The sequence below is a fragment of the Zosterops lateralis genome (assembly GCF_965231275.1).
Source record: "Zosterops lateralis genome assembly, chromosome: 30".
In the NCBI taxonomy this organism is placed as follows: domain Eukaryota; kingdom Metazoa; phylum Chordata; class Aves; order Passeriformes; family Zosteropidae; genus Zosterops; species Zosterops lateralis.
The window spans coordinates 1,335,076-1,593,079 of record NC_139790.1 but is presented as its reverse complement, the minus strand read 5'-3'; the positions used below and the strand labels follow the sequence as shown (position 1 = coordinate 1,593,079).

Below are 258,004 nucleotides of genomic sequence, written 5' to 3'. Positions count from 1 at the left end.
AGTTCCCCCCTTTCCCAGGGTCCAGTCCCCTCCTTCCCTGGGACTCTAGTCCCCCTTTTCCTGGGCTTCCAGTCCCCCATTTCCAGTCTCCAGTTTTCCCTCCTTTACTGGGGCTCCAGTCTTCTTTTTTCTGGGCTCCAGTTCCCCCTCTTCTTGGGGTTTCAGTCCCCCTTTCACAGGCTCCAGTCCCCCTTCCCAGTCTCCAGTTTCCATTTTGGGGTTCAGTCCCCCTTTTCCTAGTCTCCAGTTCCCCCTTTTCCCAGTCTCCAATCCCCATTTTGGGGTTCAGTCCCCCTTTTCCCAGTCTCCAGTCCCCCTTCCCAGTCTCCAGTCCCCATTTTGGGGTTCAGCCCCCCTTTTCCCAGTCTCCACCCCCCTCTGATGGCCTCCCCGTGTCTCCCCCAGGTGCGCTGGATGATGTACTGGATTGTCTTCGCTCTCTTCATGGCCACAGAGACCTTCACCGACCTCCTCATCTCCTGGTGAGCCCGGGGAGGGGCTCTGGCCGTCCCCATGTCCCCAGAGCTGATGTGTGGGGGGAACAGGAGGTGCCATTGGAGCCTCCCCATCTCCTGCCCCTCTCCTGGCCCAGGTTTCCCTTCTACTACGAGGTGAAGATGGCCTTTGTCGTCTGGCTGCTGTCCCCGTACACGAGGGGGGCCAGCCTGCTCTACCGCCGCTTCGTGCACCCCACGCTGGCCCGCAAGGAGAAGGTACAAATGCCACAAATTCCCCGAATTTCCAGGATTTTGGGAGTCCTCCCTGCCCCAGCCCACACTGCCCCGCAAGGAGAAGGTACAAATTCCACAAATTCCCCGAATTTCCAGGATTTTGGGGGTCCTCCCTACCCCAGCTTGGCTTGGCTCAGCTCCTTGAGTTGGGTTGGTGAAGGCCTGGGGATGTGACAATGGTCAGGGACATGGTGATGCACTGGGAGGTGACAATGCCCAGGGACATGGCATTTCCCTGGGAGGTGACAATGCCCTGGGAGGTGACAATGCTCAGGGACATTGCAATGCCCCAGGATGGTGATGATACCCAGGGTTGTTGTGATGTGGTGACAGTGCTCAGGAACATGGCATTGCCCCAGGAGGTGACAGTGCCCTGGGAAATGACAATGCCCCAGGACCTGACAATGCTCATGGACATGGCCATGCCCTGGGAGGTGACAATGGCCAGGGAGGTGACAATGCCCAGGGACACGGTGATGCCTCACGACATGATGATTCCCTGGGAGGTGATGATATCCCAGGACACAGTGATACCCCAGAACAATGCCCAGGGACCTGGCCATGCCCTGGGAGGTGACAATACCCCAGGCCACCATCTCTTATCCCTCAGGACATCGATGCATTCCTGGTCCAGGCCCGCGAGCGCAGCTACCAGACCATGCTGCGCTTCGGCAAGAGGGGCCTCAACCTGGCGGCCACCGCCGCCGTCCACGCGGCCACCAAGGTACCTGGGGAACAAATCCCACCCCGGCAGGGTGACAGGAGAATGATGACCCCTGGGTAGAGCTCTGACCACCCTCTGTGTGTCCCCAACGCAGAGCCAGGGCGCGCTGGCCGGGCGGCTCCGCAGTTTCAGCATGCAGGACCTGCGCTCCCTGCGCGAGCAGGACCCCGTGCACTTCCAGGACCCGCTCTACCTGGAGGGGCAGGAGGGCCTCCAGCAGCCCCTGGGTGAGGAGATGAGGTTGGGGAGGGTCTCAGCACCTCCAGCAAAGCCCACTGTGGCCGTGCTGGGAGGTGACACGTTGCTGTTGTCCCCAGGGTACGTTGGTGGCCGTCGATACGAGAGCGAGACGGACGATGAGGAGCTGTGGTCGGACTCGCAGGTGTCCCCCCCGCCGTCCCCACGCCGCGATCCCAAACCCCTGCCCCGCAGCCAGAGCCTGCGCTGCCTGAGGAGGAACCCAGCAAAAGAGGTGCCCTGGGAGGGGGATGCACACTGAGAGTGTGGGGCTGTGTGAGGGGGTCCTGACCTGTCCCTGTCCTTGTCCTTTGTCCCTGCCCAGGGCTCGTCCCGGCCCCTGCGCAGCCGGACCAGGAGGAAAGCGGCTGTGTCGGAGCAGCAGGACAGCTAAAAATCCTGGGAAACCTCTGCTGGGAGGCTGGAGAGGAGTTTGCTGTTGCGTCAGGAGCGAGATGTGGCTGCTGCATCCCTGGGGAGGCTCTTGTGTCTCCTGGGGAGTTTCCTGTGTCCCCTGGGGAGGCTTTTGTTGTCCCTGGGGAGGCTCTTTGTGTCCCTGGGGAGTTTCCAGTGTCCCTTGGGTGCCTCCTGCACCCCTGGGGATCCTCACACTGTCAATCCCTTCCGTGACCTCTGTGGTGCCTCGAAGAGGAGGGAGCAGCTCATTCCTCCTCCTCCTCCTCCCAGACCCCCCAGCTCGGTGCTGGCACCTCTGCTGTGGGGTCTGGCCCCTCTTTTTTCCCCATCCCATGAACACTACACGCTCCCCTCCTCTCCTGCTGCCTTATTCCCGACATTCCTGTTGCCCTGGGAGCCAGGAGTGGATGTGCCTTGTCCCTCTGAAGCCAAAGCCATGGCCCTGCCTGGGGTCCCCCCCAGACACAGACTGACACCCCCATACTTGAACCCGGAGCGCCGGGCAGCACAAACGGCTTTTAACATTCCCCTCTCTCAAAAAAGAGGGTTTTGTACATGGAAAAATAAACGTTGGTTCAGACTTTGGGAAGAGGAATTGTCCCCTGTGCTGTCCCGTTTCCATGGAAAGTTTCCTGGGATTGTTTTTTTTCTCTTGGAGGGAGCTCTGGAATCCAGCTGAGACTCCTCCAGGATCCCAGGTAGCAGCCCCAGACTCCCCCAGGAAAACTTCCTGAGTCCTTTTTTCCTTTGGAAGAAGCTGTACCCTCAGGGATCCATCCATCCATCCATCCATCCATCCATCCATCCATCCATCCATCCATCCATCCATCCATCCATCCATCCAAGACTTCCTCCAGGCATCTCCCAGAGACTTTGAATATTTGAGGTTCCAGGATCCCAGATAGCATCCCCCAGACTCCTCCAGAGAAGCTTCCTGAGACGATTTGGAAGGAACTCCACCTTTGGGAATCCTCACGAGCATCTCCCAAGGTCTTTTACCACCCACTTTATATCCTTGAGGACAAAACTTGCCGGGAATTCGGGATCCCTGCAGTAGCCGTGTCCCCCACAACGTGGCAGCAACAGCTGGGACACCCAGGATACAGCTGGACATCCTTCCCCATCCCACCCCAGGGCAACCCTGACTCCTTCCCGGGGGGAATCATCCTCAACTTGGGTGGGCAACACTCAAAAGTGACACTCAGAGTGGCACAAAGTGACACTTTGTCACCTTGGCCTGTCCTGCATTGCTCCCTCTCACTGGCATCAATCCCCTCGCTCCCAATCCTCCGTGCCCTCTCCCCTGGGGTCGGCTGTATTTTTATATTTTTAGCCCTTGGCTGCTGCCTGCTCTTGGGGGGTCTTCCCAGGGCACCAGGGAGGGTCCGGGCCCGGCCCGGGGCAGGCAGGGGTGTTGGAGCAGATTAGGTGGAGGTGGCTGGATTAGCCCCATAAAACTGCCTGGGAGACGATTACTTAAAGCAGCAGGAGAAGGAAGGCTGGGTGGGGACAGCGAGGGCCAGGGGGCTGCCTGTAATCCCCCTAAAGCCGCTTAAAGGAGCGAGGTTCCTCCAAGGATACGGCCTGGGGAGGCTGCTGGAGTGACCTGGGGGTCAAAGAGGGGGTTTTTTTCACTTTGGGTACCCCCAGGTGTGCTGAGAGAGGGGGGCAGCAGCGTTGGAACCTCAGTGTTGCATCCCCACAGTGTAAGGACAGCGATTCCCAGCTTGGGGAAACTGAGGCACGACACCAGCACCTTCCATGGGAGGGAAAAGTGATGCCCTGGGAAGGAACAAGGAGTTTTGGTAAATCCATGTGTGTCCCCCAGTGGCTGGAACCCAAGGAGGGGACAGGAGGCGGGTGGGGTGGCACAGCCCGTGTCCCCCCCAGGGGGCTGAGGCAGCTCCGGTGGTGCCAGCGCTGATCCCAGCTGTGTCAGCGCACGGGCCAGTGCCAGGCTGCATCAGCAAAGCCCTAAATCCCCCTCCCGGCTGGCCTGGCACCGCCCCAGCACAGCAGTTTAAGCGGCTGACCTGAGCTCGCCCTCCAGGGAGGGGCTGAGCCCCGGCTGGCACCGCTCTGGGGACCCTCCTGTCCCACCTCAGGGGTCACTGGGGTGGGGGGACAGCGGGGCTGGGGGGCTGGAGGAGGTGACATCACCAAGGGGGATCAGGGGATGCATCCCCAGTGGATTTAGGGAGAGGATTCAGGGAGCAGAGCCCCCCCTGCTCAGGTGAGACCCCAGCTCGGGGGTCCCCAATATCAGAGGGACGTGGAGCTGCTGGGGCAAGTCCAGAAGAGACCACAGAGATGCTCCAAACCTGGAGCCAGGTGGATGCTCACCTGGAGAAGGGAAAGCTCCAGGGAGAGCTCAGAGCCTAAAGGGGCTCTGGGACAGCTGGAGAGGGGCTGGGGACAAGGGATGGAGGGACAGGACACAGGGAATGGCTCCCTGGCTCATCCCCGGGAGCTGGCAGGGCCCGGCTGACTCAGGGCTGCTCCTCTCTCAGCTGATGCTGTGATGCCAAACCCGGGCCGTGGTGTCCCCAGGGGTGCCATGGCCGGGCCCTTGTGGGGGTGTCACCCACCCCTGTCCCCCCCCGGGCAGTGCAGGGTCGGGGAAAATTTGGCTTGTTACTCCTGAATGGGATTTTACCTCCCCAAGGACCTGCTGGGTGTTTGGGGTGCCACCTCTGCACCCCACAACATCCTCCTCATCCCCAAAACTGCTGTCGGGACCCTCTAAACCCACTCTGGTGACACCGAGTGACATCTGAGCTCCTTCACCCTCCTCCTCCTCTTTCCTCCCTGCCCCATCCCCATCTCATTTCACCCCACTGCACCAACCCCGCTGCCTTTGCGCTGGGGATGCTCTTGCTGAGCTCCCTCCAGGGGCTGTTTGGGGGTTCCCGGTGGGGATGTGACCCCTCGGGGCTGTCCCCAAGGCTGTCCCCTGTCGCTGGCCATCCCCTGAGTCAGCCTTTCGGGGAAAATTTGGGTCATTACTCCTAAATGTGATTTTTACCTCCCCAAGGAGCTGCTGAGTGCTTGGGGTGCCACCTCTGCACCCCACAGCATCCTCCTCATCCCCAAAACTGCTGTGGGGGCTGGCAGCACACAGAGCCCCCTAAACCCACTCTGGTGACACCGAGTGACATCCAGGCTCCTTCACCCCCCTCCTCCTTTTTCCTCCCTGCCCCATCCCCATCTCATTTCACCCCGCTGCCTTTGCGCTGGGGATGCTCTTGCTGAGCCCCCTCCAGGGGCTGTTTGGGGGTTCCCGGTGGGGATGTGACCCCTCGGGGTTGTCCCCAAGGCTGTCCCCTGTCGCTGGCCGTCCCCTGAGTCAGCCCTTTCGGGGCTGGAGCCATGTGAGGCCGCTCACACATGGCTCCCCGCGCCGGCACCGCCGCTGTATTTTTAGCAGACGGTATCAAAAGCATAATTATGTCTGTTGTTTAAACGCAGCCTCTTTTTTTTTTTTTTTTTTCTTTTTTTCTTTTTTTCTGGCAGCTCCCCGGGAGCTTCTCAAGCTGCCTCCCGCCGCAGAGGGCAGGGAGGGCGGGGTGAGGGAGGGATGAGGGTCCCTTTCCCATCCCATTCCCTCCCCAGTGCAGGTGAGACCCCACCCTGTTCCCTCCTCATCCTGCTGTGCCCCTACAATTTCCCTAAACACGCAAATTCCCCCTCCCCAGGCTGCTGGATGAGGATGATGATGGTGATGATGATGATGATGAGGAGGAGGATGATGATGGAGGAGGAGAAGGAGGAGGATGGCGCGGCAGTGGCGGCGGGAGGGGTCGGCAGAAGGGCGTCCGAGGTGACGGGAGTGTGGGAGGACACGGCTGAAGGAAAGGAACGCTGCTGCATCTCCCCCTCCCTCCCTCCTTTCCCTCCTCCTCCTCCTCCTCCTCCTCCTCCTCCTCCTCCTCCTCCCCCTCCCCGCAGCCGCCTGTCCCCCCGGGGACCCGCCTGTCCCCAGCCCGAGCTGCCACCGAGCAAAACTCCGGCTCCCTGTCCCTGCCCTGTCCCCAGCACTGAGCTGGGCTGAGGATTTGGGGGAGACCAGAATCCCCACGAGGCTGGTGGGGGGCGAGGGGAGAGCTGTGAACCCTCCAGACCACCAGGGGAAACTGAGGCAGGACATTTCCACCCTCCCAGGGGAAACTGAGGCAGGACATTTCCACCCTGCCCCACCAGGGGAAACTGAGGCAGGACATTTCCACCCTCCCAGGGGAAACTGAGGCAGGACATTTCCACCCTCCAAGGGGAAACTGAGGCAGGACATTTCCACCCTCCAAGGGGAAACTGAGGCAGGACATTTCCATCCTCCCAGGGGAAACTGAGGCAGGACATTCCCACCCTGCCCCACCAGGGGAAACTGAGGCAGGACATTTCCACCCTCCAAGGGGAAACTGAGGCAGGACATTCCCACCCACCAGGGGAAACTGAGGCAGGACATTCCCACCCTCCAGGGGAAACTGAGGCAGGACATTTCCACCCTGCCCCACCAGGGGAAACTGAGGCAGGACATTTCCAGTCACCAGGGGAAACTGAGGCAGGACATTTCCACCCTCCAGGGGGAAACTGAGGCAGGACATTTCCACCCTCCAGGGGGAAACTGAGGCAGGACATTCCCACCCTCCAAGGGGAAACTGAGGCAGGACATTTCTGTCCTCCAGGGGAAACTGAGGCAGGACATTTCCACCCTCCAAGGGGAAACTGAGGCAGGACATTTCCAGTCACCAGGGGAAACTGAGGCAGGACATTTCCACCCTCCCAGGGGAAACTGAGGCAGGACATTCCCACCCTCCAAAGGGAAACTGAGGCAGGACATTCCCACCCTCCAAGGGGAAACTGAGGCAGGACATTTCTGTCCTCCAGGGGAAACTGAGGCAAGACATTTCCACTCTCCAAGGGGAACTGAGGCAGGACATTTCCACATGCCAAGGGGAAACTGAGGCAGCAACACTGCCCATTGTCACCGCATCACCTCCATTGCCACCGCGGGTCCCCAGGAGCGCAGAGGGGACACCAGAGAGGCCAGGTAGGTGCTGCCAGCCCTGCAGGTGGCATCGGGCTGCCCCCGTGTCCCTGGCTGCCATCCTAAGCCCTTGGCCCCCGGGGTGAGCTTTTAATGACATCAAGGTATTTGCAGGCGGTTCCTGGCGCGGGGTAAACAGGAGTCCCGGGCACGTGGAGGGAGGGGGGACAGGGGGTGGCACTGTGTCCTCACACACCGGGGGATTGCGGGACGGCTCGTCCTCCCCCACCACCATCCCAGGGAGGGGAGGAGGGATGCGGGGACAGCAGCATCCATCACCTCCCGGTCCCCCGAGCATCCCCCAGGGCTGGCACAGCGACATTGGGGACAAAGGTGGGTCTGCTGCGACATCCTCTGTGACTGTGACCAGCCTGAGCGTCACCTCCAGGGTTTGGGGCACCCGGGGAAGGGGCGACCTGCCCTGGGGGTGTCCGGGAGCTGCCCCAGCCCTGGGCGGAGAAAGGAGCGGGATTAGCGGTGCTTACTCACCTCCCCTGGGGAATTAGGGCCGGGACAAGTGTCCGGGCCCCGCTGAGGTGTCCGGGCTCGGCACCGGGGGCCGGGGGAGGCTCGGTTTGGGTTGGTTTGGGTTGGTTTGCTTTGCCCAGGCCCCGGCAGGGCTCGGAGGGGAGCGCGGGCTGCCAGAGCAGTTGGGCTGTGGCCCTAATTCCCAGAAAGCTGCTCGTGTGGGAGTGAATGTCCTCCCGTGCCCTCCGCTCCGCCGCAGCCTCCAGACTCCTGAAGGTTTGACGTGGGGTGGTTTTTTTTCTTTTTCCTTTTTTTTTTTTTTTTTTTTTTTTTTTTTTTTTTTTTTTTCTTCTCTTTTTTGTTGTTTTTGTTTTTTATTTAAGCGCCGGGCGCAGATTAACAAAAGCTCTGGCGGCCGGTGCTGGGCACAGGGGGGAGGGATTAGGGCTGTTTCCTCTCCCTGCACCCTCATCTTCCTCACCTGAGGCAGGTAAGTGCGCGCCGGGCTCTGCGCCGGGGCTGGGAGGAGGAGGAGGAGGAGGAGGAGGAGGAGGAAGGGCTGAGGTTCTGTGTATGCACAGTGGATCCATTTTGCATGAGGAAAAAATTGGATTTTGGGTTCTTTCCCCAGGTGGTTTGTGCATCTCCTGGAGGGGCTGGAGGTGCTGTGGGCACTGGGATAGGGCCGGCAGGATTTTGGGCTCCCAGGAAATCAGCACAGAGAATTTTGGGATGTCAGGACCCTCATTCATCCCCCCAATAAATGCTGGATCATTCTGGGAATCCCCTGTCCCGCAGGATCCCAGGGGGACACCGTGAGGACAGGGACACTGTCCCCAAGTCCCCACAGTCCTGTGCTGAGGGGTGGAGCAGGGAGGGGACACCAAAAGTCCCAATTTGGGTGTTTCCTGCCCCCCTTGGCCACCACTCGGCTCCTGGCTGTTGCCATCCTCCCATCTGGGGGAAAAAACAAGGATTTGGGGGCTCTGTGCCAAACCCCCGAGGCAGAACCGCCCTGGGGGTTTATCCCCCCGAGCTGAGAGAATCCAAACCCAGCCTGGACCCCCCCTGGTCCCCCTGGGGACCCTCCGTGGGTCGTGCTGGGACAGGCAGGGAGTGGAGGGAGGTGGGGGCTGTGGGGACAGGAAAGGATCCTGTTCCTGGGATGAGGGGACAGTGACAGAGCCCCAGAAGTGTCCCACAGCGTGGCCACCCCCTGGGGACTGTGGCCACCCCCTGGGGACTGTGCTGGCCCTGGGAAGGCTCCACCAGAGCCTCAGGCTCCCCCAGGACAGCGTGGAGTGGGGAGGGTACAGTGGCCAGGGATGCTGCCCCAGTGCATGGTGGGAAATTCCCTCTTGTCCCTCCATCATCCCCTCTGCTCCTTTACCCCAGCAATGGCTGCCACGGATCCTCCTTTGGGGCAGCCTCGGTGCGTCCATCCTTCTGTCCATCCCTCTGTCCATCCCTCTGTCCCCTCCCTGGCGACATTCCCGACACCCCCGGCCACCCCCCAGCACCAACCCGGCCCCTCCAGGACAGGGGGGGTCCCTCCCTCCCTCCAGCCTCATCCCAGCCCTTCCGGCTCCATCAGTGCTGAGGAACGGAGGGAGGGAACGGGAAGAGTTCATCTTTCAGCACCTTCTCATCGCAGGCAGGCGCGGGCTCTCCCTCGCCCCGAGCTCTGTCTGGGTCCCCTCCCTGTTCCCTGGCACCCACTGGGTGCAGCCAGCAGCGCCCCAGCGCCGGGGCCCCCCAAACCCTCCTGGGCCAGCAGGGCTGGGTGGGGAGTGATCCTGATAATTCTTGCCCCACTTTTGGCCCATTTTTGACCCCCGAGCCGTGCCCGGTAAGGGTTAACCCCCAGACCGCAGGGAAGCTGCTGAGCCGGAGGCAGCCCAGGTTCGGCTTTTCGTGGCGCTGCTGGACTCCCGAGAGCCCTGGCCTTGTCCTGTACCCCCAGCCCGCCTGCCGAGCCGTGCCGGGCCGTGCCGAGCCGTGCTGAGCCGTGCCGGGCCGTGCCGGGCCGTGCCGGGCCGTGCCGGGCCGTGCCGAGCCGTGCCGGGCCGTGCCGAGCCGTGCCGGGCCGTGCCGGGCCGTGCCGAGCCGTGCCGGGCCGTGCCGAGCCGTGCCGAGCCGTGCCGGGCCGTGCCGAGCCGTGCCGGGCCGTGCCGGGCCGTGCCGGGCCGTGCCGAGCCGTGCCGGGCCGTGCCGAGCCGTGCCGAGCCGTGCCGGGCCGTGCCGGGCCGTGCCGGGCCGTGCCGAGCCGTGCCGGGCCGTGCCGGGCCGTGCCGGGCCGTGCCGAGCCGTGCCGGGCCGTGCCGAGCCGTGCCGAGCCGTGCCGGGCCGTGCCGGGCCCAGGGATGCGGTTTATGTAAGGCAGGCACATCCCGGGGACACACACAGGTTACATAAAGCCACACGGAGCTGCTGGAATCAGCTCCACCTCCCCGGCTTTCCCCCCTGGAATGGGGGGACCACCTGGGAGACCCCCCTGGAGCTGCTCCAGAGGGGTCCGCTGGTGGGGTTGGGGTCGGGCTGTGCTGGTGATGGGAGTCCTGGGGTTTGGGGATAGGGTGGGGGGAGTCCATAAGGGGCCAGGGTTTGAGTGGTGGGCTGTAGGGCATGGCTGGGGTTTGTGTGACCCTGGTGGGCACAGCTGGAATCTGTGTGACCCTGGTGGTCACAGTCTGGATCTATGCGATCCTGATGGGCTGCAGGGCACAGCCTGGATTCATGGACACAGCTGGGATCTGTGTGATCCTGTTGGGCACAGCTGGGATCTGTGTGATCCTGGTGGGCTGCAGGGCATGGCTGGGATGGAGGAGATCCTGGTGGTCACAGTTGGGGTCTGTGTGATCCTGGTGGGCACATCTGGCACAGTTGTGATCCTGGTGGGCTGCAGGGCATGGCTGGGATGCAGGAGATCCTTGTGGGCATGGCTTGGATCTGTGTGACCCTGGTGGTCACAGCTGGGATCTGTGTGATCCTGGTGGCCTGCAGGACAACAACCTGGATTTGTGTGACACTGGTGGTCACAGCTGGGATTTGTGTGATCCTGGGGGGCACATCTGGGGTCCGTGTGATCCTGGGGGGCACATCTGGGGTCTGTGTGACCCTGGTGATCTGCAGGGCAGGAACAAGCAGCCCCAGGTTCTCCCTCCTCACCCCTGGCCAGGCTGGCACCATCAGGATGTTATCGCCGCACCCCTGTGCTCCACAAGGCCCCTTTGCACCCCCTGGAGCACATCCTGCTCTTCCCCCCTGCCTGCTGCGGGGTCTGCAGGGAGGCAGAGGAGCTGTGCCTTCCTCCCATGAGGCAGAGGAGCTCGGCCTTCCTCCCATGAGGCAGAGGAGCTGTGCCTTCCTCCCATGAGGCAGAGGAGCTCGGCCTTCCTCCCATGAGACAGAGGAGCTGTGCCTTCCTCCCATGAGGCAGAGGAGCTGTGCCTTCCTCCCATGAGACAGAGGAGCTCGGCCTTCCTCCCATGAGACAGGAGCTGTGCCTTCCTCCCATGAGACAGAGGAGCTCTGCCTTCCTCCCATGAGACAGAGGAGCTGTGCCTTCCTCCCATGAGGCAGAGGAGCTCGGCCTTCCTCCCATGAGACAGAGGAGCTGTGCCTTCCTCCCATGAGGCAGAGGAGCTGTGCCTTCCTCCCATGAGACAGAGGAGCTCGGCCTTCCTCCCATGAGGCAGAGGAGCTGTGCCTTCCTCCCATGAGACAGAGGAGCTGTGCCTTCCTCCCATGAGGCAGAGGAGCTGTGCCTTCCTCCCATGAGACAGAGGAGCTCGGCCTTCCTCCCATGAGACAGAGGAGCTCGGCCTTCCTCCCATGAGGCAGAGGAGCTGTGCCTTCCTCCCATGAGGCAGGAGCTGTGCCTTCCTCCCATGAGGCAGAGGAGCTCGGCCTTCCTCCCATGAGGCAGAGGAGCTGTGCCTTCCTCCCATGAGGCAGGAGCTGTGCCTTCCTCCCATGAGGCAGAGGAGCTCGGCCTTCCTCCCATGAGGCAGAGGAGCTCGGCCTTCCTCCCATGAGGCAGAGGAGCTCGGCCTTCCTCCCATGAGACAGAGGAGCTGTGCCTTCCTCCCATGAGGCAGAGGAGCTGTGCCTTCCTCCCATGAGACAGAGGAGCTCGGCCTTCCTCCCATGAGACAGGAGCTGTGCCTTCCTCCCATGAGACAGAGGAGCTCTGCCTTCCTCCCATGAGACAGAGGAGCTGTGCCTTCCTCCCATGAGGCAGAGGAGCTCGGCCTTCCTCCCATGAGGCAGAGGAGCTGTGCCTTCCTCCCATGAGACAGAGGAGCTGTGCCTTCCTCCCATGAGGCAGAGGAGCTGTGCCTTCCTCCCATGAGGCAGAGGAGCTCGGCCTTCCTCCCATGAGGCAGAGGAGCTGTGCCTTCCTCCCATGAGGCAGGAGCTGTGCCTTCCTCCCATGAGGCAGAGGAGCTCGGCCTTCCTCCCATGAGGCAGAGGAGCTCTGCCTTCCTCCCATGAGGCAGAGGAGCCTTGCCTTCCTCCCATGAGGCAGAGGAGCCTTGCCTTCCTCCCATGAGGCAGAGGAGCTGTGCCTTCCTCCCAGGCAGCTGGAGGAGGGATGGACACACCTCTGGATTGATTTTAGGCCACATCTGTAACCTTTGGCCAAAACCGAAGGAGTTTGGGGTCCTGGGGACCCACACCCCACCCTGGACATGCCCCCATCAGCTCCCCCACCACCAGTACAAGAACTTTTGGCCCATCCCGATGTTTCTCCCCACTCCAGTCTGGCCCGGAGCGGGCGGCTGGAGCCTTTCATTGGTGACGGGGCGGCCTTGGCGAACAAAAGGCGCTTTCTTCACCCGCACGGGGCAGAGCACACCTGCCCGCCTTGGCACCGCCGCCGGTACCCCCGGGGCTGGGCGGCACCGCCGGCACCGCGCCGATTCCCGGTTCCCGGGCGTCAGCAGCCTCAGCATCCCTCCCCACCCGCCCCAGTCGCTGCCGGAGCCGGCGGAGGCTGCAGCTCGCCGGTTTTGTCCCACCATCAGAGCCCCAGGATGCTCAAAGCTGCCTAGAAAGGTCCTGCTGGTGTTGCCGCTGCTCTCTGGGCACCCCAAATCCCCAAATCCCACCTCGCCGGGACCCCCAGCTCGTAGGACAATAGGCAGGAGGAACACGGAGCCTCCCAAGCCAATGGATCAAAAACTGCAGCTCCAGCACGAGGAGAAGAACATCCCCAGGGCCGCCCGGGCGGCTTTTTGCCTCCTCCAGATCCCGGAGCCGGATCCCTTCAGCCTGTGGGTTTAGGTGGTCCTGCCCGGCCGGTTCTGCCTCTCCGGGACCCCCCCGGTGTCACCAGAGCTCGTCCTCGGCATTGGGGTCCCTGATGGACCCTCCAGGTAGTTGTGGGGGCAGTGGGGACGCTGCAGGACCAGCTGGGTGTGCTCCAGGTGGGGTGGAGGACAGGGGACAATGTCACCTTGGACCAGCTGTGTCCTGGTGGGGTGAAGGACAGGGGACAATGTCACCTTGGAGCAGCCAGGTGTGCTCTGGGTGGGGTGGAGGACAGGGGACAATGTCACCTTGGAGCAGCTGGATGTGCTCTGGGTGGGGAGAAGGACAGGGGACAATGTCACCCTGGGGGGACACTGGGGATGGCAGGTGATGGGGGAGCTGTGCTGGGAGAATTCCCTCAAATGGGGCTGGATGGGAGAGCCCGGCTGGGTCCTGTCCCTGGAGGGACAGGCTGGGTGTCCCCAGGGTGTCCCTGTGTCCCCACAGGGTGTCCCTGTCCCCACAGGGTGTCCCTGTCCCCCAGGGTGTCCCTGTCCTCCAGGGTGCCTCGGTTGTCACAGGGTGCCCCAGGTTGTCACAGGGTGTCCCTGTGTCCCCCCAGGGTGTCCCTGTCCTCCAGGGTGCCCCGGTTGTCACAGGGTGCCCCAGGTTGTCACAGGGTGTCCCTGTGTCCCCCCAGGGTGTCCCTGTCCTCCAGGGTGCCCCGGTTGTCACAGGATGCCCCAGGTTGTCACAGGGTGCCCCGGTTGTCACAGGGAGCCCCGGTTGTCACAGGGAGCCCCGGTTGTCACAGGGTGCCCCAGGTTGTCACAGGGTGCCCCGGTTGTCACAGGGAGCCCCGGTTGTCACAGGGTGCCCTGGTTGTCACAGGGTGCCCCAGGTTGTCACAGGGAGCCCCGGTTGTCACAGGGTGTCCCTGTCCCCCAGGGAGCCCCGGTTGTCACAGGGAGCCCCGATTGTCACAGGGTGCCCCGGGATGCTTCCCCAGCAGTGCGGGAATGGGGACTTTGCCCTCTCTGGGAGGAGGATGTGACAAGAACCGGCGGCTCTGGGGACACAAAATCCTGTCCCCACCCTGCTCCTGTCCCCACCCTGCTCCTGTCCCCACTCTGCTCCTGTCCCCACTCTGCTCCTGTCCCCATCCCGGCCCTGGGGTGGCTCTGTCCCACCCCTCAGCAGGGCCAGGGGCTCGGTGAGGTGACATTGGCTCTGTCCCCTGGGCTGCTCCAGCCGCCAGCCAGGCAGAGCTGTGGATGGGGGGACACAGGGAAGGGATGTGACCTCCAGCGGTGCCACCTCTGTCTCCTCACCCCATCTGCGTGTGGCCCGGCTCCTGGAGGAGGTTTAATCCTACAAATCCCCCCCCTCAGGCATTTCTCCCAGGATTTGGGAGGGGGGCCCTGAGAACGGGGAGCTCCCCCTCTCTGGAAACCCTCCTGGGAAGCGCAGCCCAGCCCAGCCCTGGCCGGAGGGCAAATACCTGTGCGGGGCACGGCCTCCCCACGCTGGGAGCCAGAGCCGGGCGCGGGGCCAGCCTGGGCGCGGAGGAACCGCCGAGGTGCGCCCCAGCCCCGCCGGGATGGGCCCAGAGAGAGGACGGGGTGGGACAAGGGGATGGGACAGGACAGGGGACACACGCCCCAATATCCGTGTCTGCCCGGGTGGTGTGTCCCCATGCCGGGGATCCCCCTCGCTGTGCCAGGGAACCTCCCAGAAAACACTTAGAGCATCTCCGTGCCTCAGTTTCCCCGCAGGAGGAAACTCAGTGCCTCAGTTTCCCCGCAGCACCTCCCAGAAAACACTTGGGGCATCTCCGTGCCTCAGTTTCCCCTCAGAACCTCCCAGAAAACACTTGGGGCATCTCCGTGCCTCAGTTTCCCCGCAGCACTTCCCAGAAAACACTTGGAGCATCTCCGTGCCTCAGTTTCCCCGCAGGAGGAAACTCCGTGCCTCAGTTTCCCCGCAGGAGGAAACTTAGTGCCTCAGTTTCCCCTCAGAACTTCCCAGCAAACACTTGGAGCATCTCCGTGCCTCAGTTTCCCCGCAGGAGGGCTGTTCCCCCACTGACATCCCTCTCCCCTCCCGCAGGATCCGGCCGGCCCGGCCCAGCCCTGAGCACCACATGAGAGCGAGAACAGCATGGCCAGCGACGCGGGGATGGGAGAGAGCCCTGGGCGGTGGAGAAGAGCGGCGGAGGCGGCGCAGGACCCCCGGGGGACGGAGAACAGCGCGCTGGTTTTACCCCGGAGCGCCGCCGCCCAGCTGGGACTCCCGGCTTACCCAGAGCTGAGCTACGCCCTGGAGAAAGGCTGTCCCTGGAGGGGCACCCAGGGGTGTTTGGGACCCATCCGGGAGCTCTCGGGGGGTCGTTTGGGCTGTCCCTGCCCCCTGGCCCCGCCGTGTCACCCCAAGGATGGAGCCGAGCTCCCCTCGCTGCTGCACCCCCGCAACGGGCAGCCCAAGGCGGGCTGGGGGGAGCCCTGCAAGGACCACCCGGGGCAGCGCTGGGCCGAGGCCGTGCTGGCCCCTCTGGCGCTGTACAGCCACTCGTACCAGCGCTATCCCCCGCCGATAGCGGGGCTGGACACCGCTCACCCCGCCAAACCCCGCTCGGCGGCCGGAGACCCCCCGGCTTTCCGGCACTGCCCTTTCCTCCTGGAGGCCAAGCACAGCCCCTTCCTCCTGCCCCCGGCAGAGCCCCCGTTCTATGGGGGGGCTGTGGGGCAGGAGGGGTCCGGCCCGGGGGGCGATGGGCGGTTTGGAGCCCTGGACTGGAGATTGGGCTCCTTCCCCCCGCCCTGGGCACAGCCCCTCTACATGGGGGTCCCGGCCCGGTGTAAGGCGGCGCTGCCCCCCTTTGAGGATTGCTGCAGCTCGGGGAACAAGGTAGGCAAAACTCGGGGAGGCTCCGAGGGGGATGTTCGGGGGTCTCCTGGAGGTGACAGCGGCTCCTCCATCCCTTGAGGAAGGTGATGGTGACCCCAAACCCGGATGGGGCACAGCTCCCCGCGACACGGCGCCACCGGGGTGACTCTGAGCCCTTCCCCGGTGTCCCCTGCGGGTGATGGCAGCACCGCCACCCCCGGGGCTGAGTCACGGCGGCGGGAGGCGCCCCCCGGGGGCGGCGGGAGGCGGCGCTGCCAGCCCTGGGCGCGCCCGGCCCGCTGCCCTCCCCATTCCTTTCCCACGCTGCCGGCGGGGACACGGGCACCCCAAAAACCCAAAACAGGGTGCCCAGCCCGGCAATGGGGCGAGGAAACTGAGGCACAGGATAAGGGAATGCCTCAAAACCCCAAAACAGGGTGCCCAGCCTGGCGATGGGGCGGGGAAACTGAGGCACGGGATAAGGGAATGCTCTCCCATCGCCTCAAAACCCCAAAGCCGGGTGCCCAGCCTCCGATGGGGCGGGGAAACTGAGGCACGGGGGATCGGAATGCCTCAAAAACCCAAAACAGGGTGCCCAGCCTCCGATGGGGCGGGGAAACTGAGGCACGGGGGAACGGAATGCTCTCCCATCGCCTCAAAACCCCAAACCAGGTGCCCAGCCCGGCAATGGGGCGGGGAAACTGAGGCACAGGATAAGGGAATGCCTCAAAACCCCAAAACAGGGTGTCCAGCCTGGCAATGGGGCGGGGAAACTGAGGCACGGGGGAACGGAATGCTCTCCCATCGCCTCAAAACCCCCAAACCGGGTGCCCAGCCCGGCGATGCGGCGGGGAAACTGAGGCACGGGATAAGGGAATGCTCTCCCATCGCCTCAAAACCCCAAAGCCGGGTGCCCAGCCTCCGATGGGGCGGGGAAACTGAGGCACGGGGGAACGCAATGCTCTCCCATCGCCCCCTGGCTGGGATGTGGGTGAGAGGAGAGGGACGGGCACTCACCCCTGGGGTGACACCGCTCCCCTCTGCTCCTTTCCAGGAGTTTTACGCCAAGAAAGAAGCCGCGTTCCGCCCCTCGAGCAAGAACCAGGCGGTGCCGCAGCTGCTGGGGAAGGGCCCGGGGGGGCAGGACGGGGACGGGGAGGGGGAGCCGGAGCTGCCGGGAGCCCCGTGGGGGCCGGGCCGGGCGGGGGGCGGCTCGGCGGGGCCCCCTCCCCATCCCCGCACTCCTCCCTCCAGCACCGCCCGCTCTCTGTTCCTCCTGCAGCCCAACTCGGGGGACTCTGGGGGGTCCTGGGTGGGCTCACAGCCCCATGGAGCGGATTTTTCTATAAACACGGGGCCTGGCCGGCCCTCAGAGCCTAAAGATGAGAATCTGGGCTACCAAAACACCCAGCCCGGCTCGCCCAACCCCTCAGCCCTGCATTACCCACCGCCTCTCCCCAAACCAGAGCCCCCCCCGGCCTGTCTGTGCCCCACCCCGGGGTGCGATGGGTGCACCCCCTTCGAGCCCACCCTGGCCACGGCCGGGGGGTCTTTCCAGTGCCCCCCCAGCAACCACACCAAGCTGAAGAAAACGTGGCTGACTCGGCATTCGGAGCAATCGCTGCCTCGCTCTAAAGTTTCCCGGCGGGATGGGGGTCCTGAGACCCCCGGGGAGGGAAAACGCTCGGCCAAACGCCCCCACGGCCCCGCCGAGAGTCCCAGAGCGGCTGGAGAAGGAGCTGGGGCGGCCAAAAGGGGCATCAAAGCCACGGAGTGCCCGGGGAATGGCGAGGAGGAGCCCGAGGAGAGGAGGATGGAGATGGGAGAAGGAGGTGAGGATGCTCAGGATGCTCAGCGGGGACAGGGCGGGGATGTTCCCAATCCCGAGGGAATTTCACATCCCGGTTCCCCAGCTGGGAACAGGCGTGGGCAGCGGGACCTGCTGCTCTGGGGTGGTTTTTTCCTGGTTTTTCCTTTTGGGGTCTCTGGCAATGACCCCCAGGATGGAAATGTCCCTTTTGGGGGTTTTTGGCAGCGACCCCCATGATGGAAATGTCCCTTTTTGGGGGGTTCTGGCACCAATCCCCAGGATGGAAATGTCCCTTTTGGGGTCTCTGACAGCGACCCCCAGGATGGAAATGTCCCTTTTGGGGTCTCTGGCAATGACCCCCAGGATGGAAATGTCCCTTTTGGGGGCTCTGGCAATGACCCCCAGGATGGAAATGTCCCTTTTAGGGGCTCTGGCAATGACCCCCAGGATGGAAATGTCCCTTTTAGGGGCTCTGACAGCGACCCCCAGGATGGAAATGTCCCTTTTGGGGTCTCTGGCAATGACCCCCAGGATGGAAATGTCCCTTTTGGGGTCTCTGACAGCGACCCCCAGGATGGAAATGTCCCTTTTTGGGGGGACCACCCCTCGGGTGGGATTCCTGGGGGTTGAGCTCAGTGACTCCTCATCTCAGGGAGGTGTTTCCACCCCCAGCCGTGACCTCTGAGCACTCCCAGCCCTAATTTCCAGCCCTACCTTGTGGCCCAGTTTCCAGCCCCCGCCACAACGTGCCAGTCATGGGATGCCACAATCCCGGCACGGTTTGGGGTTGGAAAAAAAACATTAAAACCCATCAATCCCAACCCCTCACCACTGCCAGGGACACCTGCCACCACCCCAGGTTACTCCAGCTTGGGCTGTAGACACTTCCAGTTCCCAGGTTGCTCCCACCTGGGGATGGTGACACTTCCAGCCCCTCCCCAGCTGCTGTAGATGGGGCTCCACAGTGTCCCCAAGTGTCCCCAAGCATTTCCCGTGTCCCCAGAGCCTCGGTGCCTGCAGAGCCTGCCCTGCACGGCGCTGCCCCCCGGAATCCCCCGCTGCTGGGCCTGTGCCCCCCGCGCCACGGGGGACCCCCAGGGACAGGAGGAGGATGAGGAGGAGGAGCCCCCCGAGAGCAGCTGCAGGATGATGAATTTCCGCAGGTGAGCTTGGCAGGAGGTGTCAGGGGTGGGCAGTGGAGCATCCTCTTCTTTGGAATATTTTTATTTTTATTTTTATTTTTATTTTTATTTTTATCTTTATCACCTCGCTTTGGAATGTCCCCTCCTGCCAACCCATTGCAGAGTATTTCCTGCCTGTATTTCCCCACTCCTGAGTATTTCCCCACTCCTGAGTGTCTCCTCTTCAGAGCATCCCCTCCCTTCACCCCAATTTGGAGCTTCCCTTCTTGTCACCCCTCTTTGGGACATCCTGTCACCCCACTTCACACTCCTCTCCTTTCACCCTGTTTTGGACCATCCTCTCCTCTCACTCCACTTTAAAGAACCCCCTCACCCCACTTTTGATCATCCTGCCCCTTTCCAGCAACCTCTCCCACCACCCCAAATTTCCACCTCTTGTCTCATCACCCCATTTTGAGCACCCTCATTGTTTTGTCCCCTCTCTCCCTGCAGGTTCACCCTGGGTGACAACGGGGAGCTGAGAGTCGATGGCCTCTGCAGCCTGGGGGAGGCCCAGGGGGAAGTGGCCAGCCCTGATCCGGGGGGCAGGAATTTGGGGGCCAGGAATGTGGGGAGCAGCCTCTGCCTGGCCAAATACCTGCTGGGGGTCCTGGGGGATCCTTTCTGCGCCGCCGTCCTCAGGGACAGGGACACATGGACAGGAGCCCCTGGTGGGCCTGAGGGTAAGCAGGGACCATGGTGGGGGTGACACTGGGGACACTGGGGACACGCAGAGGTGGCTGAGGTTGTGTTTCCCGCAGGGGTGACGGGCTGGAGGCGAGGGGAAGGAGCTCCCCGGCTCTGCGATTCCTGCCAGCGTGGCTTCTTCAACTCCCACTGGAGCTGCGCCAGATGTGGCTTCCAGCTGTGCCCCGACTGCCACCGCAGCAGGAGGGGGGACGGCAGGCCCGGTATGGGGACAGGAGGGGTGGCACAGGGGTGACAGCCATGGGGGGCTCGGTGGGGACAAACTCACCCTCTCTCTGACACAGAGATGCCACCCGAGTGTCCCCCCGGGCGGGACCACCCCGTGTCACCCCTGGTCCCCACTCAGTTCGTCCCCACCTGTGGTGAGTGTGTCCCCCAGCCCCAGAACCCCCCTTTGGCTGCTGCTGAGGGGGTGACACCCCTGTCCCCATCTGTCCCCGTCTGTCCCCAGTCCTGACCCGGCTCTGGAAGCTCCTGCACGAGCTCAGGGACAAATTTGGCATCGAGTCTCACTGTCCCTGCAGGGAGGGGAGCCCGGCCGAGCCCCCGGGCAGGCAGGTACGGGCTGGGGCCGGGCTGTGGATGGAAAAGGGGGTGTCTGGGGGTGTCTGGGGGGTGTCTGGGGGGCGGGATGTGGCTCCCGCCTGGATCCCGACCTGATCCGGGCTGTTGCAGGAGCCGCCGGGGCCCCCCCGCAGCCACGGCCCAGCCGAGCCCACCCGGCCCATCAAGGAAGGTAGGGCCGGCTGCGACCCCCCCGCTCCGGGGGGGTCAGGGATGCTGCACCCCCTCCCCTCGTTTTGGGGCGCTGGTTAAGGGGTGACACCCAGAGGGCGGCGTGGGGAACCCTGACCGTGTTCTCTCCCCCCTCCCCGAGCAGAGAGCCCCGAGGAGGGGCCGCCGTCCCCTGGGCAGCCCCCGGCGCGGGGAGGGGCAGTGCAGACCACCAGCACCCTGTGTGACCTGCTGGCCTCCACCGCCGTGAAACTGTGCCTGGGGCAGGACGGGGTGCGCATGGCCTTCGCCCCCGTGGCGCCTGCATTGCCCAGTGTGAGTCCTGAGGTCACCGGGTCACCCTGGCCACTGCTGTCCACAGTGTCCCCTGTTGTCCGTCCTGTGTGCCCTGCTGTCCACCTTGTGTTCCCTGCTATCCACCCTGTACCCTCCTGTCCACCCCATCCCCTGCAGCCCATCCTGTGTCCTCTGCTGCTCACCCTGTCCCTGCTGCCCACCCCTGTGTCCCCTGCTGTCCACACTGTGTCCTTTGCTGTCCATTCTGTGTCCCCTGTTGTCCACCCTGTGTCTCCTGTGCCCTCCTCGTCCCCTGCTGTCCACCCTGTGTCCCCTGCTGCCCACTCTGTCCCCTGCTGCCCACTTTGTCCCCTGCTGCCCATCCCTTCCCCTGCTGCCCACCCTGTTCCCTGCTGTCCACCCTGTGTCCCCTGCTGCCCACAGTGTCCCCTGTGACCACGCTGTCCCTTGCCAAACCCCTTTGTCCCCTCCTGCCCACCCCATCCCCTGCCCACCCCTGTGTCCCCTGCTGCCCACCTTGGCCCCCACCCACCCCTGTGTCCCCTGTTGTCCACCCTGTCCCCTGTTGTCCACCTGTCCTCTGCTGTTCACCCCATCCCCTCCTGCCCACCCTGTCCCCTCCTGCCCATCCTGTCCCCTGCAGCCTACTCTGCCCTTGCTGCCCACCCTGTCCCCTGCTCCCCACCCTGTCCCCTCTTGCCCACCCCATCCCCTGGTGCCCACCCCTGTGTCCCCTGCTGCCCACCTTGTCCCCTGCTGTCCACCACTCTGTCCCCTCCTGCCCACCCCGCTCAGGTGGGGCTGAGGAAGGGTCACCATGGGCTGAGGGCCTCCCTCAATTCCGTGTCCCCCCCGTCCCCAGGACAACCGCCTGACCAGCATCCTGGACAGCATCATCGCCCGGGTGGTGGAGAGGAAGATCCAGGAGCGGCAGGCGGGGCCCGAGCTGAGCCCCCCCGGCTCCCCAGACCCCCCTGGGTCCCACTGCACCCTGACCCCCAGCGGGCTGCTCTGGCTGCACGACCCGGGCCACGCCAGCAACTACAGACTCTTCCAGGAGCACTGGAGGCTGGGCCAGGTGAGACCCCCGGCCCCGGCCCTGGGTGTGGGGTGACACCCGGGAACCCCTCGGCTTTTCCCCGACCCCAGCCCTGGGTGTGGGGTGACACCCGGGAACCCCCCAGCTCCCCCGGCCCTGGGTGTGGGGTGACACCGGGAACCCCCTGGCTTCTCCCTGACCCCAGCCCTGGGTATGGGGTGACCCCCTGGGTTCTCCCCGACCCCCGCCCTGGGTATGGGGTCACACTGGGGAATCCCCCCCAGCTCCCCCAACCCCAACCCTGGGTATGGGGTGACACCGGGGAACCCCCCGGCTTTTCCCCGGCCCTGGGTATGGGGTGACACCCGGGAACCCCCTCCCAGCTCCCCCGACCCCGGCCCTGGGTATGGGGTGACCCCCGGCTTTTCCCCGACCCCACTGAGCCCCGGCTTTTCCCCGCAGCCCGTGCTGGTTTCGGGGCTGCACAAGAGGCTGGAGGGGCGGCTCTGGGCGCCCGAATCCTTCCAGCCCTCGGGGGAGGAAGAGGAGGAGGAGGAGGAGGTGGAGGTGGTGAATTTGCGGGCACAGCGGAGCCGAGTCCGGATGAGCAGCCGGCAATTTTGGGGTGGCTTTGCCGCCAGCACAGGTGAGGGGATGGGGAATCTGTGGGGTCTCCGGTGTGGTTTTGGGGTGAGCCCTGCTGTGACACCCTGGGCTCCCTCCCGCAGCATCCCCGCAGCGGGAACAGAGCAGCGGGGACCTGCTGGTGCTGGAGAGCGGCTTTGGGGACACGGAGCTGAGCCGGTAGGTGACACCATCACCCCCCTGTCCCCTCCCCACGCCGGCTGAGTGCCACCACCAGGGGCTCAGAGGGGTCTGGGGAGATCCTGAGTGTCACCACACACCCCCCTGTGCCACAGGGCCACCAACCTGCAGGCCAGCCTCCCCCTGCCCGAGTACTGCGGGGCCAGCGGCCGCCTCAATTTGGCCACCCACCTGCGGGGCCAGCGGGGCCGGGGCTGGCTGAGCCCCCCGCGCCTACGGGTGGCTTATGGTGAGTGCGGTACTGGGGTTTGTGTTTGGGATTGGGGATTTTGTGATTTTGGGATTCGGGGATTCAGGGATCCAGGGATTCAGGTATTCAGGTATTCAGGGATCTAGGGGTTCAGGGATCTAGGGAATCTGGAGATCCAGGGATTCAGGGATTCATGAATCCAGGGGTTCAGGGATCAAGGGATTCAGGGATGTGGGGATCCAGGGATTAATAGATTCAAGGATCCAGGGATTCATGGATCCAGGGATCTGGGGGATCTGGGGAATCTGGGGATTCAGGGATTCATGGATCCAGGGATTCAGAGATTTGGGGATCCAGAGATTCAAGGTTTTGGGGATTCATGGATTTGGGGATTCATAGATCCAAGGATCCAGGGATTTGGGGATTCAGGTATTCATGGATTCAGGGATTTGGGGATCTGGTCTTTGGGGGTCACCCAAACTCCCCCCTCACTCTGATCCCCGACTCTCACCCCCTCCCCAATCCCTCCCCCAGGTGTCCGTCCCCAGGAGCGGAACTTGGGGACCAAACCCCTGACGGTGGAATTGGCCGACTCCATCACCGTCCTGGCCCACGCGGCGCCGGCCCCGCGGGGTACGGGGGGCAGAGTGGGGGGTCCCCCATCCCTGACCCTTCCCCAGCGTCCCCCTGACCCCTCTGTACCCCCAGAGCTGCTCCTGCCGGGGGAAATGGATGAGCTGGACGCGGCTCTGCGGGAGCGGCTCAGGGTTGGCGGCCAGGCCGGGGCTCTGTGGCACATTTTCCGTGCTGAGGATTCGGGGAAAATCCAGAATTTTCTACAGAAGGTTTGTGCCATCACCACCATCACCCCCAGCCCTGGTTCAGCCCCCGGTTCTGCTCACCCCTGACACCCCACAGGTATCCGAGGAGCCGGGGCAGGACCCCCCTGGGCGCTACCTGGACCCCGGCCTGCGGCGGCGGCTGCGGGAGGAGTGCGGGGTGAGCGCCTGGAGCCTCCTGCAGCTCCCGGGGGACGCCGTGCTGGTCCCCGCCGGGGCTCCCCACCAGGTAAAGTGGCCTTGAATCGCTCCCCGAGAGAGGCTGTGACAATTCCCTCCTATCCCGGGGAAACTGAGGCACGGCTGACCTCCCCCCCTGCCTTGGGGAAACTGAGGCACGGCCAACCTCCCCCCCCCCACCTTGGGGAAACTGAGGCACGGCCAACCTCCCCCCCCCCACCTTGGGGAAACTGAGGCACGGCCAACCTCCCCCCCCCCACCTTGGGGAAACTGAGGCACGGCCAACCTCCCCCTTGCTTTGGGGAAACTGAGGCACGGCCAACCTCCCCCCCGTCTTGGGGAAACTGAGGCACGGCCAACTTCCCCCCCCCCACCCCGGGGAAACTGAGGCACGGCCAACCTCCCCCCCCGCCCCTGCTTTGGGGAAACTGAGGCACGGCCAACCTCCCCCCCCGCCCCTGCTTTGGGGAAACTGAGGCACGGCCAACCTCCCCCCTCGCTTTGGGGAAACTGAGGCATGGCCAATCTCCCCCCCCACCTTGGGGAAACTGAGGCACGGCCAATCTCCCCCCCCACTTTGGGGAAACTGAGGCACCGCCAACCTCCCCCCTCGCTTTGGGGAAACTGAGGCACGATGCGCCTCCACAGGTGCAGAGCCTGAGCGGCACCATCAGCGTGGAGCAGCAATTCCTGTCCCCAGAGAGCGCCCTCCACCTCAGGGACCTCAGCTCTGACCCTGCCAGGACCCCACGGCAGCTCCGAGCCCAGGTGGGTGTTCTGGGGGGGGATTTGGGGGGTGTCGGGGGGGTCTGAGCGGTTCTGAGCCCCCTCTTTGTGCCCTGACAGCTGGATGGGATGATTTTCGCTGCTGTGCGGGATGCCCTGGAGGTCCTGCAGGGCTGCAAGTGAGGCCACGGCGGGATGGAGGACAGAGGGAGCCTCGGCCATGGTCACAGTCACACCGCGGGGAGCCGGGACCCCGCGCCTTCTGCTCGGGGCTTTGCTCCCAGAGCTCCCGGGGGTGCTCGGGGCAGGAGGAATAAAGTGTCCAGAGCGTGCCGGGGCCGCCGGCAGCACCAGCACCAGCTTGGTGTCTCCTTTTGTATCTGCTCTCCATCCCATTGGGGTCAGGGATGGTCTCCCTTTATCCTTCTCCATCTATTTGGAGTCAGGGATGGTCTCCCTTTATCCCCTCTTCATCCCTTTTGGGTCAGGGATGGTCTCCCTTCATCCTTCTCCATCCCATTGGGGTCAGGGATGGTTTCCCTTCGTCCTTCTCCATCTATTTGGGGTCAGGGACACTCCAGTGGCACCACCAGCATCGTGCTCAGGGTCTCCCTTCCTTTCGTTCCATTCTTCGTTCCATCCCATCGGGGTCAGGGATGGTGTCCCTTCATCTCCTAAGGGTCAGGAGTCATTTCCCTTCATCCCCCCTCCAACCCTTTGGGGTCAGGGATGGTGTCCCTTTATCCCTTTCCATCCCTTTGGGGTCAGGGATGGTCCAGTGGCACCACCAGCATCGTGCTCAGGGTCTCCCTTTATCCCTCTTCCATTCCATCATGGTCAAGGATGCTCTGGAGGCATCACCAGCATCCCCCCTCCATCCCACTGGGGCCAGGGGTGGTCTCCCTTTATCCCCCCTCCACCTCCTAAGGGTCAGGGGTCATTTCTCTTCATCCTTTTCCATCTCATAAGGGTCAGAGATGGTTTCCCTTCATCCTTCTCCATCCACTTGTGGTCAAGGATGCTCTGGAGTCATCACCAGCATCTCCCCTCCATCCCATTGGGGTCAGGGGTCATTTCCCTTCATCCCATCATGGTCAGGGATGGTCTCCCATCCACCCCACGGGGTCAGGGGTGCTCCGGTGTCCCGGGCTGGGCTGGGGTGGGATGGGGTGGCCCAGCCGGGCCCGGCAGTGTGGCACAGTCCCACCCACCCGTGTCACTGCTGTGATGAGTTTTGCCCGGGCTCAGCCCCACGCACAGCTGGGAACAGCTGGATGGCGCTGCCCAGAGGTTGGGGGACCCAGGGTGCTGTTCCATCCTGTCCGATGTAGGAAAACAGGACAATTAGCACAGGATAATTAATTAACACCGGGCAATGGGCATTGGGCGATTATTAACACTGGGCAATGAGCACCGCGCAAAGGGCGCTGTGCAATGCGCACCGCGCCGTGAACAGGAGCCGATGGGGCACCACGCGACGACCCCCGCGGAATCAACACCGTCTAATTAACCCCGCCTAATTAACTCTGCGCCACACTCCCCCTGCGGCTCCTTTAAGGCCAAGTCCCGCCCGATATGAGTGCCACCCTCACTAACCAATCAGCGGCGAGCTGCGCTGGCCGGATGACCAATAGGCGGCGGGCAAGGGGGCGGGGCCGGCGCGGCGGAGCCCCCGGCGCGGTGAGTGCACGGCGCATGCGCGGGGCGGGGGGAGCCGGGGGGGTCCCGGAGCGCTCCCGGAGACCCCCCAAAACCCGCCCCGCTCCTGCTGCCCCCCCCCGAGCTTCACCGCAGCCCCCCGAGCTTCTCTGCAGCCCCCTGACCCTTTCTGCAGCCCCTCGACCCTTATTGCATCCGTCTGATCCTTTCTGCAGCCCCCCGAGCTTCTCTGCAGCCCCCCGACCCTTTCTGCAGCCCCCTGATCCTTTCTGCAGTCCCCCGACCCTTTCTGCAGCCCCCTGATCCTTTCTGCAGCCCCCTGACCCTTTCTGCAGCCCCGTGATCCTTCCTGCAGCCCCCTGACCCTTTCTGCAGCCCCCCGACCCTTATTGCATCCATCTGACGCTTCTTGCAGCCCCCTCCCCACCCTTCCATCCTTCCTGCATCTTCCTGATGCTTCTTGCAGCCCCCCCAGGCTTTTCTGCATCCCACCCGTCCTTAGTGCAGCCCCCCCCCCGATTTTTATTGCTGCAGCCCCCCCCAAGCCGTGCCCCCATTGCTGACCCCCCAAAAATCTTTATTGCAGCCTCCCTTGAGCCCCCCCAAACCCTTATTACAACTCCCCAAATCCTCACTGCAGCCCCCCCAAGCCCTCCCTTAATTTCACCCTGTAGCCCCCCCAAACCCTCCCCCTGTAGCCCCCAAATCATTCCTTTACTGCGGCCCCCCAAACCTTTATTACAGCCCCCCAACTCATTTTCTTCCTGCACCTTTTAGCCCCCCCCAAACCCTCCCTGTATCCCTCCAAGCCCTCCCTGTACTGCACCCCCAAACCCACATTACAGCCCCCCAAACCCTCCCTTAATTTCACCCTGTAGCCCCCAAACCCTTCCTTTACTGCAGCCCCCAGACCTTTATTGCAGCCCCCCAACCCATTTTCTTCCCGCACCTTTTAGCCCCCCCCCAACCCCTCCCTGTACTGCACTCCCCCAAACCCTCATTACAGCCCCCTAAAGCTCTCCCATAATTTCACCCTGTAGCCCCCCTAAACTCTTCCCCTGTAGCCCCCAAACCCTTCCCTTACTGTGGCCCCCCAAAACTTTATTACAGCCCCCCAAACCCTCCCATAATTTCACCCTGTAGCCCCCGCAAACTCTCATCACAGCCCCCCAAACCCTCCCTTAATTGCACCCTGTAGCCCCCCAAACCGTCCCCAAAGCCCCTGTAGCCCCCCAAGCCCCCGGCCCTGCAGCCCAGCTCTCCCCCTGCCTTGCCCAGTGCCCCCCAAAGCGGGGGCAGCCCCTCCCCCGGGGCGCCCTGCAGCCCTTCCCGTGCTGGGACCCCCAATCCCCCCCCAGCTCCAGCCCCCCCGGGACCCCCCAGCCCGGCGAGCTCTTCTACCCCAGCCCGGGCATCCCCCAGTCCAGCCGGCCCTACCCTCCCAGTGCCCCCCAGTCTGGCCAGCCTTTTCCTCCCAGTATCTTCCAGTCCGGCCAGATTTTTCCTCCCAGTAACCACCAGTCCAGCTACCCATTTCCCCCCAGTATCTTCCAGTCCAGCCAACCTTTTCCTCCCAGTATCTTCCAGTCTGGCCAGCCTTTTCCTCCCAGTAACCACCAGTCCAGCTACCCATTTCCCCCCAGTACCTTCCAGTCCAGCCAACCTTTTCCTCCCAGTAACCACCAGTCCAGCTACCCATTTCCTCCCAGTTTCCTCCAGTCTGGCCAACCTTTTCCCCCCAGTTTCCTCCAGTCCAGCCAACCCTTCACATCCTTCCCCTTCCCGTGTGTCCTGCAGTCCAGCCAGCCCTTCTCGTACCGCAGCCCCCCTGGGCTCCCCAAATCCTGCCAGCTGTTCCCTCTGTGCCCCCCTCAGTCCAGCCAGCCCTTCCCTTCCTGCGCCCCCCCGTGCGTGCCGCAGTCCGGCCAGCCCCTGTCCTACCGCAGCCCCCCGCGGCTGCCCAGGCCTAGAGACCCCTTCCCCTTCCCCTACTCCCCCCCTCAGTCCAGCAGACCCTTCCCCTTTTGCCCCCCTCCGTGCATTGCTAAAGCCACTGAGCTTTTCCCTGGCTCGGTGCCCCCCCAGCCCAGCAGACCCCTCCCCATTTACACCCCTCTACACATCCCCCAGTCCAGCAGACCCTTCCCCTCCTCTGGCACCCCTGGGAGCCCCTCCCCGTGCGCCCCACAATCTCCAGACCCCCCCCATCACCATCCCCTGGAGCCCCCCCGGCGTGGCGGCTCTTTGTCCCCCCGTTTGCACATTTGGGGGGTCCCGTCGGCGCCCCAAAACCCCGCCACGCCCTGAGCTGGCCCCGTTCCCGTCCGTCTGTCCGTCCGCAGCTGCGGGGGGACCCGCCGGGCCCATGGGGGACGCGCCGGTGGCGGAGCTGGAGGCGGTGCTGGATGGAGGAGCTTGGGATGTGGGGATGGCTCTGGAGGGGTCCCCCGAGCCCCCCGGGCCCGTCCGCCTGGGCAGGAATGTTTGCTACGTGGTGCTGGCCGTGCTCTTCAACCAGGAGGTGAGGCTGCCCCCCATCCCAGTGTCCCCCCTGTCCATTCCCCCCTAATGCCTCCCAGTCCAGCCAGGTCATTCTCCCAGTGCCCCCCAGTCCATTCCCCCAGTGCTCCCCAGTCCAGCCACCCCTTTCCCTTCAGTGCCCCCCAGTCCAGACAGCCCTTTCTCCCCAGTATCTTCCAGTCCAGTCACCCTAGAACCCTCAAGTCCAGCCACCCCTTCCACCCAATACTCCCAGTCCAACCACCCTTTCCCCCCAGTACCCCCATTCCAGCCAGCCCTTTCTCTCCAGTATCTTCTAGTCCAGCAACCCCAATACTCCCCAGTCCAGGCACCTTTTTCCCCCAGTACCTCCCAGTCCAGCCAGCCCTTTTCCCCAATACTCCCAGTCCAGGTACCCTTTTCCCCCCAGTCCAGGCACCCTTTCCCCCCAGTACCCCCAGTCCAGCCACTCCTTTCCCCCAGTACCTCCAGTCCAGCCACCCCTTATCCCCCAATACTCCCAGTCCAGCCATCCCTTTCCCCCAGTCCCCCCAGTTCAGCCACCCCTTATCCCCCAGTATCTTCCAGTCCAGCCATCTTTTCCCCCAGTACCCCCAGTCCAGCCACCCATTTCCCCCCATTCCAGGCACCCTTTTCCCCCCTTCCCCCCAGTCCAGCCCTTTCTCCCCAGTCCCCCCAGCCCATCCACCCGTTATCCCCCATTCCCCCCATCGCAGCCCGCTCCCCGCCCTCCCCGCAGGGCTCGGTGCTGCTGGTGCAGGAGGCCAAGCCCGAGTGCCGGGGCCGCTGGTACCTGCCCGCGGGCCGGATGGAGCCCGGCGAGGGCATCGCGGCCGCGCTGCGGAGGGAGGTCCGGGAGGAGTCGGGGCTGGACTGCGAGCCCCTGACGCTGCTGGCGCTGGAGGAGCGCGGCCCGGCCTGGATCCGCTTCGCCTTCCTGGCGCGGGCCACGGGTTTGTGTCCTGGGGGGCACGGGGGGCACGGGGGGGCACGGGGGGAGCGGCCCCAGCTGGGCCTGGGATGGGTGTCCCTGTCCCCTGTCACCCCTGTGATGGGTGTCCCTGTCCCCTGTCAGCTCTGGGGTGGGGATCTGTGTCCCCTGCCAGTTCCATGATGGGTGTCCCTGGTCCCCTGTCAGCTCTGGGGTGGGGATCTGTGTCCCCTGCCAGTTCCATGATGGGAGTCCCTGTCCCCTGTCACCCCTGGGAGGGGGATCCTTGTCCCCTGTCAGCTCTGGGGATGGGTGTCCTTGTTCCCTGACAGTTCCATGATGGGTGTCCCTGTCCCCTGACAGTTCCATGATGGGTGTCCCTGTCCCCTGTCAGCCCTGGGGTGGGGATCTGTGTCCCCTGTCACTCCTGTGATGGGTGTCCCTGTCCCTTGACAGTTCCATGATGGGTGTCCCTGTCCCCTGCCAGCTCTGGGATGGGGATCTGTGTCCCCTGCCAGTCCTGGGGTGGGTGTCCCTGTCCCCAGCTGGTCCCGTGATGAGGATCCCTGTCCCCTGCCAGCCCTGGGCTGGGAAGTGGCACCTCCATGATGTGTGCCCTTGTCCCCTGCCAGCCCCATGATGGGTGTCCCTGTCCCCTGCTACCCCCATGGTGGGTATCAGTGTCCCCACCCACCCCTGTGCCCAGGCTCCAGTGTCCCCTGCCACCTTTTGTACCAGGTCACTGCTGTCCCCTGCAAACTCCCATGATGGATTTCAGCATCTTTGTGCCAGGACATCCCTGTCCCCTGATGCCACCACCACCCCAAAACCCCATACAGGGCCACCAGTGTCCCCTCTCAGCCCCACCTCGTGGGTCTCAATGCCCTCCCCAGCCCCTTCCCGGTGTCCCACTGTCCCCCCCAAAAGGGGAGTGGAGTTTTGGGGGATTTGGGGGGAAATGGGGAGTGGAGTTTGGGGGAAATGGGGGGTGGGGTTTGGGGAAAATATAGAATGGGGTTTTTGGGGAAAATGGGGAGGGGGGTTTTGGGGGTGTTTGGAGGAAAATAAATGGGGTTTTGTGTGTGCTCACAGGTGGGACCCTGAAGACCCTGGAGCAGGCTGACACCGAGTCCCTCCAAGCCACCTGGTGGCCCGGGGACCCCCGTTCTCTGCCCCTTCGCTCTCTGGACATCCTCCCCTTGCTGGACCTCGCCTCCCACTACCGCCAGAGCCCCCCTCACCCCCCAACTCTGCCACGGGAGTTACCCTGCTCCCCGCTCTGCCTGCGCCTCCTTCTCCCCTTTTCCAACTCCTCGGGCCACCTGTGGCTGCTGCTGGCCACCTCTGGCACCCTTCACCTGCCCGTGGTGGCCTGTGGCACATCCCCATCCCAGCTGCGCTCCGGGCTGCGCTCGCCCCTTCTGCGCCTTCTGCGGGACCGCCTGGCCTGGGAACCCCATCCCACAACCCTGGGGCTGCTGGGGCTGCAGCACCGAGCTGGGGACTCTGGGGACACTGATGGGGTGTGTTTTAACGTGGTGTTGAGCATCCCTCAGGGGAGCCAGCGGGATGAACCCCCAGAGCCCCGGGACCCCACGTTGTGCTGGTGGCTGGTGAGGGATGAGGAGCTGCGGGGGCGAGTCCTGCAGAGGGTCCGGGCAGTGGTGCCCGTGAGGAGTTAGTAGGGCAAAGGAAAGGTGGATTTTGGGGGCATGGAGAACCCCAGGGTGGTGCTGGTTGTGGTAAAAAGGGGTGTGGTGGTGGTGGGTGGGGGGTGTTGAGGGGTTGGGTTGGGGTTTGGGAGGGATGAGAGGTGAAATTAAATAAATCTGGCTGCTGCTGCTGCTGCTGCTGATGATGATGATTCTGTGTCCATGGCTGGGGTTAGAAGGGGGAGATGGAGGGGGAATGGGGAGTGGGGTTTGGGGGAAAATGGGGAGTGAGGTTTTGGGGATGTTTGGGGCAAATGAGGAGTGTGGTTTTGGGGGTGTTTGGGGTAAATGGAGAGTGGAGTTTTGGGGGTGTTTGGAGGAAAATAAATGGGGTTTTGGGGGAAAATGGAGAATGGGGTTTGGGGGAAATGGGGAGTGGGGTTTGGGTAAAAATGGGGAGTGGAGTTTTGGGGAGTTTGGGGGAAAATGGGGAGTGGGGTTTGGGGGAAATGAGGAGTGGGGTTTTGGTTTTTTGGGGGGGAAAATAAGTGGGGTTTGGGGCTTTTTTTGAGGAAATAGGGAGTGGGGGTTTTGGGGGAAATGGGGAGTGTGGTTTGGGGGAAAATGGGGAGTGGGGTTTGGGGATGTTTGGGGGAAAATAAATGGGGTTTGGGGCATGTTTGGGGGAAATAGAGGGGGGAGGTTGGGGGAAATGGGGAGTGGTATTTGGGGTGTTTGGGCACAGGAGGTGCTGCTGAGTCACAGCTTTATTAGAGCAGAGTCCCATCACCTTGGGGAGGGGCTGTGCGGGGTCTGGGGGGGACAGTCCCCCACCAGAGCACACACACACACGTGTCACACACGTGTCACACACACACAGAGTCACACACGTCACACTCCCCCTGCCACAGCGCCAGGCCAGGGGACAATCCAGTCCTTACAGCTGAGGATGGGGAGAGGGGGCACTGCCCCACAACACCCCATTATTGCCTAAAAATTCCCTGCTGGAGCTTTGGGGGAGCTCAAATCAGCTCTGACAGCACAGGGAGAGCAGGAACCACCACCCAGGAGGAGCCACAGCACCCACGGGAGGGATGTGGTGTCACCTTGGGGCTGGCCCAGGGTGACAAGGAAGGACTTGGCACCTCCTCATCCTCTCAGCTCCTTCCCAATAGCCACGGCCACTCCTGGCTATTGCAGAAATGTGGGCTGGGCCACCCCCAGTGGTCACCACGGCCTGGCTGAAGAGGAGGGAGCTCAGGGTGGCCCCTCGGGTGGCCCCTTGACCAGGGCGATGGCAGCCAGCTCCTTGCAGAACTCCTCCAGCACCACCACGCCCTGGAACAGCACCGTGTGATCCATCCTGCGGGGACAACAGCCATGAGGAGGTGGAGGGGGGTCTGTGGGGTGAGACCCCTCCCCAAAAAGGTGTTTTATCCCTTCCCAGCACTCACTGTTCTCCCGGCTCCAGCCCCAGGAGCTGCCGGCGCACCAGGAACAGCTTGGCCCTTGCTTGGGGAACGCGCTGGAGCCGCTGCATCAGCTCCCCCATCACCTGGGGAGGGAGGGAAAGTGTCACCCACCGCCTGTCAGAGTCTGCCCAGGGGTGTGATTTGCCTCACAGCTGTCTCCCATGGTTGGGGACAGGGACCCCAGACTCTGCAAGGAGCCCCTGGCCTGGCTGACGTGGGACGTTTGCCAGGTCTTGGAGGACTGGAATTGCATCTCCATGAGAACGGAGTACAAGGACAATGGGACTGGTCACAGTGGGCTGAGCCGAGGCTGCCTGTCCAAACTGGTCTGTCCATACCAGAGGTACAATTTGCAGCTTGTTCCTGAGCATCCAACCTCAACACAGGTGGTTCCCACCTTGGCTCTGTCCCCTCACTTTGGTTCCCTTTGGTTCCCTTTGTCTCTGTCCCCTCGCTTTGGTCCCTTTGGCTCTGTGCCCTCGCTTTGGTCCCCACCTTGACCACCCTATAAAACCTCTGCAGACCCCACTCACTTTTTTGTGATCACCCCACTGGAGAAGATCCCATCTATGGGCATCTCTGAGCCTCGAGGACTCGTCCCTCCATGTTGGTAGTTAGTTCCCCTTCCCCTCTTTCTCTCTCTTTCTCTCTCTTTCTCTCTCTTTCTCTCTCTTTCTCACTATTCTCTATTTTCTCTCCCCACTATCGCATTTGTTGGCACTAAATAAAGGCACATTTTTATTTAAGTAAACTGAGTTCTCTCCTTGCTGTGTCTTTTGCCCTCTGAGATCCCTAAAACAAACCATCAGGTTTCCACATATATTTGCAGACCCTGACACCACCCCCATGTCCAGGGTGTGTCCCCGTGTCCCCACGCCCCAGAGGGTGGTGACATTACCCTGACCAGGACGGAGAAGAGCGAGCGGCAGCCGGGGGCCAGGTTGAGGTAGGGGTCCAGCAGGTATTCATGGAGGTGGGGGTGAGGGAAGGCAGCCAGGTGGGACAGCACCGAGGTCACCTGGAGGTTCAGGCTGTAGGGCTGGAATGGGGACAATGTTGGTGTGGAGGTCCTGAACCCCCCAACATCCCCCTCATTCTGAGCCCACTGAGCATTGCTGATGCTTTTGGCCACTTTGTCCCAATTTGGGGGGTCCTGGAGCCCCCCATAGAGGGCCTGGAAAGGGATACCCCCAGTACCTGATCCAAGATCCGGCTCATCCTGTCAAACAGCACCTTGAGGAAATGTCCCTCGTAAAAAGCCACTGCAGGGTGACAGGAGTCCAGGGGCCGGGGGACGAGGGCCACCCCCACGGGGCAGCGCTGGCACGGCACGCCTGGACCTGGCCAGGAGGGGACAGCAGGTCAGAGCCAGAGTGGGGACAGCCACCACAGGGTGGGGACAGCCACCACAGGGTGGGGACAGCCACCACCAGGGTGGGGACAGACACCCACCATTCCCAGGGCATCATGCACGTAGGTGTCGTATCCTCCCTCCTCCATGCACGAGGAGGTCTTGGCCTCCTCGGGGACCAGGCAGAGGAAGCTGGAAGAGAAGGAGGAGAGGATGAGGAGGGGGATGCAGCCCCCAATTCCAGCCCAGCCCCTCCCAAGCCTTACCTGCTGACCACCTCGCTCACTTGCCCCTTCCCCTTTGGGCTCGACGCCGCCAGGGACGGATTTTTTGTCACCCCAAAGTTGTCTGGGAATCCATCAGTGAAATAGGGATCCTCCTCCAGCTCCCTGTTGTGGGGTCAGCATTATCAGGGTGATCACTATGAGGCTGCCCCCCTTTTCCCCACCTTTCCCCAGCCCCATTTCCTCACAGCCCATCCTCCTCGGGGTCGGTCTCGGGGGGCCCGCGCTCCTCGTGGTGACCCCGCTGCAGGTACCCCCTGGCCTCCAGGTTCCTCAGCACCAGGTTGTGAGCCACGTGCTCGTGGGGCTTCCTCAGGAGCTCCTCGAAGAGCCTCAGGCTGGCCAGGCTGATCTGGGCATGGCCAACATGGTGAGACCCCTCTCCAAGGCACTGCCACCCCAAACCCACCCACCCACCCCTCCATAGACAGCCCAGGTGAGCTCACCTCGTCACACAGGTGGTCACAGCGGTCGATGAGCTGAGCCCTCAGGGGGTGGGGGGTGTCCCCAGGGGTCTCGGGGTGCCGGTGGGGTCCCAGCAGGAAGAGGACCAGGTGGTGGAGCAGGGCAGGGGAGCGGAGCTGCCTCACTGTCGCTGTCAGCACGGCCGTGGCGCCCAGCACGGCCAGCTCTGACCTGCCAGGGGGTTATCCAGGGAAAAAGGGAAAAAAAGGGGAAAAAAGGGGAATCCTCCACTTCTCCTGGCTCCAAAAGGAGGGTCCTGAGGAGCAGAACAGCCCAGCTGGGGACACTCACATCTCCAGGAGTTGTGGCTGAAGGATCCCCTGGAAAAACTTCTCCTCCACGGCCTCGGTGATGGCATCGGCCACGAGCTGAGGGAGGGGTTCAGAGTCAGGACCCCCCCACCAGGAGAACAGGACACAGTCTTAAATTACACCCAGAGAGGATTTAGGTTGGATTAAGGAGAATTTCTTCCCAGAAAGGGAGGTTGGATGTTGGAATGGGGCTGCCCAGGGAAGTGGTGGGGTGACCACTGGAGGTGGTGATGTGACACTCAGCACTCTGGGGCTGGTGACAAGCTGGGAATCAGGCACAAATTAATTCCCAGATTAATTAACCCCATGATTCTCACCGGGTGGGCTCCCATCACCAGCTCATCCAGGAAATCCAGCCAGCCCAGGAACTCAGCCAGGCTCTCCTTCCCTGGAAAACCCCCATCCCCAGCACTGTCCCCTTGCAACCTGCACAGGACAGAGAACACGGAGCTGTGACACCTCCTGGGTGCCACCTGAGACCCCCATCCCGGTGTCCCCTCACCTCCAGCTGGCCCTGTCCATGCTGAGGACATCAGCAGGGTCAATAGCATTGGGCACAGCGCTGTAGAGGTCACAGAGGTGTCCTGTGAGCAGCTGGCACAGGGCACTGCTCTGCACCAGGCAGGTGGCAGCCGCCTCCTGGGACAGCCCCGCCAGCAGCAGCAGGTTCTCCCGAGCCTTCAGAGCCACCCGGCTCTTCTGTGAGGAAGAGGAGGAGGGAAAAGGGGTCATCACACTCCTGGCAGTGTTAAATATCCCTAAAAGTGCCACCTCTGTGTCTGTACCTTGCTCCTGCACAGCCCCACCAGGCAGGTGATGAGGTTGCTGTCCCTGCGTGGAGGGGAGGGCTGGGCTGGAGGGGAGCTGGCAGTGGTGCCCTGGAGATGCTCCAAGCCCTGGGGATGCTCCAAACCCTTTTCCCTGGGGTTATCTGGTGTTTCTGGGGCTCTCCTCCCATTCAGGATGTTCTTTCCCTGGAGAGGAAGAGGAGCAGCAAAGCATCATAGCGACCACCTTCCTCCTCCTCCTCCTTCTCCTCACCTCAAGGAGATTTGTGGCAGCGAGGAGGCTACAAAGCGGCTTAAAAATTAAAAAAATCCCAAAATTAAAAATTCCAAACCCCACTGAGGACTCCAAACCGTCCCACCTCCAGGATATAGGGCAGCAGGCTAGGATCCTGCTGGATTTTGGAGCAGAGCACGGTGAGGAACTGCACCTCCTCCTTCTCGGTGCCGGAGCCCAGGCGGTCCCCGCTGAGCTGGAGCAGCTTCTGGGGAGGGCAGGGATGGGGATTTGGGGGTGCCAGGGGTTGGCTCACCCCGTTCCCCCAAGTGTTGGTGCCTGAAGTTTAGATTTTTGTGTGTTTTGGATTTTGTGCTGCCCTGGGGGTGCAGCTCTGAGAATTATATAAAGTGTTAGTGAGCTCAACTCACAGGGCAAGGAGACAAAATAAATCCTTTTCCTGCCAGTGGCAATTCTTAGAAGTTTTCAGCCCAAAAACACAAATAAGGGTGGCTGAAGGGAGAAAACAAGGGATGGGATTTCATATTCTGCAGCAGGAATTGGACAATTAAACCCCAATGTGCAAATGGACCGAAACTCATAAAAATGTGAGACCTCATGATTTGGGGTCTATTTTGTGACCATTTTGGGTCCATTTTTTGACAATTTTGGGTTCATTTTGTGTCCACTTTGTGTCCATTTTTTGACCATTTTGGGTCCATTTTGTGTCCCTTTTTTTACCATTTTGGGTCTATTTTGGGTCCATTTTGTGTCCATTTTTAAACAATTTTAGGACTATTTTGATTCCACCTCGGGTGTAGCCCTGGCCACACTCTTGTCCTGCCCAAGGTCTTTTAATAAGTATCCAATATTGATCTTTAAATAATTATCTAATATTTAATACTTAATATTTAACAAACATCAAATATTTAATACTTAACATTTAATAAACACCTAACATCTAATAAATCCTTAAAAACCTTTTAATAAACATCTCCTTTATTCTCCCAGCTCCTTCCAGTCCGTTCCACCTCTGCCTTCCCAAGGCACCAATTTCTGGTGACATTTGGGCAATAAAAAAATCTGAAAACACCCCAGGAAATGTTTGGGACAGGTGAGAACTCACCTGAACGGGCCTGTGGACGTTGAGGTAGTGCAGGAGAGGGTGCTGGAGCCGCCCCAGAGCTCGGCTGAAGAAGAGCAGGACCTGCTGCCTCATCCCTGGGGGATACTGGGACAGGGGACAGCGATTAAATCCTCTGATTTCCCCCTAAATTGATTTCCCCAATTCCCTGGGATTGACCCAAAATTATCCCTCATCTCCCACCACTTTAACAACGTGGGGTGTAACTCAATCCTCTCAAAAAAAAAAAAAAAAATTTGGGGATTGTTTCCCATTTTGCATCATTTAGGGAGTTAAAGCCCAGCACCCCAAAACCTCAAATTCTCATGGGTGTGAAAGGACCGGTGTGTTTCCATTTATGTTTGAATAAAAATCTATTTTTAGGGATGTTGTTGCTGTTATTGGCAGCAAAGGGGCAGCAGAGCTGGTATATTTGTTATATATCACAAATATATATTTGTTATATATATAATATATATTATGTTATACATAAAATACTCATGGATTCATTATATAATATATGATATATAATATATAATATATAATATATAATATATAATATATAATATATAATATATAATATATTGTATATTAGATATTATATTATATATGATATATGATATAATATATAATATGATATGCTATAATATAAATATTACATTATAGATTTAAAGTAGGTTATATATAATATTAATATAAAAATATATAAATAAAAATATATATATTTATATATTTGTGTGTATATATATATATATATTTGTTATTTATATATTTATGGATGTGCTGGGTGCAAGATCTCAGAAAGAATCCCAGTGGGGAACTTGAATAACCAAAGACCCTCCTAAAAAAGCCAAGTTTTCCCCCAAAAAAACCCCAGTTTTCCCCCTCCAAAAAACCCATTTTTCCCCTAAAAAACCCAATTTTCCCCCCAACCTCCCCAATTTTCCCCCTTGAAAAGCCCCAAATTTTCCCCTCAAGAAACCAAATTTTCCAAAAAAAAAAATCTAATTTCCCCCCTAAAAACCCCCTATTTTCCCCCTCAAAAAACCCCCCCAAAAAATCCCAATTATCCCCCCAAAAACCCCCAATTTTCCCCTAAAAAACCCAATTTCTGCCTTCCAAACCCTCACTTTCCCCCCAAAAAACCCAATTATCCTCCCCAAAACCCCAATACCCCCCTCCAAAAAAAAAAAAAAATCCCAAATCCCTCCATCCCCAAAAAAAAAAAAAAAAAAAAAAAAAAAAAAAAAAAAAAAAAGAAAACATCCCTGAATATTTCCCCATCTCACCTCGGCCTTCCCCAGGGTGCCCAGGGTCTCCAGGAGTTTATTCTGCAGCAGGAACTCGAGGCACGGGCCCGTCTCCCCCGGCGGGCGCTGCCTCTCCTCGTGCTCCAGGATGTCCAAGAGCTGCCGCAGCCGCCACGGGATGTCCGTCTGTCCGGCCGGGACGCTCTCGTCTGTGGGGTGATGGGGTGTTTGGGATTCCAGGATTCCAGGATTCCAGGATTAAGGGATTTGGGGATATTGGAATATGGGGATGCAGGGATTTGGGGATATTGGGATACTGGGATTTGGGGATATTGGGATTTGGGGATTCAGGGATCCAGAGATTCAGGGGTTCAGGGGTTTGGGGATCCGTGGATTTGGGGATCTGGGGGTTTGGGGATTCAGGAATTCAGGGATATTGGGATTTGGGGATTCAGGGATCCAGAGATTCAGGGGTTCAGGGGTTTGGAGATCCATGGATTCAGGGATCTGGGGGTTTGGGGATCCAGAGATTCAGGGATATTGGGATTTGGGGATTCAGGGATCCAGAGATTCAGGGGTTCAGGGGTTTGGGGATCCGTGGATTGGGGGATCTGGGGGTTTGGGGATCCAGAGATTCAGGGATATTGGGATTATGGGGATTCATGGATTCAGGGATCTGGGGATTCAGGGATTTGGGGATGTTGGGATTCGGGGATATGGGGATGCTGGGATTCCAGGATTCAGGGATTTGGGGATTCAGGGACGTGGGGATGTTGGGATTTGGGGATATGGGGATGCTGGGATTCCAGGATTCAGGGATTTGGGGATTCAGGAAAATTGGGATTCCAGGATTCAGGGATATTGGGATTTAAGGATATTGGGATACTGGGATTTGGGGATATTGGGATTTGGGGATTCATGGATTCAGGGATATTGGGATTCGGGGATATTGGGATTTGGGGATGTTGGGATTTGGTGGTGCTGGGATTTGGTGGTATTGGGATTTGGGGATTTGGGGATTCGGGGATCCAGGGATCCATGGATTCAGGGATCCAGAGATTTATGGATTCAGGGATATTGGGATGTGGCAATTCAGGGATTCAGGGATCCAGGGGTTCCAGGATTCAGGGATCCATGGATTAAGAGATATGGGGATTCAGGGATATTGGTATTTTGGGATTCAGGGATCTGGGGTTTCATGGATTCATGGATTCAGAGATTTGGGGATCCAGAGATTCAGGGATCCAGGGATTCAGGGATTCATGGATTTGGGGATCTGAGGATTCAGAGATTCAGGGATCTGGAGATTTAGGGACCCAGGGATTCAAGGATATTGGGATTTGGGGATCCAGGGATCTGGTGATTCATGGATTCATGGATCTGGGGATCCAGGGACCCAGGGATTCAGGGATCTGGGGATTCATGGATCTGGGGATACAGGGATTCAGAGATCCACGGGTTCTGGGATTTGGGAATTCAGGGGTTTGGATATCCAGGGATTCAGGGATATTGGGATTTTGGGATTCAGGGATCCACAGATTTGGAAATTCAGGGATCTGGGGACCCAGGGATCCATAGATTCGGGATTCAGGGATACTGGGATTCAGAGATTGAGGGATCCATGGATTCAGGGATCTGGGAATCCAGGGGTCTGGGGATTTATGGACTCAGGGATATTGGGATTCAGGGATCCGGGGATTCACGGGTTCAGGGATCCAGGGATTCAGGGATTCAGGGATTCAAGGCCCGGGGGCTGCGGCAGATCCCCCCGGGCAGGGCAGGGCAGGGGGGCGATGCCCGGGTGCGGTGCCGGCCGCGCCTGTCGGGCTCTGCCAGGAGTTTTCCCTTCTCCGGAGAGAAAACCAACTCCTCCAGAGCGGGAATAACGCTAGATGGCAATGTGAGGATGGAACAGCCGCTTCCGCCCCGGCCTAGGACACTGCCGGACATCCCTGTCCCCATCCCCCCGGTGGGCACCGGAGACCCTTCCCCGGGCACAGCCAGGACTGAAATCCGGCTGGGAATTGTGCCCGGGGCTGTTCCCTGGTCCCCACCCAGCCCAAAACCCGCCCCGACCCCACAGCGGTGCCCTGGGCTGGGCTGGGCACAGAATTCCCCGGGTGGGACAGTCCTGGGGGGCGTTTGGGAAAAGGGGGTGTCCCCTGGGCTGTCCCCAAAGTGCCAGAGCAGCCACAGAGCCATGGGGGGTTGTACCAGGGTTTGGGGGGTTGTCCCAGGGTTTGGGGTGTTGTCTCTGGGTTTGGGGGGTTTTCCCAGGGTTTGGGGGGTTGTACCAGGGTTTGGGGTGTTGTCTCAGGGTTTGGGGTGTTGTACCAGGGTTTGGGGTGTTGTCCCTGGGTTTGGGGGGTTTTCCCAGGGTTTGGGGTGTTGTATCAGGGTTTGGGGTGTTGTCCCTGGGTTTGGGGGGTTTTCCCAGGGTTTGGGGTGTTGTACCAGGGTTTGGGGTGTTGTCCCTGGGTTTGGGGGGTTTTCCCGGGGTTTGGGGTGTTGTCTCTGGGGTTGGGGTGTTGTATCAGGGTTTGGGGTGTTGTCCCTGGGTTTGGGGGGTTTTCCCAGGGTTTGGGGTGTTTTCCCAGGGTTTGGGGTGTTGTCACAGGGTTTGGGGTGTTTCCCAGGGTTTGGGACACAGGGGACAGGGATTTGTCCCGGGATATGGGGTCCTGTCCCGGGATATGGGGTCCTGTCCCGGGGTATGGGGTCCTGTCCCGGGATGTGTCCCCTGTCCCTGCCCCAGGGCGCTGCTCTGTCGTTCTTAGGTCGGGGACCTGATTTAGGACACAGGGATCCTCTCCCAGCACACAAAATCCCCTCCTGGGATATGGGGTCGTGTCCCGGGGAATGGGGTCCCCTCCTAGAGCACTGCAACCCCCCTTTCCCTGGGCACAGCGACCTTATTGCCATTTTTAGGACACCCTATTTTAGGGCACAAGGACCTCTCTTAGGACACGAGTTCCCACACCACAAGGACTTTATTCCCACGCTGCAGAGGAAAAAAAAAAAAAAAAAAAAAAAAAAAACAACAAAACAAAACAAAAAAAAACCCCACAACCAACCCATCCTGGGGGAAAAACACCCCCAAAACCATTTCAGGAATAGGGAACTCCATCCCAAGAAAAAAAAAAAAAAAAACAACAACAAAACAAACTCGGGGCACAGGGACCCCCCACTCACCTGTGGCCTCCAGGTAGTAGCCGGTGATGCCCCTCCAGTGCTCAATAAAAGCTTCCAGCAGGTCCACGCTGGGCTCCCGCTGCTCACACCGGGATGGGGATCAGGATCAGGGCAGGGAATCCCCCAAAATCCCAATCCCAATCCCGGTTTCGGTTCTCCCGTGTCCTCCCAGCCCTCTGTGCCCGCTCACCGTGTCCACCGCCTGCTGCAGCAGCGCTCCCAGCCGGCTGAGCATGGCTGGGACCCCCCCCCGGGACCGGCCCCGGTGCTGACCCCGCTGTCCGGTCCCCGGTCCCTCCCCCGGTCCCTCCCTGCCCGCTGAGCTCCGGCTCCCGGCGGGACAGGGCGGGATCAGGGCGGTGCGGCCGGGAGAGGGCGGCTCTAGGGAGGCTCTGGGGAAGGGGGTTTAGATCTGAAATTGGTCCAGGGGGATGTTCTGGGTGGGGAGGGAGTCAGAGCAGAGGGGGGGATGGAGGCCACGGGTATGGGTGGGAAAAAACCCCCACAAATATCGGGTGGGGCAGCAAAACATCCCGGAGTTCCTGAACTGGGTTGGGGATGGACCCCACAAACTCATTTTACGGGCATAGGGATGGACCCCACAAACTCCTTTCCTGGGATGGGGATGGACCCCACAAACTCCTTTCTTGGGAGGAGGATGGACCCCACAAACTCCTTTCCTGGGATGGGGATGGACCCCACAAACTCCTTTCTTGGGAGGGGGATGGACCCCACAAACTCCTTTCTTGGGAGGAGGATGGACCCCACAAACTCCTTCCCTGGGATGGGGATGGACCCCACAAACTCCTTCCCTGGGATCAAGATTGACCCCACAAATTCCTTTCCTGGGATGGGGATTAACCCCATAAACTCCTTCCCTGAGATGGGGATGGACCCCACAAACTCCTTTCACAGGGATGGGGAGGACCCCACAAATTGCTTTCCTGGGATGGGGATGGACCCCACAAACTCCTTCCCTGGGATCGATTTGACCCCACAAACTCCTTTTACAGAGATGGGTGGACCCCATGCACCTGGGTGGGAAAAAACTCCACAAATATCGAGTGGAGCACAAACCATTGCAGATGGATCCCACAAATTTCTTCACAGGGATGGGATTGACCCCACAAATTCCTTTTACAGGATTGGGAATGACCCCACAAACTCCTTCCCTGGGATCAGGACTGGCCCCACAAACTCCTTTTACAGGGATGGGATGGAACCCACGCACCTGGGTGAGAGCAAACCCCACAAATATTGGGTGGGGCAGAAAACCACCCCGGATAGACCCCAGGAATTCCTTCACTGGGATGGGGATTGACCCCACAAACTCCTTTCATCAGGATTGGGATTGACCCCACAAACTCTTTTGACCCCACAAACTCCTTTCACTAGGATCAGGATTTACCCCACAAACTCCTTGAAGTGGGATGGGGATGGACCCCACAAACTCCTTCCCTGGGATCAAGGTTGACCCCACAAACTCCTTTTTTGGGATTGGGACTGGCCCCACAACCTCCTTACACTGTGATCAGGACTGACCCCACAAACCCCTTTCATGGGGATGGGGATGGGCCCCACAAACTCCTTTCACAGGGCTGGACCCCACAACCTCCTTGCCCTGTGACGGATCCCACACTCACCAGGACAAGAACAGGGACACTCCCCTTCCCAGCTCACCCTTTCCCACAGCACAACCCAAGTTTTTCCACATTTTTTTTAATCCTTAAAAAAAATAATATATATAACATTTCTCCAACTAAAACCAAGCCCTGACAAGCCCAGCTGTTGGAAAACCGCCCAGGGCCCAGCCCTGGTCCTGCTGACTCCAGGGAATGGATAATTGGCCTCCCAAATCTGTGTCCCCCCACAACTCCTGGGTCTGGGATTTATCCCTGTAAATTCTGGGATGAAGATTGGGGTACAGATGGACTGAGGACAGATGTACCCAGGAATTCTGTGCCCCAAAAATGAGGAGCTGGGATGGGGATGCAGCGAGGAGAGGCTGGAAACCCACTGGGTGGAGAGCTGATAACGTGTGTGTGTGTTGATAATATCTGCAGATAAAAAATAGATGTGCGTAGTTGTAGCGTTTGATATTGATGGATAAAAGTCAAATTCCAGGCTGAATCCAGGCTGGGCCTGCACGATCCACGTGCAGCCCGACGTTCTCTGGGAGAATTTGGGGTGATGTTCTCAACTTGGGATGATGTTCTCAACTTGGGATGTTCTCCGGGACGTTCTCCAGGATGTTCTCCGGGACGTTCTCCAGGATGTTCTCTGGGATGTTCTCTGGGATGTTTTCTGGGATGTTCTATGGGATGTTCTCTGGAATGTTCTCTGGGAAGTTCTCTGGAATGTTCTCCAGGGTGTTCTCAACTTGGGATGTTCTCCGGGATGTTCTCAACTTGGGATGTTCTCAACTTGGGATGTTCTCTGGGATGTTCTCCGGGATGTTCTCTGGGATGTTCTCCGGGATGTTCTATGGGATGTTCTCTGGGATGTTTTCCAGGATATTCTCCGGGATGTTCTCCGGGACGTTCTCTGGGATGTTCTCCGGGATGTTCTCTGGGATGTTCTCCGGGATGTTCTCCGGGATGGAGACTCCCCCTCCGTGCTCACATCGCAGATTTCATCTCCCACTCCTGGATAAATTGGGGGATGAAAGGGGGTCAATCCCTTATTTCCCTGTGCCGTGGGATCTGCGGGATCCTCTAAACCCTTCCCACTCCCCCGGATCCCGGAGTTTTACCTTTGTCTTCCTCATCACGTTCCCCTTCCCGGCGCTGAGCGGGGACGGGGGTGGCCTCAGGGCGCTCCTGGCTGAGGTGGTTCTCTTCAGCAGCGGCCTGAGGAACGATCCCTGTGGGAAAACCAGCGGGGAGAGGCTGAGGGCTGCCCTCCTGCCCTGGGTTTGGTGTAGGATGTGCACACAGTATTTATTCCATCCCCATCCCCATGAGCTGCTGGAACCAGGTGGGGCAGTGTTTTCCCAGGCCCCTCCTTTGGGCTCTTCTGCTCATGGCCCATCAATGCCTTGCCCAGGACTCACAGGGAACTCCCTCCAGGAGCTCTCTCTGTTTAATGGGCCATCAAGGAGCCACTGCACGACTCCTCATCCCATTGGGAGATGCTCCCAATGCCCAGGGGGAGGAGCCAAGCATTCCCACCTGGAGAGAATCTGGGATTTGGGACAGGACAAGCAGCCCTGAGCCACTGGATTCCCAGAGGAGCAGAGCTCCCAGACCTTTCTGTGGGATCACTGCTTCAGGAAGAGCCCCTCACCTGGACTGCTCCCCCCACCCTGCTCAGGGTGTGTTCTGACTCTGTCAGTGCTCCTTTGTGTTATTGCATTTATTTTATTTTATTTTATTTTATTTTATTTTATTTTATTTTACCTTTTTACCTTTCTTCTTATTAAATCGTATTTCTGACTAGGAGCCTCTCACTCGTTTTGCTTTCAAACCACGACACCTCCACTCCTCACCATCCCTGTATCCCACTCCTCACCCTCCCTGTATCCCACTCCTCCTCCCGTGTCCCCCTCACCTCAGAGCCCCCCGAGCTGGCTGTGGTGGTGATGTGACCCTTCAGTGACTTCCCCAGGGCCAGCAGGTTCATCTCAGATCCGGCTTTCAGCCTGCCCTTCACGCGGCTCTCCAGCTGCCCCACCTTCTCCTCCAGCTTGGGAAAAGCTCTTTTCCCTGAAAAAGGACAAATCAGGAGCACTGCCGAGCCCATGACACACCTCAACCCCACCACTGGGAAACCCTCGGTGTGAAGCATTGATTTAGAAGAATTAAGGACTTTAGTTAAAATAGATATTGCTGAGGTAAGGCACCTAAGGATTGAAAGAATTGATAAATCATGGGACCTGTCAAACTATCAATAGACTCCGTGAAAACAACACAATCATAAATCAAACAGTCCTGGAAAAACAGGATTCAGTTGTCATGTAACACTAAAGGTTAAAAAGTCAGAGCTGAGGAAAACAATCTTTCTTCATCATTTTTGGGACCCCACCCCATAAAAAAGACCACCGACCCATTTCAAAGAACAAACTAACCATGCTTAATGGCTTTTTGGCTAATTACTATACGAAGTGGGGAATGGGATGCACCAGAGTTATGAATATAACTATATTATATATAATATATAACTATATTATATATAATATATAACCATATTATATAATATATAATATAGTTATATATATAACTATATTACATATAATATAATATGTTTTGGGTATTCAATACTCCTGGACATAAAAAGCCCCTGTGATCATCTGTAAATTGTGTGTGTATTTGGGAATGATCCCACATGCTGCCCAATATCATAATAAACATAAATAAACCTACACTTTCTGTTAGAGAGTCTTTGTCCGTCATAGTTGGATATTGGTATTAAATTAATATATGTATTTTTTTAATAATTGAGGTGCTCCTACCAATGAGGGTGTCCAGCCCATCCCGCGTCCCTTTCCTCTCGGGCAGGGTCAGGGTGTGCTGGGAGAGGGAGAAATCCCGGCTCGGGAGGTTGGGGTTGTCCCTTGGCAGCTGCGCTGTGCTGGCGGGTCTGGCCCGGAGAGACGCTGGAGGGGCTGGGGGGAAACGGGAGAGGAGGGAAGGATCAGGAGGAAGGGAAGAGAAAGGATGACCAGGGGAAAGGGAAGAGGACGGGAGGGTCAGGAGGAAGGGCAGGGGGAGGGTGGTGGGGAGGAAGGGGAGAGGAGAGAGGATCAGGAGGAAGGATCAGGAGGAAGGGAAGAGAAAAGATGATCAAGAGGAAGGGAAGGGTGAGGAAGAAGGGCAGGGGAAGGATGGTGGGGAGGAAATTCAGGGAAAAGATGGTCAGGAGAAAGAGCAGAGGAGGAAGGGAAGAGGAGAAAGGGAAGAGGAGGAAGGGAAGAGGGGAAGGGTCAGGAGGAAGGGAAGAGAGGAAGGGTCAGAAGAAGGGCAGAGGAAGGATGGTGGGGAGGAAATTCAGGGAAAAGATGCTCAGGAGAAAGAGCAGAGGAAAGATGCTGGGGAGGAAGGGAAGAGGAGGGAGAATCAGGAGGAAGGGAAGAGGGGAAAGGTCAGGAGAAAGGGAAGAGAAAGGATGATCAGGAGGAAGGGAAGAGGAGGGAAGGGTGAGGAAGAAGGGCGGGGGAAGGATGGTGAGGAGGAAACTCAGGGAAAAGATGCTCAGGAGAAAAAGCAGAGGAAGGGAAGAGAAGGGAGGATCAGGAGGAAGGGAAGAGGAGGGAAGGGTGAGGAGGAAGGGAAGAGAGGAAGGGCCAGAAGAAAGGGAAGAGAAAAGATGATCAGGAGGAAAGGAAGAGAGGGAACACTGGAGATGAAGGACAGCGGAAACACACACAAATCCAGCTCTCACGAGCACCACAACCACTTAGAGCTGGGGGATTTGGGGAGCCCCCAGCCCCTCTCACCTGCCTGCGGGGGCTGTGCCATGCCCAGGCCGTGGTTCCCAGCACAGGAGGACAGGGAGGACACGGGTCTCCTGCGCTGCCCCGGCGCTGCCCGGTCCAGGCTCTGCTGCTGCTGAGGGGAGAAGAAGAAGAAAGGGGACAGTGGGAGCAGATCCTCCCACCCCGAGGGTCCCGAGTGGGGGGCAAAGAGCCCCAGCAGGGGGTTACCAGCTGCTGCAGCCGCTCCGCGTTGGAGTAGAGATGTTTGGGGGTCTCAGCTGGAGGGGGCTGCCCGGAGGGATCGTCCATGTAGGTGTTTGGGGTCGGGACACGGCGCAGCAGGAGCCCCCTGTGAGCAGGAGGGATCCCATTACACCCCACACCCCACAGCACAGGGCTGGGGAGGGGTCCAAAGCCCTTACCCGGCAGCAGGGCGGGTGCTGGGCCTGGGGGGTCTCGGGGGGGGTCCATTGCCCTTCTTTGGCTCCGCTCCTCCCCCGGCCTGCAGGGTCTTCAGCCAGGCTTCCCTCTCCTCGTCCGAACGGGCCTGGGGTGGGCCAGGGGGTGGGTTCAGGGGGCACTTCCAGAGCAGGGTCTGGGCTCAGGGGTGTCCCCAGTCTGGGCTCAGGGGGTACCCCTGGGGCAGGGTCTGGGCTCAGGGGTGTCCCCAGTCTGGGCTCAGGGGGTACCCCTGGGGTAGGGTCCAGACTCAGTGAGTGCTCCCCGGTGCAGGGCCTATGTTCAGGGGGTACCCCCAGTCCGGGATCAGGGGGGACCCTCAGAGCAGGGTCTGGGCTCAGGGGGTGACCCCCAGGCAGGGTCTGGGTTCAGAGGGTACCCCTGGAACAGAGTCTGGGTTCAGGAGGTGACCTCCAGGTTCAAGGGGTACCCTGGGGCAGGGCTCAGTGGGTACCCCCAGTCTGGGCTCAGGGGGTAACCCTGGGGCAGGTCCAGGTTCAGGAGGTATCCCCGGGGCAGGGCCTGGGCTCAGGGGATGTTCCCTGGGTCAGAGTCCAGATTCAGGGGGTGCCCCCTGGTGCAAGGTCTGGGCACAGGAGGTGCCCCTGAGACAGAGTCTGGGCTGACCCCCTGGGACAGAGTCCACATTCAGGGGGTACCCCCAGGGCAGGGTCCAGGTTCAAGGGGTACCCTGGGACAGGGTCAGGGCTCAGAGGGTGTCCCCCAGAGCAGAGTCTGGGCTCAGTGGGTACCCCTGCGGCAGAGTCCAGGCTCAGGGGGTACTCCCAGGCAGGGCCCAGGCTCAGTGCATACCCCTGAAGCAGGGTCTGGGCTCAGGGGGTGCCCCCAGGGCAGGGCCCAGGCTCAGTGGAAGCCCCCTGGGAGATCCACAGGTGCATCCCCGTGTCCCAGCCATGACTGACCTGCAGCAGGGCGAGCTCCCGGCCGCGCTGGGCGATGCGGATCCGGAGGTTCTGCGGTGACCCCGCGGCCGCCCCGGGGGACACCTGGCAGCCGTCCAGGCGCAGGGAGCAGACGGGGCGGCGCTGGGCAGGGCCGGGCTCCGGGAACATGCTCAGGGCTCCGTGCCGGACCGCGCACCACAGGCGCTGCCAGCGGCCCCGCAGCCGCACGGCCAGGAACCCTGCGGGTCAGGGGGCATTGGGGGGTCAGGGGGACACTGAGGGGTCAGGGGAGCAATGAGGGGTCAGGGGGCATTGGGGGGTCAGGGGGACACTGAGGGGTCAGGGGAGCAATGAGGGGTCAGGGGGCATTGGGGGGTCAGGGGGACACTGAGGGGTCAGGGGAGCAATGAGGGGTCAGGGGGCATTGGGGGGTCAGGGGGACACTGAGGGGTCAGGGGGCATTGGGGGGTCAGGGGGGCATTGGGGGGTCAGGGGGAAACAGTGAGGTGAGAGGGGCATTGAGGGGTCAGGGGGCATTGAGGTGTCAGAAGGACACAGTGAGGTCAGGGGGACACAGTGGGGTCAGGGGGACACGGTGAGGTCAGGGGGCATTGAGGGGTCAGGGGACATTGAGGGGTCAGGGGAGCATTGAGGGGTCAGGGGGGACACAGCAGCCCCCTCACCCCATCCCCTCTCACCCCTCACCTCCTTTGGCCTCCTCTCCTGCCCGCGGGCTGCGGGACCGATTCTCCTCCTCTCCCTCCTTGCCGAGCTGCGATGAGATTTGGGATGAGGACCACCCCATCTTTATGAGTTTTCATCCCTTCCTGCACCCTGACCCCCTCCCCAAGACAATTCTCAGCAGGATTTGGGGTTGGGGTGCATTCCTGCCCCGTTTGAGCACAAACTCACCCTGCTGAGCCTGGAGGAAGGTGACCCCGGGACCCCGAGAGCCGCCAGCCCACTCGGGGCATCACTGCTCACCTCCTCGATCACCTGCCAGGGAAAGGCCCAGCTCCACATCCCGACCTCCAGCTCCCCGTTTATAAAAGAGAATAAACTGGGGACAGACAGAACCATCCCCAGCCCCTCCAGGAGCTCCAAAATGGGGCTGTGCCCCCCACATTTCCCCCTGCCCGGCTGCAACACCTCCAAACCTTCCTCCAGTCCTCAGCCTGCTGCCGGCTCTGGAAGCCGATGACCAGCACCTCTCCCGTGGTCGCTGTCACCTTCAGGGCGTGGGGCATCTTCTTGCCTCGTTTGTCCTTGTAGGTGACGCGGCAGCCGCGGAGGTCCAGCTCCAGCACCGGCTGCAGGTCAGCGGCGCACCTGAAACACTGGGGGGGCATGGAGGGGTCAGGGGGGCATTGAGGGGTCAGGGGGACATTGAGGGGTCAGGGGGGAATTGAGGGGTCAGGGAGGCATGGTGGAGTCAGGGGGCAGTGAGGGGTCAGGGGGACATTGAGGGGTCAGGGGGAATTGAGGGCTCAGGGGGGAATTGTGGGGTCAGGGGACACAGCAGGGTCAGGGAGGCATTGAGAGGTCAGAGGAGCATTGAGGGGTCAGGGGGACATTGAGGGGTCAGGGGGGCATTGAGGGGTCAAGGGGGAATTGAGGGGTCAGGGGGGCACGGTGGGGTCAGGGGGGCATTGAGAGGTCAGAGGAGCATTGAGGGGTCAGGGGGACAATGAGGGGTCAGGGTGACACAGTGGGGTCAGGAGGGCATTGAGGGGTCAGGGGGACAATGAGGGGTCAGGGTGACACAGTGGGGTCAGGAGGGCATTGAGGGGTCAGGGGGACAATGAGGGGTCAGGGTGACACAGTGGGGTCAGGAGGGCATTGAGGGGTCAGGGGGGACATTGAGAGGTCAGGGAGGAATTGAGCGGTCAGGGGGCAAGGTGGGGTCAGGGGGTCAGGGCAGGGTCAGTGGCCCATTGGGGGGTCAGGGGGCACACAGAGCCCCTCTCCCACCCCCCACCCCTCCACCCCCCCATCCCAGCCCTGACCAGCAGCACATGCTCCCGCACGATGAAGAGCTGCTTGGCCCACTGCCCCAGCCAGCGCCTCCTCCACAGGAACCCGCAGAGCTGCGCCTCGGGGGGCGCGGGGGGCTCGGCCTCGGCCCCGCTGCCCGACGGCCACCGCAGGTAATGGGCTCTGTCCGTCACTGCTTCCTCCTCCTCCTCCTCCTCCTCCTCTCCATAGGACTCATAGTGGCTGCTGTCGCTGTCGCCGCCGCCTGGGAGGTGGGATGGGGTCAGGGTGGGCCGGGGGGTGATGGGGAGGGGGTGCGGGGGGTCCTCACCGCTCCTGCCCTGACCCGGTGGTTCGGTGTCCTCGTAGGAGTCCTCGGCTGGAGGGGATGGGGGGAGGCCTGGAGCTTTGATCTGGGAGGGTACAAGGGGTGTTCCAAAGAGGGGAAAATCCTGGAGGGTTCCCAAATTACCACCAGGGGGTTCTGCCAGGGGACTGAAAAACTTTCCGGGCTGGTTGGACCCCTCAGTGCCCCCCCTGACCTCTCAATGCCCCCCTGACCCCTCAATGCCCTCCTGACCCCTCAATGCCCCTCAATGCCCCCCTGATCCCACTGTGCCCTCCTGACCCCACTGTGCCCTCCTGACCCCTCAATGCCCCTCTAACCCCGCTGTGACCTCCCTGACCCCTCAATGCCCCCTGACCCCTCAATGCCCCCCCTGACCCTGCTGTGCCCTCCTGACCCCTCAATGCCCCCCTGACCCCTCTGTGACCCCCTGACCCCTCAATGCCCCCTTGACCCCTCAATGCCCCCCTGACCCCTCAATGCCCCCCTGACCCCTCAATGCTCCCCTGACCCCTCAATGCCCCCCTACCCCTCAATGCTCCCCTGACCCCTCAATGCCCTCCTGACCCCTCAATGCCCCCCTGACCCCTCAATGCCCTCCTGACCCCTCAATGCCCCCCTGACCCCTCAATGCCCCCCTGACCCCTCAATGCCCTCCTGACCCCTCAATGCTCCCCTGACCCCTCAATGCCCCCCTGACCCCTCAATGCCCTCCTGACCCCTCAATGCCCCCCTGACCCCTCAATGCCCTCCTGACCCCTCAATGCTCCCCTGACCCCTCAATGCCCCCCTGACCCCTCAATGCCCCCCTGACCCCTCAATGCCCCCCTACCCCTCAATGCCCTCCTGACCCCTCAATGCTCCCCTGACCCCTCAATGCCCCCCTGACCCCTCAATGCCCCCCTGACCCCTCAATGCCCTCCTGACCCCTCAATGCTCCCCTGACCCCTCAATGCTCCCCTGACCCCTCAATGCCCCCCTGACCCCTCAATGCCCCCCTACCCCTCAATGCTCCCCTGACCCCTCAATGCCCCCCTGACCCCTCAATGCCCCCCTACCCCTCAATGCTCCCCTGACCCCTCAATGCTCCCCTGACCCCTCAATGCCCCCCTGACCCCTCAATGCCCCCCTGACCCCTCAATGCCCTCCTGACCCCACCGTGCCCCCCTATGAGCAAGATTGGCCAGTGGTGCCATCCCAGGCATGCCTGGGGGCCTTTCCCACCCTTTGGGACCCTCTCCGCCCCCCGGGCTGCTGTTTGAGCCCCTTGAGCCCCTCTCCCACCCCTGGGGCCCCTCTCCCACCCCTGGGGCCCCTCTCCCACCCCCCTGGCCCCCACCACCCCCTCTGACCCCTCTGTGCAGGCTCAGGGCGCTGTCCGGGCGGCACTCGCAGGTTCTGCCTCCTGCTCCATCCTCCGTCCTGGATCCTGAGGGGGGAAAATTCAGGACTGGGGTGCTGAGGGGTCAGAGACCCCCCCCAAAACATCCCGATTGGGGGGAGGGTTGGACTCACCCGGGCTGGTGCGGCCGTGCGGGGTCCCAGGGGAAGGGGAGAGGCAGCTCATGATCATGTACTCTGCATCCTCTGCTGCACAGGGGGGGAGCTCCAGGTCACAGCCCCGCTCCCCGAGCAGCCCCCCGAGCCCCCCGGGGGCTGCCCCCCGCCCCCAGAGCCGCACTCACAGGGCGGGCCCTGCAGCCGGGCCAGCAGCTCGGACACGGATCTTTTCTTGGCCCGGGCCGCGGTGCTGAGGCTCTCCCGGTCCAGGAGGAGCAGGAAGGAGCGCAGGTCCGACAGCAGCTTGTCCAGGTCTGCGGGGGACAGGGACGTGTCACCGCAGCCTCTGGAGGTGGGTGGGCAGGGGTCTCATCCCTGAGCCTGGACAGGGCTGGGGGGCCCTGATAACATGGGGGGTCCTCGATGCCATGGGGGTGTCCCTGATACCATGGGAGGGTCCTCGATGACATGGGGGGGGCCCAATGACATGGGGATGTTCCTGATACCAGAGGGGGTCCCCAATGCTATGGGGAGGTCCCCAATGCCATGGGGGCGTCCCCAGTGCTGTGGGGGTGTCCAAATGCCATGAAGTGTCCCCAATGCCATAGAGTGTCCCCAGTGCCATGGAGGGTCCCTAATGCCATGGGATGTCCCCAATATCATGGGGAGGTCCCCAATACCATTGGGTTCCCCAATACCATGAGGGTGTCCCCAATGCCATGGAGGATCCAGATGCCATTTGGGGTCCCCGGTGTCATGGGGGTGTCCCCAGTGCCATGAGGTGTCCCCGATGACATGGAGGGGGGTTCCCATTGCCATGGAGTGACCCTGATTCCATGGAGTGTCCCGAATGCCATGGGGATGTCCCCAATGCCATAGATTGTCCCCAATGCCATAGATTGTCCCCAATGCCATGGGGGGTACGTGCCCAGTCCCACCAGCCCTGCTCTGACACCTGCCCCATCCTGGCACAATCCGGCCATTGACAGCCTGGGGGGCACCGGAAGAGGATGAGGAGGGGGCCCTGGGGGATGAAGGCCCCTCTGTGTGCCCTCACAGAGCCGGTCTGTTCCCCTGCCCGGGGGGCTGGTGCTGCTCCCCCAGGGGCAGGAGGAGGAGGAGGAAGAGGAGCCTGGAGCAGCTGCTGAAGGCTGAAACCGAGGGCAGGGACAGGGGTCGGGGCACAGCTGCCACCCGGGAGGGACAGAGAGGGGGGACAAGGACAGAGAGGGGCGACAAGGACAGAGAGGAGGGACAAGGAGCCTCTTTGTGACAAGGGGACAGCCAGGACAGCCTCAATACCAAGAGACTCCCCCGAGAGACACTCCGGGCACGGGCAGAGGGTCCCTCTGTCACTTTGGGCTCCATCCAGGTGTTGCAGAGCAGGACCAGGAACACCCTCAGTCTGTCCCTTGTCCCCTCTCCTGCAGGTTCCCCTCTCCCTGGTCACCTCCAGCTGCCACCACAGGAATGGGCAGATGTCCAGATGTCCCTCTGTCCCCCGGAGGTCACTGCCCCGTTTCCCCCACCCCGGGGGCTCCTTCCTGCGGCACATCTGGAATTATTTTGTGTGCTGGCTGCTCCCAGCTGGGATAGAACATTCTAGACCCACCGAGGGGGATCCTGGCACTGCTCTGGCTGTGCCAGCTGCCCCCCTGAGACCACCCTGACCCCCCCTGGAGTCCCCCAGCTGGGAGGGGACAGTCCCCAGTGAAGCCACCAGCTCCTCCTGCAATGCCCCAGGTGACCCCGACCCTCCCCAGCCCCAAATCCCTAATCTTTCATGATTAACAAGGATGAAATGCACCCCCAAAAAATAAGGTGACACCCCCTGGGTGAGGGGAAGAGAAGGACCCTCCTCCAGTGCCAGGGGTGACGCCCCTTCCCCTGGGGGTCCTGGCACAGGGAGACCCCCATCCCCTCGGCCGGAGAACACACACACACCCAGCCCGGGGGGAGAGGAAACATCTGGCTGAGCAACGCCGGAGCTGGGCCCAAACATCTGGATTTCCCTGGAAACCGGGGAAGGGAAAGGGGGGGAACAGCTCCCTGCAGGGGAGGAGAGGGGGCTGGGACAGGGGCTGTGGGGCACACGGGGGACTTGTCCCCTCCTGGCCAGCGGGCCTGGCTCTTCCCCTCCCTCCCTTTCTGCTTCTCCTCCCCCGCCCAGGCCGAATTCCTGGGCAATGACATCTCCGGCCACTCACCCTTTTGCCCTGGCTGCGGCCCCTCTCCCCCCCTGCTCTCTGTGGGGCGGCAATCCGCGCCCAGATGTGCCCAGATGTGCCCAAAAAACCTCTGCAGGTCCATCAGGGGCTGCCCTCACCCCCCTGGCCCTGTTCCCCCTTCCTCCCACCGCGCCAAGGGAAAAGCGGCCGGGGATGGAAAACATCTGCCTGGGTCTCCAAGGGAGAGAGGAAAACGCCCCCCAAAAAAACCCACAAACACACACACAAAACGTCTCCTGGCAAAGCTCCTCCATCCCGGGGGACGTGTGGCATCATCATCATCATCCTCGGGGGGCGAAAAAGAGGAGGAGGAGGAGGATGAAGAAGAGGAGGAGGATGAAGAAGAGGAGGAGGATGAAGAAGAGGAGGAGGATGAAGAGGAGGAGGAGGATGAGGAAGGGCGGCCCCAGGAGGTGCCATGGGAACGCGCCCATGGGTGATGCCAACATGGGCTGAGATTCGGGTTTTTCTCGGTCCCCGGGGGGCTCAGGGGGTGCAGAGGTGACCAGGGGACCCCCGGGGTGGCCCTGGCCCCGCACACACAGGGAGGTGACTCCCAGGGGACACCCCGGGGTGGCCCTGGCCCCGCACACACAGGGAGGTGACTCACAGGGGACACCCCAGGGTGGCCCTGGCCCCGCACACACAGGGAGGTGACACACAGGGGACACCCCAGGGTGGCCCTGGCCCCGCACACAGCGCGGTGACTCCCAGGGGACACCCCGGGGTGGCCCTGGCCCCGCACACACAGCGCGGTGACTCACAGGGGACACCCCGGGGTGGCCCTGGCCCCGCACACACAGGGAGGTGACTCACAGGGGACACCCCGGGGTGGCCCTGGCCCCGCACACACAGCACGGTGACTCCCAGGGGACCCCCGGGGTGGCCCTGGCCCCGCACACAGCGCGGTGACTCCCAGGGGACACCCCGGGGTGGCCCTGGCCCCGCACACACAGCGCAGTGACTCACAGGGGACACCCCGGGGTGGCCCTGGCCCCGCACACACAGCGCGGTGACTCCCAGGGGACACCCCGGGGTGGCCCTGGCCCCGCACACACAGGGAGGTGACTCACAGGGGACACCCCGGGGTGGCCCTGGCCCCGCACACACAGCGCGGTGACTCACAGGAGGTGCGGGGGGGCTGCTCACAGCGTGACTCGTCATGTGCCGCAGGGTGGGGACGCTCCCCCGAGGGTGTTGTACCCCCAAATTCCCCCTGGAAGAGGCGCTGAGCCCCCTCTGCCCTATAGCCCCCCAATGTGTGTATAGGGGACACTCTGTCCCCTCCTTGTCCCCTCATGTTGATCCCTTCCCCTCCTTGTCCCCCCCTGCAGCCCCCCCAGCACCTCCCACCGCCCCTTTTCCACCCTCTCCTCTTTTCCCGAACCCCCTTTTCCCTTCCAGGCCCCTCAAGGGGACCCCCCACACCCCACACCCAGCCCCACGGAGCCTCCCCCAGACGCTCTTTTCCCCTTTTTAAAAAGTTTGTGTCCCCCGTACCTCGCTGCCGGGACATGGTGCGGGAGCGCTCACATCGCGCCGGGGATGGGATTGGGGTGGGATTGGGGGCGGGATGGGATTGGGGTGGGGATGGGATCGGGATCGGGGTCAGGATCGGGGTGGGGAATCGATTGGCATCGCGGTGGGATCGGGATCGGAATCGGAATCGGGTTCAGGATGGGATTGGGATCAGGATTGGGGCGGGGTTGGGACCGGGATAGGGGTGGGGATGGGAGCGGGACTGGGATGGGATTGGGATCGAGATTGGGGCGGGGTTGGGGTCGGGATGGGACTGGATTGGGATTGGGACTGGGATGGGATTGGGACTGGGATGTGACCAGGACCAGGACCAGGACCAGGATCAGGATCAGGACCAGGGTCAGGACCAGGACCAGGACCAGGACCAGGACCAGGACGGGACCAGGACCAGGACCAGGACCAGGATTGGGGTGGGACCAGGACCAGGACCAGAACCAGGACCAGGACCAGGATGGGACCAGGACCAGGACCAGGACCAGGACCAGGACCAGGACCAGGACCAGGATCAGGACCAGGACCAGGACCAGGACCAGGACCAGAACCAGGACCAGGACCAGGACCAGGATCAGGACCAGGACCAGGACCAGGACCAGGATGTGATCAGGATGGGGATAAAATCCGTTCCGGGGTCGGGGCAGCGCTGTCCCAGCCCAGCCCGGCCCCCTGGCCCCCAGCACAGGGCGGGGGAAGGCGGGGGAGGCTCCGCATCCTCCCCGGAGCAGCACCGCCACCTGCAGGAACCCGGCCCGGGGATGTTTTTGGAGGAAGCAAAGCTGCAGAGCCGCTGGATAAAGCCATTTCACCTTTAATTGTAAGCAAAAAATCACTCTCACGCGGATTTTCCGACATCAGCAAATAAAATTATCAACAACAAAAAAAAAAAAAATAAAATTAAATTAAGATAAAACAGATAAAGTGAATCACTGCAGTCCAGTCCGAAAAAAAAAAAAAAAAAAACAAACCCAACCCATATTTATAGATATATTTATAGATATGTCGTTTTGTAGCAGTGAAAGGCAAATTATGGGCCTGTGAATTTCCCCGATAAATTACATTCTTTACATCCCGACAAAAAAAGGTCTTTAGCGGCTGGAAAGTGGCTGGAAACAACAACAAAAAAATAAAAAATAAAAGATAAAAAAACAAAAACCGGGGGGAGCGTGAAGGTGCGGGGAGAGAGGGGTCCTGCCCAAAAATGTGCCCGGAGAGGGGAAGGGAGGGAAAGTGTCCTGGGGAGGGGACAGGGGACAAGTGACAGAGCCCCAGGGAGGGGACAGGGGACAAAGGACAGCCCTGAGCCCCAGAGAGGGGACAGGGGACAGTGCCCAAGCCCCAGGGAGGGGACAGGGGACAGAGCCCCAGGGAGGGGACAAGGGACAGGGGACAGTGCCCGAGCCCCAGGGAGGGGACAGGGGACAAGTGACAGTGCCCAAGCCCCAGTGAGTGCCCATCGCGCCGTGTCCCTTCTCCAATTTATCACCCCCAGTTCAATATCCCAGCTCGGTGCCCCAAAACCATCACCCCTGAGCCCCTCCCCTACCTGGGACCCCCCACCCCAATTCTGCCCATCCCTGGGGGTCTCCCCCTGTCCCCTGCCCAGCCCTGGGGGTCTCCCCTGTCCCCCTGCCCATCCCTGGGGATCTCCCTGTCCCCCTGCACAGCCCTGGGGGTCTCCCCTGTCCCCCTGCCCATCCCTGGGGGTCTCCCCCTGTCCCCTGCCCAGCCCTGGGGGTCTCCCTGTCCCCCAGCCCAGCCCTGGGGGTCTCCCCTGTCCCCCTGCCCAGCCCTGGGGGTCTCCCCCTGTCCCTGCCCAGCCCCAGGGGGGGTTGGCAGTGTCCTTTTGTGTCCTTTTGTGTCCTTTTGTGTCCTTTTGTGTCCTTTTTGGGGTCCCGGCTGCAGCACCTGCCCCAGGAGGGGCCTGGGCTGATTTGGGGAGGAGAAAGGACAAATTTTTGGGGGTTGATGGGGGGATAAAATAGGATTTAGGCCTGGCTTTGCCGTGAGAACATCAGTCTGGCAGTGTCACCCCCAGGCTGGGGGACAGGGGGGGACCCCAGGGTGGGTGGGCTGGGGAAAGGAGCCCCCCAAAAAGGAGGGGAGACCCCCAGAAGAGCCAACCCCCTCCTGGCCACCCACAAACAGAGCCAGGGGGCCAAAAGGGGGGTACAAACCCCAAAAACCCCTCCCCAAACCTCTCCCCTCCTGCCTAAACCGCTCCTGCAGTGGGGCGGGGACACCCCAAGCCCATCGCCCCAGGCAGGTCCCAGCCCCACATGGGAAAAATGAGACCGAGGGGGGGAAAAAACAGATTTTTCTCAGGAAAAGACGGGGGGGGGACCCCAATAAAAACCGGCTGAGAGCCCCAAAGCGGTTCCAGGGCGCGGCACGGGCTGGGCCGGGCTCAGAAGAGAAAAGCTTTTTTCTTCAGCTCGTTGCGTTTCCACAGGGCGAGTTTGCTGAATTCCTCCGGGGACATCTCGAAGACTTTCAGGAAATCCTCTGGGGACAGGTGGCGCTGAGGGGACAACCAGAATTTTGGGGTTTTTTTATTTTTAACAGCAAAAAATTTTAGTTTTTTTTTTTTTTTTAATTTTTTTTTTTAATTTATTATTTATTTTATTATTATTTTATTTTATTTTATTGGGTTTTTTGTTTTTGTTTTTTGGTTGGTTGGGTTTTTAAATTTTTTTAAAATTTATTATTTTATTTTTATTTTATTTTATTTTTTGGGGTTTTTTTTGGTTTTGTTTTTTGGTTGGTTGTTTTTTTTAATTTTTTTTCTAATTTATTGTTTATTTTATTATTATTTTATTTTATTTTATTGGTGTTTTTTTGGTTTTGTTTTTTGATTGGTTGGGTTTTTAAAATTTTTTTCTAATTTATTGTTTATTTTATTATTATTTTATTTTATTTTATTTTATTGGTGTTTTTTTTGTTTTGTTTTTTGGTTGGTTTTTTTTTTTTTTTCTAATTTATTGTTTATTTTATTATTATTTTATTTTATTTTATTTTATTTTTTTGGGGTTTTTTTTTGTTTTGTTTTTTGGTTGGTTGGGGTTTTTTTTAATTTTTTCTAATTTATTGTTTATTTTATTATTATTTTATTTTATTTTATTGTTTTTTTTGTTTTTGTTTTTTGGTTGGTTGGGTTTTTAAAATTTTTTTTAATTTATTATTTTATTTTTATTTTATTTTATTTTTTGGTTTTTTTTTGGTTTTGTTTTTTGGTTGGTTGGGTTTATTTAAATTTTTTCTAATTTATTGTTTATTTTATTATTATTTTATTTTATTTTATTTTTTGGGGTTTTTTTTGTTTTGTTTTTTGGTTGGTTGGGGGTTTTTTTAATTTTTTCTAATTTATTGTTTATTTTATTATTATTTTATTTTATTTTATTTTTTGGGGTTTTTTTTTGATTTTGTTTTTTGGTTGGTTGGTTTTTTGTTTGTGTTTTTTTTTTTGTTTGTTTGTTTTGTGGGTTTTTTGTGGTTTTTTTTGGGGGGGGGATTTGGTTTTTTGAGGTTTTTTGGGGGGTTTTGGTGGTTTTTTTGTTTTTAAGGGGTTTTGTGCGAGTTTTTAAGTCACTGGGACTTGAAAAATTTCACATTGTAACAGCTGAACCCACTTTTAAAGTGACCTAAAAAAAACTCCCTTCTAACTTACAAAGTAATGTTAATTTTTAAAACATTTAACATTGTAACAGCTGAACAAACTTTTAAAGTGAACCCAAAAAAACCCCCTTCTAACTTACAAAGTAATATTAACTTTTTTAAAATTTAACATTATAACAGCTGAACCAATTTTTGAAGTGAACCTAAAAAAAACTCCCTTCTAACTTCCAAAGTAATGTTAACTTTTTGAAAATTTCACACTATAGCAGCTGAATGAATAACCCAAAAAAATCCCTTCTAACTTACAAAGTAATATTAACTTTAAAAAAATTAGCATTATAACAGCTGAACCGATTTTTAAAGTGAACCCCAAAAAAACCCATTCAAACTTACAAAGTAATGTTAAATTTTTTTAAATTTAACATTGTAACTGCTGAATGAAGGCGAACCTAAAAAGCAAACTTCTGACTTACAAAATAATATTAACTTTAAAAAAAATAACATTGTAACAGTTGAACCGACTTTTAAAGTGAACCTAAAAAACCCCCTTCTAACTTACAAAATAATATTAACTTTAAAAAATTAACATTATAACAGTTGAACCTATTTTTAAAGTGAACCTAAAAAGCAAACTTCTAAGTTCCAAAGTAATGTTAATTTTTGAAAATTTCACATTGTAGCAGCTGAACCGACTTTTAAAGTGAACCTAAAAAAAACCCAACTTACAAAATAATATTAACTTTTAAAAAACTTCCCATTGTAACAGTTGAACCGACTTTTAAAGTGAACCCAAAAAATATAAAATCCCTTCTAACTTACAAAGTAATGTTAATTTTTGAAAATTTAACATATAACAGCTGAATGAAAGTGAACCTAAAAAAACCCCTTCTAACTTCCAAAGTAATGTTAATTTTTTTAAAATTTAACATTTTAACAGTTGAAATCGATTTTTAAAATGAACCTAAAAAAAAAAAATCCCTTCTAACTTCCAAACTAATGTTAATTTTTGGAAAACCCCAAGCGAATTCCAGCACCAAATACAAAACCACATCGAGCACAAAAAACCCAAAAAACCAGAAGGTGATGACAGAACCCACAGACCCCCCCAGAGCCCCCCAAACCTGGCCAAGACCCCTCCTCACCTCCAGCCTGGTCCTGTCCACGCCCGGGGGGAGCTTCACGCGGCCTCGGTTCGTCACCATCAGCATCTCGTAGGGGTAAATCTGCAAAAAAAAGGGGCTGTGAGATGTCCAGGAGATGGAAAAAACACACCAAGGTGGGGTTGAGGGGTGGGCAGAGCAAGGGGAGGTATTATTGGGATTTGTTTAGTTATTATTTGGTATGGTTTGGGGGTTAAATTGGGTTTGGTTAAGGGGATTTGGGGTTTAAATAGGGTTTGGTTAAGGGAATTTGGGGTTTAAATAGGGTTTAAATAATTTATTATGATTTGGGGTTTAAATAGGGTTTGGTTAAGGGAATTTGAGGTTTAAATAGGGTTTAAATAGGGTTTAAATAATTTATTATGATTTGGGGTTTAAATAGGGTTTGGGATTTGGGGGGGATGAGGGGAGCATCTCTCTGACCACCAGTGGTCAACTCAGAAGTCCATCATGGACAGGGATGGAAAAATAATCTACTTTGGGGTTTGATTAAAGATTTTGGGGGATGAGAGGAACCTCTGACCACCAGTGGCTGGAATTCCATCACAAAGAGGGATGAAAAACAATCTAATTTGGGATTTGATTAAGGGTTGGGAAGGATGAAAGGAACCTCTGACCACCAGTGGTCAACTTGGAATTCCATCATGGAGAGGAATGAAAACAATCTATTTTGGGATTTGATTAAGGATTTTAGAGGAGATGAGGGACCACCTCTCTGACCACCAGTGGTCGGAATTCCATCATGGAGAGGGATGGAAAAATAATCTATTTTGGGATTTGATTAAGGATTTTGGGGGGATTAGAGGAACCTCTCTGACCACCAGTGGCTGGAATTCCATCACGGAGAGGAATGAAAACAATCTACTTTTGTTTATGTTAAATGCATGAAAAACTCTATTAAAAAAATATGTAGACAATGATCAGAAGGGTGAAAATCAGGGCGACATCGAGACCCTCAGGGAGACCCCCACGACCCCATCAGAGCCCCCCCAAGCCCCCCTCACCTTCTGCTCCAACATGCTGGGCAGGGAGTTCCCTCTGTCCATGCGCCCGCGCTGGCCGTTCTGGGGGGGCAAAGCCTCAGCTCAGCCCGGCCCCCCAAAAAACCCCAAAAAGGTGGGTTTATCCCACCTGGAGCCGAGCTGAGGGGCTCCATCCTGGGGGTGTCACACCATCCCTCCCCCCTCTGGGGACTGTCCCAGGGTGGCCCCAGTGCCCGTGTCCCCCTCCCTCCCCTGTGTGTGTCACCGTCTTGGTGGTCCTGCTGTCCTCGGCCAGGTGAGCTCTTACCTGCAGGGCTGGACAGGGAGAGGGGGGACTCAGACTGGGGGGACAGAGGGCTGTGGTCTCCACACACAGGCCTGTTTGTCCCCCCAGTCCCAGTCCTTGGGGACATCCCCACACCTCCCAGGATACCCCCACATATCCCAGGACACCCCCAAACCTCCCAGGACACTCTGGAGACATCCTCTGAGACACCTCCACACCTCCAGGGCATCCCCACATCTCTCCAGGACACCCCCACATCCCTTGGGACATCCCCACATCTCCAGGACACTCCCACACCTCTGGAACACCTCCACATTCCTTGGGAAGCCCCTACATCCCCTGGGACACCTCCAGATTTTCCAGGACACCCCCACATCCCCTGGGACACCCCCAAATCCCATAGACACCACCACATCCCCAAAACACTCCCACATCCCTGCAGAACAATCCAGCATCCCCAGGGACATCCCCACATCCCCAAGGACACCTCCACATCTCCAGGACACCCCCACATTACCCAAGGCAGTCCCACATCTCAGGGACACCCCCACATTCTCCAGGACACCCGCACATCTCCCAGGACACTCCCACATCCCTCCAGGACATTCCAGCATCCCCAAGGACACCCCCACATCTCCAGGGACACCCCCACATCCCAGGAACCACCCCCACATCCCCAAAACACTCCCACATCCCTGCAGGACATTCCAGCACCCCCAGGACACCCCTACACTCCCAGGGACACCCTCAAATCCTCGGGATCACCCCTAAATCCCCAGAATCCCCCCCATCCCTGCCCTGCCCCTCACCAGGGCTGCCCTTCTCGCTCCCCGCCGAGCCGAACTCTGCCGACTGCAGCTGTGGGGGGACAGGGACGGGGTCAGAGGGGTCACCCCAAACCCTGGCCGGGGTGTGGGGGTGACCCCGGCGGTTTGGGGGGACAGATGACCATAACCTACCCGGGTGAGGGTGCTCCGGCCCGAGGCGGGGAGGGAGGAACTCTTGGATGAGCTCGTGTGGAGGGCTGCGAGAGACAGAGACCGTGGGGACATTTAGGGACATTTAGGGACATTTAGGGATGGACAGGGATGAGATTTGGGGGGTTCAGACGAGATTTGGGGGGTACACGAAGGATTTGGGATGTGCAGATGGGATTTGGGATGTTCAGGTGGGATTTGGGATGTTCAAATGGAATTTAGGAGGTTCAGGCAGGATTTGGGAGGTTCAGGTGGGATTTGGGAAGTCCAGGCAGGATTTGAGATGTTCAGATGGACCTTAGGAAAGGTTCAGGCAGGATTTGGGAAGTGAAGGCAGGATTTGGGATGTTCAGGTAGGATTTAGGAGGTTCAGATGGGATTTGGGAGGTACAGGCAGGATTTGGGGGTTCAGGGGGTACAGGCAGCCAGAGATGAGGCAGGAAAGGTCCAGGATTTGGGCACAACAACCCCACTCACACGTGTGGAAAGGCGTCCTGTCCGGCAGCGAGCGAGTTTTCCTCCGGATCGGGAGCGACTTCTCCATCTCCTCCTTGAGGATCATCTTCCCGAGGTTGGAGGTGACCTGGGGACGCCGGGACACGGATCAGGATCTCCGCCAACCCCTCCCCAACCCCTCCCCAGCCTCCAGCCCTGCCCTGACCTTGCTCAGCTCCTGCCTCTGGAGCTCCCGCAGGTTCTTCATCTCCTCCGTCAGATCCTCATCCTCCTCCTCGCCCCTCTTGGATGCCATCCGCCTCCTCCACTCCGTCTCTGCGGGGAAATTTGGGATTCTCCAGCCGTTCCCACCCCTCCCTGGGGTCTCCAGGGGGGAAAACTCCTCCGTTCCCACCTACCCACGACGGCCAGGGAGGGTGGGCAGGGCCAGTAGTCGGTCTCGATCTTGGCGGGCTGGTTGGGGTCCGGGGGCTGCGCCGCCGGGAATTTGGAGGATTCGATGATCAAGTCCTCGATGAGGTGCTTCCCATGGTGGGCGCTGGAATGGTGGTCTGGGGGGCACGGGGAGGGTGAGGGGGAGTCCTGGGATGGCCCAGTCCCGTGGGGTGGCACAGGACCCTGCCCCACACTCACCTTTCTGCCGGTAGATCGGGGGCTTCTTGTAAATGTTGAGCTCTGTGGTGTCGGTCTCTGGGGGGAACAAACGGGGTTTGGGGTTGGGGATGGGAGTGGGAGCTCATGGGAATGGGAGCTCATGGGAATGGGAACTCGTGGGATTGGGAATGGGAGCTCATAGGGTTGGGAATGGGAGCTCATGGGATTGGGAATGGGAACTCATGGGAATGGGACCTGATGAGCTTGGGAATGGGAGTGGGAGCTCATGGGAATGGGAGCTCATGGGATTGGGAATGGGAGCTCATAGGGTTGGGAATGGGAGCTCATGGGATTGGGAATGGGAACTCATAGGATTGGGAGGTTGGGAATGGGAGTGAGAGCCCATGGAGTTGGGGATGGGAGCTCAGGGGTTTGGGAATGGGAATTGGAGCTCATGGCATTGGGAATGGGAGCTCATGAGATTGGGAATGGGAACTCATGGGAATGGGAACTCATGGGAATGGGAACTCATGGGGATGGAAACTCATGGGAATGGGATCTCATGGCATTGGGAAGAGTCTCCAGGACCCCCAGGCTTGGTGGGGTGGCACTGGGGTCCTGGTTTGGGGTGCTGGGGGTCCCGGTCCGGGGTGGTGACGGGGGTGCTGGGGGTCCCAGTTTGGGGTGCTGAGGGTCCCGGGGCTTCTGGGTGTCCCAGGGGTCCCGGTTGGGGTTCTGGGTGTCCCAGGGGTCCCGGTTGGGGTTCTAGGGGTCCTGGTTCAGGGTTCTGGGGGTTTTGGGTGTCCCAGGGTTCCCAGTTGGGGTTCTGGGTGTCCCAGGGTTCCCAGTTGGGGTTTTGGGTGTCTCAGGGGTCCCGGTTGGGGCTCTGGGTGTCCCAGGGGTCTCGGTTGGGGTCCCAGGTGTCCCGGGTGTCCCGGTTGGGGTTCTGGGTGTCCTGGGTGTCCCAGTTTGGGGTCCCAGGTGTCCCGGGGGTCCTGGTTTGGGGTTCTGGGTGTCCCGGGGGTCCCAGTTTGGGGTCCCAGGTGTCCCAGGTGTCCCGGTTGGGGTCCCGGTTGGGGTTCCTGGTTGGGGTTCCCGGTTGGGGGTCCCGGGGCCGTTACCGGGGCGGTGGAAGTGCTGGACGCTGCTGCGGGTGGGGGCCGGGCCCTGGCGCGGGGCGGGGGCCGCGGGGCCGCTCGGGGGGCGACTCTCCAGCCACTCCCGGATCACCTGCGGGAACAGGGGGGTCAGCCCGACCCCTCCCCAATTCACCACCCCAAACCCCCCTCACACAGCCCCGCAGGGCCCCAACTCACCTCCGGAGACGGGGGAGGAGACATGGATTTGGGAGACAGGGAGCGCTGCGGGAGGAAAATTGGGATTCATTTAAATATCTTTTTAAAAGTGAATTAATTTAATTCATTTCAATATATTTAATTTTTTTTCATTTAATTCATTTCAATATTTTTTAAAAATAAATTAATTAATTTCAATATATATAAAAATGAATTAATTTAATTAATTTCGCTATCTTTAAAAATGAATTAATTAAATGAATTTCAATATATTTTAAAATTAATTAACTAAATTAATTTCAATGTATTTTTAAATTAATTAAATTAATTTTAATATATTTAAAAATAAATTAGTTAAATTAATTTAAATATATTTTAAAAATTAATTCATTGAATTTAATATCTTTCAAAAAGAAATTAATTCATTTTACTATCTTTTAAAATGAATTCATTGAATTCATTTCAATATATTTTTAAAATTAATTCATTTAACTCATTTTAATATCTTTTAAAAATGAATTCATTGAATTCAATATCTTTTAAAAAATAAATTTATTGAATTCATTTTAATATCTTTAAAAATAAATTAATTCATTTTAATATCCTTAAAAAACGAAGCAAATTCATTTCAGTATCTTCTAAAAAGGAATTCATTGAATTCATTTCAATACCTTTAAAAATGAATTAATTCATTTCAATATCTTTGAAAAATGAATTCATTGCATTCATTTCAATATCTTTAAAAAATCCATTACATTAATTTCAATATCTTTTAAAAATAAATTCATTAAATTCCTTTCAATACCTTTTAAAAACAAATTTTAAACAACTTTAATAACCCCCACCATCGCCAATCCATCACCAATCACAACGAACTTTAACAAATTTTAAGTATTTTTTTAAGCCGAAATTTCATCCCAACAACCCCATCTCCGCCACCCTTCCATCCACATGAGATTCTCCAAAAAAAAAACCCCAAAAACCCAAAAAAAACCCCAAAAAACCCCTAAAAAAACCCCAAAAAACCCCAAAAAAACCCCTAAAAAACCAAAAAACCCCAAAAAAACCCCAAAAAAACCCTAAAAAAACCCAAAAAACCCCCAAAAAACCCCTAAAAAACCCCAAAAAACCCCTAAAAAAACCTCAAAAAAACCCCAAAAAACCCCCAAAAAACCCCCAAAAAACCCCTAAAAAAGCCCCAAAAAAACCCAAAAACCCCCCAAAAAACCCAAAAAATCCCCGCTGACCTCCCGGCTCCGGGGCAGCTCCACGTGCTCCATCAGCGAGTAGGTGAAATGAGGTTCATAAATCATCAGGTCGGGGCGCTCGATGTCCAGGATGGCCTTGTCCTTGGGGATGGCAGCCAGGTCCTTGTAGCCCAGAACCTCGTTGTCCATCTTGGCCTGAAAAGAGGAGAAAACATCTCAATTTGGGGATCAGAAAGCGGTTTTTGGGGTTGGAGAGGGTTTAGGAGGGGGAATATCCCCATCCCGTGGATTTAGGGTGTGGGAATTCCCATTTGCCTCAATTTGAGGTTTAAAAAGGGATTTTTTTAGGGCTGGAGAGGGTTTAGGAGGGAGAATATCCTGATCCCTTGGATTTAGGGTGTGGGAATTCCCATTCACCTCAATTTGGGGCTCAGAAAGGGATTTTTTTGGGAATGAGGACAGTTTAGGAGTGGCATAACTCCTAAATATCCCAATCCCATGGATTTAGGGTGCAGGAATTCCCATTTGCCTCAATTTGGGGCTCAGAAAGGGATTTTTTTGGGAGTGGGAATATCCCAATCCCATGGATTTAGGGTGCAGGAATTCCCATTAGGGAATTAGGGTTAATTACCACGATGCTGGAGGGAGATCCAGGAACGCTGGACCCGCGGGAAGAGCAGACGCTCCCAGGGGAGGTCAGTGGCTGCTGGATGGGGAAAATAAAGGGGAGATTTTAATCCAGGAAAAGGGGGATGGACACCCCCCATGGACCCCGGATTCCTCGGGATGGGGGTTCCCGGTGGGAAGGGGACAGCAGGGAGGGGACAGAGGCTGGGACAGGACATGGGGCTGCTGGATGGGGCTGCCAGGCCGGGCTGGAGGAGGAGGAGGAGGAGGAGGAGGAGGAGGAGGAAGGCAAGGCCCTGCTAACAGCAGCCCATGACTGCTCGTGTCCTTGGCCACCAGCCCCTGCCCTTGGCCACCAGTCCCCTGTCCCACACCCTGCCAGGACCCCCAGCAGCTTCCTGGACCCCCAACACCCTGCCCAGACCCCCAGCACCCTGCCAGGACCCCCAGCACCTTCCAGGACCCCCAGCACTTTCCCTGGAGCCCCAAAACCCTACCCAGACCCCCAACACTGTTTCTGGACTCCCACCACTCTCCTTGGACCCCCAGGACCCTGTTCTGTATTCCCAGAACTTTTCCTGGACCCTCCAGCACCATTCTCTGGACCCCCAGCACCCTGTTCTGGACCCCCAACACCCTGCCCAGACCCCCAGCACCCTTCCTGAACTCCCACCACCCTTCTTGGACCCCCAGAACCCCATCTAGACCCCCAGGACCCTTTCCTGGACCCCCAGCATCCTGTTCTTTATTCCCAGAACTTTTCCTGGACCCCCAGCACCATTCCCTGGACCTCCATCACCTTCTCTGGATCCCTGTTCTCCATCCCAGCACCATTCCCTGCACCCCCAGTACCTTATTCAGTACCCCAACACCTTTCCTGGACTCCCAGTACACTCCCAGGACCCCCAGAACCCTTCCAGGACCCCAAACACCCTTCCAGGACCCCCAGAACCCTGTTCTGGACCCCCAACAACCTTCCAGGACCCCCAACATGCTCCCAGGACCCCCAACACCCTTCCCCAGCCCCCCTTTACCTTGTGCAGTCTTTCCATTCAGCTTTGGGCTGGCGGGTTGTGTCAGTCACAGGGTCCTGTGGGGACAGCGGGGTTTGGGGACCAGCAGGGTGGGCGCTGAGCACCCCGGGGTGGGGGTCCCACCTCCCATCACCCCCCTGGCACAGCACAGAGCACCCCGGGGTGGGGGTCCCACCTCCCATCACTCCCCTGGCACAGCACAGAGCACCCCAGGGTGGGGGTCCCACCTCCCATCACCCCCCTGGCACAGCACAGAGCACCCCGGGGTGGGGGTCCCACCTCCCATCACTCCCCTGGCACAGCACAGAGCACCCCAGGGTGGGGGTCCCACCTCCCATCACCCCCCTGGCACAGCACAGAGCACCCCGGGGTGGGGGTCCCACCTCCCATCACTCCCCTGGCACAGCACAGAGCACCCCAGGGTGGGGGTCCCACCTCCCACCGCCCCCCTGGCTGAGCCCTGGGCCCCCGGAAAAGTCCCAGAGGGGCGATGTCAGGTGACAGGAGATGTCCCTGTCCCCAGGGCAGGGGACAAGGGTGGGACATGGCGCTCACCGCTCCCTCTGTGGCTGCACATCCCTCTGGGCGCCGACACCGCGCTGGGCCTCGGGTGTTCCCTCTGCGGGGACAGGACGGGAGGGGACGGGTGAAGCCACCGCTTTGTCCCCAGGCTGTCCCCGAGGTCCCCTGTGGATGTTGGGTGTCCCCAGAGCCTCCTGGGTGTCCCCTGTCCCTCCTGACTGTCCCCTGCTCCACCCGGGTGTCCCCTGTGTCTGCTGAGTGTCCTCCTGTGCCTCCTGACTGTCCCCTGTCCCCGCTGAGTGTCCCCTGTCCCCGCTGAGTGTCCCCTGTCCCCGCTGAGTGTCCCCTGCGCCTGATGAGTGTCCCCTGTCCCCGCTGAGTGTCCCCTGTGGCTTCTGAGTGTCCCCTGTGCCAGATGAGTGTCTCCAGTGCTCTCCCGGGTGTCCCCTGCACCTGTTGAGTGTCCCCTGTACCTGTTGAGTGTCCCCTGTACCTGTTGAGTGTCCCCTGTGCCTCCTGAGTGTCCCCTGTCCCTGCTGAGTGTCCCCGGTCCCTGCTGGGTGTCCCTTGTACCTGTTGAGTGTCCCCTGTGCCTCCTGAGTGTCCCCTGTGCCTCCTGAGTGTCCCCTGTCCCTGCTGGGTGTCCCTTGTACCTGTTGAGTGTCCCCTGTGTCTCCTGGGTGTTCCCAGTCCCTGCTGAGTGTCCTCTGTCCCTCCTGGTTGTCCCCAGCCCCTCCCGGGTGTCCCCAGAGCCCTCCCGGTGTCACTGCCCGGTGTCGCTGCTGACAGGGCAGGGACAGTGACTCCCTTTTGTCCCCTGTGCCTCGGGAAGGCTCCAGAGCAGCGGGACGGGCCCGGCCCCGGCACCCCCCGGGCTGGAAACCCACAATATCCCCCCACACACACACACAAAGGGGAAAATTCCCCATTCTCCTCCAAAACTCTCCTTTGGGACACGGGGGTGGCACAGGGACAGCAGTGACAGGGGATGGGACACGGGGGTGGCACAGGGACAAGGGACAGCAGTGACAGGGGCTGGGACAGGGACAGCAGTGACAGGGGTTGGGACACGGGGGTGGCACAGGGACAGAAGTGACAGGGGCTGGGACAGGGACAGCAGTGACAGGGGTTGGGACAGGGACAGCAGTGACAGGGGTTGGGACACGGGGGTGGCACAGGGACAGCAGTGACAGGGGTTGGGACACGGGGGTGGCACAGGGACAGAAGTGACAGGGGCTGGGACAGGGACAGCAGTGACAGGGGATGGGACACGGGGGTGGCACAGGGACAAGGGACAGCAGTGACAGGGGGTGGCACACGGGGGTGGCACAGGGACAGCAGTGACAGGGGGTGGCACACGGGGGTGGCACAGGGACAGCAGTGACAGGGGGTGGCACAGGGACAGCAGTGACAGGGGATGGGACACGGCGGGTGGCACAGGGACAGCAGTGACAGGAGTGGGACACGGGAGGTGGCACAGGGACAGAAGTGACAGGGGTTGGGACACGGGGGTGGCACAGGGACAGAAGTGACAGGGGATGGGACACGGGGGTGGCACAGGGACAGAAGTGACAGGGGGTGGCACAGGGACAGCAGTGACAGGGGATGGGACACGGGGGGTGGCACAGGGACGCCAGAGAGGGGCTGGGACATCGCAGGTGACACCACCTTTGGGGACACGCCACCCTGCTGTCCCCAAGCCCCACTGAACGCACAATTTATTCCCGTGGGATGCAGAGATGGAGCAGGAGCAGAACTGAGAAACCCGGGAATACCCTCGGGGGGCTCTGCCTCCCCAAACACCCCCTGACCACAAAAAAAACCCCAAATTTGTCCCCGGGACGGGATTTAAGGCCACCGCAGCCCCTCCCCGCCCTCCCGGGGGCACAAGGGTGGCTTTGTCCGGGCACACCATGAGCTCACACTTTCCAGAACCGGGGCCAACCTTCGCCCCCGGTGTCGCTCGGGGGCCTTGGGGACACCGGCGGTGACAACGAGCAAACGGCGATGGCGCAGGGTGGGTGCGGCGCCGGGAAAAAAGGCAAAACAAACCCAAAAAACGGGGGGAAAACGCCACAAAAACCTGCTCGAGGAGTGTCAGGGCTGCGTAAGCACCTCGGTCCTCCCCCTCCCTTCCCCTCCCCGCTTTTTGGGGCCTTATCGGGCTGAGACAGGGGGACACCGCCCCACGGCAGCCGCGTTCCCCATGGCAACAGCCCCGTGTGATCGCCTGGCCCGCGATAAGGGACGGCCCGGGATGGGTTTGGGATTTTTTTCCTGGTCTGGAGGGGGCGAGGGGGGAGCGGGGATGGGATGGGATGGGGAGAGGGGGGGGGATACAGGTCACAGGGGGATGAGGAGGCTGGGGAAGGGAAAGAGGTGGGGAAAGGGAGGGATGGATGGATGGATGGATGGATGGATGGATGGATGGATGGATGGATGGATGGATGGATGGATGGACGGATGGACGGACGGACGGACGGACGGACGGACGGATGGATGGATGGACGGACGGACGGACGGACGGATGGATGGATGGATGGATGGATGGATGGATGGATGGACGGACAGACGGACGGACGGACGGATGGATGGATGGATGGAGGGATGGAGGGATGGATGGATGGAGGGATGGAGGGATGGATGGATGGATGGATGGAGGGAGGGATGGATGGATGGATGGATGGATGGATGGATGGATGGATGGATGGACGGACAGACAGACAGGACACACGCCCGCAGGGCTCACCGGGATGGAGATGTCCCTCTGTCCCCCCCTCGCTCCCCCCCAGCCCCGGGCAGTCCGGGAAGAGGCCGGTTCCCTCCTCCCCGCCCCGAGGAAATCCGGATTTGACTTTTCACAGCCGCCAAAGCCATCAGTGGCCGGCTCGGGGCCAGGGGCCGGGCCCTGAGAACATCCCTGTACCTTCCTGCCCACCTGGGACCCCCGGCCTTCCTCCCGCCTCCCTCCTCCCCCTCCCTGCCCTGTCCTGTCCTGTCCTGTCCCTGTCACCCCCATTTGTGACCCTGGGGACACCCTGGGGACACTCGGGGTCACAAGTTCCCTGAACAGACGGTTCCCTCCAGCTCTGGGAAGGGTGAGCGCTGTTTCCAGCTCAGCCCAGCCCCATCCTCCTCCCCATCCTCCTCCTGTCCCCAAACAACGGGGCCTGGAGCATCCTCCCCTGGAGCATCCTCCCCTGGAGCATCCTCCCCTCTCACCGGGGAAACTGAGGCACCGAGGGGCCTCACCGGCAACTTGATCGCGACAACAACGAGCCCCGGGCAGCTCTTGGGTCCCCGACCCGCCGCTCTCCGGTGTCCGGTTCCTCTTTTGTCCTGTTTTCTCCCTTTCCCGGCCCTCACTGAGGGAACCGACCCTTTGACTATTGACAGCTCATGGTTTCCGTGTCCTGCTCGGGGACCTCGGTGGCCTCAAAAGCCACCAGCTGCCAGCCCCGGGCGTTTTTCCATGGCTGGGGATGGTCGGTGCATCCTGCAGTGAGCTGGGACAGGGGGGGATGCTCCGTGCCTCAGTTTCCCCCGGATGGAAGGTGGATGGGGAGGGGTTTGGGGAGTAAAAACAACCCGCCCATCCCATCCCTGAGCGGATGGAGATGAAGGAGGAATTTCCACCTCTTGGGGTTCCTCCTATCCGGGGAATCTGGGCCAACGCAGCCGGGAGGGCTGCGAGGTTTAGAGAGGGGAGTGTTGGAATTCTCCAGGGAAATGGTTTCTCTGTTGGAATTCTCCAGGGAAATGGTTTCTCCCTCCTGACCCCCCCTGGACTCCCTGACCCCTCAGAGTGACCCTTATTTCCTTCTCTGACCCCCCTGGCTGTGGTCCAGCTGTCTCTCCTCTGAGCTGGGAGGATAGAAATTTATAAATTGTCTCCCCTCCCTCTTTTTCCCCCTGGAAAACTCGAAGAATAAACGCCTGGGACAAATGTCCTGGGGAAAGGGCCTTTTCTGAGATATCTCACCTCGTCCTTGGTATAATTCTCTCCAAACCCTCCTAATAAAGGCTCCCAGGAGGAGGAGAGCAGGAGAGGGAATAGATCAGGGGAGAAAATTCCAGGGGATGGGGTGGGATGGGGTGGGATGGGATGGGGTGGGGTGGGATGGGATGGGATGGGGTGGGGTGGGATGGGATGGGGTGCAATGGGGTGGGATGGGATGCAGGGGGGTATGATGGGGTGGGATGGGATGCAGGGGGGTGTTTTCCCAGCCCCCCCGGCCCCACAGCCACCCCACAGCCCGTCCCAACCCGCTCCTCACGCGGCCCTTAATCCGGGATTAGGGTGGGATTAGCCCGCTCATCCCGCACGCGGAGCCGCCGCCGGGGATGTGTGAGGAGGCCGCGCCCCCAGGGGCTCCCCGGGGAGCTTTGGGGGTGTCCCCGAGCTCCTCCTCCCCAAAAAAACTCCCAAAACCCTGCACTGGGTACCCCCAATGGGGATGGGGAGACTGGGCACCCCAATATCGGGTATGGGGTGAGCACACAGAGGGTCGCACCCCACAGGACATTTGGGGGGTCCCCAGGTGACCTTGGGGGGGGTCCCAAGTGTGACAGGGGGTGGCCCAGGTGTGACAAGGGGTCCCCAGATGTGACAGGGGGTCCCCAGGTGTGACAGGGGGTGGCTCAGGTGTGACAGGGGGGTCCCCAGGTGTGACAGGGGGTGGCCCAGGTGTGACAGGGGGGTCCCCAGGTGTGACAGGGTGTCCCCAGGTGTGACAGGGGGTGTCCCCAGGTGTGACAGGGGGTCCCCAGGTGTGACAGGGGTGGCCCAGGTGTGACAGGGGGTCCCCAGGTGTGACAGGGGGTCCCCAGGTGTGACAGGGGGTGTCCCCAGGTGTGACAGGGGGTGGCCCAGGTGTGACAGGGGGGTCCCCAGGTGTGACAGGGGGTCCCCAGGTGTGACAGGGGGTGGCCCAGGTGTGACAGGGGGTGTCCCCAGGTGTGACAGGGGGTCCCCAGGTGTGACAGGGGGTCCCCAGATGTGACAGGGGGTGTCCCCAGGTGTGACAGGGAGTCCCCAGGTGTGACAGGGGGTCCCCAGGTGTGACAGGGGGTGTCCCCAGGTGTGACAGGGTGTCCCAGGTATGACAGGGGGGTCCCCAGGTGTGACAGGGGGTCCCCAGATGTGACAGGGGGTGGCCCAGGTGTGACAGGGGGTCCCCAGGTTTACCTGGGACAGGTGGGAATTAACCCCTCACCCTGTGACCCCACAGCCCCTCTTGGCTCAAGAGATGGGGGAGACCTCAAATTCTCCTCCTAAATCCTCCCCATGGCGATGGAAAGATGGAAATTTGGCCCCTCCAGGCTTTGCCAGGGGGGTTGAGATGCTCCAAAATTCCCTGTCAAAAGCACAACCAGGGAGCACCAAACCCTCCAGGGAGGGGTGGGGTGGGATTTTGGGGTGCCCCCTCCCCTATAACAGCACTGAGACCCCACAAATTGACCCCTGAGTGGGGCAGGGAAGGGCTGGGCTGTCCCTGCAGTGACCACAGCGATGTCCCCAAGGGAAGGGGACAGGGGTGGCCCTGGGGACGCTCTGGTGTCACAGGGAGGGGTTTGGGGAGGGGTCAGCGCTGTCTCCCCCCACTCAGCTCCCCGCCTTTCCCATCTTGTCTTGGGGACACCACAAGTGACAAAACACGGGACAGCCCCAAACCCCCCCAAATTCCCCCCACGAGCAACAACACCAAAAAACCCCCACAAAAAAACAACAACAAAAACAACAACAACAACACGGGAAAACCGAGAGCGGCCACCACCAACCTGCCCCTCCTTGTCCCCAGCCCTGTCCCCAACCCTGCCCAGCCTCTCACTCACCTAAAACCGGCGACACCAAAATAAAACGACGGGAAAACCGAGAACTGCCCACCCCTTGTCCCCAACAGTGTCCCCAAGCCTGTCCCCAAGCCTGTCCCCAGCCCTGTCCAGCCTCTCATTCACCTAAAACCGGTGACACCGAAAAAAAACCAAAAAAACTACAGGAAAACAGAGAGTGGCCACCACCAACCTGCCCCTCCTTGTCCCCAACAGTGTCCCCAGCCCTGTCCCCAGCCCTGTCCCCGTCCCTGCCCAGCCCCTCACTCACCTAAACCCGCCGACACCGCATTTCTGGGGCTGGGGGGGCCCTCCCTGAGCTCTCACCGCTCCCTGGGGCTGGTGGCTCATCCGAGAGCGGGGAGAAGGAGCTGAGCGAGCCTATCTCCCCCCGGCAGCCCCGATAAAGCCCGGGCGGGACTGCGGGGGAGGCTGAGCCCGGCGCTGGGAGCGGTGTGGGTGTCCCCAGGGGGGTGGCGGTGGCACTGGTGACAGTGACAGTGGCGGCTCAGCCCGTCCCCGGCTCGTTCTGTGCTGGCTCAGTGGCTTTTCCCGACAAGAGGAGAATTAAGCGGCATCATGACGAAGCAGATATCGCCCCGCCGCTCCTCCCCGGCCGCAAAGAGGGAGGAAAAAATGGGAATAACGCGGCTCTGAGTCGGTGTCAGGGATAAATCGGGGCATCAGAACCGTCCTCAGCCCCCTCTGGGGGGATTTTTGGGTACCCCCGGTCCCTCTGGGGATGGGGATGTTGAGGGTCTCACGGGGAGAGCTGGAGCCACCCCAGGGTGGGTTTGGGGGGTGCTGCACCCACCCCCCCCCCCCCCCCCCACTGCCCTGGGAGGGGATTTCCATCCCCCGATTCCATTTGGGAACCGGCCAAAAACACAAAAACAAGCGCTGGGCTCTGGATGGAGGAGCCGCTGCCCCTCAAAGCCCCCATGGCTCTGGGGGTGGCGGGGCTGGGGCAGGGCTGGGGAGGCTGCGGTCACCTCCATCCCTTTGGAGCCACCAGGAAGGTGATTCCTCCATCCCAGCCCATCCCAGCCCGGCCCGGGAGCGGCGGGGGCCGCGCTGGTGCCGCAGCGCCGGATCCGGAGTCTATTCCCGGCTCTGTGTGTGGGAGCGCTGCCTGGAGACAGCGGCTCCTTCCTGGGGCTGCTCCTCCTCGCTGCTGCTGCCTCAGTTTCCCCCCCTGTCCACCCCCAGCCCGGCTCAGGAAAAGGTTCCCGGCTCCTTTCTGGGTGCACATCTGGGTGCGCACATCTGGATGATGGCAGAGCCCGGGGTGTGTCCGGGCTGCACATCTGGGCGGAAACACACGCCGGGCTGCACATCTGGATTTGAGGGGGGGGATTTATAGGCCCAGAGGGGAACACCTGGAGGGATGGGGGGAACTCACACTCCCGTCCTTCACCGCCGGAGCATCCCCCGCTCCCAGGGGGGCTCCGTGCCCGTCAATAACCCCAGGCCGCCCCTCGCCCTCCCCTCGCCCGCCGCTAACCCAGTTTCTCAGGCATGAAGAGGATCTGAGCGGCTGCTCGGCGGTGCCACCCGCCCCCCCCAGGGGCTGTTCCTGACCCGGCCTGGCTCGCCCGGCGCTCCCCGGTGCCCCCAGAGAGGAGTTTGGGGAGGGTCTGACAGCGGTTCATTCCCCCCTGGTTCATCCCCGATCCCTGACCCAAACGGGGGGTCCTGGGGAGGGGTCCGGCCCTACCTTCAGGGGAGCCCATGGCCCGCCGCGGGCAGCGCTGCGTGTCCGCCGGGAGCCATCCCCGCGCCGAGCATCCCCTCCCCTCCCTGCCCTCCCCTCCCTCCCCTTCCCCTCCCTCCCTGCGCCGCACGCGCGTTGCCACAGCGACCGCCCCCCTCCGCAGCCCGGCAGGGAGCGCGGGGGATGCGGGAGCGGCCCCGGGGAGGGGCGGAGGGTGGGCAGGAGAGGCCTGTGGGCTCAGAGAGGGATGGAGGGTGGGCAGGAGGGTCCTGTGGGCTCAGAGAGGGATGGAGGGTGGGCAGGAGGGTCCTGTGGGCTCAGAGAGGGATGGAGGGTGGGCAGGAGAGGCCTGTGGGCTCAGAGAGGGATGGAGGGTGGGCAGGAGGGTCCTGCGAGCTCAGTGAGGGATGGAGGGTGGGCAGGAGAGGCCTGTGGGCTCAGTGAGGGATGGAGGGTGGGCAGGAGAGGCCTGTGGGCTCAGAGAGGGATGGAGGGTGTGCAGGAGCATCCTGTGGATTCAAAGAGGGATGGAGGATGAGCAGGAGCAGCCTTCGGCCTCACTGAGAGGTGGAGGATTTGCAGAACAATCCTCTGGACACACACAGGGGGAGGGAGGATGCGCGGGAGCAGCCCCAGGGCCCGCCGGGAGGGGTGGAGGGTGGGCAGGAGGCTCTTTTGGGCTCAGTGAGGGATGGAGGGAGTGGAGGACAATCCTCCGGATTTAGTGAGAGATGGAGGATGAGCAGGAGCATCCTGTGGATTCAAAGAGGGATGGAGGATGAGCAGGAGCAGCCTTCGGCCTCACTGAGGGATGGAGGATGTGCAGGACAGCCCTGTGGACTCAGAGAGGGATGGAGGGTGAGGAAGAGCATCCTTTGGCCTCATTGAAGGATGAAGGATGTGCAGGACAACCCTGTGGACACACAGAGGGATGGAGGAAGTGCAGGAGCATCCCTCGCCCTCCTCACCCTGTGGGACGGGGCCAAGGATCATCCCCCCATTCCCAAGGGGACACAACCCCTGTGCCTGACCCCAAACTGCCCCCTCTGCCCCCCTGCAGGGTCTGGGGTGACACCCAGGGGAGCCCAGTGACCTCCAGGCTGTGAGGGCTGGCCTGGACACTCCCCAGGGGACAGTCCTGTCATCCCCTGCAGGGTCTGGGGTGACACCCAGGGGAGCCCGGTGACCTCCAGGCTGTGAGGGCTGGCAAGGACCACAGAATTTGGGGTGGCAGGGGGACCCTGGGGGGCTGCAGAGGGCACAACACCTGGGATCCCCTGGGTGCCACAGCAGGGGTGATGTTCTGTGGGGTAAAAATGGGGTACAGGGATGGGAACCCCTCTGGGGGTGATGCCCTATGGGGGGCACAGTGGGTCCCACCCTGGTGTTTCCATATGAGAGAACAGTGGGTCCAACCCTGGTGCCCTTTGGGGGCACAAATCCAGAATTTGGGGGCACTCCCACAGCCCCAAATCCCCAAATTTCGGGTTTGGGGGCAATCCCACAGCCCCGACCCCCCAATCCTGGATTTTCGGGCAATCCCACAGCAGGACATGGAGCCAGGAGTGCAAAATTTGCTTTATTTAAGAATAACCCCACGACCACCACCAGCAGCAGGAGTCACTTTTCACCTTCCCAACACCTGGAAGAGAAAAATAAAAAAACATTTTTATCTTTTTTTGGGGTTTTTTTGGGGGGGTGACCCCACTGCAGGGATGGAATTTGGGGATCATCCCTCACCCCAAAATCCTCACCCAGGACAGGACAATCCCCGTTAATTCTTTGGTGCCGCTTTCCTGCCCCGCCGGGCTCCTCGTCCCTGTGGAAAGAAAAAAACCCAAAATCTGCTTTTTTACCCCAAATTTTTTGGGGTCCAGCACATCCCTGACCCTTTTTCCCCCCTGGGGAGGAATTTTTGGAGGTTTTTTTACCCCCGAGCAGTTCCTACCTTGGCGGGACGGGGGTCGCGGCCGTTCCTGGTTGGGACAGGAGGGTTGGGGTGAGTGTGAAGAGGTTTTCACTCCAAAAAAATCCCAAAAATTTTTGGGGATGAGGGATATGACTATTCCCCCTCCCTGCCTGCCATAGGCTCTTCACACGTCTTGATTAATTAATTAAGTCTGGAATTAATCTCAGGTTGTTTTACCCAAGGTGGGGGAAGAGGAATCCTGTCCCCTCCTTGACCCCTTGGGGTTTTTGGGGTCGTTTTTGAGGTTTTTGGGGGATTTGGGTTTTTTTGTTTGTTTGTTTGGGTTTGTTTTTTTTTTTTTAATTTATTTTTTTGGGTTTTTTGGGGTTTTTTTGGGGGGGTTATTTGGTTTTTTTGGGGTCTATGGGAGTTTGGGTTTATTTTTTTTTGGTTTTTTTGGGGGAGTTTGGGTTTTTTGGGGTGTTTTTTTGGTTTTTTTGGGGGGAGGTTTTTTGGAGTTGTTTCTGAGGTTGTTTTGGGGTAAAAAAAAATTCAACAAATGGGAAACCAGCACAAAAACCATCTCCCAATTAATAAAAATAGTCCAACAAATACAAAACCAGCCCATAACCAATGCTGTGACTGGGATAACCCACCCCAAACCCCCCTGGGGGTCCCACACTCACCTCTCCTCCTCCTTCCCCGCCTTCCTCGGCTGCAGGACAGACACACACAGGGGGACACGGAGGGTGAGGAGTTTCCTCCACACCCAGAGATGAAATTTGTGGGTTATCCCATTAAAAATAGAGGGATTTGGGGTCTCTGTGACCCCAAAACTGCTCTGACCTTGGCGGGGCCGTTGTGCCGGGCTCGGGACCCTCGCCGGGGTCTCTCGGGGGTCTCGTCCTCCTCCGACTCCTCCGAGTCCTCCGAGTCCAGATCCCACTCTGACTCCGAGCTCAGCTCCATCACTGGGGAGAGGCCGGGTGAGCCCCCAGACCCCGCTCGGGGTGAGGGGACCCCAAAAATGGTTGGGTGTGTGAGAGGGGACACCTCGACATCCATGGGACATGGGGGGACACCTCGACACAGGGGGACACCCCAATACTGACTGGACACAAGGGAGGGGACCCCAATCCTCACTGGACACAGGGGGACACCTCAACATTGGTGGGGGGGGGGACACACCCTGGCACTCTTTGGACATTGGGGGACCCCAATCCTCACTGGACACATGAGGGGACACCCCGACACTCAATGGACACAAGGGAGGGGACACCCCAATATTCACTGGACACAGGGGGACACTCTGGACACAGGGGGACACTCTGGCCTTCATGGGACACTTGGAGGGGACCCCAATCCTCACTGGACATGAGGAGGGGACACCCCAACACTCACGGGACACAGGGCAGGGGACACCTCAACCCTCACTGGACACACAAGGGGACATCCCAATCCTCCCTGGACACATGAGAGGGGACACAGGGGAGGGGACACCCCGACACTCACCGGACACAGGGCTGGGGATGGGACACAGGGAGGGGACCCAGGGGAGGGGACACAGGGAGGGGACATCTCGACCCTCACTGGACACAGGGAGGGGACCCAGGGGAGGGGACACAGGGGAGGGGACACAGGAGGTGAGGGGACCCAGGGGAGCGGAGGGGACCCTCATTGGACACAGGGCGGGGGACACAGGAGGGGAGGGGACCCAGGGGACGGGATCCAGGGGAGGGGACCCAGGGGACACAGGGAGGGGACCCAGGGGAGGGGAGGGGACCCTGACCGGACACGTGCTGCCCGCTGACATGCACCGGGCCGCTCCCGGCCCGCAGGCGGAACGTCACCGGAGGAGTCACTTCCAGCCCGTTCAGCACCACCTGGGAAAGGGGGTGGGAACAACCCCGGGCAGCCCCCAGACCCACAGAGCCTTCAGACCCCTCCCCAGAGCCCTCCAGAACCTCCCAAACCCCTCCAGATCCCCCAGAGCCCCCAGACCCCCCAAAACCCCCGAGACCGCCCAAACCCCCCAGACCCCCCTAAACTCCCAGACCCCTTCAGACCCCCCAAGACCCTCCAGACCCCCCAATCCCCCAGACCCCCCCAGACCCCCCTAAACTCCCAGACCCCCCCAGACCCACCAGACCCCCCAATCCCCCAGACCCACCAGACCCCCAAACTCCCAGACCCCCCCAGACCCCCAAATCCCCCCAAGACCTCCCAGACCCCCCAGAACACCCTAAACCCTCCAGACCCCCCAAAACCCCCCTAAATCCCCAAAGCCCCCCAGACCCCTCAGACCCCCCCAGATACCCCCAGATCCCCGAATTCCACCAGACCCGCCCAGACCCCACAGAACCCCCTAAAACCTCCAGACCCCCAAAACCCCCCTAAACCCCCGAAGCCCCCCCGACCCCCCAGACTCCTAAAACCCCCCAGACTCCCTAGAGCCCCCCAGACCCCCCCAGAGCCCCCAGATCCCCCAGACCCCTCAGAGCCCCCCAGACCCCCTCAGAGCCCCCAGATCCCCCAGACCCCTCAGAGCCCCCCAGACCCCCCCAGAGCCCCCAGATCCCCCAGACCCCCTCAGAGCCCCCAGATCCCCCAGACCCCTCAAACACCCCCAGACTCTCCAGAGCCCCCAAACACACCAAAATCCCCCAAAGCCCCCCAGACCCCCTAAAGCCCCCAGACCCCCCAAAACCCCCAGACCCCCCAAAGCCCCTCAGACCCCCCAAACCCCCCTAAATCCCCAAAGTCCCCCAGAACCCCCAAAGCCCCCCAGACCCCCAGACCCCACCATGGGCAGCAGGGATGGTTTCAGGGTGGCGATGGGGAGCCACACTCGGTTGTCGCTGTCGCCGCTCGTCACCTCCACCGTGTGGAATTCATCCCGCGCCGCCGGCGCCAGGCAGATCTGGGGGAGAGGGAAAATAAGGGAAATTTTTGGGATTCTCCCCAAAAAAATCCTCACTCGGCACCAAAAATCATCAAATTAACTGCCCCTAAAGCCCACCAAATTACCCCCCTCAAAAAAAAATGAAAACCCACCAAATTAACCCTCCTAAAAAAAACCCCAAACCACTCAAATTAATCCCCCCAAAACCCCAATCCCCACCAAATTAACCACCCCCAAAAACCCCCAAAATAACCCCCCCCCAAAAACCCCAAACCCACCAAATTAACCACCCAAAAAAACCCCCAAACCACCAAATTAACCGGTCAAAACCCCCTCAAAACCCCACCAAATTAACCCTCAAAAACAATCCTCACACCCCACCAAATGAACCCCTCAAAAATCCCAATCCCACCAAGTTAACCCCTGCAAAAAACCCCAAACAATCCCCCAAAAACCGCCAAACCCCACCAAATAAACCCCTCTAAAAAAAACCCCAAAACCCCCAAACCCCACCAAATAAACCCCTCTAAAAACCCCCCTAAATTAACCCCAAACCCACCAAATCAACCACCCAAAACCCCCCAAACCCCACCAAATAAACCCCTCTAAAAAAAACCCCAAAACCCCCAAACCCCACCAAATAAATCCCTCTAAAAAAACCCCCAAATCCCCCAAACCCCACCAAATAAACCCCTCTAAAAAACCCTAAATTAACCCCAAATTAACCACCAAAAAAACCCCAAACCCTCCAAAACACCCCCCAAAAAACCCCTCAAAACAACCTAAAAAAGACCCCAAACCACCCCCAAAAAACCCCCAAACCACCCAAAAAAACCCCCAAACCACCCCCCAAAAAACCCCAGACCACCCCAAAAATCCCAAAACAACCCTAAATCCCTCTTGGGGTGTTTTTGGGGTCACAGACCGTGTAGAGCACCAGCTGCTGCTGCTCGTCCCGCCCGTCCCGGGACACCCTGAAGGTGTAGGAACGTTTGTCCCCGCTCAGCTCACACCCTAATGGGACACCGGGGGAATTTGGGGTTGTTTATGGGGTTTTTGGGGTGTTTATTGGGGTTTTTGGGGTGTTTGGGATTTTTGGAGTGATTGGGGGTTTTGGTTTTTTTGGGGGGTTTTGGGGTGTTTAAGGATATTTGGGTTGTTTGGGGTGTTTGGGGTTGTTTATCAGATTCTTGGGGGTTTGGGGCTTTTGGAGGTTTTTGGGGTTGTTTATGGGGGTTTTGGGGCTTTTGGGGTTGTTTGGGGTGTTTGGGGTTTAGGGTTGTTTGTGGTGTTTGGGGTTGTTTATGGGGTTTTGGGGGTATTTGGGCTTTTGGAGGTTTTTAGAGTGTTTGGGGTTGTTTATGGGGGTTTTGGGGCTTTTGGGTATTTGGGGTTGTTTGGGGTGTTTGGGGCTTTTGGGTATTTGGGGTTGTTTATGGGGGTTTTGGGGCTTTTGGGGTTGTTTGTGGTGTTTGGGGTTGTTTATGGGGTTTTGGGAGTGTTTGGAGTATTTGGACTGTTTAGGATTGTTTATGGGGTTTTTGGGGTATTTGGGGTTTTTCGCATTGTTTGAGGTGTTTGGGTTGTTTGGGGGTGTTTTTGAGGTGTTTGGGGGTTTTGGGGATTTTGTGGTTGTTTGGGTTTTTTTGGGTTGTTTAAGGTGTTTGGGCGTTTTGGGAGTTTTGGGGGTTTTTGGGATTTTTGGAGTGTTTGAGGGTGCTTGAGGTGTTTTGAGGTGTTTGGGGTGTTTAAGGTATTTGGGCGTTTTGGGTGTTTTGGGTGTTTTGAGGTGTTTGAGGTGTTTGGTATCTTTGGGATGTTTGGGGTGTTTGGTGTGTTTGGGCTGTTTGGCATATTTGGGTTTTTTGGGGTTGTTTGGGGTGTTTTTTGGGTGTTTTTGGGGTGCCCCACTCACCCCAAAGGATGGAGACGGGCCTGGCGCAGGGGCTGCCGGGGCTGTCCGACAGGGACATGGCTGGGGACGGTGACAACGGTGACAACAACCCTGGGGGGGGGACACAGGCAGTGGGGTCACCTCACGGACAGAGGGGTGACCCCATAGACAGCGGGGTCACCCCACAGAGTTAATTAGTGTTAATTAGTTAATGAACCCCTCAGGAGTGGCTGCTAATGAGGGTGAGAGACCCCCTGTCACCGATCTGTCACAGGTCGCGTCCTTGGTGTCTCCGCGTGTCCCCTCGCCCGGAGTGGCCCTCGGTGTCCCCCCCTGTCCCGTCCATGTCCCTCCCCTGTCCCCTCAGTCCCTCAGTCCCCTCATGTCCCCTCAGTCCCCTCTGTCCTGTGTCCCCTCAGTCCCCCCAGTCCCCTCATGTCCCCTCATGTCCCCTCAGTCTCCTCAGTCCCGTCATGTCCCCTCAGTCCCTCAGTCCCTCAGTCCCCTCAGTCCCGTCATGTCCCCTCATGTCCCCTCAGTCCCTCAGTCCCCTCAGTCTCTCTCCCCGATCCCCCTCAGTCCCGTCATGTCCCCTCAGTCCCTCAGTCCCCTCAGTCCTCCCAATCCCCTCAGTCCCCTCAGTCCCTTCATGTCCCCTCAGTCCCCTCAGTCCTCCCAATCCCCTCAGTCCCCTCAGTCCCCGCAGTCCCTTCATGTCTCCTCAGTCCCCTCATGTCCCCCCGTCCCTCAGTCCCTCAGTCCCGCCCTGTCGGTGGGCGGGGCGGCCCCTCCCCTTCCGGCAGCGATGGCGGCGGCGGGGCTGGCGGGCCTGGCGGGGCTGGTGAGACTGGGGGGGACTGGGGGGGACTGGGGACACTGAGGGGACACTGAGGGGACCCCCTGTGACCCCGGGACCATGGGGGGCCGTGTCCCCGCCGTGTCGCAGCCCCGTGTCCCCCCCGCAGGGCCCCGGAGAGGCCGCGGCGGCCGCTCAGGCGCTGGCGCTGCCCGCGGAGGCCTTCGGCAACGACGTGAGTGCGGGTGGGGGAGATTGGGGGGAGACTGGGGGACTGGGGGGACTGGGGGGGACTGGGGGGCTGGGGGGACCGGGAGCACTGGGGAGGACTGAGGGGACTGGGGGGGACTGGGGAGACTGAGGGGAGTGGGGGAGACTGGGGGGACTGGGGTCATGGAAGGGACTGGGAGGGACACTGGAAACACTGGGGGGACTGCGGGGACTGGAGGGGCTGGGGGAGATTGAGGGGACTGGGGGGACGGGGGACACTGGGGGGACTGGGAGCACTGGAAAGGACTGGGATACTGGGGGGACTGGGGACACTGAGGGGGACTGGGGAGGACTGAGAGGACTGGGGAGGGCTGGGAGCACTGGGAGGGACTGGGGACACTGGACAGTGCGGGGCACTGGGGACACTGGGGGATTGGGGACACTGGGGAGGACTGGGGGCATTGAGGTGACATGGGGGGGCTGGGGGACTGGGGACACCTCGGGGGCTGGGGGAGACTGGGGGGACTTAGGCGGACACTGAGGGGACTGGGGGGATGGGGACACTGGGGGGAACTGGGGACACTGGGAGGAACTGGAGGGCCTGGGGGACACTGGGGGGGACTGGGGGCATTGAGGGGACTGGGAGCACTGTGAGGGACTGGGGACACTGGGGGGTCTGGGGGGACTGATGGGACTGAGGGGACTGGGAGAGACTGGGGGGAACGGGGGGACTGGGGACACTGGGGGGGACTGGGAACACGGGGGGCTTTATTGGGAGGGAGTCCCAGTTTTGGGGGGGTCTCAGTCCCAGCAGGGGGGTCCCAACCTTATCTCCTGAGAGGAGGAGGAGAAAAACCCCAAAAACCCCAACCCCAAAAAGAAGAAACCCCCAGAACAGGAGGCCAGGAACCCCAAAAGGGAAGAAAAAACCCCTCAAGGCAGGGAAAAAAAACCCAAAAAAGAGGAGAGTGACCCCAAAACGGGACAAGGGACCCCTTGGAGGGGCCATTTGTCCCCAGGACATGTCCCAGCTGTCCCCTGTCCTTGTCCAGCCCCGCGTGGAGCTGGCCTGGGCCATGAAGGCTCATCAGCACGCCCAGGTCTACTTCAACGTGAGTTTACCACCTCCCCTGGGGTGGTTTTTTTTGGGGTGGGGGATCATTTTTGGGGCTTCCCAGCTGATCTCCCACCTCCCCCTCACAGCTGATCTCCTCGGTGGACCCCAAATTCCTCAACCTTACCAAGGTGGACGACCTGATCTACCAGGAATTCCGGGAAACCTTCCGGGAGCTGCGGGTGGATCTGCTGGACCCCGAGGAGCTCAAATCCGAGCCGGCCAAGGCGGTGGGTGAACGAGTTTTGTATTTTTTTTTAATGGTTTTGATCTCTCTGAGACTTCCTGGCTCGTCCCTGCTCCAAGGTCACGGAGATTAAAACTCAGGAGAGGTTTTTTTAACTCTCTCTCTGAGGTTTATCCTCCTTATCTGCTCCCAAACTCACGGGATGTGTGAGCTCTGCTGGGGAAGGTGGGAAAATGGCCTCTCCCCGCTCCTCCCAAGGACTTTTAAACAATTAGCAAAACCAATTAAAAGGCAACACCGGGGTTGTTTTTGTTTTTAACCCAATTGAAGGGGGGTCAGTGGCCGCAGTGCGACGGTCACTGACCAATGGGGAGGTCACTCTGACCCCGAGGAGGAGGAAGGAAAGTGGAGAGTGACACCCAAAATTCTCCATCTTGAGTCTTGTGGGTGTTGCTGGACACCAAAATCCTAAATCTGAAGTTTTTAGGATTCCCAACAGATCTCCAGGGGATTTTGTCATATTTTTTTCTGGGATTTTTGGGGTGCATTGAGGGATTAGGGGGCTGCACTGGGAGGGAGTCACAGATTTTGGGGTCTCTGCCCTGGGGGTCCCAGATTTGATGGGGTTTTGGCTTTTGGGGTCCCTGTCCTGGGGGTTCCTGTCATTGCAGGGGGGTCCCACATTTGATGGGGTTTCAGCTTTTGGAGTCCTTGTTCTGGGAGGGAGTCACAGATTTGGGGGTTCCAACTTTAGGGGTCCCTGTTGTGTGAGGGGGTCCCAGTCCTGGGAGGTTTCCCCAGCTCTGGGGGTCCCAATTTTCAGGGTGTCCCAGTCCTTGAGGGTTCCCCAGCTTTGGGGGTTCCAACTTTTGAGGTGTCCCAGTCCTGTGAGGGTTCCCCAGCTTTGGAGGTCCCAACATTTGGGGTCACAGTCCTGGGAGGGTTCCCCAGCTTTGGGAATTCCAACTTTTGGGTTCTCCAGCTTTTTGGGTTCCAACTTTTGGGGTCCCAATCCTGGGAGAGTTCCACATCTTTGGGGGTTCCAGTTGTTGGTGACCCAGTGCTGTGAGGGTTCCCTAGCTTTGGGGGTTCCAACTTTTGGGGTGTTCCTGTCCCTGGGAAGGTTCTCTGGCTTTTTGGGTCCCAACTTTTGGGTTCTCCAGCTTTTGGGGTCCCCAGCTTTGGGGGGGGTCCAGTTTTTGGTGTCCCAGTCCTTGTGAACGTTCCCCATCTTTAGGGGTCCCAACTTTCGTGTTCTCCAGCTTTTGAGGTTCCCACTTTTGGGGTGTCCCAATCCCTGTGAGGGTCCCCCATCTTTGTGGCTCCCAACTTTTGGCTTCCCCATCTTCGAGGGTCCCAATTTCCAGTCTCCCCCTGCCCAGAAGTGGCGCCCGTTCTGTCTCCGCTTCGAGGGGCTGGTGGAGGATTTCAACTACGGGACTCTGCTGCGCCTGGACTCCCGCAGGGAATACTCTGAGGAAAACACCATTTTCGGTGAGAAACGGGGCCTGAGGGGCCGGGGGAGGACTCCTACCCCACAAATCCACCCTGGGGTTGATCTTTTTCCCTTTTTTTCAGCCACCAGGATCCAGTTTTTCGCCATCGAGATCGCCCGGAACAGGGAGGGCTGCAACGACCACGTTTACAGCAGGGCCAGGGAGACACAGGAGGAGGAGAAATCAGGATGAGGATTTGGGAATTTGGGGAGGGATGAGGAGGGGCAGGAGCCCCCCGGAGTGCCCCAGTCCATTTCCCAACTTTGGGAAAGTTCTGGAAGGATGGAAGGGGCTGGAGCTGCTTCTGCTCCTCCTCCAGCTGTAAATAAATTATTTTCAAATCTCAGATCTTGGTGTTGGGATCCCCCTGTTGGAAAATCCCAAATCCCTGTTTGGGAGGGTTCACTGGGGTGTTTGTTCCCCCACTCCCCTCGTAGGTGTGGGGGAGGCTGTTCCCTAAAAATTGGGTGAAAAATTCAGGATTTGGGGCCAAATCCGGGTGGGTTTTGGTCAGAGCTTTGCTCACTCTGATTGAAGGATCATCCTTCAAAATAAATTTGGGGATTTTGGGATTTGATTGGGAAAAGGAAAGGCCTGGGGGTGTTGGGGAGACCTTGGGATGAAGAGGGAGAGTCCTGGAGGGTTTTGGGGTGCTCAGGGTGAGCAGCTCAGGAGGAGATATCTTGGAATTCTGAGAGGAATCTTGGGGTTCTGGGGAGAACTTGGTTTGCAGAGAGATCCTGGATTGAGGGGGGGAAACTTGGGGTGCTGGGGGAGATCTCAGGGTGCAGGAGGGGAGAGTTTTGGGTCCTGGGGATGACCCTTGGGGCTCTGGGGTGACTCTCAGGGTCTTGGGGTGACCCTCGGGGCATTCTCAGGGCTCTGGGGTCACCCTGGGGGAACTCTCAGTGCTTTGGGGACACTCTCAGGACTCTGGGGTGACCCTTGGGGCTCTCAGGACACTCTCAGGGCTCTTGGGTGACTGTGAGGGAACTTTCAGGGCTCTGGGGACACTCTCAGGGCTATGGGGACAATCTCTGTGTTCTGGGGTCACCACTGGGGTCCTGGGGTGCCTCTGGGGACACTCTCAGGGCTCTGGGGACACTCTCAGTGCCCTGGGGGCACTACTGGGGTCCTGGGGTGACCGTGGGGGTTCCGGGGTGACCCTCTGGGCACTCTTGGGGTCCCGGGGTGCCCCTGGGGGCTCTGGGGACACTCTCTGTGTTCTGGGGTGACCCTGGGGGTCCTGGGGTGCCCCTGGGGGCTCTGGGGACGCTCTGTTCCAGGGGTGACCCTGGGGACATTCTCAGGGCTTTGGGGACATTCTGGGAGTCCCGAGGTGCCTCGGGGGGATCTGGGGACACTCTCGGGGCTCTGGGGACACTCTGGGGGTCTCGAGGTGCCTCGGGGAACTCTGGGGACACTCTCGGGGCTCTGGGGACACTCTGGGGGTCTCGAGGTGCCTCGGGGGGCTCTGGGGACACTCTCGGGGCTCTGGGGACACTCTGGGGGTCTCGAGGTGCCTCGGGGGGCTCTGGGGACACTCTTGGGGCTCTGGGGACACTCTCAGTTCTCTGGGGACACTCTCTGTGCCCTGGGGTGACCCTGGGGGTCCCGGGGGGCGCAGGCAGAGCCGTGGCAGTAGAAACCATTGAGTTTTATTTGCAGTCACAAATGCTTACACTGTTTGCAGCAAACACCCCGACATCAACCAGCATCTGCTCACGGGGAAAGGACCCAACACACAATCGCCAGGGGAGGGGGGAACCAACAACAACAACGACAGGGGAACCAAAAACCCCGAGAGAAAATAAAATTAAAATAAGGGTGGGAAAAAAAAAATCAACAACGGAACGAAAAAATCCTGAAATAAAATTAAAATAAGGGAAAAAACCCCCAACAATGGAACCAAAAAATCCTGAAATAAAATTAAAATAAGGGAAAAAAACCCCCAACAATGGAACCAAAAAATCCTGAAATAAAATAAGGGGAAAAATAAAAAGACGGAACCAAAAAATCACAAAAGAAAATAAAATTAAAATAAGAGGGAGGGAAAATAAAAATCAACGTTGGGACCAAAAATCACGAAAGAAAATGAAAATTAAAATAAGAGCGAGGAAAAAAAAAAAAAACCCAAAAGACCAAAAAGACAGTGGAACAAAAAATCCCAAAATAAAATTAAAATAAGAGAGAAAAAAAACCAACCCAAAAAACAACAGAACCAAAAATCCTGAGAGAAAATAAAAATTAAAATAAGGATAAAAAAAAAAAAAAAACCAAAAAAAGGGAACCAAAACTCTCCAAATAAAATAAGGAGAAAAAAAAAAAAAAAAAAAGAAAAACCAACGATGGAACCAAAAAATCCCGAAAGAAAATAAAATAAGGGAAAAAAAACCCCCAACAACGGAACCAAAAATCCCAAAATAAAATAAAATAAAGGGAGAGAAAAATAAAATAAAATAAAATAAACCTCAAATCAAATTCCAAGAGCGTCTGGGAAGAGAAAACCGAAGGCCCAAAAGGCCCCGAGTGTGTTATTTTTTATTTTTTAGGGGGGGAAAGAGCTGAGCAGGAGGAAACACACGACGAGCAGCGACACCAGAGGGGGAAACGGGGCCAAGGGGGTCCCTCCCCTCAATCCCCTGGGATTGATCGTTTTTGGGATCAATCCACACCCCAAACACCCCAAAGATCCCAAATATCGATTACTGGGGTCACGACTCTGCAGGGGAAAATGGATTTGTCGCCAACGTCGGGATAAATCCTCCAGAGTGCGGCCACAGCCTGCAACAGCCCGGGAAATGGGAATGGGGAAAGGGGGAAGGAGGGGGAAAAGGAGAAAGAGGAGGAGGAAAAGGAGGAAAAATAAGAGGAAAAGGAGGAGGAAAAGAAGGAGAAAAAGGGGAGGGAAAGGAGGAGGAAAAGGAGGAAAAGAGGAAAAAGGAAAAGGAGAAGAAGGAGGAAAAGAAGGAGGAAAAGGAGGAGAAAAGAAGGAGAAAAGGAGGAGAAGAGGAGAAAAAGGAGGAAGAAAAAGAGGAGGAATAAGAGGAAAATGAGAAGAAAAAGGAGGAGAAAAGGAGGGAAAAGAGGAGGAAAATGAGGAGGAAAAGGATGAGGAAAAGGATGAGGAGAAAAGGAGGAAGAGGAGGAGAAGGAGGAAAAAAAGGAGGAGAAAAGGAGGAAAAGGAGGAGAAAAAGAAGGAGGAAAAGAAGGAGGAAAAAGAGGAGGAAAAGGAAGAGAAAAGAAGGAGGACAAGGAGAAAAAGGGGGAAGAATAGGAGGAGAAAAGGAGGAAAAGGAGGAGGAAAAAGAGGAAGGAAAAGGAGAAGGAAAAGGAGAAAAAGGAGGAGAAAAGGAGGAGAAAAAGGAGGAAGAAAAAGAGGAGGAATAAGAGGAAAAGGAGAAGAAAAAGGAGGAGAAAAGGAGGGAAAAGAGGAGGAAAAGGAGGAGAAAAGAAGGAAAAAGAAGAGGAAAAGGAGGAGGAAAGGAGGGGTTTCTGCCCCAGGGGGAAGGAGGGACACCCACGAGCGAGCACAAACGGAGGGGTCACGTCATGGCTTCGAGTTCCCGAGAACGAGGGCGAGACGGGACCGGGGAAATCGTCATTTTCTTTTTTTTTTTAATCCTTTTTTTTTTTTGGAAAGGGTTGGGAGGGGTGGGGTGTGTGGGGGCTTAATAAGAAAAAATATACATTTGGAATTTTACAATGCCTTTTTTTTTTTTTGTGGTTGTTTTTATTTTTTATTTTATTATTTATTATTATTATTATTATTTTTAAAATTTTTTTTTTGTCGGTTTTTTAAATTTTTTTTTTTGTCGGGTTTTTTTTTTTTTTAATTTTTTTTTTTGTGTCCTTTTTTTTTTTTTTTTTGAAGTTATTTTGCTTCTCTCTCTCTCTCTCTCTCTCTCTAAGGATCATCTCAAGTAAATAATCTTTGCACTTTCACACAGCCAAACCCCCCCTCGCCCAGTAAAGCTTCAGGCCACACTTTCCTCACTCTCATTCACCACCCTCACACCAGCACCGGGTGCACCAGGACTCTGTAAAAATTTCAATCACACTTTAGTTTTTTTTTTTGTCTTTTTTTTTCCCTCATTTTATCATCTTTTTTTTTTTTTTTTTTTTTTTGTGATTTTTTTTGCCTTTTTTTAGTGTTTTTTTTTCTGCGCTTTTTTTTTCTTTATTTTTTTTTTCTTTCTTTTTTTTGTTTTTTTTTTTTGTTTTTTTTTTTCTGTCTCGTTTTTCTGAAACTCAGAATATAAACCTTGCTCCAAAATGTTATGAAAAAATGTACATTATTTTTTTTTTTTTTGTTTTGTGTTTTGTTTTTATACAAGGCAGGCTTCTCTCAGCAGAGCTCTGGCGCTTCCACATTCCAGCCAGGGAAGGGAAAAAAATAAACAAACAAACAAAAAAAAAAACCAACAAAAAAAAAAACCCCAAAAAACAAGAGAGAGACAAACGGACAACCCTCGGAATTCCTGGATTCTGCCCTTCCCACGGGAGGGAGGAATAAACCACCTGGCCAGGTGAGCTCTGCTGCTCCCTCCTCCCCTGGGGGGGGTTTGGGGAGGCCCTGGGGTCGTTCCCTCGGCGGGGCCGGGGCTGTGTCAGCTCATCATGTCGTTGCTGTTGACGCCGTAGCTCGAGTTCTTCATGGAGTCGTTGACCTCCCTCCGGAACGCCGAGAGGTTCTGGGTGAACCTGGGGGACAGGGGGAGAGGCGCTGTCATTATTCCAGCATTCCGTCATTCATTCCGTCATCATTCCAACATTATTCCATCATTATTCCAGCATTCCGTCATTATTCCATCCTTATTCTGTCATTGTTCCATCATTCCGTCATTATTCCGTCATTCCAACATTATTCCAGCATTCATTCCATCATTATTCCAACATTCCATCATTCATTCCATCATCATTCCATCACTGTTCCATCATTATTCCAACATTCATTCCATCATTATTCCATCATCATTCCGTCATAATTCCATCACCAATAAACCATTCCATCATCATTCCATTATTCCACCATTATTCCATCATCATTCCACCATTATTCCATCATCATTCCGTCATAATTCCATCACCAATAAATCATTCCATCATCATTCCATTATTCCATCATTATTCCAACATTCATTCCATCATTATTCCATCATCATTCCATTATTCCACCATTATTCCATCATCATTCCATCATTATTCCGTCATTATTCCGTCATTCCAACATTATTTCAACATTCATTCCATCATTATTCCAACATTCCATCATTCATTCCACCATCATTCCATCATCATTCCGCCATTATTCCGTCATTATTCCATCATTCATTCCATCATTATTCCGTCATTATTCCATCATCATTCCATCATCATTCTGTCACTATTCCATCATTATTCTGTCATTATGCCGTCATTCCAGCATCATTCCATCATTATTCCAACATTCCATCATCATTCCATCATCCCATGGGATTGTTCAGCCTGCAGAGGTTCCCTCCCCAGCCCCGGTGGTGTCTCCATTTTCCCCATTTGTTTTCCCCGTTTTCCCGGTTTGTTTTCCCAGTGTTCCCAGTTAGTTTTCCCAGTTTGTTCTCCCAGTTTTCCCATTTGGTTCTCCTGGTTTCCTCTGTCGGTTTCCCAGTGTTCTCAGTTTGTTTCCCTGGTTTGTTTTCCCTGTTTTCCCATTTGATTCTCCCAGTTTTCCCTGTTTGTTCTCCCAGTTTGTTCTCCCACTTTTCCCAGTTTGGTTCTCCCAGTTTCCCCAGTCGGTTCTCCCAGTTTTCCCATTTGATTCTCCCAGTTCTCCCAGTTTGTTCTCCCAGTTTCCCTGTTGGTTCTCCCAGTTTTCCCTGTTGGTTCTCCCAGTTTTCCCAGTCGGTTCTCCCAGTTTTCCCTGTCAGTTCTTCCAGTTTTCCCGGTTGGTTCTCCCACTTTTCCCATTTGATTCTCCCAGTTTTCCCGGTTTGTTCTCCCAGTTTCCCCAGTCGGTTCTCCCAGTTTTCCCATCTGATTCTCCCAGTTTCCCTGTTGGTTCTCCCAGTTTTCCCATTTGATTCTCCCAGTTCTCTCAGTTTGTTCTCCCACTTTTCCCTGTTGGTTCTCCCAGTTCTCCCTGTTGGTTCTCCCAGTTTTCCTGGTCGGTTCTCCCAGTTTTCCCTGTTGGTTCTCCCAGTTCTCCCAGTTTGTTCTCCCAGTTTTCCCGGTTTGTTCTCCCAGTTTCCCCAGTCGGTTCTCCCAGTTTTCCCTGTTGGTTCTCCCAGTTTTCCCCGGTCGGTTCTCCCAGTTCTCCCAGTTTGTTCTCTCAGTTTCCCCTGTTGGTTCTCCCAGTTTCCCCGGTCGGTTCTCCCAGTTTCCCCAGTCTCCCCGGTCTGTTCCCAGCTGACCTGTCGCGGTTCTTGGTGAGCAGGTTGCGCTCGATGCCCTCCATGAGGTTCTCGAAGCAGAGGTGCATGGCCTGCTGCTTCTCCGGGGGCTGGCTGTTCACGATGCTGTTCCGCAGGTCCGAGAAGTACTGGGGGAAAAACGGGGTGAATTCCTGGGGGATCCGCGGTTTGGGAGGGAGAAAAACACCCCTGAGGGTGGTGGGGATGAGGAGGAGCAGCCTGGGGTGGTTTTTATGGATGGAGGGAGGGATGGGGTTGGGTTTTTTGGGTTCAGTTGTTGTTGTGGTTGTGGGGTTGTTTTGAGGGTTGTGTTTGATAAGGGGCTGTAACAAAGGGGGTTGTTTTTTTCTGAAGGGAAAATGGGGATTGGGGGAAAAATTGGGAGGGAAAATTGGGAAAATGGGGAAAGATGGGGGAAAGATGGGGGGAAAATGGGGGGAAAATGGGGGGAAAATGGGGGGAAAGAATGGGGGAAAAATGGGGAAAAAATGGGGGGAAAATGGGGGAAAAATGGGGGGAAAATGGGAGAAAAATGGGGAAAAAATGGGGGGAAAAATGGGGGGAAAAAGGGGGGGAAAAAGGGGGGGAAAAAGGGGGGGAAAATAGGGGGAAAATGAATGGGGGAAAGAATGGGGGAAAATAGGGGTTTGGGAGGGAAAATGGGGTTTGGAGGGAGGAAACTGGAAGTGTCCAGGCCTTTGGCAGGAGGGAGGGGCCTTCACCTTCTCGTTGAGCAGGATGAGGCCCAGCAGGGGCCGGGACATGGACCACTGGTTCCGGCAGTCCTCGAAGATGATGATGTTCAGCACCGTGGAGAGCATCTGCCACGGCCACGAGAGGGTTAACGGTGCCCTTCCACCCCAAATCCCAGCCCAGTCCCATGGATCCCATCCCAAATCCCATCCCTGTCCATGGATCCCATCCCAAATCCCATCCCTGTCCATGGATCCCATCCCAAATCCCATCCCTGTCCATGGATCCTGTCCTAAATCCATGGATCTCATCCCAAATCCCAGCCCAGTCCCATGGATCCCATCCCAAATCCTATCCCATGGATCTCATCCCAAATTCCATCCCAATCCCATGGATCCCATCTCAATCCCATGGATCCCATCCCAAATCCCAATCCCATGGATCCCATCCCAGTCCCACGGATCCCATCTCAATCTTACGGATCCCATCTCAATCCCATGGATCTCATCCCCAATCCCATCGACCTCATTCCAAATTCTATCCCAAATCCATAAATCCCATCCCAAATCCCATCCCATGGACCCCATCTCACGGACCCCACAAATTCCATCAATCCCATCCCATGGACCCCATCCCACAAATCCCATAAATCCCATCCCACAAATCCCATAAATCCCACCCCACAAATCCCATAAATCCCATCCCAAAAATCCCATAAATCCCATCCCAGTTCCCTCCTGGCCTCGGGAGTTTGGATACGCCTGGAGCTCCCAGGTGAGTTTTGGAGCTCACCAGGTGGGTTTTGGGGTTGCCCAGGTGAGTTTTTGGGGTCTTTTGGGGCTCCTCAGTTGCTTTTTTTTTTTTTTTTTTGATTCCTCAGGAATTTTTTGGATTCTCCAGGAGTTTTTTGACCTCCCCAGGTACTTTTTTGCCTCCCCAGGTATTTTTTTCTGCTCCCCAGGGAATTTTTTTTGGCTTTGCCAGGAGTATTTTTGACCTCCCCAAGTGAATTTTTGACCTCCCAGGTATTATTTAACCTCCCCAGGTGAATTTTTGGATTCCCCAGGAGTTTTTTCGATCTCCCAGATTTTTTTTTTTTAATTATTCCCCAGGGTTTTTTTGCATTCCCCAGAGATTTTTTGACCTACCGGGTAAATTTTTGACCTCCCTAGGTATTTTTTAAGCCTCCCCAGATATTTTTTTTTTGATACCCCAGGAGTTTTTTGGATTCCCCAGGAGTTTTTTGGATTCCCCAGGAGTTTTTTGGATTCCCCAGGTACATTTTGGGTTTCCCAGGTGGTTTTTTTTTTTGGTTCCCCTGTAGTTTTTTGCATTCTCCAGGCATTTTTTTTGGTTCTCCGGGAGTTTTTTGACCTCCCAGGTATTTTTTTGACCTCCCAGGTGAATTTTTCACCTCCCCAGGTACGTTTTGGTTTTCCCAGGAATTTTCTGGATTCCCCAGGTACGTTTTGGGTTCCGCAGGTGAATTTTTGACCTCCCCAGGTGAATTTTTGAGCTCCTCAGGTGAATTTTTGACCTCCCCAGGTATTTTTTTGACCTCCCAGGTATTTTTTAAGCCTCCCCAGGTGTGTTTTTTGGGGCCAGACCTGCTGTATCATCTCGGGGTGCTGCTGCATGATGTGCAGGAAGCGGTCGCTCTCCTGGGCCAGGGCCGTGGACCTTTTCTTGGTGCTGCGCGAGAGCTGCTTGAACAGGTACGTGACGATGTGGTCCAGGCACGAGCAGCACCCCGTGCACACCATCGTGTCTGGGGGGGAAATAGTGGGGTTTGGTGTTTGGGGGGGAGAAATTGAGGTTTGGGGAAAAAAAATGAGGGTTTGGGGAAAAAAATGGGGGTTATGTGGAGGAAGATGTGGGAAAAATGGGGGAAAAATGGAGATTGGGGGAAAAACAATGGGGGTTTGGGGAAGGAAATGGGGGTTTGGGGAGGAAAAGTGGGGGAAAATGGGGTTTGAGGGGGAAAAAGGGGAGTTTGGGGAAAAAAAATGGGGGAAAAATGGGGGTTTGGGGGGTGAAATGCGCCCCGTGCTCACCATTGTGTCTGTTTGGGAGAAATAATGGGGTTTGGGGGAGAAATAATGGGGTTTGGGGGGAGAAATAATGGGGTTTGGGATGGGGAAATGCATCCCGTGCACACCATCGTGTCTGGGGGGGAAATAGTGGGGTTTGGTGTTTGGGGGGGAGAAATTGAGGTTTGGGGAAAAAAAATGAGGGTTTGGGGAAAAAAATGGGGGTTATGTGGAGGAAAAATGGGGGAAAAATGGAGATTGGGGGAAAAACAATGGGGGTTTGGGGAAGGAAATGGGGGTTTGGGGAGGAAAAGTGGGGGAAAATGGGGTTTGAGGGGGAAAAAGGGGAGTTTGGGGAAAAAAAATGGGGGAAAAATGGGGGTTTGGGGAGGGGATTGCACCCTGTGCTCACCATTGTGTCTGTTTGGGAGAAATAATGGGGTTTGGGGGAGAAATAATGGGGTTTGGGATGGGGAAATAATGGGGTTTGGGGGAGAAATAATGGGGTTTGGGGGAGAAATAATGGGGTTTGGGATGGGGAAATGCATCCCGTGCACACCATCGTGTCTGCAAGGGGGACACAGAGTCAGGGTTTGGGGGGGAAAAACTGAGGTTTGGGGGAAAAAAATGAGGGTTTGGGGAAAAAAATGGGGGTTTTGTGGAGGAAAATGTGGGAAAAATGGAGATTGGGGGAAAAACAATGGGGGTTTGGGGAAGGAAATGGGGGTTTGGGGAGGGGAAATGGGGGAAAAAATGGGAGTTTGAGGGGAGGGAATGCACCCCGTGCACACCATCGTGTCTGGGGGGGAAATAGTGGGGTTTGGTGTTTGGGTGGGAAAAAATGGGGTTTGGGGAAAAAAAATGAGGGTTTGCGGAAAAAAATGGGGGTTATGTGGAGGAAGATGTGGGAAAAATGGGGGAAAAATGGAGATTGGGGGAAAAACAATGGGGGTTTGGGGAAGGAAATGGGGGTTTGGGGAGGAAAAGTGGGGGGAAATGGGGGTTTGGGAGGGAAATAGGGGGAGAAAATGGGGTTTGGGATGGGGAAATGTACCCTGTGCACACCATCGTGTCTGGGGGGGAAATAATGGGATTTGGGGGGAAATAATGGGGGTTGGGGGAAAAAATGGGGGTTGGGGGAAAAAATGGAGTTTGGCAGGGAAAAATGGAGACTGGGAAAAAAACTTGGGGTTTGGGGAGGGAAAATGTGGGGGAAATGGAGAAAAAATGGGGAAAGAATTGGGGACAAAAATGGGGGAAAAAATGGGGAAAAATGGGGAAAAAATGGGGAAAAATGGGGGAAAAATGGGGAAAAATGGGGAAAAAATGGGGAAGGTGTCCCTGGGATTGGGACTGGATGGGATTTAACCCCTCCCTATCCAAACCATCCCAAAACTCCACCCTCCCACAATTAATTCCGGGATGGCTCAACCACAAAATCACCGCTCTGACCTCTCTCTTCCCCCTTCAACCTCACCTTTCCAATTCTTCCAAAGTGAAAAATTTGGGGTTTTTTTAACCTCCAATCTCTCCCCAGCTGCATCCCCAAGGCCAGGAATTCGGGGAATTCAGGGATTTACCCAGGGCAGTGAGGCCCTCGGAGATGGAGGACAGGATGTACATGATGACGTGGGGCTCCAGGCTGGCAATGAAGTTCATGTGGTCCTGGGTCAGCACTTCCAGCAGGGAATAGTAGGATTGGCTGAGTTTGGGATAGTCCTGGGGTGGGGGGAAAAATAGGGAAAAATCTGCTGGGATGGTTTGGAAGGGCTGAATTTGTGAATTCAAGAGTTTGTGAATGGGCTGGAATGTGCTGGGGGAGCTCCTGGGGATCAGGAGTTTTCTCTGCTGTGATCCCGTGAATTCCAGACTGGGATGGGATTTCAAATCCATTCCCAACCAAAATCCAGGAGTTGGGATAGAATTTCAAATCCATCCCAGCTCAAATCTGGGAATTGGGATGGGATTTCAAATCTATTCCCACCCAAAATCTGGGAATTATTTACATGGTTCCTTTCCAGCCCAAACCATTCCATGATCCAATGAATTCCAAACTGGGATGGGATTTTAAATCTTTTCCCACCCAAAATCTGGGAATTGGGATGGGATTTTAAATCAATCCCAATCCAAAATCCAGGAGTTGGGACAGGATTTAAAATCCATTCCCACCCAAAATCCAGGACTTGGGACAGAATTTAAAATTCACCCCACCCCACAACCCATGAATCACCTCCACCCTCCCTCCCCATCCCTTCTCCCTTCCCATCCCTCCCCAAACCCCTCCAACCCCATCCCAATCCCCTCCATCCATCCCAAACCCCATCCCAAACCCCTCCACCCCATCCCAAACCCCTCCATCCCTCCCTGGGACCCTCCACCCCATCCCAAACCCCTCCAACCCCATCCCAAACCCCTCCAACCCCATCCCAAACCCCTTCAAACCCATCCCAAACCCCTTCAAACCCATCCCAAACCCCTCTAAACCCATCCCAAACCCCTCCACCCATCCCAAACCCCTTCAAACCCATCCCAAACCCCTCTAAACCCATCCCAAACCCCTCCCCAAACCCCTCCAGCCCATCCCAAACCCCTCCACCCCACCCCAAACCCCTCCACCCCACCCCAAACCCCTCCAAACCCATCCCAAACCCCTCCAACCCCATCCCAAACCCCTCCAACCCCATCCCAAACCCCTTCAAACCCACCCCAAACCCCTCCACCCCATCCCAAACCCCTCCAACCCCACCCCAAACCCCTTCAAACCCATCCCAAACCCCTCTAAACCCATCCCAAACCCCTCCAACCACATCCCAAACCCCTCCATCCCCACCCCAAACCCCTCCATCCCCATCCCAAACCCCTCCACCCCATCCCAAACCCCTCCATCCCCATCCCAGACCCCTCTAAACCCATCCCAAACCCCTCCACCCCTCCCTTTCCCTCTGTTCAGCATTCCCAGGCCTGTGTCCTGACCAGGAGGTCGCTGTGTGGGATGGAGAGCAGCAGTTTGATGAAGGTCTGCAGGGCGTTGTCCAGCGCGTCGTCCCCGTAGAGCCGGAAGACGCCGAAGTTGACGTAGCTGCCGCTCAGCGCCGCCTTCAGCATGGAGAAGCAGATGGAGATTCCCTTCAGCTTCAGCGCGTACACCTGATCCTTCGGCACCTCGCCCAGCGTCAGGATGCGATTCCCTGCCAGGAATTCCCGCTTGGAATCATCACCCTGCCCGGGGTCCCATCCCGGAGTTTTAAAGCCGTTCCCACCCGAAATCGGGGAATCGATGAGGTTTCAGATCCATTTGAATGCAAACCATTCCATGATCCCATGAATTCCAAAATGGATGGAATTTTAAATCCATTCCCACCCAAAATCTGGGAATTGATGGGGTTTCAAATCCATTAGAATGTAAACCATTCCATGATCCCATAAATTCCAAAATGGACGAGATTTATAATCCATTCCAACCCAAATTGAGCAGTTGGGATTTCAAATTCTTTCCAACCCAAACCATTCCATGATCCAATGAATTCCAAACTGGATGGGATTTCAAATCCAAACCAACCCAAAATCGGGGACTTGGGATGGGATTTCAAATCATTTCCACCCAAACCATTCCACAATCCAGTGAATTCCAAACTGGATGGATTTAAATGGATTAAATGGATTTCAGATCCATTCCCACCCAAAATCTGGGAATTATTTACGTGGTTCCTTTCCAACCCAAACCATTCCATGATCCAGTGAATTCCAAACTGGATGGATTTAAATGGATTAAATGGATTTCAGATCCATTCCCACCCGGAATCTGGGAATCGGGACAGGATTTGAAATCCATTTCTGACCCAAACCATTCCACGATCGTAGAAATTCAAAAACTGGGATGAGATTTCAAATCCATTCCAACCCAAACCATTCTATGATCCCACAAATCCCAATCTGGAATTTCCCCCTGGATCCCCCCGGGCAGCTCCAGGATCTCTCACCGTAGGTCGTGATCATCTTGCTGGTCTCCCGGAAGAGCAGGATCCCGTTGGGAGAGGAGACGTCAAACTGCAGCCGCTGGGATCTGGGGGGGAAAAACAGGGGTAAGAACCACACACAGAGGGATGAATGAACTCTGTTCTGAGGCGCAGAATTCCAGGAAATCCCGGATTTTTGGGAATTCTTACCTGTTGTGGACCAGCTCGGCCATGAGTTTGAGGACGGGCGTGGTGCAGGCGGGGTCGTGGTACCAGAGCTCGATGGCTCTCTGCAGGATGGGCATGTAGGACGGGTAACTGCAGCGGGAATTAAGGAATTCCCAGTTTTTCCAGGGCCAAAAAATCCCATGGGAATGGGAATATTCCGTGAGTAGGGCAGGGAAGGTTTTAGGGTTAAAATTAAAAATTATTATTATTTTTTTATCCTGGAAAAATTAATGGTTGTGGTAAAAATCAGGATGAAATGTAAAAAATTCAAGGGAAAAATTCTAATTTTTTAAGGGAAATTAAAACTTAAAAAGTTTTGTTTTTTTTTTTTTTTTTTGTGGGGAGGAGCCAATTAAGGAATTCTCAGTTTTTCCAGGGCCAAAAAAATCCCATGGGAATGGAATTTTCCATGAGTGTAGCAGGGCAGGGGAGGTTTTAGGGTTGTGCTTAAAAATTATTATTTTTTTTTATCCCGGAAAAATTAATGGTTGTGGTAAAAATCAGGATGAAACGCAAAATTCGAGGGAAAGATCCGGATTTTTAAAAGGGAAATTAGAACCTAAAAAGGTTTTTTTTTGTGAGGGAGGACCCAAGAGAAAAATCCCAATTTTTAAAGGAAATCCCAATTCTCTTAAGGGAAACCAGAAGCCAAAAATGTGGGGGTTTTTTATGGAAGGAAAGGGAGGGAAAAAAAATGCCAATTTTTTTGAGGCAAACCAGAATTTTTGGGAGTGAAGGACACTAAATCCTATAAATCCAAGGGATATTCCCAGGGAAATTCAGGAAATTTCCAGAAACTTGGGATTTAAGGCTTGGAATGAAGGACACAAAATCCTATAAATCCAGGCGGGATTATTGCCTGGAAATTGGGAATTCTGTAGCTGTTTTAAGGCTTGGAATGTGAAATCCTATAAATCCTGGGGGATTATTCCCAGGAATTCGGGATTTCTAGAGTTGTTTTACGGCTCGGAATGAAGGACGTGAAATCCTATAAATCCAGGGGGGAGTTGGGGTTTCTGGAGCTGTTTTAAGGCTCGGAATGAAGGATGTAAAATCCTATAAATCCAGGGGATTATTCCCAGGAAATTGGGATTTTTGGGGCTGTTTTAAGGCTTGGAATATGAAATCCTATAAATCCAGGGGGATCATTCCTGGAATTGGGGTTTCTGGAGGGGATTTCTGGGGTTTGGGATGCGGGGTCAGGATACATCCACTCGAAGAGCATCATGAAGCTGCTCTTGGCGTTGAAGGCGAAGGCGATGCCGCGCAGGTCCCGCACCAAACCCACCAGAGTGCGCTGCCGGATGGGAGAGAGAGACATCAGCCCAAACATTGATTAACACATCCAGCAATCCATCGATCAATTGATCCATCCATCCATCGATTAACCCATCCATATGTCAGTCCATCAATTAATCCATCAATCCATCCATCGATTAACCCATCCATATGTCAGTCCATCAATTAATCCATCAATCAATTGATCCATCGATTAACCCATCCATACGTCAGTCCATCAATTAATCCATCAATCCATCCATCGATTAACCCATCCATACGTCAGTCCATCAATTAATCCATCAGTCCATCCATTGATTAACCCATCCATATGTCAGTCCATCAATTAACCCATCCATCCATCGATTAACCCATCCATATGTCAGTCCATCAATTAACCCATCAGTCCATCCATTGATTAACCCATCCATATGTCAGTCCATCAATTAATCCATCAGTCCATCCATTGATTAACCCATCCATATGTCAGTCCATCAATTAACCCATCCATCCATCAATTAACCCATCCATTCGTCCGTCGATTCATTAATTAACCCATCCATATGTCAATCCATCAATTAACCCATCCATTCATCCGTCAATCCATCAATTAAACCATCCATCAATTCATCAATCAATCCATCTATCAACCCATTCATTAAATCAAATCAATCCATCAATTAATTCATCAATTAAACCATAAATCCATCAATTAATCCATCAATTGATCCATCAATACATCCATCTGGCAATCCATCAATTAATCCATCCATCCATCAACCCATTCATCAAATCAAATCAATCAATCCATCCATCAATTAATTCATCAATTAAACCATCCATCCGTCAATCCATCAATTAATCCATCAATCAAATAAATCAATCCATCAATCAATCAACCCATCCACTGATCCATCTTTCGATCCATCAATCCATCAATCAATCCATCCATCAAATAAATCAATCCATCATAAATCCATCAATCTATCCATCAATCAATCCATCCATCAATCCAATCAATCAAAATGATCCATCCATCAGTCCATGGATTGATCCATCAATCCATCCATCCATCAACCAGTCCATCAATCCATCAATTAATCCATCAATCCATCCATCAATCAGTCCATCAATCCATCCACCAATCCATCAATCAATCCTTCAATTGATCCATCCATCATCAATCCATCCATCAAATCAATCAATCCATCCACCCATCAATCCACAAACCCCCAAATTCCATGGAAAAGATCCCAGAAAACTGGGAATTTCCTCCCCCCCGACCTTGGCCTCCTGCTCGTTGAAGGAGTTGGTGCTGAACATCTGAGCCACGGCCTCGAAGGCAGCGGTGAGGGGCAGCATGAACTGCTCGTACTGATCCTCGTCCTCCCCTGGAAAAAACATGGAAAACCCATGGGAAACCCATGGAAAACCCACGGGAAACCCCCCAGGAACTGCTCAAGACTGATCCTCGTCCTCCCCTGGAAAACCCATGGGAAATCCATGGAAAACCCATGGGAAACCCATGGAAAACCCATGGTAAACCCCCCAGGAACTGCTCAAGACTGATCCTCATCCTCCCCTGGAAAAAACATGGAAAACCCATGGGAAACCCATGGAAAACCCATGGGAAACCCCCCAGGAACTGCTCGTACTGATCCTCGTCCTCCCCTGGAAAAAACATGGAAAATCCATGGGAAACCCATGGGAAATCCATGGAAAACCCATGGGAAACCCCCAGCAACTGCTCAGACTGATCCTTGTCCTCCCCTGGAAAAAAACATGGAAAATTCATCAGAAATCCATGGAAAAGCCATAGGAAATCCAGGGAAAACCTCCATGAACTGCTCAGACTGATCCTTGTCCTCCCTTGAAAGAAAACATGGAAAATCCATGGAAAATCCATGGAAAACCCCCCAGGAATTGCTCAGACTGATCCTCATCCTCCTCTGGAACAGGAAACAAACTGAGAAAACTGATCCCAAATCTTGGAATGGCAAAATTTCTTCTCAATTTTGGTAGGATGGAAAAATTTATCCCAAATTTTGGGACGGTAAAATCGATCCCAAATCTTGATGGGACAGAAAAATTTCTCCCCGTTTCTGTTCTCAGCACCGAACTCAATTTTTCTTTTTCCCATTTGGCTTTTCCCACCCCAACACTGTTTCCTGGTGATGCTCCAGCTCCCGAAATTCCATAATCCAGTTCCCAAATGCCGGAATTTTGCCGGAATTCCCAGGAAAAAACTACCTAAATCCACCATGAGGAGCCGTCCCAGGGCCGTGTAGAACGTGGTCCGACACCTCATGTCCGTCAGGTTGGATTGGTTGTTGATTCCCAGGAAGGAAAAGTGCTCACTCTGGAAAAGGAAAATCGGGATGGGTTAAATCCCAAAATCCTGAAATCTCAAAATCCTGAAAATCCCCAAAATCCTGAAAATCCCAAAATCCTGAAATCCCAAAATCCTGAAATCCCAAAATCCTGAAAATCCCAAAATCCTGAAATCCTAAAATCCTGAAATCCTAAAATCCTGAAATCCCAAAATCCTGAAAATCCCAAAATCCTGAAATCCCAAAATCCTGAAAAACCCAAAATCCTGAAAATCCCAAAATCCTGAAATCCCAAAATCCTGAAATCCTAACCCCCCCAAGGCTGGGAATTTCCAAGGAATGAGTGTGGATTTAATGGAGAGGATTTCAAGGATTTCATTTTCGGGAATGAGATTCCCAAATCCCAAACTGAAGAATCCCCAACCCAAAATTCCCCCAAAATTCCCATTTTCCAGAGGAAATCTGAGTCAGATCCCATTCCAAAGGGAATCCAGGAGTGGGAATTTTCCTGGGAATGAGGAGGGGATTGTTGACTCACCGTGTGATTGTTCAGCATGAACTGCACGGCGCTGAGCTTCACCAGCTTCCGCACGCTGCTGTACGTGCAGGGGGGTCAAGGAAACAGCGGAATTCCTGCAATTCCCTGGAAAAACACTCCCGGGAAAAATGGGATCGTGTACCTGGATTATTCAGGATGTTTGGGAATTTTAGGTGTGGTCCAAGGATAATCCAGATTATGGGAATCTCGGCTTGCGGAGACGCTCTGGGGGAAAATTCAGATTTTGGAATTTCCGGAAATTCTGGAATTTCTGGGAAATCACTTCCAGGGCCAGGCTGGAAAAATGGGATTGTGTCCCTGGATTATTCAGGAAGTTTGGGAATTTTAGGTGTGTTCCAAGGATAGTCCAAATTGTGGGAATCTCGGCTTGGGGAGATGCTCTGGGGGAAAATTCAGGGTCTGGAATTTCTGGAATTCCTGGAAATTCTGGAATTCTGGGAAATCACTTCCAGGGCCAGGCTGGAAAAATGGGATTGTGTCCCTGGATTATTCAGGAAGTTGGGAATTCTGTCTTTTCAAGGATAACCCAAATTGTGGAAATCTCGGCTTGAGGAGACACTCTGGGGAAAAACTCAAGGTCTGGAATTCCTGGAAATTCCTGGAAATTCCGGAATTCCTGGAAAACCAGAAGACAGACAAGAATCCACCTGCACACACTCAACTCCAAAGGAATTCTAATCCACAATAAATAAATAATAATAATAAAAAAATCAACATTCCACCAGCCTCATCCCACCCTCCGCTCTCCTCACTCCCAAAAAATTCCGGGAAAAAAAAAATCAGGAATTTTTGGCAATTCCCATTCCATAAGAACTTCTGGATCATTTTTCCCTTTTCCCAAGGATTTGGGAGCTTTTCCCAAAAAAGGATATCCAATGGAGAGGTCGTTGAGCAGCTGCAGAGTCTTGGAGGTGATGGGCTCACAGCGGCCCCAGTACTTCAGGTTGGTGATGCTGGGGAAGGAAAAAATGGGATTAGACGGATTTTTCCAGGATTTTTCCAGGATTTTTAGTGGATTTTTCCAGGTTTTTTTCTGGGAATTGTGGTGGATTTTTCCAGTGTTTTTTCTGGGAATTGTGGTGGAATTTTCCAGGATTTTTTTCTGGGAATTGTGGTGGATTTTTCCAGGATTTTTTGGGGGAATTGTAGTGGATTTTTCTGGGAATTGTGGTAGTTTTCTCTGGGAATTGTGGTGGATTTTATCAGGATTTTTTCTGGGAATTGTGGTGGATTTTTCCAGGGTTTTTTGTGGGAATTGTGGTGGATTTTTTCTGGGAATTGTGGTGGAATTTTCCAGGATTTATTTGGGGAATTGTGGTGGGTTTTTCCAGGATTTTTTTTGGGAATTGTGGTGGATTTTTCCAGGGTTTTTTTCTGGGAATTGTGGTGGGTTTTTCCAGGATTTTTTTTGGGAATTGTGGTGGAATTTTCCAGGGTTTTTTCTGGGAATTGTGGTGTTTTTTTCTGGGAATTGTGGTGGATTTTTCCAGGATTTTTTTTTTGGGGAATTATGGTGGGTTTTTCCAGGATTTTTTCGGGAATTGGTTCCGAAAGTTCCAAAGAAACTTTTCCAGACAAATGGATTAAAAAAATGGATAAAATAATGGACAGATTTGCAGCACTCCAAGGAAAACCTGGATTGAATTCCAAGGAAAAACTTGGGAGGAGCTTTGAGCCCCTTTCCCACCTGGAATCTTGTGCTGGGCATTCCCTCTCCCTCCCTTTGGAATTCCGGAAAAAAATTCCATTCTCCAGGAGCTTTTTTTTAATAAAATTTTTGCGGAATTTGGAAAAATTCCACCCCAAACCCTCTGAGCTAAATAAACCTTGACCATTTTCATGCAGGGAGAAATTCCAGGGTTTTTTAGGTGGAGGACAATCCCTGAGTGCAGTTTTTCCTGGAGAAAATTCCAGGAAATCCTTGGAACACTCACATTTTCCCGATGAAGACGCTCAGCACCATCGTCTCGTCGTTCAGCCCCAGAACCTCCGAGAGCCTCCGGTACAGCTGCCCAAAAATAAAATAAAATAAAATAAAATAAAATAAAATAAAATAAAATAATAATAAAATAAAACAAAACAAAATAAAACAACACAAAACAAAATAAATAAAACAAAATAAATAAAAATAAAAATAAAAACAAAAAAAAAAAAATAAAATAAAAACAGAATACAACATAATAAAATAAAAATAAAATTACAATAAAATAAAATAAAATCACAATGAAATACAATAAAATACGATAATAAAATAAAACAGAACAAAATAAAATAAAATAAAACAAAATAAACCAAAATAAAATCCAATAAAACAAAATAAAATAAAACAAACCCAAAGCAAAATAAAATAAAACAAAACAAAAAAACCCAAACCAAACCAAACCAAAATAAAATAAAATAAAACAAAATAAAATAAAATAAGTAAAATGAGGAAAAATCACAGAAAATGGGACTTATTTCCAGGTAAAACAGGGAGAAATGACAGATAATGGGATTTAATTCCAGTAAAATGAGGAAAAATCACAAAAAATGGGATTTATTTCCATAATTAATTAACGAATGAATGAATTAAGGCTTGTTTTCCTGGGGAAAAGGTGGAATTGCTGGAATTCCCTCACCTTGGAAGACTTCTGCACCTGATCCCCGATGTAGATCTTGCGGAATTGCTCGAAGAAGCTCAACATGGCCAATTCCAGCTTCTCATTCCCCGCCTGGGCCAGCCGCGAATCCGTCAGGTTCATCAGCTGCAGCACCCTGCGGGAAAAAGGGGGAAAAGTGGGAAAAAGGGGGGAAAAGGGGGGGAAAATGGGGGGAAAAAGAGGGGGAAAAAGGGGGGAATAAAGGGGGAAAAAACGGGAAAAAAGGGGGGGGAAAGGGGAAGAAAAGAGGAAAGGAGGAGAACAATTCCTTTTTCCCTGCTCTTTTCCCTTCATTCTTTATTATAATTTATTATTTATAATATTTATATCTGAATTCCCAATGGATTTTCAATCCCAAAAGTCTAGTTAACGACACCATAAAATCCGACCATCCCAAGCCCAAATTTTCCCAATAATTCCCAATATTTCCAAGCCCAACATTCCCTAATTAATAATTAATGACCAATTCCCTTTTCCCTGCTCTATCCCCTTCATTTTTTGTTAAAACCCGAATTCCAGCTGGATTTTCAATCCCAAAAATCCAGGTAATGACATAATAAAATCTGACCTTTCCAGGCCCAACATTCCCAATAATTCTCAGTATTTCCAAATCCAACATTCCCTAACTAATAATTAATGACCAATTCCCTTTTCCGTGCTCTTTCTTCCTCATTCCCTGCCACAACCTCGACTCCCTTTGGCAATTGCTGCTGCCTCCATCCATCCCTCATCCCTCCATCCCTCCATCCCTCATCCCTCCATCCCTCCCTCCCTCCCTCCCTCCATCCCTCCCTCATCCATCCATCCATCCCTTCATCCATCCCTCCATCCATCCCTCCATCCATCCATCCCTCCATCCATCCATCCATCCCTCCATCCCCAATCCATCCATCCATCCATCCATCCATCCCTCCATCCATCCATCCATCCCTCCATCCCCAATCCATCCCTCCATCCCTCCATCCATCCATCCATCCATCCATCCCTTTTCCCACCCACAATTCCCACCAAACCCAGAACTGGAAAACAATGAACAACCCTCTCCCGGATCTCCTGGGAGCAGATTTTACTGGAACATCCACGTGGATTTGGATTTTGATGGATTCCCCCTCACCTGCAGACCAGCTCCCCGTCCATGGCGTCCTGCTCGTCGGTGCTGGCGAAGGAGACGCGGCCGCCGATGACGGCGCCGATGATGTAAACCAGCCACGTCAGGCGCCCTGGGGACACGCGGGGACACCGGGGGACAGTGGCACCTTGAGGTGGCACCTCCCGGATAAAGGAGTCCCCCAAAGGAATTGGGTTTTTTTTTCCCGAAATAAATCGGTTTTGTGTATGGGAGGTGGATTGAGGTGTGGGAGGGCAGAGTCTCCAGGCAGGGAGGGGTGGGAAATGCACGGGTACGGCTTGGAGTGCGGAAAAGAGGGATGGGATTTGGGATGGGAACCATGGGATGGGATCTGGGATGGGATCCATGGAATGGGAACCATGGGATGGGATGCATGGGATGGGATAGGATTGATGGGATCCATGGGATGGGATTTGGGATGGGATTGATGAGATGGAATTGACGGGATGGAATTTGTGGGATAAGATGGGATGGGATTTGGGATGGGATCCACAGGCTGGGCTGGGATTTGGGACGTTCCCATGGACAAACCATGGACAAAAAAAATTTGGGAATTCCATGCTGACCTTCCTGCACGGCCAGGTCCATGGGGCTGGCGCTGGCGCTCTGCAGCAGCTCCTGGTAGGACTGGGCCGACTGGTCGAAGAGCTGCACCAGCAGCGCACACGTCTTCTCGTACTCGCAGCGCCCGATGGTGGAGAGCTGGTCCAGCTGCTGCTGCACCAGCCCCGTGTCCTCCAGAGGGTCCTCCAGCCCATCCCTGGCAAAAAAACACAGGGAAAAAATGGGTCAGGAGGTGGGTGGACGGTCCAGATGATGCTGCTGCACCAATCCTGTGCCCCTCCAAGCCATCCCTGGGAAAAGAACATGGAAAAATGGATCCAGGGGGTCTCAGCAGCTCCAAATCCCCATTTTTACCCCCTAAATCCTGTATAAAGGCAGAGTGACCTCCCATCATGGGGGGAGTCACCTCGTGAACGCCTTGGCCGGACACAAAAAATTTCTAAGATAAGAATTAATAAACAACATGAAAAACCAAAAAAAACAAGACCTTGAGACTCCACATCCTTCTCACCCCTGTCCTGGGTTGTGGTGTGGGATGTGCACACAGTATTTATTCCATCCCCATCCCCATGAGCTGTTGGAACCAGGTGGGGCAGTGTTTTCCCAGGCCCCTCCTTTGGGCTCTTCTGCTCATGGCCCATCAATGCCTTGCCCAGGACTCACAGGGAACTCCCTCCAGGAGCTCTCTCTGTTTAATGGGCCATCAAGGAGCCACTGCACGACTCCTCATCCCATTGGGAGATGCTCCCAATGCCCAGGGGGAGGAGCCAAGCATTCCCACCTGGAGAGAATCTGGGATTTGGGACAGGACAAGCAGCCCTGAGCCACTGGATTCCCAGAGGAGCAGAGCTCCCAGACCTTTCTGTGGGATCACTGCTTCAGGAAGAGCCCCTCACCTGGACTGCTCCCCCCACCCTGCTCAGGCTGTGTTCTGACTCTGCCAGTGCTCCTTTGTGTTATTGCATTGATCTTATTTTATTTTATTTTATTTTACCTTTCTCCTTATTAAATCGCATTTCTGACTTGGAGCCTCTCACTCATTTTTCTTTTAAACCACGACACCCAACAACACCAAATAAAGACCCCAAACCCCTCTGACCTCTTATTATTACCTTTCTCCTTATTAAATTCTATTTCTGACTCGGAGCCTCTCACTCATTTTACTTCCAAACCACAACACACCTCACACCAAACACAGAATAAACCCAAAACCTTCAGAAAAAACACTCCACACCAACCCCCAACTTCAAAAATCCTGGATGAGAGAGACAAAACCATCAACGTGAGAGGCTGGACGGGCTCACCTGAGGATGATGTGCACGGACTCCAGGCGGGAGGTGATGTAGGCTTTGGTCACCTCGGGCGTGTAGGTCTCCAGCATGTGCGGCTCCGTGGCCTTGACGTAGGGGACAGAGGCAGCCAGGCGCTGCCACAGGCTCAGCAGGTAGTGCACGCTGTTGGGGGCGAATTCCCAGTGCTCCACAGGGAAAAGGAAGGAAAAAAAAGCAGGGATTGGTCATTTGTGTTGTTTGATTTGAGTTTTTCCCATAGGTTTTGGGTTGGAAAGGGTTTAAAGCTCAGTTCGCTGCATCTTCGTCTATGTTTGATGGTCTGGTGGCCAAATTAACCAGGAATTTCACGGCAAGTTGTTGGGGGCGAATTCCCAGTGCTCCAGAGGGAAAAAGGAAGGAAAACAAAGCAGGAAGTTGTGATTTGTGTTGTTTTTTTCCATAGAATTTAGGTTGGAGGGGTTTAAAGCTCAGTTCGCTGCATCTTCATCTAAGTTTGATGGTCTGGTTATCAAATTAACCAGGAATTTCAGGGCAAATTGTTGGGGGCGAATTCCCAGTGCTCCACAAGGGAAAAGGAAAGAAAAAAAAGCAGGGAGTTGTGGTTTGCGTTGTTTGAAATTAGTTTTTCCTACAAAATTTGGGTTGGAAAGGGTTTAAAGTTCAGTTCGCTGTATCTTCATCTAACCTTCCACTGGCCTGGTTGTCAAATTGACCAGGAATTTCAGGGCAAATTGTTGGGGGCGAATTCCCAGGGCTTCCAGAGGGGAAAAACAAAGAAAAGAAAGCAGGGAGTTTACTCCCAAATCAGCAGCAAAAATGGGGTTTTTTTGGGGGGATTTTAGGACTGGGAACTCCCAACTCAAAAGGTCTCAACCCACAGATCCCATTCAGGAAACAACAACAATCCACATTTTTTTTGTCCATAATCCCAACGGAACTGGAAAAAAATTAGAAATTTCTGTAATTTTGGCAGGAACGAACCATCAGAAGAAACTCCAGGATTAATTTTATTCCCAGTTAACCCCAAACCCCACAAAAGGAGGGACAAAGAGCCGATACCTGCAGGCTGGTGACGGTGAAGTTGGCGATGAGCCGGATCACCTCGGGGTAATTCTCCACCTTGACCAGCTCCCCCAGTTGGTAGTTGCTCTTCAGCCTGGCCAGCAGCCGGCAGAACTCGTGGTAGTTGTTGGGGTCTGATAAACTCTGGGAGGGAGAAAATGGGGAGGGGGAGTCAGGACTGGGTTTGATGGGGTCCCTAACAGGGGTTGGGAGCAGCGTGGAGTTGTCAGAGAGATGAGAAATCCCAGTTTGGATGTTGGATCAGGTGAGGAATTGTCACATTTTTTGGGGTTTGGGGCATTTCAGAGATGGTTCCAGTCCCTAAATACTCTTCTAAAGGAAATCTCACTCTGGTCATTGAACCAGGTCAAGAATTCTCACATTTCCTGGGTTTTGGGCATTTCCAGAGATGATTCCAGTCCTTAATTAATCTTCCAAGAGAGAAATTATTCCCACAGGAACAACTGTCCCCTGCCAGAGGTTGGGATCATGATGGAATCATCAGAAAGCAAATAAATCCCACTCTGGACATATAAAACAGATCAGGAATTGTCACATTTCCTGGGTTTTGGGCATTTCCAGGGATGGTTCCAGTCCTTAAATACACTTATAATGGAAATCCCATTCTGCCCTTTGAACCAGGTCAGAAACTGCCACATTTCCTGAGTTTAGGGTTCCAGTCCCTAAATACTCTTCCAAAGGAAATCCCACTCTGCCCATTGAACCAGGTCAAGAATTCTCACATTTCCTGGGGTTTGGGCATTTCCAGAGATGGTTCCAGTCCCTAAATACTCTTCTAAAGGAAATCCCATTCTGCACATTAAACCAGGTCAGGAATTGACACATTTTCTGGGTTTAGGGCATTTCCAGGGATGTTCTAGTTCTTAAATACACTTCTAAAGGAAATCCCACCCTGCACATCAAACCAGGTCAGGAATTGTCACATTTCCTGATTTTCGGGCATTTCCAGGGATGGCTCCACTCCTTAAATGTTCTTCTAAAGGAAATCCCAACCTGCTCATTAAACCAGGTCAGAAATCACCACAATTCCTGAATTTTGGACACTTCCAGCCCTTAAACACTCTCCCAATACAGAAATCATTCCCAATCTCCACCACAAACCTCCTTTAGAAGGTGGAATTGCAGGAGAAGTGAAGATCAGGACAACGCTGCCCTTGTCCCAGTGCCCAAATGGGACACAAAAAGGAATTTTTTGGGATGAAAAGAGGATGAAGAGCTGGATTTCCAGCTGGAAAACTCACCTGGGGGTTCTCCAGGATCCGTTTGACGCCGTCCACGAGGTGGGACAGGAACTTGGCCCTCTCGGCGTTGTTGAAGAGCGAGCGGCGCACGGAGGCGATCTGCACCAAGCACGACAAAACCTGCCAGGAGACATGAAAATGGGAATTAACACCAAAAATCCGGATGGGAATAAGGAAATGATCTGCACCAAGCACGACAAAACCTGCCAGGAGACACGAAAATGGGAATTAACGCCAAAAATCGGGATGGGAATAAGGAAATGATCTGCACCAAACAGGATAAAACCTGCCAGGAGACACGAAAATGGGAATTAACGCCAAAAATCCGGATGGGAATAAGGAAATGATCTGCACCAAGCACGACAAAACCTGCCAGGAGACAGGAAAATGGGAATTAACGCCAAAAATCCGGATGGGAATAAGGAAATGATCTGCACCAAGCAGGATAAAACCTGCCAGGAGACACGAAAATGGGAATTAACGCCAAAAATCGGGATGGGAATAAGGAAATGATCTGCACCAAGCACGACAAAACCTGCCAGGAGACACGAAAATGGGAATTAACGCCAAAAATCCGGATGGGAATAAGGAAATGATCTGCACCAAGCAGGATAAAACCTGCCAGGAGACACGAAAATGGGAATTAACGCCAAAAATCCGGATGGGAATAAGGAAATGATCTGCACCAAGCAGGATAAAACCTGCCAGGAGACAGGAAAATGGGAATTAACGCCAAAAATCCGGATGGGAATAAGGAAATGATCTGCACCAAGCACGACAAAACCTGCCAGGAGACACGAAAATGGGAATTAACGCCAAAAATCGGGATGGGAATAAGGAAATGAAGGGTTTTTTTTCCTTGGGGTGGAGGTTTGGTGTTTATTTAGGGGTGAAAGTGCTGCTTTGGGTCTGTGAGGGGGGAAGAGATCAGAGAGCTGAGAGGTCGAAGCTCCAGCTCCAAAAAAATCATGGAATTGTGGAATTCTAGAGGTTGGAAAAGCCACTCAAAATGACAGAATTATGGAATTCCAGAAGCTGGAAAAATCAGAGTCTAAAATGACAGAATTTTGGAATTCCAGAGGTTGGAAAAAATTTCAAAATCAGAGTAAAAAAATCAGGAAATTATGGAATTCTAGAGGTTGGAAAAATCAGAGTCCAAAATCACAGAATTATGGAATTTCAGAGGTTGGAAAACCCTCAAAAATCTGAGTCCAAAATCACAGAATTTTGGAATTCCAGAGGGTGGAAAATCAGAGTCCAAAATATCAAAATTATGGGAATTCCAGGGGATGGAAAAGCCACTCAAAACGAAAGAATTATGGAATTTCAGAGGTTGGAAAAACCCTCCAAAATCTCAGAATTATGGAATTCCAGAGGTTGGAAAATCCCTTCAAAATCAGAGTCCAAAAATCACAGAATTTTGGAATTCCAGAGGTTGGAAAAATCAGAGTCCAAAATCACAGAATTCTGGAATTCCCTCTCAGCCTTGAGCTTTAAATTATGGCAAATATTTATCAGATAAAATGACTGAATTTTAAAATTTTTAAAATATTTTAATTAAATTTAATTTTTTTTTCTAGAAGAAATAATCAAACAGGAGGTTCCAATCTGTGTGAGGAGAAATGAGGTTGGAATTCCACCAAAAAATTGAATTTTTAGGGAAAATTTGACCCTGTGGATGATTCAAAACTCTCAGCAGGACTTGGAAACGTGAATTTTGAAGGGAATTTCCCAAATAAATCCTAAAATCAAATAAAAATAAACCCCTGAGGACTTACCAGAGGAGAAAAGGAGGGAGGGATGGAATGATAAAGGTCAAAAAACAACTGAAGGGTCGAAGAATCCAAGAAAGCTGCAAAAAAAAAAAGAGAAAAAAAAGAGAGGATTTTTTAAACCTTCATTTACAGGGGATTTAATCCTGATTTTTTGTCATTTTTGTCACATCAAAACATCACAAATTTCTCTTAAAAAATTGTGTTTTTAAAGGGATTTTTTTTCCTAGAAATTGAGGCACCCGCAAGTAATTTTGAAAAATAAAATTAAAAAAAATCAGGATTTGAGCGTTGACCAGGATGTCAAAAAAAAAAAAAAAAAAAAACCCAAAAAAAGGTGCCAAGTTATTCCCTATTTTTTTATTATTTTTTTTAAAAAATCCATTTTTTTCCAGGTTGTTGGAATTAAGAGGTGAAAGATTGGAAAAGGGGGAAAAAGGAATTTTTAAAGCAAAGGTAATAATAATAATAGTAATAATAATAATAATGATAATAATAATAGTAATAATAATAACAATAGTAATAATAATAGTAATAATAATAACAATAATAATAATAACAATAATAACAATAATAATAATAACAACAAAGAATTATGTGGGTTTAGGGCTGAGTTTTGCACATCCTGGGGAGTTTTTATTTTAAAATAAAATAAAAAATGAGGATTTGAGCCTCGTCCAGGGCTGACCTGATCTCCATTTGTTAGGGCTGAGTTTTGCACATCCTGGGATGGTTTTTATTAAAAAAAAATAAAATAATAAAAAATGAGGATTTGAGCCTTATCCAGGTGATTCCTGCAGGGGTTACCTGAGTTTTGCACATCCTGGGAGAGTTTTATTTTCGAAAAAATATATAAAAAATCAGGATTTGATCCCTTTGCAGGCAATACCTGATCTCCAGCTGCTCAGGCTGAGTTTTGCACATCCTGAATGTGTTTTATATTTAAAAAAAAAAAAAAAAAAAAATAAAATAAAAAAAAAAGGATTTGATCCCTTTCCAGGTGATTCCCTGATCTCCAGCTGTCAGGGCTCAGTTTTGCACATCCTGAAGGTGTTTTATTGTTAAAAAACAAGATAAAAAAATCAGGATTTGATCCCTTTGCAGGGCTGACCTGATCTCCAGCTGGTGGGATCTGCACGGTGCACACCCTGGGCATGATTTATTTTATAAAACAAATAAAAATCAGATTTAAAGCAGACAATACCTGATCTCCAGCTGGTGGGGATCTGCACGGGGCACACCCTGGGCATGATTTATTTTATAAAACAAATAAAAATGAGGATTTTCTCCAGGACAAACCTGATCTCCAGCTGGTGGGGATCTGCACGGTACACACCCTGGGGATATTTTATTTTATGAAACAAATAAAAATCAGGATTTAACCCAGGATTACCTGATCTCCAGCTGGTGGGGATCTGCACCGTGCACACCCTGGGAGGTTTATTTTTGAAATAAATAATAAAAATCAGGATTTGATGAGGACAAACCTGATCTCCAGCTGGTGGGGATCTGCACCATGCACACCTTGGGAAGTTTACTTTTATAAAAATAAAATAAAAAAGCAGATTTAAAGCAGATAATACCTGATCTCCAGCTGGTGGGGATCTGCACGGTGCACACCCTGGGCATGTTTTATATTTAAAATAAAATAAAAAATCAGATTTTCTCCAGGATTACCTGATCTCCAGCTGGTGGGGATCTGCACGGTGTGCACCCTGGGCACATTTTATAATAAAAAATAAAATAAAAAATCAGATTTAAAGCAGGATTACCTGATCTCCAGCTGGTGGGGATCTGCACGGTGCACACCCTGGGGATATTTTATTTTATAAAACAAATAAAAAAGCAGATTTAAAGCAGACAATACCTGATCTCCAGCTGGTGGGGATCTGCACGGTGCACACCCTGGGGATGATTTATTTTATAAAACAAATAAAAAAGCAGGATTACCTGATCTCCAGCTGGTGGGGATCTGCACGGTGCACACCTTGGGAAGTTTACTTTTATAAAAATAAAATAAAAAAGCAGATTTAAAGCAGACAATACCTGATCTCCAGCTGGTGGGATCTGCACGGTGCACACCCTGGGCATGATTTATTTTATAAAACAAATAAAAAGCAGATTTAAAGCAGATAATACCTGATCTCCAGCTGGTGGGGATCTGCACGGTGCACACCCTGGGGATATTTTATTTTATAAAACAAATAAAAATCAGATTTAAAGCAGACAATACCTGATCTCCAGCTGGTGGGGATCTGCACGGTGCACACCCTGGGCATGTTTTACATTTGAAATAAATAATAAAAAAGGAGATTTAAAGCAGGATTACCTGATCTCCAGCTGGTGGGGATCTGCACGGTGCACAGATCGTCCGAGGACTCGTCCGTGGAGGTGCCGATGAAGTCGAAGTTGAGGCAGTTGTGGGTGAGTTTCAGCAGCTGCATCAGCAGCCCGTGCTGGCTCTCGTCGTGCAGGTTCAGCGTCTTGCCAGAGGCCTGAGGGGTGCGGGGAAAGGAGGGGAAAAATTACAAATAAAATGTTAAGGGGGTACGGGGAATGAGGCAGTTTTATTTTTAAAAATATTTATTATATTTATTATATTTATTTTATTTTTTTAATTAATTTTTATTATTTTTTTATTTTATTTATTTTTCAAATTATTCTTTATTTTTTATTTATTTTTAAAAAAATATTCCTTATTTATTTTATTCCTATTTTATTTTTAAATTATTCTTTATTTTACTTTTTAAAAATTATTTTTAATTTTCTATTTTATTCTAATTATTTTAAATTTATCTTATTTTTATTTTATTTAATTTTTAACATTATTTTTTACTTATTTTACTACTTTATTTATTTTAATTATTTGAAAATTTACTTTAATTTTATTACTTTAATTATTTATTATTTATTTAATCTATATTCATTTTATTATTTTTAATTTCATTTATTTTAATTTCTTAATAATTTCTAAAATAATTTATTATTTATTTAATCTTTATTTATTTATTAATTACATATAATTAATTTTATTTATTTATTTATTTATTTATATTTTCCCTTTTTTTTTTTTTCTTTTTTATTCAGCAGGAACGAGGCACCAGGTGGGCTTTTATAAACGTTAATTCCACAGTTTTTATCATTTTATAATGTTTTTTATAAATAAAATTCCAGAGTTTTTTACAATTTTATAAATATAATGTTTTTATAAATAAGACACCAGAGTTTTTTCCAGAACAGGGATAATTCAGTATTTCTTCTGTAATAAAATAAACATTTTTTTATTATTTAAAAATAATTATTTTATTACTATTATTATTATTATTATATTTTTATTATTTATTTTTATCTATTTTTATTTATTTATTACTATTTATTTATTATTATTTATTAATCATTATATTTTATTATATTCATTATTTATTTATTATATTTAAAACTATTATTTTTTATTATTTAATTAATAAACTAAACATTACTTAACAAATATTAAAAAATAAAATTTATTGAATTATTTTCTTTTAAAAACCTATTAACTAACATTAATTCCTTCTAAACCAAAAACCCCTTAACAAACCAAATTTTCCCCTTAAAAACCCACCCCACACCCCAAATTTCCCACCAAAAAAACTCATCCCAGGAATGAATTTCCCAACAGGGAAAGTTCAACCCCAGGCTGAAGATCCAGAGGTTTATTTGCAGCTGGAATTGTAGAATTTTTTTCTATTCCTTACTGAAATAAAAATCTTTTTATTATTTCTTATTCAAATTATTTCTTATGATTTCTTATTCAAATTATTTCTTATTTTTTTTTATTATTCAAATAAAACCTATTAATTAATACTGATTTCTTCTTAACCAAAAAATCCCTTAATAAATCTTATTCAAATTATTTCTTCTTATTTTTATTATTCAAATAAAATCTATTAATTAATACTGATTTCTTCTTAACCAAAAAATCCCTTAATAAATCAAATTTTCCCCTTAAAAAAACCACCCCAAACCCCAAATTTTTTCACCCAAAAAACTCATCCCAGGAATGAATTTCCCAACAGGGAAAGTTCAACCCCAGGCTGAAGATCCAGAGGTTTATTTGCAGCTGGAATTGTAGAGAAGAGTTGGATTTCTGGGTTTATTTTCTATTTTCTACTAAAATAAAAATCTATTTAACATTCTTTATTTAAATAAAATAAATTCATTCATATCATTCTTTTTTGAAAGAAAAAAAATCCCTTAATAAATCCAATTTTCTTGGAAAAACAACAGGGAAAGTTCAACCCCAGGCTGAAGATCCAGAGGTTTATTTGCAGCTGGAATTGTAGAGAAAAATTGGATTTATTTTCTATTCCTTACTGAAATAAAAATCTATTTCTTATTATTTCTTATTCAAATAATTTATTATTTCTTCTTCAAATAATTTATCATTTCTTCTTCAAATAAAATAAATTCATTAATATAATTCTCTTTCGAAACAAAAAAAAAATCCCTTAATAAATCAAATTTTCCCCTTAAAAAAAAACCACCCCAAACCCCAAATTTTTTTCCAGCCAAAAAAAAAAACTCATCCCAGGAATGAATTTCACCCAAAAAAAAAAAAAAAATTAATTTTTCACCCTCCCAACACTTTTTTTTTTTTGTCTGACCTGTTTGAGCAAACTGCAGGAGAGGGTGAAGATGTCGAAGAGGGAGGAGTCGCGGAAGGAGGAGGCGATTTTCCTGTGCTTGGTCAGCGGGTGGGAACTGTCGGCCTGGGGGGAGAACACGGAAAAATGGGAAAAAGATGGAAAAATAGCAGGGAAAGGGGGGGGGTTATTGCAGAGAATTATTCACAGGGAGAAATTTGAGTTTTTGGGGGGTTTATTTGTGATTTTTGTCCAAAATCGGTAGAAAAAATTTGGTTTTTTGGAGGGTTTATTTCAAATTTTTGCCCAAATCAGCAGCAAAAATGGGGTTTGTTCCAATTGTATTCCCAAATCAGAAGGAAAAATTGAATTTCGGGTTTTAGGAATGGGAATTTAGGAATTCCCATTTAGGGAAGCAGCAGGATAAAATTTTATAGCTTTTACATGGAGAAATCTGAATTTCTGGGGGTTTATTCCAAATTTTGTACCCAAATCAGCAGCAAAAATGGTTTTTTTGGGGGATTTTAGGAATGGGAATTCCCAACTCCAAAGGATTCAATCCCCAGAATTATTCCACAGCTTTTCCATGGATAAATCCACATTCCTGGGGTTTTATTCCCAATTTATTTCTATTTTCACATCAAATTTTTGCCCAAATCAGCAGCAAAAATGGGATTTTTGGGTTTTTTAGGACTGGGAATTCCCATTTCCAAAGGGGGACAAACACCAGGAACTCAAATCCCAAATGGAGAAGGAACTGGGAGTTTTCCAGGGATATTTTATGGGATTTTATGGGATAAATTCCACTCCTGGATGTGCCCACGGGATCCCAGGGCTGGGAAACACCAAAATTTAACTTTTTTTTTTCCCAAAAAAGGGGAAAAAATAAGGAAAAATTCCCATTTTTTGCCATCAATCCCAACCAAATCTGAATTATGCAGAATTCCTGAATAAAAACCCACTTTGTAAATATTTTTATATCCCTAAATTCCATTTATTATTATTTATTTATTATTACTTATTTATTATTTTTCTAAATTCCCATTTCCAAGCCCCTCCCTGCAGGATTTGAGGGACCAGGGGAACCCCAAGGTTGGATTTTACACCTGAATATTCCAAATAATTCCAGGGGAAGATCCCAAAATTCCCCCCTTTGTGTTGTAGGAGAGAAGGAAAAGTTCCAATAAATTTAAATTTTTCAGGTGGTTTAATATGCAAATTATCAATATCCAAATTATTAACATCCAAATAATTTAATATCCAAATTATTGATATCCAAATTGTTCTATATCCACATTATTAATATCCAAATTATCAATATCAAAATTATTTAATATCCAAATTATCAATATCAAAATTATTTAATATCCAAGTTATCAATACCCAAATTATTAATACCCACATTATTTAATATCCAAATTATTCCATATCCAAGTTATTAAATATCCAAATTATTCAATTCCAAGTTATTAAATATCCAAATTATTAATATCTAAATTATTTGATATACAAATTATTTAATATCCAAGTCATTAATAGCCAATTTATCAATATCCAAATTATCTAATATACAAATTATCAATACTCAAATTATCTAATATCCAAATTATTAATATCTGAATTATTTAATACTCAAATTATTTATACACAAATTATTAATAGCCAAATTATTTAATACCCGAATTATTTAATATCTAAATTATTAATATCTAAATTATTAATATCCAAATTATTTAATATCCAAATTGTTTAATATCCAAATTATATTTGGTGGTTTTTTTCCCTTTCCCTTGTTTTTTATTTTTCCTTTTCCTCATTAAATAATATTAAATAATTCAAAAATTAAATGATTCCTTATCTTTGATTTTATTTTCCCTTTTCCCCATTAAATAATTCCTTGTATTTGATTTTATTTTCCCTTTTCCTCATTAAATAATCCCTTATCCTTGTTTTTTTTTCCCCTTTTCCTTGTTTTTTTTTTCCCTTTTCCTCATTAAATAATTCCTTAAATTTCTTTCCCCCCCCCTTTTTCCTCATTAAATAATTCCTTATATTTGATTTTTCCTTCTTTTCACTAAATAATTCCTTATCCTTAATTTTATTTTTCCTTTTCCCTCATTAAACAATTCCTTATATTTGGGTTTTTTTCCCTTTTCCTCATTAAATAATATTAAATAATTCAAAAATTAAATAATTCCTTATCCTTGGTTTTATTTTTTCCCTTTTCCTCATTAAATAATTCCTTATATTTGATTTTATTTTCCCTTTTCCTCATCAAATAATTCCTTATTCCCTGCGATTCTTTCCTTCTCATTAAACAATTCCTTATCCTTGTTTTTTTTTTCCTCATTAAACAATTCCTTATATTCATTTTTTTCCCCTTAACAACCCCTTACATTTGAATTTTTTTTTCCTCTCACCCCAAACCACCATTAAAAAACAACCCCAAACCCCCCTTTTACCTCACCACAAACAGAGAATGAAAAACACCAATAAAAATCCCCAAAAATCACCCCAAAAATTGACAATATGAATGAGAAAATTGGACACTTACTTCACTGAGGAAGGCGGGAGCACTTACTTGATTTATTTCATTCGTCAGTTGGGACAGGATTGTCACTCCGATGATGCAGTGCTCCACACTGTCCTGGGGAGGGAAATATTGGAGGTTTTTTGGGGAAAAAATCTTTTTTTTTTACTTGGAAAAATTCATTTAAAAAGAAAAAAAATTGATTTTTTTTTTTTGGAAAAATTCGCTATTTTTTTTTTGGAAAAATTTGTGCTTTTTTGGGGAAAATTTTCTTTTTTTTTCTTGCAAAAATTCCTTTTTTTTCCCTTGGCAAAAATTAACTTTTTTGGGAAAATTCATGCTTTTTTGAAAAAAAAAAAAAAAAAACTCCTTTATTTTTTTCCTTGGAAAAAATTCCTTTTTTTTTGGAAAAATATCTTTTATTTTCCTTGGAAAAATTATCTTTTTTTTTTTTTTTTTTTTAATTCCCTTTTTTTTTTTTTTAATCCCTTTTTTTTCCTTGGAAAAATGTCTTTTTTTTTCCTTTGGAAAAATTCACTGTTTTTCCCTTAGAAAAAATAACGCTTTTTTGGGAGAAAAAAATCTCTCTTTTTTTTTAATTCACCTTTTTTTTTTTTTTTTTAATCTTGCGCTTTTTTTTTTGGGAAAATTCCTGAATTTTGGGAATTCTGAGGAGGGAATTTGACCTGTAGGAATCTGATGCAAAAAATTGGGAACATCTAGGACCAATTCCCTACTTCCAGAAACAATTCCCTGATTTTTAAGGAGCTGTTTCCCTTTGGAAAGCCCCGACTGAAAATACAGACCACGAAGAGCCTGAAACTCCTTCATGCCACCTGAAAATTCCTGGATTTTGGTGACTCCTGGGAATTCTGAGGAGGGAACCTGACCTGCAGGAACCTGGTGCAAAAAACTGGGACCATCCAGGACCAATTCCCTGATTTTTATGGAGCTCTTCACCCTCATAAGCCCCTACTGAAAACACCAGCAGGGAAAAGCTCGAAATCCTTCACACAAGTGGAAAATTCCTGGATTTTGGCAAATCCTGGGAATTCTGAGGAGGGAATTTGACCTGCAGGAACCTGGTGCAAAAACCTGGGAACAATTCCCTGCTCCCAAAAACAATTCCCTGAATTTTTAAGGAACTCTTCATTCTCAGCAGTCCCTACTGAAAACGCCGCTACAGAAAAAGCCGCAACTCCTCGACACCAGCAGAAAATTCCCAGATTTTGGCCAATCCTGGGAATTCTGAGGAGGGAAGCTGACCTGCAGGAACCTGGTGGGAAGTTGGGAACATCCAGGACCAATTCCCTGCTCCCAGAAACAATTCCCTGATTTTAAAGGAGTTCTTTAGTCTTGGCAGCCCCTACTGAAATTGCCGCTATGGAAAGAGCCCAAACTCCTTGACACCAGCAGAAACTTCCCAGATTTTGGCCAATCCTGGGAATTCTGAGGAGGGAAGCTGACCTGCAGGAACCTGGTGGGAAGTTGGGAAAATCCAGGACCAATTCCTTGCTCCAGAAACAATTCCCTGAGTTTTGAGGAGCTGTTTCCCTTTGGAAAGCTCTGACTGAAAACACAAACATCGAAGAGCCCGAACTCTTCCACAAAAGTGAAAAATTCCTGGAATTTTGGCAAATCCTGGGAATTCTGAGGAGGGAACTTGACCTGCAGGAACCTGGTGGGAAGTTGAGAGAACCAAAACCAATTCCCTCCTCCCTGAAACAATTCCCTGATTTTTAATCAACTCTTCATTCTCAGCAGCCCCTACTGAAAACGCCGCTACAGAAAAAGCCGCAACTCCTTGACACCAGCAGAAAATTCCCAGATTTTGGCGAATCCTGGGAATTCTAAGGAGGGAATCTGACCTGCAGGAACCTGGTGCAAAAAACTGGGAAGATCCAGGACCAATTCCCTGCTCCCTTAAACAATTCCTTGAGTTTTTAAGGAACCCTTCACCCTCATAAACCCCTATTGAAATCGAAGAGCCTGAACTCCTTGACACCAGCAGAAAATTCCTGGTATTTTGGCAAATCCTGGGAATTCTGAGGAGGGAATTTGACCTGCAGGAACCTGGTGGGAAGCTGGAAACATCCAGGAACAATCCCCTGGTCCCTGAATTTTTAAGGAGCTTCTTCACCCTTGCAATCCCCTACTAAAAACACCAGCAGGGAAAAGCTCGAAATCCTTCACACAAGTGGAAAATTCCTGGATTTTGGTGAATCCTGGGAATTCTGAGGAGAGAATCTGACCTGCAGGAACCTGGTGCAAAAAACTGGGACCATCCAGGACCAATTCCCTGATTTTTATGGAGCTCTTCACCCTCATAAGCCCCTACTGAAAACACCAGCAGGGAAAAGCTCAAAATCCTTCACACAAGTGGAAAATTCCTGGATTATGGAAAATCCTGGGAATTCTGAGGAGGGAATCTGACCTGCAGGAACCTGGTGGGAAGCTGGAAACATCCAGGAACAATCCCCTGGTCCCTGAACTTTTAAGGAACCCTTCACCCTTGCAATCCCCTACTAAAAACACCAGCAGGGAAAAGCTCGAAATCCTTCACACAAGTGGAAAATTCCTGGATTTTGGTGAATCCTGGGAATTCTGAGGAGGGAATCTGACCTGCAGGAACCTGGTGCAAAAAACTGGGAACATTCAGAAACAATTCCCTGCTCCCTGAAATTTTAAGGAGCTTTTTCCCCTTGTAAACCCCTACTGAAAACACTGCTACGGATGAGCCCGAATCTTTCACACAAGTGGAAATTTCCTGGATTTTGGCGAATCCTGGGAATTCAGAGGAGGGAATTTGACCTGCAGGAACCTGGTGGGAAGTTGGGAACATCCAGGACCAATTCCTTGCTCCCAGGAACAATTCCCTGTCTCCCTAAAATTTTAAGTAGCTTTTTCCCCTCGACAGCCCCTACTGAAATCACCAATATGGAAAAGCCTGACCTCCTTCAAACCAGTGGAAAAATCCTGGATTTTGGCAAATCCTGGGAATTCTGAGAAGGGAATTTGACCTGCAGGAACCTGGTGGGAAGTTGGGAACATCCAAGACCAATTCCCTGCTCCCTAAATTTTTAAGGAACTCTTCACCCTCGTGAGCCCCTACTGAAAACACCAATACGGAAGAATCCAAACTCCTCCACAAAAGTGGAAAATTCCCGGATTTTGGCGACTCCTGGGAATTCTGAGGAGGGAATCTGACCTGCAGGAACCTGGTGACGTCGTTGATGACGTTCCTGAAGACGTACTCGTCCTTCTGGCAGTCGAACCAGCCCAGTTTGGTGATCCTGGCGTAGAGCTGGATCAGCGCCTGCGTCACAAACGTCGCCAGCTTCGGCCTCGTCGCCAGGTAGTTCAGCACATAATTCCCTGCAAAAAGGTGGGGGGAAAAAAGGTGGAGATGGAGATTAAAAAATAATAAAAAAATAATAAAAAAATAATTTAAAAATAATAAAAAAATCCAGCCCCTGTGGTGGGAAGGGATGGAAGGAAAAAGGAGAATTTTTTTTCTCCTTTTTTTTTTTTCTCTTTTAAAAAGGGGAGGTTGGTTTTGAAAGGAGGAGTGGGGGAAGTTTGAAGAAATGGTGGGAGGAAGGGACAGAAGTTGGGAGTTTATTTGGGGATTTAAGAGTTCGGGAAAGGGTTGGATTTAGCCCTGGAATAGACCTGGGAAAAGGGCTGGATCTACACCTGGAAAGGGCTGGATTTAGCCCTGGAAAAGGGTTGGATTTAGACCCGGAAAAGGGCTGGGAAAAGGGCTGGATTTAGATCTCCAAAAATGATCAGATTTATCTCTGGAATAGACTTGGAAAGGGGCTGGATTTAGCCCAGGAATAGACCTGGGAAAAAGTTGGATTTAGCCCTGGAAAAGGGCTGGATTTACCCTGGAAATGGGCTGGATTTACCCTGGAACAGACCTGGAAATGGGCTGGATTTACCCTGGAACAGACCTGGAAATGGGCTGGATTTACCCTGGGAATGGGCTGGGAAAAGGTTGGATTTACCCTGGAATAGGCCTAGAAAAGGGTTGGATTTAGCCCTGGAATAGATCTGGAAAAAGGTTGGATTTACTCTGGAAAAGGGCTGGATTTACACCTGAAATAGATCTGGGAAAAGGTTGGATTGACCCTGGAATAGATCTGGGAAAAAAGTTGGATTTAGCCCTGGAAAAGGGCTGGGAAAAGGTTGGATTTAGATCTGGAAACAGGCTGGGAAAAAAGGGTGGATTTAGCCTCGGAAAAGGGCTGGATTTAGTCCTGGAATAGATCTGGGAAAAAAAGGTGGATTTAGACCTGGAAAAGGGCTGGATTTACCGGGGAATTGATCTGGGAAAAGGTTGGATTTAGACCTGGAAACGGGCTGGGAAAAGGGTTGGATTTAGACCTGGAAACGGGCTGGGAAAAGGGTTGGATTTAGATTGGCAAAAAGGACTGGATTTAGGTCTGGAATAGACCAGGAAAACGCTGGATTTAGGTCTGGAATAGACCAGGAAAAACATTGGATTTAGCCCTGGAATAGGCCTGGGAAAGGGGCTGGATTTAGCCTGGAATAGACCTGGGAAAAGGTTGGATTTAGATCTGGAATAGGCCTGGAAAAGGGTTGGATTTAGATGTGGAAAAGGGCTGGGTTTAGACCTGGAAAAGGGGTGGGAAAAGTTTGGATTTAGATCTGGAAATGGGCAGGATTACCCTAGAACAGAGCTGGGAAAAAAGTTGGATTTAGACCTGGAAAAAGTTAGATGTAGCCCTGGAAAAAGGCTGGATTTAGCCCTGGAATAGCCCTGGAAAAGGGTTGGATTTAGTCCTGGAATAGATCTGGGAAAAAAAGGTGGATTTAGCCCTGGAAAAGGGCTGGATTTACCGAGGAATAGATCTGGGAAAAAATTTGGATTTAGTCCTGGAATAGGCCTGGGAAAGGGCTGGATTTACCCTGGAATAGATGTGGGAAAGGGCTGGATTTACCTGGGAATAGACATGGGAAAAAAACTGGATTTAGCCCTGGAAAAGGGCTGGGAAAAGGTTGGATTTAGATCTGGAATAGACCTGGAAAAGGGCTGGGAAAATGTCTGGATTTAGACCTAAAAATGGGCTGGATTTACCCTGGAATAGATTGGGGAAAAAAGTTGGATTTATCCCTGGAAAAGGTTGGATTTAGCCCTGGAAAAGGGGTGGGAAAAGGTTGGATTTAGATCTGAAAATGGGCTGGATTTACCCTGGAATAGGGCAGGATTTACCCTAGAACAGAGCTGGGAAAAAAGTTGGATTTAGCCCTGGACAAAGGCTGGATTTAGACCTGGAAAAGGGCTGGATTTACACCGGGAAAAGGGGTGGGAAAAGGTTGGATTTAGATCTGGAATAGACCTGGGAAAGGGCTGGATTTACCCTGAAATAGATGTGGGAAAGGGCTGGATTTACCTGGGAATAGACATGGGAAAAAAACTGGATTTAGCCCTGGAAAAGGGCTGGGAAAAGGTTGGATTTAGTCCTGGAAAAGGGCTGGATTTACACCTGGAAAAGGGGTGGGAAAAGGTTGGATTTAGATCTGGAATAGACCTGGAAATGGGCTGGGAAAAGGTTGGATTTAGATGTGGAAAATGGCTGGATTTACACCTGGAAAAGAGCTGGGAAAAGGTTGGATTTAGATCTGGAAATGGGCTGGATTTAGTCCTGAAATAGATCTGGGAAGAGGCTGGATTTACCCTCGAACAGATCTCGGAAAAGGTTGGATTTAGACCTGGAAAAAGGCTGGATTTAAACCTGGAAAAAGGTTGGATTTACACCTGGAACAGACCCGGAAAAGGTTGGATTTCCCCCGTAAAAAAGCTGGATTTCCCCTAAAACACTGCAAGCAAAGCACTCCATCCCCACCCCAATCCCTCCCCCAGAACTCAGGGAATCTCCCAGCCCAGAAACCCCTTGGCCCTCCAGATTTGGGATTTTTTGGGGCTGGACACTCACGGATGTCGATGCGCTGCTCCAGGGGCAGCGGGTTGTTTGTGCGTGACACCAGTTTGGTAAGGCAGGTGGCCGCCAGTAACTGCGAGTACGAGGACTGCAAAGGGAAAAATCCAGTGAAAATCCATTTAAAATCCATTTAAATCCATAAATATCCATTAAAAATCCATAAAAATCTATAAATATCCATTAAAAATCCATAAATATCCATTAAAAATCCATAAAAATCCATTTAAATCCATAAATATCCATTAAAAATCCATAAATATCCATTAAAATCCATTTAAATCCATAAATATCCATTTAAATCCATAAAAATTCATAAAAAATCTATAAAAATACATTAAAAATGATGGAAGTTCAATTTATGGGGAAGGAGCAAATCTTGCGGTGGAAGTTGGAAGTTGAGGCAGGAATGTCCTGGGAAGTAATTGAGATATATCCCATAAATTCCAATAATTGTGGGATAAAACACCCCAAGATTTGATAGGAATTTACAAGAATTTTACAGGAATTTTGCAGGAATTTTCACAGAAATTTTGCAGAAATTTACAGGAATTTTACAGGAATTCTAAAGGGATTTTGTGGGAATTTTGCAGGAACTTACAGGAATTTTACAGGAATTTTCACAGAAATTTTGCAGGAATTTTCACAGAAATTTTGCAGGAATTTACAGGAATTTTGCAGGAATTTACAGGAATTTTGCAGGAATTCTGCAGGAATTTTAAAGGGATTTTGCAGGAATTCACAGGAATTTTTCAGTATTTTACAGGAGTTTTGCTGAAATTTTATAGGAATTTGCAGGGATTTTGCAATTATAATTCCTTTATCCAAACCTGGAATTTCATGACTTTTGGAGAACTTTTGGGATGTGGAACTCCAGGATTTGGGGAATTTTTGGGATGTGTAACTCCAGGATCTGGGGGAATTTTGGGATATGTAACTCCAGGATTTAGGGGAATTTTTGGGATGTGCAACTCCGTAATTTTGGGGATTATTGGCACGTGGAACTCCAGGAATTTTGGGGATGTTTGGGATATGTAACTCCATGATTTTGGCAAATTTTTGGGACGTGGAACTCCACGATTTTGGGGAATTTCTGGCATGTGGAACTCCACGATTTTGGGGATGTTTGGGACGTGGAACTCCAGGATTTTGGGGATGTTTGGGATATGTAACTCCAGGATTTTGGGGAATTTTGGGACGTAGAACTCTGAGACTTTGGGGGTGTGGAACTCCAGGACTTTGGGGAATTTTTGGGACGTGGAACTCCACGATTTTGGGGAATTTCTGGCATGCGGAATTACAGGATTTTGGGGGATGTTTGGCATGTGGAATTCTAGGATTTTGGGGAATTTTTGGGATATGTAACTCCAGGATCTGGGGGAATTTCTGGCATGTGGAATTCCAGGATTTTGGGGATGTTTGGGGTGTGAAATTCCATGGTTTTGGGGATGTGGAACTCCAGGATTTTGGGGAATTTTTGGGATGTGGAACTCCAGGATTTTGGGGAATTTCTGCCACGTGTAACTCCAGGATTTTGAGAATTTGGGGGTGTGGAACTCCAGGATTTTGGGGTATTTTGGGGTATTTAGGTCTGCACTCACACTCCCCCTCTCCAGGAGCATCTGGCACTTGGAGCTGATTATGAACCCCACCAGAACAAGGCGATAACCACAATTCCTTTATCCAAGCCTGGAATTCTACAATTTTGGGGATTTGGGGGTGTGGAATTCCATGATTTTGGGGAATTTTTGGTCTGCACTCACACTCCCCCTCTCCAGGAGCAGCTGGCACTTGCTCAGGCACTCGGGGCTGTTGGTGAACCCCAACAAAGCAGGGGGATAATTATTTAATTCCCAAACCTGGATAATTCCTTTCTCCAAGCCTGGAATCCCAGGATTTTGGGGAATTTTTGGTGTGTGGAATTCTAGGATTTTGGGGATGTTTGGGATATGTAACTCCATGATTTTGAGGAATTTTTGGCATGTGGAATTCTAAGATTTTGGGGAATTTTGGGACGTCAAACTCCAGGACTTTGGGGGTGTGGAACTCCAGGATTTTGGGGATGTTTGGGATATGGAATTCCATGATTTTGGGGGTGTGGAACTCCATGATTTTGGGGTATTTAGGGGAATTTTTGGTCTGTACTCACACTCCCCCTCTCCAGGAGCAGCTGGCACTTGCTCAGGCACTCGGGGCTGTTGGTGAACTCCACCAGGGCTTTCTCAGCCTGCAGGCGGGTGCCCGTGTCCGTGGTCTCGTAGAGCTGCTTGCACAGGTTCTCCAGCTGGGCCAGGCTCTGCCCAGGGAAAAACAGGGAAAAATAGAGAAAAATGGGATTCAGGGATTGCAGGGATTGCAGGGGAGCCCTCGGTGTTGTGCCAAGGGGTTTGGGATTGTGTAAACACGTGTTGGAGTTGCCGTGACTTTTAATTTCTTTTTTTTTTCTTTTATTTTTTCCTCCTTCCCTTCCCTTCCCTCAGGACTTTTACAGGAATTTTTGCAGGAATTCACAGGAATTTTACAGGAATTTTTGCAGGAATCTACAGGAATTTTATAGGAATTTTGCAGGAATTTTAGCAGAAATTTTCCCAGGAATTTTGGAGGAATTTTTACAGGAATTTTGGAGGAATTTTACAGGAATTTTTACAGGAATTTTGCAGGATTTTTTGCAGAAAATTTGCAGGAATTTACAAGAATTTTACAAGAACTTTTACAGGAATTTTACAGGAATTTTACAAGAATTTTTGCAGGAATTTACACTGAGATTTTTCAAGAATTTAGAGGAATTTACAGGAATTTTACAGGAATTTTACAGGAATTTTACAGGAATTTTTGCAGGAATTTACAGGAAATTTTCAACAACTTTTGCAGAAATTTACAGAATTTTTTGCAGAAATTTTGCAGGAATTTTGGAAATTTTGCAGGAATTTTTGCAGGAATCTTCACAGAAAATTTGCAGGAATTTTCCAGGAATTTTGCAGGAATTTACAGGAATTTTACAGGAATTTTTGCAGGAATCCAAAAATTCCAGGTGTTTTTTTCCCCCCAAGATTTTTACTGAATTATTGAGGGGAAAAACCTCCATTTTTCACCATTCCAGGTAAATCCATGAAAAATCTTTTGGGGTTTCTTCACTCCAAAAAAAAAAAAAAAAATCCCTTAAAAATTGAAATTTTTCATCATTCCAAGTAAAATCCATAAAAAGTTTTTTTTTTGTTTCTTCATTCCAGAAAAAAAAATCCATAAAAATTATTTTTGGGCTTCACCAAACCACGAAAAAACCTTAAAAAAAATGGATTTTTTTCATCATTCCAGGTAAAATCCAGGAAAAATCCAGGAAAAATCCATAAATAAAATGGATTTTTTTCATCACTCCAAATAAAATCAATTAAAAAAAATTTTGAGGTTTCTTCACTCCAAGAAAAATCTCTTAAAATTTGGATGTTTTTCATCATTCCAGGTAAAATCCATAAAAAGGTTTTTTTTTGTGTTTCTTCAATCCAGAAAAAAATCCATAAAAATTATTTTTGGGCTTCTCCAAACCACGAAAAATCCATTAAAAAATGGAATTTTTTATCATTCCAGGTAAAAATCCATAAAAAGTTTTTTTTTTGTGTTTCTTCAATCCAGAAAAAATCCATAAATATTTTTTTTTGTTTCTTCATTCCAGAAAAAAAAATCCATTAAAATTATTTTTGGGCTTCATCAAACCATGAAAAATCCACAAAAAAAAAATCATTTCAAGCTCCAAACCCTTCCAGGATTTATTCCCCCAAATTCCTGTGAAATATTCCCAAATATTCCTTTGGGATTTTCTCCTGGAAAAAGAAAATTCCAAGGAAAAATTTCCAGTTTCTAAAAGGGTTTAAAGGGACAAGACACAAGGAATGTTTTTTTCTATGGGAAAAAAATTAAATTAAATGGGATTTTTTGGGAATCCCTGGGATAATCTGGAATAAAATAAGGAATTTTTTTCCCTTAAAATTCCCCCCAAACCTTTGATATTTTTGCTCCTCACGGGAAATCCCCGAATTCCCAAATCCCTTTTTCCAGTTAAACTTTAACTCCATTTCCAGCTCCTCAATCCATGGAAAAAAAATCAGATTTTTGAGCCAAATCCAGAAGGAAAAAAAAATAAAAATAAAAAAAAATATCAGGTGGTTTTTTTTTTGGTTTTTTTTTTTTTTTTTTGGTTTTTTTTTGTTTTGTTTTGTTTTTTTCCCATAAAAATCCTGGTTAAAAAATAAAAAAAAAAAAAAAAAAATTTTCATTTTTTCTGGTGAAATTCCCAATTCTGAGTTAATGAATTGCTCACCCTCCTCATTCCTTTTTTTTTTTATTATTTTTTTAATTCAAATTCCTTTTTGATTTATTCCCCAGAGTTCCAGGGATAATAAATAAATAACTCCTGGAAATTCTGGATTTTTATTTTTTTCCCTGAGGTTTTCGGTGTCTGTAAAAAACCAAAATCCACCAAAATTTGATGGAAAAATCCACAGGAATTTTACAGGAATTTTATAGGAATTTTATAGGAATTTTACAGGAATTTTACAGGAATTTTACAGGAATTTTACAGGAATTTTATAGGAATTTTACAGGAATTTTACAGGAATTTTTGCAGGAATTTTACAGGAATTTTACAGGAATTTTACAGGAATTTTACAGGAATTTTACAGGAATTTTACAGGAATTTTATAGGAATTTTATAGGAATTTTACAGGAATTTTATAGGAATTTTATAGGAATTTTACAGGAATTTTATAGGAATTTTACAGGAATTTTACAAGAATTTTTGCAGGAATTTACAGGAAATTTTCAACAACTTTTGCAGAAATTCACAGAAATTTTTGCAGGAATTTTGCAGGAATTTTTGAGGTTTGGGGTCAATTTTAGAAGGTTTGGGGTCAATTTTAGGAAGTTTAGGATGAATTTTGGGGGGTTTTGGATCAATTTTAAGACATTTGGGGTCAATTTTAGGAAATTTGGGATCAATTTTAGAGGGTTTGGGGTCAATTTCTAAAGTTTTGGGAACAATTTTAGGTGGTTTAGGGTCCATTTTAAGGGTTTGGGATAAATTTTTTGAGGGTTTGGATCAATTTTTGAGGGTTTGGGGTCAATTTCTGAGGATTTGGGATCAATTTTAGGAAGTTTGGGACCAATTTTGGAGGGTTTGGGGCCAATTTTAGGGGGTTTGGGGCCAATTTTAGAGGATTTTGCATCAATTTTAGGAGGTGTTGGGTCAATTTTAAGGGTTTGAGATCAATTTTAGGACATTTGGGGTCAATTTCTCAAGTTTTGGGATCAATTTTAGGGGGGTTGGGTCCATTTCAGAGGGTTTGGGATCAATTTTAGGAAGTTTGGGATCAATTTTTGAGGATTTGGGATCAAATTTAGAGAGTTGGGATCAATTTTAGGAGGTTTGGAGACAATTTTAGGGGGTTTGGGATCAATTTCTGAAGTTTTAAGGTCAATTTTAGGGGGTTTCAGGTCAATTTTAGAGGATTTTGTGTCAATTTTAGGAGGTTTAGGGTCAATTTTAAGGGTTTGGCGTCAATTTCTGAGGTTTGGGATCAATTTTAAGACGTTTGGGATCAATTTTAGGAGGTTTGGAGACAATTTTAGGAGGTTTGGAGACAATTTTAGGGGGTCAGGATCAATTTCAGAGGGTTTTGGGACCAATTTTAGAGGGTTTGGGTCCATTTTAGGAGGTTTGGGGTCAATTTTAGGAGGTTTGGGATCATTTTAGGGGGTCAGGATCAATTTCTGAGGGTTTGGGATCAATTTTAGGAAGTTTAGGATGAATTTTGGGGTGTTTCGGATCAATTTTAGGAAGTTTGGGTCAATTTTAGGAGGTTTTGGGATCCTTTTCAGTGGATTTGGGGTCAATTTTGGAGGGTTTGGGGTTCCTTCAGAGGGTTTGGGTTCCTTTTCTCTGGGTTTTAGGTCAATTTCTGAGGGTTTTGGGCCAATTTTAGGGGTTTTGGGTCCCTTTCAGAGGGTTTGGGTTCAGTTTCAGAGGTTTGGGGTCACTCCCAGAGGGTTTTGGGTCCTTTTGAGGGACTTTAGGATCCCTTTCAAAGGGTTTTGGGTTCCTTCAGAGGGGTCTGAGCCCACTCAGGGGGTTTTGTTCCCCTCCTGAAGGTTCCAGGGCCCTTTTCAGAGAGTTTTGGGTCCTTTCCCGGGGGTTTTGTCCCTCCAAACTGGATATTTTCCATCCCTGATTCCCCTCCTGCCCCAGGAACTTCTCCAGCCCAGGATTCCCTTAAACACCCAGGAAAAGCTTCCCCCAGCTCTGAGTGTCCCCAGGGCTGGGAAAGGGTGGAAAATGATCCCAACAGGGCTTGGAAAGGAACCCAAATGTCTGGAAAAGGAGCCCAAACCTGGCTGGGAAAGGAACCAAAACACGGCTGGAAAATTATCCCAACAGAGCTGGAAAAGGATCCCAAACCCAGGTGCAAAAAGATCCCAACAAGGCTGGAAAAGGAACAGAACCGGTGGGAAAATTATCCCAAACCCAACTGGAAAAGGAACCCAAACCTGACTGGAACAGGAACCCAAATCCTGGGTGGAAAAGGAACCCAAAACTGGCTGGAAAAGGAACAGAACTCAGCTGGAACAGGAACACAAACCCAGCTGGGAAAGGAACCCAGAACTGGCTGGAAAATGATCCCAACAAAACTGGAAAAGGAACCCAAACCTGGGTGGAACAGGAACCCAAACACGGCTGGGAAAGGAACCCAAACACGGGTGGAAAATGATCTCAACAGAGCTAGAACAGGAACCCAAACCCGGGTGGAACAAGAACCCAAACCAAGCTGGAACAGGAACTCAAACACGGCTGGGAAAGGAACCCAAACTCGGCTGCAAAATGAACCCCAAAGCAGGCTAGAAAATTAACCCAAACACGGTTAAAAAATTATCTCAACAGAGCTGGAACAGGAACCCAAACCCGGCTGGAAAAGGAGCCCAAATCCTGGTGGAAAAGGAACCCAAACCACGCTGGAAGAGGAGCCCAAACCCGGCTGTTAAACCACCCCAAACCCAACCAGAAGTCCCGCAGCTCCCTCCAGGCTCCGTCCCTGGGCCGGCAGCAGCGAGCGGTGACAGGAGGGACCCGGGGGTGACAGAAGTGACCCGGGGGTGACAGGAGGGACCCGGGGGTGACAGGAGGGACCTGGGAGGTGACAGCGGAGACCCGCCTGCCGCTTCCAGGGGGAAACCCGGGGATGTGAAGGAGCTTCTCCCCGCGCTCTGCCCCACAGAGCCCCGGGCTGTGCGGGGACACGGCGGGGACACAGCACGGCGACACGGCCCGGACACCGCGGCCACACAACGGCACCGGGAGGAGACACCGGCAGCGTGAGGGGGACAAGCTGAGGGAGCACAGGGACACCGGGGACACCGCGGCGGCGGCGGCGCCACCGAGCCCCGAGCGGCGCGGCCTGCGCGCTGGGGCCTGTGCCGGGCCTGGCCGTGCGGGGCCGGGGCCGGGCCGGGGAGCGGCTCGGGGGTGACGGGGGCGCGGCGGGCGGGCCGGGCCGGGCCCCGCGGCGGGCCCGGAGCTCACCTGCACATGATCCGCCATCTTGCCCCATTCATGCTCCGCTCGCGCCTCCGCCCCCGCCTGCGCCGGGCCCGGCGCCACCACCGCGTCCCCCCGCGCCGCCGCCCGCACCGCGCATGCGCCGCGCCGGGGACACGCCCCCTTTTTCCTCCCCTCCCGCGCGCCTGCGCTGCCCCGGCGGAAGGACACGCCCCTTTCTCGAGACCGGCGCGCCCGCCCCGCCTATCAGGAGCCTGCGCGCGCAGGGGGGAGGAGCCTAGTCTGGTCTAAGCCACGCCCATCCGTGAATAAATTACGCCTCTCCTAATGGATCGCCAGGCGTGAGGCCACGCCCATCCCCGCACAGGCCACGCCTCTTCATTAGCCCGGGGCGTGGCCACGCCCCCGTGTGCGCGCGCGGCGCGGTGCGTCTGACGTCACGACGCGAGGGGAGGAGGCGGAGGGAGGGGCGTAAGCGCGGTTTGTTGACACGGCCTTAAAGGGGCCGCGCACCCCCGGGAACAGAGCGGGGACAGCACCGGGACAGCACGGCCGGTGTCCCCAGTGTCACCAGTGTGACCACGGACACCAGTATGACCAGTGCCCCCAGTGTCCCCAGTGTCCCCACTGTGACCACTGACACCAGTATGACCAGTGTCCCCAGTGCCCCCAGTGTCCCCAGTGTCCCCACTGTGACCACTGACACCAGTATGACCAGTGTCACCAGTGTCCCCAGTCCCCAGGCCAGTGCTCAGTGTCCTGCCCAGTTCCTGCTGTCCTGCCCAGTGTCCAGTGTCCAGCACCAGTGTCCAATGTCCAGTTCCAGTGTCCAGTTCCAGTGTCCAGTTCCAGTACCAAATTCCCAGTTTCCAGTGTCCAGTTCCCACCGTCCTGCCCAGTGTCCATCAGCACCACAGGGTGGCACATGGGTGTGTCCAGAGATACCACACCCACCAGTCCATCAGTGCCACACCCACCTGTCCATCAGTGCCACACCCACCTGTCCATCAGTGTCACACCCCCCTTCAGTGCCACACCCCTATCAGTGCCACACCCACCTGTCCGTCAGTGCCACACCCACTTGTCAGTGCCACACCCACCTGTCCATCAGTGCCACACCCACCTGTCCATCAGTGCCACACCCCTATCAGTGCCACACCCACCTGTCTGTCAGTGCCACACCCACCTGTCAGTGCCACACCCACCTGTCCATCAGTGCCACACCCACCTGTCTGTCAATGTCACACCCACCTGTCTGTCAGTGCCACACCCACCTGTCCATCAGTGCCACACCCACCTGTCTGTCAATGTCACACCCACCTGTCCATCAGTGCCACACTCTCCTGTCAGTGCCACACCCACCTGTCCATCAGTGCCACACCTCCCTATCAGTGCCACACCCACCTGTCAGTGCCACACCCTCCTGTCAGTGCCACACCCTGGTCCCGGGCAGGTCACGCCCCTGTCCCTGGGGACACACCCAGGTCACACCCCTGTTCCCTGGGGACACACACACAGGTCACGCCCCTGTCCCTGGGGACACACCCAGGTCACGCCCCTGTCCCTGGGGACACACCCAGGTCACGCCCTGTCCCTGGGGACACACACAGGGAGGTCACGCCCCTGTCCCTGGGGACACACAGGAAGCCGCCCCGAGCAGAGGAAGAGGCACAGCCTGAGCTGAGCTCTGCACGGGCAGGGCTGGTCCCGGTGACACCGTGGGGGGACAGGACCCTGGGGGACCCCCGGGACACGCCAGGGACACTTGGGACACTCAGGACCCCTGGGGACACTCAGGACACTCCGGACACTCGGGATGGAGGAGGCGGTGGTGAAGCAGGGCACGATTTACCTGCAGCTCCAGCAAACCTTCGGGAAGGTCAGGGGGGTCCTGGAGGGGGGGATCCCATGGGATGGGGTGATCCCAAAGGAACGGAGTCATCCCATGGGATAGGGTGATCCCAAAGGAATGGGGTGATCCCAAAGGCGTGGGGTGATCCCACAGGGGTGGGGTGATCCCATGGGATGCGGTGAATCCTATGGAGTAGAGTGATCCCCAAGGGAATGGGGTGATCCCAAAGGGGTAGGGCGATCCCAAAGGAATGAGATGATCCCAAGGGAATGGGCTGATCCCGCAGGAGTGGGGTGATCCCATGGGATGGGGTGAATCCCAAAGGAATCATCCGAAGGAATGGGTTGATCCCAGTAGAGTGGGTTGATCCCAAAGGAATGGTGTGATCCCAAAGGAATTGGGGTGATCCCAAAGGAATCACCCAAAGGAATGAGGTGACCCCACCCATTGGACACTCAGCTGTCCCTCACCCCCCATGGGGGGACAGGAGGGGTTGGGGACACTGTGGAGACCCCCCAGAGAGGCCCTGCAGAGTTAGAGGGTGACAGACGTGACCTGGGGGGGACAGACGTGACTGGGGGGGACAGACGTGACCTGGGGGGGACAGACATGACCCACAAACCAGGAAGTGACAGATGCCACCTCCAGAGTCACGTTGGGTGACAGATGTCACCCCCAAGGCCATATTTGGGGACAGTCCCAGCCGGGAGGTGACAGCTGTGTCCCCTAAAGCCACATCTGGGGACAGTTCCAGATGTGGGGTGACGGAAGTGACTCTCAAGGCCACATTTGGTGACAGTTCCAGCCCAGGGGGTGACAGTCCCAGCCCGGGGACGTGACAGCTCAGCCCAGGAGGTGACAGAAGGGACTGTCAAGGCCACATTTGGTGACAGTTTCAGCCCAGAGTGTGACAGTCCCAGCCTGGGGACGTGACAGTTCAGCCCAGGAGGTGACGGAAGTGACTCTCAAGGCCACATTTGGGGACAGTTCCAGCCCAGGGTGTGACAGTCCCAGCCTGGGGACGTGACAGTTCAGCCCAGGAAGTGACAGAAGTGACTCTCAAGGCCACATTTGGTGACAGTTCAGCCCAGGAGGTGACAGAAGGGACTCTCAAGGCCACATTTGGTGACAGTTCAGCCCAGGAGGTGACATCTGTGTCCCCAAAGCCACACAATTTCCGATCGAGCCGCGGTCGGGCCGAGGGGAAGGAGCTCTGGGGCCTCTCCTGCCCCTCTCCCTCCCCACTGAGGGGCCCCCGGGAAGGGCAGGGATCCCCAAATCCCAAATTGGGAAAAAGGGGAATCCCAAAATCCCAAATTAGTAAAGGGAATCCCCAAATCCCATCCCTGGGGGAGGATGTGACAGTTCTGGGGTGACTTCCCTGCCCCCACTTCCCCTCCCCGAGCCCGGAACTGCCTTTGGGTTTAAAAATTTTTATTTTATTTTTAGGGGAAATGGAAGGAAGGAGGAGCTGGAGGTTGTGGGGGAGGCTGGGGCAGGTCAGGGGTGTTTATTCAGGTTTTTTTTTTTAATCCAAATTTGTGTTGGTCCCAAATTTTAGTCAGTGTAAAAACCCTGCAGGGCTTTGTGCTGCCTCGGGTTCCTGCGTGGGGATAAAAACTCCTGGGGAGGGAAAAATTCCTGGGGAGGTAAAAACTCCTGGGAAGGTAAAACCTCCCAGAAGGTAAAAACCTCCCAAAAGGTAAAAAGTCGTGGGAAGGTAAAAAACTCCTGGAAAGATAAAAACATATGGGAAAGTAAAAAACACCTGGAAAAGTAAAATCATCCTGGAAAGGTAAAAATTCCTGGAAAGATAAAAACCTCCTGGGAAGGTAAAACAGTCCTGGAAAGGAAAAAAAAAAAAAAATCCAGAAAGGTAAAAAACTCTGGAAATAAAAAAATTCCTGGAAAGATAAAAACCTCCTGGGAGGGTAAAAACTCCTGGAAAAATAAAACCCTTGGAAGGTAAAACTATCCTGGAAAGGTAAAAATTCCTGGAAAAAAAAACCTCTACTGGGAAGGTAAAACACTCCTGGAGGGGTAAATCCTTCTGGGAAGGTAAAAACTCCTGGAAAGGTAAAAATTCCTGGAAAGGTAGAAACCTCCTGGGAGGGTAAAAACTCCTGGAAAAATAAAACCCTTGGAAGGTAAAACTGTCCTGGAAAGGTAAAAACCCCTGGAAAAGAAAAAATTCCTAGAAAGGTAAAAACCTCCTGGGAAAGTAAAAATCCCAGGAAAAACAAAACCCTCTTGGGAAGGTAAAACCCTCCTGGGAAGGTAAAAAATTGGGATGATAAATCCTCCTGGGAAGGTAAAAAATTGGAATGGTAAATCCTCCTGGGAAGGTAAAAACCCCTGGAAAATTAAAAATTCCTGAAAAAAATAAAACCCTCCTGGGAAATTAAAAAAACCCTGTAAAAACAAAAACCTCCCTGGGAAGCCAAACCCCTCCAACAACCCCAACCCTTGTCCTGGGCAGAAGTGGAAGCGTCTCTGGGCCGTGCTGTACCGGGACAGCCCTCGCTCCAGCGCGCGCCTCGAGCTGCTCGAGGGCCCCGAGCGGCCGCGCAGGGCCGAGGGCGGCCGGCGCCTCGTCCGGCTCAGCGACTGCGTCCACGTGGCCGAGGCCGGCCCCGAGGCCACCGCCTGCCCCAAGGACACCGTCCCCTTCCTGCTGGAGACCACCGACCGACGGTTCCTGCTGGCCGCGGATGGGGAGGAGGCGGCGGAGTGGATCCGGCAGCTCTGCGAGCTGGCCTTCCCGGTACGGCACGGGGATGGGGTGGGAACAGTGGGAGGGGTGGGATCCATTGGAATCAATGGGATCCATTGGGGTGGGTGGGATCCATTGGGATCAATGGGATCCATTGGGTTCAGTGGGATCTGCTGGGATCAGTGGGATCCATTGGGGTGGGTGGAATTCATTGGGATCAGTGGGATCCACTGGAATGGATGGGATCCATTGGGATCAATGGGATCCATTGGGATCAGTGGGATCTGCTGGGAGGGGTGGGATCAGCTCGTATGGATGGGATGTGCTGGAATGGGTGAGATCCATTGGGATGGATTGGATCAATGGGATGGATGGGATCCACTGGGATCTGCTGGGATAGGTGGGATTCATTGGGATCACTGGGATCCATTGGGGTGGGTGGGATCAATGGGGTGGGTAAGATCCATTGGGATCACTGGGATCCATTGGGATGGGTGGGATCTACTGGGATGGGTGGGATTCGTTGGGATCACTGGGATCCATTGGGGTGGGTGGGATCAATGGGGTGGGTGGGATCCATTGGGACAGATGGGATCTGCTGGGAGGAGTGAGATTCATTGGGATCAATGGGGTAGATGGGATTCATTGGGATCACTGGGATCCATTGGGGTGGGGTGGGATCTGCTGGGATGGGTGGGATTCATTGGGGTGGGTGGAATCAATATGGTGGGGTGGGATCAATGAGAGGGGTGGGATGCATCGGGATCAATGGGATCCATTGGGATGTGTGGGATCCACTTGTATGGATAGGATCCACTGGAATTGGTGGGATCTACTGGGATGGGTGGGGTGCACTGGGATCACTGGGATCACTGGGATGCACTGGGATCACCGGGAGCCCTCCCTCACCTGCCCTTCCCGTGGGCAGAGGAGCCAGGAGGAGGCAGGAGCAGCCAAGGACACCCCGCAGGGCACGGAGGGCGAGCTCTCCATGGAGGAAAACTCCCTGTACAGCTCCCGGCGCCGAGGTGAGCAGGGCTGGGCGGGGACATCCCCCCAAACCTCCTCCCCAAACCTCCTCCCCAAAAAGCCTCTTCCTGCCGTGGTTTGGGGGCTGGGCTGGGCTGGGTTATCAGCACTGCCCGGGGCTGGCCGGTTCTTATCAGCCGGACACTGCTGGCCTGGCTGCAGTGGTCATCCACTGTGGGGTGAGACGTGTCCAGTGCTGTGTCCATCCCAGCTGGCCTGGAGAGGGCTGGGCTGGGGGTCATTCACAGTCCTCCAGGGTGGGACATACGTCCAATGTCCACCATGTCCATCCCAGCTGGTCTGGGAGGGTCACTCACAGCCCTTCTCCAGGGTGGGACACATGTCCAATGTCCATTCTGTCCATCCCAGGTGGCCTGGAGCAGCCTGTCCTGGTTTAGGGGAGTCACTCCCAGTCACTCAGCAGGGTGGGACACAAGTCCAGTGTCCACCATGTCCATCCCAGCTGGCCTGGAGCAGGCTGGTCTGGTCTGGGGGGTCACTCCCAGCCTTTCTCCAGGGTGGGACACATGTCCAATGTCCACCCTGTCCATCCCAGCTGGCCTGGAGCAGCCTGTCCTGGTTTAGGGGGGTCACTCCCAGTCACTCAGCAGGGTGGGACACAAGTCCAGTGTCCACCATGTCCATCCCAGCTGGCCTGGAGCAAGCTGGTCTGGTCTGGTCTGGGAGGTCACCTTGACCCCTCTGTGGGGTGGGACACATGTCCAATGTCCACCATGTTTAGGGCTCTGGGGTGGTCACTCCCAGCCCTTCTCCAGGGTGGGCCACATGTCCAATGTCCACCCTGTCCATCCCAGCTGGCCTGGAGCAGCCTGTCCTGGTCTGGGGGTCACTCCCAGCCCTTCTCCAGGGTGGGACACATGTCCAATGTCCACCATGTCCATCCCAGCTGGCCTGGAACAGCCTGTCCTGGTCTGGGGGTCACTCCCAGCCCCTCCACACTATGACCCACATGTCCAGTGTCCACCATGTCCATCCCCAGTTGTGTCTGGAGCTCTGTCCTGGTCTGGGGGTCACTCCCAGCCCTTCTCCAGGGTGGGACACATGTCCAGTGTCCACCATGCCAAGAGCTCTGGCATGAGATGGTCACCCCCAGCTCCTCCACCCCATAACCCACCTCTCCACCCCCATCTCCCCGTACAGCCAGCCTGGACCAGGACTTCGAGGTGACAGTGCGGGTGACCCCGTCGGCCCAGCGGTGTCACCTGCGGGGTCGCTGCGTGCTGCGGGTGGCCCCGGGGGCGCTGGAGCTGCGGCACCCCCAGAGCCGGGACCTGCTCCTGCTCTGGCCGTACCGGTTCCTGCGCCGCTTCGGCCGCGACAAGGTCAGTGCCCACGGGATTTTGGGTTCTTTTCCACCAAGATTCCAGGCTGGTGGTGGTTTGAGGGGTTGGAGTCTCCAGGGCATCCCCTTGGATGAGGTGGGAGATGAGGAAGGAGTTTGAGGCCTGGACAGGGGGTGTGGAGCTGGTCCAGGGTGTCGCTGTTTGGGACACGAAATGAGCCACACTCACCCATCAGGTTGAAGTGAGGAAAAGAATGAGCAGTTTATTATGATTTGGGGTTTTTATAGGATTAGGAATTTGGTCAAGGATTGGGCAGATGGGAGGAACCACCTCTCTGACCCCTGTGGTCAATCCTGAAGTCCATCACTGAGAGGAATGAGAACAATCTACATTTTCAAAACATTTTTCAAAAACGTTTTCGAAACAAAAATGTTTTGAGAGACTCCAAAGGAAAATATGTAAACAATCACCAGAAGGTTTAGGATTAGAGTGTCCCCAGGGGGTTTGGAGACCTTGGCCCAGGAAAACACTGGGTTTGATTTTAGTCTCCAACACTGAGAGAGGAATTACAAACCACAAAGGTGTGAAAAAGGAAACTGGACGTGGCACTTGATACCAGGACCCAGTTGAGGTGTCAGGGCTGGGTTGGGCTTGATGATCTTGAAGGTCTCTTCTGACCTACACATTGTGTGATTCTGTGATTCTGGGATTCTGTGAAAACAGTAGCTTAGCACAGCACAAGATGCAAAATTCAGTAGTTTTGGGGTTTATAGAATAGAGGTAAATGGGGGACAAGGTGGTGGAATTCAGGTGGTACCTCAAGTTCCTTTCCTTCTTCCTCATCCTCCATCGACTCCACAACCCAGAGTTTGTTTGTGAAGACAAATCTGACATTCCTCTTACTGCCACATGGTGGGAGGCCGGGCTGGACATCACCGTGGCCTGGTGACCCTGCCCACTGACCACTGACCACTGACCAGTGCCCACTGCCCTCCCCAGGTGACCTTCTCCTTCGAGGCCGGCCGTCGCTGCGCATCCGGAGAGGGAAACTTCGAATTCGACACCAGACAAGGCAACGAGATCTTCCAGGCCATCGAGGCGGCCATCGAGGCCCAGCGCAGCTCACCGGGCTGGGCACAGCCCCACGAGGACCCCAAATGTCCCTCTGGAGAGGCCAAAGCTCTCAAAACCAAACCAGGAGAACCCTCGGGGTCCCCTCGGGGTGTGGATTTCCCCTACGCGGAGCCCCGCGACTCCCTGCGCCGCGGGATGGCCGGGGCCGAGTCGGAATACGCCGTTCCCTTCGACACCATCGCCAAGTCCTTGCTGTCCCGCCAGCTGGGCTGTCCCCAGGAGGTTGTCCCCGAGCCCCTGGGTGTCCCCAGGGATGCTGGAGGGGCTCAGCAGCCCCCCGGCCGCCCCACGGCGCCCAAACCCCCTGAGCACATCTACGACGAGCCCGAGGGGCTCTCGGGGCCCGAGGGGCTCTCGGGGATGTCGCTCTATGATGAGCCCCAGGAGGTGAAGGGAGAGGCCTGGAGGCTGCAGGCGGCCCCCGAGGAGCCCCCCGGCCTGGGCTGTCCCTACAACCCCCAAAGGGATGATTACGCTGTCCCCAAAGGGCCCTTCCTGCTGCCGGGCAAGGAGTGGCTCAGCCACTGTGACTATGACAATGTGGCCCTGAGGGTGGCCAAGAGGAGGGACCTGCAGTGAGAGGGGGGAGAGGAGGAGCAGGGGAGCCCCCAAATCCCCCAGGTTGGGCTTTATCCCACCCCAGAGCTGGGCAGAGCTGAGACCCCCCTGTGGGGGCATGTCTGGGCAGTGGTGGGGCACAGCTGAGGGTGGCAGGGGACACTGGGAGGTGGCAGGGGACATCAGGAGGTGGCAGGGGGCAACTGGGAGGTGGCAGGAGACACCAGGAGGTGGCAGGGGATAGTTGGGAGGTGGTAGGGGACACCTAAGGGGTGGTAGGGGGCAGCTGGGAGGTGGCAAGGGACACTCAAGGGGTGGCAGGGGACTCCTGGGAGGTGGCAGGGGACTCCTGGGAGGTGGCAGGGGACAGGTGGGGGATGGCAGAGGCCTCTTGGAAGGTGGCAAAGGACATTTAAGCAGTGGCAGGGGACATCTGACGGGTGGCAGAGCACAGCTGGAAGGGGTCAGGTAACTCCTGGAAGGTGGCAAAGGACACCTGAGGGGTGGCAGGGGACATTTGGAAGGTGGCAGCTGACACCAGGAGGTGGTAGGGGACACCTAAGGGGTGGCAGGGGATACCAGGAGGTGGCAGGGGACACCAGGAGGCGGCAGGGGACAGCAGGAGGCGGCAGGGGACACCAGGAGATGGCAGGGGACACCTAAGGGATGACAGGGGACACCAGGAGGCGGCAGGTGACACCAGGATGTGACAGGGACAGCAGGAGGCGGCAGTACCCGCAGTGCCCGCTGGGGGGCGGTGCAGCCCGCCGGAGCGGCGGTGCCCGGGACCCCGGAGCCCAAACCCGCTCCGGCCCCGGCTCGGCCGCTCTCGGCCCCGGGAGGCGCTTCCAGGGGCGGCCGGGGCGGGGACGGGGCCGGGGAGCTCCGCTGGGTGAGCTGCCCTGGGGATGGACACCCCAAATAGGCCAGGATGGACATCCCGAACCTCCCAGGATGGACACCTCAAACCCCCCAGGATGGACATCCCAAACCTCCCAGGATGGACACCCCAAACCCCCCAGGATGGACACCCCAAACCCCCCAGGATGGACATCCCAAACCCCCCAGGATGGGCATCCCACCCCATGGGATGGACAATGCCCATTGCAGGGTTTCAGGTGCCAACCCCGTGCCCACACCCAGCTTTTCCTTTTCATTACCCTTTTTTTCCTTTTCCCTTTCCTTTCCTTTCCTTTCCTTTCCTTTCCTTTCCTTTCCTTTCCTTTCCTTTCCTTTCCTTTCCTTCCCTTCCCTTCCCTTCCCTTCCCTTCCCTTCCCTTCCCTTCCCTTCCCTTCCCTTCCCTTCCCTTCCCTTCCCTTCCCTTCCCTTCCCTTCCCTTCCCTTCCCTTCCCTTCCCTTCCCTTCCCTTCCCTTCCCTTCCCTTCCCTTCCCTTCCCTTCCCTTCCCTTCCCTTCCCTTCCCTTCCCTTCCCTTCCCTTCCCTTCCCTTCCCTTCCCTTCCTTTCCCTTTTTCCCTTTCCCTTTTCCTTTCCCTTTTTTTCCCTTTCCCTTCCCCTTTCCCTCCTCCTCCCCCCTCCCTCTTTCCCCGGGCACATCCCTCTCCTCATCCCAATTCCCCACTGGAATTTTTCCGGCTCCGGGTCCCTCCTGTTTTCCATGGAAAGCGCCGACATCCCATGAATTATTTACACCCTTTTCCCCAATCGGGAGCTCCGGTTCATTCCCGGGACGCTGCGACTCCAAGGGGCGGGTTTTTAATGAGGATAATTAAGAGCTTTTTTTAAAAATAAAAGATGCTGATTAAAACTCCCGGGGCGGGGGGTGAAGGGGATGGGCTCCTGCTCCAGGTGGGGATAAAACACCTAAAAATGATCCAAAATAAAGGAAAAATAAAGTTTCCAGCCGGATTTTCCAGGTGGGATTAAGGGAATTCGTGGAGAGAGACACAGCTGGGAGAATCTTGGGATGAACTGAGAGGTGGGAGACGCTTCCCACCCTTTCCCAGCCCCGTTCTTATGGAAAAATGGGATTTTCCAATCCATTTCCATCTCCAGGGCCGGGAAATCCGGGAGAATTCCCGAGCTGGGGATTCCTGACGGCGCTGGAATCGATGGCCGGAGCAGGAGCGATTATTAATTAATTAATTAACGCTCATTAGCGTTGTTGGTTATTGATCGGAGTTAGGCGGCTCTTCCCCCTCCAGCCCAGCCCCTGCCTGAGCCAAAGGAATGGGAGCCCTTCCCGAAATTCCCAGTCCTGTGGGAATTCAGGGAATGAGGGATGGCTGGGAATATCTCTATAAAAACATGGAAACTCTTCCCAAATTTCCCCATCCTGTGGGAATTCAGGGAATGAGGGATGGCTGGGAATGGCCCTGGAAAAACATGGAAACTCTTCCCAAATTTCCCCATCCTGTGGGAATTCAGGGAATGAAGGGATGGCTGGGAATATCTCTATAAAAACATGGAAACTCTTCCCAAATTTCCCCATCCTGTGGGAATCCAGGGAATGAGGGATGGCTGGGAATGGCACAGTAAAAACAGGGAAACACTTTCCAGATTTCCCAATCCTTTGGAAAGGAATTCCTTTGGGAATTTGCTGGGAATGACCTGGCGAATACAAGGAGAAACTTCCCAATCCTGTGGGAATCCAGGGAATGAGGGATCACTGGGAATGATCCTGGAAAAACATGGAAAAACTTCCCAAACTTCACTCCCCAATCCCTTGGAAAGGAATTCCTTTGGGAATTTGCTGGGAATGGCACAGTAAAAACAAGGAAACAGTTCCCAATCTTTTGGGAATCCAGGGAATGAGGGATGGCTGGGAATGACCCTGGAAAAACATGGAAAAACTTCCCAGATTTTGCTTCCCAATCCTTTGGAAAGGAATTCCTTTGGGAATTTGCTGGGAATTACATGGTGAATACAAGGAAACACTTCCCAAACTTCCCAATTCTTTGGGAATCCAGGAAATGAGGGATGGCTGGGAATGACCCTATAAAAACATGGAAACACTTCCCAGACTTCCCAATCCTATGGGAATCCAAGGAATGAGGGATGGCCGGGAACGACCCTATAAAAACATGAAAAAAACTTCCCAGACTTTTGTGCGAATTTCGGGCCAACTCTGAGCTCTGAGCCAGTTTTTCCTGCTCTTCTCTTCGCCGCTTTTGCCATTAGTGTCTCCTCGGATTAGGGCCGGGCTCCATCTCCCGCTCCTGCCCAGCCCTGGGCGCCAGCAGGAGCTGCAAACTGCATTAGGGCCGTGCCAGGAGCCCCTAACGGCATTAGGGACCAGCGTTAGGAGGTGCTGAGTGACAAGGAGCTCATCAGGCCGGGATTGATGGAGAAATCCCGTTCCCGGAGCTGGGCAGGAGCAGAGCCCTCCTTCATTCAGCAGAAATTGATAATTGGGATGGTCTGGATTGTCTCCGCCTGTCTCGTTGTTGGAGCTTTGGGATTTTGGGATGAATGGGAGGAGTGAGGAGAAAAACTCCAGAATTCATCCATCCTGCTTTTCCTCGCCTTTTTTTGGTGGTTTGACGGTTCCCAAATTGGTTATTCTTGGGAATTTCAGCATTCCAGAGCTGGGAAAATAAAGCAGAGCTGGGTTTTTCCCTGCCCTGGGCTGCAGCAGAATTAATTGGCAATTGCTGGGAGTCCACAAAGCCGGGGCTGGGTGGGAAGGAAGCTGTAAAACCCTCCCATCCACAGCCGTAATTCCTTCACCCCGCATTGATCCCGCGGCTCTGCTGCCCACGGCCGGGCCAGAGGGGACAGGCTGGGCATCGATCCGGGGCCTGGGGCGGCCTGGAGTGTCCCTGAGCCCTGGCCCTGCTGGGAGGGGATTCCCAGGCTGATCCCTGATCCCTGCTCATTCCCAGTCTGATCCCAGCCTGGAGTGTCCCTGAGCCCTGGCCCTGCTGGGTGGGGATTCCCAGGCTGATCCCTCATCCCTGCTCATTCCCAGTCTGATCCCAGCCTGGAGTGTCCCTGAGCCCTGGTCCTGCTGGGAGGGGATTCCCAGGCTGATCCCTGATCCCTGCTCGTTCTGGGACCAAATTCCCAGTCTGATCCCAGCCCAGAGCATCCCTGACCCCTGCCCCTGTTGGGAGGGGATTCCCAGTCTGACCCCAGCCCGGAGCATTCTGAACTCCTGATCTTTCTAGGAGTGAATTCCCGGGCTCATTCCAGCCTGAAATGTCCCTGGTCCTTCCCTGTTCTGGGAGAAAATTCCCAGGCTCATTCCAGTCCAGAGCATCCTGAACTCCTGCTCATTCTGGCACCAAATTCCCAGACTGATCCCAGCCCGGAGCATGCCTGACCTCTGTCCCTGCTGGGAGGGAATTCCCAGCCTGATCCCAGTCTGGGGCATCCTCAACTCCTGCTCTTTCTAGGAGAGAATTCCCGGACTGATCCCAGCCTGGAACATCCCTGATCCCTGCTCATTCTGGGAGTGAATTCCCAGGCTCATCCCAGCCTGGAGCATCCTCAATCCTTGATCTTTCTAGGAGTGAATTCCCAGACTGATCCCAGCTTGGAAAGTCCCTGGCGCTCCCTATTCTGGGAGTGAATTCCCAGTCTGATCCCAGCCCGGAGCATCCCTGACCCCTGTCCCTGCTGGGAGAGAATTCCCGGGCTCATCCCCAGTCCCTGCTCGTTCTGGCACCAAATTCCCAGTCTGATCCCAGCCTGGAGCATCTCTGATCCCTGCCCCTGCTGGGAGGGAATTCCCAGGCTCATCCCAGCCTGGAGCATCCTCAATCCTGGGATTTTTTTCTCCCAAGCTTTCAGCTCTGCAGAGTCTCCATGGAAGTGGCTGTTTAACGTGTTTCCTTTTGCCTTAATCCGCCGTGTTTGCACCAAAATAAGTGTCACATTCCAGCAGGGAATTTTTGATTTGGGCTCCAGCTTTGTGAGGACAGCCCTGGCTGGGCTGGGGGTTCATGGGAGCAGGGGAAGGGTCCCCATCCCACCCTCAAATCCCTCTGTGTTAAATTCCAGCAGGGAATTTTTGCTGGAGGCTCCAGCTTTGTGAGGACAGCCCTGGCTGGAGCCTTGGAAAACTCTGGAGCTCTTTGGATGCTCCATTCATTAATTAATTCCAGTAATCCCATTAACAGGATCACCCAGAGCCCAAATTTGAGTTGAAATCCCAAACCCCAGACCCTGCTCCTCCTACACCCCAGAACCAGGACATGTTTAAAACCCCAAACTCCAACCCCGGGATTTTTTTTTCCCCAAGCCTTCAGCTCTGCAGAGTCTCCATGGAAGTGGCTGTTTAACGTGTTTCCTTTGCCTTAATCCGCCGTGTTTGCACCAAAATAAGGCTCCGTTCTCCTCCTGGAGCTGCTCCGAGGGTGGATTCTGTCAGGAAAATATAAATATCCTCCTCCCCAGGCTCCCCACACCCACCTGCCCAGGCTGAGGATTCAGAGGATTCAGAGAATTGAGAGAATTCACAATCCCACCCCTCGACTGTTGGGAGTTCTGCAGCCTTGGAGAGGCCCTGAATTCCCAGAGAAGCTGCCCCTGGATCCCTGGGAATGTCCAGGGCCAGGTTGGAGCAGCCTGGGATGGTGGGAGTTGGAATTGGATGGGATTTCAGCTCCTTCCAACCCCAAACCATTCCAGGGTTTTGTTTTCCCATCCCTCTGTGGGAGCTGCAGGAACAGCCCTGGACACCGGGAATGTGCTGGGAAGAAGGGACAGGACACAGGGAATGGCTTCAAACTGGGAAAGGGCAGGGATAGGTGGGATTTTGGGAAGGAATTCCTGGCTGGGAGGGTGGGGAGGGGCTGGAATTCTCAGATTTGCTGTGGCTGCCCCTGGATCCCTGGAAGTGCCCAAGGCCAGGCTGGGATAACCTGGGATAATGGAATTCATCCCTGCCCATGGCAGGGGCTGGAATGAGATGGGATTTAAAGTCTCATCCCAAACCATTCCAGGACTGCTGCACTTCCCATCCAGGTGTGCTCCAGGGTGGAATGAGAAGGGATTTTAAAACTCTTCCCAAACTATTCCAGAGCTGCTTCCCTTCCCATCCAGGTCCACTCCGGGATGGATTCATTCCCTGCCCGAGTTTTCCAAGGGAATTTTCCCTGTTCCCATCCCGATGCACACAAAACCCTCTTCACATTTCCTGGGATTTTCCCAAGAGGATTTTCCCTGTTCCCCATCCCAGGTCACCCAAAACCCTCCCCACTTTCCCCAGGATTTTCCCGGGAGGATTTTCCCTGTTCCCATCCCAGGTCACACCAAACCCTTTTCACCTTTCCTGGAATTTTCCCAAGGGAATTTTCCCTGTGCCCATCCCGGGTCACCCCAAACCCTCCCCACCTTTCCCAGGATTTTCCCAAGGGAATTTTCCCTGTGCCCATCCCATTGCCACCCCAAACCCTCCCCACCTTTCCCAGGATTTTCCCAAGGGAATTTTCCCTGTTCCCATCCCAGGTCACCCCAAACTCTCCCCACCTTTCCCAGGATTTTCCCAAGGGAATTTTCCCTGTTCCCATCCCATTGCCACCCCAAACCCTCCCCACCTTTCCCAGGATTTTCCCAAGAGGATTTTCCCTGTGCCCATCCCAGGTCACCCCAAACCCTCCCCACCTTTCCCAGGATTTATCTCATCCAAGCCCCGGGAAGCGCTGGAATTTCTCCCCCAGCCCCTCCCGGCTCCCTCCGCCCAGGGGGAGCCAATTACCGGCAGCTGGTGAGAACCGAAAATTATTATTAATTTCCAGGCGAGCATATGGTGAGTGTTAACAGCCCCCGTGCCGGGACAGAAGGGCCCGGCCCGGCCAGATGGCTCAGCCCGCCTTGGGAATGCTGCGTGCCGGGAATGAGTCCCGATTCCTGCCGGGAATGATCCGGAGAGGGGCAGGGAGGAGGGATGGGGACACTCCCTGCCGTGGGTGAGGCAGGAATCCAGCCCAGGGGCACCAGTGGAGTGTTTTAGTCAAAATAAACCCCCTGAGCTCCTGTTCCAAGGGTGGAAAACAGGGATGTGGCGGTTCTGGAAAGGTCCCCAGGGATGGTCAGGAATGTTCTGGAAGGATAAATGTGTTAATAAAAGTTAATTAAGGCAGGTTTTGTCAGATTCCTGCTGGGAATGATCCCTGCTCTGGAGCGGGGCAGGGATGAGGGATGGGACCTTCCCTGGCCTGGGTGAGGCAGGAATTCAGCCCAAAATAAACCCCTGGAGCTCCACCTGGGGACATTCCAGTGTCCCTAAAGGTGGAAACAGGGGTGTGGTGTGGAAGTGAAGGATGGGTTCTGTTTTTCCTGGGAAGAGGGAGCCTTGGGATTGGTGTCCTGACCCTGTGCAGGAACAGAAATCCAGGGAAAAAATGGATTCAGGTCATCAGGGACTCATTTGGACTCTGATCCTCCCCACAAGGGATTCTCCTTTGGCCACCCCCATCCCCAACTTCCAGCAAGACCCTTTTCCTTGGGAATTCTGCACAGATTTCCCACTTTCCTCCATCTCTGGGTGACAAGAAGAGATGGAATTCCTGGAGGGGCTGCAGGATCAGCACAGGATTATCCCAACAATCCCACTGGAGCATCTCCCACCACACCCAAACCCTGCTCTGGTATTTCAGGAATCACAAAACCTTTTCCCCCTTCTCATCCCGCTGGAATTCCGGCAAGGGGCTGAGAGGAGGGATCAGCCACGTCCCTTTAAATCCCAGGCCTGGAAAACCAGGCAGCCAAAACCTCTCCAGGGAAGGAGAGGGGTAAAAATAACTCGGTGTCAGCGGCCGTGGGAGCAGCCGGGGCTCCGGCAAGGGCAGGGGCTCGTTATAAATAGGAATAATTAATTATTCCGGCGGGGACGCGGCGCTTAATGAGGGGCTGGGGTTGACACCGGCAGGAAAATTCTTTCCAGGGATGATCCTGGGAAGATTCCGGGGTGGGGTGGGAGCGCTGGGTGATCCCTGTGGGGATGGGGGTGATGGGAGGGCAGGAGGAGGAGGAGGAGGAGAAAAGATCTGCCAGGGAAGGAACAAAATTGGCATCTGAATTCCAGCAGATCCATGAGGAGGGATGGGGAAGATCCATGGGGTGGGGCAGATCCATGGAATGGGACAGGGCAGATCTGTGGGATGGGGCAGATCCATGGGATGGGATGGGGCAGATCCATGGGATGGGATGGGACAGATCCATGGGGTGGGGCAGATCCATGGGATGGGGCAGATCCATGGGGAGGGATGAGGAAGATCCATAGGGTGGGGCAGATCCATGGAATGGGACAGGGCAGATCTGTGGGATGGGGCAGATCCATGGGATGGGATGGGGTGGATCCATGGGGTGGGGCAGATTTTGGTGAGGATCGTGGTGTGGATGATTTTGGTGAAGATTTTGGTGAGCAGCACCCAGGGAAGGGAGAGGAGTGAGCAGCTCATGGAATTCTGGTCCCGTTGGAGGCAGGGCCGGGATGGAGGAGCCTGGCAGGGAGGGAGCTGGGGATGAGCATCATCACCCTCGGTAATCGAGTTAAAAACTCCATCTGTGACTCACAGCTCCACTTTTCCATCATCCCGGGCTCTGGACACCCCAGGCCTGTTTCCAATTAGGCCGGCTGTGCTGGCCCCGAGCCAGCCTGATTGGTGTCCTCATCATCCTTATCCTCATCATCCTCCTCATCATCCTCATCATCCTCCTCATCATCCTCATCATCTTCATCATCCTCATCATCCTCATCATCCTCATCATCCTCATCATCTTCATCATCCTCATCCTCCTCCTCATCCTCATCATCCTCATCATCCTCATCATCTTCATCATCCTCATCATCCTCCTCATCCTCATCATCCTCATCATCCTCATCATCTTCATCATCCTCATCCTCCTCATCATCCTCATCATCCTCATCCTCCTCATCCTCATCCTCATCATCCTCATCATCCTCATCATCCTCATCATCCTCCTCATCCTCCTCATCCTCCTCATCCTCCTCATCATCCTCATCGTCCTTATCATCCTCCTCATCATCATCCTCACCCCGTGCCCTGGGCACGGCCCAGAGGGAAAACGGAGAATAGAATCATAGAATCCCAACATGGACCTGAAATTCCACGGGCAGAGACCCGAAATTCCACAGACAGGGACCTGAAATCCCACAAGGACAGACCCAGAAATCCCACAGGCACAGACCCGGTGTGGGGTTGTGGCATTCCTGTGGACAGGGAATGTGGGATTGAGGAATGGGGAAAATGAGCTGGGGATGGGGTTTGGAAAGGTCTGAGGGTGTTCACAACCATGGACAGGGGATGTGGGATGTGAGGAATGGGGAAAATGAGCTGGGGATGGGGTTTGGGGCAGGATTGGGGTGCTCACACCCCATACAGGGGATGCAGGATTGAGAAATGGGGTGATACCCTAACCAGGGCTGGGCTCTGCAGCAGGATTGGGGTTCTCACACCGCACACAGGGAATATGGGACTGAGAAATGGGGTGACACATGAGGCAGGGATGGGGTTTGAAGCAGGATTGGGGTGTTCACACAGGACAGGGAATATGGGATGTGAGGAATGGGGTGACACCTGAACCAGGGCCGGGCTCTGCAGCAGGATTAGGGTGTTCACACCGTGGACAGAGGATGTGGGACCGAGGAATGGGGTGACACCTGAACCAGGGCTGGGCTCTGCAGCAGGATTATGGTGCTCACACCACACCCAGAGAATATGGGATTGAGGAATGGGGTGACATCTGAACCAGGGATAGATCTGGATCAGGATTATGGCACTCACACCCCTCACAGGCAATATGGGACCGATAAATGGGGTGACACCCCAACCAGGGCTGGGCTCTGCAGCAGGATTGGGGTTCTCACACCACACACAGGGAATATGGGACCGATAAATGGGGTGACACCAAACCAGGGCCGGGCTCTGCAGCAGGATTGGGGTGCTCACCCCCCCCTATACACACACCCCCCTCTCCCCCCTCCACCCCTCACCCTCATTGGGTTGGGTGGCGAAACTGCGACAAAAAAAAAAAAAAAAAAAAAAAAAAAAAAAAAAAAAAAAAAGATTATCACCGTTTCCTTTTCCCCTGCAAGGAGCCTAATCCCCCCTTTGAAAAGGCGCATCCCGGCGCTTGACGCTCCCTGACATCAATATTATCAGCGGCGAGCAGGCTCAGAGCCCGCCTGTCGCCCGCGATTAGGGCTCTGACACAGATCCCCGCAAGATTTCACAGGCGCCTCAGCACGGCTGACTCGGGCTCGCCCAGCCTTATATAACTCAGGAAAAAAAAAAAATCCCCAAAAAATAATAATCCTGATACCTGCAGGAGATGGTTGGGGGTGTCAGGGGGTGGTTTTGGGGAGGGGTTGGAGGGCACTGAGAGGTCCCAGAGTGGGGTTGGCATTTTTATTGTTGTGGGGAGGGTTTGGGGTTTTTGGGGTTTTGGGCTTGGGGGTTTTGGGGTTTGGGGGTTTGGGGGTTTGGGGGTTTGGGGTTTGAGGAGGAAGGGATGGGGTTTGGGGGTTTGGGGTTGGGGGTGAGAGAGGGCCAGGGGTTGTTGTTGGGGTGGGAGGGGGTGGGAGAGGGGTTGGGAGGGTTCTGCAGACCCCGGGGAGCGCCCCCAAGATCCCGGTTTTGTGGAGAGTCAGACTGGTTTCAGTGGGAGAGGAGGAAATGTCATGGTTTGGGGGGTTAAAGGATCTCCAGACCCCAAAATCCCAATTTGATGGAGAGTCTGACTGGTTTCAGTGGGAAAAGAGGAAATGTCACAGGGGCTGGGAGGGGTTAAATGATCTCTGGGATTCCCTGGTGGGGACTGGGATGTTCCCAGAGCAACTGGGATCTCTGGAATTCCATACTGGGGACTGGGATGCTCCCAGGGTAACTGGGATCTCTGGAATTCTGGGATGGAGACCGGGAATTATTTCCACTCTGCCCTTGTGAGAGGAGGGAATTCTGGAGCCCAGCACAGCCTAATTAATGATAAATCATTAATGACGAGACCCTGCCTGGCTCCTGGTGGCACTTGGTGACAATCCCACTGGTGCTGCCACCTGGATCCTCCTCCATCCCCTTTTTTCCCCCCAAAGCGCCGCTGTGACATCTGTCCCCAACACCCAACCCCAACCTTAGCATTAAATGGAAATTACGGGCTGCAATCGCCGGCGGGAGCAGCGAGGGGAGAGAAACAGGGATGGGAAAATGGAGAAAAGGAAAATAAAATCTGCACCACGAGAAAGGAGCGGCTTTTTCCCCCTCCCGGCTCCTCCTGATGCTCTGGAGGGATAAAACAGGGATGGAGGTGCTGGAGGTGGAGCTGTGGCAGCTCTTCCCGCTCCTTTTCCCATCTCAAATCCCGTTTTTTCCCCCGCTGGAGGCGAGGTTGGAGCCCTTTAATCCTCTCCTGTGTTGGCTGCTGCCAAAAATCCCAAATCTGCCTCCCGAAATCCGAAATCCAGCGGGAGAGCGGCGGGAGGGGAAAGAGATGTTATCGGATCCTTCTTCCCTTCCCTTCCCTTCCCTTCCCTTCCCTTCCCTTCCCTTCCCTTCCCTTCCCTTCCCTTCCCTTCCCTTCCCTTCCCTTCCCTTCCCTTCCCTTCCCTTCCCTTCCCTTCCCTTCCCTTCCCTTCCCTTCCCTTCCCTTCCCTTCCCTTCCCTTCCCTTCCCTTCCCTTCCCTTCCCTTCCCTTCCCTTCCCTTCCCTTCCCTTCCCTTCCCTTCCCTTCCCTTCCCTTCCCTTCCCTTCCCTTCCCTTCCCTTCCCTTCCCTTCCCTTCCCTTCCCTTCCCTTCCCTCCCCTCCTGTCAGGCCCTGTCGCCTCCTCTGACCCCAAAATCCCAGTTTGATGGAGAGCCAGACTGGTTTCAGTGAAAGAGAAGAAAATGTCACAGGGCTGGGAGGGGTCAAAGGATCTCCAGCCCCTCGAAGGGGTAAAAGGAGCCCCCCCAAATCCCGATTTGCTGGAGAATCAGACTGGTTTCAGTGCTGGAGGAGGAAATGTCAGGCCATGATGGGTTAAAGGATCTCCCGTGGGTTCTCCAGGCCCCTCTCCCTCCTCCTCCTCCTGCAGGGTCTGGGGTCTCTGGGTGCCCCCCACCCTCCCCAGGCAGCTCTGGGGCCTCCCCTCCCCTCCCTCTCCTCTGCAGGAGCCGATTGTCCTCGCCAGCAATTAGAGACTAAAAATAAGGATAATTTTATCAGTGGGGAGGGGGGATTGGCCGTCCCGGGTAATGGGAGCATCATGTCTCCAATTAAAGTTGGGAATATTCATCCCGGAGCCGGCCTGACGTTGATTGGGTTGTCAGAGTCAATCTGCTTCAAGGGCGGCTGCTCAGAGCACTTGGGATTATGGAGCAGAAAAAAAAAAAAAATTAATATATAAATATATATATATAAATAAAATAAAATAAAAATAAATTAAAATATAAAAAATAAAATAAAAATAAAATAAAAATAAGATAAAGTAAAATAAAATAAATAAATAAATAAAATAAGAAAAAATAATAAACAATAAAAATAAAATAAAAATAATAAAAAAATAAAATAAAATAAAATAAAATAAATAAAATAAGAAAAAATAATAAACAATAAAAATAAAATAAAAATAATAAAAAATAAAATAAAATAAAATAAAATAAATAAAAATGGAATGAAATTAAATTAAATAATATAAAGAAATATAAAATAATAATAAAATAAAAAAATAAAAATAAAAATAAAAATAATAAATAAATAAAATAATAAAATATTTAAAAATAAAATAAAATAAATAAAAAATAAATAAAATAAAAATAAAATAAATAAAATAAAAAATGAAATGTAATGAAATTAAATAATATAAATAAATAAATATAAAATAATAATAAAATAAAAATTAAAACAAAATAAATAAATAAATAAATAAAATAAAAATAAAATATTTAAAAATAAAATGAAATAAAATAAAATAAATAAAAATAATAAATAAAATAAAATAAAATAAATAAAAATAAAAGCAGGAAAACCCTTTCCAGCAGTAAATTCCCCCCATTCCGAGGCGTTCCCAGAGCGGGACGGAATTCCCTGTGCCCGGGGGGGGGGGAGGGGAGGGGGGTCCCGGGCTGACCCCCCATAAAGGGCCCAGGATTTGGGGCGGGGGCTCCGCGGTTCCCCCTATTCCTGGAATTCCGGCTCCGGGAGCTGCCGGGCCCGGGCTGTTCCAGGATATTTTCCAGGATATTTTCCAGGATATTTTCCAGGATATTTTCCAGACCGTCCGCGCGGGCACCTCCAGGTCATTTCGATCACTTTAAGCCACTTATCTGCCCATTTCCCTGCCCGTAATATTCCCCTAATCCCATTACTCGGCTCTGCTGCTGCTGCTGCTGCTGCGGGGACACGGCCCGGATCCCACACCGAGACTGCCACTGCTCCGGGGGCTGTGGCCTTGGTGGGGACACTGGGGACAACAGGGACACTGGGGACACTGGGGACACCTGGAGATATCGGGGGCAATGGGGACAGTGGGGCCAGTGGGGACACCTGGAGACATAGGGGACAATGGGGACACTGGGGACACCTGGAGACACTGGGGACAATGGAGACGTTGGGGACAATGGAGACGTTGGGGACAGTGGGGACACCTGGAGACATTGGGGACAATGCAGACACTGGAGATACTGGGGATATAGTGGACAGTGGGGACATGGGGACACTGGGGGTACTGGAGACACTGGGGACAATGGGGACACTGGGGACACCAGGGGCATTGGGGACACTGGGGACACTGGGGACACCAGGGGCATTGGGGACACTGGGGACACTGGGGACACTGGGGACAATGGGGACACTGGGGACACCAGGGGCATTGGGGACACTGGGGACACTGGGGACACTGGGACGATGGGGACACTGGGGACACTGGCATATAGTGGACATCGGGCCCAATGGGGACAATGGGGACACTGGGGATATTGTAGACAATGCGGACATGGGGACACCTGGAGACATTGGGGACACTGGGGACAATGGGGACATTAGGGATACTGGGGGAATTGGGAGACTGGGGACACTGGGGACACTGGGGACGATGGGGACACCGGGGACACTGGAGACACTGGGGACACCGAGGACACTGGGGACACTGGGATCTCCAATCCCCATCTCCCATGGGCTGGGGACCCTCTCCCGGCCCCAGGGGCTGGGGGTCAGTCCCTGCTGCCCCTCCCGTGCCCGCGCGGGGATTTGGTGTTTCTCCAGACATTTCCCGGCCCCGCCGCTCCCCTGGAGCCGGGAAGGACCAGCCCAGGCCGCCACATCCCGGCCAGAGCTCCCACAATGAGCCATTAACGTCCCGGGAGTGCAGGGAAATCTCATTCCCGGGCTGGGAGAGCGGGAGGGGCCCCGAGCTTTTATCCAAACTCGATTTGCTGCGTTCCCTGCCTGGGCTGAGAGCGTGTGTCCTCCTTCCCTGTGCCCTGATGCCATGGAAAAATTCCCTGTGCCTCCTTCCCTGCGGCCTCATCCCATGGGAAAAATTCCCTGTGCCTCCTTCCCTGCGCCCTCATCCCATGGGAAAAATTCCCTGTGCCTCCTTCCCTGTGTCCTCATCCAATGGAAAAATTCCCTGTGCCTCCTTCCCTGTGTCCTCATCCCATGGGAAAAATTCCCTGTGCCTCCTTCCCTGTGTCCTCATCCCATGGGAAAAATTTCCTGTGTCCTTATCCCATGGGAAAATTCCCTTTGTCACCATCCCTGTTCATCCCCTCTGATGGGAACAATTCCCTTTTCCTCCATCCCTGTTCCTTCAATCCAATGGGAACAATTCCCTCTCCTTTGCCTCAATCCTTATTTTCTCCATCCAATGGGAACAATTCCCATTGTCACCATCCCTGTTCCCTCAATCCAATGGGAACAATTCCCTCTCCTTTGCTTCTGTTCCTATTTTCCCCATCTGATGGAACAATTCCTTTTCCCCCCATTCCTGTTCCCTCCATCCAAAGAGAACAATTCCCATTGTCACCATTCCTGTTCCTTCAATCCAATGGGATAAATTCCCTTTTCCTCCATCCCTGTTCCCTCCATCCAAAGGGAACAATTCCCTCTCCTTTTTCTTCATCCCTTCACCGTCCATCCAACAGGAACAATTCCCTCTCCTTTCCCCCATCCCTGCCTGCTCTATCCCACGGGAACACTCTTGTTTCCCATGGAAGATTCTCCCACTCCACCCTGGGAATCTCCTGCTCCCAAATCCCGGCTTTCCCAGCTCTGCCATTCCCAGTTTTTCCCCTCCCTGGGGCTGGAGTGGGCAGGAATCTGTTCCTTCCTTGGCACCGGAAAATTCCCGAGCGCTTCCCTGGCAGACGCAGGTGCCGAGGGCCGGGATGGAAATGTCACCTGCGATTTGGGGCGGTGACGGGTGACAGAGCGGGGAGGTGACAGGGCAGGGAAGGTGACAGGGCAGAGAAGGTGACAGGGCAGGGAAGGTGACAGCTCCGCGTCCTGCGGGGAGGGGCTGTGCCTGTCCCTGCCCGCGGCCACCAGAGCGGTGACTCTGCTGTGTGCAGGTCATTGTGAGGTCCTAAAAATTTGGAGTGTGGCTGTGGCATCCCTGGTGGCATTGGGTCTGTCCCCTCCCAGGGCCACCAGCATGGTGACTCTGCCGTGCTCAAGTCACTGTGAAATCCCAAAAATTCACTGACGGGACAGGGGTGGCTGTGCCCTCCCTGGTGACACTGGGGCCACCAGCGTGGTGGCCCCACCCTGTGCAGGTCACTGTGAAATCCCAAAAATTCACTGACAAAAGGAGGTGTCTGTGCCATCCCCGGGCACCATCTCTGGTGGCACCGTCCCAGTTCTCTGCCAGAATTCTGGGATTCCCCGAGATCTGCCTTGTCCTCGGCCTTTTGTGGAAACAGAGAGGGGGAATTTTAGGGAAGATTTGGGAATCCCTGGGCGGGGCAGGGCCTGCCACACTCTGGGCATGGATGGGAGCTGGACACCGGAGTGTTCCATGGGAAGGGAGAATCCCTAAAAGCTGGGATGGGATGGGATGGGATGGGATGGGGCTGGAAGTGACCGATGGGGCTGGGATGTCATTGATGGGGCTGGGATGTCACCGATGGGGCTGGGATGTCACCGATGGGGCTGGGATGTCATCCATGGGCTGGGATGTCACCAATGGGGCTGGGATGTCACCGATGGGGCTGGGATGTCATTGATGGGGCTGGGACGTCACCGATGGGGCTGGGATGGCATCCATGGGCTGGGATGTCACCAATGGGGCTGGGATGTCGTCACCAATGGGGCTGGGATGTCACCAATGGGGCTGGGATGTCATTGATGGGGCTGGGATGTCACCGATGGGGCTGGGATGTCACCAATGGGGCTGGGATGTCACCAATGGGGCTAGGAGGGGACCGATAGGACTGGGAAGGGACCGATAGGACTGGAAAGGGACAGATGGGGCTGACGGTCACCAAGCCACTCCCGCTGTCACCAAACCAGGCGGAGGAACCACCAGGGATGCTCTGACCCGGCACCAGCCCTGGGGTTGACCCAGAGCAGGTTTGGGATCATCCGAGTCTTTTCCCGCTCCTTCCCGGAGCCGTCAGGAATCAGCAGGGAAAGGGGTTGGATTCCCCCGGCAGAGGTTAAAGAGGCAAAAATCAGCTGAGAAAAACATCAGCCAGGGCAAAAATAGCCTCAGCTTTGCGTGGAGCTGTCGGGGCCCATCAGCGTCGGGGGCTCTCCAAGGACTCCCATCGCCCGTGGCCGCTCCGGGAACGCGACCCCGGAGGAATCACCCGCGGGAAGAGCGAGAGGACGGACCGGGATGAGCCCCGGAGAAGCCTTGGACAAGCCCTGGAGGGAAAATGAGGATGATGATGATGATGATATAAATGTATGTTGTAAAATTGGCTTTTCGCAAGATGCGCGCTGTATGATTAATAACGTTGTGGTGAGGATATAGGATATAAGTTTTTTATTTCTGCTTTTAGTAAAAGAAAATTAGGCAGAGTGGTTGATGTAAGGATGGTTAAAGTGTCTGTTTGGTCGGGATAACACCCAGTGAACATGTAAAGAAGACTCTGCTATTGATACACCAACTATCAGCATCTCCACCTGAAGAAAGCACAGACCAAGACCCAAACTAAAGGTGATAATGGAGACACAGCCCAGAAACACAAATGCTCTAACATGGCAAACCCAAGGAGGGACCACACAAAACAGTTCCTAAAATATAGAAACTAGTTTATAAAAAAATATGAATATTCGTCAAACTGATGCAATAGAAAGGGTATTTAACAAGTGTCTCTGGGATAGCAAAGGGTGGACTTGGCTGAGTGCCGGCCATACTTTGCTTTTTTCATCTCTTAATTGTCTTAATTTTTATTAAACGTATTTCTTAAAATTTACCAAAAAATAAACCTCGTTTTTCACAATGAGGATGATGAGGATGATGAGGATGATGGGGATGATGAGGATGATGAGGATGATGAGGATGATGAGGATGATGAGGATGATGGGGATGATGAAGATGATGAGGATGATGAGGATGAGGATGATGGAGATGATGAAGATGATGAGGATGATGAGGATGATGAGGATGATGAAGATGATGAGGATGATGAGGATGATGAGGATGATGAGGATGATGAGGATGAGGATGATGGAGATGATGAAGATGATGAGGATGATGAGGATGATGAGGATGATGATGAGGATGAGGATGATGGAGATGATGAAGATGATGAGGATGATGAGGATGATGAGGATGATGAAGATGATGAGGATGAGGGGTTTCCTTAGTGCAGAAGAGCTCAGGGGAAAGGGGAAGGACACAGAATGTCCCCGAGCGTGTCCTTGTGCCTGAGCCAGGGGAGAACCTTGCCCAAAGTGAAAAATAAAAAATATTGAAGTCAAAGAAATCAATTAAAATATTGAAGTCGCATTTCTGCAAGGGCGGGAAATGAATTTCCAGGCCTGGGATGTTGGGAGGTGACAACCTGGGACAGTGGGAGGTGACAACCTGGGACAGTGGGAGGTGACACCTGGGACGGTGGGAGGTGACACCTGGGACAGTGGGAGGTGACACCTGGGATGGTGGGAGGTGACACTGTGGCTGGGCTGGTGGCACTGGATGGATTTAAGGTCCCTTCCAAAGGAAGCGAGTTTTGGGTCTATAATGGGCAGAATTCCAGGAGTTTGGAGCTAAAAGGGATCCAGAGGGGATTTATCCAGGTGGGATTTATCCAGGGATCCAGAGGGGATTTATCCAGGGATCCAGGCGGGATTTATCCAGGGATCCAGAGGGGATTTATCCAGGGATCCAGGCGGGATTTATCCAGGGATCCAGGCGGGATTTATCCAGGGATCCAGAGGGGATTTATCCAGGGATCCAGAGGGGATTTATCCAGGGATCCAGAGGGGATTTATCCAGGTGGGATTTATCCAGGGATCCAGAGGGGATTTATCCAGGGATCCAGAGGGGATTTATCCAGGTGGGATTTATCCAGGGATCCAGAGGGGATTTATCCAGGGATCCAGGCGGGATTTATCCAGGGATCCAGGCGGGATTTATCCAGGGATCCAGAGGGGATTTATCCAGGGATCCAGAGGGGATTTATCCAGGGATCCAGGCAGGATTTATCCAGGGATCCAGGCGGGATTTATCCAGGGATCCAGAGGGGATTTATCCAGGGATCCAGAGGGGATTTATCCAGGGATCCAGAGGGGATTTATCCAGGGATCCAGGCAGGATTTATCCAGGGATCCAGAGGGGATTTATCCAGGGATCCAGAGGGGATTTATCCAGGGATCCAGGCGGGATTTATCCAGGGATCCAGGCGGGATTTATCCAGGGATCCAGGCGGGATTTATCCAGGGATCCAGAGGGGATTTATCCAGGGATCCAGAGGGGATTTATCCAGGGATCCAGAGGGGATTTATCCAGGGATCCAGACGGGATTTATCCAGGGATCCAGAGGGGATTTATCCAGGGATCCAGACAGGATTTATCCAGGGATCCAGGCGGGATTTATCCAGGGATCCAGAGGGGATTTATCCAGGGATCCAGAGGGGATTTATCCAGGGATCCAGAGGGGATTTATCCAGGGATCCAGACAGGATTTATCCAGGGATCCAGAGGGGATTTATCCAGGGATCCAGACAGGATTTATCCAGGGATCCAGACAGGATTTATCCAGGGATCCAGAGAGGGATCCCTGTCCCCCCCCTTGGCCCCCTCCTCTCCCATCCCTGTGGCTGGAGCAGCGCAGAGGGCGGATTTTGGGGATCACGGGGGGTGAATTTTGGGGACCTTGGTGGTGAATTTTGGGGATCACAGGGGGCGGATTTTGGGGACCTTGGTGGTGAATTTTGGGGATCACGGGGGGCGGATTTTGGGGATCACGAGGGGCTGATTTTGAGGATGGCGAGGGGCGGATTTTGGGGAACGCAGGGGCCGATTTTGGGTACCTCGGGGGGCAGATTTTGGGGATGACGGGGGCAGATTTTGGGGACTGTAGGGGGCGGATTTTGGAGACTGTGGGGGGCGGATTTTGGGGATCAGGGGGCGGATTTTGGGGATGGCGGGGGCAGATTTTGGGGACCGCGGGGGGCAGATTTTGGGGACTGTGGGGGGCGGATTTTGGAGACTGTAGGGGGCGGATTTTGGGGATCAGGGGGCGGATTTTGGGGATCAGGGGGCGGATTTTGGGGATGGCGGGGGCAGATTTTGGGGACTGTAGGGGGCGGATTTTGGGGATCAGGGGGCGGATTTTGGGGATCACAGGAGTGGATTTTGGGGACCGCGGGGGGCGGATTTTGGGGACTGCAGGGGGCGGATTTTGAGGAGGGCGGGGGGTCTCCCCTCGGGCTCTGCGGCATCGCCCCGGGCTCCCCGGGAGGGGCCGGGCAGGCGCATCCCCGCCCGGAGCCAGGGCTGGCGAGCCGGGGATGGAGCAGAACGCGGCCGGGGGTCCGCACGGAGCCCCCCCGGCCCCCCCCGGGCGGAAGGGAAGGCGGAGGGGCGGGCGGGGGCAGGGCCGGGGAGGGGACGGGCTCTGCCCCTTCTCCGGGGCTCGGGGAGCGCGGCCGCCCCTCGCCGCGCCCCCTCCCCGGCAGCCGGAGCGGGGAGAGCCCGGCGGAGCGCGGAGCAGCGCGGAGCAGCGCGGAGCAGCGCGGAGCCCCGCGGGGATGCGGGAGGCGGCCACAGGCTGAGGGAGGACCCGGCTCCGCGCCGGGCGGAGCACAAACCCCCCCTTTCCCTTCCTTTCCACCGGATTTGGGATCTACCTGACCGCCTTGGGAATTAGCCATTTTTCATTTTTTATATATATTTTTTTTTTCTCCCTCCTCCTTTTTTTTTTTTTTTTTTTTTTTTTTTTTTTTTTTTTTTTTTTTTTTTTTAGATTTTTGACCTGATTTTTTTTTTACCATAATTTTTTTTTTTTTTTAAATTTTTATTTTTTGCACACGTGGAGGAGCGCGTGGATTTTATATATATATATATATATATATATATATTTTTTTTTTTTTTTCCCTTTACCATGATCTTGGCAAACGCCTTCTGCATCGTCCTCTTTATAGGTGAGTGGCCCCAGCCTGGGGGGGGGGGGGGTGGCGATTGTCGCTTGGCCGAGGTGGCTCGTCCCCACCCCGGGGGGGCTCAGGGGGGGCTGAGCCCTCGGAGCTGCGGCAGCAGAGACAGAGAGGGGGGCACTGAGAGGGGTTTAACTTCATTCCCCATTCCCTGGTAACTTGAGAAGGGGAGGGGGACACTTGGGGACAGCAGGGACACAACCCAAGCCATCCCCTTGGGGCTGGAGGGGGCACCATCACCCTGCCCGTCTCCAGCCCTTCTCCAGCTCGGATTTTGCGTTTTTGGGATGAAGATTATTTTTTTTTCTCTCCACCCGGTGTCTGTCCATCCTGGCCGCTCCCATTCCCCCCTCTCGCCATTCCAGAGCTCGGGAATCTCTGGGCTGTGGGAAAGTTGAGCTCGTGGTTTGGGTTGGGAATGGCCAGAACCGCTCCCGGATCGCAGGTTCCTTCCCAGCTTTGTGCTTTTTTTTCCCCCTGGTTTTCCCTGGAAAAAAAAAATGGAAAAAAAAGGGGAAACACAACACCCGCAGCCCGAGCTGGGTTTGGGGTGAAAAGGAAAAAAAAAAAAAAAAAAAAAAAGGGAAATGTTCGGGGGTTTGGGGTGGATTTATTTTAATTTTTTTTGCCCTCCGCGGTTTGGGGCGTGTCATTCCCGCATCCCGCGGGTCCCTGGATGTGATTCCCGGTCTGGAGAACTTTGAGGGGCCGGTCTGGGCTTGGGGACAAGGGACAGGGACAGGGGACAGGGACAGGGACAAGGGAATAGGGACAAGGGACAAGGGACAGGGACAGGGACAAGGGAATAGGGACAAGGGACAAGGGACAGGGACAGGGGACAGGGGACAAGGGAATAGGGACAAGGGACAAGGGACAGGGACAGGGACAGGGACAGGGGACAGGGGACAGGGACAGGGACAGGGACAAGGGAATAGGGACAAGGGACAAGGGACAAGGGACAGGGACAGGGACAGGGGACAGGGACAGGGGACAGGGACAGGGACAGGGACAGGGACAGGGGACAGGGACAGGGGACAGGGGACAAGGGAATAGGGACAAGGGACAGGGACAGGGACAGGGGACAGGGGACAGGGACAAGGGACAGGGACAGGGACAAGGGACAGGGACAGGGGACAGGGACAGGGACAGGGACAGGGGACAAGGGAATAGGGACAAGGGACAAGGGACAGGGGACAGGGGACAGGGACAGGGGACAGGGACAGGGGACAGGGACAGGGGACAGGGACAGGGACAGGGACAAGGGATAAGGGACAAGCGGCCTCTGAGGGAGATGTGAAGGTTGGCACAGCCTCGTTCCAGAGGGACCCGGAGGGGCTGGGGGGGTCCCCGGGGGTCTCTCCTCTCTCTGCTCCCCCCAGGAATGGGGGGCTCGGGCTCCCAGCGCCCCCTGAACCAGCCCAGGGGGGGCCCAGGGGGGTGGGGACACCCCCAAGGATTTTGGGGAGTGAGGGGGGGAGGGACAAAGGCCTGAGCCCCAAACCTGGAGGGGTCGGGGGGCTCGGACAGACAGACAGACAGACAGACAGAAAGGAGGAGGTGGGGTGGGGTGGGGACACCCCCGTGCTGAGCAGGGGGAAGGGTCCTCCAGCCAGGCCGGGGGCACAGCTGGACATCTGGACATCTGGACATCTGGAGGTGTGTCCGGGCACAGCTGGATGAGACATTTGGGGTGCAGGGACCTCCAGGGGGGCATCCAGAGCAGGGCCCTCACGGCGGGGTTGGCATCGGAGCAGGGACCTGGGTGTCCCCCTCCCCATGTTCCTGGGTGTCCCTCCAATTCCTGGGTGTCCCTGAGGTTTTCTGGGTGTCCCTGAGGTTTTCGGGGTGTCCCCATATTCCTCGGTGTTCCCCCCCAATTCCTGGGTGTCCCCCAATTCCTGGGTATCCTCATATTCCTCAATGTCCCCTCCAATTCCTGAATGTCCCCAAGGTTTTCTGGGTGTCCCCATATTCCTTGGTGTCCCTGAGGTTTTCTGGGTGTCCCCATATTTCTCAGTGTCCCCAAGGTTTTCTGGGTGTCCCCCCATTCCTGGGTGTCCCCAAGGTTTTCTGGGTGTCCCCATGTTCCTCGATATCCCCCCCAATTTCTGGGTGTCCCCATATTCCTCGGTGTCCCCTCATTCCTGGGTGTCCCCTCATTCCTGGGTGTCCCCTCATTCCTCGGTGTCCCCCTCATTCCTCGGTGTCCCCCTCATTCCTGGGTGTCCCCCTCATTTCTGTGTGTCCCCCCCATTCCCGGGTGTCCCCCATCTCTCCTGCCCACAGGGCGAGGCTGAGCTCCCACACCCCGACCAGGAACCCCCTCACCCCCATATTTAGGGGTGACCACAGTGACAATCCTGGAGCAGGGACCAGCTCTTCCCATTCCCGGGAAAAACCAGGAAAAAATCCCTTTAGTCCTGGCCGGGGATCTCCAGAGCGATCCTGGCGAGGAGCAGAAACGCTTCCCTCTGAAGCCGCCGGCTGTGCCAAGGTCTCGGGCAGAGGCAGAGCCGGGAGAAGGTGGATTTAGAGCTCGGGAAGAGGCAGAGCCGGGAGAAGGTGGATTTAGAGCTCGGGAAGAGGCTCCCGGAGCCGGGAGAAGCAGGAAAAAGGGGCCATCGCCTTGTGCAGCAAATCCTCGCTGTGCCGGGGATTAGCCGGGAATTCTCTGCGGATGTTTCGGGGATGGGAGTTCAGGGAGGTGGTTTTTATTTTATTTTTTTGGGATAGAAAATCCCCTTCCTCAGCTTCGCCTCCATCCCAAAACTCCCCGCTGGAGCCTCGGTGGGAAACGCGGAGGAAAAGGAAAAAGCGCCGAGCTCGGGTTGATCCCTGCGGGATTTGGGGGCACCACAAAGGGCTGTGCCTGTTCCCTGCTGCTCCAGCGGGACGTGCCCGGCTCCAGGATCCGCCGGCATTCCCGGCCTGGATGCTCCGGGGTGCTCTGGGATGCTCCAGGGTGCTCCGGGATGCTCCAGGATGCTCCAGGGTGCTCCAGGGTGCTCCAGGGTGCTCCGGGATGCCCCAGGATGCTCCAGGGTGCTCCGGGATGCTCCAGGGTGCTCCAGGGTGCTCCAGGATGCCCCAGGATGCTCCGGGATGGTCCAGGATGCTCCAGGATGCCCCAGGATGCTCTGGGATGCTCCGGGATGCTCCAGGGTCCTCCGGGATGCACCAGGATGCTCCGGGATGCTCCGGGATGGTCCAGGATGCCCCAGGATGCTCTGGGATGCCCCAGGATGCTCCGGGATGCTCCGGGATGGTCCAGGATGCTCCAGGATGCTCCAGGATGCCCCAGGATGCTCCGGGATGCTCCGGGATGGTCCAGGATGCCCCAGGATGCTCTGGGATGCTCCAGGGTCCTCCGGGATGCACCAGGATGCTCCGGGATGCCCTGGGATGCTCCTGGTGCTGGCAGGGCTCTGCTCCCTGCAAAACCTTGGGAGAAAAGGTGGGAAAAAAAGGCAAAATCCAATAGGATTGGGACCAGCTCAACCCATACACCTCAACCCTGCTGCTGGATCCGCTCTGGGATTCCCAATCCCGCCCACCCGGGCCCGGGATGTGCTGCTGGGGACACACGGGGGGTTCCAGGTGCTCCTTTGGCCATGGATGTGTCCCTGCCCCTGCAGACAGGAGGGGATTTTTTTGGGAAAAGGCTTCTGGAGAAGTGAGAGTTGGAGCTGGGAATGTGCTTGGGGCAAACACGGCCGGAGCTGGAGCCGAGCTGGGAGAGGATGGAGTGTGGGAGAGCTCTGGAATGGTTCTCCACTCTGGAATGGTTCTCCACTCTGGAATTGTTCTCCAAGCCCATCAGAGCTCTGGAATTGTTCTCCAGGCCCATCAGAGCTCTGGAATTGTTCTCCAGGCCCATCAGAGCTCTGGAATTGTTCTCCAGGCCCATCAGAGCTCTGGAATTGTTCTCCAGGTCCAGTGGAGCTCTGGAATTGTTCTCCAAGCCCATCAGAGCTCTGGAATGGTTTCCCACACCCAGTGGAGCTCTGGAATGGTTCTCCAGGTCCAACAGAGCTCTGGAATGGTTCTCCATGCCCCGTGGAGCTTTGGAATAGCTCTCCGTGCCTGGTGGAGCTCTGGAATGGCTCTCCATGTCCAGCAGAGCTGTGGGAAGGCTCTCCACACCCGTGGAATTCTGGAATGGCTCTCCACGCCCATGGAATTCTGGAATGGCTCTCCACACCCTGTGGAGCTGAATCTTCACGTCTGGTGGAGCTGTGGGATGGTTTTCCACACCCCGTGGAGCTCTGGAATGGTTCTGCTGTGTCCATGGAGCTCTGGAATAACTCCTCATGTCCACGGAATTCTGGAATGGCTCTCCACACCCCATGGAGCTCTGGAATAGCTCATCATGTCCACGGAATTCTGGAATGGCTCTCCACACCCCGTGGATCTCTGGAATGGCTCCAACACCCTGGAGCAGTTTCCCTGTGGTCATGATCAGATTTTCCCAGCTGGATGCCTCGGGATGGGATTTCCCAGAATGTGAAGGTGCAGAGAGTTCCAAAGGACCATCCCAAAGGATCATCTCAAAGGATCATTGGGCCATTCCTGACCCCAGGATCAGTGTTTGGGGGTCCCTGCAGCGCGCCAGGAATGTCCCTCCATGGATCCCGTGTGGAATATAATCCTACCAGGCCAGGCCTGGCCCTCCCCAGGGGAATCTGCTGCTCCAGATGGATCTGACGTGGATGTGGCGGCTCCTGGAGGATCTCCAGACAGCTGGGAATGCAGTGGGGTCATCGGCTGGACACCGGGATCTGTGGGATCCGTGGGATCCATAGGATCTGTGGGATCTGTGGGATCCGTGGGATCAGTGGGATCTGTGGGATCTGTGGGATCTGTGGGATCTGTGGGGTCTGTGGGATCTGTGGGATCTGTGGGATCTGTGGGATCCGTGGGATCAGTGGGATCTGTTCCTTGGAGTGACCGCCACCAGCAGACCTGTCCCCACATGGGCACTGCCCACCCTGAGCCCTGTCCGTCCTCAGACCCCGCCGGCAGCCGAGGTGGGCAGAGCTGTCCAGGGACACCTATCCCAGTGCCACCTGTCCCAGGGCCACCTGCTCCAGTGTCACCTGTTCCAGGGCCACCTGCTCCAGGGACAGGGACCTCCTCCAGTGCCACCTGTTCCAGGGCCAGGGACCTGCTCCAGTGCCACCCGCCCTAGTGTCACCTGCTCCAGTGTCACCTCCTCCAGTGTCACCCACCCCAGTGTCACTCACCCCAGTGCCACCCCCTCCAGTGTCACCCTCTCCCGTGTGACACAGCAGGAAGGGACACTCGCCCAGCCCCGGGGGTGGCAGGGCCCAGCCCCGCCCTCTCTGGGGGGACACCCGGGTGGCCCTTGTGGCTCCTGTAGGTGTCACTGTCCCCCTGCCAGACCCGCGGGGGTCCCCGCCCGGAGGGGACACGGGAGTGCGGCGACACCTCGGGGGTGACACCAGAGCGGTGTCCCCTCCCTGTCCCCCCCCGGAGCAGCCCCAGGTCCCCTCCCGGTCCTGCCATTCCCATTTTTGCTGCTCCAGAGCTTTCCCCGGCGGGGGCGGGTGGAGGGACAGCGGGTCCTGTCCCCACGGGCGGGCGGGGCTGCCGGGGGAGGGGACACCGGCCCTGCTGTCCCCAATTCCCCGAGAGGGGACAAACCGGGCTGGGATTTAACAGGAAATTTATTTCCGGGAGGAGGAAAAGCAGAAAGGACGGGAATGGTGGGGGAGCCGTGGGAATGAGGGGACAGGAGGGGACAGGAGGGACAGGAGGGGACAGGGGGGGACAGAGGGGACAGAGGGGACAGAGGGGACAGGAGGGGACAGAGGGGACAGAGGGGGACAGGAGGGGACAGAGGGGACAGAGGGGACAGAGGGGACAGGGGGGGACAGGGGGGGACAGGAGGGGACAAGGGTGACCCGGTGCCATCCAGGAGGGCAGAACCCACTCCCAGCCGCAGCTGCCCCGCGGCCCTTCAGCTCCAAAAAGCCGTGAGTCAGATGCCCTAAAAATAATAATAAAAAAAATATTTTCCTGTGACGGGGCTGGAAAGGATGAGCAGCCAAATCAATCCAGGCCCGGAGAATCGGGACGGGCCCCGGGGAGCTCCGGGAGCGCTCGGGGTTATGGATTTGTGCCCGTGGAACGGGGAACAGGGGGTTAACCCTGCGCCTTCCCAGCCCAGAGCCGCCAATTCCAGCGGCTGGAGCTCCAGGGATGGCCCTGGGAGAGTTCCTGGAGCAGCCCGGGGTGGGGAAGGTGTTCCCTGCCCATCTCAGGGGCTTGAGGGCTGTTCCCACCCGGATTGTGGGATTTCATTCCAGCCCCTGCTATCCCCAGGTCGCTCCAAGGTGGCCCCGGGCACTTCCAGGGATGAGGCGGCTGCGGCTCCTCTGGGAATTCCACCCCAGCCCCTTCCCGAGGGAATTCCTTCTGTTTATACAACCTCAATTTCCCATCTTTCAATTCGACCTTTAAATCCCTTCCAACGCAGACAGTTCTGTGACATTTCTGGGCTCTTTCAGCTCCATCTTTAAAACCCCTTCCAAGCCCAACTGTTCCAAAATTCTGTGGCACTCCCAGGCTTTCAACTTCATCTCTAAAACCACTTCCAACCCAGGCAATTCCAAGACTCCGTGGCACTCCCAGCCTTTCAGCTCAATTTTTAAAATCCTGGCACTCCCAGCCTTTCAGCTCCATCTTTAAAATCCCTTCCAACCCAGAAAATTCCATGGCACTCCCGGGCTCTTCCAGCCCAACCTTTAAAATCCCTTCCAACCCAGGCAATTCCAAGATTCCGTGGCACTCCCAGGCTGTTCCAGCTCAACCTTTAAACCCCTTCCAAGCCCAACTGTTCCAAAATTCTGTGGCACTCCCAGGCTTTCGGCTCCATCTTTAAAACCCTTTCCAACTCAGTCAATTCCAAAACTCCACAGCACTCCCAGCCTTTCAGTTCAACCTTTAAAATCCCTTCCAACCCAGACAATTCCCTGGCATTCCTGGGCTCTTCCAGCTCAACCTTTAACACCCCTTCCAACCCAGACAATTCCAAGATTCCTTGATGCTCCCAGGCTCTTTCTGTTCCATCTTTAAAATCCCTTCCAACTCAGGCAATTCCGTGACATTTCTGGGCTCTTCCAGCTCAACCTTTAGAACCTCTTCCAAGCCCAACCATCCCGAGATCCCGTGGCACTCCCAGGCTTTCAGTTCCACCTTTAAAACCCTTTCCAAGCCCAAACATTCCAAGCTGAGGAGGGGAGGGTGCTCCAGGAGCTGAGGGGGGTCCTGCAGGAGGGAGCTCTGAAGGAGGGTGCTCTGAAGGGAAGGTGCTCCAGGAGATGAGGATGCTCCCAAGGAAGGGTGCTCCTGCATGAGGGTGCTCCAGGAGCTGAGGATGTTCCAGGAAGGGAGAGTGGTCCAGGAGATGAGGATGCTCTGAAGAAGGGTGCTCCTGTGGGAAGATGTTCCAGGAGATGAGGGTGCTCTTGAGGGAGGGTGCTCCAGGAGGGGAGGATGGTCCAGGAGAATGTGCTCCAGGAGCTGAGGGTGCTCTGAGGGAAGGTGCTCCAGGAGATGAGGGAGCTCTAAGGGACAGTGCTCCAGGAGCTGAGGGTGCTCTGAGGGAAGGTTCTCCAGGAGATGAGGGAGCTCTAAGGGACAGTGCTCCAGGAGCTGAGGGCGCTCTGAGGGAAGGTGCTCCGAGAGGGGAGGGTGGTCCTGCAGGAGGATGGTCCTGAAGGAAAGTGCTCCGAGGGAAGGTGTGCCAGGAGCTGAGGGTGCTCTGAGTGAAGGTTCTCCAGCAGGGAGGATGCTCTGAAGAAGGGTGCTCATGTGGGAAGGTGCTCCAGGAGATCAGAGTGCTCTGAGGGAGGGTGGTCCTGCACGAGGGTGCTCCAGGAAGTGACAATTCTCTGGGTGAGGGTGTTCCAGGGGGTGAAGGTGCTCCTGCAGAGCATGTTCTAGGAGGTGAGGGTGTTCCAGGAGCTGAGGGTGCTCTGAGGGTGGGTGCTCCTGCGGGAGGATGCTCTGAGGGAAGGTGCTCTGAAGGAGGGCACTGTGAGGAGAGGTGCTCACCTCTCTCCCTCTCTCACCTGTCCCCTCCTCTCTCTCCCTCACTTACCTGTGCCTTCCTCTCTCTCCCTCCCTCACCTGTCCCCTCCTCTTTCACCTGTGCCCTCCTCTCTCTCTCCCTCACCTCTACCCTTCTCTCTCCCTCCTCACCTGTCCCCTCTCTCTCTCACCTGTCCCCTCTCTCTCCCTCACCTGTCCCCTCCTCTCTCCCCTGTCCCTCCCTCTCTCACCTGTCCCCTCCTCTCTCTCCCTCCTCACCTGTCCCCTCCTCTCTCACCTGTCCCCTCTCTCTCTCACCTGTCCTCTCCTCTCTCTCCCTCCTCACCTGTCCCCTCCTCTCTCACCTGTCCCCTCCTCTCTCTCCCTCCTCACCTGTCCCCTCCTCTCTCACCTGTCCCCTCCTCTCTCCCTCCCTCACCTGTCCCATCCTCTCTCTCTCACCTGTCCCCTCTCTCTCTCCCCTGTCCCCTCTCTCCCCCTCTCCTCTCCCGGTCCCAGATGAGATCCTGCGCTCCCTGGCGGGGCTCCCGTCGCCCCCGGGCGCGGCCCCCCCGGCCTGGCGTGTTCCCGTGGATTGTGTGCGGGCCAACGAGCTGTGCGCGGGCGAGCCGGGCTGCAGCTCCCGGTACCGCACCCTGCGGCAGTGCCTGGCGGGCCGGGACAGGAACACCATGCTGGCCAACAGGGAGTGCCAGGCCGCCCTGGAGGTGCTGCAGGAGAGCCCCCTCTACGACTGCCGCTGCAAGAGGGGCATGAAAAAGGAGCTGCAGTGCCTTCAGATCTACTGGAGCATCCACATGGGGCTGACCGAAGGTAAGGGGACAGGGGGAGATGGGGGTGAGTGATGGGAGGGGTGGGGATGGGGATTCCAAGTTTCCTGGGGAGATGGGAATGAGGGTCCTCAAATGGATCAGCCTGGGGGTGGTGGGGATGGAGAGAGGGATCCCAAATGGAGCACCCTGGGGAGATGGGGATCCCCAAATGGATCAGCCTGGGGGTAATGGGGATGGAGAGAGGGATTCCAAACTTCCTGGTGAGATGGGGATGGGATCAGTCTGGGGGTGGTGGGGATGGGGGTCCTCAGTGGAGTGACCTGGGGAGATGGGGATGGGGGTCCTCAAATGGATCAGTCTGGGAGTGGTGGGAAGGGGAGAGGGAGGGATCACAAATGGAGAGCCCTGGGAGTGGTGGGGATGAGGATGGGAAAAGGGTCCTCATTGGAGAAGCCTGGGGAGATGGGGGTAGTCAAATGGATCAGTCTGGGGGTGGTGGGGATGGGGGTCCTCAATGGAGTGACCTGGAGATATTGGGAGGGGGAGAGGGGTCCTCATTGGAGAGCCCTGGGGTGATGGAAATGGGAGTCCTCAAATGGGTCAGCCTGGGCATGGGGATCCTCATTGGAGAGCCCTGGGGGTGCTGGGGATGGGGAGAGGGATCCCAAATGGAGAGGCCTGGGGTAATGGGGATGGGGATGGGAGAGGGATCATCAATGGAGAGCCCTGGGAGTGGTGGAAATCGGGATCCTCAATGGATCAGCCTGGGGGTAATGGGGATAGGGAGAGGGATCCCAAATGGAGCACCCTGGGGAGATGGGGATCCCCAAATGGATCAGCCTGGGGGTGGTGGGGATGGGGGTCCTCAAATGGATCAGCCTGGGGGTAATGGGGATGGGGGTCCTCAAATGGATCAGCCTGGGGGTAATGGGGATGGGGGTCCTCAAATGGATCAGCCTGGGGGTAATGGGGATGGGGGTCCTCAAATGGATCAGCCTGGGGGTAATGGGGATGGGGATCCCCAAATGGATCAGCCTGGGGGTAATGGGGATGGGGGTCCTCAAATGGATCAGCCTGGGGGTGGTGGGGATGGGCAGAGGGGTTTAGGTGAGTGGGGAAAATGGGGTGGGGGTGGTGGAGCAGCTCGGGCAGGGCAGGTGAGCAGGCCAGGGAACTCAGACAGAAATCCCACAAAACTCAAATAAAAACCCCACAAAGCTCAAATAAAAACGCCACAAAACTCAGATAAAAACCCCACAAAACTCAGATAAAAACCCCACAAAACTCAAATGAAACCCCCCATGAAATTCAGATGAACAACCCCAGGAAATTTAAATGAAACCTCCCCCCAAAAAAATTCAGATGAAAACCCCAAGAAATCCAGATTAAAACCCCAGCTGAGCAGCTCAGGTAGGGCACACCAACACCCCAGGAAAGAGCAATGGGCACCCCAGGAAATTCAGGAGAAAATCCCAGGAAATTCAGGAGAAAATCCCAGGAAATTCAGATGAAACACCAAAAAATTCAGATGAAACCCCCCCAAAAAATTCAGATGGGCACCTCAGACTGAGCACTGGGAACCCCCTAAATCCACCTCAATTTGTGCCAAATTCACCTGGACTGGCAGAAGAGATCCCTGCCCATGGGATGAGATTTTTTTAATCCCCTTTCCAACCCAAATCAGGCTGGAAATTCAGGAATTCTGTGGGAAAGTTGTGCCCGAGGATGGGAAAGCTGAACCTGAGGATAAAGAAATTATACCTGAGGGTGGAAAAACTGGACCTGAGTGTGTAAAAACTGCTCCAGAGGGTGGGAAAAAAACTCTTCCAGAGGATGTGGAGGAGCCCAGGGCCCCCCTGGGTGAAATTCTCTCCAAATCTGGGTCAGCCGAGCCCCAAAACGGGCCCAGAGCAGGAATTACGCTTTAATTATTTTCTCCCCTTCATTAACAGCGCTCATTGAGCAGCTTCCCATGGTTTTTTTCGGGAATAAATGAGAGAACTGAGGATTAGAGGTGGGAAAAACAGCGATTAAAGAGTTTTGTGGGGAAAAAACCAACGAGGAACCCAAATTTGGGGCTTTTTTTAGGGGAAATTTTGTGGTTTCCCTGATCCCATCCAGGATTGGAGCTTTCCCGGCTCTCGGGGAGGTTCCCAGGCTCATTCCTGGGGTTAATTGGGGCTCCAGGCAGGTCCAGAGCCCTTTTAAAGCTCAATAATTTCCCCGGCGAGCGGCGGAGTCAAGCGGGAGGTGAATTATTTATGGCCCAGATGGAGCGGGAGGTTCCCGGGGCTGCCCGGGCGAGATGGAATAAAGTGGGGAAGGTGGAAAAGGGAGAGGGGGAACGGCCTGGAGCAGGGTTTGGGCCCTGTTCCCATTCCCGGGGATGATCAGGAGTGGGATTGTCCCCAAATTTCATCACCCTGAGAGCAGCAGTGACATTGCTGGGGACACACAGAGACTGGGGACATCCCAGCGGGTTTTTTCCCTCCCAAATTTCCAGGGAATGTGGATGTAGAGCAGGGTTTGGATCTTGTTCCCATTCCCAGGGATGATCAGGAGTGGGATTGTCCCCAAATTTTATCACCCTGAGGGCAGTGGTGACAGATGGGGACACCCAGCCCCACATCCCAGTGGGATTTCCTCCCAAATTCCCTCTCAAATTTCCTGGGAATGTGGATGTAGAGCCGGATTTGGATCCTGTTCCCATTCCTGGGAATGATCAGGAGTGACTGGAGCCACTCTTGGGGTGTTGTCCCCAAATCCCATCTCCCTGAGAGCAGCGGTGACAGAAGGGAACAACCCAGCCCCACATCCCAGAGGGATTTCCTCCCAAATTTCTTCCCAAATTTCCCGGGAATGTGGAAGTGGAGTGGGATTTGGATCCTGTTCCCATTCCCGGGGATGATCAGGAGTGGGATTGTCCCCAAAATGTCACCCTGAGAGCAGCGGTGACATCGCTGGGGACACACAGAGACTGGGGACATCCCAGCGGGTTTTTTCCCTCCCAAATTTCCCGGGAATGTGGATGTAGAGCAGGGTTTGGATCTTGTTCCCATTCCCAGGGATGATCAGGAGTGGGATTGTCCCCAAATTCCATCACCCTAAGGGCAGCAGTGACAGAAGGGAACAGTCCAGAGGGTTTTTTAAGGGGTTTTAGAGGGTTTTTTTAGGTTTTTTAGGGTTTTTTTAGGTTTTTAGGTGTCTTTAGGGGATTTTGTAACAACAAAAGAACCCAGAGGTGAGCGTGAACCCCAAAACTTCCAACCTTGACCCCATGGAATTCTGACATTCCCAATCCCAATCCCCTCAACTCCTGGAATCCTCTGGAACTCTGCCTCTCCCAAACCTGATCCCAAAACACCCATCCCCGACCTCCCAAAACCCCTTTAACCACCCCCCAAAACCCCCCTTTTATTTCCCCCTTTTAATTCCACCATCAAAAACTCACTTTCCTTTTCCCTCCCCTGGAGCCGGGCTGAGATTATTCACGGCTGGGCTTTAATTTGCTTTTTTTTTTCTCTCCTTTTTTTTTTTCCCCCCCTCCTGCTTTTCCTCCCACGGAAGGAGAGGAGTTTTATGAGGCCTCCCCGTACGAGCCGGTCACCTCTCGTCTCTCTGATATATTCAGACTCGCTTCAATTTTCTCAGGTAATAAAAGCACCCGTGTGGGGTTTTTTTTTTATTTTATTATTTTTTTATCTCTTGCCTGTGAATACAGAGCTGCTCCCAGCCAGGGAAATCCTTCCTCCTCCTCTGGTCTTTGTCCTTTGCTCTTCCAGTTTCTCTTCTTTTTTTTTCCCCCAAAATTTTGGGGTGCTGAGGGTAGTTTTGGGGGTTTGATGTATTTTTGGGGTGGGTTTTTTTCTGTTCCAGATGATCCCCAGGTTGGGATTTTTTGGATTTTATCCCCTTGGTTGGAGCATCTTCCAGTCTGGGTTTATATAAAATTGCTGGAAAATGGGGAAAATTCACCAGAATTCCCTTAATTTGTGTTGTGGGGGAGGCACAACCCCAGTCCTGGCCCCAGTGCAGGGGTTAATCCCATTCCTGGGGGGATTCTTTGTGTCCTGGAGGATTTGGGACCCTCAGGACGGGGTGGGGCTGAGGGGGGACCCCGATTGCTGTTCCCTCACTGGGGCAGCAGCCCCGAGCTGAGCTCTGGGGAACTGCTGGGAGAGACCCTGGGGGCACCCCAGTGTCCCTTTGGAATATTCCTGAGCCCTCTAGGATCCCTTGGAGCATCCCTGTGTCCCCTTGGAATATCCCTTTGTCCCCTTGGAATATTCCTGAGCCCTCTAGGATCCCTTGGAGCATCCCTGTGTCCCCTTGGAATATCCCTGTGTCCCCTTGGAATATCCCTGAGCCCTCTAAGATCCCTTGGAGCATCCCTGTGTCCCCTTGGAATATCCCTGAGCCCTCTAGGATCCCTTGGAGCATCCCTGTGTCCCCTTGGAATATCCCTGAGCCCTCTAGGATCCTTTGTAGCATCCCAATGTCCCTTTGGAATATCCCTGAGCCCTCTAGGATCCTTTGGAGCATTCCTTGTGTCCCTTTGGAGCATCCCAGTGTCCCTTTGGAATATTCCTGAGCCCTTTGGGATCCCTTGGAGCATCTCAGTGTCCCTTTGGAATATCCCTTTGAACCCTTGGAAATATCCCTGATCTTGGGATCCTTTGGAGCATCCCTGTGTCCCTTTGGAACGTCCCAGTGCCCCTTAGAACATCCCAGTGTCCCTTTGGAACATCTCTGTGGCCCTCTGAACAACCCTGAGCCCTCTGGGATTCTTTGGTGCATTCCCAGTGACCCTTTGGAGCATCCCTGAGCCCTTTGGAATCCCTTGGAGCATTCCTGAGCCTTCTGAAATTCTTTGGAGCTTTCCCAGTGTCCCTTTGGAGTATCCCAGTGTCCCTTAGAACATCCCAGTGTCCCTTGGAGCATCTCTGTTCCCCTTGGAGCATCCCTGAGCCCTCTGGAATCTCTCAGAACATCCCAGTGTCCTCCTCTGTGGACCCCAAACTCCGCCACCATCCCGGGAACTTTGGTTTCCATCCCTTTCCATGAGAACCTTCCCATGCCCCTCACCCCTTCCCAAACCTTCTTTGGCCTCTCCTCGCTCCTCCTCCCCCCAAACCCCCCAAAAACCCAGGCTGGGGGATTTTGGGGGTCCCACTGTCCCCACGACTCGAGGACACACCCAGTGTCACCTGGGGACACCTGGGGCTGTGACTGCACTGTCACCTCTGTCACCCACCAGCTTTTCAGCCCCCGGTGTGAATTTTCCAGGTGAATTTTCCCCGGGAGCTCAGCGCGGGTTTTTGGGATGAGCTGCCACCCCCTCCCATCTCCCAGAATATTTTTTTTGGGGATTACATTGGCGTCAGGAAAACGCCAGAGCTGCCGGGAAGTCTGGAAAGCTGCGAGTCTGGAGCGGGGATTAGACCGGGATTTGTGCAGGAAAAGCGGAGCAGGAAAAGCTGGGCCGGGGATTTTTGGGGATGAGGGAAGGGGGAGATTGGGCTCTGTGGTGACATCGCTGTCACTGCCACCCCTTCCCTGTCCCTGCCACCCCTTCCCTGTCCCCTCTGTGGTGACCTCGGTGATGGTGCCACCCCTTCCTTGTCCCTTCTGTGGTGACCTCTCTGTCACTGCCACCCCTTCCCTGTCCCCTCTGTGGTGACCTCGCTGTCACTGCCACCCCTTCCCTGTCCCCACCACCCCTTCCCTGTCCCCTCTGTGGTGACCTCACTGTCACTGCCACCCCTTCCCTGTCCCCTCTGTGGTGACCTCTCTGTCACTGCCACCCCTTCCCTGTCCCCTCTGCGGTGACCTCGCTGTCACTGCCACCCCTGCCCTGTCCCCTCTGTGGTGACCTCCAGGGACACCCGAGCATTGAGGCAAAGCAGTTTTTGGAGCAGCTCCTTTGGAGAAGGAGTCGTTAATTAGCCGGAGGGATAATTGGGAATGGAGGGATTGCTGGGCCTGGTTGGGGCGGCAGGGGTTGTGTAACCTGTGTGTAATCCCAGTGTAACCCGGGTGTAACCCGAGTGTAACACCGGTGTAATCCCCGTGTAACCCGGGTGTAACCCAGATGTAACCGGGGTGTAACCTGGGTGTAACTCGCCTGTAATCCTGGTGTAACCCTGGTGTAACCCCGATGTAACCCAGGTGTAACCCAGGTGTAACCTGCGTGTAACTTGGGTGTAACCCGAGTGTAACCCTGGTGTAATCCCGGTGAACCCCGGTGTAACCCGCGTGTAACCCCGGTGTAACTTGGGTGTAACCCTGGTCTAACCCATGTGTAACCTGGGTGTAACCCTGATGTAACCCCAGTGTAACCCATGTGTAAAAGGCACGGAGCCACCGCTGCCCCCTCCCCACACAGCTGGGCAGAGACTCAATCCCGGGATGCTCATCCCAACTGGATCCCAAGGAAATCACAACCTGGAGAAGGGAATCAGGAATTTTCCCAAAATTCCACCCGGGAATTCTCCCTGCGGACATCACACCCCAGCTCTGGGTGGGCATCAAACCCTTTTCCTCCTCTCCCCCCTGTCCCCAGCGCCGTGGGGACACAGAGAGGGGACAGCTGGTGGTCCCAACCCCCTCGTCCCCATCTCCTCGGGTCCCGGTTTCCTTCTGCGCTCATGAAATTTTCATGCTGGTGGTTTATTAATGAGCTCCCCGGGAAGAACGCGGCGCTTCCAAAGCCGCGGCCCCATTAAAATGCAGCCGGGGCCCCGCAGGGCTCGGCCAGGGCGCTCGAGATGATCCCGATGAGGAGAAGATGAGGCTGGAGCTTTCCCACGGCTCCCAAAATCCCTCGCCTCGGTGGGGCCGGGAAATCTGTGCCCAGGGCTTGGGGCTGGGATGGTCTGGGGGTGTAGGGAGGGTTCCCCTAAAAGCAGGGGGAGGTTTAGGGGTTTAGCTCTTGGTAAAAGATTTAGGGGGCTTGCATCTAGAGAGACACAGGTCTCCTCCACCTCTCAATCCCCTTCTTCCTACTTAAATCCTGCTTTTCCCCATCTCTCAAATTTCCTTTTTCCCACCTAAATCCTCCTTTTTCCCACCTCTTCAATCCTCTTTTTTTCCCACCTCTTCAATCCGGTTTTCCCCACCTAAATCCCCCTTTTCCCCAGGTCTTAAATCCTCCTTTTCCCCACTTCTTAAATCTCCTTTTTCCCACCTCTTCAATCCATTTTTTCCCACCTAAATCCCCTTTTCCCCCACCTAAATCCCCCTTTTCCCCACCTCTTAAATCTCCTTTCCCCACATCTTCAATCCCCTTTTCCCCTCAAGCTGTGTCCATCCTCTGGAGAAAAATCCAACCATCCATCCCTGTCCCATCCTGAATCCTCGGGGTCACTGAATCCTTGGGGTCCCTGAGTCTTTTAGGATCCCTGAATCCTTGGAATCCCTGAATCCTCAGGATCCTCAGGATCACAGGGGAGGACTCTCAGGGTTTGGCTCAAGGGGAGGAGACAACACAAGGAGAAGACGATCAGATCTCAGCTCTTTCAAAAAAAAAAAAAAACAACGGGGAGGACTCCACACCTCCCCTTCCTCCCTGACCTTCATCCCCACCTTTTCCCTGGGGTTGGGTGGGACAGGAATGGACCCGGCCACCATCTCTGCAGGGAAACAGACAAAACAATCCTCTGTTTTGTTTAGATGAAAGTCCATTTTATTTCCCCACTACTCCAAGCTGAGGAGGAAGGAGAAGGCAAAGGGGTGTCAGAGTGGTGGAGTTTTTATTGGGTATTATAGGGGAGAAGTTTTAGGGTTCAGCTCAAGGGGAGGAGACAACACAAGGAGAAGAAGATGAAATCTCACCTCCTTCAAAAAAAAAAAAATGGGGAGGATTCCACACCTCCCCTTCCTCCCTGACCCTCACCACCCTCCATTCCCCCTTGGGGTGCTCAGGAATGGACCCGGCCACCATCTCTGCAGGGAAACAGATGAAACAATCCTCTGTTTTGTTTAGCTGAGAGTCCATTTTATTTCCCCCACCACCCCAAGCTGAGAAGGAAGGAGAAGGCAAAGAGGAGCTGCAGCAGGGTCAGAGTGGTGGAGTTTTTATTGGGTATTATAGAGGAGAAGTTTTAGGGTTCAGCTCAAGGGGAGGAGACAACACAAGGAGAAGAAGATCAGATCTCACCTCCTTCAAAAAAAAACCTGGGAGGACTCCACACCTCCCTGACCCTCACCACCCTCCCTTCCCTCTGGGGTGCTCAGGAATGGACCCAGCCACCACCTCCAAGAGCAACCACTGCCTGGACGCGGCCAAGGCCTGCAACCTCAACGACAACTGCAAGCGGCTGCGCTCGGGCTACATCTCCACCTGCAGCCGGGAGCTGTCGGCCACCGAGCCCTGCAGCCGCCGCAAGTGCCACAAGGCCCTGCGCCAGTTCTTCGACCGCGTGCCCGGCGAGTTCACCTTCCGCCTGCTCTTCTGCTCCTGCAAGGACCCGGCGTGCGCCGAGCGCCGCCGCCAGACCATCGTCCCCTCCTGCTCCTACGAGGACAAGGAGAAGCCCAACTGCCTGGACCTGCGCGGGGCGTGCCGGGCGGATCACCTGTGCAGGTGGGTGGAGAGGGCTGGGGTGGAGACGGGGGGTGTGGGTGGTGGGGTTGGTGGGATGGTGTTGGTGTCATCACCCTGGTATTGGTGTCATCACCCTGGTATTGGTGTCACCACCCTGGTATCGGTGTCGCCTCCCTGGTATTGGTGTCACCACTCCGGTGTTGGTGTCATCTCCCTGGTATCTGTTTCACCTTCCTGACATCAGTGTCACCTCCCCGGCATTGGTGTCACCACTCTGGTATTGGTGTCACCTCCCTGGCATCAGTGTTGCCCCCCTGGCATCAGTGTCACCACTCTGGTATTGGTGTCACCACTTCGGTATTGGTGTCACCACTCTGGTATTGGTGTCACCTCCCTGGTATTGGTTTCCCACCCCTGGCATCAGTGTCACCTCCTTGGCATTGGTGTCTCCTCCCTGGCATTGGTGTCACCTCCCTGGTATTGGTGTCACCATCCTGATATTGGTGTCACCACCTTAGTATTGGTGTAATCTCCCTGGTATTGGTGTCACCCTCCTGACATCAGTGTCATCTCCCTGGCACTGGTGTCACCTTTCCGGTATTGTTGTCACCACCCTGGTATTGGTGTCACCTCCCTGGCATTGGTGTCACCACTCTGGTGTTGGTGTCACCACTCTGGCATCAGTGTCACTTCCTGGCCATCAGTGTCACCCTCCTGGCACTGGTGTCACCACTCCGGTATTGGTGTCATCTTCCTGATGTTGGTGTCACCCCCAGCATGAGTGTCACCCTCCCAACTCCATTTGTCCCCCCCAGCACCAGTGTCACCCTCCCAGCTCCATTTCCCCCACATCCCTCATGAAGCGACACCACACCCACACCCCGGGGGAGACTCAGGGAGGGACAAATCCCATGAAAAAAACCAGAGCTGGAGCTGCATCCCCCAAAAACCTCCCCAAATTCCTGCTGTTTCCCCCTCTGGCAGCGCAGAGTCTCCTGTTCCTTATAAAACCCATTTGTCACAGGGCCACAACCCCTCCTGTCCCCCCCGGGACCCAGATCCTCTTCCCAACATCTCCAGCTCCTGCCGGGAGCAGAATCTTTTCCCATCAAGGTGATGGAGTTTCCCCGGAGCTCGTCGAGGGAAATAAACTCGAGCTCCGGGTCTTCCTCGAGATGTTTGAAACGTGGGAAATGTGGCTTTTTATCAAAAAGTAATCCGAGGAGGAGCCGCAGCTCCATGAATAAAAGATGCCCGGGAATGGCAGCTGCTCTCCATCAGAGAGCTCCGAGGTGGAGGATGCCGATGGATCTGTGCTCCGAGAGGGATAACGGGGCTGGGAGAGCTGGGGGAGGGAGAGAGGAGATTTAATTCCTCCATGGAATGAAATCCTCATGCAAGGAGGGGAAATGGGAAAATTGGAAGGGGTGGTGGCAGGTGCTGGGAGTGTTTGCTCCAAGGTGGGAATTTTTTAGGTTTGTTTTTTTTTTTTTGGGAGAATCTGGATGACGACTCTTGCTCTGGGAAATGCCCAAATGTGGGATTTGGTGGTGGTGGTTTTGCTGGAGAGTTTTGCTGTAGCCTCAGGGATTTTTAATTTTTTTTTTTTCCCTTGGGATGGGGCATGGATGTGTTCCTTGGATCTGGGTTTTCAGGAGAACATCCCATCCCATCCCATCCCATCCCATCCCATCCCATCCCATCCCATCTCATCCCATCCCATCCCCTCCCATCCCATCCCATCCCACCCCATCCCATCCCATCCCATCCCACCCCATCCCATCCCATCCCATCCCCTCCCATCCCATCCCATCCCATCCCACCCCATCCCATCCCATCCCATCCCACCCCATCCCATCCCACCCCATCCCATCCCATCCCATCCCATCCCATCCCCTCCCATCCCATCCCATCCCATCCCATCCCATCCCATCCCATCCCATCCCATCCCATCCCATCCCACCCCATCCCATCCCATCCCATCCCATCCCATCCCCTCCCATCCCATCCCATCCCATCCCACCCCATCCCATCCCATCCCATCCCACCCCACCCATCCCATCCCATCCCATCCCATCCCCTCCCATCCCATCCCATCCCATCCCACCCCATCCCATCCCATCCATCTGCTCCTCTCTGGCATCTCCAGCTGGGAATGACAGGACATGAAACCCCTCTGTGTCCCCTGATCCTGGAGGACAAGGCAGGGCTGGGATTTTCCATTATCTGTGAATTTATCCAGCCAAAACAGATAAAATCCCCCTGATCCTGCAGGACAAGGCAGTGCAATGGGATTTCCCATTATCCATGAGTTTATCCAGCCAAAACTCCTCTGTGTCTCCTGAAGGAAAAGGCAAGACTGGGATTTCCTGTTATCCATGAGTTTATCTGTCCAAAACAGATAAAATCCCCCTGATCCCAGAGGACAAGGCTGGGCTGTGCCATGGGATTTCCTTTTATCCATGAGTTTATCCAGCCTAAACTCCTCTGTGTCCCCTGAAGGAAAAGGCAAGACTGGGATTTCCTGTTATTCATGAGTTTATGTGTCCAAAAGAGATAAAATCCCCCACCTGATCCCTTGGACCAGGCAGTGCCATGGGATTTCCCGTTATCCATGAATTTATCCAGCCAAAACTCTTCTATGTCCCCTCATCCCTTTGGACCAGGCAGTGCCATGGGATTTCCCGTTATCCATGAATTCCTCAATCCGACATCCCGGCCTGATGCTCATCCCGATCCGACAGGGCCTGGCCAGGGCACTGGAGCTGGAGGTGACAGGAGATGAGATAATTCTCCTGCCAGACTAATTAACCTGCCAGGGTAATTAATTAACTAAACCTCCTGGCTCAAAGCCTGATGAGGGAAATCCCTTCTCTGCCGGGGTAGGATTTTCCAGAGGGGTTTTTCCCGGCTGGAGGTGGATCCAGGGGCTGCTGCTCCTGTCGGACACAGAAAGGATGGGAGGAGAGGGAAAAGGAATATTCCAGCCTGGAAAACAGCTCTTCCAGAGGTTTTCCTGGCTCTCCCAGCTGTTATCCAGCTGGGGTTGGACACCAGCCCCGTCCCCTCGGTCACAAAGGTCCCCAGGAGGCCACGAGCCGGGAATGGCTCTGGCTGTGGAATGTTCTGGATGTTTGAACCACCAGGGAGGACATTCCTGAAGCCACAAAGGGTCCGGGATGTCCCTCCTTGTGTCCCCTCAAGGACTCCGATCCCAGCGAGGGGACGGGACCTTTGGAGTGCAGGATCTGGCTCCTCCTGGGCTCAAATCCCAGTTTTTTCTGCTCCACAGAAATCCATTCCAATGTCTCTGACCCGGCTGCAAATCCCGTGGGAGCTGCCCCAGGACTCTGGGAGCAACTGAGCCGTGATTTCTGCAGCTCCTTGTGCAGCTCGGGAAGCTTTTCCCAATTTTTCCCAGTTTTTTCCAGCTTTTCCCAGTTCTTCCCAGCTTGGGAAGTTTTCCCCAGTTTTTCCCAGCTCAAGAAGTTTTTCCCGGCTCTTCCTCAGCTCTTTCCCAGCTTGGGAAGCTTTTCCCAGGATTTTTCCCAGGTTTTTTTTCCCAGAATTTTTCCCAGGATTTTTCCCATCTTTTCCCAGCTCTCCCCAGCTTTTCCCAAGTTTTTTCCCGATTTTTTTTCCCCAGGATTTTTCCCAGCTTTTCCCAGCTCAGGAAGCTTTTCCCAGTTGTGTTTTTTTTTTTTTTTTTTTTTTTTTTTTTTTTTTTTTTTTTTTTTTTTTTTTTTTTCCCCAGGTTTTTCCCATCCTTTCCCAGCTTTTCCCAGCTTTTCCCAGTTGTTTTTTTTTCCCCAGGATTTTTCCCAGGATTTTTCCCATCCTTTCCCAGCTTTTCCCAGTTTTTTTTCCCAGGTTTTTCCCAGAATTTTTCCCATCTTTTCCCAGCTCTCCCCAGCTTTTCCCAGTTTTTTTTTCCCAGTTTTTTTCCCAGGATTTTTCCCAGGATTTTCCCCAGTTTTTTTCCCCATCCTTTCCCATCTTTCCCCATCTTTTCCCAGGATTTTCCCCAGTTTTCCCCCATCCTTCCCCACCTCCCCAGCCATCAGGAGCCCGAGGAGCAGCACAGTCTGTGGCTGATTCCAAGGGACAGGTTTTCGCTCCCGGAGCACAAAAACCTTTGGCGAAGCAGAAAAAACCCTCAGCGAAGGGGAAAGGGAAGGGAAGGGGAGAAAAGAGCTGATTTCAGCAGCTGCAGCTCGCTGCATTTTTCATCTTGCATCAGCAAGTCGGGAACACAAATAATCTGCTCTTACACGCTCCAGTGGTGCCCGAGAAATTCCCAACCTCCACTGGCTGGAGCTCCTCGGCAGCCACAGTGGGGATTTTATTTTATTTTTATTTTTATTTTTATTTTATTTTATTTTATTTTATTTTATTTTATTTTATTTTATTTTATTTATTATGTTATATTTTTTATTATTTTATTTTATTTTTATTTTATTTTAATTATTTTATTTTAATTATTTTATTTTATTTTATTTTATATTTTATTTATTATGTTATATTTTTTATTATTTTATTTTATTTTTATTTTATTTTAATTACTTTATTTTAATTATTTTATCTTAATTATTTTATTTTATTTTATTTCATTTTATTTTATTTATTTATTTTTTTATAATTTTCATTTTTTTCCATTAATTTTTTTTTTTATCCATCCAAAGTGGGAATGTTGGGGCATTTCCCTGATTTTTATGCATTTATTTTATTTTTTTTTAAATTTAATTTAATTTAAAATTAATTTTAATTTAATTTTAATTTAATTTTATTTTTTATCCAATAATTTATTTATCCCTAGACTTTTTTTATCCATCCAAAGTGGAGATGTTGGGCGATTTCCTTGATTTTATATCTCAGTTTTTTGAGTGTTTAAAGGCATGGAGGGTCAAGGATGCTCCCCTTTATGGGACACTTGTGCATTAAGGATTTTGACCAGGACTGGGACAGATTTTTGGCTCAGGGAAGGCAGGAACGACACCAAACCCAGGAACGGAACTTGGAATTTTTTGAACAGCACAACCTTTGTTCAGCACAGACGCCCAGGATGGATCTTCCCTTGATAAACAGCAGCTCAACTCTTTCTTTACTCCCCGCAATGAGAACAGCGAGTCTGGCTGACGGGGAGAGGGAGCAGGGAAAGGAGAAGGAGCAGGGAAAAATCACCCCTGGATTTAATGGGAGTGGGAGAACTCAGGATTGGAAGGGACAGGATGTGGAGGAGACTCCAAACTCGGTTTGGGATTGGGAAATTTGTAAAAAATCCCTAAATCTGGTGGATTTGGGAAGTGGAAAAGCAGCACTCAGGGGTCCTCCACATGTGGAAGCAGCTGGGGAAGAAGAAGAGGAGAAGGAGCAGGGAAAGAAGAAAGAGCAGGGGAAAATCACTCCTGGATTTGATGGGAGATGGGAGAGCTTGGCTTTGGAGGGAACAAGATGTAGAGGAGCCTTCAGACCCGGTTTGGGATTGAGAAAAGTGTTAAAAATCCCTAAATCTGGTGGATTTGGGAAGTGGAGAGGCAGCACCTGGTGCTCCCCAACATGAGAAAGAGATGAGGAAAAAGAAGAGAAGAGGGAGCAGGGAAAAATCACTCCTGGACTTAATGGGAGTGGGAGAACTCAAGTTTGGAGGGGACAGGATGTGGAGAAACCTGGTTTAGGGCTGGGAAAACTGTTAAAAATCCCTAAATCTGGTGGATTTGGGAAGTGGAGGGGTAGGACTGGGGTGTCCCTCGTGCAACTGGAGTAGAAGGAGCAGAGAAAGAAGAAAGAACAGGGAAAAATCACTCCTGGATTTAATGGGAGTGGGAGAACTCGGGTTTGGAGGGGACAGGATGTGGAGGAACCTGGTTTAGGGTTGGGAAAACTGTTAAAAATCCCTAAATCTGGTGGATTTGGGAACTGGAGAGCACTCAGGGCTCTCCAACATGAGAAGGCAGCTGGGGAAGAAGAAGGGAAGAAGGAGCAGGGAAAAATCACTCCTGGGTTTATTGGGAGAAGGGAGAGCTCAGGTTTGGAGGGAACAGCACAAGGAAGAGACTCCAAACCCGGTTTGGGATTGGGAAATCCGTAAAAATTCCCAAATCTGGTGGATTTGGGAACTGGAGGGGTCCCTCACACGGCTGGGGAAGAAGAAGGAGCAGGGGAAAATCACTCCTGGGTTTAATGGGAGATGGGAGAGCTCAGGTTTGGAAGGGACAGGATGTGGAGGAGGTTTGGGATTGGGAAATTTGTAAAAAATCCCTAAATTTGGTGGATTTGGGAAGTGGAGGGGCAGCACTCAGGGGTCCCTCATGCAGCTGGGGGAGAAGAAAGAGCAGTGAAAAATTGGTCCTGGATTCAATGGGAGTGGGAGAACCTGGGTTTGGAGGGAACAGCACAAGGAAGAGACTCCAAACCCGGTTTGGGATTGGGAAATCTGTATAAAAATCCCCAAATCTGGTGGATTTGGGAAATGAAGAGGCAGCACCGGGGGGTTCCCCGGCATGAGAAGGCGGCTGGGAAAGAAGAAAGAGCAGTGAAAAATTGGTCCTGGATTTAATGGGAGCTGGCAGAGCTCAGGTTTGGAGGGGACAGGATGTGGAGGAACCTGGTTTAGGGTTGGGAAAACTGTTAAAAATCCCCAAATCTGGTGGATTTGGGAACTGGAGAGCACTCAGGGCTCTCCAACATGAGAAGGCAGCTGGGGAAGAAGAAGGGAAGAAGGAGCAGGGAAAAATCACTCCTGGGTTTATTGGGAGAAGGGAGAGCTCAGGTTTGGAGGGAACAGCACAAGGAAGAGACTCCAAACCCGGTTTGGGATTGGGAAATTTGTATAAAAATCCCCAAATCTGGTGGATTTGGGAAATGAAGAGGCAGCACCGGGGGGTTCCCCGGCATGAGAAGGCGGCTGGGGGAGGGCTCGGCTCCCTGCGGGCTCCCCCGGGCTCTTTACCAGGAGAATCAGTCAATTCTCGCTGAATAATTAACTCGAGAGGCTTCCCGAGTATTGACTTAATGTGACAGCGAGTCTGTCTCGAGCCGGGCTTTGCTTGTGTAAACACAAATCTCCTGTTGGGCTCCGTTAGCGGCTCAATGGGACAGAACGGGCCCGCAATTAAAATCAAACGGTGCTCCGAGCTCTGCCCTCCCCTTCAGGGCTCAGGGAGGAAAAATAAATAAATCCACCCAAAAAATCGCTTTTTTGGGGTGATTTTTTTGGGCGCTGGATTGAAATGTGGCGGCCTGGAATGGGTGGGAAAAGGAATTGGTAATTAGTGAGTCCTGGAATGGGAATGGAGAAGGGATTTGGTAATTAGTGAGGTTGAGGTGGGTCCTGTCCTAATTATTCTCCCTCTTGCTGGGTTTTTCCTCGGCTTTGGGGGTTTCTCTGCTGGTTTGGGGTGGGTTTGTCTTTTCCCCGCCGTGTTCGCGGCCCGGAGTGAGGGGCAGATGTTCCAGAGGTTGGGAAAGTCCTCCAGGATCAGAGTGTCACCTTGTCCCCAGCCCAGAGCTCTGAGTGGCACCTCCAGGGGATCCTTGGACACCTCCAGGGATTTTTTGGACACCTCCAGAAATTCCCTGGGCACCTCCAAGTTCCCTGGACATCTCCAGGCATTCCTTGGACACCTCCAGGGATTTTTTGGACTCTTCCAGGAGATCCTTGGACACCTCCAGGTTTCCTGAACATCTCCAGGAGTTCCCTGGGCACATCCAAGGGATCCTTGGACACTTCCAGGGGTTTCTTCAACACTTCTAGACCATCCTTGGACACTTCCAGGCCACCCTTGGACACTTCCAGGGCTTCCTTGGACACCTCCAGGTTCCCTGGAACTCTCCAGGAGCTCCCTAGACACCTCCAGAAGTTCCCTGGGCACTTCCAGGGGTTCCTTGGACATTTCCAGGGGTTCCTTGGACACCTCCAGGTTCCCTGGAAACCTCCAAGTTCCCTGGACATCTCCAGGTGTTCCTTGGGCTCCTCCATGGATTCCTTGGACATCTCTAGAAATTTTTTTGACACCTCCAGGTTCCCTGGACACCTCCAGGGGTTCCTTCAGCACCTCCAGAAATTCCTTGGACACCACCAGGGATTTTTTGGACACCTCCAGGGGATCCTTGGACAATTCCAAGAGTTCCTTGGGCACCTCCAGGGATTTTCTGGACACCTCCAGGTTCCCTGGACATCTCCAGGAGTTCCTTCAGCACCTCCTGGGGTTCCTTGGGCACCTCTGAGGGATCCTTGGACACCTCCAAGAGTTCCTTGGACACATCCAGGGATTTTTTGGACACCTCCAGGGGCTCCTTGGACACCTCCAGACATTCCTTGGACACCTCCAGGTTCCCTGGAAACCTTCAGGAGTTCCCTGGGCACCTCAAGGGGTTCTCTGGAGACCTTTAGGAATTTTTTGGACTCTTCCAGGGGATCCTTGGACACCTCCAAGAGTTCCTTGGACATCTCCAAGTTCCCTGGACACCTCCAGGGGTTCTTTGGGCACCTCCAGGGATTTTTTGGACACCTCCAGACATTCCTTGGGCACCTCCAAGGACAGAAACTCCAAACCTCTCCTCGTCCAGCCCCTTCCAAACCGTGACCTCCTTTTTTTTTTTCCCACGAGGAAACTCCTCCCGAAATTTCACCCAAAAGCCTCAAAACGACGACAAAAAATTCCCTTTTTTTTTCTCCTTCAAACCTCCCTCAGCTCAGCCCTGACCAGGCGACTCCTCTCCCCAAAAAAACTCCTCCCGGATAAAACAAATCCACCCATTGATCTTTTATTTCTTTTTTTTTTTGTATTTTTTTCCCTCCCCTGTGAAATCTTTTCTGGATTTGGCAGCGGGTCATGCACAAAAAAAAAAAAAAAAAAAAAAAAATCTGAGTTTTATTCCAGTTTCTCTTTTTTTTTTCCTCTCCCTGGGACTCTTTGAATTTACCTGTGAGTGTTTGAGAGGATTTTTTTTTATTTTTTGAATCTCAGCTTCAAAAGGATCCTTTTCCAGCAGGATGGGAGTGCTGGGAGGGCGATGCCCAGGGGGGATTTGATGTCTGGACGAGTTTTTATTTTCTGTGTTGTCGCAGCTTCCTGAACATCCCCAGCTCGGCAGGAGAGGGGGAGTTTTTGTTTTAAATTCCCTGTAAATTTTTCCAGCTTTATTTTTTAATTCTCTGCAAATTTTTCCCAGCTTTAAAAAAAAAAAAAAAAAATCACTGCAAAATTTCCCAGCTTTATTTTTAATTCCCTGCAAATTCTCCCATATTTTTTTTTATAATTCCCTGCAATTTTTCCCAGCTTTTTTATTATTTTTAATTTTAATTCCCGGCAAATTTTCCCAGGTTTTTTTTTTTTTTTTTTTTCTTTAATTCCCTGCAAATTGTGGAAAAAAACAAAACCACAAAAAACCAAACCAAAAAAACCCCCAAAAAACCCCCCCAAATCCCCCAAAAAACCAAACAAAAAAACCCCAACTAAACAAAAAAAACCACAAAAAAACCTCAAAAAACAACCAACCACAACAACAACAACAACAAAAAACCCCAACAAAAAACCCAGAAAAATTAAATAAATAAAAAGGAGGGGGGAAAAAAAAGAAAAAAAAAAAAAAAAAAAAAAGAAAAAAAAGAAAAAAAAGAAAAAAGAAAAAAAAGAAAAAAAGAAAAAAAGAAAAATTAAAAAAAAAAAAAGAAAAAATAATAATTCCAACTCTGAAGGAAACCCCGACATCTTTTCCATGAAATATTCAATATATTTGTTGGGTTGAATAAGCAGCGCTGAGTTTTCTCACCGGGGATGGAAATAATTAACACTTCATTAAATTCTTAACAAAGAGCCCAAAAACCACCCCAAAAAATCCCCTAAAATTGGGATTTCTGCACCTGGAATATATTTACAGGTACCAAACATCCCCTAAATTTGGGATTTCTGCACCAGGTGTGTGTGGGAACACACAAAATCCCTTAAATTTGGGATTTGTGCACTTGAGATAAAATCACAGGTGCAAAAAGTCCCTTAAATTTGGGATTTTTGCACTGGGAATAGAGATATGGAATTTTAAAAAGCCCCATAAATTCAGGATATTGAAATGCCAATTTTAAGGGGATTTTTTGGTACCTGCACATTTATCCCAGGTGAATAAATCCCAAATTTAGGGGACATTTTGTACCTGTAAATATATCCCAGGTGAATAAATCCCAATTTTAGGGGATTTTTGTACCTATACATTTACCCACATGAATAAATCCCAATTTTAGGTGATTTTCGGGATTTGTATGTTTATCTCAGGTGAATAAATCCCAAATTTAGGGGATTTTTGTACCTATACATTTACCCCAAATGCATAAATCTCAAATTTAGGCGATTTTCGGGATTTCTATGTTTATCCCAGGTGAATAAATCCCAAATTTAGGTGATTTTTTGACAGAACCTGTTAAACCTCGATGTTCTGGATTTTTTTTCCTGGGATTTTTCCCTCCAGGAACCCAAAAGAATCATTTTGGAACCCCCTGATTGTGAATCCCCCCCTTGGAGCCGAGTTTGGGACGGGAGATCTGAGCGAATATCCAGAATTAAATATTTTTAATCCCTTTTCCACCCCTTTTTGGAGTTTTCCATCCCCTTTTGAGTTTTTTTTTTGGTTATTTTTTGAGTACAGATAACTCTTAGTAAAATCCTCCTCATCCAGAGCCAGCCCAGCTCTTCCCAACTTTTTTTTTTTTTTTTTTTTTTTCCTGCCTCCTCCAGCTGCCAGCAGCAATTTGGCACCGATTTCCTCCTCGTTCCCTCTAAGATGGACTTGGCTCCTTTTCTTTTCCCTATTTTTCATTTCTTCAGAGCCCTTTTATGAGCCAAAAAAAAAAAAAAAAAAAAAAAAAATCCGAGGTTGAGTCGCTTTTTTTCTTCCTGGCAGCGAATCCCAACCAAAGTTCCAAAGTTCCGATTGGGGAAGAGTTGGAACATCTGGCTCGGATATTCCCAAAGGGTTTTCCACTGAATTTTCATGGATTATAATATTTTATAATATTTTCCTGGGAGTGGGGAGCAGTGGGGATGAATTTTCCTTTGGGGAATTTTGATGTTTCTTTGGTTGGGATTTGGGGAGGGAGGGAAATGGTTCTTGGGGAGTTTTGTTTTTCTCTTGTCGTGGAGAGGTTTGGGGAAGGAGAAGGGTTTTTTTTGGGGTTTTGACATTCCCACCCCCTGGAGGTGAGGTTTGGGTGAAGGGAGAGTGGAGCTTTAACACCTCCAAAAAAACCCAACAAAAATCAAAACAAACAAACAAACAAAAAAAATAAAAAAACCCCAACCAAATTAAAAAAAAAAAAATTCCAACAAAAATCAAGACAATAATAATTAAAAAACAAACAAACAAACAAACAAACAAACAAAAAAAAAACCCAAAAAACAAAACCACCCAAAAAAACCCTCAACCAAATAAAAAAACCCAAAAAACCCACTTTTATCCCACTTAAAAATTCCTGTTGGGAAATTTTATTCCCAACATCTGGGATAAATTGGGCCACTTTTATTCCATCTAAAAATTCCTGTTGGGAACTTTTATTCCATTAAATATTTGGGCCACTTTTATTGCATTTAAAAATTCCTGTTGGGAACTTTTATTCCATTTAAAAATTCCTGAACTTTTATTCCATTAAATAGTTGGGCCACTTTTATCCCATTTCAAAATTCCTGTTGGGAACCTTTATTCCCAACATTGGGAATAAATCGGGCCACTTTTATCCCATTTAAAAATTCCTGTTGGGAACTTTCATTCCATTTAAAAATTCCTGAACTTTTATTCCATTAAATAGTTGGGCCACTTTTATCCCATTTAAAAATTCCTTCTGGCTGCGGAATTGGATGAAAGCGGCACTGAAATTTGGGGTTTTTTCCCCACTTTTCCTCCTCTCCAGATCCCGTCTGGCCGATTTCCACACCAACTGCCAGGCCACCTCCCAGTCCCTGACCAGCTGTCCCGGGGACAACTTCCAGGCCTGCCTGGGCTCCTACGCCGGGCTCATCGGTGAGTGCCGCCATCGGGGCCGCGAATGGATTTTCCCCATGGGATTGTTGGCCGAGGAAAGAACGCACAATCCCGAAATTGTGTGCGGTGCTTTATTTCAGAGCTCTGGGAGCCGAGCGTCCAGTTCGGACGACCCAAAATTTCGGCTCACCAACAGGCTAAATGAATACAATTTTATATCTTTCTTGTTACGAAAGGATTCGTGTTCATCATTAAACCCCGTCGTTCCATTGATTCCATCCCGAGGAACAACGGTCTGCGTGATTCTTGCTCAAGATTCTGGTTTGAGAAAATAGTCATATTTAATTACCAAATTAATATCACAATCGACAATTCCAGCAGGCGTCATATTAATGATTATATCGGTACAGGTCCTCCTGACCTGACTTCAATCCTTTTGGAGTCTGTGAGTTCTACCAGGGCTCCCCCTTTCTCTGCCCCCACCACCTGTGCAAAGTTATACTTTATATTTCATTTAGTTAAAACAAAATCATGGAATATCATCCTGGTTACAGTAGAGCCCATCCCCTGTTTTCGGGCCCTCGATACTTCAGAAATCAATTTAACCCTGTGCTGTCAGGATTTCATTCCCATTCCTCCCTCCTCCTCGTCCTCCTCCTCGGCAGGTTTTGACATCACCCCCAACTACGTGGACGCCAGCACCACCAGCATCACCATCTCGCCCTGGTGCTCCTGCAAAGGCAGCGGGAACATGGAGGAGGAGTGCGAGAAATTCCTGCGGGATTTCACGGAGAATCCCTGTCTCCGTAAGGCACTTCCCGCTCCACCCCTTTTCTCCCTTTTTTTTATCATTTCCATCCCTTCCTAAACTCTCTTCCCGCTCTCAGGAAACGCCATCCAAGCTTTTGGGAATGGGACTGATGTCAACTTGGCTCCCAAAAATCCCAATCCGGCCGTGACGGTGGTGCCAAAGACGGAGAAGATCCCGGCGCTGCCGGACGACGTCAACGACAGCAACACGGCCTACGACGGCGGCGTCATCAGCACCTGCACCTCCCTCCAGGTGTGGCCCCAAACTGGGAGCGCTGGTGGGGCTGGGGGACATCCCGTGGGATGGGGGGAAACGTCCTGCTTGGATTCATCCAAGGGGTGGAAGGATCCGGGCACTGGTTGGGATCTGGAATGGGGAGGGAGAGAATCTTGCCCGGCTTCCCCCTCACCTGTCAAGGTGATCCCTGAGTGTGGCTTCTCCTCATTTGGAAGATGGAATTCCGTGGGGGTTTTGGGAAATCTGGAAAGATCCCCTGAGGTTGACTTCTCTTTGTTTGGGAGATGGAATTCCGTGGGGTTTTTTGGGAAGTCTGGGAAATCTGTGTTGTTTCTCTAAGTCCTGGGATTGGCCATCCATGTTTTGCTCCGTGGGTGGAAAAGGAATGGGAGGAAAATGGGATTGGGAATGGCTGGGGATGTTCCAGAAATTCAGGGAAATGGGATTGAGGAATGGCTGGGGTTATCCCAGGAATGCAGAGGAGCAGGATGGGGACTGGTGGGATGTCCCAGGATTCCCAGCAGAATTCCTGGCAGAATTCCCAGCAGGATCACAGTGGGAGCGGGGCAGGATCCACTGCGGCCCCTGAGCCGCCTGTGGAGACGGGATGAGCCTTTCCCAAATCTCCCAGCGCTCCGAGCTGATTCCCACAGGGAAATTCGGGACCCCAAACCTCCCAGTTCCAGGGCCACATTCCTGCCCTCACCATTCCCAATTTCTCCCACCAGGAACAAGGCCTGAAGCCCAACCAATCCAAGGAGCAGAGCCTGTGCTACTCCGAGGTACTTGGGGGGAATCCCGGGGCTGGGAGTCCATTCCCAAACATTTCATGAACGACATCCCCCATGGAATTTTCCAGCTTTAGAACATTTTTTCCCTAAAAAACTCCCTCCCATCCCTCTTTCCCACCAGGCCCAGCTGACCACGGACGTGATGCCGGACCAGAAGACTTTCACGGATCCCAAGGCGGGAAGCAGCCGGCACCGGGAGCTCCGGATGCTGCTCCTCGTTCCCGTCCTGATCGCGGCGCTGGGGCTGTAGAGAGGGGCGGGAAGGAGCCGGTGGGACACTCGGGTCAGTGCCACCAGCCAGTGCCACCAACCAGTGCCACCAACCAGTGTCCCCCACCAGCCAGCGCCGCCGCGCTCGCGCCGGAGAACTGGGACAGTCTCAAATCCCGGGAATGCCGAGCTCCAGGAGAGGCAGGAGGACGCTTCGACCACGCTGGGAAAACTTTTGGTGGTTTTTCTTCCCAATTTTCATTTTTTTTTTTATTTTTTCCTCGTTTTTTGTTGTTTTTTTGGTCTTTTTCCGGGTTGGTTTTTCCGGAATGGGCCTGGAATGGGGGCTCGGAGCTGCCAGCGGTGCTGGGGAAAGGGAAAAAAAAAAAAAAGTCGGATAAAAACTTTGGGAAAAGTGAATTTCAGGATTTTTTGTGGTACTGGGGTGGCCACAGGGACAAGGAGGATTCCACACGGGAATTTCCTGGAGGATGAAGGCGCCGTCGGGATCCACCTGGAAGGGACTCCTGGAGCTTTTCCTGTTGGTTATTTTTGGTTGGGATTTTGGTTGGGATGTTTTTTTCCCCTCGGAGAGTTTCCAGATGGAAAAGAAACTGGTGTGAAACTGGTGTGAGGTTGTGCTGATGTTTTCAATCATTCCAGGGGGAGAGGTTCCATTGTCCTTTTTTTTTTTTGGATTTGGAATTTGGCTTGGGAGTGGATTTTGACCCATCCAGGGTTGGAATTCCCTATTTTCCCTCTCCACTTTATTTCCTATATACATATAACACATGGATATTCCCATATGCATAACCCCACCCATCCTGTGGCTTTTTAATTCCCATTTTCCCCTTTATTTTCCTTCCTTTATTATTTTTTTTAATTCCTCCGATTCCCACAACAACTTCCAAATGTATTCTTGGAAAATTTATTTTTTTTAACGATGTCGATAATGGAAAAAAAAAAAAAAAAACAACAAAACAAAGAGACAAAACCAAAATAAACCAAGGAGAACAAACCAAGGAATGAAAACAGCCCCAAATTCCAAGATTCCATAAAAATCCTGATATCCGGTCGGGGGGGAAAAACGGGAGCTGCAGGAATTCCAAGATTTGGGTTGGAATTCAACAATTCCAGCCTTTTTTTATCCTGCAGGAAGCAACAAGCAGGGAAACATTCCCGAGGAGCTGCCACATTCTCGTTTTTTGGTGATGTTTTGGGAATTTTTCGTGCAGGAATGGTAATTCCAGCACTGGGAATGGGGTCTCGATCCAGAATTCCCATTGGGAATGGCGATTCCAGCACTGGAGAAGGATTTTGCTCAATATTCCCTCCAGGAATGGCAATTCCAATACTCCCTCCAGGAATGGCAGTTCCAGCACTGGGAATGGGTTTTGCTCCAGAATTCCCTCTGGGAATGGCGATTTCATCACTGGGAATGGAGTCTTGATCCAGAATTCCCTTTGAGAATGGCGATTCCAGTGCTGGAAAAGGGTTTTGATCTAATATTCCCTCCAGGAATGGCAATTCCAATATTCCCTCCAGGAATGGCAGTCCCAGCACTGGGAATGGGGTCTTGATCCTGGATTCCCTCTGGGAATGGTAATTCCAGCACCAGAAAAGGGTTTTGCTCCAATATTTCCTCCAGGAATGGTGATTCCATCACTGGAAAAGGGGTCTTGATCCAGAATTCCCTCCGGGAATGGTGATTCCAGCACTGGAAATGGGTTTTGATGTAATATTCCCTTTGGGAATGGCGATTCCAATATTCCCTCCAGGAATGGAAATTCCACCACTGGGAGTGGGGTCTTGATCCCAAATTCCCTTTGGGAATGGTGATTCTAGCACTGGAAAAGGGTTTTGATCTAATATTTTCTCCAGGAATGGCAATTCCAGCACTGGAATGGGGTCTTGATCCAGAATTCCCTTTGGGAATGGCGATTCCAGCACTGGGAATGGGTTTTGATCTAATATTCCCTCCAGGAATGGCAATTCCAATATTCCCTCCAGGAATTGCAGTCCCAGCACTGGGAATGGGGTCTTGATCCTGGATTCCCTCCGGGAATGGTAATTCCAGCACCAGAAAAGGGTTTTGCTCCAATATTCCCTCTGGGAATGGCAGTTCCAGCACCTCTCTGTGCCATTCCCATCCTCTCTCCGCTCAGATTCCCAAAATCCCCCCGAATCCACCCCAAACCCTCCCCCAGCCCGTTCCCAGCCCGTTAATTACGGCAGAGGAGAATTCCCGTGCTTTGTGTGGAAGTGGAAAATGCTGGGATGTAAAACCCCGGGCTGCCGGGATGGATAATTAACTCCGGAGATAATTCCCTCTTCATTTGGACTCAATTACTTTCCCGATAGGAGAAAGTGCTGAAAACACAATTTTTATTTATTTTTTTAATTTTTTTTTTTTTTTTGGGGGGATGTGGCATAAAATAATAATGGGGAAAAAAAATCCACTCAAGCTTTTCCTTCCTGGGATAAAAGGGAGGAAAAATCCTGGTTGATGCTCCAGAATTCCAGTTTGGCATCGCCCTCCTTGGAATGTTGGGTTTGGGGAGAAAAAAAAAACATTTGGGTTTTTTTTTTAGGATGGATCAGCTGCGGTGGGAATGTCCTGGGGTTTGGTTCAAGAAGGAATTACTGGGAAATGAGGGGTTTTTTTGGGATAATTTGGAATTTTGGTGGAGCTCAAAGGAATATTTTGTGTCCCTGGGGGTCACCTCGTGGTGTTTCTTCCCACCCTGCGCCAAAATTCCTGCAAATCCTCCAATCAGAATGGATAATTCCATGAGGAATTTCCTGGCTGGACTCTCCTATTCCCAACAAATCCTCAAATTACAATGGATAATTCCATGAGGAATTTCACTGTATTTCCCAGGTGGAATTTTCCCTTCCCAGCAAATCCTTGAATCACAATAGATAATTCCATGAGAAACTTCCCTTCCCAGCTGGAATTTCCCATTCCCAAAAAATCCTTGAATCATAATGGATAATTCCATGGGGAATTTCACCAAATTTCCCGCTGGAATCTCCCATTCCCCCAAAGAGAATAAAAAGCCATTTAATTTCTTTGTGGATCAAAGCATTTCCTGGAATATTCCACATGAATCCCCAAGATTTTCCCTCCTGGATTCCTGGGAGCAGCCAGGAACACTCAGAGGTGACAGAAATTTTACCTCCTTAAAGAAATTTTTTACCTCCTTAAGGAATTTTTTGGTTTTATTCCTTGTCTTTGCACTGTAAATCCCAGCTGGGCCTTTCCAAAGGAAATATTCCAGAAGGTTTTTTTTTTTTTTTTTTTTGCATCCAGGTTTTTGGAACAGTTAAAATGTCCCCGGTGCTCCTCGGAGGAAATGCCAAGCAGTGGGAGCAGGGGAGGGAAAAAAAAATAGATGGAAAAGGGTTTTAAAAATAGCGGATCTTTGGAGGAGAAAATCTGGGAAGACGTCAGGAGGGAGCCTCAAACCTGGGGCAGGGAAAGAATTTTCTGGAAAACTGGGATTAATTCATGGCTGGATTGGAGGGGGAAAATTGGTGTTTTGGGGTTTTTTCCCAGCAGCTCTGAAAATCCAAGGGAAAAGGGGTGAAAATGTGGGAGAGGCCTGGGAGGATTTGCAGCTCCTTGGGATTGGAGGGGGAACGTCGCTGGGTTTTAATCCAGGAGATCCGGGAGAGCTGGAAAAGGGATGGAGGGACAGGACACAGGGAATGGCTTCACACTGGGAAAGGGGAGATTGGGGTGGGATTTTGGGAAGGAATTCCTGGCTGGGATGGAATTCCCGGATTCGCTGTGGCTGCCCCTGGATCTCTGGAAGTGTCCATGGCCAGGTTGGAGCAGCCTGGGATGGTGGGAGTTGGAATTGGATGGGATTTCTGCTCCTTCCAACCCAAACCATTCCAGGGTTTTGTTTTCCCATCCTTCTGCAGGAACAGCCCTGGACACCTGGAATGTGCTGGGAAGGAGGGACAGGACACAGGGAATGGCTTCAGACTGGAAAAGGGGAGATTTAGGTGGGATATTGGGAAGGAATTCCTGGCTGGGCTGGAATTCCCAGATTTGCTGTGGCTGCCCTGGATCCCTGGCAGTGCCCAAGGCCAGGTTGGGATAATCCAGGATAGTGGGAAGTGTCGGAGCTGGAACTGGTTGATCCCTAAAGTCCCTTCCAATCCAATTCCAACATTCCATGATCTTCTCTCCCTAAAATTTTGCAGGACAGACCAAACTTTCCAGTGCAGGAGGTTTAAATCCCAGTAAACCTCAATAAAATTCCCATCTGGAGCCTCCTTGGGGAAAAAACCCAAAACCTCAAAAAAATCAAGGCCAGGTTGGGATAATCCCGGAGAGTTGGGAAGTGTCGGAGCTGGAACTGGCTCCAACCCAATTCCAAGATTCCATGATTTTCTCTCCCTAAAACTTTGCAGGACAGACCAAACCTTTGCAAAAAGTTTAAATCCCAGTAAATCCCAATAAAATTCCCATCTGAAACTTCCTTGGGGGAAAAAAAGGAGACAATGGGAAAATGACTGGAAAAACGACAACCACGGAAACTTTTCCCATTTAACCTTCGGCCTGGGGAAGAAATCCAGGAAGAGGAGGAAAATCTCCGGGGGATCCACACGGGGTTAAATAAATCAAATCCCGGAATGTGGCGGCAGCAGTTCCCTGCCAGCTGGGACGTCACCCCGCCGTGGGCGTGGGGGGCACAACCATCAGCCTTTTCCAGCAGAGGAATTCACAGAATCCTGGAGCTGCTTTGGGTTGGGAGAGACCTTGAAGCTCCTCTCTCATCCCACCCCTGCCAGGGGCAGGGACACCTCCCACGAGCCCGGGGCTCTGATGAGGAATTCCTCGGATTTTGGGCGTCTTTTAAAGGGCTGGAAAATAGAGAAAAGCTCTGCCAAGGCTCTGCACAGGGAGGTTTTGGTGTTGTGGTCAGGGCAAGACCTGAGTGGAGCCTTTTCTGTGTCCTCCTGAATTATTCCAGAATTATTCCAGAATTATTCCAGAATTATTCCAGAATTATACAGGAATTAATTGGGAGTTGTACCAGCCTCCCTCTCCCAGGATCTGCCTTTCAATTCCTTGGATTTGCCACATTTTGTAGGGCTGGAAAATTGGGAAAATCTCTCTCAAACCTGGAGAAGTTTCACTGTCGTGGCCGGGGCAAGGCCTGAGTGGAGCCTTTTCTGTGTCCTCCTGAATTATTCCAGAATTAGTCAGGAATTCTTCAGGAATTATTCTGGAATTCTTCAGGAATTATTCTGGAATTATTCAGGAATTATTCAGGAATTATCCCGGCCTCCCTCTCCCAGGATCTGCCTTTGAATTCCTTGGATTTGGGCGCCTTTTAAAGGGCTGGAAAATTGGGAAAATCTCTGCCAAGGCTCTGCACAGGGAGGTTTTGGTGTCATGGCCAGGGCAAGACCTGAGTGGAGCCTTTTCCTGAATTATTCCAGAATTAATCAGGAATTATCTTTCCCTCCCTCTCTGGTGTTGCATCTTCACATCCCTTAATTATCCTCGGTGGGTGAAATGAGTCCCGGCCCTCATTCCCTGCCTGGAAATTCATTATGGAAACAGCAGCAGCAGCCGGGATGTCAAGGAGGATTAAAGGCAGGAGCTGGGGGAGTCACAGGTGGGCTCCAGCTTGGATTTCAAAGCTGATGGAAAACTTGACAGAATCAAACGCCCCAAAACATCCCAAATTTCCCTGGGGTGGTGCAGAAAATTCCTTCCCAGAAATGGGAATTTCCCCCCAGGCTGGAGCTGAACTGGTCACACCATCCTCATCCCTGGGGGGTTTTTTGGGGGATGACAAATGGGGTTGGATCATCCCCCTTTGGCTCCAGGAATTCTCGAGGCCCCAATTCCCAGGGCTGGAGGAATAAAGGCGGCATTTTCCCGAGGATCCCGCAGCCTTTGGATGATCCCAGAGGAGGAACAAGGGCTCCAGCACGGATTTCAAAACTGATGGAGTAAAACCCCCCAAAAACATCCCAAATTTCCCTGGGGTAGAACAGAAAATTCCTTCCCAGAGATGGGAATTTCCCTCCAGGCTGGAGCTGAACTGGTCACACCATCCTCATCCCTGGGGGGTTTTTTGGGGGATGACAAATGGGATTCCTCCAGCTCCAGGAATTCTTGAGGCCCCAATTCCCAGGGCTGGAGGAATAAAGGCGGCATTTTCCAGAGGCTCTTTTGCAGCCTTTGGATGATCCCAGAGGAGGAACAAGGGCTCCAGCACGGATTTCAAAGCTGATGGAATCAACCCCCCAAAAACATCCCAAATTTTGCCTGGAGTGGTGCAGAAAATTCCTTCCCAGAGATGGGAATTTCCCTCCAGGCTGGAGCTGAACTGGTCACCCCATCCTGATCCCTGGGGGGTTTTTTTGGGAATGATAAATTCCTTTCAGCTCCAGGAATTCTCGAGGCCCCAATTCCCAGGGCTGGAGGAATAAAGGCGGCATTTTCCCGAGGATCCCGCAGCCTTTGGATGATCCCAGGGGAGGAACAAGGGCCCCGCTGTCTCCACCATCCCCCGGATGACCCCGCGCGTCCCTCCTGGAGAAAATCAAAATGATGGGAAGGAAGAAAGGGCAGGGAAAGTGGAAAAAAAAACCCCTTGGAATTTCCCCCTCTGGATCTTCTCCATCTACAACAGCGAATTTGGGACTCAAACCCGGGGATTTGGGATGGGATGAATTCCCAGCCCCAGCAGGTGCGGGGGTGTCCCGAATTCCCGAATAATTCCCGGATAATTCCCGGATAATTCCCGGTGTCCCGGGGAGGCAGCGCTGGGCCGGCTTTAATTAAGCGCAGAACATGACGCCGGTTTTAATTCCGTGCGTTCGGAGCTGCCCACACACCCCCGTTACCGCGGCAACGTTAATTTGTTTTGGAGCCTCCGCTCGGGTGGATTTGGGAATTTATTTTTTTTGTTTGTTTGTTCATGGCCTTTTCCTCCCCCCTCGTTTTCCTTTCCTTTCCTTTCCTTTCCTTTCCTTTCCTTTCCTTTCCTTTCCTTTCCTTGCCTTGCCTTGCCTTGCCTTGCCTTTCCTTGCCTTGCCTTGCCTTGCCTTGCCTTGCCTTGCCTTGCCTTGCCTTGCCTTGCCTTGCCTTGCCTTGCCTTGCCTTGCCTTGCCTTGCCTTTCCTTGCCTTGCCTTGCCTTTCCTTGCCTTTCCTTGCCTTGCCTTTCCTTGCCTTGCCTTGCCTTGCCTTTCCTTGCCTTTCCTTGCCTTGCCTTTCCTTGCCTTGCCTTGCCTTGCCTTGCCTTGCCTTGCCTTTCCTTGCCTTTCCTTGCCTTGCCTTGCCTTGCCTTGCCTTGCCTTGCCTTCCCTTCCCTTCCCTTCCCTTCCCTTCCCTTCCCTTCCCTTCCCTTCCCTTCCCTTCCCTTCCCTTCCCTTCCCTTCCCTTCCCTTCCCTTCCCTTCCCTTCCCTTCCCTTCCCTTCCCTTCCCTTCCCTTCCCTTCCCTGGTTTAGGATCCATTTCCCAGAATGGATTCCCAGCCTGGGTTATTGGAGGTTTTCCTAAAAAAAAAAAAAAAGGCCTTGGAATATCAGGATTTTTGTTCCCACTCCTATCTGGAGCAGGACTGAGCCTGGAATCCTGTCCTGCCCTACTTTGGGAGTTAAAAAATAATTAATGGATTTTTTGCGGTGGAGAGGAAAATCCAGGAATTTCTGCCCTTCCAGTGGGATCCAGGGGTGGCTTTTCTCCTCTCTGATGCAAAAATTCCCATTTTTTGACCTCCTGACCTCCCCAAATCCCAGATTTTAAAGCCAACACGCGCCTTCCCCTCCCAAAATCCACGGATTTCATGGGTTTTGTGTGGATTAACGATTCCAACACGGAATTTCTTGTTCCATAATGGATAAATTCCCTGTTCGGGGAGTACCAGCCGTTATTAATTAAGCCCAGCCCAAGGATTTGTTTGCTTTGATGTCTAAAGCTGCAGCTTTTTTTTTTTTTTTTTTTTTTTTTTTTTTGCCTCCCCTGCTTGTTAAACTTAATCAAAAGCAATCAAAAATGCTTCCCTAAATTAGAGCAAATTAATTCCCAACAAAAGGAGAAAGTCTCCGGTAGCGCAAATGGAAAAGGAATTAAAAAATAATCAGAGATGGGAGTCGGGGTGATTTAAATTTAAATGTCAGGTTTGGCTCCTGGGCTGCGTTTTGGAGGGGTGGGGCAGGGTTAGGACAGGTTTAAATGTTGGGTTTGGTGCTGGGTTTAATTCTGGATGGGATGGGAAGGGTTTAAAGGCTGGGATTGGTGCTGGGTTTAATTCTGGATGAGTTAGGACAGGTTCAAATGCTGAGCTGGGTGTTGGGTTTAATTCTAGATGAGTTAGAACAGGTTTAAATTCTGGGTTTGGTGCTGGGTTTAATTCTGGATGGGATGGGAAGGGTTTAAATGCTGGGTTTTGTTATTGGGGTTTATTTTAGATGGGTTAGGACAGGTTTAAACGATGAGTTGGGTGCTGGGTTTAATTCTGGATGGGATAGAAAAAGTTTAAAAGCTGGGTTTGGTGCTGGGTTTAATTCTGGTTGGGTTAGGACAGGTTCAAATGCTGGATTTGGTTAATGGGGTTTATTTTGTATAGGATAGGAAAGGTTTAAGTGCTGGATTTGGTTAATGGGGTTTATTTTGGATGGGTTAGGACAGGTTTAAATGCTGGGTTTCATTGTGGGGATTTATTTTGGATGGGTCAGGACAAGTTTAAATGCTGGATTTGGTTATTGGGGTTTATTTTAGATGGGTCAGGACAGGTTCAAATGCTGAGTTTGTTCACGGGGGTTTATTTTGGATGGGTTAGGACAAATTTAAATGCTGGATTTGGTGACATTCCAGAGGCTGGAGCTCCCAGATCCGAGAGGAGAATTCCAGAGGCTGCTGTGTACGTTTTATCCCCGTGTATTTATCCCTGTTTATCCTTGATCCTCCCTGGCACCACCTGCTGCCGTGTGGGGAAAGCTGGGAATTCACAGCTGCCCACGGGCTCCCAAATCCGGGAACGGGAGCAGGAACAGAGCCCAGGAGTGGTTTCCTGTGCCTGGAAAAATGGGGTGTGGAGAAGGGAGTGTGGATCAAACAGCCTGGATGACAACAGCTCCCGGAGAATCGGGGAATTGTGGAATTCCAGAGGGGTTTGGGTGGGAAGGGACCATCAATCCCATCCTCACCCACCCATGACACCTCCCGCTGTCCCGGGTTATCCCAACCTGGCCTTGGGCACTGCCAGGGATCCAGGGGCAGCCACAGCAAATCTGGGAATCCCATCACAGCCAGGAATTCCTTCCCAAAATCCCACCCCAATCTCCCCTTTCCCAGTGGGATCCATTCCCTATGTCCTGTCCCTCCGTCCCTTGTCCCCAGTCCCTCTCCAGCTCTCCTGGAGCCCCTTTAGGCCCTGCCAGGGGCTCTGAGCTCTCCTTGGATCTTTCCCTTCTCCAACAACTCCAAGTCTTCGCTCATCCCAGGACTCTCTTGGATTTCTGGCTCAAACCGAGCTCCTCACCCCGCAACATCCCAAATTCCCAGTCCCAGCTGTTCCTTGGACAACCCGTCCCTGGGCTTGGAGCCACCTGGGATGGAGGGAGGGGTCCCTTCCCTTGGGACTGGGTGGGATTTAAGGCCCTTTCCCACCCAAATCATTCCAAGATCCCACTGGGACACGAAACCACGAATTCCTGCTCCGAGACAAAACTCTGGGGGGATTTTGGTTGAAGGGAAAACCAATCCTTGGAATTGCAGAATAAACATTTAATGGAAGCCTGACCCCAAATTTTCCCATTTGTTCCCAAGTGAGGAAACACCCCAAATCCATCTGGATTCCCTCCTCCAAACCGCTCTGGGATGCAGAGCCGAGCTCAAACCCTTTGTGTCCACTTGGACACGAAACCACAAATTCCTGCTCCGAGACCGAGCTCTGGGGGGATTTTGGTGGAAGGCAAAACCAATCCTTGGAATCGAGGAACAAACATTTAATAGGAGTCTGACGCTAAATTTTCCCGGTGAGGAAACACCCCAAATCCATTGAGATGGATTTTGGTTGAAGGGAAAACCAATCCCTGGAATCGAGGAACAAACATTTAATGGAAGCCTGACCCCAAATTTTCCCAGCGAAAAAACGCCCCAAATCCATCGGAATTCCCTCTCCAAACCACTCTGGAATTCAGATCCGAGCTCAAACCCTTGGAATATTCTCCAAGTGAGACTTCCCATGGCCAGACACTCGGGATAATCCATCGAGGCACGGCGGGAATCCGTCGCCACCAAAACCCGTCCCCGGTGTCACCCGCACTCAGCGTCACCACCGTTAGCGCCAACGCCGAGCGCATCCCGCTGTTTTTCCCTGGAAAAATAAAAACCAACCCTTCCTGACAGCTTGGATAACCTTTCCCCGCTCCCGTTCTCAGCTCGGGGAAGAGCTGACGTTCCCGGCTCGGGGCAGCTGCGAAGAGCAGAGGGCGGGGAGGGGAAGGAAGGGTGGGAAGTGTGGGGATAAAAATACGGCGAGTCTGGCACGTTCTGCCTTTTTTTTTTTTTCCTGGAATTCAGAATTCCCTCCTGTGCAGCTCCACGGGTGGCCCTAATTAGGGGTGTCGGAGCGTGAACAGATTTTTTTTTTTTGGGGAGGGTGTGGGGATTTTTTTATTCCCCTTTTCCCACAGCAGAATTTTTTTGGAAGAGGGGAGGATTTAGCAGCAAATTGTGGTCAGAATGAGAAGAAATGGCTCCCTACTGGCATAGGGAAGGGATAGATGGAATTTTTTGGGATATTCCCAGAGAAAATGTGGTTGTCACATCCCTGGAAGTGTCCCAAGCCAGGTTGGAATCACCTGGGATAATGGAAGGCGGCCCAGTGGAACAAGGATGGGATCAAAGGTCTCTTCCCACCCAAAACCACTCCAGAATTCCATTCCTGGTGCCTTTCCCAGCTCCAACAACCCACTGGCAGGAGGGCCGGGAGCCTTTGTGTCCCCTCCCGGTGCCGGTGACGTCCTCGCGGAGGAAAAGCCCCCAAACAAAGCCAAGACTCGTCAGTTAATTGCGTTTTAACAGCGAAATGATTCCGTGAGTCAAAGGCATTGATTGACTCAATCCCGTCCCTCTGCGGGGGCTGAGGATTCAGGGTTTTTTTATTATTCCCATTAAATTCCTGCTGCTCCTGCCAGGGGAGTGATGGGAGGCCCACAAAAGCTGCTCGGACCCCCAAGGTTTGGGGCGGAATTGGGGTTTTTGGGGCTGTTTGGGGAGGAACCCAACAACTGCAGCATCCCCCAAATCCGTGTCCTCATCCTTTTTCCGCACCCTGGGGATGGATCCCAGTTTGGGGATCCTCCCATGACCTCCCTTACCCCAGACCAGCCGGTGGGGAGGTGAGACCCTTCTGGAAGTGCCTCTTTCCCCCCTTTTTCCCCCCGTTCTGACTCGGGTGACTCACTCAGCTCCTCCAGAGAAATCTTTTTCCTCGGGGGAGCCGCGAAAAAAATAATCCGCGGTGCTTGAGGAACGGCGGAGCTCGGCACCGCGTTGGCAAACGCCAGGCTGCCAATCTGGCCCTGGTATTTTTTTTTTTTTTATTCAATTAAGCATTTCTTTTCAGGTTTTTTTTCCTTCTTTTTTTTTTTTTTTCTTGTGTTTTCTGGGTTGTTTTTTTTTTTTTTTTCTTTTCCTCTCCGAGAGGCGAATTAATTGATATTTGCTCAGCGTGTCAAAATAGCTGCGGTGCGTTGGAGTGCGGCGCTCGGATCGGGAAGGGAAGGGGAAGGGAAAGGAGGGTGACTCAGTGGGAAGGGAATTAAAAGCAGCAGCTCCTGCTCAAGGCCAAGCTCAGTTCTGCTCCGAGGAACGGGAGGGGAGCACGTGGAATGGCAAAGGGAGCTGTTCCCAGGAAACCGGCCCCGAGCGGATTTTGGGGGGGATTCACCTTGTTTTCCCTCTTCACGGGGTTCGGTGGAAAAGTTGGAGTGCAGGGTTGGGGTGGAATTCCCAGAGGAGATGTGGCTGCTCCAGCCCTGAGCGGATTTTGGGGAGGATTAACCTCATTTTCCCTCTTCACAGGGTTTGGTGGAAAAGTTGGAGCACCAGGGTTGGGATGAGGGGCAAAGTGGAGTGGAATTCCCAGAGGAGATGTGGCTGCTCCAGCCCTGAGCGGATTTTGGGGAGGATTAACCTCATTTTCCCTCTTCACAGGGTTTGGTGGAAAAGTTGGAGCACCAGGGTTGGGATGAGGGGCAAAGTGGAGTGGAATTCCCAGATTTGCTGTGGCTGCTCCAGCCCCAAGAGGCTTTGGGGGGGATTCACCTCGTTTTCCCTCTTCCTGGGGTTCTGTGGAAAAGTGGGGTGGAATTCCCAGATTTGCTGTGGCTGCTCCAGCCCTGGAAGTGTCCAGGGCCAGGTTGGAGCAGCCTGGGATGGTGGGAGTTGGAATTGGATGGGATTTCAGCTCCTTCCAACCCAAACCATTCCAGGGTTTTGTTTTCCCATCCCTCTGCAGGAACAGCCCTGGACACTGGGAATGTGCTGGGAAGGAGGGACAGGACACAGGGAATGGCTTCACACTGGGAAAGAGAAGATTGATGTGGGATTTTGGGAAGGAATTCCTGGCTGGGAGGGTTGCGAGGGGCTGGGCTGGAATTCCCAGATTTGCTGTGGCTGCCCCTGGATCCCTGGAAGTGCTCAAAGCCAGGTTGGGATAACCTGGGATAGTGGGAGGTGCCATGGGTAGAAGAAAATGGGATTGATGGTCCCTTCCCACCCAAACCCCTCTGGAATTCCACAATTCCCCGATTCTCCGGGAGCTGTTGGCATCCAGGCTGTTCGATCCACACTCCCTTCTCCACATCCCATTTTTCCAGGCACAGGAAACCACTCCTGGAAGTGGGAAATGTTTGGATTGGAACTGGCTGGGGTTTAGGGTCTCTCCCAACCCACAGCATTCCATGGTTCCCTGATCTTCACTTTCCACGGGGGATGAGGAGGGGCCGGGCTGTTGGATTTGGGAATTCCACGGATCCATTGTGGTGGCTGGATAAAAACATCCCTGGGTTTGTTTGTTCCTTGGGGGGGCTGAATCCCCAGTGAAGCCTCTCAGAAACTTTAATTCTATAAAATATATTCCCTAAAAAATCTATTAATTATTAATATTAACAATACAAGATTTTTATTATTATCTATAATAATTAATTAATTATCTAAGAATAATTATTATAATAATTATAATGATATCTAATAATTAATTATTATAATTATTATATTAATTTCAACTCACCTGGGACATCCCTGGCCCCATCTCACAGCAGGAAAACCCCCGGAGATGTTCAATTCCAGCTTTCCCACTTGCAAAAAGCCAAAATCCCCACTTCCAGAGGTTCCAGCCATCCTGATTAAATCCTTTTAATTTTTTTTTCCATGCCCTCCCTCCTCCCTCTCTGCTCCCATTTATCTCCCCTCATTTGTCACCTTGATCCATTCCCCTTCTCCCACCGGGGCCTGGAACTGAACGTGGGATTCGGGGGACTTTAATTGGATCTCCCTCCCACCATCATCCCCAATAAAACTTTATGGAGAGATAAAAATCTCCCAGAACAAAAAAGAGGCCTGGGATGGGATGGCTTTTTTTTTTTTTTTTCCACCTCCCATTTAATTTAATTTTTTTAAATTTTTTTTTTTCCAGTTAAATTCTCTGCCAGGCCGCCCTCGAGGCTGATTAACCAGGCGAGGGAGGATTTCTGGGAGCTGCGTTATCCCGGTTTTTTTCCCTGTGTAAGCACTCGCTGGCTGCTGCTCTCGCCCTCTCGCCGTGATTCCCCCTGACAGGAAGATGAATTGGGCTCCGGCCGGGGAGAAAATAACATTTATTTCACGTGGAAAAAGTGCTGAGCCGCGGGAGAAGAGGGAGCAGGGAGGTCAGGATGGGGGAGCGGGGATGGGAAGGGAGGGATGAGCCGGGATTTGGGATCCTTGGATGTGGAACCCTCGGTTATCCCGGTTCAGGGGCTCAGGTTTGACATTCCAGACACTGGGATTGTGTGATCCTGGTTTAGTGGGACATCTCTGACAATCTCCAGGAACCAGGAATGTGTTATCCCAATTTAGTTGAACATCCCTGGTGGTCTCCAGGCATGGGAATGTGTTATCCCAATTTCATGGAACGTCTCTGACAATCTCCAGGCATCAGGAATGTGTTATCCCAGTTTATTGGAACATCCCTGATGGTCTCCAAGCTCTGGGAATGCGTTATCCCGGTTTAGTGGAATATCCCTGATGGTCTCCAGACACTGGGAATGTGTTATCCTGGTTTAGCAGAGCATTCCTGGTGATCTCCAGGCATTGGGAATGTGTTATCCCAATGTAATGGAACATCCTGGTGATCTCCAGACATCAGGAATGTGTTATCCCAGTTTAGTCGAGCATTTCTGGTTATCTCCAGACATTGGGAATGTGTTATCTCAGTTTAGTGGAATATCCCTGATGGTCTCCAGGCACTGGGAATGTGTTATCCCAATTTAATGGAACATCCCTGATGATCTCCAGACATCAGGAATGTGTTATCCCAGTTTAGTGGAACATCCTGATGGTCTCCAGGCACCAGGAATGTATTTCCAGCCTGGAATTTCCATGGCAAGGCACAGTGTGGGTTTTTTGGAGGCCTGTGGCCCCTCCAGCCTCTCCCATCCCGAATCCCCATCCCGTTGTGCTCATCCCATCCCACTGTCCTCATCCCATCCCGTTTTCCCAGCCCACAGAGAGGATCCCGCTGTCCTTATCCCGCTCCTTTTCATCCCAGGGATGACTGGGACCTTCCAGAGGGATCAGGATGGATGGGAGCTGATTGAGGCCCCCTGGCTCTGGGAAAAATCTGGGAATGATCCCAATTCCCTCATCCTCCACCCAAATCTTCCCCTGCTGGGAGCTCTCCCATCCCAAAGCAAAATTCCCAGGAAAAATGGGAAGTGCCACCACTCCAGAGGAGCTGCTGGATCTGGCTGAGCCTTGCAGGAAAATCCCACAAAAATCTGGGAAGTTCTGCCCTTTCCTTGCTGGTTTTGCTCCTCTCCCTCACCCCAGGAGCTGCTCCTGGCAGGGAAAAATAAAATCCAAGCTGATCATTAGGGTGGAAATTGTTCCCGTTAAAAATAATCCTGGTTGGGTTTGGTGTTTTTTTCCCCCCTGCTGCTTTTGAGTCTTTTGGGTTCTCGGCCCAACTTTTTCTCCTCCTGAAGTGACATTTTGAGGGGGGAAAAGTGGGGGAAGTGTGAAAGGAGGAGGCGGAACAAAGGAAGGGCACGAAAATATGGAAAATTGGGGGTGGCTGGTGGGGGAAAGGGGAGGGGAGAGTTTGAGGCTCTTGAGGAGTGAAATTCCCACCCCAAACCTCCCCCAAAAAAATCAGGGAAGAGGCTGCAGGGAAGGAGCTTGACCCCACAGAGAGGATCCTGCTGGGAATGGAGGGGTGGGGAACGGGGCTGGAGCATCCAAAGGGGGAGTCGGGGTCGGGGAATCCTCTGGAGATGGGAATGTTGGGGTTGGAACATCCCTTGGAATTAGGAATATTGGGTTTGGAACATCCCTTGGAATTAGGAATATTGGGGTTGGAGTATCCTTGAAGCCGGGAATGTTGGGGTTGGAGCACCCAAAGGGGGATTGGGGCATCCCTTGGAACTGGGAATATTGGGTTGGAGCATCCTTGGATCCAGGAATTTTGGGGTTGGACCATCTTTGGAGCTGGGAATGTTGGAGTTGGAGTGTCCAAAGGGGGATCAGAGGATTCCTTGGAGCCGGAAATTTCAGGGTTGGACCATCTTTGGAGCCGGGAATGTCAGGTTTGGAGCACCCCTTGGAATTAGGAATGTTGGGTTTGGAACACCCTTGGAGCTGGGAATGTTGGGGTTGGAGTGTCCAAAGGGGGACTGGGGCATCCCTTGGAACTGGGAATATTGGGGTTGAAGCATCTCTTGGAGCTGGGAATTTCAGGTTTGGAGCATCCCTTGGAGCCAGGAATATTGGCTTTGGAATATCCCTCAGGGCACTTTTCCTGTTTTTTTTTTTGCCTTCCTTTCCCGAGTTCCCGTTCCTGTCCCATCCCACCCTGGAATTCCTTTCCCTCCAAACCCCTCTGGGAAACATCAGGCTGGGAACTGAACTGGAGACAATTCCAGGCCGGAATCAGAGCGGACCTGGATTCACTGCCAGCTCCTCTGGGGACAGCAGGGGGGACAAAGGGACATTGTCCAGAATTTTCCAGCCCCAGATCTGGATTTTGTCAGAGTTTTCCAAACTTCAACTGGACCTGCTGAGGGCTGAATATCCCGGCATGGAACAGGGGCTGGAATTGCTCTGGTGGGGTCAGTTTTTTACCAGATTTGAGGTTTTAAAATGTTCATTTCTACACAGGATTATTCCGTGCCCAGAATTACTCTGGGCCTAGTGCGGCTGTGAGAGGTTCTGGGTATTGAATATTCCACACTGAAAATTCCCACACTGAATATTCCTGAAATTATCCCTTCAAATCCAGCCCCAGCAGCGCCGTGGGGCTTCCAGTGCTGCCCTGAGCCTCCCATGGGCTTGATGTGACCCCATGGAGGGGTTGGTGGCACTGGGGACATCTCTGGACACTGGTCCCCTCCCCAGTTTGGGGTTGGTGGCACTGGGGACACCTCCAAGTTCTGGTCCCCTCATTCCTGGGGGGGTTGGTGTCACTGCTCCCCTCCTTCTGGATCCCCTCTCCAGGCAGGAAAACCTCTGGAATGAGCAGAAGATCCATCATTTCCAAATCCAACGTGTCCAAATCCATCATGTCCAGATCCATCATTTCCAAATCCATTTCCAAACCAAACATTTCCACATCCAACTTGTCCAAACCCAACATTTCCAAACTCAACATTTCCAGCCAAATTCAACATGTTCGAATCCATAATTTCCAAACCCAACATTTCCAAACCCAACATTTCCAACCAAATCCATCATTTCCAAACCCAACTTTTCCAACCAAATCCAACATGTTCAAATCCATTATTTCCAAATCCAACATTTCCAAATCCATTTCCAAACCCAACATTTCCAACCAAATCCAACATATTCAAATCGAACATTTCCAAACCCAACATATCCAAATCCATCATTTCCAAATCCATTTCCAGATCCATCATTTCCAAACCCATCATTTCCAAACCCAACATTTCCAACCAAATCCAACATGTTCAAATCCATATTTTCCAAACCCATAATTTCCAAATCCATTTCCATATCCATCATTTCCAAATCCATCATTTCCAAATCCATCATTTCCGAATCCATTTCCAAATCCATTATTTCCAAACCCAACATTTCCAAGCCCAACATTTCCAACCAAATCCATCATATACAAATCCATGATTTCCAAATCCATTTCCATATCCATAATTTCCGAATCCCTCATTCCCAGATCCCTCATTTCCCGGGGCCGAGCGTGGCGGGCTCTGCCCTCCCCTCGGCCGGGTGACGGCTCGTGGCTGACAAGGCTCCTCTGTTCTCCTCTTCAGAAAAAGCTTTTAAGAGCCCCGGGAAGGAGACGGGCAATTACGGGAAGGTTCGAGCTCTCCGCGGGGCGTTGTCCGATCGCCCGTGGATGTTTTGCCGAGCAGGAGAACAGAAAATAAAATAAAATAAAATATAATAATAAATTAAAATGGATTTTTGGAGAGAGAGGGAAAAGCGGCGCGGTCAGAGCCGGTCTCTGCCCCAGCCCAGCGCTGGTCCCAGGGTTAATGGAGCTCTGTAATTAGCGCTGTCATTAGCGCTGCTCATCAGGGGAAAGGGGGAGGAGAGGGGGGAGCTGGTCCACAAAAATCCTGGAGAGATCCAAAGGGAAAAGGCAGTGGAGAGGGGGAAGGGAGGGAGAGAGGGAAGGAATTTTGGAGTTGGCTCAAAGGGCTGAGGGCAGGAGGGTCAGAGGCCTTTGAGAGGGGTTGGTGACACTGGGGACACCTCCAGACCTTCCCCAGGGGTTGGTGGCATTGGGGACACCTCCAACCCCCCCTGAGGGGGTTGGTGGCACTGGGGACACCTCAGGGCATGGGGGCCCCCCCGCCCCAGCTTGGGGTTGGTGGCATTGGGGACATCTCCAGTCACCAATTCCCCTTCCTAGTGGGGTTGGTGGCACTGGGAACACCTCAGGGCTCTGGTCCCCTCCCTAAAGGGGGTTGGTGGCACTGGGGACCACCTGGAGGATTCGGGGCACTTGTCCCGTCCCCATGGGGAGGTTGGTGGCACTGGGGACACCTCCAGGCCTTTTCCAGGGTTTGGTGGCACTGGGGACACCTCCAGGCCTTTTCCAGGGGTTCGTGGCACTGGGGACACCTCCAGGCCTTTTCCAGGGGTTGGTGGCACTGGGGACATCTCCGAGCCCCGGTCCCCTCCCCACGGGGACAGCTGAAGGAATTCCAACCTCCACCAAACCTTTCCCGGGAATTTTTCCGGGCTGGAAGCGGCTCAGGAGCATCTCCCAGAGCCCAACATCAATTTTAATTATTTTCATTTTCCCCCAGTGCAATTCCCACTGCTCGGAGGTGCCATCCCCATTTATTCCAGGGATTTCCAACCTGCCAGAGCTGCTCCCAGGATCCCAGAAATCCCAGGAAAAGGGGGGGATTCCAGAGGCTGGAAAACCACCCCCAATCCTTCCCTGTCCATCAGCACTGGCGTCATTCCCGATCTCCTGCTGAGCCACCGGCGGGGAAAGTGGGATTGGGGGATTATTTTCCCCCCTCTCCTCCCACGCTGTGGTTTTTCTGCACGGCTGAGGATTGTGGCTGTTTCCATGTGTTTTCACTGGAATCTTAATTCTGGAGAAAAAAAAAAACCAAAAAAAAAACAAAACTGTTTTACATACGGAGCTGATTTAATTCCTTTTCCCTTGGCTCTGCTTTCTCTTCAATCTTCCACCCCTTTCCCTTTTCCAGGAGCAAAAAATTTCCCTGTGAATCCCTCCTGGAGAAGAAAAAATATCCCTCCTGGAGAGGAAAAAAAAATCCCTGTGAATCCCTCCTGGAGAGGAAAAGTGGGAGCAAAACAAGATTCCTGGAGCCTGGATGAGGCTTTTTATTTTTTTGGGGGATCAAATCACTTGGTCGATCTGCGCCTCCATCCCCGTTAATTCCATGTGCAAAGCTGTATTTTTATTTTTATTATTTTTTTTTTTTATTATTCCAGGGAATTTCTTGCGTCAGCGGCATCCCAGCAGGGCTCCATCCACCTCCTGCCACTTGGAAAAGGTGATGGATGCTGTTCCCTCTGCCAGCCCCTTCCCACACGGATCCTGTCGCTTCCCAGGAGCTGGAAAAAAAAACCCAAAAAATTCCACAATAATTCCCCCTGCGTCACCTTCGCCAAGGGCACGGGGAGAGAGAAAAAAATAAAATAAATCTGTGGAAAAAAAAGCTGTGGGGGAAAAAATATATATAAAAAAAAAAGCGCTGGATTTTATAAAAGGTCAGGGACAGCTGTCAGGAAATCAATGGTGTGATGATGGCGTAAATAAGGTGGAAAAAAACAGGGATAAGACAGAGGGAAACTGGGAGCAACAGCAGCTTGTGGGGCCAGGGGGAAAAAAATAAAATGAAATAAAAATCTCCTGGGATGTGTTGGAGGACAAATCCCAGGAAAAGAATCGGATCCAGATGGCCAGGGCTGGATGTTGGGCATGGGAATTGTCCTTCTGGAGTCGGATCCAGCTGGAACGTGGGAATTTTGTGTTTATCCCTGATTATTTCCAGGCTCTGGGGGTTATTTTTCCCAGCAGGAGAAGGTGGATGTTCAGCTCTGCTCTTTTCCAGGCGGGATCAGCCCCTCGCCCTCCTCACCCCGTGGATGGATAATGAATTCCTGCTGGGCTCTGGAATTGCAGCTCTGCGGGAGCAGGGAGGCTCCGGGGCCCGGGAATTCCTGTGGAAGGTGCAGTTTTCCAGAGGGAAAATTTCAAGCTCCTGCCTCTTCCAGCAGGGCCAGGATTTGGTGGTGGATCCATCCAAATTTATGGGGATTCAGTGATGGATCCATCCAAATTTATGGGGATTTGGTGGTGGATCCATCCAAATTTATGGGGATTTGGTGGTGGATCCATCCAAATTTATGGGGATTCAGTGACGGATCCATCTAAATTCACTGGAATTCAGTGGAAGATCCATCCAAATTCACTGGGATTTAGTGGCGGATCCATCCAAATTCATTGAGATTCAGTGAGAGATCCATCCAAATTTATGGGCATTGGGTGGCGGATCCATCCAAATTTGTGGGGATTCAGCAGCAGATCCATCCAAATTCACTGGGATTCAGTGATGGATCCATCCAAATTCATGGGCATTGAGTGGCAGATCCATCCAAATTCACTGGGATTTGGTGGTGGATCCTTCCAAATTCGGCAGCCCAGTGTCTCCAGGAGAATTCCTGGATCCTGTGGAGCCATTCCCAGGAACTCCCATGTGTTGCTCCCCTCCTGTTTTCCCTCATTGTCCCGGATTCCGTGAGGAGCTGGGATTGGGATTCCCACTGGGATTCCCATTGGGATTGGGATTCCCATTGGGATTGGGATTCCCATTGGGATTGGGATTCTTCACTTCCCACCCTGGGAGCAGGAGCTGGGACCTCTCTGTCACCTGTGTGTCCCCAAATTTGGATTTTGGCCTCAAGATTCCTACAAATCCCTGGAACCCCCTTGGAGCTGCATCCCATCTCCCACGGGATTCCATTGGAATTGTGTTCCTTGTGGGATTTTTCCCCTGTTCAACAAGCAGGAAAAAAAATTCCAAATCCCACATTCCAAATCCCACATCCCAAACCCCACATTCCTGAAGGGCGGCAGGATCTGGCTCTGGATGGAAGGGTCACAAAAGGAATGAGGGACCAGCAGAACTTTTCCAATTATTTTTTTTGTTTTTCCTTAAAAATCTGGATCCGATGATCCCCGGTTTGCTGGTTCTCATTATCCCTGCTGCTCATTAATTAATTATCAGTGCTGCTCCACATCCTAATCCCTCACTAATCCCTGGATGGGGTCGCTGCCAGCTGGAAGTGCCGGATCCCAGAGGTGACATTGATTTCCCAGCCCTGAGGAGCTTCCCACACGTGAGAGGGGAAAAATTTGGGGAAAAACACGGGAAAAAAAAGGAAAAAAATTTGGAGAGGAGGATGCCGAGGTGTGGCTGCCTCATCCTGGGAAGTGTCCAAGGAGTTCTCCCTCAGGATTCATCCGGTGAAATCCTGGAGGAGCCTTGGATTTGTTCAGGTTTTTGGTTTTTTTTTTTTTCATGGATTTGCAAGCTCATTACACGGCCAGGCCTGATGGACATTCCAGGGAGGAGCAGAGTGGGATAATCCCACCGCGATCCCGAAAATCCAGCCCAGAGGGGGAGCCCCGGGCAGGGGGATGGTCCAACATCCCCAATTCCAAATCCCAGTCACGAATTCCAAACTCAGCCCCACATCCCAAATCCCACATTCCAAACCCCACATCCCAAATCCCAAACCCCACATTCCAATTCCCACATTCCAAACCCCACATCCCAAATCCCAGCCCCAAATCCCACATCCCAAATCTCATATTCCAAACCCCACATCCCAGCCCCAAACCCCACATCCCAGACCCCAAATCCCACATTCCAAATCCCAAATCCCACATTCCAAACCCCACATTCCTAATTCCCAAAACATCTCAGAACACCTCAGGAAGCAGAATTCCCATCCAGCCATTAATTTGTGATTCTGATCCCCGAAAACTCTCCGGAACTCCAGGATTCCCAGGATTTAAGGATCCTGGATAACCCAATCTGAGAATCCTGGGAAAACACAACGGATCCTGATTCCTGCTCCCATCCCTGGAAGTGTCCAAGGCTGGGTTGGAAATCCTGGGATAGGGAAAGGCTCCCATTCCAGGGATGAGATCCCATCCCACAAATCCATAAATCCACAATTCCCAAACACACTCCAGGAAAAAGATTAAACCCATCCCACCCCTCTCCGACGCTCCCTGGGCTGTGAAATCCATAAAAAACAGACCCAGGAAATCAAATTATTCCAAGGAGCTCCTGGGAACCAGCAGAGAGGGCTTGGAATGCCCAGGGCAGGGGAAGGAGTTTGGGAATTCTTTAATTAACGTGATTTATGTCCCTTCCCTTGATTGACTCCCTGGAGCTTCGGGAATCCGTCAGAGGGAATCGACTTCTGTGTCCAACATGGAATCCTGGTGGATGTGGGGTGGGAATGAGGGAAAATCCAGGTGGAGCAGCAGCTGGAATGTGTCTGGATGGGAAAAACTGGGAATGAGGGTCAAGGATCCAACAGGAGCTGGTTGGGCTGTCCCTGATCTGCTGGGGGAGATCCAGAGGATCCAAAAGGAGCCAAAATCAGGGATGGACGAGGAGCTAAAGAGCCAAAAACTGGGATTTGATTAAAACCAGGGAATAAAGCCAAGCCAGGCCTTTGGGAAGCTGAGGAAATGAGGGATTTGGGGAGAGGAGCTCTGGAATCTCCTGGATATCCGGGATCACAGCCCCATCCCCACATCCTGCTGCAGCTCTTCCCTTCCCCGGCCTCCAGCCCCATTCCAGAAAACTGGGAATGAGGATCAGGGATCCAACAGGAGCTGGTTGGGCCATCCCTGATCCACTGGGGGAGCCTGGGGTGGATCCAGAGGATCCAAAAGGAGCCAAAAACTGGGGTTTGATTAAAACCAGGGAATTAAAACCAAACCAGCTCCTTGGGAGCTGAGGAAATGAGGGATTTGGACTTTGGGATGAGGAGAGGAGCTCTGGAATCTCCTGGATATCCAGGATCACAGCCCCATTCCCACATCCTGCTGGAGCTCTTCCCTTCCCCGGCCTCCAGCCCCATTCCAGAACTCCCAGTTGGATTTTTTTTCCCCTTTATTTTCAGGGATTTGGGTGAGTTCCTCCTCCTCCTCCCCCTCTCTTCATCCCAATAAAAACAAAGGGAAAGAAGAAACCTTTGGAGAGGGAGGAGGGAACGAGGCAATTATTTTGTGCTTGGAAACGATTCCCTAATTGTGGCAGGAGCCGTGTCCAAAGGGAGCCAATAAAAGGGATTTAATTGGATTTGGGAAGGGAAGGGAAGGGAAGGAGAGCGGAACGAGCAGAGCTCAACTCTTGGGAACGTGCTGGAGCTCCAAGTGTCCCAGCAGGAAAATTTTGGGATTGAATCCATCGATTTGGGAAGCTCGGAGCAAATTCTCTGGGATTGTGTTGCTGCCTTTTCCCTGAGGATCCTCCTGGGATGTGGGAGAGCCTTTGGAGCTCTTTTCCATGTGGGAATGGATTTGGGGATCATTGGAAATGCCCTGGTTATGGAAAGGGGAAACTGAGGCAGGCGTGGATGGTGGGAATATCCAGGTGTGGAAAAATGTGGGAATGAGAGAGGGATCTGCCCCCTCAGGCAGCTGTGGAGGGATTTCGGCCGTGGGGTTGGAAATTCTGGGAAGTTCTGAGGAAATGGGGAGTGAATCATTCCCAGAACATCCAAGGGATGTGCAGGAATCTCCTCTGCCCGGAATTCCCCCCTTTCCCGCTGCTCCTCATGGAAAAACTGTCAGGAATGGAGAACAACAAGGATTTTCCAGCACTCAGGAATTCCCACACGGAATTTTTCCCTCTCCTCATCCCCACTGCGATCCCACCCGGATCTTCCTTGGATTTTCCTCCACTTCCATCCTCACACTTGGATCCTCCTGGAAAAATGGGAATTTCTCCACTCACTCCACCCCCATCTCTTGGAGCAAGGAATCAACTCATGTCCTGGATAACAATTTTAAGGAATTTTCACCTTTCCAATTATTAATTCCCAAGATCACGGAGAGATGGAGACTCCAGAGGTGGAGATTCCCTCCCATCCCGGGTTTTCAGGAGCAGGAAAGCTGAGCCAGGAAGAGGCTGCATTATTTAAAAATGTACTGCTGAATAATTTATCCCAGGAGTCTCTGCACGTTGAACAATATTCCATTACGATATTCCATTAAAAAAAGAAATCAATTACAATTTATGGAAGAGGGAAAAAAAATTAAAAAAAAATCTCCTTTTTCTCTGGCTCGGGGAAAAAATGCTGTGGAGGCAAAAATCTTGAGGTTTTCTGGGATCAGGGATGGTTTATCCCCCTAAAACTGCTCCTTTTCCATCCAATCCCCTGTGCCAAGGGAAAATCCCGAGTTTTTTGGGATCAGGGATGATTTTTCTCCCTAAACCTGTTCCTTTTTCATCCAATCACCGGTGCCAGGTGAAAATCCTGAAAATTTTGGGATCAGGGATGGTTTTTTCTCCCATAAACCAGCTCCTTTCCATCCAATTCCCTGCGCCAGATGAAAAATCCCAATTTTTTTGAGGATCAGAGATGTTTCTTCCCCCTTAAACCTGCTTCTTTTCCATCCAATCTCGAAGTGAAATCCCCTATTCCAGGTGAAAATCCCAAGGTTTTTTGGGATCAGAGATAATTTTTCCCCCAAACCTGCTCCTTTTCCATCCAGCCCCTGCACCAGGTGAAAAATCCCAATTTTTTGGGGGATCAGAGATAATTTTTTCCCCCAAACCAGCTCCTTTTCCACCCAAACTCTTGTACCAGGTGAAAATCCCAAGTTTTTTGGGATCAGGGATGACTTTTCCCTCCCTAAACCAGCTCCTTTTCCACCCAACCCCTGCGCCAAGTGAAAATCCCACCTTTTTTTGGGGGGATCAGAGATAATTTTTCCCCCAAAACCTGCTCCTTTTCCCTACAAACCTGAGTCCAACCAGCAATTCCGGGGAACAAGTGTCAGGAAGAGCTCGGAGCCGCGACCTGCAGCTCCAGGAACGTGTTTCCCAATAATCATTTATTGTGTTTATTTAATGGACAATAATCCCGTGCCGAGCTCCGGCGGAACGCGGAGTTAATTAAAAATGACTTTGGAATCTTCCTCCGGGGAGGAGATTTGGTGTTATCCAAAGAGTTTTTTTATTATTATTTTTTTTTTCTCTCATTTTCTTCTCTTTTTTCCTCTGTCCGGCCTTGCCTCTGGTTTTATCTTTTTTTTTTTTTTCTTTTTTTTTTTTTTTTTTTCCCCTGGAATTCTGAGGGTGTTTCCAGCTGGATTCCCATAGGAAATTCACCTCATTTTTCCTGGGATTTTTGCATTTTTCCTTGTGGGAAATGGGGAAAATTCACTTTGTTTTTCCTGGGATTTGGGTGTTTTTCCATGTGGGAAATTGTGAAAATTCACCTCGTTTTTCCTGGGATTTGGAGGGTTTTCCTTGTGGGAAATGGTGAAAATTCACTTTGTTTTTCCTGGGATTTATTTGGGCGTTTTTCCTTGTGGGAAATGTGTTTTATGGGATCAGCATTCCCTGCTCCTCATTCCCAGGATTTTTTGGCCGTGTTTTATCCCATAAATCCCCACTGGGATCTCTCCATGGGATTAATGTTCCCTCTTCCCCTTCCCCAAGTTTCCTTGGATGTGTTTTGATCCCATAAATCCCCACTGGAATCTCTCCATGGATTTCCTTGGATGCGTTTTTTGGGATCAGCATTCCCTGCTCCTCATTCCAAGGATTTTTTGGCCATGTTTTATCCCATAAATCCCCACCGGGATCTCTCCATGGGATCAGTGTTTTCTGCTCCTCATTCCCAGGATTTTTTGGGTGTGTTTTATCCCATAAATCCCCACCGGGGATCCCTCCATGGATTTCCTTGGATGTGTTTTATGGGATCAGCATTCCCTGCTCTTCATTCCCAGGATTTTTTGGACGTGTTTTATCCCATAAATCCCCACCGGGATCTCTCCATGGGATCAGCATTCCCTGCTCCTTTTTCCCAGTGACACATCACGATCCCAGGTTTCCTTGGATATATTTGATCCCATAAATCCCCACCGGGGATCCCTCCACGGAGCCTTCAGTCACGGAATATTCCCACCTCCTCCTTCCCACGGAGTCTCCAGGCGGGAACAAATCCCCCTGTGGAACATCAGCAGCTCCATCCCCGCCGGGGTGTGAAATGGGAGCCGAGGAAACAATTCCCCTCCGACCTGGCGGGAATTCCCGCGGGAAGGAGCTTTGGGATCATCCCGCCGCTGTTCCCTTGGAGCGGCCTCGTCATCCTGGCGGATCTGATTCCTCTTGATGCTCCCTAATGGTTCCTGCTCCGCCGCCGAGTGGTTTTTTCCCTCTTTTTTTTCCATTCCTGTCTCCTCGTGTTTGGATCAGGTGTTGGCTGCGTTATCCCGTTGGGTCTTTTTGGGGTTTTTTCCTTAGGAATTTTCGCGGCGTTTCGATTAAAAGCAGAGGAATCGTCCCCAAAAAAAAAATATCCAAGAAGCTCCAAATAAAAAAATTTAGGAGAAGGTCAATCCAAGATCTTGATAAATCCAGGTTTATTCCAATTAATCCAGGTTTTTTCCATTCCCGTCTCCTCGTGTTTGGATCAGGCGTTGGCTGCGTTATCCCGTTGGGGTTTTTGTTTTTTCTTCAGGGATTTTCACGGCGTTTCGGAGCGCGGCGTTCCGATTAAAAGCAGAGGAATCATCCCCAAAAAATATCCAAGCAGCTCCAAATAAAAAATCTAGGAGAAGGTTGATCCAAGATCTTGATAAATCCAGGTTTATCCCAATTAATCCAGGTTTTTCCATTCCCATCTCCTCGTGTTTGGATCAGGTGTTGGCTGCGTTATCCCGTTGGGTTTTTTTGGGTTTTTCCTCGGGGATTTTCGCGGCGTTTCTGGGCGCGGCGTTTCGATTAAAAGCAGAGGAATCGTCCCAAAAAAAAATATCCAAGAAGCTCCAAATAAAAAAAATTAGGAGAAGGTCAATCCAAGATCTTGAAAAATCCAGGTTTATTCCAATTAATCCAGGTTTTTTCCATTCCTGTCTCCTCGTGTTTGGATCAGGTGTTGGCTGCGTTATCCTGGGTTTTTTTGGTTTTATTTCCTTAGGAATTTTCGCGGCGTTTCAGAGCGCGGCATTTCGATTAAAAGCAGAGGAATCATCCCCAAAAAATATCCAAGCAGCTCCAAATAAAAAATTTAGGAGAAGGTTGATCCAAGATCTTGATAAATCCAGGTTTATCCCAATTAAAATCAGCCCCCCCTTTTTGCCACTCCCTGCCCTCTGAAGAATCTCCAAAGGGGGAAAAAAAAATCCCATTTTTTCCTCCTTTTCCCTCCACTCCAGGGAGAAGAAAAGGAACAAAAAAAACCCATCCAGGCTTTTTTTTTTTTTTCTTTTTATCCAAACACTTTCCAAGTTAATTTCCAGAAGCTGGGAACACTCGATAGTTTTAATTAAGCTGCTGCCTGGGGAAATGTAATTTGTGCAGCCAAAGCCTCTCACTTTCCTTGGATAGGGATCTCACTCCCGGGAACGCTGATGGTTCCGGCAGCAGCGACTCCGGGGATTTGATTTTATTCCACTTCATTCCATTTTATTCAATTTTGTTCCATTTTATTTTATATTTTATTTTATTTTACTGCGGAAATCTCCCCCATTTCCCGGTTAATTCGGCCTGGCTGGGTTGTGCTGCTGGAAAAGGAGAAATCCAGATTTTTTTCCAGGGATCATTCAGAGCCCGTGTGGGAACAGCTCATCCCCCAAAACTCCCAATCAATTCACCCCAAATTTGATTTTTCCCCCTCAACAACCATCCAGGTTTAATTCCCGGTGGGAACATGGAAAACGCTCCGGGATCATTGGGAATCCCCCAGTGGGGTCGGGATTGGGGTTGGGATTTGCTGATTCACCGGAATTAATTAAAGGGATCCAGGAGAAGCGAAAACCCCGAATTTGTGCTCGTTACACTCCAGCAATCCCACTAAAAATTCCAGCTCTGCTCCTCCTGCTGCAGCTCCAGCTTTTTTCCCGGAGGCTGCCAAGGAAAGGGTCATTTTCTGGGAATATTTTTAGGCCTGGCACCTGCCCGTGGAGAAGGAAGGTGGGATTTGCCAGCTGACTCCAGGCGGGATCCGGGAGCAGATGGAGCTCCCTGGCTGCCGACAGGGCTGCCAGGAGGAGCTGCAATTGGAATTTTGGGAGCTTTGGGTGTTTTTCCAGCCGGATTTCTCCTTCCTTTTCATGGATTCCATTCGTTTTCCAGGCAGGAACATCAGGGCAGAGCCACAGGAATGGGAATTGTGATCCAGAGAAATTCCTCTCTCTGCTCACCCATTCCAAATCCATTTCTTTGATGCTTTTCCCACTCAAAGAAAACGCAGGAAAATGGGGTTTGAACTCTCTTGCTGGGCTTGGTCGGAGCTTTAGGATCCCCTTTCCACAGAGTTATTTTTTTGGGAGAAAAAAAGAGCTCCAGGAATCCCTAAAATCAAAATTTTAAGCCTGAATTAAGCTCCACAACCCTCAAAAAAAAAAAAAAAAAAAAACAGAGCCGAGCATTCCTACAAATTATCCATGGCCAGGGAGAAGCTGGAGACACCCCGAGGAGCGATCCCTCTTCCCGGAACATCTCCCAGTCCATAAATATTCCCTCCAAAAAAAAAAAAAATAAAAAACAGAGCAAAGCCTGATGGATAAAAGATTGGCTGTTGGATGTGTTATGGCACTCGCAGCAATCCCGTCAGGGGGAATTTATGGCCCCGATAAATTCCCTGCAAAAGGAGCCTCCGGATGGATGGAGGAGCTCAATCCATCTCGAATTCCCAAAGTTGCCGTCTGCCCGTTTAAAGGGGAATTGGGATCGAGTCTTTGGAGGGGTTTGGAATAAAAAAATGAAAACAAAACCTCGTGTAAAATCCTGGTGGTGCCATTTGTTCTGGAGTTTTTCCATTGGGATCCTTCCCGTGCCCTCAGGGATGGGGGTTTGGAGTGTGGGAAACTGTTGGGAAGGAGGGAATGGGAATTCCTGGTTTTAGGGGGTCAGAATTCCCCTGGGAGCAGCTTTTCCACTCCCACCCCTGTGCCCGTGTGGGATCATCGGGAAGCTGCTGCATCCCTGTGGGATCAGAACATTTCCCTGTGTGCCCCCCCAATGGATTCAGGGATCTCACACTCGTTTTCCAGCTGATTTGGGAATTTTCTGGAAGGTTTGGGCTCTGCATCCCTCCAAATCCGAGCTCTTCCCTCTGGATATTCCCAGCACTTCCCACAGCTGTGCCAGAGGTTTGGGAACAGCTGCTCTGCACCTGGGAGATCGAAATGGAGGCAGGGAATGGGAATGGGGATGGGAATGGGGATGGAGAGTGGGAATGGGGATGGGGATGGGGATGGGAACGGGAATGGGGATGGGAACAGAAATGGGGATGGGAATGGGGAATGGGAATGGGAGTGGGAACAGGGATGGGAGTGGGAACGGGAATGGGAATGGGAATAGGAATGGAGATGGGAATGGGAATGGGAATGGGAATGGGAACGGGAATGGGGATGGGAATAGGAATGGAGATGGGAATGGGAATGGGAATGGGAATGGGAACGGGAATGGGGATGGGAACAGGAACACGAACAGGAATGTAAATGAGAACAGGATGGGGGCTCCTCCTAGCTGGAGCAATTCCCATTTTATGAACAAAGAAAGGTAAATCATGGAGAGCAGGGCTGAGGGATGAGGAGGAGGATGATCCTCATCCCGCTGCCGGCAGGTGAATCCCGGGATGGAACAGCGAGCTCCTCCCACTGGGATCCCAATGGAATTGCCTCCACTGCCCCCCCTCCACCCATCTGGGATGCCCCATTCCCAATTCCCTCCTAGAGACTCATCCCGGTGGGAATGGGATGTGGGAATTATGGGATGGAGCCGGGCAGGGAGGACGGCACTGCCACCACAGCTCCTGGTGGCCATGGGGATGCTCCAGGGGTGATATTCCAGGGAAAATGGGCAAAAGAATGGGATGAAGGCCGGGAATTCCCACTGCTGGACGAGCTGGAGCTTCTCCGCTCATGGATTTGGGGCTGAGAGGAGCAGCGAGTGCTGGAGAGGGTTAAAGGAGCAGCTGGAGCACCAGGGAGCTCAAAACTATGGGGGAAAAAAATGAGATTTATTCCCAAACCCAACACATTCTGCAGCAGTTCCAGCCTGGAGCCTGCACTGAACTTCCCGGGTTTTATGGAGGCGACATTTGCATGGAAATGGGATTGGGGAGGGAGTTCAGGGAGCGCGTTCCCAGCTGTTCCCGCTGCGGGATGACCTGCAGGGATCATCTGGGATCCGTGGGAGGTGGGATGGGATGGGATGGGATGGGATGGGATGGGATGGGATGGGATGGGATGGGATGGGATGGGATGGGATGGGATGGGATGGGGTGGGATGGGGTGGGATGGGGTAGGATGGGATGGGATGGGATGGGATGGGATGGGGTGGGATGGGGTGGGATGGGGTGGGATGGGATGGGATGGGATGGGATGGGATGGGGTGGGATGGGGTGGGATGGGGTAGGATGGGATGGGATGGGATGGGGTGGGATGGGATGGGATGGGATGGGATGGGGTGGGATGGGGTGGGATGGGGTGGGATGGGGTGGGATGGGGTGGGATGGGATGGGATGGGATGGGATGGGATGGGATGGGATGGGATGGGGTGGGATGGGGTGGGATGGGGTGGGATGGGATGGGATGGGATGGGATGGGATGGGATGGGATGGGATGGGATGGGGTGGGATGGGGTGGGATGGGGTGGGATGGGGTGGGATGGGGTGGGATGGGATGGGATGGGATGGGATGGGATGGGATGGGATGGGGTGGGGTGGGATGGGATGGGATGGGATGGGATGGGATGGGGTGGGGTGGGATGGGATGGGATGGGATGGGGTGGGATGGGATGGGATGGGATGGGGTGGGATGGGATGGGATGGGATGGGATGGGATGGGATGGGATGGGATGGGGTGGGATGGGGTGGGATGGGGTGGGATGGGATGGGATGGGATGGGATGGGATGGGATGGGATGGGATGGGATGGGATGGGATGGGGTAGGATGGGATGGGATGGGATGGGATGGGATGGGATGGGATGGGATGGGATGGGATGGGATGGGATGGGATGGGGTGGGATGGGATGGGATGGGATGGGATGGGGTGGGGTGGGATGGGATGGGGTGGGATGGGGTGGGATGGGATGGTTTCAACTCCTTCCCAACCCCCTGGAAAACCCCAAACCCTGAGCTGATCCTTTCCCACAGATTCCAGCATCAAATTTGTATTTAATTCCATGTTTTTCCCTCGTTCTTTCCCACATTTTCTGCTCCAAACCAACCCTGGGCCGAGCGCTGCTCTTCCTCACCCTCTTCCTCTCCTTCCCTCCTCATTCCCAGCCCCATTTCCCCCCTTTTCCCTCTTCATTCCTGCGTTTTCAGCCTCCTCACCTGGAAGCTGCTGCAGTTCCGAGGAAATTTGGCCTCGGCCCCATCGTGCTGAGCCATTTTCAAATCACATCCTCTCATTATTTACACTTTAGAGCCCATTGTGTTTTCCCGTGTCCTCTTTCCCCATCGATTTTTGGGGAAGGCAGGAAAGGAGCTCAATTATTCCCCACAAACCAACGTTTTTTTATCCGCGGCGGGTTTGGGGTTTTATTTTTTATTTTTATTTATATTTTTTTGTGTGTGCGTTTGACATTTTTAGAAAATCAATTCCTGGTGGTTGGGTTTGTTCAGACTGCGGGGCTGGAAGGAGCTGACACAAAGCCGATGTTTATTCCAGGAGTTTATTCCAAACCCTTATCCCGGATTTTATCTCCGGCCCAAACATTCCCAAACCTCCCCTGGCTGGGTTTGGGATGCCTGAGAGGTTGGGGAGTGCTGCAGATGCTTAAGGAAAGAAAAGGGAGTAAAAACTGGAGGGTTTTAGGAGTAAAAAGTAAAAATTAAAGTAAAAATAACAATGAAAATGAAATTGGAATGGAAATTGGAATTGGAATCAGAATAAAAATAAAAATAAAAATGGAAATGGAAATTGGAATTGAAATTGGAATTGGAATTGAAATTGGAATTGGAATTGAAATTGGAATTGAAATTGGAATCAGAATCAAAATGGAAATGGAAATTAGAATTGGAATTGGAATCAAAGTCAAAATGGAAGTTGGAATTGGAATTGGAATAGAAATAGAAATAAAATTGAAATCAAAATTGAAATTGGAATCGAAATTAAGTGAAACTTGAAACTTAAGGCATTTATTCCTGATTTTTCTCTCCTGGAAGGTCCTGAGTTCCAGGGGAGGAAAATTCATTTTCAACATACAAAAATTTCCTCATTTATTGATTTTCCAGCTGGGATGAACCCCCAGACGGATCATCCCCATCCTGGTGTTCTCCAGCACAAGCAGAGGGGGGAACCACATCATTAAAGCTGCTGAATGATTAATTACCGTGCTGCTAATTACCTGGGGGAGCTCAGAGCGCGAGCCGGGCTCGTTTCTGATGATCCAGCACTTCCCGTTCTCCCAAAATCCCGACCTGTCCCGAGGCTTCCCCAGGCAGAGGAGTTCATTATTTCCCCTAATAATCCCTCCCTCTCCATTAATTAGCGCTAATTAGTGCTGGATTGATGAGCAGGTGCAGGGTGGGAAGGGGACGGGGTCGGTGGCGTTGTCCCCAGTCCATGGCAGAGGTTTTGTGTCCCTTCCCAGGGATTCCTTGGCAGATCCGTCCCCTCGTGCCCATTCCCAGGATTTTGGGATCCCGGGAATTCCTGTGCTGGGTTCTCCTCATCGCTGGGCTCCTCTGGAAGGAACCATCCAGAAAAACCAGCAGGAATTCTCCTTCCAGCCCTTCCCAAGGGCAAAATGACCCTAAAAAAACCCAAAACAGTGGACGGGGAATCCTTTTTTTTGGGAATTCCAAAGGGAGAGGAGGGGTTGGAGAAGGAGCTGTTCTGGTGCTGGGAGAGTTGAATTTCCTATGGATTTAAACTGAATTTTCCTAATTTTTGTTGCCTCCATTTTCTCCCTCCCACGAGTGATGTCCCCATCAGTGTCCAGTCCTGGAGGTGGCCACAAAACTCATTCCCTGTCCAGTCATGGCGTGACAAAGATTAAAAATATATATATATATACATATAATAAAGCCAAATAATCCAAAAGAAATGGAATCCACAACCCCATAAAGCTCTTCCCGTGATTCCCCCACAGATTCTGGGGCTGTTGGAGGATCCAGGCAGGGCAGGGACATCAGTGGGGACATCAGCAGGGGACAAAGGACAGCCAGTGCTAAATAAAGTTCCCATTATCCCCTGGCAGGAGGAGGGAGGGGATCGACCAGGCTGTAAATTTTCGGAACTGCCCCCAAAAAGCTTCTCTGGGGAGAAAAATCCGAGGGAGCGGCCGGGCTGGCTCCGCACGTAATGGATTCTTTATTAATTAATAATGCGCCGTGATGGAGGCAGTTATTGATCCTTCAGTGGAGGGCTGACCCCCCTCCATGAATAAAACATGGATAAAAAATGGGATCGGGGCGTGGAACGGGATGAGTTATGGCTGGAGGTCCCGAAATGGCCGGGATGGATTGTGGGGCTGTGGGAATTGCTGATGGATGGAAGTTCCTGATCCCCCAGGGTGACACAGAGCCAGCCTGGGTGTCCCCAAGGCCTGGGGACAGCGGGGTGGGGACACCGGGGTGGGGACAGCGGGGTGGGGACAGTGGGGTGGGGACAGTGGGGTGGGGACAGCGGGGTGGGGACACCAGGGTGGGGGACAGTGGGGTGGGGACAGCGGGGTGGGGACAGTGGGGTGGGGACAGTGGGGTGGGGACAGTGGGGTGGGGACAGTGGGGTGGAGACAGCGGGGTGGGGACAGTGGGGTGGGGACAGTGGGGTGGGGACAGTGGGGTGGAGACAGCGGGGTGGGGACAGAGGGGTGGGGACAGTGGGGTGGGGACAGAGGGGTGGGGACAGCGGGGTGGGGACAGCACTGCTCAGCCCATGGGAAGGATTGGGAGGATCCTTAAAATCTGGGATGGAGTGGGAATGCTCTTCACATCCCATTTGTGGCCTGGTGGTCACACAAGTGCCACCATTGTCCCTTTGGGTGCTCCTTAAGGATGCTCTGGAGGTGCTGGCTCTGATCCATCCATCCCTCTCGTGGCTTCAATCCATCCCTCCATCCCTCCAACCCTCCATCCATCTCTCCATCCATCCCTCCATCCATCCATCCATCCATCCCTCCATCCCTCCATCCATCCATCCATCCCTCCATCCATCCATCCATCCATCCATCCATCCCTCCATCCATCCATCCATCCCTCCATCCATCCATCCATCCCTCCATCCATCCATCCCTCCATCCATCCCTCCATCCATCCATCCATCCATCCATCCATCCATCCATCCATCCCTCCATCCCTCCATCCATCCCTCCATCCCTCCATCCATCCATCCATCCCTCCATCCATCCCTCCATCCATCCCTCCATCCATCCATCCATCCATCCATCCATCCCTCCATCCATCCATCCATCCATCCATCCCTCCATCCATCCCTCCATCCATCCATCCATCCCTCCCTCCATTGTTCCCTCTCCTGCCTCCAATCCATTTCCTCTCCTGCTCTTTTAACACCTCATGGAAAATCCACCCCACAACTCCCATTTTATGGCAAAACCATTAATGACCCAAACCCTTGGATTGCCCTTCCCGTCCCCCAAACTTGGCCTGGTTTGGGAAAAATGGTTTCCAGGAGGTGGGTGAGATCCAGGAGAAGGAAAACATCCAGGAGAAGGCTGTGAATATTGAAATTCCAAGCGAAACTCCGCAAAAAGAAAGGATTTAAATAAAACTCTTTGTTTTGCTGCTCCCTCCTCCCCCGCTCCAGCTCCTTCCTCCGCTTCCCAATTATTTCCGGAGATTAATTTGGGAGACAAGGTGAGGGAAGAGAGGAGGTGGCAGCATTTATTTACTGATGGAACGAAACTCCGGGATAAATATTTGGAGACGGGGAGGAAATGGGAGCCACGAAATCTGCCTGGAATGAAAACTGCTCACGGTGAAATCCCGGGAAAAGAACGGGATAGCGGGAAAAAAAATGGGACACAGAGGGAAAGGGGGAAATAATGGAATTCTGGGAAAAGGGATTCTGGGATTCTCCTCAGCCCTGGCAGCTCAGAGCAGGGAGCCCTCCCTCCCTCCAGAGGGATCGAGGTGGTTGTTGGAGTTAATTAAATGTCGGGGAGCATTAGGAGCTACAAGAGCAGCAGCTCCAGAGCCGCTGGAACACTCCAGGAATGGCAGGGAACGACGGGGAACAACATTTATTTGTTTAATGCAACTTCACTGGGTTTTTTTTTGGAATATGGGGCAGCTCTGCCTCACCAGCTCGGCCTGAAATTCCAAATTATTTCCTTTACGTATCATCAACTCATCCCTGATTCCAGGGATTGCTGGATCAAACCCGGCCCGTGCTGGTATTGATCGGGATTTGGAGCCTTTGTTCCCAGACAAGGACATCGACGGGAGCAATGGAGCGGAAAATGCCGTGGCTGGGCTCGGCCTGGCGTTAAATTCATTTTCAGGAATGAAATCCTGCTGTTTTCAGGAATGTTTGGGCTCTCCTGGGATCCTTTAGCTGGGTGAACAATCCCAGCAGGAATTTTTATCTGCGTTCCCATGGGAAGTTTGGGAGGACTGGGGAGGGGTCGGGCCTGGTTCTTGGGGTGGATCATGGAATATTGGGGTTGGAAAAGCCTCCAAGGCCATCGAGTCCCCGCTGTGCCCCATCCTTGTGCTGCACCCTGGACACCCCAAGAGCCCCTGGAAGAGAATTTGGGAATGGCCTTGGGGAGGGGAATATCACTGCAGCACCAGGAGGGTTTGGGAATAAAATCCTGACCCTCAGCCCAAATCCTGGGATTTAGGAGCGGGAACTGCACCAACAAATCCTCTCTGAGGACAAGGAGAGGCTCCATCCCGGGGCTCCTTTGGGGTTGTTGTTGTTGTTGCATTCCCGAGTTGGTTTATCCAGGACTCGGGGAAGCTGCTCGGGATGCAGAGCACGGCCCGGCTGCCTGAGGAGATGGCTCAGCCCAGCCCCGGCCCCGGCACTGCTAATCCCGACTGTTAATGAGGAGATTTGGGATGAGAATTCCGGCACAGAGGAGGCTCCGTTCAGCCCCAGCAGCTCCTGCGTTTTCCCTCCCCCAGAGCCACCCAAACCCTGCCTGACACAATTCCCTGTCACCATTCCCTGTCACCATTCCCTGTCACAATTCCCTGTCACCATTCCCTATCACAATTCCCTGTCGTGATTCCCTGTCACCATTCCCTATCACCATTGCTTCTCACAATTCCCTGTCACAATTCCCTGTCCAAATTCCCCCTCAGAATTCCCTGTCCCAATTCCCTATCACAATTCCCTATCATGATTCCTTGTCGTGATTCCCTATCACAAATCCCTGTCCATATTTCCTGTCACAATTCCCTGTCCCAACTCCCTGTCACCATTCTCTGTCGTGATTCCCTGTCACAATTCCTTGTCACAATTCCCTGTCCCAATTCCCTGTCCAAATTCCCCCTCAGAATTCCCTGTCCCAATTCCCTATCACAATTCCCTATCATGATTCCTTGTCGTGATTCCCTATCACAAATCCCTGTCCATATTTCATGTCACAATTCCCTATCACAATCCCCTTTCAGAATTCCCTATCACAATTCCCTATCACAATTCCCTGTCAAGATTCCGGTCCCAATGCCCTGCCACAATTCCCTATCATGATTCCCTGTCGTGATTCCCTATCACAATTCCCTGTCCATATTTCCTGTCCCAATTCCTGTTCCAATTCCCTGTCATGATTCCCTCTCACAATTCCCCATCCCAATTCCCCTTCAATTCCTGTCTCAATTCCCTCTCACAATTCCTGTCCCAATTCCTGCCACAACCCCCCACAATTAACAACCAAAATCCCCATTTTAAACACCAAATTCCCCACCAAAATTCCCACCTGGAACACCACAATTAACAGCCAAAATCCAGCAGTTTTCCCCCCATATTTTCCTTTCCCAGCAGACACTCGGGATATTCGAGGCCATCCCTCAATCCGTGGGATCTGTGACCCCAAATTCCCCATCCCCACGTTGTTTTTAGGGTTTTATGGAAACTTTGGGACTTTGGGCAGGTCTGGGCCTTTCCTAAACTCTGCAAAATTCAGTTCCAGGGTTGTTTTCCCTCCCTCCCTCCCTCCCATCCCACGATTTGCATTCTGCTCGGGATTCACATCAGAGCGGCCTCGTGCTCCTCATGAATTCATCAGCAGCAATTCCTGGGGGGAACAATGAGAATGAGAGCCTGGAAAACTCCTGGAGAAAAAAAATAAAAAAGCTTTTTCCCTTCTTTCTCTTCCCTTCCCAAACCCTGGGAATTTCCAGGGATCAGATTCTCTGGGAATTCCAGCCCAGCCCTTCTCAGAGGGGACACAGGGAATGCTCGGGATGGAAATCCCAGGAAAAGGGGCAGGGGGTGATCCCTCTCCAAGGCAGGGATGGGAGGAGGAACATCTCAGGGATGTTCCTGATGGAGTCTGGAGTCATTTTCCTGCCCAGAAATAAATTCCCTATCCAGGGATAAATTCCCTATCCAGGGATAAATTCTCTATCCAGGAATAAATTCCCTATCCAGGGATAAATTCCCTATCCAGGGATAAATTCTCTATCCAGGGATAAATTCCCTATCCAGGAATAAATTCTCTATCCAGAGATAAATTCCCTATCCAGGGATATTTTCCCTATCCAGGGATAATTTTCCAGCCCAGGAATGAATTTCCTATTTAGGGATAATTTTCCTGCCCAAGGATATTTTTCCTGTCCATGAATAAATTCCCTATCCAGGGATTATTTCCCTATCCAGGGATATTTTTCCTACCCAGGAATAAATTCCCTATCCAGGCATATATTCCCTATCCAGGCATATATTCCCTATCCAGGAATAATTTCTCTTTCCAGGAATAAATTCCCTATCCAGGGATTATTTCCCTATCCAGGAATAAATTGCATTTCCAGGGATAATTTCCCTTTCCAGGGATATTTTTCCTGCCCATCCAGGATTCTCTGGGAGCTTTGCTGGGAATTCCCAGGGAATGTGCCCCGGAGCAGGATTTTCCCAGTTCTACATCCCAGGAATCCCTTGGGCTGGTCAGGACCAGCATTCCCAGTTGGAATTACAAAAAATCCCAGCACTAACCTGGAAAACCCCATCCCACAACTCCAGAAAAAATAAATCCAAATAACCCCCCCCCCCGAGCACGGCTTATCCAAGGCTTTATTCCAATTTTTTTGCAGGATTTCTCATCTTTAGCCCCTCCCTGGCCGTTCTCACCTGTGGAATTCCCAGAGGAATTCTCAGCTCTCTGTTGCTTCCCAAAAAAAAATTCCTTCCTGTGCCTGCCCCGGTATTTGATTCCTTATCAGGGGCAGATCCAGAGGGAAAAGGAATTTATTGTGGGAATGATTGGATAAGGCAGAGCTGGGCAGCTCCGTGACCTTAAAATCCACCTGCGGGCAGGGAAAAGGGAAAAAAAAAAAAAATAAAAATAAAAAAAAAGGAGAAGAAAAGACTTTGCTGGAAAATTGAATTTTTATTTTTTTAGGTTTTTTTACCGTTTCCAGGTTGCTTTGACTCTGCCCTCGGGGTCAATCTGCTCCGGAACAACCTTTTCCTCTGTGAAAATGTTACAGCTGAGGCTGATCCCAGCAGGAATTCAGGATCAAGGGGGTCTAGTAATGGAATTTAAGTCCAGGGAGCAGGAAAAATGAGGAATATCCCGGGTGGGATCCAGGGAGAGCCCCCAGGATGGTCCCAGGGATTGGGACATCCAGGATAAACAGGCTCGGCCTCCCTGAGTTGTTTTTCCTGTGCCAGGGGTTTGTTTATCCCGATTTTTCCTGATTTTTCCCGATTTTTCCCGGTTTATGAGCCGCCCCCCTCCTTGCTGGATCTCCCCCCTCAGCGCTGGCGGTCAGAAAAGGCCGGGATGCGTTTCCATGGCAACGATTTCCATCCAAAATCGGGGCTGTGGTCCCTTCCCTGCCCCCGGCCGGGTCTGTCCCCAGCCCGGAATTCCCGGCCCTGGGAAAGGCTGAGCTGCCCCATTCCCGGCCCTGGGAAAGGCTGAGCTGCCCCATTCCCGGCCCTGGGAAAGGCTGAGCTGCCCCATTCCCAACCCTGGGAAAGGCTGAGCTGCCCCATTCCCGGCCCTGGGAAAGGCTGAGCTGCCCCATTCCCGGCCCTGGGAAAGGCTGAGCTGCCCCATTCCCGGCCCTGGGAAAGGCTGAGCTGCCCCATTCCCAACCCTGGGAAAGGCTGAGCTGCCCCATTCCCGGCCCTGGGATGGGCTGAGCCGCCCCATTCCCGGCCCTGGGATGGGCTGAGCTGCCCCATTCCCGGCCCTGGGATGGGCTGAGCTGCCCCATTCCCAACCCTGGGATGGGCTGAGCTGCCCCATTCCCAACCCTGGGATGGGCTGAGCTGCCCCATTCCCGGCCCTGGGATGGGCTGAGCTACCCCATTCCCAATCCTGGGAAAGGCTGAGCCGCCCCATTCCCAACCCTGGGATGGGCTGAGCTGCCCCATTCCCAACCCTGGGAAAGGCTGAGCCGCCCCATTCCCGGCCCTGGGAAGGGCTGAGCTGCCCCATTCCCGGCCCTGGGAAGGGCTGAGCTGCCCCATTCCCAACCCTGGGATGGGCTGAGCTGCCCCATTCCCAACCCTGGGATGGAGATCCGGGCTGGATCCTCCCTGGAGCATTCCCAGCCCCACTGGATCCTCCCTGGAGCATTCTTGGGATGGAGATCCTGGCTGGATCCTCCCTGAAGCATTCCCGGGATGGAGATTCCGGCTGGATCCTCCCTGGAGCATTCCCAGAACTCAGATCCCCACTGGATCCTCCCTGGAGCATTCCTGGGATGGAGATCCCAGCTGGATCCTCCCTGGAGCATTCCCAGGATGGAGATTGGGGCTGGATCCTCCCTGGAGCATGTCCCCAGTGGGTGACAGGGGGTGACAGGGTGTCCCAGCAGGTGACAGGTGTCCCCAGCAGGTGACAGGACATCCCCAGCGAGTGACAGGTGTCCCCAGCGGGTGACAGGGGGTGACAGGTGTCCCCAGCGGGTGACAGGGGGTGACAGGACATCCCCAGCGGGTGACAGGGGGTGACAGGTGTCCCCAGCGGGTGACAGGTGTCCCCAGCGGGTGACAGGCCCTTGGCGCTGTCCTTGCCGGGTGATGGATGCGGCGCTGGGGGAGCGGCGGGGCCGTGAGGTGACAGCGGTGACGGATGTGGCGCTCCCCGGGAACAGCCCGTAAATCTCCCCGGGCTGGGGCTGGGCTGGGGCTGGGGCTGGGGCTGGGGCTGGGGCTGGGCTGGGGCTGGGGCTGGGGCTGGGGCTGGGGCTGGGCTGGGGCTGGGGCTGGGGCTGGGCTGGGGCTGGGCTGGGGCTGGGCTGGGGCTGGGGCTGGGGCTGGGGCTGGGGTCGGGGCTGGGGCTGGGGCTGGGGTCGGGGCTGGGGCTGGGGGAAATGGGGCTTTGGGGGCGTTCCCTGCTGGGCCCGGGGGAACATCCCGGGAAAAGGGGGTGCAGGGGGAGGTTCTGCCTCAGCCGCCTGCAGATGCTGCCCCTGCACCCCCTGGATCCTTCTGGATCCTCCTGGATCCCTCTGGTTCCTTCTCCAACCTCCAGCATCTTCCTGCACCCTCCAGAATCCTCCTGCACCCTCCTGATTCCTCTGGCATCTCCCTGACTCCTCCTGAATCCTCTTGCATCCCTCTCCATCCTTCTGATTCCCCTCTGCACCCTCCTGCGTCCTCCTGCATCCTTCACCATCCCCCTGCATCCTTCACCATCCCCCTGCATCCTTCACCATCCCCCTGCATCCTTCACCATCCCCCTGCATCCTTCACCATCCCCCTGCATCCTCCAGAATCCTCCTGATTCCCTCTGCATCCTCCTTTATCCTCCTGAATCCTCCTGCATCCTCCTCAATCCTCCAGCCTCTTCCTGAATTTCCCTGCACCCTCCAGAATCCTCCCAATTCCCTCTGCATCTTTCTGATTCCTCCTGCACCTCTCTGAATCCTCCTGAATCCTCCTCCTCCCTCCTGCATCCTCCTCGTTCCTTCTGTATCCCCCTGATTCCCTCTGCATCCTTCTGCATCCTTCCAAATTTCCCTCCAGAATCCTCCTGAATCCTCCTGAATTTCTCTGAGCTCTCCTGTTCCCTCTGCACTCCCCCAAATCCTCCAGATTCCCTCTGCACCCTTCTGATTCCTCCTGCATCTCTCTGAATCCTCCTCGTTTCTCCTCCATCCTCCTGAACTTCCCTGCACCCTCCAAAATCTTCCTGATCCCTTCTGCACTCCCCAAAATCCTCCCGATTCCCTCTGCACCCTCCAGAATCCTTCCAATTCCCTCTGCACCCTTCTGATTCCTCCTGCATCTCCCTGAATCCTCCTGAATCCTCCAGCCTCTTCCTGAATTTCCCTGCACCCTCCAAAATCCTCCCAATTCCCTCTGCACACTCCAGAATCCTCCTGCAACTCCCTGAATCCTCCTGTGTCCTCCTGATTCCTTCTGCATCCTCCTGAACTTCCCTGCACCCTCCAAAATCTTCCTGATCCCCTCTGCACTCCCCCAAATCCTCCTGATCCCCTTTGCAGTTCCCAAAATCCTCCTGCATCCTCCAGCCCTTCCCAAATTTCCCTGCACCCTCCAAAATCTTCCTGATTCCCTCTGCACTCCCCAAATCCTCCAGATTCCCTCTGCACCCTTCTGATTCCTCCTGCATCTCCCTGAATTCTCCTGAATCCTCCAGACTCTTCCTGAATCCTCCAGACTCTTCCTGAATTTCCCTGTGCCCTCCAAAATCCTCCTGATCCCCTCTGCACTCCCCAAGATCCTCCTGCAACTCCCTGAATCCTCCTGTGTCCTCCTGATTCCCTCTGCATCCTCCTGAACTTCCCTGCACCCTCCAAAATCCTCCTGATCCCCCTGATCCCTCCTGCACCCCAGGAACCATCCCTGGGATCCTTCACCCCTTGGAGCACCAAATTCCCATCCCGGGGCTGGAAAATCCCCTGGGGGTGTTCTCCGGGTGGGGGAAATTCCTCAAAATCATTTAAAAAATTGAAAATTTTCTTATTCTCGATGCGATTTCAGGGCTGGGAGGGGAGGGAGAGAATTAGGGAGAGGTCGGGCTGGGAGGGAACCGGGGAAGGAGGAAAATTTCTTTATCTGCGGTTGAAAAATGGGGGAAATAAATAAATTATTAAAAAAAAAAAAAAAAAAAAAAAAAGAGAAAGAACAAAAGAAAACTCGTCGGAGCGCACGGAGATCTCTCCGGGAAGGGAATTGATAAACAGGCGCTTATCAGGAGGCTGAAGCTGATAATGAAGAGCTCTTCAGATCCGGGCTGGGGAATGGGATCCTCGGGAAGTGGGAAAGGCTGATAAGGGCCGGCGGTGACTCAGAAAACTTCATTTAAATTAAAAAAAAAAAAAAAAAAGGGGAAAAAATTTCCTTGTCTTTTGTTTTCAGCTCCTGAACTTCCCCGGCTGCAGCTCAGGGGAGGGAGAGGAGAATCCGCCCCTGGGGGAGCTGAGCCCCCGAGGGTTCCTTGGGAATTCTCTTAAAAGGGGGTTTAAAAAACCCGAAAATCCCTGGGTGCCCCCCTGCTCCTGAAACTCATCCTGGGGAGGCTCAGAATCCTCACAAACCACCCCCAAAACCCATCCTAAATCCTTCTGAAACCATTCTGTGTCCCTAAAAACCATCCTAAATCCTCCAAAACCATTCCACATGCCCAAAACCATCCTAAATCTTTCTCAAACTCACCCTGCACCCCCCAAAACCACCCTAAATCCTCCTGAAGCCATTCTGCATCCCCCCAAAAAATCCAAAATCCTTCTCAAACCATCCCGCATCCCCAAAAACCACCCTAAATGCTCCTCAAACTCACCCTACATCCCCAAAAAGCATCCTAAATCCTCCAAAACCATCCTAAATGCTCCTGAAACCAATCCCTGGGGAAAAGGGATTCCTGAATCCCATGGGAAGGATTCCAGGTTTCCTTCTCCAACTTTTCCCTGATCCCTGAGTTCTCCAGGATTCCAAATGTCCTTCTCCCAGGTTTTTCCGGACCTGGAATTCTCCAGGATTCCCGGTGTCCTTATCCTACCTTTTCCTTGATCCCAGAGTTCTTCAGGATTCCCAGTGTCTTTCTTCCACCTTTTCCAGCCCCTGGAATTCTCCAGGATTCCAGGTGTCCTTCTCCCACGTTTTCCTGCCCCTGGAAAGTTCCAAAATTCCAGGTTTCCTTCTCCCTCTTTTTCGTGATCCTGGAATGCTCCAGAATTCCAGATTTTTGTCTCCCACCTTCCCCTGATCCCAGAGTTCTTCAGAATTCCCAGTTTTCTTCTCCCACCTTTTCCTGTTTCTGAAGTTCTCCAGAATTCCAGGTTTCCTTCTCCAACTATTCCTGGAGTTCTCCAGAATTCCAGGTTTCCTTCTCCCGCCTTTCCCTGGCCCCGGAACATTCCAGAATTCCATTTTCCCCAGGTTTATGACCCCGCTGCTCCCAAGTTTTATGGATTTGGGGTCCCCTTGGAGCAGCCACTTCTTTCCCTTCCCTCTGAGGGATGAGGAATTTCCTCCCTCATGGATCAGGGAAGATTCCCAGGAAATGAGCTGATTTTTATGTGTTTTCCCAAAATTTTGGCTCTTCCCAGAGCTGGGAAAAGTCCAAAATTCCAAAGAAAAATGAGAGAGAGAGAAATGTCAAGGAAAAAAATTAAAAAAAAAAAAAAAAAATAACTCCATGGAGGGAGATGAATAATTCAGCTGCCAAGAGAACATTATCAGTTAATGATCTGTAATTATTAATTAATAATTGAGGCGCTAATAGGCAGGAAATGAAATGCTTAATTGCATCATAACATAATTAATGGAATTAGAGGCTGGGAATTCAAGGAGTCGCAGGGTTGGGGGTTTTTTTAAATTATTTTTAAGGAAAAATCTGATTTTTTTTTCCCAGGGTGGTTTTCATTCCATTGGAACTCGGGGAGGCCTTGGAGAGGAGGGAGAGGAAAAGGAGGAAAAGGAGGAAAAATTTGGGAGATTCTTCCCAAAAAAATCGTGGAAAATCAGGACGTGGATTTGCCAAAAGTTTGAGACAGCACAGACCTGAAAACATTAAATTAATGGGACAAAAAAAATCTATTTTTTTTTAAAAAAAATCAATTTCTGGGCTAAAAATACAAACCCAGCTGAGTTTTCCTCCAAGAGGACGGACAGAATTATGAATTCTCCTGGATGTTCATGAACCCAAAGCCTCATTCCAGAGTTTTTATTGGAAAATCTCGATTTTTAATGACGGGGATGAGGCTCATGGGGTGTTTTTTATTGTTTTGTTCCCCGGGTCCCCTCCTGTCCCCACTGCTGTTCCAGAGGGACACAGATCATTGTCCCTGCCCGGGAAATTGGGATTTTCCAGCAGTGGGGTGGCCATAAAGGCAGCAGCTCCCATCTGCCGGAGCCGGGAAGGGGCCAATTAAACCCTGGGAATGCAAATTCCAAACCTGTTTGGAATTAATGAACCTTCAGACGATCCAAAGAACTCCCGAATTTTCCTCCAGGAGAATTGTTGGAGGGAGGATGGGAATTCAACGTCCTGCTGCGGGTTTGGCTCCACCAAAAAATATACCCTGAATTCCCCCAAATCCCATCACAAATTCCCATCCTAAATTCCATCCCAAATTCCCATCCCAAATTCTCATCCCGTTCCATCCCATCCCTTGCTCCACCCTGGCCCTTCCCATCCCAAATTCCCATATCACATCCCTCACTGCATCTCAAATTTCCCCATCCCAAATCCCATCCCATAAATCCCATCCCATCCCAAATTCCCATCCCAAATTCCCATATCACATCCCTCACTCCATCTCAAATTTCCCCATCATGTCCCAAATTCCCATCCCAAATCCCATCCCAAATCCCATCCCAAATCCCATCCCAAATCCCATCCCATCCTATCCCAAATCCCATTCCATTCTAAATTCCCATCCCAAATTCCCATCCCAAATTCCCATCCCAAATTCCCATCCCAAATTCCCATCCCATCCCTCACCCTCCATTTCAAAGGCATTTTTTGATCCCCCCATTCTCTGTGGGAAATGGGGACCCCAAATTCCCCCCAACCCCAAATCCCCCAAACCCCGGAGCCAACATCCCCCTTCCTCCCTTCCCAAGAAAACATTCCACGAATCCCAAACAAACACATTTCAATCCCAAACAAACACATTTCAATCCCAAACAAACAGATTTCGCTCAGCTCTGAGCCTTTTAGGGCCATTTTTAGGGGTTTTTTTTGCTTTCCCTTTCATGGCAGATTTTCGGGAGCCAATGGGAAAGGAGGATGGGATTGAAAAGGGATTCAAAGGAACCTTATCAGGGCAGGGCCAGGAGCTCGTGGAGCCTTGGAGATAGGGGAGAGCAAATCCACAGGGGTTCCTTGGCTTTGTCCTTCGGGAAATTGCATCTCCTTCCCCCTATTTTTAATATTATTTTACAGGAGGGGTTTGGGGTCTGCGGCTGCAGGAATTCTGCACATCCCTGGATTAAAGACTATTTGTGGGGGAGAGGAAAAAGAAATATCCCAAAATTGTGGAGTGGTCGTTAAAGGGTGAATAGTCCTGGAAATAGCAGGAAAATTTTTGTGAAATTTTTACCTTTGGGAAAGGGATTTTAATGCTCAGCTGTTCTTTTTTTTTTTTTTTTTTTAATAATTTAAAAAAAGGTTTTTTTGGAGGGGGACGCGGGTCTGGGGGGGTTTAAGGTGATAAAGAGGGATGGATGGAGGGATGGATGGATGGAGGGATGGATGGAGGGATGGATGGAGGGATGGATGGATGGAGGATGGATGGAATCTCATATTAAGGAGCTGGAGCTCCTCTGGATTCTGGGAGAGCTGGGAATGTTCATCTGGACAGGAGAAGGATCCAGGGAGAGCTCAGAGCACTGCGATGGGACCAGGCTGAGCTGACCCCAATCCGTGCCCTGCCCCAAATCCCTGGTCTCATCCCTGCAGGAAGGCATGGGCAGGGTTTGGTTGGGGTTTTGGAGGTTTTCTCTGAATTTTTGGAGCATTTTTTCCCCGTTTCCCAGGGCTTGGCAGGATTTCAATCCTCCTCACCTCGATAAAAATCCCGCAGGAACACCGCGATGGGACCAGGCTGAGCTGACCCCAATCCGTGCCCTGCCCCAAATCCCTGGTCTCATCCCTGCAGAATGAGGGTTTGGTTGAGGTTTTGGAGGTTTTTCTCCGGATTTTTGGAGCATTTTTCCCCGTTTCCCGGGGCTTGGCAGGATTTCAATCCTCCTCACCTCGATAAAAGCCGCGCTCCAGGCTCCGGGTGTTTCATCTGGAATGACCTTTTCCACAGGCACAAAACCCAAAGCTCTCCTCACATTTGGAGGGGGAGAGACTAAAGCTGGGTTTGATGAAAAACAAAGGCCTCCAGCTCTGGGGGTGAGATCCTTCCGTACCTAAAAAAAATGGGAATTTGCAGGGGTGTTTTAACATATAATTTGCATTATTAACATTGGGATGTTTGTGTGGGATGGGGCAGAAAAACTCCTGAGCTCTTCCCCAGGATGCTCAGAGCCATCCCAGGAGCATTTTGGAAGGATTTTTGGGATATTCCAGCCCAAACTCTGCCTGTTTTCCATCCCCACCTCCCAAATCTTCCACAGGGCAGCCTTGGGGATAAATAAAGAGTCCTGGTGCCTCCATCCCTGTTTATTAGCACATTGTTGAGGTTCATTAACCGAGCGTAAAACTGTAATTAAAAATAATCCCCTTTACTTGAAGGGAAGAAAAATAAATAAATAAATAAATAAAAAATAAAAATAAAGAGGACGTGGAAGGAAGGGAAATAAACCCGGAGCCTGAATGGGCTTTAATTGCAGCTGTGGGAACTCCACGGCAAAAACAATTTGCTGGGTTTGTTTTTTTTTTCCTCCTGCAGGGATGAGCCAGAAAAATCTGGGAAAGAAGCTGCAAACATCCCCATCCCGACTGGAATATTTTCCCAACAATCCCAGGCCTGGCCGATCCCTCCTTGCTCAGGGTTGGTTTTTTTTGGTGGTTTTTTTTTTTTTTTTTTTTTTTTTTTTTTTTTTTTTTTGTGATTTATCTCCCCGGGTGAGGATTTCATTTCAAGCTGGAGGATGCTCCAAGCCAAGCCAGGCCTGTTCCAGCCTTAATTGGGCCATATTTCAATCCCAGTTCATCTGTTCCGTGTGGATTCCTCCTCCTGGCTCCATAAAGTTTTATTAAGTGATATATCAAGGAGTAGAGAGGGAGAGGCCGGGCCCTGCTCAGGGGTTGGGGGGGTGAGGGAGGTGATGGTGAATGCTCCAGGAACTCCAGGAATTCCTCCTGCCCAGCTCCCTGCTGGGAATGTCATCCCACGGGGAAAATCCTCATCGGGATTTAGGGGAGATGGGGTGAGTCCAGGGGATCTCTCTCACTGGATTTTTCATGGATGCTGCCTCTGGATGGTTCAGGATTTGGAGGATTCCGAGGCTGGAGGAGGAGAGGGATGTCCTGGGAGGATGGGAGCCAGGAGGAGTGGGATATCTTGGGAGGATGGGAGACAGGAGGAGTGGGATGTCCTGATGGGAGTCAAGAGGAGAGGGATATCCTGGGATGGTGGGAACTAGGAGGATTGGGATATCCTGGGAGAATGGGAGCCAGGAGAACTGGGATATCCTGGAGCAGTGGCAGCTGGGAGGATTGGGATGTCCTGGGATGATGGGAACCAAGAAGAGTGGGATATCTTGGGAGAATGACAGCCAGGAGAAGTGGGATATCCTGGGCTGATGGGAACTGGGAGGATTGGGATATCCTGGGCTGATGGGAACTGGGAGGATTGGGATATCCTGGGATGATGAGAGCATTGGGATACCCTGGGATGAAGGGAGCCAGAAGGATCAGGATATCCCAGGATTGATGGGAACTGGGAACATCGGGATATCCTTGGATGACAAGAACTAGGAGGATTGGGATCTCTTGGGATGATGGGAGCACCGAGATATCTTTGGATGATGGGAACTGGGAGCATTGGGATACCCCGGGATGACACCACCACACAGGATCCGGGCACTCCCCTTCCCCTGGCTCTCCTGCCCTCCAGGTGCTTTCCCCACACCTTTTCCCACTCCGCCAGCCCAAGATATTTGGGAAAACCAGGGAATTACCCTTTGTACCCTTTTGTTTTCCACACCCGCCACTGATAACGGGCCGTGTTTAAGCCGATAAAGAACTTCCCAGGATCTCCGCTCAATTTTGTTAAAGTTCTGACAGTGAAAGGAAAAAAAAAAGAAATTAAATATACATAAATTAAAAATAATATATATAAATTAAAAATAACATAGATAAAAAAGAAATTAAAAAATAAAAATAAATAATATAAATAATATAAATAGTATAAATAATATAAATAGTATAAATAATATAAATAGTATAAATAATATAAATATAAATAATATAATAAAATAGATATAGATATAGATATAGATATAGATATAGATATAAATACAAATATAAATATAAATATAAATATAAATATAAATATAAATATAAACATAAATATAAATATAAATATAAATATAAATAACCCAGCCTCATCCCGATCCCCATTTCAGATTAGGACATCGGGAACGCCGCAGGAGCTGACGCTGTTTGATATTCCAGGCTGGCCCTGGATCCTTCCTGAGGAGCCTCCTCAGTGTCCTTGAGACGCCGGATCCGCCGCCTGTCCCCAGCTCCCCGCACAGGGAGGGAGGAGCAGCAGGGCCGGGAGAGGGAATGGTGATCCCGGGGATGGGAGAGGCTGGGAGGGGTAAAACACACTGTGGGTGGGGTGGATGTGGGGCAGAGCAGGGGGGAGAGGGGGCTGGGGACTGGGAGGTGATGGAAAAGTGGCCTGGAGATCAGGAGGTGATGGAAATGGGGTCTGAGGACCAGGAGGTGACAGAAATGGAGCCTGGGCACCAGGAGGTGACAGAAAATGGGACTGAGGATTGGGAGGTGACAGAAAAAGGGTTTGAGGACCAGAAGGCAACAGAAAAGTGGCCTGGAGACCAGGAGGTGATGGAAGAGTGGCCTGAGGATCAGGAGGTGATAGAAATGGGTCTGGGGACCAGGAGATGATGGAAAAGTGGCCTGAGGATCACGAGGTGACAATTCCTTCATGAAAAGAAGAAGGAGGGATGAATCTGGCCCTTCATGCAAGCTTCAAAACCTCATCAAGGTTTAAAAACTCACCAAAGTTCAAAAACTCCTGGAGAGCCACAGGGAAGTGAATCCCACAATGGTTGGGGTTGGAAACAACCTTAAAGGTCACCCAGTGTCACCCCTGCCATGGGCAGGGACAGTCCTGCTGTTCCAGGTTATCCCAACCTGGCCTTGGGCACTGCCAGGGATCCAGGGGCAGCCACAGCAAATCTGGGAATTCCAGCCCAGCCCCTCACAACCCTCACAGCCAGGAATTCCTTCCCAAAATCCCATTTGAATCTCCCCTTTCCCCGTGTCCTGTCCCTCCATCCCTGGTGGATGCAGAGAGGCTGGAAGTTGGAAATGTTGGATTTCCGTGCTGGGAGTGAGGGAAGGAGGGAGCAGAAGGCTCCACCAAGCCCCAGTGCAGTCCTGGTTTGTGCCTGAGGTGTTTTGGTTTTCTGAAATTCCTTTTCCAGGGAATTTTCTGTAAACAGGAGAAATGGTTTTGCAAACTGTATTTTGGTTTTTATTTGTTTGGTTGTTTTTTTTTTTTTTTTTTTTTTTCCCCAGGAGGGGCTTCTCCTTGCTGTCCCTCTGCTCTGACCAATGGGAGTGAAGAGGTTTGTCTTTGTGTCACCAATCCCATTGGTCTGTGTGAAATGGGATAAAAGGGAGACACATCCCAAAAATAAAAGTAATTTTCAGCCTCCTGAAGTCAAAGCCTGCCGTGGTGTAAAACAGCCTCACCCCGGCCCCATTGGGATGATCCCAAAGCTCCTCCCGAAACCCTCGTTGTTGTCTCTGCAGCCACCGCGGGGAGATCATTAATGGCCCTTGATTTAACTCGAGTTCACGCTAGATCTCCGTGTTGATTGCCGGAGTTAATTAGGGAGTTAATTACCAGTAATGACTTCGTTGCTAATGGCTGTGACGGGTTTTTGGCAGGGCCTGTCAGGGGGGTCTCCTGGGCAGGATCCTTGGGATGGAACTGGAGGCACTGAAGGAGAACAATTCCAATATTTTTTTCCTTTGATGAACAACGAATTATCCTGATATCTCCCACTCTGGTGCTCGCTCGTTATCTGTGGGTAATTAGGAGTGAAGAGCTGCTGATAAGGGACCGAGACAATTTGATTTTTGATGCCACAGATTGGGGTTTGTCCCTCAATTCCTGCTTCCCACCCTTCCCTGCCTTCCCAGCCCTTCTCCGCCTCCGCAGGCGCCATCCCAAAAATCCCTGCATCCAATTTTTGGGAGCTGCCAAGCCCAGGAGGGAACAATTCCATGCTGGGATGGTGGAGAGGCAGGAAAACCCTTCCAGAACCGAGTGAGGGGTGGGAATTCCCATCCTGGGCGGGGTGGAAGCCTCAAAACTCTCCAAGAAAAGGAGCAGGAGGAGCTGGGCCGGGATTTATCCAGGATTCCAGCAGGATGGACAACCCAAGGCTCTGGAGCAGAGACCCTGACCTCACCCACATGAGCAATTCCATGGATTTCCATCGTCTGGATGCATCAGGAATTGATGACCTGAGAATCAATAAATGCCCCCAAACACAACAAACTCATCCCCATCACCCTTAAACACCAGCAAAAACCCCTCCAGAACCCGCTCCGGGTTTTTGAGATTATCCCAATATTGAACCTTCCTAGAAATCCAGTGCAGAGCCAGGTCCTGCCACCTGAAAATTCAAATTTTTTATTTATTTAATTTTTTTTTCTATCTTTTTTCAGGCTGCTGCAGGATGGGAGCTCCAGCCGCTGAATGGAGGCAGCTGCAATCAGCCCGCGGTGAATGATGCTCCAAATTGCAGCTCCAGGGATGCTGGAAGGGGAGGGAGGGAGGGAGAGCAGAGCCGGGAGCAGGTGACGGTGTTTGAATGTCACTTAAAGTTCATTTTCATTATTTTAATTGTCACCGGGCGGAAAAAAAAAATAATAATAAAAAAAAATAAATCTCCCCCATCTAGGCCTGATTATGCTCAGGGAGAAAATCAGGACTTAAATCCCAATCAATCAGAGCTGGGAGTGGTGCTGAGAGCGAGGCCTGGGCTGTGATTAAAGGCAGGGATTGGTGATCCAGGAAAAGCTCCGGGAGCCTTGGGAATGTCGGGGATACAGATAAAACTCCGGGATGAGTTTTCCCAAGGATTCGGTACCATGGACAGCTCATTCCCGGCCCCGTGTCCCTGTTCTCCCCAGGGATTTAGGGGGTCCAGAGGGGCAGGGGGGCGTTATCAGCTGCGGTTATCAAATGGAGTTATCAACAGGAATGATCAGATGGAATTATCAGGTAGAGTTATCAGGTGGAATTATCAACAGGAATTATCAACAAGAATTGTCGGGTAGAGTTAATCAGCTGGAATTATCAGCTGGAGTTATCAAATGAAATGATCAGCTGGAATTATCGACTGGAATTATCAGGTAGACTTATCAACAGGAATTATCAACAAGAATTATCAGGTAGAGTTATCAGCTGCAGTTATCAAATGGAGTTATCAACTGGTATTATCAGCTGGAATTATGAGTTGGAGTTATCAGCTGGAATTATCAACTGGAATTATCAACAAGAATTGTCGGGTAGAGTTAATCAGCTGGAATTATCAGGTGGAGTTATCAAATTAAATTATCAGCTGGAATTCCAGCCCGCAGCTCCAGGGCCACCAAGAGCAGAAGGAGCTGCTGGAGAGAGCCCAGAGCTGAGCACGGAGCTGCTCCGAGGGCTGGAGACCCTCTGGGAGAGCTGGGAATGTTCACCTGGAGCAGGGAAAGGCTCCAGGGAGAGCTCAGAGCCCCTGGCAGGGCCTGAAGGGGCTCCAGGAGAGCTGGAGAGGGACTGGGGACAAGGGATGGAGGGACAGGACACAGGGAATGGCTTCCCACTGGGAAAGGGGAGGTTTGATGGGATTTTGGGAAGGAATTCCTGGCTGGGCTGGAATTCCCAGATTTGCTGTGGCTGCCCCTGGATCCCTGGCAGTGCCCAAGGCCAGGCTGGGATAACCTGGGACAGTGGGAGGTGTCCCTGCCATGGCAGGGGTGGCACTGGATGGATTTAAAGTCCCTCCCAACCCAATCCCATTCCAGGTTCCCACAGTTCTCAAAAATCCCATTTAAAATGCAGTAAACAGCAAAGTTTGGATGAGGAACTTAAAGATTTGGGGAAACAGGGCACGCCAGGAGTGATTTTCTCCCTGCCCTCAGTGGCATCCAAAACACTGCCCTTCTCCTCCTCAGGAGTGGGAAAAAATGGAAAAAATTCCAGATCAGAGGAATTCAAATAATGTGAAAGTTTTATGGGATCAAACCTCCAGGTCCTTCCCACTGCCAGAGGGCAGAGCTAAAAGAGATTTTGGGAATTAGGAGGGTGCAGAGGGGCTGGGCTGGAATTCCCAGATTTGCTGTGGCTGCCCCTGGATCCCCGGCAGTGCCCAAGGCCAGGTTGGATCCATCCAATCTCATGGAAGGTGTCAGGGTTGGAACTGACTGGGATTTCAATCCCTCCCAACCCCAAACCATTCCAGGATTCTGTTTTCCCATCCCTCTGGGTGCAGGAATATCCCAGGGATATCCTGGAGAACCAGGACACAGGGAATGGCTCCTCACTGCCAGAGGGCTTTGCTCCCCATCCCTGCTCTTGGGGTTTGATGGGATTTTGGGAAGGAATTCCTGGCTGGGCTGGAATTCCCAGATTTGCTGTGGCTGCCCCTGTGGATCCCTGGCAGTGCCCAAGGCCAGGCTGGATCCATCCAATCTCATGGAAGGTGTCGGGGTTGGAACTGTCTGGGATTTCAATCCCTCCCAACCCCAAACCATTCCAGGATTCTGGAATTGCACCGTGCAGAGCCAGATCCTGCTCCTTTAACGCCAACAAATAAAAAGCTGCTTCATCAACGGCTGCAAAGTAGGAGCTCCTTCCAAAACAAACCAATTTGCAGGGAGATGGAGCCGGTGGGATGCGGCAATAATTTAATAACCAACTCAGAAAAAAAAAAAACAACGATGAATTTAAGAGCAATTTTTTTCTTGTTGTTGTTGTTGTTGGGGTTTGTTGGTTGTTTTTTTTTTTATCTAAGAGAGAAACATCAACTCCGCGGGGAAATAAATGGAATAAACGGAGCCCAATCTGCACGAACATTTGTTTTGTTATCTCTGGAAAATCAATAAACACGGGGCAATTATGGCCTCGATGAATCCCCCAACTTCGGGTTCTCTCTCCGGGCTTCCTGCTCGATGGGAATTCATTATATTTCCCTTTCTTCATCCGGATAAATTCGCCTGATTTTCCCCCCCCCCTTCCTTTTTCAAGCCAAACTCGTGTTGTTGTTTTGGTTGTTTTTTTTTTTCCCTTGAAATGTTTCATTTTTCTTTCCCTGGCATTGTGGAGGGAGAGGGAAGCTCCCCTCAGCTCTGATCTAATCCAATTAAACGTAATTTAATTGCTGGGCAGGCTCGGATTCGTCAGGAATTCCAGCAGCAAATAAATCAGGATAAAACAGCTCGGCCTGACGTGGACCTTCCTGGTTTCCAGTTAAAACCTCCCCGGTTTGGGTTTCGGAGCTCGGCCAAGCTCGGCTTTACAAAACCCGCGCCTGTTCCTCCTCCCTGCCTGGATTTTGGAGGTGTCTGAGTCTGATCCAGGGAGGAGGAGGATCCCAAAATTCTCCTCTGCCCCTGGTCCTGCCTGCAGAACCTTTGGGGTACCCAAAACTTTGGGATTCTCAAATCTTTGGGATCCTCAAAACTTTGGGATCCTTGAACATTTGGGATTCTTGAATCTTTGAGATTCTTGAATCTTTGGGATACTCGAACCTTTGGGATCCTCAAACCTTTGGGATCTTTGAACATTTGGGATACCCAAACCTTTGGGATCCTCAAACCTTTGGGATACCCGAACCTTTGGGATACCTGAACCTTTGGGATCCTCGAACCTTTGGGATACCTGAACCTTTGGGATCTTCAAATATTTGGGATACTCTTCCCTATTTTCTGCTGGAGCAGTTCCCTTCCCTTCCCTTCCCTTCCCTTCCCTTCCCTTCCCTTCCCTTCCCTTCCCTTCCCTTCCCTTCCCTTCCCTTCCCTTCCCTTCCCTTCCCTTCCCTTCCCTTCCCTTCCCTTCCCTTCCCTTCCCTTCCCTTCCCTTCCCTTCCCTTCCCTTCCCTTCCTTGTCCCAAAATCTGGGAATTCCCCATGGAGAACCAAGGCCCCACTGACCCTTCCCAAAGCACAGAAATAAACGGGGACAATAATCAGCCAATATCACCTGGAGGTGCCAAATTATCAATTTTTAAGGAGGGAAAATCAGGAACTAAAACCACATTCCCAACCCATTGGAAAAGCCACTCCCAGGGGTGCCAACAGCCTCATTCTGGGAATTCTGCTGGGAACTGAGATTTTCCCTCTTCCCACATCAACTTCCATTTTCACACCCGGTTTTTGGTTTTTCTTCCACTTTCTTTTATATATATATATATATATATATATATATATACATAATTTCCATATATATATATATATATAAAATTTTTTTTAGGCCCCATGGAAACATCTTTGGAAACGCTGCTTTTCCAACCTCCTGGTGGAGTTGGAGGAGCCTCAGGAGCACCAGGAGAGACCCTGGACTGCTCAGGAGCTGGAATTTATTTGGGATGCTCGGGAAGGATCCCGTGAGTGCCGATCCTGACTCCTCCTGTCAGGGATTTATGGAGAGCCACAAACTCCTCACTGATCCCTCTTTTTTATTTTTTTTTTTTTCCAGCATCTCCTCATCCTGGGCATGCTCCAATCAAAAATACGATGGAGTTGCCAGGCCACAGGAATCAGGGACCAAAAAAAAATTAAAAAAGAGTTAAAATGGGGGGAAAAAAAAAGTTAAAATTAAAAAAAAAAGAACAATCCTGAAAGCAGGGAACGTTTCCCACTCTCGCTGAGGGTTTGGAGTCGCTCCCTCGCCACTTCCCCCAGGGATTGCCGCTTTTTCCCCGCAATGAGCAGCCAAGTGCGAGCGCTGCCGGAGCCAAGAGTCTCCCTCGGATCCCACTCGGGCTTTTCCCCTCCGTTTCTTTTTCTCATTTTTCCCTCGATGTTTTCTTCGCACCACATTCAATTAAACCCGGACCCGCTGCCAACAAATCCCTGGGAGCAGCTGAACCTCCCCAGGCGAGCTCTGGATCCTCCTGGGGTGGAACAACTGCCTGGATTTCATCACCCCAGGGGGTTTTCCAGCCTCGGTAATCCCAGATTTTTGGGAAAAAACAGCCAGGTTTGAGCTCAGGCAGGAGAGGCTTTAATTGTTTATTTTTCTTTTTCTTGCTGGCTGATTTTTGGTTCTTATTTTTTAAAAAATTCAGGTTCTGTTTTAGTATTTCCAAGCAAAACCAGGGTTCCTAAAGAATGAGTTTTAGAAATAATAAATGCTAGAAATAATAAATGTTATCATTAGTACATTTCCTAATTAATAAATTTTCTAATTCATACATTTCATGATCCATACATTTCATAATCCATACATTTCATAATCCATACACTTCATAATCCATACTTTTCATAATCCATACTTTTCATAATTTATAGGTTTTATGAAATTATTTTAATTTAAAAATATTTTTTAGAGCTTTTCCAGCATTGAACTTCACCAGCAGGACAAACAGAGCAGCTTTATCCTCTCCCAGCCTCGCCCTGGTGCCATGAATCTCTTTTTTATTTTTTTTTTGGCCAAGCTGGGAATACCAAAGCCGAGGGAGATTTTGGGGAGCCCTTTTTGACTTTTCCTTGGCATTTTTCTCTGCCAAACTCCTCCACTCGGGGCCAGGAGCAGCAGAGGAGAGTTTTATGAATAAAACATAAAGCAGCAAACAAATCCTTCCTGGCACCTGGATCCTTCCCCCTTCCCAGGGCAATCCCCAGGCTTTAATTGCTTGATTTACTGCCGGAGTCACTCTGCCAGCGGCGATAAATAAAGTTAATTAATATGGGGAACCCCCTGCCAGAGGCTGGGAATTACCAGGGAGCTGAGGGATGGGATTGGGAGGAGGGAAGAGCCCAATTCCCACTCCTCCCTCTCGTTATCCATCATCTTTTATTTGTTTGGCTGCTGGAAGGAGCTCGGCTCCGATTCCTGCTCATTTTTCCTTCTCTTTTTTCACTCTTTCCACCCCCAAGGAGCCGGAGCGTTGATCAGGGAAGAGTTTCTGTGATTAAACACGTGGAGACGATTGGATTTTGTCCTGGAGAAAAGAAATCTGGTGCCAAACGTGGAGCGGGAACATCCTGATGTGCCAAAAGATGGGAGGGAAACAGGGAATTGTTGATTCCAGAGTCCCTCATCCATCAGATTCCCATGGATGCTTTTGTTGGGATGAAGTTCCACATCCTCCACAGATCCAGGAGATTTCTTGGGATGGTTTTCATGTTGGATTTATCCAAGGAAATCAGGTGCCAAAGGTGGAGTGGGAACATCCTGATGTGCCAAAAGACGGGAAGGAAAAAGGGAATTACTGATTCCAACAGGAATCCATCCCTCATCCATCAGATTTCAGCTTTTCCATGAATGTTTTTCTTGGGATGAAGTTGCACACCCTCCAGAGATCCAGGAGATTTCTTTGGATGGTTTTCATGTTGGATTTATCCAAGGAATGGCTTGGAGCAACTTGGGATGGTGGGAGACATCCCTGTCCAAGGAACGTCCAAGGAACCGGATGAACTTTAAGGGATTTTTTTGGGATTTAACAGCGGGTTTTTAGCCCAACGAAAATTTTGGGATAAAAACATCCCAGGTGGGATGAAGTTCCACATCCTCCACAAATCCAGGAAATTTCTTTGGATGGTTTTCACGTTGGATTTATCCAAGGAATGGCTTGGAGCAACCTGGGATGGGGGAGATGCCCCTGTCCATGGCAGGGTGTGGAATGAGATGGATTCAAAACGATTCCTAAATTATTTCCTTTGGAAAAGGAGGGGTTGGGATTGTTTGGGAGCAAATCTTTTATCTGTTTTTATCCCTAATTGAGCCCAAGACGCCCAAACCAACATTCTTTATTTATTTCTGGAAAATATAGAAAAAAATCCGGGAGCACCCAGTGCCTGGAGCGACAAAACCCCACCTTGAAAAACCGGATTTTAATCCCAGCCTTGCCAGGGACAAGATTTTCCCACCCCTTCCCTCGGTGGAAATGCAAAGGACAAAGAGCTGCAGTGCCCGGAGTTGGAGCAGGTCGAGTTTCAGAGCAGAATTGGTTGGAAATTGCCCAAATTTGTCATTTTTAAGGCCACAAGTTGCCTCTTCCCAGGCTGAAGTTGACATTTTGCCTAATGAGGGCCACGGAAATTCCCCCAGGAATTTCCACCTGCCCGGGATGGAGCGAGGCTGGTTTTACATCCACACCTGACCTTTGCAGACGGAGCTCAGGATTAACGACCAGGTCAGGTTTTATTTCAGCCGGAGCTTGGTCGGTTTAATTTTCCAGACATCCAGACTGGGCTCTGCTGCTTTTGCTCTAAAACTCGCCAAAGCTGCTCCAAATTCCCTCACCTGGCAGAGTTTTCCCTCCAAGGAATTAATCTGAGCTTTCCCCACCAAATAAATAATATAATTTTATTTATTTATTAATATATTTATATCCAAATAAATAAATAAATATATTTCTTTTATATTTATATATAAATTATTTATTTTATATTTTTTATATTTTTATAGAAATATATATTTATAGAAATATATTTTATATAAATAAAGATATAATTTTTGGATTTAGTTCATGTTTCTATAAAATAAATGGTTTTAATTCTATAATTTATAAGAATATATTATATAAAAATAAATATATAGTTTTTGTATTTATTTTATATTTATATAAAGTAAATGAATTTAATCCTATTATTTATAGAAATATATTTTATATAAATAAATATTTAATTTTTGTAGTTATTTTATATTTCTATAAAATAAATAGATTTTATTCTATTATTTATTGAAACATATTTTATAAAAAGTTTTGTATTTATTTTATATTTCTATAAAATAAATAGATTTAATCCTATAAATCTGCTATTTAATTTGACAAAACCCCCAGAGCTTCACTGTGAGACCAGGAGCTCAAACATCCCAAAGCAGAGCCCACAGGGCCTGGAGGAGGATCCCAAAGAATGGCTGGAAATGGATTTCAGGGAGATTAAAATCCAGCCTGGTCTGGAGCCGCCTGGAGCCTCCCGGGCGGGGGATTGGGGATTGTTGGGAACAGGGATGAGTGTTCTCTGGAAAATCCCATGTCCTGGTTGTTAAGGGTGGAATTTCCATCCCTCTGGATGGATTTCCCATCCCCTGATTCCCCGGACGAGGATCCAAAGCTTTTTCTGATGGCAAAGGATCTGCCTTGGGGATTGGGAGCAGGACGTGTCCTGCCTCATTCCCGGTTTGTGGGGCCAGGAAAAGGAGGATTGGCTCTTCCCAAAGGATTCCAAATCCTGGCTGGGGCTGGGAGGGACGGGAGGAAGGGCTCAGCCTCAGCTCCTGCAGCTCTCACCCCTGGGAAAGGCTGGAAGGAGCAGATCCTGTTCCGTTGGAAAACGCCCCAAAATTCCCTTTGGATTGTGCTGCTCCAGCTCTGGGATCCCATCCCAGGATCAGAGGGACGGAGCCAGGCTGGGAGAGCTGGGAATGTTCACCTGGAGCAGGGAAAGGCTCCAGGGAGAGCTCAGTGCCCCTGGCAGGGCCCAAAGGGGCTCCAGGATGGATGGATGGATGGATGGAGGGATGGATGGATGGATGGATGGATGGAGGGATGGATGGATGGATGGATGGAGGGATAGATGGATGGATGGATGGAGGGATGGATGGATGGATGGAGGGATGGATGGATGGATGGATGGAGGGATGGATGGAGGGATGGATGGAGGGATGGATGGAGGGATGGATGGATGGATGGAGGGATGGATGGATGGAGGGATGGATGGAATCTCATATTAATGATCTGGAGCCCCTCTGGATTCTGGGAGAGCTGGGAATGTTCCCCTGGAGCAGGGAAAGGCTCCAGGGAGAGCTCAGAGCCCCTGGCAGGGCCCAAAGGGGCTCCAGGAGAGCTGGAGAGGGACTGGGGACAAGGGATGGAGGGACAGGACACAGGGAATGGCTTCCCACTGGGAAAGGGGAGGTTTGGGTGGGATTTTGGGAAGGAATTCCTGGCTGGGAGGGTGGGGAGGGGCTGGGATGGAATTCCCAGATTTGCTGTGGCTGCCCCTGGATCCCTGGGATTGTCCAAGCCCCGGCTGGGATAACCTGGGACAGCAGGGAGCTCCCTGTCCATGGCAGGGGTGACACTGGATGACCTTTAAGGTTGTTTCCAACCCCAACCATTCCCAGATTCCGGGATTCTCCAATCTCCCATCGGGAGCAGGACACAACCCAAGGCCCTGTGACACCTCAGGACGTGACAGTGACACATCCTGGAATTGCCCAAGGCCAGGATGGGACAATTTGTGACAGCAGGAGGTGCCCAGGGCGGGGTGGGATGAGATGATTCGAAGATCCCTCCCAGCTCATCCCACTCCAGAATTCTGTTTGCCAGCAGGATTTCCCCAGCTCGGGAGAGGCGATGGCTTTTCCATGTAAATGTGTTTTCCGTGTAAATGCTCTTTGAGGGCTGTTAAGCAGGAAGTGACAGCGGTGACAGCTCCGATCCTCCCGGGAGCCGCGGCAGTCGCTGTTGGTTTTCTCCTAAAATGATGGATCTTGATCTCTTCCCCGCTTTTCAACTTCTGTGGATTTTGGATTTTTTGATTTTTTTTTTTTATTATTTTTTTTTTTCCCTCTGCCTAAACCACGGTGTCCTTGATAAATAAACACAAACAAAAAATATAAAAAAATTATGCCTCGGAGGCAGAGAGGGAATTCCAGTCTGCAGAAGGAAATAAAAGGGAAATAAACCGACCCAGCTGGATCCCAAGGGCTGGGAATCCCAAATTCCTGCTCAGTGGGGTAAATCCTGAGCGTGTCACACACCCCTCCTAACCCAGGCCACCAGATTGGCTTTTCCTTGGGTTTTTTAATGGAATTTTTGGCCTTTTCATCCCCACTTTGGGAGGTCCAAGCAGCTCCCCCAGGCTCCAGCACTGCCCTTGTTTTTCTGGAAGGGCCCTGTGGGCTGAGGGGTTTGGAATCGACATCCACGGGCAGAATTCCTCCTTTCCCCCTCCTCTCTGTGCATTAAATATTCCATTAATGCAACATCCCAAGTCCTCAAAGCAGCGAGGGGGGAAGATGTTAAAATAAAAATAAAAAAAGTCACCCACTAAGATTTTCTCAAGGCAAGAATTTAATTTCTGGCCGAATCCCAGAGGGAAATGAGAGGAAGAAGGGGAAGGATGGAGGAGGAAGTAAAACAAAAAAAAAAAAATTAAAACGAAGAAAAATCCCCTCGATTGAAGAGAACTGGATGAATTAAAGGCAATCAGAGGGCTCAGGGAGGGGAGATGGAAATGGGGAAAGCTCCTGGTGGGAACAGCGGTGGGATCTCTCCATCATTTCCATTTCCCAGCACGCCGGGGCTCAGGACGAGCCATTAAATCGCTGACATTTCGAGGAGTGTTTAAACCCTTCTCAAATTAAAGCTTTTTATCCCCTCCAACTCCCATCCCTTCCACATTCCCTAACATTTTGCCCCCTCCTTAGTGAATTTATTCCTGGAGTTCCTCAGTGCCTCCAGCCCCTTTCTTTTTCCTTTTTTTTTTTTTATTTTTTATTTTTTTCCTTCCTGTATTTACCGCGGAGCTAATGGGGAATAAACGAGAAGCAAAACGAAGCCGTTCCTGCTATAAATAATTGATGGACACCGCGGCTCCTCACGGATCCCACACAGGTCCCGAGCACGTGGGCACAGCAATGAGAAATTCCGGCTGCTCGGCGCAGACGGGAGATAAAAAAAATAAAATTTAAAAATAAAAGAACCAAGAAGAAATGAGAATATTCCTGCATGACCTGTTCCAGCTCTAAAAATCCAGGTATTGGTGTCTGGGCGGTGACACCTGCGGTTGTCCCAGAGAAAAAAAAAAATAACAAAAATGAGAATGTTAATTCCTGAACCAATCTTGGCTCTAAAAATCCAGGTATTGGCTGGGCTGGGCTGTCCCAGGAAAAAAAAAAAAAAAAAGAAAAACCAAGAAAAAATAAGAATATTCCTGTCTGACCCATTCCTGGCTCTGAAAATCCAGATATTGCCACCCGCGACTGTCCCAGGATAAAAGAAAAAAAACAAGAAAAAAGGAGAATATTCCTGCTTGACCCAAAACCAAGAAAAAATGAGAATGTTAATTCCTGACCCATTCCAGGCTCTATAATCCAGGTATTGGTGCCCGGGCGGTGCCACCCGCGGCCGTCCCAGAGAAAGAAAAAACAAGAAAAAATGAGAATATTCCTGCCTGAACCATTCCTGGGTCTAAAAATTCAGGTATTGCCATCCACGGCTGTCCCAGGAAAAAAAAAAAACCCAAGAAAAAATGTGAATATTCCTGCCTGACCCAAAACCAAGAAAAAAATGTTAATTCCTGACCTATTCCAGCTCTAAAAATCCAGGTATTGGCACTGGGCGGTGCCACCCGCGGCTGTCCCAGCCCCTGTCACCCCCGTTGTCCCCTCCACAATGCGGCGGAACAGCCGCGGATAATTAAACTTTTTGCGGTGAGGAGATAAAGCCGAGATGGGTATTTTATTTTTTTTTTAATTTTTTTTTTTTTTTTTTTTTTTTTTCTCCTCGGAAGCTTTTTCACATCCCAGCTGGAGGCAGCAGATAAGGTGGAAATTGGCCTATTTTCCAGCCTGGATTGGCTTTTGCTGGAGGAATGTGGAGAAAATTCAGATTTTTTTTAATTTTTTTTAATGCCCTTTTTTTTTTTTTTTACCTTTCTTTGACATCAAAATTTGGGGGGTTTCATGGTGAGACCCCCATTCAGCTTCTCCTGGGATGTGTTTCCTGCTGGGAATGAGGAGAAAAGATCCGGAATCTTTTTTCTGGGATGTTGAGGGTTGTGGTGCCCAGTCCCGGGATCCATTGGGATCCACCAGGAATCAGCTTTAGATCCCAAATCCTCTGGGATCTCTTCAAATCCCAGCCCTGCCTGGGTGGGGATGAATTCCATGAGCCAGGAAAAGCCAGGAGTGATCCCAGGGTGTCCCAACCTCCTGCAGGGCCACAACAACAACAATTTTTTGCCAATCTCGGGTTGAAAATTCAGATTTTAGCAGGATTTGGGAGGTCTGGAGTTTGATCTCAGCGTGGGATCGTCTCCCTGTGATCTGCTGGGAATGGGAATGGTGGGAGTGGGAATTAAGGAGATGAACATTCCCCAGAGAATCCAGGGGAGTGAAACCTGCGATTGAGAATCAGGGATTTGGGGAGCAGAGGGAATTCTGTGAGCTCGGATTCATCCAGGCCTTGATTAATTATATATTTATTTATATAATATATAAATATTATATAAATAAATATGGACAACTGTGGATGCGCCAACATTCTGGGCTGGAATGACCCGGGAGAGTGGAAAGTGCCCATTCCTATGGAATGGTTGGGATTTAGGTCCCTCCAACCCAAATTATTCCATGATTTATTTAATTAAACGAGGGCTCCCAGCCCTGGTGTTCCCTCTCATTTTCCATGATTTGTCTCTTCATCCATTGGGCATCCCTGGTTTTTCCTGGATATTCCCTCCAGTGATACATACACTGGGAAAATACACTGGATCCAGGCTGGAAAAATGGGTATAGACTGGGAAAAGGGATATAG

General features: G+C 52.5%; 11 protein-coding genes across 13 annotated transcripts in view; 6 read left to right on the top strand and 5 right to left on the bottom strand.

Annotated features, from left to right (window-relative positions):
• Positions 1-2,689, top strand: part of REEP4 (receptor accessory protein 4) — a gene marked incomplete at its 5' end in the record, with an annotated part of 3,959 nt that extends 1,270 nt beyond the window's left edge. For both annotated transcript variants that reach the window (XM_083880459.1, XM_083880458.1), the window contains 6 exons: positions 406-482; positions 593-713; positions 1,342-1,455; positions 1,550-1,682; positions 1,773-1,927; positions 2,018-2,689. In XM_083880459.1, coding sequence (XP_083736585.1) covers positions 406-482; positions 593-713; positions 1,342-1,455; positions 1,550-1,682; positions 1,773-1,927; positions 2,018-2,086 — 669 coding nt within the window. In that variant the 3' untranslated portion in view covers positions 2,087-2,689. The remainder of the gene's footprint in view (positions 1-405; positions 483-592; positions 714-1,341; positions 1,456-1,549; positions 1,683-1,772; positions 1,928-2,017) is intronic.
• Positions 2,690-15,037: 12,348 nt separating this feature from the next.
• Positions 15,038-24,476, top strand: HR (HR lysine demethylase and nuclear receptor corepressor; the record flags this gene model as incomplete). The annotated part of the gene is made up of 18 exons (XM_083880401.1): positions 15,038-15,859; positions 16,818-17,595; positions 18,300-18,352; positions 18,525-18,736; positions 19,208-19,437; positions 19,516-19,665; positions 19,747-19,824; positions 19,914-20,020; positions 20,138-20,198; positions 20,343-20,512; positions 21,357-21,572; positions 21,996-22,179; positions 22,262-22,337; positions 22,454-22,587; positions 23,083-23,393; positions 23,467-23,616; positions 24,216-24,335; positions 24,414-24,476. The coding sequence occupies 18 exons, from the start codon at positions 15,038-15,040 to the stop codon at positions 24,474-24,476; spliced, it is 3,915 nt and encodes a 1,304-aa protein (XP_083736527.1).
• Positions 24,477-25,957: 1,481 nt separating this feature from the next.
• NUDT18 (nudix hydrolase 18) lies at positions 25,958-31,182 on the top strand. The gene is made up of 4 exons (XM_083880384.1): positions 25,958-25,973; positions 28,295-28,473; positions 29,212-29,425; positions 30,496-31,182. The coding sequence occupies exons 2-4, from the start codon at positions 28,318-28,320 to the stop codon at positions 31,083-31,085; spliced, it is 960 nt and encodes a 319-aa protein (XP_083736510.1). The 5' UTR covers positions 25,958-25,973; positions 28,295-28,317; the 3' UTR covers positions 31,086-31,182.
• A 1,053-nt stretch (positions 31,183-32,235) lies between these two features.
• Positions 32,236-41,784, bottom strand: FHIP2B (FHF complex subunit HOOK interacting protein 2B). Its single transcript, XM_083880552.1, is given in 18 exon segments — positions 32,236-32,418; positions 32,510-32,610; positions 33,426-33,566; positions 33,725-33,816; positions 33,819-33,867; positions 33,980-34,070; positions 34,145-34,267; positions 34,351-34,514; positions 34,609-34,798; positions 34,919-34,995; positions 35,256-35,364; positions 35,441-35,637; positions 35,724-35,912; positions 36,086-36,208; positions 37,067-37,171; positions 38,353-38,522; positions 41,506-41,584; positions 41,696-41,784. Coding segments are annotated over 18 exon segments (2,151 nt in total). The 5' UTR covers positions 41,741-41,784; the 3' UTR covers positions 32,236-32,312.
• A 1,361-nt stretch (positions 41,785-43,145) lies between these two features.
• LOC310920471 (actin filament-associated protein 1-like 2) lies at positions 43,146-55,944 on the bottom strand. The gene is made up of 17 exons (XM_083880457.1): positions 55,831-55,944; positions 52,288-52,416; positions 52,118-52,192; positions 51,955-52,031; positions 50,588-50,669; positions 50,289-50,521; positions 49,440-49,619; positions 49,195-49,278; positions 48,988-49,054; positions 48,301-48,521; positions 47,341-47,465; positions 47,147-47,267; positions 46,940-47,048; positions 45,956-46,108; positions 45,055-45,209; positions 44,258-44,368; positions 43,146-44,150 (listed from the first exon to the last, which is right to left on the bottom strand). The coding sequence occupies exons 1-17, from the start codon at positions 55,844-55,846 to the stop codon at positions 44,124-44,126; spliced, it is 1,965 nt and encodes a 654-aa protein (XP_083736583.1). The 5' UTR covers positions 55,847-55,944; the 3' UTR covers positions 43,146-44,123.
• Positions 55,945-57,961: 2,017 nt separating this feature from the next.
• DMTN (dematin actin binding protein) lies at positions 57,962-74,942 on the bottom strand. The gene is made up of 16 exons (XM_083880379.1): positions 74,724-74,942; positions 68,654-68,717; positions 68,099-68,154; positions 67,069-67,140; positions 66,477-66,632; positions 65,251-65,295; positions 65,056-65,164; positions 63,974-64,030; positions 63,739-63,891; positions 63,546-63,655; positions 63,362-63,467; positions 62,867-62,931; positions 62,717-62,765; positions 61,643-61,702; positions 60,621-60,701; positions 57,962-58,384 (listed from the first exon to the last, which is right to left on the bottom strand). The coding sequence occupies exons 3-16, from the start codon at positions 68,114-68,116 to the stop codon at positions 58,185-58,187; spliced, it is 1,281 nt and encodes a 426-aa protein (XP_083736505.1). The 5' UTR covers positions 68,117-68,154; positions 68,654-68,717; positions 74,724-74,942; the 3' UTR covers positions 57,962-58,184.
• A 3,815-nt stretch (positions 74,943-78,757) lies between these two features.
• On the bottom strand, positions 78,758-82,985 carry NPM2 (nucleophosmin/nucleoplasmin 2; the record flags this gene model as incomplete). Its single annotated transcript, XM_083880400.1, has 6 exons — positions 82,893-82,985; positions 81,903-81,991; positions 80,879-80,995; positions 79,865-79,958; positions 78,922-79,046; positions 78,758-78,790 (listed from the first exon to the last, which is right to left on the bottom strand). The coding sequence occupies exons 1-6, from the start codon at positions 82,948-82,950 to the stop codon at positions 78,758-78,760; spliced, it is 516 nt and encodes a 171-aa protein (XP_083736526.1). The 5' UTR covers positions 82,951-82,985.
• A 668-nt stretch (positions 82,986-83,653) lies between these two features.
• PBDC1 (polysaccharide biosynthesis domain containing 1) lies at positions 83,654-87,020 on the top strand. Its single transcript, XM_083880276.1, has 6 exons — positions 83,654-83,712; positions 83,837-83,902; positions 84,930-84,989; positions 85,081-85,221; positions 86,561-86,672; positions 86,757-87,020. The coding sequence occupies exons 1-6, from the start codon at positions 83,677-83,679 to the stop codon at positions 86,864-86,866; spliced, it is 525 nt and encodes a 174-aa protein (XP_083736402.1). The 5' UTR covers positions 83,654-83,676; the 3' UTR covers positions 86,867-87,020.
• Positions 87,021-90,445: 3,425 nt separating this feature from the next.
• On the bottom strand, positions 90,446-134,632 carry XPO7 (exportin 7). 2 transcript variants are annotated; one of them, XM_083880350.1, is made up of 28 exons: positions 134,544-134,632; positions 129,126-129,272; positions 126,974-127,067; positions 124,219-124,385; positions 121,035-121,127; positions 118,502-118,606; positions 116,188-116,353; positions 113,865-113,938; positions 112,087-112,206; positions 110,822-110,968; positions 109,775-109,947; positions 108,473-108,666; positions 107,892-107,997; positions 106,757-106,892; positions 106,073-106,146; positions 105,011-105,091; positions 104,118-104,181; positions 103,500-103,608; positions 102,534-102,640; positions 101,180-101,268; positions 99,954-100,061; positions 99,768-99,850; positions 98,761-98,975; positions 97,368-97,506; positions 95,365-95,525; positions 93,787-93,885; positions 93,065-93,192; positions 90,446-91,379 (listed from the first exon to the last, which is right to left on the bottom strand). In XM_083880350.1, the coding sequence occupies exons 1-28, from the start codon at positions 134,559-134,561 to the stop codon at positions 91,286-91,288; spliced, it is 3,291 nt and encodes a 1,096-aa protein (XP_083736476.1). In that variant the 5' UTR covers positions 134,562-134,632; the 3' UTR covers positions 90,446-91,285. The 2 variants fall into 2 exon arrangements, with proteins under 2 accessions (XP_083736476.1, XP_083736477.1); XM_083880351.1 differs by having other exon boundaries at positions 121,062-121,127.
• Positions 134,633-136,335: 1,703 nt separating this feature from the next.
• Positions 136,336-143,415, top strand: DOK2 (docking protein 2; the record flags this gene model as incomplete). Its single annotated transcript, XM_083880399.1, has 6 exons — positions 136,336-136,398; positions 138,851-139,135; positions 140,013-140,112; positions 141,275-141,456; positions 142,417-143,278; positions 143,320-143,415. The coding sequence occupies 5 exons, from the start codon at positions 136,336-136,338 to the stop codon at positions 143,128-143,130; spliced, it is 1,344 nt and encodes a 447-aa protein (XP_083736525.1). The 3' UTR covers positions 143,131-143,278; positions 143,320-143,415.
• A 19,556-nt stretch (positions 143,416-162,971) lies between these two features.
• On the top strand, positions 162,972-196,157 carry GFRA2 (GDNF family receptor alpha 2). Its single transcript, XM_083880437.1, has 9 exons — positions 162,972-163,610; positions 172,197-172,511; positions 176,039-176,122; positions 180,707-181,055; positions 192,916-193,025; positions 193,652-193,792; positions 193,874-194,049; positions 194,763-194,816; positions 194,947-196,157. Exons 1-9 carry the CDS (start codon positions 163,571-163,573, stop codon positions 195,073-195,075), a joined length of 1,398 nt encoding a protein of 465 aa, XP_083736563.1. The 5' UTR covers positions 162,972-163,570; the 3' UTR covers positions 195,076-196,157.
• The last annotated feature ends 61,847 nt before the right edge of the window (positions 196,158-258,004 follow it).

Excerpts from the sequence above, each read along its gene's own strand:
- NUDT18 (XM_083880384.1), top strand. The coding sequence starts at position 28,318 with ATGGGGGACGCGCCGGTGGCGGAGCTGGAGGCGGTGCTGGATGGAGGA. Across the intron at positions 28,474-29,211 it reads CCGTGCTCTTCAACCAGGAG|GGCTCGGTGCTGCTGGTGCA; the intron begins GTGAGGCTGCCC and ends CCCTCCCCGCAG. Across the intron at positions 29,426-30,495 it reads CTTCCTGGCGCGGGCCACGG|GTGGGACCCTGAAGACCCTG; the intron begins GTTTGTGTCCTG and ends GTGTGCTCACAG.
- LOC310920471 (XM_083880457.1), bottom strand. Across the intron at positions 49,279-49,439 it reads AGGCTGAGGACTGGAGGAAG|GTGATCGAGGAGGTGAGCAG; the intron begins GTTTGGAGGTGT and ends TTTCCCTGGCAG. Across the intron at positions 44,151-44,257 it reads ACGTGATGAGGAAGACAAAG|GAGTGGGAGATGAAATCTGC; the intron begins GTAAAACTCCGG and ends CAATTTATCCAG.
- DMTN (XM_083880379.1), bottom strand. Across the intron at positions 63,656-63,738 it reads ACCCTCCCTGGCCGTCGTGG|AGACGGAGTGGAGGAGGCGG; the intron begins GTAGGTGGGAAC and ends ATTTCCCCGCAG. Across the intron at positions 62,766-62,866 it reads GCCGGAGCACCCTCACCCGG|CTGCAGTCGGCAGAGTTCGG; the intron begins GTAGGTTATGGT and ends GTCCCCCCACAG.
- PBDC1 (XM_083880276.1), top strand. The coding sequence starts at position 83,677 with ATGGCGGCGGCGGGGCTGGCGGGCCTGGCGGGGCTG. Across the intron at positions 83,713-83,836 it reads TGGCGGGCCTGGCGGGGCTG|GGCCCCGGAGAGGCCGCGGC; the intron begins GTGAGACTGGGG and ends TCCCCCCCGCAG. Across the intron at positions 84,990-85,080 it reads ACGCCCAGGTCTACTTCAAC|CTGATCTCCTCGGTGGACCC; the intron begins GTGAGTTTACCA and ends TCCCCCTCACAG.
- XPO7 (XM_083880350.1), bottom strand. Across the intron at positions 124,386-126,973 it reads GGAGCAGCGCATCGACATCC|GGAATTATGTGCTGAACTAC; the intron begins GTGAGTGTCCAG and ends ACCTTTTTGCAG. Across the intron at positions 97,507-98,760 it reads TCCCACACAGCGACCTCCTG|GACTATCCCAAACTCAGCCA; the intron begins GTCAGGACACAG and ends CCCCCACCCCAG.
- GFRA2 (XM_083880437.1), top strand. The coding sequence starts at position 163,571 with ATGATCTTGGCAAACGCCTTCTGCATCGTCCTCTTTATAG. Across the intron at positions 163,611-172,196 it reads CTGCATCGTCCTCTTTATAG|ATGAGATCCTGCGCTCCCTG; the intron begins GTGAGTGGCCCC and ends TCCCGGTCCCAG. Across the intron at positions 194,817-194,946 it reads AGAGCCTGTGCTACTCCGAG|GCCCAGCTGACCACGGACGT; the intron begins GTACTTGGGGGG and ends CTTTCCCACCAG.